This window comes from Clinocottus analis, unplaced genomic scaffold (genome assembly GCF_023055335.1).
Source record: "Clinocottus analis isolate CAN_PGR_092001 unplaced genomic scaffold, fCliAna1.0.p SCAF_23, whole genome shotgun sequence".
Lineage (NCBI taxonomy): Eukaryota > Metazoa > Chordata > Actinopteri > Perciformes > Cottidae > Clinocottus > Clinocottus analis.
Genome location: NW_027175965.1, coordinates 7,191,345 through 7,479,702, shown reverse-complemented (window position 1 = coordinate 7,479,702; position 288,358 = coordinate 7,191,345). Strand labels below are relative to the sequence as shown.

The 288,358-nt window shown below is 41.8% G+C and overlaps 11 protein-coding genes and 6 non-coding genes across 20 annotated transcripts; 11 read left to right on the top strand and 6 right to left on the bottom strand.

Moving 5' to 3' along the window:
* The first annotated feature begins 2,957 nt into the window (after window positions 1-2,957).
* Window positions 2,958-22,243, top strand: mllt1a (MLLT1 super elongation complex subunit a). Of its 2 annotated transcripts, none has more exons than XM_068589776.1 (12): window positions 2,958-3,090; window positions 7,772-7,952; window positions 8,635-8,717; window positions 9,773-9,916; window positions 10,726-10,851; window positions 11,957-12,625; window positions 13,160-13,250; window positions 13,358-13,469; window positions 13,992-14,091; window positions 14,534-14,602; window positions 15,344-15,415; window positions 15,880-22,243. In XM_068589776.1, exons 1-12 carry the CDS (start codon window positions 3,079-3,081, stop codon window positions 16,006-16,008), a joined length of 1,788 nt encoding a protein of 595 aa, XP_068445877.1. In that variant the 5' UTR covers window positions 2,958-3,078; the 3' UTR covers window positions 16,009-22,243. The 2 variants fall into 2 exon arrangements, with proteins under 2 accessions (XP_068445877.1, XP_068445876.1); XM_068589775.1 differs by having other exon boundaries at window positions 14,534-14,611.
* A 1,113-nt stretch (window positions 22,244-23,356) lies between these two features.
* On the bottom strand, window positions 23,357-39,276 carry acsbg2 (acyl-CoA synthetase bubblegum family member 2). The gene is made up of 15 exons (XM_068590001.1): window positions 39,070-39,276; window positions 35,342-35,441; window positions 34,726-34,847; window positions 33,256-33,527; window positions 32,227-32,315; window positions 30,970-31,090; window positions 30,337-30,417; window positions 30,096-30,245; window positions 29,225-29,401; window positions 28,367-28,548; window positions 27,578-27,820; window positions 27,255-27,472; window positions 26,961-27,100; window positions 25,683-25,929; window positions 23,357-24,795 (listed from the first exon to the last, which is right to left on the bottom strand). Exons 1-15 carry the CDS (start codon window positions 39,074-39,076, stop codon window positions 24,677-24,679), a joined length of 2,268 nt encoding a protein of 755 aa, XP_068446102.1. The 5' UTR covers window positions 39,077-39,276; the 3' UTR covers window positions 23,357-24,676.
* Window positions 39,277-44,819: 5,543 nt separating this feature from the next.
* Window positions 44,820-70,785, top strand: rfx2 (regulatory factor X, 2 (influences HLA class II expression)). 3 transcript variants are annotated; one of them, XM_068589553.1, is made up of 18 exons: window positions 44,820-44,948; window positions 55,038-55,146; window positions 55,672-55,761; window positions 57,145-57,227; window positions 57,861-58,131; window positions 59,359-59,433; window positions 60,419-60,600; window positions 60,798-60,917; window positions 61,821-61,942; window positions 62,703-62,821; window positions 65,544-65,656; window positions 65,851-66,002; window positions 66,654-66,751; window positions 67,093-67,242; window positions 67,390-67,598; window positions 67,723-67,876; window positions 68,190-68,232; window positions 68,725-70,785. In XM_068589553.1, exons 2-18 carry the CDS (start codon window positions 55,039-55,041, stop codon window positions 68,844-68,846), a joined length of 2,211 nt encoding a protein of 736 aa, XP_068445654.1. In that variant the 5' UTR covers window positions 44,820-44,948; window position 55,038; the 3' UTR covers window positions 68,847-70,785. The 3 variants fall into 3 exon arrangements, with proteins under 3 accessions (XP_068445654.1, XP_068445656.1, XP_068445655.1); XM_068589555.1 differs by lacking the exon at window positions 55,672-55,761; XM_068589554.1 differs by lacking the exon at window positions 59,359-59,433.
* A 387-nt stretch (window positions 70,786-71,172) lies between these two features.
* Window positions 71,173-114,972, bottom strand: fcho1 (FCH and mu domain containing endocytic adaptor 1). Its single transcript, XM_068589552.1, has 27 exons — window positions 114,867-114,972; window positions 103,459-103,509; window positions 95,624-95,715; window positions 93,451-93,525; window positions 92,290-92,431; window positions 91,850-92,002; window positions 90,910-91,014; window positions 88,459-88,557; window positions 88,144-88,240; window positions 87,903-88,020; window positions 87,760-87,784; window positions 86,367-86,427; window positions 84,116-84,309; window positions 83,435-83,459; window positions 83,229-83,285; window positions 81,959-82,010; window positions 80,630-80,754; window positions 78,525-79,619; window positions 77,076-77,173; window positions 76,360-76,555; window positions 75,905-76,019; window positions 75,187-75,342; window positions 74,959-75,091; window positions 73,803-73,999; window positions 73,647-73,711; window positions 71,987-72,154; window positions 71,173-71,314 (listed from the first exon to the last, which is right to left on the bottom strand). Exons 2-27 carry the CDS (start codon window positions 103,483-103,485, stop codon window positions 71,286-71,288), a joined length of 3,699 nt encoding a protein of 1,232 aa, XP_068445653.1. The 5' UTR covers window positions 103,486-103,509; window positions 114,867-114,972; the 3' UTR covers window positions 71,173-71,285.
* Window positions 114,973-119,951: 4,979 nt separating this feature from the next.
* Window positions 119,952-127,250, top strand: prg4b (proteoglycan 4b). The gene is made up of 13 exons (XM_068590142.1): window positions 119,952-120,018; window positions 120,356-120,472; window positions 120,987-121,109; window positions 121,584-121,664; window positions 121,756-121,812; window positions 122,517-122,798; window positions 123,246-124,007; window positions 124,457-124,543; window positions 124,774-124,910; window positions 125,115-125,271; window positions 125,399-125,506; window positions 125,848-125,976; window positions 126,695-127,250. The coding sequence occupies exons 1-13, from the start codon at window positions 119,952-119,954 to the stop codon at window positions 126,802-126,804; spliced, it is 2,217 nt and encodes a 738-aa protein (XP_068446243.1). The 3' UTR covers window positions 126,805-127,250.
* Window positions 126,832-145,884, bottom strand: tprb (translocated promoter region b, nuclear basket protein). Its single transcript, XM_068589650.1, has 51 exons — window positions 145,677-145,884; window positions 145,174-145,278; window positions 145,001-145,074; window positions 144,481-144,577; window positions 144,292-144,395; window positions 143,967-144,131; window positions 143,679-143,771; window positions 143,444-143,524; window positions 142,921-143,008; window positions 142,612-142,752; window positions 142,414-142,517; window positions 142,036-142,233; window positions 141,735-141,842; window positions 141,392-141,618; window positions 141,021-141,184; window positions 140,733-140,875; window positions 140,145-140,293; window positions 139,875-140,037; window positions 139,580-139,714; window positions 139,359-139,499; window positions 138,994-139,162; window positions 138,258-138,424; window positions 137,894-138,046; window positions 137,665-137,781; window positions 136,930-137,133; window positions 136,566-136,753; window positions 136,303-136,450; window positions 135,923-136,060; window positions 135,686-135,817; window positions 135,428-135,558; window positions 135,096-135,306; window positions 134,793-134,939; window positions 134,333-134,531; window positions 134,015-134,208; window positions 133,537-133,610; window positions 133,153-133,346; window positions 132,661-132,951; window positions 132,156-132,310; window positions 131,985-132,065; window positions 131,637-131,819; window positions 131,362-131,517; window positions 130,111-130,204; window positions 129,332-129,477; window positions 129,172-129,225; window positions 129,000-129,091; window positions 128,657-128,766; window positions 128,444-128,542; window positions 128,139-128,289; window positions 127,676-127,797; window positions 127,489-127,578; window positions 126,832-127,085 (listed from the first exon to the last, which is right to left on the bottom strand). Exons 1-51 carry the CDS (start codon window positions 145,825-145,827, stop codon window positions 127,036-127,038), a joined length of 7,071 nt encoding a protein of 2,356 aa, XP_068445751.1. The 5' UTR covers window positions 145,828-145,884; the 3' UTR covers window positions 126,832-127,035.
* Window positions 145,885-150,542: 4,658 nt separating this feature from the next.
* pdcb (phosducin b) lies at window positions 150,543-153,094 on the bottom strand. Its single transcript, XM_068589649.1, has 3 exons — window positions 153,049-153,094; window positions 152,028-152,176; window positions 150,543-151,058 (listed from the first exon to the last, which is right to left on the bottom strand). Exons 1-3 carry the CDS (start codon window positions 153,092-153,094, stop codon window positions 150,543-150,545), a joined length of 711 nt encoding a protein of 236 aa, XP_068445750.1.
* A 17,754-nt stretch (window positions 153,095-170,848) lies between these two features.
* Window positions 170,849-174,927, bottom strand: ptgs2b (prostaglandin-endoperoxide synthase 2b). Its single transcript, XM_068589648.1, has 10 exons — window positions 174,866-174,927; window positions 174,453-174,569; window positions 174,213-174,356; window positions 173,974-174,117; window positions 173,488-173,669; window positions 173,300-173,383; window positions 172,954-173,200; window positions 172,094-172,380; window positions 171,854-172,001; window positions 170,849-171,261 (listed from the first exon to the last, which is right to left on the bottom strand). Exons 1-10 carry the CDS (start codon window positions 174,924-174,926, stop codon window positions 170,849-170,851), a joined length of 1,827 nt encoding a protein of 608 aa, XP_068445749.1. The 5' UTR covers window position 174,927.
* A 3,122-nt stretch (window positions 174,928-178,049) lies between these two features.
* Window positions 178,050-191,951, top strand: pla2g4ab (phospholipase A2, group IVAb (cytosolic, calcium-dependent)). Its single transcript, XM_068589875.1, has 18 exons — window positions 178,050-178,166; window positions 179,934-180,015; window positions 180,573-180,721; window positions 180,816-180,929; window positions 181,282-181,319; window positions 181,804-181,948; window positions 183,374-183,510; window positions 183,715-183,937; window positions 184,148-184,262; window positions 185,792-185,929; window positions 186,003-186,092; window positions 187,209-187,274; window positions 187,769-187,899; window positions 188,052-188,163; window positions 188,286-188,470; window positions 188,564-188,753; window positions 190,175-190,332; window positions 191,503-191,951. The coding sequence occupies exons 1-18, from the start codon at window positions 178,149-178,151 to the stop codon at window positions 191,662-191,664; spliced, it is 2,253 nt and encodes a 750-aa protein (XP_068445976.1). The 5' UTR covers window positions 178,050-178,148; the 3' UTR covers window positions 191,665-191,951.
* Window positions 191,952-198,398: 6,447 nt separating this feature from the next.
* arpc5b (actin related protein 2/3 complex, subunit 5B) lies at window positions 198,399-202,355 on the top strand. Its single transcript, XM_068590024.1, has 4 exons — window positions 198,399-198,687; window positions 199,604-199,675; window positions 199,809-199,985; window positions 200,411-202,355. The coding sequence occupies exons 1-4, from the start codon at window positions 198,547-198,549 to the stop codon at window positions 200,471-200,473; spliced, it is 453 nt and encodes a 150-aa protein (XP_068446125.1). The 5' UTR covers window positions 198,399-198,546; the 3' UTR covers window positions 200,474-202,355.
* A 521-nt stretch (window positions 202,356-202,876) lies between these two features.
* Window positions 202,877-274,978, bottom strand: hmcn1 (hemicentin 1). Its single transcript, XM_068589770.1, has 107 exons — window positions 274,634-274,978; window positions 259,475-259,545; window positions 257,585-257,743; window positions 257,373-257,495; window positions 255,595-255,766; window positions 255,039-255,145; window positions 251,104-251,224; window positions 250,708-250,971; window positions 250,475-250,619; window positions 249,498-249,619; window positions 247,143-247,412; window positions 244,446-244,587; window positions 244,193-244,320; window positions 243,821-243,934; window positions 243,464-243,622; window positions 242,610-242,801; window positions 242,433-242,528; window positions 241,312-241,439; window positions 241,080-241,224; window positions 240,524-240,636; window positions 240,145-240,304; window positions 239,038-239,194; window positions 238,775-238,902; window positions 238,408-238,659; window positions 237,796-237,891; window positions 237,451-237,645; window positions 237,214-237,344; window positions 236,241-236,388; window positions 235,901-236,027; window positions 235,652-235,806; window positions 235,269-235,547; window positions 234,549-234,830; window positions 233,215-233,323; window positions 232,960-233,129; window positions 232,584-232,738; window positions 230,951-231,074; window positions 230,679-230,780; window positions 229,130-229,306; window positions 228,806-228,957; window positions 228,501-228,624; window positions 227,836-228,011; window positions 227,629-227,725; window positions 227,267-227,403; window positions 226,999-227,146; window positions 226,019-226,300; window positions 225,735-225,902; window positions 224,830-224,943; window positions 224,540-224,626; window positions 224,222-224,413; window positions 223,949-224,122; window positions 223,742-223,855; window positions 223,305-223,450; window positions 223,065-223,215; window positions 222,573-222,770; window positions 222,363-222,476; window positions 222,069-222,256; window positions 221,445-221,541; window positions 221,096-221,257; window positions 220,833-220,946; window positions 220,542-220,744; window positions 220,184-220,265; window positions 219,927-220,058; window positions 219,625-219,774; window positions 219,363-219,522; window positions 219,105-219,229; window positions 218,829-219,012; window positions 218,377-218,474; window positions 217,983-218,261; window positions 217,694-217,890; window positions 217,305-217,386; window positions 216,978-217,114; window positions 216,750-216,891; window positions 216,434-216,578; window positions 216,094-216,221; window positions 215,819-215,975; window positions 215,520-215,641; window positions 215,217-215,381; window positions 214,853-214,960; window positions 214,538-214,675; window positions 214,317-214,451; window positions 213,540-213,809; window positions 212,846-213,036; window positions 212,506-212,719; window positions 212,266-212,400; window positions 211,765-211,955; window positions 211,581-211,662; window positions 211,189-211,458; window positions 210,886-211,056; window positions 210,608-210,778; window positions 210,006-210,176; window positions 209,689-209,863; window positions 209,359-209,525; window positions 209,085-209,255; window positions 208,854-209,000; window positions 208,593-208,730; window positions 208,347-208,468; window positions 207,856-208,093; window positions 207,614-207,676; window positions 207,300-207,419; window positions 207,075-207,209; window positions 206,877-206,990; window positions 206,666-206,791; window positions 206,413-206,541; window positions 204,863-205,231; window positions 204,539-204,658; window positions 204,322-204,448; window positions 202,877-204,046 (listed from the first exon to the last, which is right to left on the bottom strand). The coding sequence occupies exons 1-107, from the start codon at window positions 274,887-274,889 to the stop codon at window positions 203,680-203,682; spliced, it is 16,872 nt and encodes a 5,623-aa protein (XP_068445871.1). The 5' UTR covers window positions 274,890-274,978; the 3' UTR covers window positions 202,877-203,679.
* On the top strand, window positions 229,635-229,716 carry trnas-aga (transfer RNA serine (anticodon AGA)). The gene has a single exon. It is a non-coding gene; the product is annotated as a tRNA-Ser (tRNA).
* trnas-aga (transfer RNA serine (anticodon AGA)) lies at window positions 231,291-231,372 on the top strand. The gene has a single exon. It is a non-coding gene; the product is annotated as a tRNA-Ser (tRNA).
* trnas-aga (transfer RNA serine (anticodon AGA)) lies at window positions 231,878-231,959 on the top strand. The gene has a single exon. It is a non-coding gene; the product is annotated as a tRNA-Ser (tRNA).
* On the top strand, window positions 232,348-232,429 carry trnas-aga (transfer RNA serine (anticodon AGA)). Its single transcript has one exon. It is a non-coding gene; the product is annotated as a tRNA-Ser (tRNA).
* trnas-aga (transfer RNA serine (anticodon AGA)) lies at window positions 233,614-233,695 on the top strand. Its single transcript has one exon. It is a non-coding gene; the product is annotated as a tRNA-Ser (tRNA).
* On the top strand, window positions 234,200-234,281 carry trnas-aga (transfer RNA serine (anticodon AGA)). Its single transcript has one exon. It is a non-coding gene; the product is annotated as a tRNA-Ser (tRNA).
* Window positions 274,979-288,358: the final 13,380 nt, after the last annotated feature.

Here is a 288,358-nt window from a genome sequence, read left to right as displayed (position 1 = left end):
TACTTCCCAGATTAGCACAAAAGAACAATTTGCTTGATCAAAATTACGTTTTTTTAAAAATGTAGTTTCTTTTTCCTATTAAATGTTTGTTTACACCATGGATGAATTACCAAAAGGACCAACTGGGCAAAGGCCTTTAGGCTCCTTCAGTAGGCCCTGAAATATATAAATACAGCGTTAGATTTAATACATAAGTTATTAAAATTTAATTAAATTATATAAAAACCTTTGTTTCTGTGCCTATTGTCTTATGATTCATCCATGTTTTAAAAAATAATACTGTTGCAAACAGAGCTGGTGCGGAGTTGAATGACGCTGTGTATAAAGAGGCATATTTTCATTGAGACATTTTAACACGATGTCTGTCAAACAATAAAGGTTTACAACATAAATGGTCTCTTAAAATGTCGACAGGCATCCTGGACGACTGAGAATATTTGAGACTTTGTGTGTATTTCTGAAGTTTATCTTTGACTGCTAATCATGTGGGGGTTTTTGTTTATATAAATCAATTGCTGTTATTTATTTTCAAGATATGAATGCACATTTATTCTGTACACAACCGAATATACTGATGTACTGTATGTTTACTTATGATGAAACTATTGTTTTTCTCAGGAACAATAACTACTGTAATTCGTGAGAACAGTTGCTTTGAGTGAAATGCTGTTTACATAGAGATACCTCAACATGTAATGGTTTCACAGACATATTCTCAATTTTGTACAAATATCATCTAATTAAAAGTGAATTAAAAGCTCTGTAGTTTCTGGAAACATTTTTTTCAAATATATGTCAATAACAAATAATCTGGTCTAGAAAACTAGTGTCGGCCCATTCAGGACCTCTGAATTATTCCTTGAAAGTACATTTATATATATTTCTATTTCTATTGCTTGAACGATTCATCTCTAAACTGTTAAAAGCCCCTTTTTCCCTCAAACAGCTCTTAATTTTGGGGATGTTTTGAGAATATTCAGGTACATTGCGCTTCCATTCACATGATCCTTCCTGAAGGAAACAATAGACACAACAATAGAAATTGCACACATGCGTTCACTGGACGTCACTGCTCACTAGGGACCTCCTGTGGTTGATAAGATATTCAAATGCAACGTGGGCTTCTTTTCATTTTTTTTTAAATAACAGTGATCGCCAGTTGATATAATATTGAGAAAAGTATGAAATAGTTCACATTTTGTGGAAAATACCTAAACAATGATTTTATGAATCACCATTCAAATTTGAATTTAATACAAACATTTATACTTTGAGAAATTCTCAGACGGCACCATCAGGTCAACATTTATATTGGTCTTATCCTTTTGTTATACCTGACAAAATGATGACAATCATGCCAGCCTAAACCCATTCTTAGTCTCAAATGCTAGCACGCCAACATGCTAACCTGCTAAGAAATAAGTTATACCTGCTTAACATCAGCATGTTAATATTTTCATATTTTCAAAGGCTTTTTGAGCTGCCAGCATGACGACTGACTCGTTTTTGTTGGACTTTTCTCTCGTTTTAGTTGTTTTTTTCATGAAATACTGGACTCTTTTGCTCTAAAAATCCTTCAAAGGTTGTAGGGAACCACTGCTCTAGATTTAGTCATTCATAGATATACAGATATGCTTTTATTTTATTTTTTAAAACAAAATCTTTAGGTTTTATTAATCTATTCTTTTATATTTTTAGTTGATGATTAGCATATACATTCTTATTTTTTTACACATTGGACATGAGCTATTAATTACGTTAGATCTCTGTTTTGTCTGTGAAATCAGTGGGGCATGGCCTCATTTTGTATTTCTCCCTCTCCCTGCATATTGAAAGGGAGGATTTAAAGGTTGATGTCTCAATATCAGTGGGATACCCTTGTGTCTGACAGCCAGGTGGGACTTCTTTCACTCAGACTTGACTGAGAGGCAGACTGGATCAATTTGAGCGGCAGGGGAAGAAGGGGAGGCACCAAGCCAGTGAGAGAGCGGTGACCTTCTGTCCCATAGCTGAGGCCCGATAATCTCACATCAAAGTCTGAGCGCCACAGAGACTTGACTGCAACTGGCCCTCACTCCCTGACTCTGTATAGTGAGAGAGATGTCTTCAATCAGAAGAGAAGTGCTATGCTTTCAGAGAAAACATTTTACATTTTAAACAGTAAGATCAACCTGTGGTGTTAGAGGCAAGAGTAAATTAATTCAGATATAACCTAGTTTCGAAAAACAACCTCAATGATGCAGAAAGTGCATAGTACAATAACTAAAACTTCTTTTTGATGTATTTTTTGTATTTGTATGTGCCGAATAACATTTATTACAGTAAAGAGGAGAGAGAAAACTGCACTTTACATGCTTTTACTAATAGCACTGTATTCAAATGTTTCTTTAGTTGCAATACCACACCATATAAATACTCTATTAGAAGTAAGTCCTGAACTCAAATTGTATAATTTATTTTGCATAACAACTATGATGATTGGCAAGATGTTGGATAGTATGTGTAACTAAAGCAGTTTCTAAATGTAGGAGAAAAAAAGCAATGTGTTTCCCTTTAAGTGAACTTCACAGAAAATTCAGCAAACTGAAAATGATATTATTATGTTTTGTAAACATAGGATAGTTGTTATTAAGTTAATTAGTTATTAGTTATTGATATTGCATTGGTCAGACTCACAGCAAAAGCTAACTCATAAAAGCCATGCAATCGAACCCAGATTAATCAATTAGCGTCATGTGCATTTTACAATTGAAACAGAGCTAAACCCATTGGGACAAGCTCGCTGTCACTCGAGAAAACCACCAGAAAATGCTTTAATTGTATTTGCGGGTCAGCAACGGTCCCGCCTCTCCGACGCCTTGATTGGTCACTTTCAAGACTGCTTAAATTCTCTGCGTCCTGATTGGCTGAGAGAGCTTTCTGTTTTGGTTGCCTGCCAGCAGCCGTCTGGAAGGGGAGGGGAGCCGTCTGCCTTCCGCTTCTGGGGCTGGATTGACACACAATGAGGAGCAGAGGCTGGGGAGACGCTCCGAAAACGCCGCTGTAAATAAATACAACAATCACTGAGGCCAGAGAAACATGGAGAACCAGGTACAGTGGCTTTCATGTCTCCTTGTGGAATATGAAATTTTCACGGAGAAAATGCCAGCAGGTCGCGCGCCGGCAGGGCAGGAATGAACCCTCTGTTCAGCTAGCCAGAAGAAGAAAAAATGCTCCTGCTGCTAATGAACTCGTAGTTGTTTGGCTCTGGAGCTATGCTAGCTGGGCACTCATACATCGGTATTTACCGCTAGCTAGCGTCACACTACCACACCACCCAGCACCGCTGTGTAGCTGTAGCCACAACTAGGCACACAAAGAGATCCACACCTTGAGTGTATTCTGCTCTTTGGTGTCTGAAAAGCACATGCACGTTGTTGAACGCCATGCAGACCGATTTGAGCCGAGGTTTTTTGCAGTAGCTAAGCTAAGCTAGTGCACCTATCAGGAGAGTGTCGGCCGTTTGCTAAAGGCTAAGGAGCCGCTACAAGGCGCCGGGGGAAAAGATTTGTCCTCTCCAGGTTGGGCTGGAGAGGCGGGGTGGTGTCTCCACTGCCAGCGGCCTGAAGCCTCACATGCGAGGCTAACGAAGCCAGCAACGACCATGCAACTCCTGTAATACCTTTAAGATTTCTGCCAACAGTTGGTGAATGTTTAAGGCTCACCACATTTTTGATCGTAGGCTGAAATGCATGCAGCATGTCGGAGAGGCTGACACATTCTGTGTGTGTGTGTGTGTGTGTGTGTGTGTGTGCACACCGACGTTTTTACTTGAATCCTGTAATGATGACCACCCATGCATTGGTTGATCATTACAAAGAGCCCAGAATATAAATCATAATCTTAAGAACTTGTTCCCTTTTTTGCTTCTTCAAATGCAATAGTACTGCATGTATCAATTTGGACTGTAAAGATGTATGTCATCCCCTAAAAACTGCAGCATTTATTTAGCAGAAAACCCATGTGGGTAAACCAAATTGCATATCTGCCTACTGTGAACGAGATATTGCTTCAAACTGGGTTACTCTCTAAATGCCTGAGGTCATTCAGGACTACATTTCAGATGGTTAGGCCACACACACCCATGGAAAGTGGCTCAGCCACTTTCTTGGAGCTAGTCCCCATTCAGCGTTGGCCCCTTTGAAGTTTTAACTAGATCTGTGAGTGTTCATCCAGAGGAAGTCTGCTCCTACAAGTTATACAAACAGGGCAGTTGTACTTCTGTGATGAATGTTAACTATTTGAAAGATTTGCATTCGGTTTTTCACTCTTATTACTCAAATAGTACACAGTTGGTACACATCGCTAAAGCCGTAAAGCCTTTAAATTCACCAGACTATTAAACCTACCTTCATGAAGGCTATAAAGTTTAGTTGTTTGATATGTTTTAGTTGTGTTGATTCAACTTTATGATCATTTTAGAGACTGTAGTTTAAGGTCTTATGGAATTGTAATGCTTTGTAATAGAAGGTGTTTTAATATTGTGAACCCATTATAACTTAAACGACAATTAAGACGTATTGCTATGTCATTTAACTACGCTGTATTTCTTTTAGAAAAGCCAAATTAGCCTGCAGTTGAGTGTCTGATCTACAGTCGAGGGAGAAAATCGAGCAGTAAATGTTGTATTTGAATGTATTTATTGCACATTACAGCATAATGACACAGCCCTGGTGCTTCATGCGTGGACAAAGAAGCAGCTTCGTGACTTTATTTGCAAATACTCAGAACGTTGATGTTTTCTAGTTATGAGATCTGCATCATGAGCTCTGCCGTCGGGACGACAGGATCAGCGATCGTGCAGCTTTTGATAATCCTCACACACTCATTCACTCACCCTATTTACAATTCTGACTTGTTTTCTTTGGGTGCTGCAGGCTATTTGTGACTCCCCCGTGGCTCTCTGGGATTGACCATTTTCCAAAACAAGTAACTGTTGTAAAGATTTGGTGTGATGATGAGGAAGATTTTCGCTGGAACATGCAGCTTCATCAAAACACAGCTGCTGTCACAATAGTCTGTGTGTCTCCTCCGGGGGGAAACTTTCTGACTTCAAAAAATGCTTTTAATTGTTTATTAGCTGGGAGAGATTAAGATGGTCTGGAGGGGCGCTTGTTTACATGTCAGTTCATTGTTTTCATGGGAGCCAGTGTGTCTGCCAAAATGTGTATTGGAGTACTGTGCTTTGAGGAAGAGACAGAACAAGAGCACGCACCATGTGAAGTATGGTGGCTTCGTGTTGACTGTTTGTGTTGCCATTTATAGAGGGAACCTTAATAAAAGTATTGCCTCAAGTGGTCTTATCCAACTGGATGATTTGATAATCGTGATCATCGTGTTTCATATTTTGAAGCGGCGTACTGCAGATCAGATTATGTCCATGTTCATCAAGGTGGTTTTCATCAAAGTTTTCATCTTCCTGGCCGAACGTTTCCTCCTGAGCTCCTCATGTTGTGATCATTAGTCAGCAGGGAGTTTTTTTCCCCACTCGTGTTTTTCACATTTTCAGACGGTTTGACGCAGCTCAGATGATTCACGTTTACATCCGTTAACATACTTTTCTGTTCTTGACTGTATTTCTGCCAATGAGGTTATGTTTTCAGTTCGATTTGTTGAGTTGTTTGTCAGCAGGAACACGGAAAAATCAGCCCCATTTTAATGATACTTCGTGGAAGGGTATCGCATGGCTGGAGGAAGAATCCATAACATTTTGAAGCTGATCTGATTCACAGGGCATGCATTTGTTTTTATGTATGGAAAAAGGCTTTGTCAGAGGTCCGCTTTCTCCCAATGCCCCTCTGGTTTTATATGTTAATCAGTTGAAAATACATAGTTTAATGAATCTTTAAGTCATGAAATAACTAACTTTTTTGCTCTTCAGGCAAAAGAAATGTTTTGAATACATCACCTTTTAGTTATTGAACATTGCAATGTTTCACTATATTCTGACCTTTATATAAAACATTCTGTTGTTGCAACTAATGACTTTTCTATTTATTGGGATTTAAAAAAAATTCTTTTGGGGTTTAACCAATAAATCTATTTTTTTTCTTCTTGTTTATGTTAATAACCTGGTAAAAATGCCTGGTATAATATCCACAAGCCCACGTTGATGTCTTTTAAATATCTGGTATGGTCCAGCAAACAGTCCAAAACACAAATATTATGTCAATAAGTTTACTGTCACATAAATCTGCAGAAACTCACATTTGAGAAGTTGAAACTAGTGAATGTTTGATATTTCTTTGGTTAATTAAAAAGCTCTTAAACAATTAATCAATTATGAAAATACATCTTGTTTAATTAGTCTGTCAACCAGCTAATCAATTAATCAACTCGGCTGTACTTTGCTCAGCCTCGTTTTGCCTCTGGGGCTCTTGATTTTCAAATGAATCGAAGAAAATTCCATTTTTTTTTTTCTGAATGTCACCATCTTCCTCTTTGGCTCGTCATCTTGGTTTTTAGGTTGCCCTAAATCTTGATTTGGTGGAGTTGTCTGAGGGTAGTTGTGGGGGTGTGTGTGTTGATGATTGGAGGGACTCCACGGCTGCTCTCTGTGGGTGTGGTGGAGTCTGGAGTTTAAGGGCATTACTGCCACAGAATGGCTGGGCAGAGTGCCAGGCAGGGGAGGTGTGAGTGTGTATGTGTGTATGTGTGTGAGATGAGAGTGTTGGCCAGGGAGTGCCAGACTAGCTCATCTCAATCCCGTCCCCTCTAATCCCCCCACTCAGGCCCAGCTCACGAGCTGCTCTGTGCTCGAGCCAAATCCACACATTCTTCAGTCCTCCCCTGGACATAAAGTAGCTTTCTGTCCCCTCGCGTCCTCCCCACCCACCTCCCCGTTTCCCCCTGTGCGCTCCCATCTCCATGGCCTCTTCTCTCGCTATGCCAATCCCCACCAGCACAGTGTCATTTACTTGTCCCGTCGCTGTCATTGTTCTCGGCGGAGAGGTAGCCCACGAATGTGCCCCCTCCTCTGGACGAACCTTTAGAGATCTGTCGGCTCGGGCAGCTAATCAGTCCCATTCCACAGGGGGCGTCCCGACACTTGTCCAGCTTTGTGTTGGTCCACACCAAGTGTTCAGCCTCTCCTCTTGAGGTAAAGTCCAACTACTCCAAAATAGAGATTCAGAGGTTTTTGTTCAAGGTGGAATCAGAAACCAGTGAATAATGTCCCCATGTTATTATCTCAATAGCATCTTTGCTTAGATTTAACATTTTGGCTATAGAATTGACTTATAATACTTGCTAGTTGTTTTATCATATACAATTGCATGTGGAGGAAAACATTTTTGCCTTTTATTTTTACATTTTATTTGCGAAAGAAATGCTTAAACTCATCATATACTTTCAGGTACATCACTTAAATAGTCTATATTTCTAACTGTTCTACCCATTGAACTAAAGCCAGCCGTAGAATACATCACGTGATATCTCATGCAAGTTTTATGAGCATAGTCGGAAAAGAAAAGCATCCCAGTTACATGTAAATCTTTATATAATGACACTGTGTGAGGAATCAACATGCAGTGTAAAGTCTAACCAGACAAAGAAGAAAACAACTCTTTATTTTTTTATTGCTCACTGCAATATGTATATTAGTTTCTCGATCTGAATAACTTTGCCCTTGTAGTTCACATTTTATCTATTTTTGGCTGGTGAATAATCTCCCTCGTCGACAGGCCGAGTATAGTGCGAGACAGCATTTGACTCTTTTGTCTTTTTTTTTCAGTGCACGGTGCAGGTGAAGCTGGAGTTGGGCCACAGAGCCCAGTTAAGGAAGAAAGTGACATCAGAAGGCTTCACCCACGACTGGATGGTGTTTGTCCGAGGGCCAGAGACCGGCGACATCCAGCACTTTGTAGAGAAGGTTGTCTTCCGCCTGCACGAGAGCTTCCCCAAACCCAAGAGAGGTGAGACAGACGGATAACAATATTTGAGTTTACTCCTACTCAAAAGGTAATCACGTGTAGATCACAAATACAGCATGAGATCTTCTAAAAACAGATCATAAGATCTGATTTCACTTAAATTGACACGATGAACACAGAAATAAATAGAAGAGCGGGCTGAATATAAACATGGAGGGAGGTTAATGGTTAAAGACGACACATGTTCCCCACTAATGTTTCAGGATTGTAGCAGGTGCAACGACATTCTCAGTTTTCAAATTAAATTCTGTTTATGTGATCACTCACAGAGGTCAAAGGGAGGGCATCCAATACGGACACGGCCTCCACAAATAGTGCTACTGGATTTAATGGTCCAGGGAAATAATCCTTTTGTAAATTGTCTCTTGACATTTCTGCCCCTCTTATGAATCGGTGCACTCACTGTTCACCTTGTAAATGCCTAAAAGTCGGCCAAGTCGGAACTCAGATGCTGTATTATTCATTACGTGACAATGTTTTGTGTTTAATCGCCCTCTTAAAAGAAATCTTGGACTTGACAAACAATAATGTCGTGACAAATGTTGCTTTTTTCAATCCTTAATCTGTTCATATAAAGTTTGCTCCGACTCTTCTACTGAGTTAGATGTAGATTAACACATGTCTCCGGATAAAACAGTGTGAGTAATGTACTTTTTGTCTGCAGTATGCAAGGAGCCTCCATACAAAGTGGAGGAGTCGGGCTACGCGGGCTTCCTCATGCCTATTGAGGTTTACTTCAAAAACAAGGTGAGATCCGCTGGACACTGAGAGTAAACTGCTTAGTCGTCGTATTTGTAGAAAAGATATTTAGGCTGTGGGAAAAAATACAATGTGTAGATTTTAGGAAATGGTTTAAATTGTGTAAACTCAAGGTGTGGAAGTCTTTACAACTAATGTTGACATAGTACTGGTGAACTTCACTTAAATATTTACAGACTGAAGGAGGCTGCACAGTTTTTTAGAAGAGGAAAAACAGGTTTTTCCAGTAGAAATGTAGCCGTGTTAATTCCATAACTTGATAAAAGAAACCGGTTGTTCCTATTTACATCTGATTGTGGTCCAAAACCAAGAATAATATGAATACTGTAAGGGCTTGTAGATTGTTTTAGTGCAGTGGAGCGATGGTTTAAAACTCTTCTTTGACAATTATTTAAGCTCTCCAGTCCTCAGTCGATCGGAAAGCACGATTGTGTTAGTACAACTTTTATGAGAGGCACATTTCTCTCTTTAAGTGAGATAAATTAAACAAGCATACACTATTATTCTGGCACCATCAGCCATTAGTATTAATGATGAAAGAAAGACCTGCTTTACTCTCATTATAAGATGAGGACGATGTTTAAGAGGTATGTGCACATTAGTGCACCGTCGTCTCCTGCAGCTCTTTGTAATATTAAACCTCTGGACTGCACCCACAAATGTTACATCATCCTCTTACGTGCCATTACTTATACATTATAAATCTTTGTGTCAAGAAGATCAAGAAAAAAAAAATAATAATCCATCTGCATTTTCCAGAAGACAGTTTTGTGTATAAAATCTCTCGAGTGTGTCTTAATACATTTTCCGTGACTATAATTATCCACTTCTCTACAGCTTCTCTCAGGAATGTTTGTTGATTCTTATCAGTCATCTCAGTTTGCTTTATTGACCTTCTGAGAGATGATTCATTGATTCAGCGTTTTTATTTTGTTGTGCAATGTGAGGGTGTATTACAACACAAATAGGTTTTATGTCCCACGTGCTGTGAGAGGAAATTTAAACAACATTTCTAATTTTTTTTTCATGTTGTCTTCCTTCAGGAGGAGCCAAAAAAAGTGTGTTTCAACTACGACTTATTCCTCAACTTGGAGGGCAACCCACCAGTCAACCACCTGCGCTGTGAGAAGCTCACCTTTAACAACCCCACCAAAGAATTCAGGAGAAAGCTGATCAAAGCTGGCGGGGTGAGGCTCGCTGGACCGATGGCTGAATGATCGACGAGAATCAATAGCAGATGCTACAGTTGTCAATAGTACTAAATGAGCAACTACCACGTGATGTATTTGACCATTTAGCTGTAAAGTATGAGCTGCTGATGCTTCTGGGAGAGTTTAATCCTCAATGCGAAGTATCTGCAGTGCTTTAAAAGTCTGAAAGCGTTTCAGTTTCTTGAAAAAAAGGACATTTGAAGGTATTAAAGTTTCATTGACATGACTGCCGCCACCTCCAGCGCTACCAGAGGCTGACCTGTACCCAGTTTGATTCAACTGCGGTAGGACGTGGGTGTTGACAGGCGGAGCATCTCAATGCCGACTGTCTTTCGCAACACGGCGCTACGCAAATTCTTTTGGGCCGTGACATTTGGCTGAAATTTGCCTCATTTGCATCCGTTCCGTCTGTGCATTGACTTTGCATGTAATCCACTGTGAACACATCATTACTGTGAGACCTTTACCTGGTTTCAGTCTTTTATACTGATGCCTCCTGTATTACCTACAAGTAAACGAGTCTATCATGGAGAAGATTGATCATTTCTATAGAGTTATTCCTAATGTTTGTCTTTGCTGGATTTGCTGGTTTAACTTTGTGGATATAGTAGAAATCCGGTCAATGTTACGTCACAGAAACTCCTGCGCAATGTAAGAATCGTATAGCTTTGTCATGGCATAAATTTGTTTTATTATTACAACTTTGCATTCAGAGAAACACTATTTAAGAGATTGTATGATGTCTACACAGACGTTTCATAACTGTCTCATCTCTTTAATTTCAGGTATTGGTGGTTCCTGAGGGCGCTGAAGCCGTGTCGAGGCCGAGTCCGGACTACCCAATGCTCCCCACCATCCCCCTCTCGGCCTTCTCAGACCCCAAGAAGACCAAGACCTCTCACGTGTCAAAGGTTGGTTGGATTGTCAACATAAAAAAAATCCCATCTTAATAGCTCATTCAATTGGAGTATTTAGCCAGAAAGTGCACTACAATGATCAATCCAGTCAATTTCTATTGTATTTACTGAAGCAAAGGGGGGCAAATTTGCATATGAATGTGAAAAGCCATTCAATCGTCTTGACATCACACGTACTCAGGCTTCTAATCATAGCCGGCTGTTTTTGAGTATCTGTATGCAGAGTGACTCGGCCAGCTTATCTGCCACGAGAGGGGTCGTCTAGCAGGAGAAGACAGGAAACTGATCCCGTTACATTTTCCATTGTTGTCCTCGTTTTGGTATCAAGCTTTCAGAGACCAGTGCAGTGGTTGTTTATTTGTCAGTCCAGCTTCAAGGCAGACGGCACCAGCGATGTATAAATACTCTCTATACTGTAGCGCAGGGTAGTATCTCTTGGACTCCAACTGGTCAAGTGGCATATGGTGATCTTTTTCCTTGTGTATGTAGTTGCCGCCTGCTCGTGGCTACGCCAGCAGGACGGCTCCAGGGATGTCGGTCCGCCACTTTGGAAATATCTCAACAGCTATCCGATTGAGTTCCTTTCAATTTGTGTCTGTCTCAATCCCCAAATGATTAGTCCTACAGACTTTGCCTTGAGCACAACCATACGGTTGACATTTTGATGGTTTATGAGCGAAAAACAAATGACATTTCCATCAGCCTCGGCCTACTTTGTGTTTTGTGCCAGTTAGCAAATGTTAGCATGCTAAACAAAGATGGTGAACATGATAAACATACTAATAATAAACTCATTTAGCTGCTAGCATAGCTGTAGACTCAACTGGAGTCTTGTTATTGTGTAGAGAAGAAGGCTTAATTAGTTTTTTTTAGGCTGATTACTGAGAGAACTGTTTTGTCTGAAGTCCACACTGACCAAAGTGCTTAGTTTGACAACTCTTTCACAGTAAATAATGTGATTACTGCGTGGACTAGACAGGCAAGACCTCGGCGAGGTGTTTGTCGTGCTGAGTCTGTTTCCTTTTAGGAGACCTTTCGGCTGAGTGCTTGAAGAGTAAATTGTCGATGACGATGCTTTTTTTTTGTTTTCTCTCACCAGGAACCCAGCAAAGAGGGGAGTGGTGGCAGCAGCAAAGGACCCAAACCGCACAAAGTGACCAAGGAGCACCGCGAACGGCCCCGAAAAGACTCTGAAAGCAAAGCCACGTCGAAAGGAGACAACGACAAAGACGGAAGCAGCAAGAGTGCCCGCGATCCTTCCTCTTCCTCGTCCTCGTCGTCCAAAAAGCCGTCGGAGATCAAAGTGAAAGATGAAGTTAAGGTCGTACCCAAGGCTGCCTTCAAGGAGCCTAAACTCACCCTGAAGGAGTCGTCGAAGATGGAGGGCATGTCTCCGAAAGGAGGGGGGGCTGGGAGTGGAGGGGGTGGGGGCGGAGGTGGAGGTGGAGGAGGCGGTGGAGGGCCCGCAGAATCTAAAGTCCCAGGGAAGCGACCCTCCACTGTTGAGTCTCCCAAACCAAGCGCTAAGAAGCAGAAGAAGGGCAGCTCGGAGGGGCCGAAGGGGCCGAGCGGTGGGGCCTTCACGGGAACTTCTCCTCGAGTCTCGTCCTCGTCTGCAACCAGCCAACCGTACGCAGAGAAGAAACCTCCCAAGGAAAAAGGTCGCTGGGCCAAAGGAAAAAACGACACGCAAGAGCCAAAGGAGACCAAGAAAGTTCCAGAGTCGGAAGAATCGAATTCAGAGGACGAAGCGTCGTCCAAGTCAGAGGTACGCCGAGTGCTTTTAGGAAAAGGATTGTGTAATTAAGCACATTGTGATCGTACATTATATTTTAAATTTCACGGCAGAAACCTCGAGATTATTATCGCTTAATCATTTCTTATATTCTTGTTTTAATCGGTTAATCCGTCGTAGGAAAATAGTGAAATGTCTGTTACATGTTATCTAACATCACTGCAAACCCTCACACATGAGACACTTAAATTTATTTTTTGCTGTGATATTAAAATATTTGATCGTACTGTCAGTTGATTAATTAATTAATAAACTAAGTATTGGCACGTACAGTATTTCTATCCATGCAAATTTGTATTTTTACACAACTTAATCCATAAAGAGATTAAAAAGAAAAGATTAGACCTAGTTTTTTTATACTCTTTGATCTTGAATGTTAAAAAAACAAACAAACACTATATAAAATCACAAAGGGAGTCGAGGCCCATCTCTATTTTTTGTCCCATTTCTTTCATCTCTTGTTTTCCTTCTTGTCAATATCTTCTTTCTTTTTTTAATCCCTTACAGCAGTCGGCCCCTTCCAGTCCTTCCAACTCCAGTTCGAGCTCTGACTCGAGTTCAGATTCGGACTTTGAGCCGGGTCAGAAACAAGGCCAAGGTAGAGCGTCCATTCCCCTTGTTAGATCGCAGAGATGAGATGTTAAAGAGCTGTCTTAAGTGAATGGCCTCACAATGTGTGTGTGTGATTCTGTCATCCTCTTGCAGGACCTCTTCGATCGATGGTGGAGGAGATCCAGTCGGAAGAGTCGGACGATGACGACAGTAGCTCGGAGGAGGAGACGCCCATCAAGACCAACCCCCCCAACCGCGACTCTCGGTCAGTCTCCCTGAAGGCTTCTTTGCATGTGTGGTCGTCAATCACAAACGGTGCATTGTCGCATTGCGAGCCAAGTTTAACCCCGATCTGCTTAAACACACGTCACCTCGAGCCCGCTTTGCATGTTGCACTCTTTCCTTCCCTGTTACGGAGTCAGCACCTTGTCTTTTTCCTTTTTTTTATGCATAGAAGTGGCAGATGTTTACGTTTTAAAAAAAACACAAGACCGCCGCATTAGTTTGAGACGTTTCTACGGCCAAAGCCTCCATTCAAACCCACACAGGGGCATTTCTAAGTTTCAATAAAGTTTGCTTAAGCAGTGAACCTGTGAGCTGTTCGTTCGGTCTCACTAATGTTTTATAAACGATGTGTTTGTTTGTTTATCTTAATCACCAAATGATAACCGGCTCTATACTAGCAGCAAATAATAATCACAATCTCAAGTGTAACGCGACGCTGCGTGACAATATGATGTGTCTCTCGGTCTGCGTTTGGTTGACCTCTGACCTCTGACCTCGCCAGACTCAGCCTGGACAGCGAGAGCGACAGCAGTGACGGCTCGCACAGTCTCAGTCGAGACCCCGCCCCGCCGCCGCTGAAACACAACTCCTCCAACAACAAAGTGAGTCACGGAGACCTCATTTGTAATGTAGGAATAGTTTGAGAACATGAACATGTACAGTTTGATTTATTCTTAACAATAGTACGGCGCTTTTCTTCAGCCAGTATTCTTAAGTGTTCAGCTGTCGACATAATACTCGGCCAACATGAACAGGACTTTCTGGAAGCATGAAGTTGTGCATGTTTGCGGTTTTGGGAGTAAAATGGACTCAAGAAATGTAATTTGTGTGTTTGTGTGAGTCAAAGTAAAACATGACAAGATATTTGTTTGGACGAAGAACAATCTTTATATTTGTTATGTCTCATAAAAAGCCTGAAGACATTTCTCACATCTTGTTTCAGTCATCGGTGTCCCAGATTGTCTCGTGGTCTCACGTCACTGTCTGCCTCTCTTCGTTGTCTTCTTCTGTCCTTTCCTTTGTCCTTGTCCTACTCTTCTGCAGGTCTCAGGCAGAAAGAGTCCAGATTCCTCGTTTCGCTCTGAGAAGGTATTGAAGAAGGGATACGACAAGGTAGGAAGGGTAAATCAAACTTTTTTTTATGCTTTACATCACATATACACACACACACACATGCAGCCTTTTGTCCACATTGAATGAGTGCATTAAATAATTGAAGATGGAGTCTTGGACAGGGAGTTGATCCAGATCTACAGACAGACCCTTATCAACCCTTAAAAATATTTATTTTCTTCAGTGTAACGAGATGATTCTAGGTTTACTTCATAACATCAAATAAATGCAACATAAACATCCCCTGTTTGTTCTGTATTTATTGCTAGATTCACTATTTTGCAGCGAAATGCAACAGTGATCTTCTTTTCAGTTATAAAATTAAGCTTTCTGTGCCTCCTAAGATTACAGGCAGGCATTATCAAACACTCTTACCTTTTATCCTCAATTTTTCTCTAATGATTTCAAATCCAAAATAATAATTTCCCCTCAGAGGGTTTGGTCTCCTGAGTATCTGGTCATCAAAGATATTAAGACTAGATCAGATAGCTATTTTTTAAATGTGTAGCTAATAATTAGTTAACAAAACAAAAATAAAGTAACAATGCAACTCTCCAGCAAATTCTAAATAAACTCAATATATATATAAATATACATAAAATGGTAATCTAATTGACATGCTATAGGTCAGGCGGATACATTTCCCCATGTTCATACAGAAGTTTACATTTCAGTTCAAATGTAACCGCTCTGACTCGTTCATCTCCATGACCTTCATGATGTCCTCTGTGAACTCTGCAGGCCTACACAGAAGAACTGGTGGACCTCCATCGCCGACTGATGGCGTTAAGGGAGCGTAACGTCCTGCAGCAGGTGTGTGTTCATGTAATGAAATGATTAATACACACACACACACACACACACTGTATGCATTATGTCGTCGGTGTGGAGGAACAACCTTAAAAACATTTGCTACAACTAACTGTTTCACTGTGAACATACAGTTGAATTTCAGTTTTTTATGAAAGGAAAGGTTTAATCATAAATTATTTCACTGATAAATTAGCAATCAGACTTTTATAAAATAGAATTTAGCCTTGAAAATTGCGACATGTATGTCTCTATTTGTTGTGGAAAATCTGTGCTTTGATGGTAATGATGAATAATTTGGGGCTTCTTCTTGCCTCCTGGTTTTCTTTCATACTTGATCAAAGTACATTCTTTGTGTAATTTAAACGGTGATATAACTTTGACTTGTGAAACCATGTAAGTGTTTTAATATATTGTGAGTGTGACCTGACAACCTCATTACGGTTAATTGATCGCTCTCCTCTCAGATTGTGAACCTGATCGAGGAGACGGGCCACTTCAACGTGACCAACACCACCTTTGACTTTGACCTCTTTTCACTGGACGAGTCCACCGTCCGCAAACTACAGAGTTACCTGGAGGCGACGGCCACGTGACAGGAAGTGGACACCGGCGTGGGGAAACCGGCCTGTGGATTGCGGCGGCGGAGGTAGATTCGCCAACGTGTCCCCCTCCTTTTTATTTTTTTATTTTTTAAAAAGTAGGGGGACGAGAAGCCGCATCCCGTCGCAGCTGTTCCGCAGGCCCGACTGAACCATTGAACAACTACTAGACAAACGGAATCACGCGAACAAAACACAAGCACACATGAAGACACGCCGCCTTCACGTGACACTGGGGGGAGGAAACTGAAGGAGGTGTGGAAGGGGAGGGTGGAGAAGGAGCAGCGTGGGCTGAACTCAGTCTACAGTCAGGATTTTCACTACACATGTCTTTTTTCTTTTTTTTTAGTCTGTGCAGAGCTGTGGTATGCACCCCACACCCCCTCCTTCACCCTCCTGCACTCCTTCCTTTGCAAACCCAATACTTCCCCTCCTCCTCCTCCTCTTCCTCCCCCTTCACACGAACACTCCTTACTCGGCAGAACACTTCAGTCCCCTTCCCCCTGTTGTCAGCTGGAGCTCATTTCTCTCCCGACATACTCTTTGATTCGCGTGTGTGTGTGTGTGTGCGTGTGTGTGTGTGTGTGCAGGCGAGCGAGTGCTGCTGAGGTTTAAGAGATGTTATCTTTGTGGGTACCGACTTCTCTTTGTGTGTGTGTGAAGCTCGAGCACAAGCGACAGCTGGTTTCCCTCCTTCACACACACACACACAACAAACTGATATTGATTCAGCTGATTATTTACTTTATCCCCCTCTTTATAAGCAGGTTATAAACATTGATCAAACGTGTGTGTGCAACACTATCATGTAGTGATAAGCAAATGTAAGTACACTACTAACCTCGTCCTATGTTCAGGTTCATAAACTGATAATAAAAGACAATTTAGTAACAAACAAACAACCTTAATAACACTTCAAATGGCCTTACATGTGCCTAACACCACATTACATTGTGCTATAAGCCTCTTTTAAATCTTTACAGTGCATATAAATGCTAAATAGAGGGAGGGATTAAAGTAAAAGCACCTATGTTCCTACATGTTTGTCTCCTCGGTCCTTGCACTTGAAGCCTCGATCATACTTACCGTTGACAGCTGTACATGAAGACGCTGTGTGTGTGTGAGTGTGTGAGTGTGTGTGTGTGTAAGAGACTGACTCTGTTTTGGATGAGGTTTCTCTGTTGTCTGAACATTTGAGTTTTCCTTCTACTTCCTCGCACTGAAAGCTGAGCCCTGACCTCCTACCAACAGCTCCCCCCCCACCACCCCACCCTTCCTCACCCCTCTCACTCCATCCCTCCTCCTCCCTTATTCTCATATTGGCGTGCATGAAAGGGCTCGACTGCTCGCGGCCAGAGCAGTGGAGGATCACTCCTAAATTGCCTTCTAAGTGGTGGGGAGGGAGGGTTTGTGGGGGTTAAGAAGAAAAAAAAAAGCCGTGAAAAAGTAGCCATACTTGTCTCCCAGAATCCAAAAAATAAGGAAGAAGAAAAGAAACAAAATAGGGGCCACGCTTTTTTTACATTTTATTTTTCTACAAGTGCATTTTGTGTATTTATTCCCAGACTGCGGTTCAGAAAACCTGTGAGCTACGAATGTAAATCGCTTTTACTTTTCTACGGCTAGCAACAGCCCCACTCTAGTGCCTTTTTCTGCGACTTGCAGTGTGAGGGGGGGTGTGCACTTTGTTAGCCATGGTCACACAGATTGAAATACCCCCCCGCCCCCCAAACTCCCCTTGGGGAAACAAGTGTTATAGGTGTTATAAAAGGATGCCTGAATATCCAGTATTGTCTTAATGGCGAACCATCCCTGCTTCTCTTTTTTTTTCCAGTGTCTCTGTAGGCTGTAGAAGTTTTAAGACTACTATTTTCCCTGGATGGTGGCCATTTTTTTTAATGTTCTTGCTTTCTGAGATTAGTTTCAGGGGTTTAAAGAGGACGCGTCTAGCAACAGTCGCTTCAGCCGTCGTGTCGTTCGTGGGTTTGTCGTTGAGTCGGGTCGACGGTCCCTCGTCAAGCGGTTTGAAGTATTTTAACTAATGTTGAAGCGTTTGATGACGAGTTACCAGACGCGTGAAGAGCAGACGACTAAGCTGAAGAAAACCCTCCTCGTGTTTTCTTCCCTCTGAATATCTGAACGGTATCTTTTGGGATGGAGGGCCGGCATCAAGAAGCAAGATCCGTGGGGTTCACTGATCGCTTTTCACCCAGACGGACCGATCCCATGAAGTTCAGACCACTGAAGCTGGCGCTTCACTGGAGTTTCACTTGAGAGGATTACATCAAAACCTGGAAACGATCAGAAGTAACGAGCACAGCACAGGTAGACCGACTTAGCGTCACATGCTAACTATATCAGTTCTTTTTGTAGCACAGCTTTTAGATTCCCCCAGTGCTTCTAGCATGAGAAGCAAAGCAAGTTGGCCATAGATATCAATGCAAATTGAAGTTCTTTTATTGGTCTTTATTGGTCTATTTTGCATAAATGATCTATTTATACAACACAGAAGAAGATGCAAGGTCAACAGTGTTTCTATTGAGGCAAATTGACGACCGTGAATAAAAAGAAATGACTGCTAATATCATCTTTTAATAGAAAAAATATCAACGCACTGATAATAAGTTACTGATAGATTAAATGTACATTTTGAGTCCATTATTATGAACATCTGAGTGCATTATCGCACTCATGTTGTCGCCACTTAACAAAGGAAATAAATAGACTACTTAAACCCAGGGTTAGGTTATATGATCTGAGCAGTCAGTGTTAAGTAGTGTTGCCTTTGTTTCATGTAGTTTAATAAACCTTAAGAGCAATTTAACTGCAGTTAAACTGACTCGATCTAAACGCTCAGCGTCCAGATTTTTGACCTTGTTTCTTTTTCATTAAATAATGAGCAAAAATGTGAGCTGTTTTCCTAAAACCACTTTCTGCACACATGTACTCTGCAGCAGAAACTGTGTAACTTCATAGTTGTTTATCAAGAGACTTTAATCTTTTCAACTCAACTGAATATTATTGTTATGATCAGATTGGCTTCTTTTTTAACGTAAACAAACTCCTCCCCGCTTTGTGAGCCAACAGAGCCACGAGCCGGCTGGTCGAGAAGCCAGAAAACCCCAAAGAAAGCCAGACGGAGGTGAACTTGCTTCTTGATTCAGGCCCCTGTTGTGTTAGTTCCTGTGGCCCCTTTAGGCTTCACACACACACACACACACACACACACACCAGCCCACTGTGGTATCAACCTTCAATGAGCGATTCCCTCCCTCCACTCGTCTTGTTTTTTGTCTTTTCTTCGTGCCGACAGTGTTTTTTTATTCTGACGCCTCGATAGCTTTAATACTTCTTTCTTTTTCTGTTGCGACATGTACACACACACACACACACACACACACACACACACACACACACACACACACTCCTTCGGCCCTCACTGTAAATGCCGTCTGATCACAGAAAATGTGTCTCAAAAAAGAAAAACAACAACCTGGATTCCTGCCGCCTTATGTGCCCTGCAGTAACCCCACCCACCCCCCACCCAACCCCACCCTCCTGCCCCCACCCCCCCTCTCCCCTTCCTACCCTCAGTCTCTCTAGGTGTGCCTCCGTCAACAGAACTTCAGGCCGTGATTACTGAGAATGAACTTTGAACTCTTTGTGTGAGTGACGTTTGTGCGTCTGCGAGTGTGTTTGTCGGCGATAGGAGAGATTTTAAAAAAAAAGAAAAAAAGAAAACAACCTTCCTGTTCCTCTTCTCTGTGCATCGATGTGGGAACTTTTCAGGCCGAGTTCACGAACTCTGACCTTTGACCCCGGCACTCGCTCAGTCCCTGGTGGCGGAGAAGGGGAGGTTGACGTGGGGACTCGAGAGAGAAGCCCGACTGTCCGCCCGCAGTCAATGTTTTATTTATGGACCTCTGCACTTTTGGCTGTGATGACTTCAGTACTTAAGTAGTTACCTGAACTGTATTTTTAAGGATTTTATACAATATTTACATGCAATACGATATGAATTGATTATTTTCTATTTTTTTTTGCCAACTTTTTTTTATTTTTTATTTAATTGTCTTCATTTTTGGCATGATTTTGTACCTATTATTCACAAAACAAACATGCCCGTTGGATCTATTTTAGGTGTGAAACGTTATGAGGGATGTTCCCTTCATGTTTTGTGTGTCATTATGCGGATGACAGCCGAACACCAAGCAGCAGGTGTAGGAAAATGTTTGCTGGATGAGCGAAACGTCACAACACTTTGGTTCAGGGAGCTGAACTCTTGAGCTAAAGCTGTTTTTATTTTCTGTGTCATGTCCAGTTATGATTTGAGTGTTTATGTTCTACTCATTCAAAGTCTTTTCCCCCCCAAACAAAACAACGACCACATCATTTCTTGTATGTTTTAACTTGAAGCTAAAGAAATACATCATAGGAAACAACAGAGTCGTGAAGTGGTTTGGAGTTTTCAGCGCTGCTGGTACAGGAAGTAAAAATGCCGTTAATGGTTTCCCCGTAGACGGCGTTGTGTTACTCACAGTTGGAGCACTTTTACTTAAAATTCTCCCGATTCAATCATTAAGTCCAAATTTTAAAAAAAACTTAGAAAATATTTAGTTTGTTCACTTTGACTTGCAAAAAGCAGAAACATCAAACCGGTGAGCTTTAAGCTTATTGCGTTTCTCAACAGCGTTAGCGTTAGCTTCTGCTAAACGCAGGCAGAAGCTAACGCTAACGCAGTTGACGATCGATTTGTGTAATCTTTTAAATCGGTTCACTTTTCATTATCGGGTCATTTTTGGATGAATTCCTCCAACATGAATCTGTCTTCTGTGAAAATGAAAAATTTCGCCCCGTTTTTTAAACGTGGATCTCCAATCAGTGTTGATGGTGAATGTAGTCCGTTAATGAAATAAATTCTCCATTTTTGTGCTATATTGACCCAGAATGACGCTCTCTCTCCCTCCTGCTGGTGGTCTGTTGTGCCGGCTGTGCCTACATGTACCACAATGCATTGCGCTTCAGCGGCACATTTGCTACGGCTGATAAAATAAACAAAAAACTAAATTCACGAAACGGCAGTAAGCCAAATATTTGGCTGAAAAATACGGCCGCGCAACTTCTGAATTGAAGTTTTCGCCACACACTCCATTTACACTGGACACAAACAAATAAACAACAGATCCATGAGTTAGTCCTTCCACTGTTCCATCAATCATCAACGCTGGTCTGGATGTAAAACATCCTCAATTCACGATTGAGGATGTTTTAGCCGCAGTAGCTTTTTCTCTGCCTCAAACGACGTCACTGTCACGTCACTGGATGCAGGAAGAAGATATTTTTAAAAGAACAGAGACAAAGGGAACATCGGCAAAAGAGCTGCAGGCGTTTATTTTCTTTTTTACTCCAATGTGCCTCTACGTGGCTCCTTCTCCATTGCAACCACTGCTGAGGCTCATGGGTAATCTCACTACCAAAATGAAGGCTAAAAGACAATTTCTCAGATAACTTAAGTTGAACTAATTGAAACTGGTGGCTCTAATGTAAACCACTGTTTACATTACACTGTAGCAGCTACATTTCCCATGAATACCCTTTTCTTTATATGTTGCGCAAGATTGAAGACGTAAATGAAAAGAGGGGGGAAAGAAAAAAGTGCAAATGGGGAATAATAATTGCAAAGAAACGCTTCCCTGTCAACCCTGTGCAGGTCTGTTGGAGTGAAACATTTCAGCTCAGACTATATTATATACATGTATAATACAGCAAAGGTAGAATATCTACTGTGTGGATCTTTAGAGGACGAGGAAGAAGCAAAACCTTTAGCGCAAATGGTTTGAAATATGTGCAGAAGGGATGTTTCCTGTCGGTGGTCGTCATAATGTGTCTGTGACAGAATACAGGATGCCTGTATTTATAAAGGTTTGATTTGTTTTAATGGAGGGGGGGGGATGTCTGAAATGTGTTCATTACATGTGGTCCAAGAAGAACAAACTGGATGTGCAGAACAATTTGGTATTTTTTCTTTTTTTCTTTTCTGAAAATCAAAACTTGGCATTACAACGCCACCATGTGGCCATATGATGCAAGTGGTTAACCAGGACAAAAACATTGTTATTTTAATGTTATTTTTTAAATCATATTATTAATAAAGTCATCAAGTACTGTTGTCCACCCCCGTGTGTGTGTGTGTGTCCCATCGTCATTGACCGGTGTGTGACCCCCCCCCTCCTCCCTCTCGGTCACGGGGTGCGTGTGCAGGGGTTCAAGAAAAGTTCACGTGATGGTCAAAGCGGTCTGCGGGGTGAAAAGGACACGCATAATGCTCATGAGGCGTTGACCATCCATCGAGGAAATGCCTCTATAGGAGGGACGTTTATCGGCAAAGGCTAATCAATAAATTAGGCTCTTTGACGCCGCTCCATATTGAGGAAAAGTTATGTGGGTTTGAAGCACAGCGTCATGTGTAAGACACCATTGTGTACACATTTAAGACTTCTGAATGGCAATGTTGGATATTTATTTATATCATCTTTAGTGTCTTTTCATTTGTCAGATATTTAAATAGCAGGATGAACCGAAAAATGGTGAGTTTCTTTTGCAGGAAATGAGAATTATTTGTATTTTGTTACCTGATTTAGCCAATCAGAGAATTAATTGACAATCGTTTTGATATATTACATAAAATATAATTAACTAATGGGGCAAACAAAGTGATTGCTTTATAAAGTCTTTAAATGATTTATTGATTATAAATATAGTCTTAAATTGCAATGCAACTTTACATACCGTCATATATGATCTGATTGACATGAACTATTCCAGGTTTACCCTTTATTGTTTTGCATTTTATGACAATGAACTAAGAAATGTGTCTAAATTCTCACTTTATTGGAACTGACGTGGCTCTAAATAACCTGGAAATCTAATTTTACTTTGACTCATGTATTTTACAAATTCAGTTTAATTCAAAATATAATCAACAGATATATTAATATAGATTAATACAAAACTTTAATGCTACCTGGGAATAAATTCACAAGCTACCGTTCAATATACAATTATTAAACACAAATCAGATCATTTTACCAGCTGCATCATTAGTGATGTGCACATTAATGCAGCAATAATTATAATTCAGTAATATACACAATGGCTACTTTTTGCTATATTAAGTATATTTTGATACTTTTATAAAATTACAAAATATGCATTGTTTTTAATGTAACTTTATTTCTATATCTCGGTATTGCAATGATCATATTGATCCAGATACTTAGTATTATATAATAAATGAATGTTTAAAAGCAAGCCGGGCAGAATAACAACAAAGTTCAGCTTATTCAACTTTTATTCCGTAACTGATCAAACAGTCAACATTCACAGCTGTGGACAGAAACACGCCGGCTTCCTGTTTCTCCTTCATGCAAATTTCAACCCTGAACATTTTATTTCCTGACGCTCTTTCAGGTCAGGTGAAAGCAGACGCACTGAATCACCGTCATTTCCTTACTTCATCACCATCGCTCCGGTTTGTTTCCCCTGAAGTTCCTTTGAGCAAACCGTGGCCACCAAACCCCCTCTTCACTTTGAACTGCTAAGAGTACTACGATATGCGTATTATATATATACATCATTACTTCATGTACAAGTTCAGCTCTTTGGAGGACAACAAGCTCTTCTTCTTTGTGTGAAGACGTGTCGCCTTCAGATTAAAAACATGTTTGTGTGTAACGGATGTCCACAGACCGGTTGATATTCTTGCCATGGAGCGACATATAATCTAACTTTTGTACATTTCCCATTCCAAATAAGTCTTTGAGTGCAAACAAAAAAAAACGCAAATATGACATTTCTGGGCTGCTAAAATAATTTGTAAAAAAAAAAAAACAACGAAAGATGATATATAGATATAGACAAAACATTTACAATATTCCACAAAAATCACACAAGGGCTGTTGCATAACATGTCAACAGGACCAGGCAGTTGTGTAGCGGTCTGCATTGAGTCAGCACAACAGAGTCTGACTGTACAAAAGGAAATAGATATGGCTTCAATGACACGTTTTACAGCATGAGAAACTAAATATGTTACGTTATGAGATGGATTCCACTACCTTTGTGACTGCGACTATCTCTGCAGAAAACGTTGGCTAACGTGTACAAAATAAACGTTTATTTTCTTTGAAACCCGACTCACAAAGACGAGGAAACACACAACACCAAGTACGTGTAAGATGCCAGGAAACATCTGCCTCCGATTGCAAATGGATTATTTTCTCGTGATGTTCTTCTTCTGAAGCTCATTCAGCCCGTGTAAACTTTGGCAAACCCAAAAAATAAATTAAGAAAAACATGTTCGATAAGACAAACTCTTTCAAAACGTCCCGGACACTATTTTTGGATTCTGTCTCGTAGCTCAAAGCAATGCAGTAAAAATAAAGCCGACAACGTTTCTCACTCACAGCTGCCGCTACTGCGCGTGTCGGATATTACCGTCCGCCCCTCGACTTATTGACAGCGAAATCATAAAGCTATTTTACAATGGCTTCTTATTTTCAGCACAACACCAACAAATGTAAACCGAGACAGAGACGACCATAATTTAAGGCAATCGAAACAAAAAAATGGCTGGATTAACGAGTCGGGCGGAGGAGCCGCTCTACTTGGGAGGCAGCGGGTTCTCGGGGGTCGTCGGCGACGCCAACTCCTTGTAAAAGTTCTCAATCTGCTCCTTGTACATCTTCACCACCACCGGCCGTTTCAGCTTCATGGTGGGGCCTGAGAGGGACAGGTGAGCAATTAATATTGTTAAAGACTTCAACTAATCACTTCTCGAAACTCTAGTTCAAACTGCTGTTGTGTTTTAGTCTAAATCTCGTCGCTTCGTCCTGATGATGTCATCTACGCTCCACCTGGACGTGGTTTCTGAGGTTTAACTCTCAATGGTTTAAATTCAGATTGTTATTATTATGATATGCCGTATGATTAGTAATGTAAGTCACTTCTAGCCTCTGCTATTGTGATTTAAAGTCATGCATAAGACTCTTAATGTGGTCGTTTTTCGGTTTGAGGCTGCAACTAACAGTTATTAATTCTAATGACCGAATAATCGGACGATTATATTAAGGTGTTTAAAAAAAAAGAATATTTGGCATTGTTTTTGTTTCTTCATTGATATGTGTGTTTGTTTGTTTTTCTTTTACTTCTCTTTCTCCTCATTTCTATACTTGAATAGTAAGAAAATAAGCATACTGTTTGCCACATACATACTATCTGAAATATGTGTACGTGAGATTTTGAAGACTAATAAAATATTAATTAAAAAAAGAGCGTATTTGTCCGACTGAATGACTGAAACTTTTAGAAAATGTGTTGTCAACTATGTTGATTATCAATCAACTAACTGTTTAACAGTTTTCTTTGAATTTTGCCACCGGAGGCCTCTATAAATCATTCAAAGGAAACGGTGTCAGGAGGAGAACAAATACTTGTACAACCCATAAAGTCACACATTACATAAGGCTTTGTATTAATCTAGAAGAAGCCCTTCACTCATAAATGGTTTATTTGAAGAATTGGACTCCTCAACATGAAAACTGCAGGTTTAAGAAACTGCAGATTGTCTTGTTCCTGCTAAATAAATCTGGTCGTCTCTTCTCACTCACCCAGCTCTCCTCCCGTCAGGGAGAAGTCCCGATCCAGAACGATCCACTTCTGAATGCGCTGGGCGTTGGAGGACGCCTCCTTGTTGACTCGGTTGATTCCCTCCTGAATGGCGGCGTGGATCGCTCGGTCGTGGCCGCCCGCGATCTCAGAGACGCGCTTGGCGTTGCTGCCCAGCTTCTTGCAGAGCTCAATGGCCTCCGGCGTCAGCTCGTCCTCTGGGTCCCCCGACTCTTCGTTGAGCTGACACTGGAGAGAAAACCAGTGGGAAAGTTGAATTATAGGAATTACTGTCCATGCCACACGAGGCGTTCACATATTTTGGAATTTGAGTCAGTTTTCCCTCAAGCCACTAGAGGGCAGCATCTGAAAAGAAACGTCTAAAAGCCAACGTTTCACTTGTTTTATGGCGCTTCTTTTTAATCAGTTAAGACAAGATACATATTGTCTCTTTCCGAGATGAGATAAAAGGTTTGATAGGATGTTTACAAGGTTGCGATACAGTCGTATCTTCAGTCTCCAGCTAGATAGACTTCGCCCTGTTGGACGTGTTACTTCTTGTGTTATCTGACTGAGCAGCGTTTTTCTTCTCGTTACGGAGCCTGACGTCCTCGTAAACTGTATTAAAGTGCACAAACAGAATATACATATGCACAAAAGCATGCATATGCCATTCCCCACACAAACTGGTATTTATAAAGAAAGTGCGCAGCCAAATTTCCCCCCAAAAAATAGCTGAGGTGTGAGACAAGGTGGACATGAAATATTGCTAACACAATCAATAAAAATTGCAAACTACAGTGTTCTGTAAAATGTCCAAGGTGCATTTATAAACTAAGTAATTCATTAGATCTTTATTATTATTTCACTGTAAATGACCTCAGATTTTTAAAGACTGATTCTGTTTCAATTTGAGCTTTATAAATTATGAATTGATCATCCTTTTCAATAAATGATTGAGATATCACCGCAAAATCAGCTTCCTGCAGTGGATCATCTTTATCTATCTATCTATCTATCTATCTATCTATCTATCTATCTATCTATCTATCTATCTATCTATCTATCTATCGATCTTTGCACCCTTCGACCATCAATAACATCGCTGTTAAATTGTACATTAAGAGACTTTATTTTGGACGGCATCCAATTTGTCTTTCTACTCTATTTTCTACGCGGTTATAAAGTTGCATAAAAAACAATAATGGTAGAGGAGCAGTTGGTGTAAAAGTCCGTGTAAAAGAAAAGACACAACGCATTATTGTTTGTCTCCGCCTCACCTTGATGGTGAGCAGCATAGAAAGAAACTTCCTCTTGTCTCCGATCAGCATGGCGTTGCTAATCAGCGGCACGGCGTCCTTCACGGCGTCCTCGATGGGGACCGGAGGGATGTTCTCTCCTCCTGCGGTGATGATCAGCTCTAAAAAAAATCACAGTGAAGTAACAAACTTTATTGATCACGGATAAAGAGGTTTAATCTCCTGCAAAAGGACACCGAGTCCGTATGCTTTTTGGAGTGCAGTACAAATGCACGTATTTGAGTGTTATCTCGCTCCGCGAGGAATATAAAGTACCTTTAATTCTTCCGGTGATGAAGAGGAATCCGTTCTGGTCATGTTTCCCCAGGTCACCGGAGTGCAGCCAGCCCTCGGCGTCCAGCGCCTCCTCCGTCTTCTCGGGCATGTTGAGGTAACCCATGAAGACGTGGCGGCCCCAGAAGCAGATCTCACCGTTTCCCTCCTCGTCCGGGTTGTGCAGCTTCGTCTTGCACCCTGGGATCTCTTTCCCGCAACTGCAGGGACAAAAAACATTGTATAATAACGCCACGTGCTTTTGTTGGGGGGGCGGGGGTTGGCTCCAATTTCTCAAATTGGAAGTCAAAAGAAGAAGAATGTACCTGGTGAGCTTGAAGGCATCGAAGACGGAGATGGTGTGAGGTCCAGTGCTCTCGCTCATGCCGTACAGCTCGTACAGAGGGACGTCGAGGCTGAGGAAGAACTCCAGGGTGTCTTTGGTGATGGGAGCGGCCCCGGTGTAGCACTTGCTGCAGCGGTCCAGGCCCAGAGCCTTGCGCACCTTTTTGAACACAAGCTTTTTGGCTAACTGATAGCTGAGCGGCGCGCGGCCAGCTGCGCCGCTTCTGAGGAAGGACACAAAAATGGCAAGAGAGGGCTGAGCATCTTGGGACGGCAATGTCTCTGTTAGTGGAAACATCTCAACATCTATTCGATGGATTAGCATGAAATAGTGTACAGACATGCAGGATATCCAGACGATGAATCCTTTGGTTGATGCTTTATGACTTTACGAGGGCAACATTTGTGATTGTAAGGGAAATATAACAACTATTAATGAATATTATCGATTATTTGGTGCAGATATGTTGCCCTCAGGATGAATTGTCATCACTTTGACATCACCGTTTAGCTTTTCTCGGGACTTAGCTCAAAGCACAACCTCACAGAGCTGCACTCGAAGATACGTAGACTCCTGTGTCTTATGTGATGATTTGAAGTCACCATAAATCCACATTTTGACAGATAATGAGACACCATGTCATCAAGACAGTTAGAAAAGCAGTTTGGTAAAAAAACAAAAAAAGAGAGAGAACCTAAGGATGCAAACAGGACCGAGGAGTGTTTTCAGTATTTCTAAATAAAGCTGTCATGTAAAAATGCGTACGTACTGATTCATTTTGGCCAGATTGGTCTGCAGGCCAACGTCTTTGGCCCAGGCGGCCAGTTTCCTGCGCACAGTTGAAGACTTGGCCCCGACAGACTTCATCTTCTCCTGCATTTTCTCCCAGACGCGTGGGACGCCCATGAAGGCCGTGGGACGCACTTCCTTCAGAGTGTTTACCAGAGAGCCCTGACGTAGAAAAGAAAGATGGCGTCTGAGTGGAAAGGATGCACAAAGGTTTCAATCTGCCAAACTATTGCCTGAAAAACACAGACAAGCTTTTCACATCTAGTGTGCATCACACTCATTTGTCCACCCTGAGGATATGCTGATGAACGTGTGGTGATCGTAAAACCAGAGAAACCATAAGACCTGAAGAGCCCCGAGAGGCAGAAGCTTAGCATACCAGACAGATACAATCTGGCCATGAAAGGTTGCGTTATGGAGAGATGCACATGATTAGTGCACAAAGATCAGAGATAATGAGCATCCACTAAGTCAATCCTTTCTGCTGTTATGCCCCGAAACTATGAAATACTCTCCTTCCTGTTCTTAGGGTGGAAAACTGACATTTTTTAATCATGTTCAATCTTTTTACTCTGGCTTTTTATTTAAGATAATCCTAATTCATCAGAACTATGTTATTTGTTCTTCTTCTAGTTATCCCTGTGGACTTGTTTGGTAATATTTCACGCAAATATGTAAATCAAAATCAACTGCATGAATGTTTTTTGTCCGCTGATGATTTCAAATTGCCTGAAAATGTTGTTCAACATTTGAATTTGTACATCTCCGCTGCCACCAGCGGAGCCATCCAATGTGTGTGTCTTCGTGTGTTTGTGTACTGAGCACCACTGTCGCTCACCTTCAGCGCATCCGGCTGGGCAAAGTAGGTCGCCCCCCCGACCCTCATGGTGACCCAGATGTCGACCATCTGAGCCGCGATGTGGCTGAGCGGCAGGTAGCTGACCACCACCTCCTGACTGCTGGTGGCGTCCGTCAGGCCCACGTGGCGGCTGGTGGCGAGCGCCGTCCACGTGATCTGAGGGCGCGAGGAGAGAGGGCGGTGCGTTTAAAGAGCTGTCTCTGAGTGTTTTACGTGTGGGACGTTGACATGATGATGAAGAGAATCACACAGAAATGGCAAAGTGTTTTATACCTCGTGCAAGTCAGCTTTGACAAGAATAAAACATGTATGAAAACAAGTTTTTAATAGTTTGAGCCAGCCAGATGCCATTTATATGAGTGTATTGTTTAACAGGACTGCAGCCAGGGGTGGAAGTAGTCGTCAGATCTTTAAGAGAAGCGACGCCACAGCGTAAAAATAATCTGTTACAACTAAAGGTTCTGCATCTTCAGTAAAAGTACATGTGTACATGCATCAAAATACAGTTAAAATACAAGTAATCTTTTATGCAAAGTGGCCAATTTCAGAATAATTCTCAATGCATTTTAATCCGAGCTGCATGGATGTGTGAGTACAACACGTTCCATCACAATAATCGTCTTCAACAAACAGTACGAATAAAGCTGAGTCATCGTATTTCCTCCTGTTGCGGCACCCAAATAGAAACTTTGCCTAACGAGCTGTGTACGTGTTGTACTTTAAATGTGAAGGTCTATCGACTCCATCTGCACTTTTCAACCCTGTGCAGCTGCTGCCGGCGTCAGGACACTAACGTGTGACACTTCTTAATCCTCGAGAAGCGAACACGCGCTCGGCCGGTGTAACTCACGTTATCGTGGCTGAGCATGACTCCTTTGGGCTGGCCCGTGGTGCCCGAGGTGTAGATGAGCGTGCAGCACTGGTTGGGCTTCTGGCCGGAGACGACGGCGTCGAGGGCGGCGTCGGGCTCGTCGCGCCCGAGCTCCATGAACTCCGCCCACTGCAGCAGACAAACAAAAACCACTCGGATGACGCTGATTTCACGGAAACTAATCGTCTTAACGTTTGCCGCGAACGGATTCGGTACTCACCGTGTACAGGTTTGGTCTTTTCTCTTTAAGTGCATCTTTGTACTGGATAATGGCTTTCAAGTGCGGCAGCTTGTCTTCAATCTGTAATCAAACAATATGCAATCCCATGAGCACATAAAGAGGACTACAGTTCATCAGGAGACTTCGATGCTGGCTGTAAGCATTTATAACGCTGTCGTGCTGCATTGATTGAGGACTTTTATCAGTCTAAAAAGCACAATGACTCCCAAATGCACACTGCATACTAAATCTGAATTGGTTTTTAGTATGTGTGTGTTCACGTTGACAAAGTTACAAGATAAAACAGTGTGTATGCAACTACATTTTTTATTTTTTTATTATGCTGTAGTTAATAATAATAATAGAAATAACCTCATGTTTGGAAAAACTTGTTTCTGTCTCTTTACCTGCATCTAATAGCAACGTCAATGCATCTCTATACTGCTCTAAAAGATCCTGCCGAGTCACACTTCTTTGTATCTTAATTGTTCATAACACTGACAATAAAAGATGGCGACAAAAATGTCCCTAGAAACCCATTTCCTTTGTTTCCTCCCTCTGTCCTCCCCTGAGCACCATAAAGCCTCCATTCATAGACGTCCAGTGTTCGTATGCGACTCCTTCTGATCTCACCTGAAGGATCTTCTGCAGCTGTTTGTGGTTCTCCACCACGATGATGTTGGCCTTGCTGTTGTCTGCTACGTACTGGCACGCCTCAGGAGAGTTGGTGGTGTAGATGCCGACTGCAAACCCCCTGCAGCGGACACAACACACAACAACAGACTTCAGACTCGGCAGTTTCACGTTGACAATTTAGAGAGTCGGATGAAACTCGGTCGCATTCCTGGTGATGAAACACCTGACCGAGCAGCATTGTTGGGGGTTTTTTTGGCTCTCCGGCAACAACCTGCAGTCTTCTCCTGAGCTTAAGAAACGAAACCTTTTGATTCGGCTCATCGGGACCAGTTTGACGAGTTAACAGTAGTTTCAATACAAACTTGTTGTCATGCGTCACTCAGCAATGCGCAGACTGCAGGCGTGGGAATCTGGGGCATCAAACAGTTTGTGTAGCGCAGACAGAGAAACGACATGGACTGATCTTTTGAGCAACCATTTTATTTCCCTCAATGCACTCTTTCTCTCAGCCGTCCAGGAAATTGTCGTCATAATGGTGGATGTCTTGTCACAGACGTTTGGTCGGGTGAAGCAATTCTGCGGTTGACGACTCAATGGGTTCTGTTGAATTGATTAAAAGACATTTTGGTTTCCTCAAAAGTAAATTTTCTTCTTTAAATGTGTTTTAGCTTGCTGAAGGAAGCGCGTGGTTTCTTTTCTGTTGCTTTCTGCCTCCAGCTCTGAATATTCATGCGAGCAAGAAGAGGCTTGTGATTACAGATAAGATCAGCAGTAGTGGAAGTACTCAAATCCTTTACTTGGGAAATGATCAATACAACAACTCCATCACATTTAAAGGAGTGTATTTAAAAGTAGCTGTGACTCAGGAATGTATAATTAGATAAATACTGAAGTGATTGTGTTCACAGCATTTTACTATTGTGACTGGAAGAGGTTTGAACTACTTCATAATGTACGTATCAATCTGAAGGGGCCTGATATGATTACTGGGATATCAATAAATAAAAGTAGCAGTACTATTATAATAAATGTGCTTAGTTGCTTTCAACGCTGCAGTTCATTAGCTTCTTGCTGGGCGTTGTGCTGCAGCCTATTAATCAGATACGACTCTACGTGCTGAACTGGATCTGCACTCTAGTGACCTCGAGTCTTGGCTCAGACCGCTCAGGTATGGACGACATGCACACACACACACACACCTAAACACACACACACACATGGTCACACTCACACATGAACACAGGCCGAACTCACCCGGCCAAAATGGCCGCAATGTCGGCGATGAACCATTCAGCCGAGTTGAAGCCCAGGATGCCGACGCCGTGGTAGCGCTGCAGACCGAGCTGAGGAGAAACAAACGTGCTTTTTTTTAAAGTATGAATAACATGTAATGAGTCCAGAAGTAACATTGAGTTATCCTTTTACATCCGTGTTCATGCATGTACTGAAATCAGTCTTAAACAAGAGTTTTGTGTGTGTGTTTCAATGCAGAGAGACACGTGTACGTTTGCATGTGTGTGTGTGTGTGTGTCCTGCTGAGTCTCCATGCTGACACACAATGAAGTGCTCTGTGCTGAACAAACAGCTGAGGCCTCACGCACATGTCACCCTGGCTTTTTTTGTGTGAAGCGTGATGTGTTTAGGCTTTAAAACAATCATCACAAAAGGTGTAAGATTTCCTTTTTGTTTTCAACAATCAGCTTTTGATACAGCAGAGGATTGTTGTTTAGGATGAATAGAAACTAAACGGAGCGCACACTTCACACACCCTTCTCTGCTCGTCAAGGATTGTGAAATGAGATAACCAATTTATTCTATAGGCTTCATATGGATTACTCTTTTTTATATATACAATGAAAAATGGTTCATGATTTCCCAGATACATATCCTAGTGTCTGGTTGTGTTCGTTCCAACAATTCAAAACCCCAGAAACCCCCAGAAAACCCCCGAAAACCCCCGAAAACCCCCGAAAACCCAAAGATATTCAAGTAACAAAGTTGCGTAACAGAAACAGAAAATCCCCACATTGGAGAAACTGCAGCACTTGGCTTTTTTTTTCTAAAAAAGTGACTTAAATAATTAGTTAATTGTTTGTATTTTGTAACTGAAAATATACTCAGCGCTTAAAAGCCGGATGTTTTGGTGTTTTTCGCTACTAAAACCATCCTAAATAATATTGTAATAACAACGGACGGAATCAAAAATATTTAACTATAGATAAAAGCTTCATCTTGTGAAATGAGTCGCTCGTCCTGGATGAATCACCGGATGAAAGAAGCTACCTTCATGAAGCTCTTGGCGGCGGTGCGGCACGTCTGGTAATACTCTCTGTAGTTCAGGCTCTTCTGCTGCTCGCCCTCCTTCCAGCTCAGAGCCGTGTAGTCGCCGAAGCGCTCCACGGCTAAGGCCAACATCTGGTCCACGGTCAGCGGCGTCTCGGCCGCCAGGCCGGAGTCCCCCATCCTCAGCGTGACCTCCGCGTCGCCCTGCGTCGTCCACAGGCCACGCCCTCCCGCCGCCGGCACCGCGAGGGAGCTCGGACGCCGGGTGTTCACTGGGAGGAAGAAAACAAAAAAGCTAGTTGAGGGATTTCAGTTCTTCCAAGAAACATGCGGAATAAAATCTCTTCTTGTTCTTCTAAGCTTCATGTGAGTTGCAAGAAACATCCTGCATTTAATGTAGGAGAGGAAATGTCCTCACACGCTCTTAATAAAACACAACACGGGGTTTCATTTTTATGTCGACACTATATGCAGCATAATTATAACAGATCAATTTGAGAGATCCTCATACAGGTTGTTCACAAACACCAACGTCAAGCAAACTTATTGGAAAGAGAAAATGAAAGCAACCAGAAAAATAAAAACTCTGTTTACAGAACGACTTCCTGGTTCAACTTGGAGCCACACTGCCCATAGTTTTGTGCGTGTGTGTATGTGTGTGTGTGTGTGCACCCAGTTTCCGGTGCAGTGAGGGAGCATGAGCAACATGTGTAGTGCTCAACCCTCCGATAAATATGTCGGCTTGTTATCGTGCTTCACAGATATTTAACAAACTGTAGATGTTCATTGCTTAGAAAAGGCATCTGGTGTTTTTTTACACTAAGAAAGAAAAGTGCGCCGGATGTTTTCAACATGCAGTGGTGTCAATGAACTAAATGATGGCGGATTTATGACCCGACAGAGAGCTGCTTATCAGAGCTGACGAGAGGGCAGGACAGTGACTTTCTGTGGAAACGGCCAGAGTTCAATTCAAGGACAATTCAGCCAGTAGGGAAACAAAAAAAAAAAGAACAAATGAAAATGTGCTCTCAGTTTATAATCGTATGAAAGTAATATACAATGATCTATTCATCATATGAACATTTCCACTTCTCATTGGTTCAAAGTGTATCATGGAGGCACTCGTTCCAGCATCCTCGGTGACTAAGACAGGAAGGAATGTCAAAGAGCGGACTGGAAAAAGACGGCAGGAAACGGGAAGTCCAGTTCTTCTAAAGAATGTGGAGTTCACTCAGTTTGGTTTTTGCCCACTTCCGCGAGGGAAAAGAGGTCAGAGAAGAAAACACGTTCACGAACGCTGACTTCAGCAACTAGCGCCAACACAGCGACTGTATTCAACTTATATATATATCTCCGTTGTCTCTCTCTGGCTTATTGAAACGTGAACACGGCTGCACCGCCCCCAGAGCTCAGAGAGTAAACGCAGTCAAGTCCCGCTTGACTTCACCGCGGCTTTCCGTCAGCCCTCACCTGTAGGTGTGTGTGAGGTCTGCTCAGCAGGGAGCTCTGCAGCCTCGGCGCTGCGAGCGACATCATCGCGTGCACCGACCTCCTCCTCCCTTTCCCCTGCGGACTCCTCCTCGGAAGACTCGCTGGAGAAGGTGAAAGGAAAATACATTTCACTTAAAACAGACAGGTGTATTGTCACATCCTTTGGGGAGGAGAAATCAGCTCTGGGTTTGGGGAAAACTGTGGCTCACACTCACAAACTCATCCCCAGAAAGTGCATACTTTCAGCTCGGTAACACTCACAATAGCAGTTTCAAAAGTAAAGTTAAAGCATTATTATTATTGCATTCAATTAAAGCTTAAAAAGTGATATAACCACTATGATTACACTGACAGGAATGCAATCATACTCACGATAAAACTGCACGATTACTAACATTATGGTAATTACCACTAAGCGCTGGAGCTCTAAGCTGGGTGGTATTTTTGTCTGTTTAAATATAAAACGCGACTTCTTCTCCAACATATTTTACAATGTGGCACCCTTCAGATTCATCCTCCGACTCTCATGTTGGGAACCGAAACTTCTCGGCGACCCCGGCGTCAAGGTGTCCTGCGTCTGTTTGCGTGAACGTACTTCGCTGTATCCGCGATGCAGGATGACTCCCGCAGGCCGCCGGCTCCGGGGGGCTCCATCACCACGGCTTCAGACATGGCGCTGGACTCACACACGGTCACTGAGCGGAGAGAGGAGTCACAGGGCGGGTTAGCGTCTCTATATACTCGCCAAAGCACATCTTCTCACAAGCATCCACAAGTAGAAAAGTTAAAGCTTTTACGGAGGCTGAATAAGATAACTATGTGCACACGCAACATAGTCAGACACTGTATCAGGTGCCTCTGCAAAATGACAAAAAGTGTTTCACATAAACTCTCCACATGGACGGAACAAGGTTTTTTTTTAATAATGTACAAATCTAGAAACAACTTTTATTGGTGATTCATTGGCCGCAACTATTTTCACTACCTATAAATCCATTGTTGCTTTCTCAATGTAGGAACATTTTGAATATGTTACATATTTAAATGCTTTCCTGCCTAAAACCTAAACATATCTATTTTACATATAAACAGTAAAAGGAAGCAAGTTGCTGCAACCAGAGAGCGTTTGCTTCATAGTAGACTCACATGATTATCAAAATAGTTGCTGAAAATAGCACAAATCTTCTGTTAATGAACTCTATTTCAATACAACACACACTTTATAATGTAAAGTTAATTTATAATGGAGTAGAATTGATCTAAATTATACAAGAAAAACTGATGTGTTGTGTTTATTAGATCACAGAAGATCATACAACTGGGAACTGTTTGATTAATTTGTAACTGAGATGTGTTGTTTTCTGTTGTAAACATTGTGTGATGTGTAGTTATTGACATATCTGATAGTGGGGCTTCAGCACGGATTTCATCCTGAGATCATTATTTCTGCTTAGGATGTTTTTTATTTGATAAGAAGTCTATACACACTCCTTTGAAAAGGTATTTTTAGTACGTATAATTGCTCTCTTGGTCTAATTGCGAGGCAGTAACTGCAGGCATTTGACAGCTTCTCGTACTCACAAGACTCACACCTGAGTGTTCGCAGCAGGTCGCAGTACTTTTCCTTTTTGCAGTTGTTATATTAACAGATCCATTCATGTTTTGGGACCCGATGTCACTCAAACAGACATCACTCTACATATTCACGACACATATTGTACTCTGAATCCTGTAATCTGCACAAACTAATATCATCCTTGCTCGTTCACCTTTCTAGCCGACTTCATGAGCTGCTAAGCAAACACCGTCTTTGTCTATACTATCGCCTTATCTGTTGACTAATTTGGGTTGCGTGGCAACAGTGTGAGGAACACATGGGAGCAGGCGGGCAAAGCCGACCGTCTCGCCGCAGATAACATTGTCGCGCTGCGAATAATGGATTACCTTTCATCCATGTGCTCGGTCAACACACCACCAACGTTTCCATCGGTCAACCCTCTGAACCCACATTTGGAGATACGAGCGCATAAAAGACAGATTATTTGCTCCTGTATGAATCCTCCTGGATTATTTACGTGGTTCCAGAGCGACTAAAACGATGATCTGTCTTCTTTTCAAAGAGCTCGAGAGATAATCAGACGTTACCTCTTCACAGGCGACGCGTTAAAACCTCCTCAACAACAAACTAAATCACCACTCGTCCAACGTCAGACACGCGCCTCCTCGACTCAAGCGCCTCTTGTTTGGTAAATCACAGTTCCACGTTGCTGCTGCCTGGTTTATTTAAGAGTGCTGAAAAGACATACCATCAGTTTCGTCTGCCTACTGTGGCAGCAGCCTGTCGCGACTCGCTTGTCAGGGACAATTGGGCTCCAGAGAGGTCAGAGAGCAGGAACACAAAAATGTTCTATCCCGCAACCAACCACACCTTTAAATAAATAAATAAAAAAACAGGTCAAATAGTATTTTTCACGTGTGAACTCTTTTCAAAATGGCAGTTATCGGCATTCCTGAAGTTCTGGACTGTGAGGAATCAGCAGCAATCGCTGCAAACTGCTGACACTGTGGTAAAAGAAAAGCAATCCCATTTAAGTCACGGGACTTAGAAGACACTTTGTTAATGAGCACAGAAGCCCGAAGGTCTTTCAGCCCAAAGTGACAGACAGACGCACCAGAGTGATCTCACTGCTGCCATTTTATCTGGCTTCATGCTTCCAATACAGCTGCAGATTCTTCTAGACACAGATGTTAGTGGACGTGGGTCTCCAGCAGTATTTAAAGGGATTTAAGTTGAGAGTGCAGGTCGATATGGAGTGAACTGGGGTGTGGTTTTGAGAAGGGATCCTCACCACTTCTTGAGAAGACTTCTCCTTCACTGCAACTTTCACCCCCTTTTTCCCAAGAGACCATGGTTTTGCTTCAACTGTTTTAAATGAATCTGTAAACGTCTGTCTGATAAACCCAAAGGATGTTTCATTTACAATGATATTAAACAGAGACACGCAGTCAACTTTTACATCAGAGAAGCTGGAAAAAGCAAATGTTTGGCCTCAAACAATGAATTGATAATCAAAACAGTGGCTTCTTTAACCCCCCCAAAAAAAATATGAACTCTGCTCCACCTGTCATATTCTGTTTTAAAGACAGACGGACATTTCTATCTTTGCTCGCGTGGTTTTAAATTTCCTCGTCATGCGCTAACCCAGTTAATGCTCAGGATGAATTAACTGTGCAAACTGACATCATTATTGCAACTGCACTCATTAAATCAGGAGAGGATTATGAACGTCGCAACAACAGCTGTTCCATTTAAACAGGGATAATGCAACAGGAGAAAACGTAAGCCTTTTTTTTTAAAAATTTTGAACACTGATTAATGTAAAAGTGTCAATAAAGGCTGCAGACAAATATCCCAACCCAAAAACATGAACGCTGAAAGCCAAACAAGGGGCTCGCCCCCCCAACACCCTCAATACCACCATGCCTGCAAACTTCAGTTAGGTTCATTCCTGTCAAACAGTTCAGACAAAGCCCCGCCCCTCCCTTCTGGAGTGTCTCTCTATTGTCATGCAGAGTCTGGTATCTCGGACAAGGGGGTCCAACACACCGAGCCACCTCCACTTGACCGTCTGAACCTAATGATGTCGCCCAGAACACAACAGAGATGAACTAGATTTCTTATCAACGCATCCTCTGAAAAGATCTGCATCCTCGGCCAGCGGTGGTTTACCACCGGGCGTAAAGATAAGCATCCTGAATGCAACGGCGACCACATCAGGCTTCACATTTGTGATCCAGTTTCAACTGTTTGGAAACCAACGCAGACATTTAGGAAGGAAAGATAAAGAAAAGGCTTCGAAGGGATCCCTTTAACGTTAGTTGTCACCCGGCAAATTTACACAGATCTGCAGGTTGGGTTACACCCTTTTATCGGCAGGCAGATGTCCACATGTTGTAAAGAGCCACACGCTTCCCCGCTACCGAAATGTACAGATCATACATGTATTATAACTGAGCTCAAATCAGGACAGAAAAGAAGTGATTATATGACGGATTAAAACAGTAGAGGGAGTGGTTGAGAATTATAACAAGGGAAATCAGACATATGGCGATCAGACATATGGCATAAAACCTGAGCATGGATATTCATTCATATCACATTCTTTGTATGAAACATGCGTGCGCATAAGCTGTTTTCTCTGTTTCTTCATTACAAACAGGTTTTCTTACCAAACCTGATCGGTCTGACTGGAAGCTGGCGTTCAAGTTGAGAGGACTACATCTCAGCTACATTAAATAAAACATTTAAATTGAGCTACTTACATTGCATTGTTGGAAATTATTATTTTCCCCCCCCGGTTTGTATTTCAGGTTTTCTCCAAAATCGTTCCACTTTCCCTTATCTGTAAGTGCTGTTTGCCGCTTCACACACACGCTCACACACACACACACACACACAATACCCGAGCAGCCCTCTGTTTCTACAACTTGAGCAGCATATCATTCATTTTCAAACAGCAGCCGGCTTGGTAGGTCCCACCCCTTAAAAACCCCACCCAGACCAGGCCGGCCTGCTTCCTCCTAGAAAACTCCCCTCCTCCATCATCCCAACCCGACCTGATTGGTTCAAACTGCTCACACCACACGATCCATTTTCCATATAAGGCCACGCAAGCCAAATGAATGAGGGGGGGGTTAGTGGCACACACACACACACACACACACATACACGCAGACGCAGACACAGACACACACACACACTTGACAGATGATGCTGTGAAACTCCAACCCATCCCCCTACAGAGTTGCTCCCCGGTGCACACACACACACACTCACACACTCAAAACACACGTTGCAGCTCTGCTGGGTTACTATCGGACAAACCGGATCCCAAGTGCAGCTGTGCTGGTTTGACTTTGTGACTTTTCCCCTGACTGAAATCATTCTGCAGCACAAATATAAAGATGCACCATTCTGTGAACTACCTTTTTTAAAAAAAAAAAAAAAACAATCTTCCTTGATTGTAAAGAAGAAGATTATTTTCATTATAAAATAATTATTGTCACAATTTGTTGTGTTTTTTTCTACAAAAGTGGGAAAAAATGTAAAATTCCAAATGATGCTCAGTTTCATAGTTGTTTAGTTGAATTTTAATCAATAATTGTTTCAGCTTCACAACTTCCTTAAACCGTCAAAACAGCTCAATACATTTCCTCAAATATTGTGCTAAACTCTAAATTTGATTATGCGAGTATTTCCATGTCACACCACTTTGAACTTGTATTTCCATTACAATAGAAATACTTTTCCTCCATTGTAACTATTTCACAGCTTTATAGTTAATATACTTTACAACCTTCACATATGGTGACCTGGTTTAATATGAGGCGCTGTAATAGATTCAATTGCCCAACTAGCTGCATTTAAAAATGGAGCTGAAACAATAAATCTGTTTGTCGATCGACAGAATATTAATCAGCTATCAACTATGTGAAAAATAATTTAAGTCGATTCTCAAGCAAAAATGTCAAACTCCATGTAAAATGTGAGGATTTGCTTCTTGTGCTTGTCCTAAATGAAACTAAAGTAAACAGTTCACCAATCAACTGCAACAGCATTTATGAATCAGCAATGATAATCACAGGGTCCATGTTAGTGTATTAAGTATTTTAAATACGTTTGTTTTGCTTACAACACCTCTATACTTTAAGTATATCAATAGTTTGTTCAACGCTGTATTTTTACAGTGTGTTATTGTTAGCTTTACTTCAAAACTGCAAAACTACTTCACACAAGACTTCCAAATAAAATACAAACCTTGCTTACTGCATCACAGCAGTAATGCAAATATACCTGAACTGCTAGGAAAAGAAACATTGTGTGACATTTGTACTCGTAACATTAGTTGCATACCTAAATTTAGCCTTGTGGCTGTAAATCAAAGCGTAGCCCAAGTGCACATCATGACAAGACAATCCGGTACTTCAAGTTCTTCTGAGCCAGAACCAGAAATACATGGTGCTAAAACACAAAGACGCCAGCTCTGGAGAGGAAGCAACAGCAGGAAGCAAAACTGAGAGAAATATCCACATTACACATGTTTGCTCATGGCAATCGCTGACCTTCTACAGATATGAAATTAAAGGTTGCATGACCCCTTGTAAAGGTGCCTGAGAGAAGTGTGAGTGGAATTCACAGCTGTGAAGACGTTTCTTTTTTTACACGAGTAAAGATAACCTGTTTTACTGCTCGATGAGACTAAAAGGACAACATTTCCCCTAAACCCCGCCTCCAGCGTTCATTAAGTCAAGTGGAGGAGGCAGAAAGCACATTTCCTCAAACTGAAAAAACATTTGATTAAATTAGCTCCGACCCTTTCAGATGTGAAAGCTGACTCTTAAGCACTGTGCCTGTATGCATTAAAATAATAGAAATATATACACACAAACACACACATTTTGTTCTATTCTAATTTAAACATTTACTATCTATATATGTGTGTTATGATTGTGACATGAAGGGGGCTACAACTGAATTGTCATTGTGCAAAACTATATTTTATAATGACAGTAAAGCTGAACGTATTGGACATGAATGTGACCGTCTATGTACATGACACACATTTAAGCAGCTGTTATTATTTGATGACCGATGTTCTTATTTATTTTTGATGTGGCTTACTTTTTTAAGATCACCCAGAAAAGATCCCACATGTAGACGCTCACGTCACTACTTCATAGAAAGATCAGCCTCAGCCAATTGCAATGAGAGACGAAAACGCAGCTGCACCACACCAGAGTGTCACATGACCTCCAGAGGCCGGCTGATTCCCTGCACCCATGCGCAAGCGCTGCAATGCTTCAGGATGGGTTTAGTGCTGATGCACCCTGCACCGAGGTTACAGTCGGTCAGGGACTTCCTGTGTCTGGTCCCACGCTCTGCTGTTCTGTCTAATCAAATATCAAACTCCAATGATGAAACATTAAGCATGTAGTCTAGTTATCACTAGATTACTACATTATTTTAAGATAAAAAAAACGTTCATTGAGCAACCGGAAAGATTTCTTATCAGTCTCGTCGACAAAGATAAAACTGTCCTGATTGTAATTTGTTCATGATTTTTATGAAAAGTAACAGTCTTATTAGCAATTATACGGCTTAAATACCTTAGCACCGACGTAAATTGACAATGAAAAGACAAGACAGTGGTAGAAGAAGTATTCAGATCATATATTTATGTACAACAGAATGTACTCGAGGGCCTAAAGTAACATGTTTAACTGGCCACATATACCAAGCAACGAAAGGGCAGCGTTTCACCTCTGGTGGCTCCATAAATGTGCAGTCACAGAAGATATCACTGCTATGTAATAATCTTTTGAGTGTGGTGTGTAGTTGGTCTATAGTTTACGTTCGCTATCTTTGTGTTGCACTAACCGTGGGGCTGTGCATGTGTTGATAGTTTGTATATTGGATTAAATCCGAAGTGGCAGAAATGAAAAAGCAACACATTTTTTTATGTCAGTCTCCCGCCATCAGGAGACCACGTCGCCGGGAGGAGAGCGGCCGTGTAGGTTTTAATAGTTAGTTTTCTGTCATTTTATGTGTTTTTGTTAGGGTTTTAAACAATAAAACAAACTATAAAACATACACAGACCTTATCGTGTGGGTCTAAAGCAGTGGGTCGAGTTTGTGCAGTTGTTCCTACAAGAGTTGTAAATAAAGTTTTGATAAATGCGTTTATAGATTTAAAAAAAAAATCTATATCCTAAATAATAAAAACGGTAGTCCTTGAAACAGTTGACAAACGTTCTATTGTTACCTGCAGTCAAATGTCCAGGGATAAAATAAAGGTATAGTTATCCCCCAAAAACTTCATCTCCCAGAAGGTATTGGCATTGCAATAATAGATAAAACTCATGTTGATGTTGAATACTAAAATAAGAACAGTCTTTTATCTTGGGTAACACCAGGTGTTTTGAAATCTTCAGTACAGTTTTATAAAGTAACACGTTACATGTAACTGGTAACTAGGTAATTTTGTAATTAGTTACTTTTTAACTAGTTACTTTTGTAATTAGTTACTTTTTTATTAGTTATTTTTGTAGTTAGTTACTTTTGTAATTAGTTACTTTTTATTAGTTACTTTTGTAATTAGTTACTTTTGTAGTTAGTTACTTTTGTAATTAGTTACTTTTTATTAGTTACTTTTGTAACTAGTTACTTTTGTAATTCGTATTAGTGTATTAGCATTACACAAGTAACTAGTTACTTTTGTAAATAGTTACTTTTTTAAACTTCCAAAACAGCAACGCAATCCATATTTTTTAAGGCAACATTTCGGCGAAACTGTGTTCATAAAATGTAACGAATAACGACACACATTGTAGAAATGTAGTAGAGTAAAAGTACAGATAATAGCTGCAAAATGTAACGGAGTAAAAGTAAAACGCATGCACTATTATTTTTACTTAAGTAAAGTAAAACATTTACGTATAACTACAGGAACGAAGTAAAAACACTTCCACCACTGGTAATGATGTCATTAACCGTGTAACGTAACTCGTTTACTTGCTGTCCTTCATCTCCCTCGAGGTGATTTTATGCGACATTTTCTATCAAGTTAAACGGCTTTGTGGTGTCGTGCAACTTACTGCCACAAACAAATAATCCCTCAACAGAAGAAGTCACTATTTGGCTGAACAATTTATGCTAAAATCAGCGCAATAAGTGATAAAATTACACGATAAATGGTCGGACTCACCACGAGCAGAGGCGTCTCGGTGCTGACTGTTCCTGTAAGGTGAGCGCGTGTCAGAGCGCGTGTGAGGGTTTATTGTCTGTGTCCGTGTCACCTGTTTGAGTCAGCTTTAGAGCATCAGTTCACCCTGCCTCGCATGGAGGAGGAAAAACAACAACATTACGAGCAAATATGGTATTATCTTCCTTAGATCCCTATAGCATATTAATGGCGAGTGTCTTTAGACTTTGGTTCATCTAATTTATGAAATATATTTTTGGACTGATATGGCATAATGTATTACTTTCTATAAAGAAGACGTGACTGTGGAATGGAAAGCTGTTTGAAGTAGGAAGGGATAGTCTGTGATATTTTGCACATTGTATAACTGCTTTTGATTTTGGAAAAATTCAAATCACAAACCAGTGAGCTCTCAAACCAAAAATCGAACTTCAGTGTATTACATGCCACGTGTCGTAAATGATTATTATTATTATTATTATTATTATTATTATTATTATTATTATTATTATTATTATTATTATTATTATTATATCTATTGTTTTTCGTTGCATGAGCTGCTCAGTAAAGCCTTTATCTCCCGTTAAACAAGAAGACCTGATAAAGCAATCTATTCATCTGACACACTGTGACTATCTTGTGTCATAATATATGCTGCCACCATCTGCTGAAGATTTAAAATGCAGTGGATGGTTGCACCTCTTTGCAAGAAGAACATTGAATCAAAAAATACTACAAAATTACAGAATAATGGAGGAAGCTGTTTATTTTATTTCATTTTAAATAAATTAATAAAAGAAAAAAAGTAAGTACACTACAATAAATGTCCAAAAATGTAATAGAACTAATCACAATGAAAATTATGTACAATGTATCAGTTTGAAAAATGAAAGAGCAGTTTTATTAAACATCTATATATATATATTTGAGACATTTATTGCAGCATAATTAAAATGTTAATATAGCTCAATATCGCCAATAAAGTGAGTGCATTATCAGTTTAATTAAGAATATAAGACATCAACTAAAGAAATATCATATTCACATAACACGGGTCAGTCTGTTAGTTGTGATGATACATGTGCTGCAGACCATGAAATCACAAACAAAAGGTATAAATAAACTAAATTAACCTGACACCAGTTCCTTAGCTGATACTGCCCCCTAGTGGTCTGATTCAAACGTACATCTTTATATGAACTGGGCGGGACTCTCGTCCCTTTAGTCCCGCCCTTGCTCTAGTGAGGCCATGACGTATGAAGTCGAGGGTAGCAACAGTTGCCTCGAGACCCCGTCGCGCCATAGTGACTGTAGCCGTGGAGACAGTTACTTACCAACGGGCGCAACACTCAGCAACAGCAGCAGCAGCATCTGGAAGTCACCGAGCGAGAGGAAGAGGGTAAAGAGAAAAGCCGGGGCACAACTTTACTCAAAACAAAGGTGACTATTCTCTTTATAGTTATAAAATGCTAAATTATTCTTTATTTTGAGAAAAATGCTGTGGGTTCGAGTGCTTTGCTCGCACTCCCGGTAACTTTCCCTTCTTCGAGGCATCCGCCCCAAGTTGAACGACTCGACGTAAACTGACGTTCACCTTTTACTCGCAACAGCTTTTTTTTGTACCTGGAAGAAGAAGAAAAAAAAACCTTTCACTTCTGCGTCCTAATTTGCGACACTTCACCCACACGTCATGCAAAGCGGCGACGTTACTCAAACTCAAAATAGATAAAATATCACTTTACGCTTGTTGTTCCGTTGTGTAAGTGTGTGTGTCAGCTCAATCCCAGCAGGATGGACGGTAAGGCTACCAGTCGAGCTACAGCTAATGCTAACAGCGATGAGTGCGAGTTCAGTTGTGAGTTCAGCCGTTCAGCTCCGTCTTGAATCGTCACCACACACACACACACACACACACACACACACACACACACACACACACACACACGCACGCACGCACGCACGCACGCACGGACACACTCTCTGAGTGTGCTTCTCGAGATACGCATTCAAGCAGGTGGGGATAGGACGAGCTAGCGTTAGCAACGCTCCTGGTGCTCACACTGCAACTAACATCGGTTCCGAGCAGACCTTAAGTCGGCAGGAGGATAACTTTCATTTGAGCAGGCAGCTTTTACAGCTCCTCTGGTGGGATTCCAACGTATACATTAGCTTCGAACGTCAAGATAATTCACATATTACGCAGTCGCGAACGGATATTAACTTATAATGATAGCGTTACGACGCTAACAGCGTCAACGTCTCCAATAGTCTCTGTCGCAGGAGAGATATAACGTTAAGGTTGACGCCGATAAACTTTATAAAACGATTGAACTCTGTTAATCTGATCATTCAACGTTTGCTGTTTGAACGGAAGACAGTACTTTACAAAATTGTATTTCAAACGTATCTCGAATAACTGGATTATTATACAGCTAGGTGGTGCTATGATGGTTCTTTAAAACGGGGTTGACTCGTTTTTACAATCTTGGGTGAAAGGTTTAGTGAAGTAACACACATTTCCAATTGTATATGCACTCTTAAAACTAAGGACCATTCAGTACACACTTGTGCACTTTATATTAAACTGGACGAAAAGTGAAATTAAAGCTGCTGTGATGACGCTATGCCAGTTGGACGGATCCAAAGGAAACTTCAGTTCAATAGCCAAGGTGTTCTGCTTCATTGTTTAAAAGTGGCAGGTCTCATGAGGGGTTGCTGTTTGACCTCTCCACAGAGCGGAAGGCTCCAATCAATCTGTGCTTGAGCAATATTGAAAAACCAAGGAAAAATGCCCCCTATGATTTCAAATCTCCCTTTTCATTGGCTTTACAGTGGAGCTGTGGCTGGATCCCAGTTCTTCTTGTCCCCTGTTTTTCTCCTTTTGGGATCCGGTCTCTTTTTGTCCCCTGAGACACATTATTCTTCTGGACTATCTTCTCCGAGACAGCTGTCAGGTGCTTGGTCATTTGTAATGTTGTTTGCTACTGAAGCATGAGGAAGAATCTTTGCAGCATGAACATTTATCTAATTAAAACCTTGTCTGCTTGTGTTCGCTACTAAATTGAGCTGTGAACTTTCAGACGTGTACAGTATTTACATTCACGAGACTTGGTCTGGTAAAAGAAGAGAGATAACAGATTAAGGAGATTATTGATTCAGCCCAATATGATGTGAAAAGGGGTTAAAACACAGAACTGAGTATGATAATTAATATTTAGGCCATCGAAAAGATTAGTGTTGTGTGTATGAAGCATCCGTCCACCTTGATTTTACTCTAATTTAGACAATGTTGGAGGAAAGGATTGAATGTACATTAACAGAAGACTCAACTTGTTTAAGTAAGTGCAGAGAAAGAATTGACCTTTGATTGGTCAGACAACTCGGCTGCGTAAAGAGATGACAGCAATGAAACTGTGTGTAACCCCCACTCCCCCAATTTGAGCATGACACTGTTATGTTTACATGGCAACTTGATATACAAATACACCCAAGTCATGGAAAGAAAGAGGATGGAGTGGGTTAGGGGGGCGAAATGTTATTCTTTTAAAAGTCTGTGTTTTTAATCAGGTTATTCTCATCTCTCTCTTTGTAGTAAGTGGATAGTGTTGGCTTGCCGAGGCAGGTCAGAAAGAAATGGTGTTCAGAAAGGAGACTTACAAAGTGGAAAGCTGGTGGTGGTTGGGCAGTTAATTATTTATTTCTAACTGGCTTGTTTGGGAAATTATTAGGGCTGTAAATTTGAAAGGGGTGGTAAAATTATTTCTTTAATTTTTCGGATTCTTGTAATCTGTCTGTATCTTGATCTTGCAAGCAGCCTGTGATAAAGTGTGTGCCTTGGTACAGTTTAACACTGATTGCCACACTGACCTGTGATTTAAATAAAAGTAGACATAGCATTCGCTCCTCTCTTTGAGTCATCTGTGGAGTTGCTCGAATGATTGTGTGCAGCAGCGGCCACCTTTACCCGTGTGCCATTTTGAGTGTTTACTGGACCCATGTGTGTAGTGCAGTTCAGCTATCAATAGGACAGCTGCAGTGGTCACTTGGGTAGTGGATGTCCTGACACAGCTTTTGGTCACATGTTCCGTTTGTGTGTGTGTGTGTGTGTGTGTGCGTGCGTGTGTGTGTGTGTGTGAAAGAGTGTGAGGCACATACATGAGTGTGCTGTGTGAATGTGCTTGTGTATGTGTGTTTGTTATTGCTGTATTTAGATTATCTTGCTAAGGCCTACTGCTGCCCCGGGGAGAAGTTCTCAATTCAATAGCTTGCTACAGATATAGACATGGACCCAGTCACTGCCATTGCTGTTTAAACTTGATCATATTTATATGGAGTTGCATTTACCTCCTGTTGTGCTCACTAAACTGCCTGGCTTCTGCACATTTCATTGTCTGATATTAACACGCATTTAATGGGTTATCCCATAACTCCAGTCAAAGGCATGTCAGGAAATCACAGAGCAAAGCAGAGGAAGTGAGAAGAGAATGCCTTGTGGGGCTTGTTAAGCGAAAATTAATAGTGTCATTTGTTCACAATGTTACGGTTTCATAATCTCTATAATTCATTTATTTGTGAAGGGCTTTCATTCAAGGGATGTGCCGCTACCATTTTCTAAGAATCTGTTGAAAGGAAAGTAGTTTAAGTGTCCTTGTGATTCTCAAATCACATCTTCCAGCTATAAAGATTTTAGAAATCATTGTAGGCTTGCGCTGCTAGGATACAAAGAAATAAATCTTGTCATATACCATTTTTTTTGCTACTGATTGGCCCTTGCATATGGCAACAAGTTGAAACTTGTTGTGAATGAAATGTTTTTCAGCTTATCTTTTCCGTCTTGTCTGTGTGTCATCAGGAGCATTCTTAACATTCCACCTGTTTGTATCGTAGCTGCACAACTGCTAATTAAATTTCCTGCCACAAACGGCAGACAAGGCAGTGACATTTGCATTACAATAGCTGATCCCCCCGCGCCCCCTCTCTCTTTCAGACAGGGATAGTAACAGCCCCCCATCCTCTCTTCACTATTCCTTTCTTTTAGTTTTATGCTAGCTTGTTAAGAGATGTTTATTTGGCTTAAAAAATAACTTCTGTCAGCGTAAACTTGCCACAAAGTAATTACCAGAATCAAGACTCGACTTCAAGTCCAGTGATATTTGACGAGCTTTGCAAAGGAGTAGATTCAGACAGTATTTTTTTAGATGGAATAAGCCTGGTCTTCAACATATATTTTAAGAAGCTTTTTAATTATTTGATGCAGAGGACGCTATTGTCACAGATGGATAAAACACAGATTTAGTTAAATGGTGCCCTTATATTGTGCGGCCCTCAGATCTTTCTGATCTTTGAGAATCCCCTTTTTCCCACACTTTAGCAAAATAAAGTTACACATTACAAATGAAGGAACATCTGGATACAATTTAAAAACAATATGAACTTCAAGAGCACCATATATAGACCAAAAGACAGGATGTCACAAGCATCCTGTCTCCACCTTTTACTGTATGAGCTATGATTGCCAGTTTGATGCAAATTGCTATGCGCGAACACGTGTTAGATCCTTAAGTAATTGAATGGTTAACGATCTGGAAATTACACTGAATAGGATTTGCTGAATTAGATGTGAATGCTGCTGATATTATGTAACTCACAATCGTTCATTTCTGAAGCATGTCTCTGATTCTGGCTGCTGGCTGCAGGAAAGATGATTCAAAATCCAGACCGTGTTCAGTTTTTGTGTTTTAAAGGTTGATGGATTTCGGTTGCATTTTAGTTTGACTAAAAGGATGTCAGAGTATGAGTTTTGATTAAAAGTCGCCGTTTCAATATTGCACCATGTTGTCACCAGTTGACAGCAACACTTTATTAAACTATTAGCAGTATCATTTACAAAAACACAGTTGCAGACTTGCGTAAATGGCTGCGACCCAACTAGTTGTGACTACTAATCTGGTATGTCATGTCAAACGCAGAGTAAACCCATGTTACTCTCTTAATATCATGTCTGTATGTGTGTTATTATATTATGTGTGTTATCAAATACTTAAATCTAATAGCAAGTATCAGCATGATGCAGTATTTACTGCAGGAAAAACCGACACTTGGATCCCTCTCAAATTTCAAGCATTAACTGATGACTCAATGTTTGTGTCAAGTAGTGCCTGTGAAAGCATACTCTATGTACAGTATGATGATTTTCTAAATCATATCTGTGTGCCAAACGCTTGCTAAAAAGGCAGACTCCAGTGCAACAAAATGCTTTATCTCAGGTTCATCGGTCACAATCGAGGCAGCACGCTGCCAGCCTCTTAAGGTCATCTTTGCTGAATGTGGATCCCTGGGAAATAAAACCACACAGGTTGGAAACACAATAAAAGAGCAAATGAAAGCGGATTTAAGGAGCATTGTGAGTGTTTTTTTTGCGTTTGGATTGAATATCGTTATACTCCTCAATATGGGATGCTAAAGCATTATGTTACTCAACCAAGTGGTGATTGGTTTTGATTTTATTGCAATTAAAGAGACCGCAAAATGAGTAAGTTATGTTTGAAGTTCTTGTTACTTGTCTGACATTTAGCAGGAAAATCTCATTAACTTGTTAAGATTTTATGAAGTTAGGTAAAAAGGGAGTGAGTGATGTGGAGTTTGATCCAGATATAAAATGACCTATATTACTATAAGGGTTGAGGCCTTATCGGCCAGCCCTCGCCGTGACTTTATTTAGTTCTCATCACGTTGTGCAGATATGAATTCAAGGCTCAAAAGTTATTCCAGGATCATAATATGCTTTGGGGTATACCAAATAGAAATAATGCAAAGAAGCCCAACTGTAACGGTCAGCGTTTCCCAGTAGTCTTCACCATCTCCTGAAGCAGCCAGGTGACTTGAGGGAAGTTCCCTCCTTTGTGTCTTCAGTATGGCATTGGATGAATAACCGTGAAAGACACAGATGCCACAAGTCAAAAACAGGAGTTTCATCCTTTTTGATTTTGTCAAAATGTTCAGTTTCAAATCCTCATTCTCTATCACTTGAGATGTTAAATGTTAAGGATGAGGGAGGGTGAGGGGGGGGGGGGGCTGTGTGTGTGGGAGGGAGGGGGGGGGGGGCAAGTGGAAATCTGGAAAGGGTTAGAAGAGGTAGGGCGTTGGGGGAGGAAGTTGCTAGTGTAGAGCATGGGCGAACACACAATCGCCATGGCAACGGTTTGATCTTCCTCTCTGTGGCTGTTGGGCCTGCAGCGCACATGGTGACAGGTTGTGCTGATGGCCAGTGTGGGAAGGTGAACTGGAGAGAGGAGGGGGAGTGGGGGGGGGGGGGGCTGGGATCAGAGACAGCAGGCTGTGCCTCCTATTTCTGCTCTCTCTCTCCCTCTCTCTCTCCATTAAACTCTGCCGTCTACAGACCCAGAGAGCCGCTTTGATTGGATTAGCCAGGAATTAATGCGACAGGCTTGAAGAACAGCCTCTGTTGTGGAAATCTCTCATCATATCTTAATTTGCTCTTTGTGTGAGCGTGTGCCTCTGTGATCTTATAGTTCTTTTTTTTTTTTTTTAATTGAATCAAAGAAAAACATTTAAAAATGGCAATTCCTTTTGCGTTAAAAAAAAGATCTCATTCTCAAATTATGGAAACAAATAACAAATGCTGAAGCTTCATCGACGACCTGTTGCTCCTCCATCTGGCATATATTAAATGTGTGACAACAGGATTCATATGTATGGCGCTGAAACGATGTCCCTCTAAAAGCATCCGTCTCTGCTTTATTTATTTTGTTATCTTCCCCCGAGTTGGAACAAAACGAGTTTGGAAAGTTTTGTTGCTTTTGGGTGGCACGATAAAGCAACCTAGAAGAATAGACTGTAGTCTCCCTGATGACTGAAACATTCCTTCTGCTTTTGAGCACCAAGTAGTTACAAAAACAGAGCACTTCATCCTATTCAGTCTAAGCCAGCGTAAAGTCTGTATATTTCTATTTAACGGAGACGCAGCAATACGTCTACCTCTGTGTCCCCCGGTGTCTGAAATTATTAGCTTACACAGTGTTTATTGTTGTAAGTTTCTACTTAGCGTGAGATAGAGGGATCAGGTGGGGGGATGGCATTGTTTGGTTTGGGAAGTATTCTGTTGGTCGCATAGCAACAGGCTCCTGGAAACGGGAGTGGACGGTGTTGCCACTAGCAACCGTTGTTGCTCTGCAAACAATGTGGGCCAGTGCAAACACGAGCCAAGACTGTGGGCTCCTGCTTTTAATTGAACATCTGTATGTGTTTTTCTCTGATTGAGGCCTGTTTAAGTCAGACCTGTCAGTGACATGCGCTTACATCTCGTCTGCAGCGTTGTCGTTGTCGGCTACAGCGTTCATGAGATTTTTGTGAGGCTCTGTACGGTTCTTCACAATGTGTGTTTTCTTGTTTTCCGCTTTTGCTTTCAAACCTCAGGTAACTCTTAAAAGGAGTGTCTGTTGTTGTAATGTCGTTAGCTGCTCATCTGGAATTTTCCTGAATGAAACCAGGCTCACGGACCAGACACGAAAACAGACTTGTGTGTGTGTGGGTGCGTGTGTGTGAAGTTGTCTTGTTGTGTTGAAGGCAGCCCATCCAGACCGGCAATTTTGCGGCAGTATCTCCTGCTGTGTTCTACCTTTGTGCCTTTTCAGAGCTGCTGGTGGGGTATTTGTGTGACTTTTGACCTTCCTTGAGTACTAAGCTGAAAGACTCCTCTCTGCCTGCACTCTTGTCTCTCCCCCTCTAAGTCATGATTTGGCACACTTCCGCATACCTATTAATGCTAACCCGGCTGCTTTAATTGAGCTTAAATGGATGAAAACCTGCAGGTCAGCGTGCTCTCTTCCCCGATCCCCCCCCACCATCTTGCCGTGCCACCTACTCCTTAATGGCAAAGAGAATCCCTCAGGCTTGTGTCGCTTTCTCTGGTGAAAATGGAAAGCTATGCAGACAAATGATGGGACTAAGTGTATTTATAACTCAAGTGACACTCCAGAGACAAATCCTCTTTCTTTATAAAGATATGTTGGCCTTGTAGTAACTTTTAAAATGTTGTACTTGCATCCTTCTAATAATAGTCCTTTCGGTCCTCTAATGACGAGGTGTGAAGAAAAACTAATGGAATATGAGAGCTTTAACATCTAAGTACTAATGGGCCCTGTGCTAACTAATACATTGAAGATGGACTCAGAGGGCTGCTTAAAGTACACTGTGGTGCATGGACCGTGTGCATGTCTGAAGATTGACACGTATCAGGAATTTGGACATAGGCCTCCTCCACTCAGCCTGTTAGTCATGAATGTAGAGCAATGTTTTCGCCTGTGGCAAAATCTCCACACATGGAAAATACAAGTGGTGGCACACCCAAATCTGTTGTTTTGCTGTCTTAAAGGTATACTCTCTGATTTGTATATTGGTGCATCCAACTCTAAATTATCTCTCAAAGTTTCTACTCATAAGGTAAAACTGAACACTGTTGTGAGTTGAGTTTAAAAAATGTTAGTTGTGCAGCTTGCAGGGATGTGTGTTGTGTAAATTTGTATGCTGTTGTTTGAAAAAAAAATCAAGTAGTAGTGTATTTATCAAGGTTGACCTTTCAGGTAATGTAAGTACAACGTTTCATTCACAGCCAGTTTGTATTCATTTTTCTTTTTGATCACCTACCATAGAGAGCTCTAATTGGCGATCTGATCATTTGAAACAGAAATAAAAAGTGCCAGACTCTCTCCTCCTGTGAGGCAACATGTAGTGTGATACAGCTTTGAACAATATATTTGAGCTATTACCAAAGTCATCCCGCTGGATTCTAGGTAAAATCAGAATGGCGATTACGATTGAGGGTCGAGGTCTGTCAGGAAACCATTTCTTTGTAAAACACATGCCGTTGCAATCTCCTTTTGGCATAGTTATTATTATTGGCATAGTTTTTAACTCTGAAATTGGTCCACAAAAGTGTACGGGGCTCCATATTATGGTGTGAGCAAAACTTTTTAGTTGGAACAATTTTTGGTTCCATGCATTTCCTCTTCCTGTCCATCACAAGTCGGGTTCTTTGATTCAGATTAATTTTGCCCTTTTAGTTATTATAATCTCATCACTTAGATTTGCTTCTGTTCGAGTTAATTGGTTCGATGACGTCAGGTAGCAGTGTTATTTATAGGTAAATACAAAGCACTTGATTTGATGCAAAGGTGCAGGAGAGGTCTTTTAAAATCATTTGTAAACTTTATTGGTACACACACACCCATCAGATACTTCAGGTTGGGTCTCATAAGAAAGCCAAAAAGACAGGTTTGGCTGCACCTGTTGTTTGTATCTATTAGCCTCCAGATTACTGCATCTTAAGTAATGTTCGTCATACCTCTTCCAGTGAATTCAGATAACATTACATTGCATGTCTTGTGTTTTTAATCTCAGAGCAGGTTGTGTCTTGCAGTATTTGGCTGTAATGCTCCAGGTGAACACTCTTCTCTCAATAACCTACTGATGTTTCCTGTTACTCCAGGTTTCTGCTCATCAATTTAAACCCCCCACACTCCCAACTGTGCCGTATCTCCCTCGCCCTTATTCTTATCCTCCTCCCCCTCTTCTCTTTGCGGTCACACTCAAAAGTTCCTGTGTAAGAGCTTTATGGTGTGTGTGTGTGTGTGTGTGTGAGAGGGGGGGGCGCGGGGGGGGGGGGGGGGTGTAGAGGAGTGAATGGGGAGGAGGAGGAGGGTTGAGTTGGGGGTGGTCGTCATGGATTCCTCACCATAGCAACCGACAAACGTTTACAAAGCATTGAGGAATTTCCTCATATCAGCTGGATTATTGGAGCCCTCCGAGAACAGCTCTCATACGAAACAATCGCTGGATATCATCAAGACCCTGTCAGGGGCTGGAGCCCCACTGCCATTTTCATCTTTTTCCCCCTTAGTTTTTCTCCCTTTGAGGGAGTGGGGAAGTTGTTTTTTTATCTACTTACTCCCCCTTGCAGTTCCATTCTTCTCTTGTCCCTGCCCCACTCCCGCTCTTTCCCTCTCTGTACTGTTTTTTTTTTTTAGAGAGCCTTTGTATCACTTCATTTTTAGTTCCCCCTTGCTATGCTGTGCACATTGTCACCCAGTGGAAAGCCGAGTGGCGACATTATGTTTGGTCCTTCAGGAAGCAGTGCAGTCCCGTTGATAACTTAAACTCCTGTACTGCAACTCTTCCACCTGGATCTTATCTGTCAGCAGGACCAAGAGTATTTGTATAAAAAATGTTGGGCTGCTTAATTTGCCAGTGATTAAAGCCAAAGGTGCGCAGCCTCAAGCGTTCTGAGAGCTTCACTGATTAAGCTTGACTTGGTAAAGCCAGAAATCCCCTGGGGCACGATGAATGTCTCCAAGCGAGAAAGGGTGGGGTGAAAGAGCATTTATTTGGCATGGCTGTCCATGTGTTTAGACTTGAAATGCTCTTATTCTTATATTTCAATCTTCAGTGTACCCGTAAGACTATTGCTTCAGTCCAGTATTAAATCTCTTTTTTTTTCCCCCTGCAACTCAGCATGCAGAGCTCAGAAGGCGGGTCAGACACTACGACCAGCGTGGCAACGCTGCGGACATCATCATCAGCTCAAGCCCCTGTGGTACAGCCTGTGCCAGCCTCCCAACAGGTAGGTACTACCTCTACTCCGCTGCTACTGTTATGACAGGATACAAGGGGAAAGCATGCCATGCCTTGAAGCTGGAGTTAGTAAACTTAAAAAAAATAGTTAAAATAACGAGGTCGCCAAGTCAGTAACACTGTCAGCCCGTCCCTTCAGACCTCTAAAGTCCCTGAGCTTTAAATACTGAATCAAATTTCTTTCCAGAGTAAGTCTAATATTAATACTAGTTATTTTGGAAACCAAACCAGCAACCTTCTATATTTGTGCTTGTGGATGGTGTGTGAAAAGAAACGGTACTAAACACACCACTGTCCTCTACTGACATTCAGGATGTGTGTCTGGCAGAGAGAGAGAGAGAGGTGGTCATTTATGTTCGTTATACGAGTATAAATCTATCAGCACGGACTGGAAATCTCGGCACGTGTGTGTGAAATGTTGCCCCATCTTGTGTTGACTGTCATATGTTTACAATTATGTGGGCGATTGTACGTGCATACCTATGTAATTGAGTTATGTCTTGTATCCACACAGAGGGTGCTGGTTCAAGCTACAGGCTCAGCTCAGAAGGGAGGACAAGTACAGCAGCTTTCAGTACCCAGGGTTCAACAGGTCTCTCAGCAGGTACACAGTGCTGTACATACTTATACAGTGCTGTGACAATACTTGTGCACCCCTTGACGTTTTACAGTTATTTTTAGATAAACCTATTGGGACTTTTGTGACTGAGTTGGAGACCTATGCTGTGTTTTCTTCTACATGGAAGTACAAAATACACACATATATATAACTAGCTTTATCAGGGTTGAAATTGTCTCACTACTGATATGTGATTGATGAGTTTTTCATTCAGGTTAAATAATAACACACAGGGCGTTGTAGGTTTGGCCTTAGTAAACAAGTCAAAGAGGAACCTCACCATGTTTATTGAATGAAGATCCTAAACGTGCAGCACATCCGTTGCCCTGAAAGCTGCTCATCCCGGGCCCGTGCAAAACCGATTCTCTGTTTCTCAAACTGTGTCCTGCGCCCCTCACGGTGTGCGAAAGTGTCTTTCTCTGGCTGAGCCTGGCCCACTGCCTGCATACATGATACTTCTTAACTTCTTAATAAAACTCTTGGTAGGTTTTAAATAAACATTAGCCCTAATGGCTGGTGATAATACTAATATTTTTGAAGTGTGTGGTGTTTTGCTTAGCTTTACAGCTGTTTACTTGTGATAATGTTTATGGAAAAGGGTCTTCTCTGGGTCTCAGGTTATTATAATATGGCAACGTCCGGTGATTCCTGAGAGCTTGAACCAAATCCCTTTATGAATTCTTTGTGGTGTGTAGCGTCTATTCTTGACATGATTGTCTACTATTAGCTTGTCTTAGGTACTTGTCTTGTGTTTCCGAGTGATGTGTCACGTTACAACATTATCCAACAGCAGATGGACTGCCCTTCTCCAATTGTATGCTTCGGTATATCATTCATTATATGTGATGTTTATGAAACCACATGTGTGTCTTTATCAGTTCAAGTTAAAATTAATTAAATTATGATTTTACCAACTTTGTTTCTAAATAACAGGAAAAGTGTTCATTGTAATCAACTCAATTTTTTACAACCTGTTTTGTTTTACATCCAATATTGTTCCATATCACCTTAAGTCCTGGTCCCCTTTTAAAATATATTACTTATTTTGCACTTCAAGGCTTATAAAACCTCCTCATAAAGAACCGTGGTAGGTTACAATTAATAAGGCAGTGTCTTGATGTTGTTTTGGACAAGTAAATATGCAAAACACAAGGGGTGTACAGACCTTTTCATTGCACTTCATGTGCACACTTCAATAGGTTTGCACATGCCTACACCCTCAAGCAAATATTTTCATTTCACGCCGTAATGTTATGATTCAAATAGTCAGTTAATCTTACAAATCTCGTTTGAGTTTGACTCGCATGTGTAAAACCATAAATACAGATGTTTCTTTCCATGCTTTGATTTCCTGTTGTCTCTTTGTAGGTGCAGCAGGTGCAGCATGTCTACCCATCCCAGGTCCAATATGTAGGAGAAAGCGGAGAGACGGTTTACACCAATGGAACTATGTAAGCGATGTTGCATTACTTCATGATTAAATCAAAGGAAACATCTTTTTCATTGTGTTTTTAACCCAGTGATGTAGTATTCAAATAGATTATAGTAATAACCTTTAAAAAAAAAAGGTTTGAACATGTCATTTTTAATCATCGTATATTAAAATAGCCACTGTGTTAATTTAAGTGCTGTGCATCTGTTTGCTTGTCAAATCAAACAGACGCACGGTGCATATTAATTGGCTCCACTCCAAATTAAGAATTTATGTTGAATTAATATTCTGGTAGAAAGCACAAGTACAAATGAGGCTCTTCTGAACACTTCTCATCATTTTTTTTTATAGCCAACTGCTTTTCACATCGTTTAAGCTAATTGAAGCCAAAGTGATATTTTTGTCAGTTTTTTGTATTTTTGTTCAAGCTTGGCCTAATATTTGAACAATAGCTGTGATATTATTATTGTCTTTGTAATGTTTGTACTTCATCAATGTTTGTACTGTGCCTTTGGAAAATAAATCAAATTCAGAAGGTTGTTCATGCTCTTCATCGGCATTTCAAAAATGAGTCATTTGTCATGAACTGAGCTTTGTTTAGCATCGTCACGGAAATACATCCCAACCCCTGATTGCAATGATCTCTCCACAGCCGAACCGCCTACTCCTACAACCCCGAGGCTCAGTTGTATGGGCAGGGCAGTGGGGGCACATACTTTGACTCACAGGCCGGTGGAGCTCATGTCACCACGGTGGTCTCCTCTGCCGGGGGCGGCGTGCCCCCTCATGGTATGGTGGGCATCACTATGGATGTGGGCAGTAGCCACATCATCTCCAGCGGAAGCACTTACCTGATTCATGGAGGAAGTATGGAGGGAAGCCGCAACCACATATCGCACTCTTCACGCTCCTCCTCAGCTATGGTGAGCAACACCCATACCAACGCTTGTGATACTCTGAAGCACTTTGTTTTCCAATCGAGAGAAATTTATATGATAGTAAAAACAACAAACAAACTAAAAATCTGAGGTTCACAACCAACAAACCCAGAGTCACCGACCAAATACACTTCTGGGATTACTTCTCTTTCTCGGCTGCTACGTCGCCAAATCGTAGTTTTTATTTTCTCAAATAGTTGTTACTTCTAACTCTCAGTACAACATGGCACACTGAGCAGACGACCATATGGCGTTGGGAGATGCTAACCCGTGCTAACTGTCACCGCCGCTACCTGAGCCCGTGTCTGAAAGACGGGCAGGGTTTACGGCAACCTGAGTTGGGGCCTCATGGCTCTGCAGTGCCGCATAGAGAGCAGAGCAGCGCAGGGCAGAGGGCCTGTAGAATCGGGACACTGGCTTAAATAATTCAGCAATGCCTTGTTTCAGAGGTTTTCACAGGCACTTGAGCGCCCTGCGAAACAAAGCAACCCCTGGGGCTCATTACCATTTGGCCATGAGCCCTCTGGAGCCTTCTTAAGGTTTGGAACGCTGCCTGCTTCTTTTCCTTTTCTTCTATGTCTCCAGTTTGGCTGCAATACCACATATCTTTTCTTTTTTGACTTGATTTTCTCCTGCAGCTCAACAGAATGTCCCTGGTTTTGTCATTCACTTTGCCCACCATTTTTTTTTTTTGTCCAATGACAGAATAATATGTCAGTGTTTTTATACCATGGCACTCCATGTTAGAGGTACAACTCAATCCCACTTTTAGTTTATCTCAATATCATCATCTCAAAGTGAAATAGTTTGATACGTTTTTGGGGGTGGGGTCAGGTTAGGCATTGTTGACCTGTTGACGTGACCTGTGCCCCTGTTTGTGGTTCCTATTTGCATACATTAGGGTGCCTGATCGCAAACCGTCACTGAGCAGCTTAACCCAATGAGTCCCTTGATTTGCATGCTTTTGTCAGCCGATAATGGGTTTGGCTACAACACCGACTGATTTTAATGGAAATGCAGAGATCTGGCTGCTCGCTAACAGTCTTATTTCCTTTTATCTGTTTTAATTTTTGTGTGTATTTTTTCTTTATATACCCCTGCTTATTTCTGTTCCCTTCTCTTTTTTTCTACCTCTCTCACTCTCCTGCCTTTTCCCTTTTCCCCTTTTCTATATATATTTTTTTCTTTTTCGCATGCTTCTTCTTTCTTTAGCTTGAAATGGCGATTGAAAACCTCCAAAAGTCTGAAGGAATTGCAAGTCACAAAAGCAGCCTGCTCAACAGCCATGTAAGTTAACCAGGAACTTTCTTCAAAAACAACATGAGGGGAAAATAAAACCAAAACACAAAAGCTGAACCCAAAGGCAGCGTGTTCAACTTCTGCCCTCCGATGTTGAACACACTGCCTACACATTGCACTGTCCCACTGACATGCAGAATTGTTCCAAATAATTTTTCCTTGGTTTGAACTTGCATAAGCTATCACTTCTTGCTTAACAATGCATCTTGTATGTATTTCTTAATACACTGCATGGACCTAAGAGTGCTGGATTTTTCACCAAGACATGTTTTACACTCTGGCATGCACTCTGTCGTTAAAGTTTACTGCAATGACACTTCCCTGTGACTCGATTATAATGAAATCTAAGACGATTCATGTTGTGTTTCCATCCAGACTTTTACTCACATGGGAAATTTGTGGTTTATATTCGTTCCCTACAAGCTCTTAACCTCAGCTGGGATCTCATAATCTCATATCAATTATATGAATAGTGTCTGAAGTATCTGCTTCACATCTGATTTGAAAATGTATAATTTGAGCTTTTTTTATGCGATTAATTAATTGTGCTGTTTCCAGACAGAGCTAAAACGGTGTCTGCCTCAATATTGACTTGTCTTGGAGATTTGTCCGATAGAATGAAAAGCGCTTCAGATGTTTGAGTGTTCGCTCAATCAGCATTTCCTTCTGCTTTAGTCACTCACTGGTTCAGTCAAAGAGTACAAAGGCCTAAGCGTAGCCGCAGCAGGAGTGCAGTAGTCTCTTTGGTATTTAACCTCCTAAAACAAGAGGTTATGTGATGTGTGGTTGTGTGTGTGAGACCTGTCTTTTGATGTGCTAATAAGATGCATTGCTCCTCTTCATTTCTGGCTCAGTATCACAGAGATTGGTTCGTCTGCTGGGTCTCACTAATTGTGCAACTGTGTCTTCTTCTTCTTCTTCTTCTTCTTCTTCTTCTTCTTCTTCTTCTTCTTCTTCTGTGTGTGTTTTTCAGCTGCAGTGGCTGCTGGACAACTACGAGACAGCGGAGGGAGTGAGCCTGCCCCGGTGCTCCCTGTACAATCATTACCTAAGGCACTGTCAGGAACAGAAACTGGATCCCGTCAACGCCGCCTCTTTCGGCAAGCTCATCCGCTCGGTCTTCATGGGCCTGCGGACCCGTCGCCTCGGTACCAGGTACAAACAGGCAGAGGTTGTTTCATATGTTCAAGCCGCTGATAACAGCAGCCATGTCATCATTATATATACGAAGAGTGTGATGATGCTTATAGGCATTGGAGACTTGATGGAAGTGGATAATGACAGTGATTACACTGATGGCAAGTCTTCTCCTCCTCACTGGTTTTCTGGCTATTCTCTCATGAATCTCTCAGAGGCAACTCTAAGTATCATTACTATGGCATCCGGGTGAAGCCAGACTCCCCGCTGAACAGGCTGCAGGAAGACACCCAGTACATGGCCATGAGACAACAGCCTGTCCACCAGAAACAGAGGTCAGCGTTTCTCCCCGTCTGCCGTTTCAAACGTTTCCTTGCTTTCCCTGTCTCCATCCGTTACATTCGTCCACAAGTTCAGCAATTTTCCATTTTGTGTTTTTTTTTTGTTGTGGCAATAATCATTTTTCAAATTTTAATCAAATTGAACTTTTTGTCATCACAATACTCTGCTGCTTGCTGTGCTTTCTCTTCAGTTCCTCCTCTCTCGTTCTTTGTCTTTTGCCCTGGCCCTTTTCATTGTTTTTTCATGGTTACATTTTGTTTTTCCCTCACCCATCTTCTTACCTGTATCTGCTTTCAGTGCTGCAAAAAATATACTCGTTGAAAAAGAGTTGATACTAGTTTCATTTATTGTGGAAAATAAGTGCTTTTCTGTTCATTGAACTCTGGCAGTGAAGGTTTGTAATGTATGTTTAAAGAGCAACTTGACACGCCTGAAAGTCGTTCATGCTAACCTTCTCGCCTCGCTGTAGTGAGGTAGAAGTGTACTCCTCCGTGTATTAGTACACCAAAACATCATTTTTTTGTGTGTGTCTACATGTACAAGCACACTTCTAACTCCACCTTGTCTCAGAGGTGAAACCGACTTGAAAGGCCGCTACTGCGTTGCCTTTACACGATGTATTCATTTTCAAACTATGCATAACTAACAAACTGAGGCAGAAACGTCTTAAAGGCAAAACATTTTTGCAACAGTAGGAAGAAGCATATTAATAAACCAGAAAAAAAAGTGTTTAACATTTGCCGAGTAGCTTTTGTTGAAGGTGTGCTAACCCGGGAGCGATGTGTGTTTTCTCATTGCATCGAAAACCTGCCTAGTCTCAGCCCTCAACGGTACATCCTTTACTATTCCTGCTTTTCCCAGCTCACATACATGTTGTGTCTTCTGCTGCATTGTAGATTCAAACCTCTGCAGAAGGTGGACGGCATGTCTGACAGCTTGTGTGGGAGCTCTCAGAACTGTAACAGCACACCAGAGCAGTCGGTGGCTGCTCAGAGCCAACACCACCAGCAGTACATAGGTAAGCACAGAAGCTAGGGGGGTTTTCACGACAACAGTATGTCAACAAACAAACAAACAAGTAAACATTAACTGTCAAGCTTCTTGTTTGTTTGGACAAATACTGGATATTTGTTTTTGTGTCGATCATACAGTTTTACATCCAGTGCTTTAAAAGAGGATTCACCTACCCCCTCTGCCTTTTTCCTATTTTGTACCATTAAAACCGAGAAATTAAAACAAGTTTTAATTTGTAACATAAGTCGCGTTATTAATGAAATTAAGTAAGTCCACCTGTGTGAAATCTAAAAGAGCTCCATTATTACAAAATTAAAAGAACAAAACACTACCATTAACCTGCCAAAAGGGGAGCAATACTCACGGCATAGGAAACAGAGGGCATCAATCAGAGAGGCAACAAAGAGACCAAAGATAACCCTGAAGGGGCTGAAAGCTTCACAGTCAAGATTACAGCATCTGTCCATAGGACCCTTTAAACTGTATTCTCCACAAAGCTGGGCTTTATGGACCGATGGCCAGAAAAAGTCATCGCTTAAACCGAAGAAAAGTCTCCTGCATGCCTTCTTTTTCCCATTTCACATCATCAATTCTGGCGTCTTATTTATTAAAGTCCAGATTATAATGCAACAAAATAGGGAAAACATCAAGGGGGTGAATATTTTTGCACAGCACTGTATTTTCTTTCTCTAGAATAAATACTCTTTGTGTGTGTCTGTGTGACTGAAATGAGTGACACCTGTCCGCATATTTGTTTCGTGCAGATACGTCCCACAACTTGCCTCCATTTCCCTCTCCTGACTTGGGCACCCAGCCTCTGCCTGAGCGCATCAACATGAATGATATCAAGAAGCTGCAGACGCTCTACAGAGACCACTGTGAGGTACAGCTCTATGAACTTGTTTGTGAAAATCCAATGATCTTACACATCAAAGACTGTTTACAGGTCACTGTGAGTGCTACTGCGCACGTGAAAAAGCTGTATGAAGCTTTTTGTCTCAGACGATGTAACATGTTCTTCATTACCAGGATTACTAGCAATGAAGTTTATGCGGAGACGAATCCCACAAACACTGTCCAGCTCTGACAATAGAGCAGTGTTTTCCCTTCTCTATTTTTCGCGACCCACTTTTAAAATGTGTGTTCAAATCAACTGACTGGGTAAACCAGGCATTTTGAAGAGGTTTACGTTTCATCAATTTGTTAACGTCACAGACTGTAATTTAAGAAGTGGACGTTGTCGTCGTATCACTGCCTCTTGGTTTGTGGACTGTGGTTGTGAAGCCTCAAGCTCGTCATTTTGGCCGTCGCCAACTTGTATAAATAACCACGGAGGAAAATTCTACAAATGTATTTGCCGACCCCAAAAAATCTCCTGCAACCCACCTGTTGGTCCCGACCCAGTCTATGTGAATGACTGCACTACAACAACACATACACCACACTATACTCCTGTATGAGTACCTTGTTTAAAACAACAGTGCCCAGCTGTTGTAAATATCTATTTAGCCTTTAAAGACAAACAATATAAAGTGTTTTTTTAGATTTGCTTTGATTATTTGGGGGCGTGGGGCCACAGACAACTTAAAGAAAAGTTAAGTGGCTCAAAAAGTATTGTAATCATTTTTTGGTTTTAAACTTTTTCTGGAATTTCTCAACAATAAGAAAATGTAGAATAATGCCGGGCATATCTCTAGTGTACTGGTCTAATAAGTGCATTCTCTGAAACAGGGTGCGCAATGAAAGCAACACTCCAGCAGCAGGAAGTGTCCTGTTAAACAGAAACATGCATGAAGAACTTTATGCAAGTATGAAGGAAGAGCTATGAAGAAACGGTGCATTGCATAACGACATTTCACAGGTTGCAGGGCATAATGCGTCTGTCTCCTGGTAGGGCAGTGAATGAGTAGGCAGAAGAGAACCCCGCACAGGCAATGAGACGAGTGGAAATAATATTGAACGAGGCTGTGATTAAAGCAGCGATGCTCTGGCTTTATCATATTATCCCTGCTCTTCCCTTGTCCAGCCTCACCACGCTCCCTTTGTTCCAGCCGTCTTTTCATCTCCGTGCAGCTTTCAAGACATGCCAATTAACCTTTCAGCGCGCTGGGTGGACATCTTGGTGTCTTTGTGGTGGCCTCCCCTTGGGCCTTTGTGTTGCCTTGTCTGTGGACAGGCACATGGGCTCCTGTCTTTGTTTGCCAGCACATTTCTGTCACTCTCGCAGCTCTCATTGCCTCTTTGTGCAATGTTTATGCATTTCACTTTTTTTCTTCTTCTGTGAGCCAACAGTGACCTATTAGCACATTAAACAAGGCTTTTATTTACATCATCTAAAGTTCCAACACAAATAAAGTTGGCGAAAGCATGAATTCATTCATCTTCATTTACTTTCAGGCAGATGAAGTTCGAGTTTTTGAGCAGGGCTGTAAATGGACTCGTATCCATTGTGGCAACAGTCGAATATTCAGGTGTCAGCCGCACCAATAAAGGAACGGTCAAGCAGGAATGATGAGGTGTTTAATACAAACTTCTCTGGTAGTAAATCACGCGGCAGTAAAGGCTGCGACTCCGCACATGAACGTGTTATTTCTCCTCCGTGCCTTTTTATTTCTCTAAGGCAAGTTTCTTTTTCTTTTCTTTTCTTCTGTGTGGCGCAAAAAAACCCAAAAAAACCCGTGGCGGCAAAAACACTGTTGTGTGGAGGGGATGGAGGGGGTGGGGGGAATTCTCCTTTTTTTGTTTTGGAGTTCTGTGTTTGACCTGTTGCTGGGGGCAACCGTAAACAAGGTTGTCATGGCAACAGCTGGAGAGGAAGCAAAAAAAACATATCATGTGATTGAAGCCAAACGCCGGCGTGTAACAAGATCCAGCGGCAAGTGCACGTCCTGCCAGAGAGAGAAAGAAGAGAATCTCTTTCGCGCGGCGTGAATCATGAGCTCAGCGTCGAGATAAAGTAGAGAAACAAAAGAGCTCGGCCCGAGTCAGCCGGACGGATGACTTCTACTGCTTTTTCCCTTTTACTTCAATGTGTGTGTGTGTGTGTGTGTGTGTTAAGGTTTAGAGTTTATTCGCTCACTCTCTTTTTAGAACAAGGTTGCTGCTCTTTTTCTCTGAGCGAGCCCCGGTAGTTTAGTAGTTTGATCATTTTAGATCTCCGGCTTCCCCTCGCACTCCGTCCGTGTTCACTTGAGTGCGCTCTACTCTGCTTTCTAAGAGCCTCATGCATATGAACGAGAAAGAGGAAATCAAGTGGGTTAGTTCAGGTCAGCGCCTCGCCGCTAAAAAGAGGGCTAAAGAAGGCACACATCCATGGTGCTAATCTGCGTTTAAAAAGGAAACCCGCGATTGAAAAAAAAAAATAACCCAGTGAAATCAACCCCAACAAAAAAGTCCAGAAGAAGCCTAAACGTGGCTTCTAGGATCCTCCTGATGATTAATGTGCAGGGAGCCGTGTTTGAGCTGGCTCATTGTCTAACCAGCAGGGCCTGGAGAGAGCGAGAGGCTGCTTGCCTGCCTGTAGAAACTTTGTTGTGTGTCTGGTTGCCATGGTTCAGCTCTGTATGTTTTGTCCCCCCCCCACCCCTCCTCGCCCTCTTCTGCAGGCTACTTTGGATGTGGTAATGAACCTCCAGTTCCACTACATTGAGAAACTCTGGCAGACCTTTTGGTATTCAACACCGCCATCTAGTGACGGGAATACCACCATCCCCAACAGGTCAGGTGACACACGGGGAGAGCGACATGAAACTGGCTCTGCACTTTGAAATGAAGACTGACGTCTGAGCTAAATGCATATAAAGTCACAAACTTTAACCTTTTTTTTTTTTACCTGACTGTCTGCTGAGTTTTATTCAATGGATATCAGTGTTTGTAATTGTTGTGCGTTTCCCCCCTCCTGTCTGTGTGTAGTGACGATGACCTGGAGGGTGTCATCCCCAGAGAGAAGCTGGTGGCTCTGTGCAAATACGAACCAGTCCGGCTATGGATGAGGAGCTGTGACCACATCCTCTACCAGGCTCTGGTGGAGATCCTCATCCCCGATGTGCTACGTCCTGTTCCCAGTCAGTACCGTTGATATTTGTATTGATTATGATTTTTAATTCGATGCTATGAAATAATACAATGCATTAGGACGTGTGTGTGTCAGCGGTCAAAATACCCAAACTCCTGAATCACCTAATGAAATAGGAAGAATAGGGATCCAGTATTACCTATCTGGACCCTCAACAATACGCCGACACTGCCCATTACATTAAGAGGATTATGCCATTTATTAATGTGTTATGCATACACGGTGAAGTGAAGTCTGTTTGTGTGACCAGGTAACACATCAGCCGAGACTTTCATCAACATCATGTTAAAGTTACAGCTCAAATAAAAGTAACACAGTGGCTTAACATATAACAATATCATTTTATTTATTTATTTTTTTACTTTCATGCTGATGAAGGAGACCCTGTTTTGGAGCAGGGTTGTAAACAGATACTGTTGTATTTATTACTGCCATGGTAACAGTGAACTATTCCGGTGTCAACGTTGATGTTAAAGCCCAAATGATTAGGTGTTTAATGAAACATTGACAGCAATAAGAGAGTTCGTCATTTTCCTTTTCCAGATCTGCTTGAATTTCACAAGTTGGCCGTGTTTTTGCAAAAGTCTTCTTCTGATTGTTGTAAAGTCTGTTGGTAATCCAGGCTGTTCTGCGTCTTCAGGCACTCTCACTCAGGCCATCCGTAACTTTGCCAAGAGTCTGGAGGGCTGGCTGACTAATGCCATGACCAACTTTCCTCAAGAGATTATTCGCACCAAGGTAACAAGAACATCTGCTGCTCAACAGCTGTTCAACAGCTTGATAATAGAATGTGTGTAGTGCCCAGATCTGTTCCTCACAACCTCGACCGACACCTATAACCATGACACGTGGCTGATTTGTGACCCGTGTGATATATTACTATGCACAGAACGTCTCACGCAGGGAGGTCTAAGCATGAAAGAGTGTTTGACTTTATGTAGATGCAAGATGCAACACCACATTTACGCCATGTTCATTTTGGTGAACCTTAGAAACTCATACTAGTTTCTAACCTCCAGCATCGAAGACATAATAATAAAACACAGTGACATTGTTGACTCTCCGTCTCTCTGGTCCAGGTGGCGGTGGTCAGTGCGTTCGCCCAGACGCTGAGACGCTACACCAGTCTGAACCACCTGGCCCAGGCCGCCCGCGCCGTCCTCCAGAACACCTCCCAGATCAACCAGATGCTCTCGGACCTCAACCGGGTCGACTTCGCCAACGTGCAGGTTGACATGTCCGACTTCCCCTCGTTTATAAAGCTGCTGCAGACCGGCCACTCCCTTTTTTCGACCCCTCCGTCTTTCGTTCCTTGCTGAGTGTGTCGGTTGTGTGTGTGTGTGTGTGTGTGCGTGTGTGTGTGTTGCGTCTAACAGGAGCAGGCCTCGTGGGTGTGTCAGTGTGACGAGAGCGTGGTTCAGCGTCTGGAGCAGGACTTTAAGGTCACCCTGCAGCAGCAGAGCTCTCTGGATCAGTGGGCCACCTGGCTGGACAACGTGGTCTCTCAGGTCCTGAAGCCTCACCAGGGCAGCCCCAGCTTCCCCAAAGCCGCACGCCAGTTCTTGCTCAAATGGTCCTTCTACAGGTACGAGGGGGTGGGGGGGGGGGGGGGGGGGCACGAGCGAGGCTTTTTTTTTTTCTCTTCTTGATTTCCTCACGACAAACTGGATTTTAATACATGATCTGTTTGTTTTGTGCTGGTCCTGCAGCTCCATGGTGATCAGAGACCTCACCCTGCGCAGTGCAGCCAGCTTCGGCTCCTTCCACCTGATTCGCCTGCTGTATGATGAGTACATGTTCTACCTGGTGGAACACAGAGTGGCTCAAGCCACCGGAGAAACTCCTATTGCTGTGATGGGAGAGGTAAGAAAGAAGATATTTACGTATGAAGGCTCTGAACACCTGGACACAAATCACTGTTATTTGTACTTTTAATATTCCCCTACTGTTCATTTTTTATTTTGTTTTATTACCGTTCTACTTCTTTATTTATATTACCCGATTTTTTATCTGTATTTACTTGTGAGCAGTGCTGCTGTAATCCTGTAATTTCCCCACTGAGGGACTAATAAAGGATTATCTTATCTCAACTGCTCTAGTTTAAACAAACTTAATGGATTCAGTTTTTTTAACTGTTATTTTGTTGACTAATGCTCTGTCATCTCTTGAATCACAGTTCAGTGACCTGACCTCTATGATGCCATCACTAATGGAAAAAGGTAAACCTTTATTAGACACTGTTAGTTTTGTATTAGTCTAGTTGTGCTAACCGAGAGCCAGAACTGCGATTTTCCACAAAAAAAATGTTAAAAGGATCAGTCTATTGATATTCTTAAAGAAAAGAACAATGTTCAGTTGCTAAATCAATTCTTAAAAAATCTTTCCAACGAGTATTTCCTGTGTTGGCTAATATCAAAACTAGTCCCAGATGTCAAAGCTTAAGAACAAACATGATGGTTACAAAATCTAATCTGTTTGTACCGCGTTTGAAGAAATTCAGTTTTATTTGATTTGTTGATAATAAGAAATCATGTTAGGTCTGAGTTAATTAAATGCTTAGTGTACAATGCTTTGTTTGATCTTTTATCACCGTGAGAATAGATTTGTATCGTCTCTTTAAACCCAGCTACATTTGTCCGGTGTGTTTTCGGCTCACAGCCGACACAAAAACAAACTATTTCAACATTCCCTCTCCGTTGTTGTGCCACTAGATGCGTCCTTCTCCGATGAGATGAGCGACCTCGGCAGTGATGCCGATGGGTCCAGGGAGCCCACTGAACCGGCTGTAAAAAGGGAGAGGATTGAAATGAGCCACCCTCTGCAGGAGATGTGAGTCAAGTCTGAGCGGGGCGGGGCTTAAAAGCTACACGGACCAGCATCTCTCCCTTAAAAAAAAAGGTGACCCCGAAAGTGTCTTTTGGGGCTGAGCTCACGGCGTCCTTCTTCAGTCAGTGTGTGCAATGTACATAGAGAAGAAAGTAGCAATGTCAGTCCTTCCCTCACTAGCAATTACACAGACGCGATCTTTCTCCATGGAAGCTCACTTATTATCATTTTTTTTACTCACAGGGGCGTAACACAGGTCTAAATCTTCTGTTTTTGTTGCAACTGTGAATGACTACGTGCAGTACCTTTTTATTGGATGTGTAACTTTTGAGTGGTGGTGTGTGGTGATTGTGATTTTTCCTCTTTTATTTTATTTTTGATAAATCTTAACTAGCTGTGCCATAGTGTCATTTGAGTGCCTTAGATCGCTAACTTTGAAAAAACCACCACTACCGATGTCTCTCTCTTGTCCCTCAGCTGTGCCTCTACCGCACTATGAATGTATCGTCTCCAAACCTCAGACATTCAAAGCACCTTTAACATTAATACGTGTGTAGGTGTGTGTGTGTGTACTCCTTGTTGCCTCCGCTGCAGCTGGTAGCAAACACACACACACGCAGAACAAAATGTTAATTACAACACAAAAAACAACATGCAACCCACTGATCCAAAGGACTTTTCTTTCCCTCAGTCGTTCCCACCAGCGTGGCTCTGCAGGGCCTCGTAGTCTCGCAGGAGTCAGGAAGGCAGTGGCTGTGTGAGATGTCGGTTCGTTTACCTCAATAGATTTATATTCTGTTCGGCTCAGATGACATTAGGGGAAGTATTTAAAAGAAATATGTAGCCACCAGTGCAGTTTTGTGTCTCCCACTGTAAATAGCGCTCTACCAATGGTCTCCATCATGCGGGTGGGAGGGGCTTTCAGTGAGTTTTAACACGGTGACTCGTGTGTGCAGACCTGTGCTGGTTCACACAGTTGGGAATAATCCCAAATTGTTTGATTTATAGGAGGTGGTACGGTTAAAATCTCAGCTGGAATCCGGTCTCTCTATTGAGCCTTATTTCTTGATTTAAAAAAAAAAGAAAAGTGGTTGTACATTTCATCTAAGGAAGATAAATCCACACGTTGGACCTGTAAAACCAAAACACAGACACAGAAAGAGGATCTCGTCGGCATCTGAGCCGGCACACGCACCCCGACTCCAGATACTTTGACCTCATGCTGTTACTCAGATTAAAGTCTTATGTTCCGTTTTCAAATAGAAAAATACAGTGTGTTATTTGGGGAGTTTGTCCATAATACATTTTAAATATATATATAAATAAATATATATCTTTGTATGATGTAGAAAGTGTGTGCTCAGTGGCCTTCGGTCTTCGCCTAATCTCCCTCCTCACACTGTACTTTGGTCACATTGTATCAGAAGAATATGCTTTGATGTGTAATTGATTAAACTGGTACGTGTTATACTTTTCAATTCAATTGCAAGTACGCTATTAAACTTTCACGAGACATTTTTTATTTATATGGATTATTCTGATTTGATCGTCAGCTTTGTGTTGAAATTGGTTTGGTTGATTTCTTCTCCCCCAGGTTTTGTTGTAGCGATGAGAATCCTTGAGCTTGAGTTATTTAAGGCTTTTTGTAACTCGTGCCTGTCTCAGTAATCTGCCTTCAAGTGCTTTGGAGCAAAAAGTAATTTCTGTATGTACTTTGTAATGTTTTGTAAGGCTGTTTTAGATTTTTGGCGGAGGATTATTTTTTATTGAACTAGATTTGGTTCTTCTTACAAGTATACTGAACCCTTATTTTTGTGCATTTACAAACCTGTTTTTGACTACACTTTAACTATCCCAAGGACAGATGATGGTCTGTAATAAACTGCATCGTTCAGCTGTATTTTGTACTTGGTCACAATGTGTAATAAATTGGTGTAAACCAAAAATGTTTTGAGCACATTTCTTTTTATTAAACATCAACATCACAAAACTTCTATTAGGAACAAACATCATATTTACAAAACATTTATTTTTCTCAGGTTTGGTAGAACATATTTTTTTCTAGTCTCTACAGTATTTACATAATTTAAAAATCCTAGTTTCAATGGCCACTCTGTTCCAGATAACTTTATTCACATGGTTTTCCTCTCCAGTCCCAGAAAGCTCCTGACATTAGCTCAGTCCGCAGTCTCAGAACACACCGAACACATTAAATAGAAAACACGTTTCCTGCTGCTAAATGCAGAACAATTTAGTGTACAACACACATTAAATTAAAAAGAAGAAGAAAAGGCTTGGTCCTAAAACAGCAGGACACTCAGAAGTAAGTGCACATTGTCCTTCCAGGCTGAGCTGTTAGTCTTCAGTTTGATTTCACTACGAATCCTCTCTCCTCCTCCGCGGAGGAAAGAAGTGCAAAGTTCTCTGAACCTGCAGTGACGATCCTTCACAAGGAGCAGCCGGCCATGTACTTGCCTAGAAAACAGAATATAATTACACAAAGAGAATAACTTAGTCTAAAGTAGACATTCATTCACTAAATAATAAAGTTTCTGAAAGGTTTTTTTTACCCATAAACTGAATAACCAACATGAAATATTCAATATGCAAAAACATCGCCTTGAACAAAGTCAGAATGAACATCTTTCAGTTCCCAAACTAATCCTATTACTTAATATTTGATTTTTCTCTTAATATTTTATCAGATTTGTTCTGATTCTGTCTTGAAACCTCAGTGTTTTATATAGTGATAGGTTATAACTGTAGGTCAACTATTTGATTACCGCAAGGTTATTCTAATCAACTCTTTAAGTCACTACTTATGTCTCAAACATGTTATCAAACTATAAAACCAGTGTGTTATTTCTAGGTCCGCAACTAATGATTACTTTTATTATTGTCCGTTATTTTCGTGGCCTTCGTGAGGCCAGACTGACATTTTATCGTCAAATAAAATGTCAGTTGAATACGGGGACGAACACACACGCAGTCTACGAATGAAATGAAATGATTTCCTTTGTCTAGAAGTGTGTGAGGTCAGAGTGAGGTCAGTGTGAGGTCAGAGTGAGGTCAGTGTGAGGTCAGTGTGAGGTCAGAGTGAGGTCAGAGTGAGGTCAGAGTGAGGTCAGTGTGAGGTCAGTGTCTCACCTGTGGCGAATCTCTTCTTGACCAGCGACATGCGGTAGCGGCTGCCCACCAGCTCCACGTCCATTCCCGACAGAGACGCCCCGGAGCCCACGAACTGAACGGCCAGGCTGGGCGGGGGCCCGCGGGGGGCCTCCAGGCACTGCCAGCTGGCACACAGGGTCCCCGAGCCTGGGACGAAAGCAGCAGGGACCGGGGGGCAGAGACAAGAGAAACATGAAGGGAAACGTTCACGATGTTCATGAAGTTCATCTCCATTCTCATCGTAAGCATCGCGTTGGTTTTAAGTATGCTTGTGGTGACCATGAAGAAGCTTCACAACAACGCAGGATTACTTTATGTTGTCGTTTAGTGTCATTTTTAATGGTAAAAATAGAAAACCTGTTAGCAGAAAGGCTGAAAGTAAAGTAAAGTAATGCATAAATAGTTAAATATGCAGCTTCTGCCACCTCTCAAAGTGGGAAAACGACTTCTGTGCAGCGAAATAATTCAGATTATCTTCAAAAAATATAATGCTAGCCCATCTGATGTATTATTCATATTACTGTTGTTGCTTTTATGTTATATTATCATTGGGTATATTATTCCATTTCATGTTTGTATTACTTTTTTATTGTATCCTGATTCTATTTGCTTGTTCATAAATGGTTCTGTACTGGTTTGTTATGAAAAAAGGTTTATAAATGAAGTTCCTCCTTCTGGCTGAGATGAAGAGGAAGTGAAGCACATCTGAAAGTACTTTGGGGAAGTTTTGAACCTTTCTTCTTTTAATTATTTCTTCACAAACATTCCCATGTTGTTGGATTCATGATGATGATAATGTGAAACCACTGAACAGCTTCTTCTCTAGTAAAACGACTCGCTGACTAACACTCCAACGTCGCCGATGTGATAAAGAAACATTACTTTTCCATGGACAGGAGGAGTTATGTGACCTTTCAGTGCTTTGTCATTGGCTCATAAACTGGAAAAGACTTTGAAGTATAAACATTTTAACATCCCCTTCGTCAGCGACGAGCACGGATAGTTTCTTTTTCTGTGTTCTCCGAGCCTGCAGCTTCACACCGAGGCAGTAATATAAACTATTGGATGGAAAATAAAGAAGAAAAAGAATACATGTGGGTGAAGGAAACCTCAAGCGATTGTATTTTAGACTTTTAGACTAAAAATGAGAGCTTTAAAAGCTTTTTACGTGGCTTTGCTATGCACCATTAGCGTCGTGACATATGAGCAACAACCCATTTGACACCAGATAAAAGAAAAAGCGTTTCACACTCGTCTTTGTGTCGGCGGATGCGAGCAGCTGGCACGTCCGCTCCGCTAACGCAGCTGTAAAAAAGGTAATGACACGCCTTCAGACGTTAGCTCTTTAAAAAGGAGAGAAGGATGCGGAATCCAGAGATCTTAATTACTCACTTCTTGTCTGCCACAATGTGGCGACGTGAACCCGACGCGGCGGAAATGGAGTAGGAAACGATCCTGGCGCTCGCTTTAATGAGGCCAACGTGAGAATCAGACGGCGGCTTATGGCCTCAGAACAGGTTGTCGCTCGATCGATGACGAGGTGCGAGTCTGTGCACCTGTGTGCGTCGGTTTCCTTGTTCAATGAGGGGGGGAAAAGAAAAAGAAGCAAAGAGGCACAAAAAAAAAAAAGAGCTCTGACCTTTGCTGTGGTTGGTCGGGGAGATGTTTGGAAGTTTCCACAGCAGCCGTCTCTCCTCCGCGTTCCTGCAGAGGAAAATGAAATTGATTATGATAATCAAGTCAATCACAGGCTAGTCCGTTTACACACGGGTGACATGATGACATCACCACTCACCAGGAGGCGGGAGGCTGGCACTGCAGGTCTGTGGCCGTGTGGTCGAGCGGCAGCAGCACCTGGACGGCGGCGAGCTGGGTGGAGGGCGCCGTGGCGGGGCAGCAGTGGTAGTCCAGAGAGACCCGCGTCACGGTGCCGCTGCGCTGACACTCTGCAGACAGGAGGAGGGGGGCCCGACCCGGGTCCTGAGACGACACCTGAGGGGACAACCAGGAACCTTTTGTTGGACTCATTTGACAACTGTGGAGCCCGAGAGCCAGATGATGCGATAAAAACTGTATGATGCACTTATTTTACTCGTAACCAGTAACATATAGACTGATATGTACACAACTATACACACAACTCACATTATACTCTTTTATTAAACACCAACATTATTCAAATAGCCCGAGTGGTTGCAGAGATACAACCTTTTTTAGTTTGGGTTTGACATTTTCAAGCAGAAGCTTAAAAACCACAAATCACTTTAATTGATCTCTTGGTCTAATATCCACTACGTTTAAGTATGTTCAAGAACTTTTATACACATTTTTTATTCCATCCGTATAGTTAATATTCTTTTTACTGCTAATTTTTAAGTTTGTTACCGTTCTACTGTTTATTATAAGTAATATATTTAAAGGATCATCTTATCTAAAAATGGGTTTTTCAAAAGGTTAAATGGGTTTAAGATAAAATATATTCTAGAGCCGGTTTGAAGTCAACTAAAGGAATCGCTTTCACAAAATCTGGTCACACTTTATTTTTTGGGCCCCTAATTTCTCAAAAATTACCAAAAGCTTTTTAAGAACACTCTTAAAATATTTTTTAGGATGTAAACTATGACGACTGGTAAGTTTACAGTAGTTAAATAGAGAAAGTGTTCAGGTAATACACTTCCAACCATCAGTAGCGCAAAGCCCTCGAGTCAGCACGGAAGAAATGTGATATTTGTCGACAAGGAAAACTAAAATTCAACATTAAAAATAAATAATAAGTTTCTAGTAAAGAAATAGTGAACAAAGATTTACTTAAAAGGGAGATTTTCTTTCAAGAAAATGTCAAACGACGCATCATTGAATTTATAGTAACACCTTTCATCATAAAGACATGCGACTAAAATGTGGAAGTTTGATTAAAATTGCCGAAATATGCAGAAAAAGAAGCTCCTGACTTGATACTTCAGCAGCGCGATGTTGTAGTACGAGGCCTGAGGGTTGAGTTCAGCCTCTCGCTGCAGGTAGAGCTGCAGCGCCTGCATGTTGAACCAGAAGTCTCGGGTGTCCGGGTCGCTCTGAGACGGATCACTGGAGAGACGGAGGATTGCATTGCAGTTAAAAACACACACACACACACACACACACACACACAGTTGTGACTGGACATGCTGAGGTCAGCTGACCTGTAGAGCAGCTTCTGATTTGGCAGGAAGTGATCGATCCTCGAGATGTTGACCAGCCGGAAACTGAGCACGGGAACGTTGAGGTTGGCCGTGAAGATCCGGGTGATGCCGGCGGGGAAGGACATGGTCAGGTCTCCTGTGATCTTCACCAGACAGCTGCAGGAAGAAAGGAAAGTCAAAAATCCGAACCGCAGCGGTTAATAACGCAGAAAGAGATATCATTTTTTTATCCCCACGAAATCTTATTTGACAGTTTCGTCACGCTAGTCATGGCTAATGTAGCCTTGAGCAGAAGAGATGAGGAGCCGGCATGAAGAGGTCTTTCTAACTCCACCAAATCACTTTCTTATTCCAGACTTAAAAAGCTGAAGCCGACTCAAGTGACATCACTTGAAGCAATTCATCAGACTCTACACAGACCTGAGGGAGATAAAAAAAAGGCTTTTTTTTTTACACACAAGCAGTAAAAACCGCAGTGGAGTCCGATTGCAGCCGGGACGAGCCGTTCCTGTAGAGCTCGACAGGAACATCACATCGTGACATCACCGAAGAAAGTCAGTAGCTACTGGGAGTTCTTCTTCTACCTGAACCAACGGTCTTCATGTCATATCATATCTAAAACTGCCCTGGAAACAGACTTTGATGTCCCTAAAGTCCCTCTTCAGGAGCAAAGGATGATTTTTCTCTCTGATCCTGTAGAAAAAGCTTTCACGCTGACCGGTTGTGTTGTCCTCCTTTGAAGTAGGCGTTGATATATTCGGTGATGGCGGCCGCCACCGGCCAGGCCTCCTGCGTGCCGAGCGAGATGGGACTGGGGCCTCGCGACAGGTGCACTGAGAACAAACGTGATCGTCTCGCCGTTATTATGAGTGAGTTCACACGTGAATTAAGTCACATTGAAAAGGAAAAGTTTGACAATTTGGGAAATACTCTTCTTCGAACATTGACACCCCTCTCATGTCGGTGTGGTACATATGAAGCCACAGCCAGCAGCTGGTTAACTTAGCTTAGCATAACCACTGGAAACCGCTAACCTGACTCTGTCTGAAGGGAACAAAATCTACCTTAAAGCTCATCATCTCATGGCGAGTGTATTTCCCAAACTCTCAAACAACCTTTTGTGCTGCTGAACGCTCACTTCCACAGAAACGTGGCGCATGTGTGGAGGCTTACGCTGTCTTTGTTGGTGGTCTTGGTGCTGGTAGGGCAGAGGTGAGGCCTGTCCCGCTCTGGCGGGACTCGGCGCTCGGGTCGGACCCCCCCAGTCGCCGTCCCGGGCCTGAGGACCCCACTCGCTGGGGCTGGAGGAGGAGGAGGAGGTGAGGGAGGGGCTGGGCTCCGGCAGCGGGGAGGAGCACAGAGAGCGGGACTGAAACACAGGAAATGGCAATATTTTGTATTTATTTGTTTATTTTACAGGGACAATACACACTGATCAACTGTACAACTCTAAGTGAGCCAAAGAGGCTAATTTTCATCTGCTGTCCCTGGCCTTTCCCTGAAAATACATGTAAAAATAACACAAAACATCACAAAACTAACTATAGATATGTATATAAAACACTAGAGGCACATAATATATGAACACCAAACAAGACAAATACACATTACACTGAATAGACAGGCAGGACAAACAGTATTGGCTAAATTTATATTTAATGGGGACTGTTGTCATTTATACAGTAACATCAATTTGGTCATATGTTAATCACAAATTTGCCATTTTAGAAATGGACCATCCAAAAGGTGACATGGATACAAAGGTGAGCGAGAGATTAGATTAGATTGAAGACATTTGTTCTCCTTTGTCATTCAGTTCTTCCTATTTTCTGCGATATAAAACGGTGACAGGTTACGTTTTTAATTTATTAAATTAGCTGTTATCTTACTCTCTCGCAGCCGCTGAGTCGGCTCGACGTCCTCTTGACTCGGGTCGTCCTCGCAGGAGCAGCTTCAGATGCGTCCTGTCTGAACTTGTGCTTGGACCCTGACACACACATAAAAAAAACAACAAAAAAAACAAACACAATATGAAATCACACAGTGAAACAGATTATGAAAGACATCCACTGAAAATCAGCCAGAAGTCCTTTTTCAGAACAGACGGAGACACGCTGAACAAGCCGCGCTGCCGAATATGAGCTGGCACCAAACGCGATCACACTTTATTTGGATTGGATTAAGTGAGGGATCGAGCATCCTGTTGCCATCTGAATACTATTCATAGATTTTCCTCTTTCGTGAGAAAGCCCCCCCCCTCCTCAAAGTGTGCCTAACTGGTGTGATGCGTTACATCCCGACAGCGATCAATAAATGAAACGCACTCGTTGTGTCTTCCACAAGCTGCTATCTTAAAGCTGAGAGCACCAACAATAGTCGTGTTTGTTGTTTATCCTCGTGGCTTTGCAGGGCGGCCTGAAGGGCGGCCGGCATCGCAACACTTTCTCTGGAGTTAGTGCTGCTCTCTTTTTTAAAATATAGCGTGTTCTTGCTGCTTTTACCAATGTTTCCACCCTGTTGAGTGAGCACACGACAGTGTTTGGGAGTCTGAGTTTTGGATTGGATATACGGGGTGTGTGTTCCATCTCTGACAAAATATTAAAGTATTTATGATTAAATAAGAATTATATTATGCTTCATAACTCTGATCCTTACTAAATCTGTTGCAATGATTATTTTTATGAATTAATTAATTAATTGCATATTTTTTCAAAAATAGTGGGGAAAAAATGAAATTATTTTTTTTAGGCGATGACCAGGAGTTCAACATGTTAGATATCTAGTTTACTATCATTTAGGACATAAAAAAGCTGCACATCCTTACGTTTAAAAATAGAGAACCAGGTCATGTTTAGCGTTTTTGCTTGATAACATTCGACGGTTAATCAATCAAAAGTGTTAATCAACTCGTTGTTTCAGCTCTGAAAGCAGTACTCAATCATCAACCTGTGATTAAATAAAACCTCAGTTGACTAATAACCATAAAACTACAGCTAAGAGTTTTGGTTCTCATCGAGGTAATAACCATTAAAAAAAAACCTTGCAGTTAACTTGACAAATAAAAGAGGGTTTAGCTGAATAAGCTCTAAATGAATGACGGAGCAGGCCGGCCTGGAAAGATTAGGCTTCATATCGACTAATTAGAAAGGCTTTATTAGAAATAGAGTTAAACTGATGAAGTGAGGAACAGAAAAAAAAAGTAAATTTAAATGTTTTCATTCATATAACCGTTCTGGGCGGATGGTTTGGTTTCCTAAAGCTGTAGATTTGAAATACTAAATATATCATGATGTGATATGTGAAGATAATAGTTAAAAAAAAAAAAAAAAGACGAGTACCCTTGTGCGAGCCGATACTGCACGAGATCTGAGTGTTCATATCCAGGCAGTCTTGATCCTTATCTGTGGAGAAACACAGATCCTCCTGAGGTCCTGAATGCCTCGTGAGCGGAGGGGCGTTCCTGCGCGGCTCACCGCCGTCCGACGACCGATGTTTCCTCCTCTCTCCGCCTCCCTCTCCTTTCCCTCCTCCCTCCTGCGTTTTGCAGCCGCTCTTCCCTCCAGAGACACTTTCGCTGAACGGGTTGTGGAAAGAGTTCCAGTGAATTAGCTCCTTCTTAGGCTGAGCTGTGGGCAAAGAGCTCGAGTTGGCGTCGAGCGGCGGCCTGTTGCTATTGGTCGAGCTGCCACTGCCGCCGAGAGGAGGGATCAACCCGGCCGCCGCCGCCGCCAGCGACGTCTGGTGCGTCGGGCTGCCGATCATCGTGATTGCGAACGGGTCATCGGAGGTGACGGGAGGAGGGAGGCTCGGGTCTCTTTTCCTGTCTCTGTCTTTACGGTGAGAGGAGGACGAAGAGGAGGACGAGGAGGAGGTCGGGAGCGTCTTGGTGTCGGTAAAAGCGGCGGAGAACGCGTCCCCGCGCCCGTCCGTCCGCCTGCCCTCCTGGGCGTTGCGAGGCGGCGGGCGCGCCCACGCGTCCGACAGGCTCAGCGTCTCCTGCGTGACGGACCGCTCGAAGGCGGCGAGGAAGGGGTCCTCGGGGGGGATGTGCTTGCAGTTCCACACCGACGACTCCACCTCGGCCGCGGGGAGGGACTGGGGGAAAGCGGGAAACCGCACGGACGAGGGGTCCACGTCCGGCGGGGGGACGCGGGAGGGACGCGACGAGGCGACGGACCAGACGCTGGCGGGCGCCGGCGCCGGCGCGTCCTGCAGGTGAGGGTTGCGACCGGGGGACGGGTCGCGGAAAGCGGAGAGGAACGGGTCCGCGGGCCGTCCCAGCGTTTGCATCTGCTCTTTACTCTGCGACACGGGGGGCCAGGCCGCCCAACCCACCGGCTCGGGCGAGGGACCGAGGGGCTGATGGGAAGGCGAGTCCAGGCCGGAGTCCTCCACGTTCTCCGGAGAGGAGGAATCGGACGAGAAGGCAGCATCTGACACACGCACAACAACACACAATACAAGGGGGATCAACACAACGCAGAACACAAAGAACTCAGTGGTGAAATGAAGTTTCAGTACACAAAAGTTGAATGAACAAAACTTAGTTGCCATTCGGCCCCCACAAATATCACAATATTAGTTTCGGGATATTGCATTTTTGAAAAATGGGGGTCATATTATATTCGAGGACTTCACATTTAAATATTCATGAAAGTTCCAGTACCAAAAAGCCTCAGAGACCTTTTCATCAAACCCTTTTTTAGGCAGCGACAGCCTCATTTGGTGCCTCTCCTAGTTGTCTCCAGCAGGTTAGAAGTGTTGTGAATCAGTCTCTGGTTCAGTGTCACACATCACCTACCTGGAAACATCTGTTTTAATCATCTAAGCGAGGCTTGGAAATTGGTTTTGAGTTATCTGATGAGCTTTGGGATGATGGGATGGAGGATTAAAGACGTCCATTAATAAGAGACTCCTAGCTAGTACACTTTGAAATGACCAGACTTGATAGGATCATAGGACATATGTATAAAAAAAAGACTAATCTTTTATGGACTCGGAAGGAAAATTTAATGCATTTCATAATTATTGGGAAAAGATTTGACCCAGAGATGTGTACTTCGGGTTTTTCTGAACGCTGAACAGGTTTGAATGTTCTGTAAGATGACAGCTAGAAGGGGAAATAAATCAACCTGTAGTCCTTTTTTCAAGAAGTGGCTCACTGATATGATATCCGGCCTTTATTTGGAGACGATTAAGTCCTCATCTGACTCATATTGTACACTTGGTACGATTCAGGGTCCATTTATAGCAAATTGACTAGGCTGCAACTGAGTAGTGTTTATTTAGTCATGTTCCCTTCTTGAACGTGGCTTAATTTCAACGTGTAAAGACATTTCTATCAGGGCATTGAAGATGCTGCACATCTCGGCGTGCTCGGACCGTTTCCTTCCTCTGGCGATCGCTATCAATGCAAACAGAACGAAAATACACAACTTCTTACATTTAGACGCACGAAAAGCGCTCGGCTCTCTGATTTGTTCCCGACCGTCAAAGCTCTTGGACTTGAAGGCCGACTCCAGCGGCGGGCCGAACAGACTGTCTGAACCGGACGCTGTTGAACTCAACCTGGTAACAAACACAAGGAGGGGATGAGAAACAAGATCAGGGAGAGGAAAGGAGTGATTAAGAGAGCTGTGCGGAGGAGAGGGGATGTAGCGGGAACAGATGTGTGGGCATGAATCCTTTGAAAGATGAATATCTGCAGATAAGAAATGCACAATGGAATTTACAGAGTTCCCAAAAACAAAGCTCTTGTGAAACTGCACACACACAACAAGCAAAAAAACAAAACAAAAAACAGCATTCAGATGTGTCGACCTATTACAAGGCGCTATGAAGCTCCCACAATCAAATCTTAACCTGCGAGGCAGATTTTAGGGTAGAAATCTCTCAGACGAGGATTGGAATAAGTGCCTGAAGCGTAGAAACTCCTGGTCTATTAATGAAAGGCACCAGCTAATCCAATATGGATTATGAAGGATGGAGGAAGAAGAAGAGAAACCAAACCCGACGGAGGAGTGACCCGTGAATGCCTTTCAGGGGAAACGCTCTGAGAGTGTGCATCTATATCTATCTATCTATCTATCTATCTATCTATCTATCTATCTATCTATCTATCTATCTATCTATCTATATTAATGATTACTGCATCATTGCGTCACCCTTCTTCATGAGGACCGGCTGTGTCCGTTCTGAGCATGAAAACAACATTTCTATGAAAACTGGCACAATAAAATTGAAACAATCAACCTCTGACAACACATTTCCCCTTGGAGATTGATCCATCCATCCTTCTTTCCTCATTAGGTATTTAGCATTAGGTTCCTGAGCTTGGCTCACTGGTTCCAATTAAAGGTAATATGTATGCATATAATTAGATTTCAGACAACAGAGTGCTACCAACTTTGTGGAAACAGCTTGATGAAGACTTTCCTCTGTTTAAATACGACAGTGGCTTCCAGCTTAAAACTGGAAGCACTTGACTGGCCTGCAGAGAGCCCTAAAATAAACCCCGTCCACCAGCTCCAGCATGAACAGGTACACGCCTACGGCAAGCCAGACCCCTGAAACACTATTGTGGGCCGGATGAAAGACGAAGGAAAGAACAAATTTGAGAAGTTAGGCGACGGAGATAAAAATATAACGAAGACGGTGACACAGAGGAAGGAAATGTGACACCTCTGAAAAGGCCACCGACGACACGAGTGAAGCTCTGAATGTGTCTCCCTCTCCGCACCACTGAAGAGACAGACCGCAAAAGCAATCTCACCTGCTGTGATCAGGACTGGAGGTGGACCTGCGTAGACCCTCCTGCTCTCCATCTGTAACACACACACACACACATAATTAGATACAGTGGCTCACTGCAGAGAAAGTTCCCTCATCGGGACTAATCAGCAGCGTGGTGTATTCATCACAGCGTTGATGGGAGGCCGAGATCGACTGAGATGGGACGACGTCAGGGAAAACCTATTAGCCATTACCGTCTCCGTGATAAATACCAGCAATTAGACCGGTCTCACTCGGCTCCAGCCGCCGCTGCAGAGCAACTGCTTTAAAAAAAATAAAAATCAGGCACTCGTCGTTAATCTCGCTGCCTCTGGTCTGAAGCGAGAGAGACTCCCCGCCGCTGTGAAGCAGCAGGTTGCAGCATTCGGCCTCAGCCGATGGCGGATAACAAACCTCTCTGTGATAAAGACACGCTGTGGAGCACGAGCAGAGGGCCAGGTGTGAGTAATGGAGGGTGGCTGTTTCATGCGAGTTCAGCCTGTAGATGTTATGTCCAGAGGGAACCATGGCTACACAGGCTGCAGGTAGAGAGACGCCGCCGCAACGAGACATTACTTTAATCCTCGATGTGAGGAACGGGCTTCATCATTTTCAAATTAACCACAAACAAATGTGAGGATAGAAACGTCAAACCTCCATTGCAGGTAACACTTAAACAAGAAGTGACTGATGATAATCTTTTTTTCATTACAGTTTAATCCTAACTAATAATTATTTTGTGCAGATAACTTTCTTGATAACGATTCCTCTTTTCATCTATAAAACATGAAAAAGGAAATTGCTAAAAAAACAAGCCGGTTACAAAGTCCCACAGCCCAATTTTCCATATATCAAAATAGTTTTTTTTTTCAGTTATTTTCTGATTATTAATTGAATAATATATATATATATATATATATATATATATATATATATATATATATATATATATATATATATATATATATATATAGATAGATCTATATAGATAGATCTATATCTATCTATCTATCCATCTATCTATATATATATCTATATATATATATATCTATATATATATCTATATATATATATATATATATATATATATATATATATATATATATATAGATATATATATATAGATATATATATATATATCTATATATATCTATATATATATATCTATATATATATCTATATATATATCTATATATAGATATATATATATATCTATATATAGATATATATATAGATATATATGGAACATGAGAGACTAAAACCAGACTCACCCCTGTGGGAGGCCACTTCGCCCTCTTCTGATCGACCTCCTGCCGTACTCGAGTTTCCTGCAGAAGACAACAGCTTTCAGAAGTCTGGACTAAAACTCGACACAGACTACACAACATGCGGCATATTTCTCACTGCGTTACGCTGCAGGAGAAAGACGTGTTACAGATTAACGAACACAAAAATGACTCCAAAAACATAAACTTACTGGAGAGCTGCCGCTTGACTGACACCTGGAAGAGAAGGGGAACAGATTGGGTCAATACAGAGGACTCGTGAGAAAGAAAAGGAAAGTATTGTTCCAATAAATATCCAATAAAAAAAAAAAGACAGAAAATACTGAGAGACGGAGTCATTCATTCATTTCTTTCTGACTCCCCTGCCTCGTCTGTGGCGCTCTGCTTTAAGACTAAGAGTTCCTAATTATTAGGACTAAGATGTTTGTTCCTACAACTGGACCATGTAGATTTTAGTCAGTCAAATGGTATTAAATTGTGCTTATTTAGGATTATTTTCAGCTATGAATTAACATGCATTTAGGTCTCTAGTGGGTATTTAAAGCAGCAGGGCTCAATATAATATATAGAGCTCATGTGTATTGCAATGAATGAACAGTGATGGGTTTGAAAGGTTATTAGACAAAAAGATGGTGAAACAAATACATCTGATGTTGACGACAGGCAAAAACTTGTTAATCGGATTTATCACTTGTTAGTTTGTTTTTTCCATGAGGATTGTCAGAAACAGGAATTATTATTAGGAAATCTAACTAATGAGGACGCAAAAGGAATATTTTCCACAGTTTTAGATGTCTGCATGTCTCGCGAATCGCTCGTGTCTCGTCAGAGATCCTGAGAAAACGCACAACGCGACAAAAACAAAACACAACCTGTGGCCGGACCGCTCTGTTGGGCGGCAGCGTGAGCGCCCCGACGGTGGCCTTCAGCTCTTTCTCGGTGGCGGCGGAGTTGCTGCGACTGCTGCTGGCGACCGGCCGGATCTGGATGTGAAACTTCTTGGGCTCCTCGTCGTCGAAGTCGGAGTCGCTGGAGTAGAAGTTGTTCTCCTTCTCCTCGGAGCAGCGTGAAGCAGAGAGGACGGTCAAGGAGAACAAGCGAGGAATGGAAACGTCATGTTGTTTGGCAAGCTAGGAGAGCGCTGTTAGCCATCAGAGAGACAAACATAACATTATATTGAATGGATAATATTTTACGAGAAAGACCTTTTGCAATATTACAAAAGTGAGAGGTATCGCAGCGTAATTGCTGAGCACGACTGTTGTTTCTCAAAGCAATAAGGGAAACAATATTGAGCGCCTGTTAACGAAAAACAGCTCTTTAAAGTGTCGTAAATATCACATTTAATCACTGCAGACTTATTCATACAACTGATTTGCATCAATAGTATGCAATTAAAAGTCAATAGAATGCTGCAATGATAAGAGTTAAGTATAAATCACTGATTTGATACTCTGACTAAAGTACTGCGTGACATATAACTTCATTTTATACAGATTATTTTTAATTTGCGTGAGCATTTTGAGGAGCAACATCAAGCAATGTTAAAAGAGTAGAATCCAAGAAAAACCAGATCTACGAAGAGCAAATAATGTAATGTATCACTAAGAAAGCAGAGTGCCACACACACACACACACACACACACACACACACACACACACACACACACACACACCGCAGTGTGTGCTGGAGGCAACTGCTGCAGAGCTTCAAATAGCCAAACCGCCACATCCTGCTGCACCATCGCCCCCAACAGAAGTGCCCTCCCTTTCCTCTTTGCTCGGCCGGCTCTCTGCTGCACGTGGACGAGCTGCGTCGCGTTGTGTGAGCTGCGTTTGTGTTCACTGGAAGATTCAGAGAAAACCGAGGGACACGCGCAGCCGTTTACTCGGTGCAGGCGGACGGCTCGATGACGACGTCAGAAAGACTTTCCTGAAATGGAGGAGAGCTGGAGCGCGAGGTGAAGAGGACAATTCATTCATATATCATAGGCGTTTACCTCGTCTCTCTGTAACGAGGGGGATGCATCCAGTCGTTTGCATCAACAAACAGATTAGAGACCTTTATTATCGTCTGGGGCCCCACAATTAATGAGCCCGTGAATGTGGCCGTTTGTGTTAATAAATTGGTTAAACCCGCCTCTCACCTCCAAACTCCAGATTACGCTTCATTTTAAAACGCCTCTGCTTTAGTTAGATGCCTTTTTAGAGTCTTTTCAGTGGTCTCATGAGGTTTAATTTGGTGAAAACTGCGTCTATAATGGGAAGGAGATAAGTTTGTGAAATCCTTCAGACATCTTAAATCTCAGCTTCCAACTGAAGTGAAATTTAAAGACTTTTTTAAAACATACAAAAAATTGTTTGCATTAAGATCCAGATTTAATTCATCAAAATGATCCAATATATTAAGTAAAATACTAATACTATCGGCTTAAAATAATGTTTTTGTGGTTAATATAACTGTAATACTTTGGCCACCAATAAATAACAATTAAAAAAATAAGACATAACTTATAATGGGCGTTAAGATGTGTTCATATTTCATATTTTACTGACCAAAGGATACAACAAGAATCACAGTTCCTATATAGAAAGTATTCATCCCGGCTGTAGGTTTTTATATTTGATTGTGTTACAACATTAAATCATAACTTACAAAATGTTCATGTTTATTTTCACACGGTGATACAATTATAAAGTCAAAAAAGATCCCTACAAATTATCTAAATAAGCAACAAATAAAACATAACTTCCAAGGGGATGAATAACTTGTATAGGGCACTTTACGTAAACAAAAGAAAGAAAAAGGCAGATTAATAAAGCAATAATACAACAAAAGCTTCTAGTTGTGATTTACAGACAGATGACAAACTAAAATAAAACCTGTTATGTCTTTTAAAATCACCCAGTTGAAGACTTATGGGAGATTTTAGACCTACGTGTGTGTTGGACAGCACTCTGCATCATATCATCAAAAGATCTTTAGTAAGACTCATGTTCATCTATGTCATTGTACTCACAACGTGGCACAAACATTAACCTAAAACAAAGAATGATTAGAAATAAATATTGAGTTGAATTGTCGCGGCGAAACAAGTGCAAGTTGAAAAAAAAAAAGGATATCATTGTGCGTGCTGTCAGCTCGGATGACAAATCCCTCATCGTCCACTTCCAGGGGGGAATTCTGTACGCACACACAAACACACACACACACACACACACACACGAAAGAGAGTAAGTCAGACACCAGCTGGGTCACCAGCAACACAGAGACAAATTGGTACTTCATCCTCATCTAGACACACAGAAGTGCACCGTCACACTGTTCAAGGACTCACTGCTACAGTCAGATACTACAGACGTGCACCGCTGAGAGCTTTCCAACAGCGTGTGTGAGAACAAACAGACGCTGACAATGTTGTCGGTGCGAGTCTGCAACGGACGGAAGATGCAGGTGGACTCTCGGTCCGAGTTAAATCATCGGGACGTGTGAACGCACGTCAGCTGCAGTCACACGATATTCAAAATAAGACGCGAGGGAGGCCGGCTTCACAGTCCAGACGACGTGGGAGCGGCTATTTCTAGACAGAGTGTGGCCGCGTACAGATGGTGTTTGATTACATCCCGTTTCAGTAAACAGACCTCAGTAGGTCAAGTGCACATGTAGCCATTGATGACACGATTTGTATCAGATCGCAGTGAATGAAAATTGAAAAAGTATAACTGCAGGAGAAGCTTGAGTACAGTTAGATTTACATCGATTTAAAGCAGCTCCATGTTGTATAAGATGAATACATTTAAATAGTAAACATACAGTATAACACATAATAAATGATAATTACATAAATATGAAAAATAAAAAGTGTGATAATGAGAAAGGTGTTGCTCGTAGTGATGAATTATGTCTTGAATCTGCAGCTCCTCTTTGCTTTATGTCGAGTTAAACCTCATTATTTAGCAGGAGCTCGATTCCGAAGAGACGATCACTTCGTCTGCTTCATGTCTAAGTAGACATTTCTTAATCGATACAGAAAACACATTGATCATAATAACAAATGTATAAGGCGAAGATGTGTGAGCTCGTTTTTTTGCGTTACCTTAAGCAACATTCAGTATTAATGCAACTTTTACAGATTTTTCTTTCGGTAATAACTATTATTATTGAACTTAGAAGGTGAATGGACTCGTTGGGTCACATCAGTCTGTTAGATGGCCAAAGCACGCACCACACACACACACACACACACACACACAGAGAGAGAAACATGTACGCGCACAGTTACACTGTCGCTGCCAACGCATCTTAAAAAAACTCTTCTCAGAAGTACCAGAATAAACCTGGGAAACCCCACAGTCAGTCAAGTCAATATCTCACTCACACACACACACACACACACACACACACACACTTTCCCGCGTAACTTCGTTCCACAAACACACACTTGTATGTGACCCCTCCTGCCGAATAAAACACACACACACCGCCGTGTTTTAGTGAGTCGTATCAGATACTCACCGGTGTCTCCATCACAGCAGAGTCTCTGCAAATACAAAATACAGAACACGTTTCATAATAATTAACCAAACTGAAGCCAGGAACAAAGAACGAGGACACGTGTGTGCGTGTGTGTGTGTGTGTGTGTTTCTGCACACACTCACGTAGAGTCCGGCTCCTTGTCCCGCTTGCCGAGGCCGGGGATCCTGAAGGCTTTCGCTCGGCTCTTCTTCCCACCTTCCGGTGGCAGAGCCGTCATGTACTCCTCAAAGCCGACCACCGCTGCGGATGAGAGGCAGTTGAACTCGCGGCTTTGTGTCACTATGGATTATTCTGTTGTCCGTGTGGGTGTGTTCATATATCTATCGTTACATGTTAATTTCCCCCCGGCGAGGTGCGCTCTACCTGGCCTGTCTTTGCCCGTTCCCTTCTGCTCCGCAAATTTCTGGATGAGGTTATCGATGCCGATGTTTTCCACGTTCTGCTTGAATTCCTCGTGGACCTGCGGGTTTAAAAAAACACTTGTAGTGTTAGAAAAGGTTGACATGAAGATGATTAGTTTTTGCTATCAAAGCTCTGTGTGATAATGCCGTATGTGTTTGCAATGATGGGACTTGATTCAATGGGCACAAGAGTTCCTTGGGTGGTGAAAAAAGTGAATATAGATACAACAAAATAGAGACGTCGAGTGAGTCGGGGTCGATGTCGGCTACAGCGTACCTGTCCAACTTGAACATGGGTGTCCTCTATGGAGTGGGAGTAACCTTTGATCAGCTGTTTTATCTGCCGTAGGTTGCTCTCCTCGATTTCCTGAAACTTCTGCTCACACACACACACACACACACACACACACACACACACACACACACACACACACACACACACACACACACACACACACACACACACACACACACACACACACACACACACACACACACACAGTGAGAAGAAGAAAAAAAAACTTTCAGAAATCCACTCTACGCTAATTTATCTTTCTGACCTATTGTGCTACTTTAACCAAACCAACCACATTACTTCAAAGCTTCAGTGAAATCCACTTTAAAGCACAGATGTTTCTTTAAGTTGCTGAAAAAAGCAAATGCGATGGATCACAAAACCAGACAACAACTAATGATCAGCCTCTTTTCATCAGCTTATTATCAACAAACATAACCTGAACATGTGTGTAGTATCTTTTTTTGTTATCATTTATTGCAGTTTGTTTCTGTTGTGTTAAAAAGTCTCTTAATACAAAATAAATTGCAACCACATTCAAATTAAACAGAAACTGTAAACGCTACATATATACAATAAAGTGAAACTAGGCTTTAAAAAGGAGGCGTGCGGCTCCAGGGGCAGCGACAGAGGAGCAGCCGGCCAGCAGGAGCTGCCAGGTCTGTAAACCAGCGATAATTTGAGAGGATTTAGTGTTTAAGTTGGATCCTGCTTCTAATTCAGCCGACTCATTTGTCGCCGTCTGGTTCAGGGGAAATGTCTTGATATCGTGCCAGCGGCTTCTATTTGAGAAGAGACTTCATGAGCTTTGCCAGTTTCTTTTCTCCATTTAAACTGTAAAGAGTCCAAACTGCTGTCAGCCTTCAGCGCTTCATTCTCATCCGACGTGCGCCTCGACTCCAGAGGCCAGTTTCTCAAAGATATTTCAGACTAATCTGTAGTTTTAGACATTTCTTTATTTTGCTCGAAGATTCGTCGAATGCAAGTTGGACAATTTAACAGCAATAAAGACCGATATATATATATATATATATATATATATATATATATATATATATATATATATATATATATATATATATATATATATATATATATATATATATTTATTTATTTATATATTTATTTTTATATATTTATATATATATATATATATATATATAAATAAATATATATAAATACATATATAAAAATAAATAAATAAATATAAAAATAAATAAATAAATATAAATATATATATATATATACACACACACACACATACATACATATACACACACACACACACATACACGCACACATATACATACATATGTACACACACACATAAAAAAAATCTTGATGCGGGCTCTAGAGCATATTTATTGTATTTTACCTCAAGTTGTCATCTATTTATATCAATATTGACTTTGATGACTTTGGAGCCAAACACTCTGTATGTGTTCACGTTCACTTCCTCCATAGGAGTCAAGAGACTGAGGTTAAACAACTCACTCAGGAAACAGACTTTTAGTGCGCTGTCTCTTTCTGAACTGTTTCTAACACGTCTAAAGACACATGGAGAGAATTTGTTTCAATTGGGCGAGTTGTCCTTGTTCTTTCAGGTCAGCTCGTCTCAGAAACGCTTCATGTCGTACCGAGACAAAGACAACCATCGCACATTACGCAACCATTCGGTAAGACGCCGACAGCAAAGACAGCAAACATTTAGCCCACATGATTGATGTTGACTGAGTCAAAATTGATTTGGCAAAGGTGTTTCCATCATCTTTTTAGCGCATCGACTCCTTTTCAACAACTGACCCACATTGTCTCTTTCATCTTCCCTTGATCCAGACCAAAAACACCAGGCTACAGGGATTAAAGGTGCCTTTTAAGAACTTATCTTGTGATCTCCTCGAGTTTTACGCGTGAGGATTATCGGTTATTCACTTCGTCTACCTCCATTTCATCTTTGTTCCTCTCTCAGGAACAACAACATAGCCCGTTATACTAATGACCGATTCTTCCCCCTCAAAACTTGTTGATTAGAAATAATTGGTCACAGGGATTTCAGTCATTTCAAATGTAAAAACACAGACACACACATTGGGGTTTGTTAAAGATCTCCATGGAAACAGCAGCGGTAACCATGGCAGTGTGGAGGCAGTGATTGAAGGTAATGAGCGAGGGTCAGGACGCGCGAGCAGGTGGGTGTAGAGGAGTCGGGGGTTGAGGTTTTTCCATTTTTTTGGGGGGGGGAGAAGACGCGATAGGAGGATAAATGAAAGGACACAACGGCGTTCTTGTGTAGTGGGAGGTTACAAAGAGGGTGAGTCATTGAGATTAAGAGAAAGATGAAGAAGAGAGAAGAATAAATGCATGAAACCACATCAGAGGGCGGATATGAGCGAGAAGAAAGTGGCCCTCGGCCCAGCCGGAGTCGGCACTGACCTGGGAGGACTCGCTCATCTTCTGCTCAAACTCCCCGCCCACGCGGTTGTACTTCTCGATGCACAACGCGAACGACTCGGCCGCTTTCTTAGACTTCAGCTCCGCCTAGTGAGAGAGAGAGAAAAGGAAAAAGGATAATGATGGCCTTCACGTCCGGATATTCTCATTCACAACCCTGAAATAAATATGAATAGCTCAGTGAGTCAATCAGGACGATTCATAACCCCGTGATTACGACCGCTCCATTCAGTATTCAGTCGGCGGTTTTCAAAACAAAAGCGAGCAATTTATTCCCAGAGTGGACGTCGGGAGAGAAAAGCCGTTTTGACAGAGTTGTTTTCCATAATTGTCAGGATTAATTAAATAATTCATTTAACCGCGATGAAAAGTAGAGTGCAAGTGTAAAACAGGATTTTTTTTGACAGGATTGCTTTTTATGAAATTGAGAGAGAAGAAGACTATTTACCAATTATCACATTGGTACTAATATTGTGTTGCATTGCAAAGGAATAACACTGATGTATTATTATGAATAAAGACTATAATGTAGACTGTGTAATAACAACATGACAATCACACTCCATCTGCTGTTAAACATGTATTTATATTATATCAAGCCCAACACTGACTATAAGTGACTCTCTTCTGCAATAGGACGTGTCGTTAAAGGACCGGTCCTCCCTTTCAAAAGCCTTTTAAGGGACTTTTGTTTGTTAATATCTGGCTGCGATTAAACTCATTCACACATGTTTGTACTTGTTTATCGTCTGCGCCACAAAGACTACAAATAGAGCAGCGTGAACAGAAGACTATGATACTATTGTATAGTTGTTTTCCCCCCAATTTGTGTGACTCGCCCTCTAATATCCTTTTAAAAGGACACTGATTAGCTTTTATTGTGTTGACAACAAATGTAAAAATAGAGGAAGTTGTTGCTAACTTTCTCCAGTTCTTTCTGGGGCGCCCCCTCCTTCCTGAGCCGGTCCAGCTCAAAACACTTAGCGTGGTAACCCTCCTTCGACTTCTGGAGGTGGCCGCTCTGAACCTGCAGCGCCTGCACCGCCTCGACGGTTCCCACCATCTCCTCCTTTGTCTGGGTGACACACACACACACACACACACACAGACACACAAAGTAAAAGACATCGCATGCACATCCTGTAAAGATCAGCCTCGTACTTTAGAGGGGAAAACGCACCAATTACCATAAAGTAATGGGATTTTCTACGAGATGAATTAGATCAGAATGACGGGGTCTCGATGAAGGGCGAGTAATGAGAAAATCTATTTTCACGGAAAAACACGCACAGGCACATAAAATCAGCCAGTTTGCGGTGAGGATGGTGGGAAAACACTGTGATCGTAGAGCTGCGTTCATACCTTGCGGTGGATTTTGACCTGCTCGTCTCCGTACTTGTTGATGTCCCGAATGAGATCGTTCATCTTCCTCATCAGCTCGAGATGGCAGAGGGCTAGTTTGTCTGAAGACACCCTGAACACATCCCACATGGGAGCAAAGGTCCTAGAAAATACACACACACACACACACACACACACACACACACACACACACACATGCTTAAAGCACACACAGAGAAGATGTTCTCTTCATTGAAGATGCATTATAATACAAATAGTCAAATTGTGGACATGTGGAAATGTTATTTGTTCAAGACTTTGCTCAACAAAGTTTGTAAAAACGAAGTTTTGTTTCAGCAAGTAAAGGGTTGTGACGTTTTTGTGTATGAAACTATGACAAATAAACAAGTTGTTTTCAAAGACATGGAGAGATTAAGAGTATGCACACCACAATGTAGTTTGTGTATATATAAAAATATGTATATATGTGGGCTTGTGGAGGTTTGGTGGCGGCAAAATGATGAGTCAGTAAAAACAAGACTTTCTGACGATGTGAAATGTATTTTTTAACAGTCAATACTAAATAAGGAACAATCTAATTTCAAAGTAGAAAAAAGCATCTTTTTGGTTTGATTTATTACGAGTTTAACATTAAAAAAAATCTACTTCATCAGGATGTGGAATGAATCCTGTCGACTTCAAAACAGTGAGAGGAGCCCAAAATAATAAATAAGACATTACCAAAGAGGAAGAACTAAAAAACCTTTTAACTCCTGCAAAAATATGTGCGTTAATGATCATTCCTAGTAAAAAAGAAGAATATAAATATGTTCTTAGTGCTTTTAAATGGCAAAATGTGCTCTACAATAGCCGCTCTGCAGTCACTTGCAGCAATTTATTTACATTATTTGTCTTTTTGTCATTTACTAGATGTATACATTTACTGTTTTGAGGGAAATTTGTTGCATAAAACACCACATATGTATTAAAACAGGCTAAATAGAGAAGAGGGCATTAATCATGTTAACATTTGGCGATGCAGATGGTACTCATTCATATCTCATATGCAGCCATATGACCACAACATGTTTAAATACAGGAGCCAACACCTTTTAGTAGAGTGAATTCAATCATAGTGGTCGAGGACGAGCTGCTCTGTCCCGTCTTCGCAGAGGTACTCACCCCTGTGGACTTCCATTGCTGGCCATCTTGGCCAGTTTGCTCATTGATTTGGAGTAAGTCTCTTCAATAGCAGCGCTGCAAAAACAAACGTCACATATATTAATTTATGTGCGTGTGTCTCGCAGAAGATAGTCTCGTTCCTTTAGTTCTTCCCGTAAAGTTGCCAGTAACCCGACAGGGAGAGTGAAGTTGTGTGCATTCTTTAAAATATAAATTCCTCTAAATAACGTTTGGACTGGTGAATGTAATGTTGTCGGATAGCACTTCCCCACAAAGCTATTGCCTCCGCTAATGGCCTCATATGTTATGTTATCTGGAGCTTACTTTGTCCCAAACTTTTAGATTAGAGTCAGACGGATAAAGATTCATTTTCATCAGTGTTGGAAAAGCATTACAATGAGCCACATTTAAATGAAGATGTACTTGTTTTGCAAGGCTGGCATGAAACTTTAATAACCATCATCTGTTGACCCTGAAGAGAAAGAAGGAAGGGGTATTGATCCAAATATCCTGAGGGGGAACAGAACGACTTGCTACAGGAAATCATGAACAATAAACAAGTGATGCAGACATTAATGGAAAAAATAATACTTTCATTTTCAAATATTTTCTTCTTATATGTCACAATTTTGTTAACAGCCCAGAACCCAAATGTATTAGATTTACGCTCATAATAGACAAAGAGAAGACAGTAAGTTAGTGGATGTTCGGCCTATTGGCTTGAAAAATGACTGAAACGAATAATTGATTCCCAAAATAGTTGCATATTTTCCATCAGCTGATGCGTTAACTCATTCTAAATGCATCAATTCTGCATTAGTCAAACCTGAGAGCTGTTGTGCACCCACTATCCACAATGTCCCGCTAACCAGGAGCAGCAATACATCTCCATTACGGCGCACGGTGACTCACTGCAGCGTCTCTGAGGAACCTTGAGAACGCGGTTGGAGTCGCTGCGGTACTTTAACTCGGTGTTTTATACGGCGTCTTCTATCAAAACAACCTTTTAAAAAAAAATCAAGTGGCGAGAGAGACGATTTATCAAAACAATCTTCTTTCCTCCGTCCTGCGATGCAATTTCATTTTCCTGACGGCTGATTTGTTTTCTGCCGCCGTCCGATCGGATAAGTGAATTTCCCCCGCGAGGAATGTGCACATGCGCTGAATCAATGTCAGGATTATATCTCTGGTGTGACAGAGGCTCCTGTGTGTGTTCACTTCCAGCTATGGAGGTGAACACAATCCTGCAGGACCCTGATGACTACCCTTCATTTACTCTCTGATGAGCTCCTAATTAGAGGAGCGGGTCTTTAATAAAGCCAACTACCCACTTTGAGAAGACCGTTTTAACTCGATAATGGACTTCCCCCGAAGATGCTGTTGTGCGCCTGTTAAGTGTTCAGTTGTCGCACAGCGTTAATGTACTTCACGATGATAACGGTCATTTTTAAAACAATGCGTCTTCGATTTCAGAGGGAAACAAAAACATGCTCTTTGTTTAGATGCTAACAGACTTTATCTGCTGTAGCCAGCTGGCGAATTGAGCTAATTTGCTTAATGAGTTGTTTGAACTCGTCTCGGGCACTTTTTAAGGTTTCCAGCTAAATCCTTTTAAAAAGATAAATCCTGTAGTGATGTTGCATGTTACAGGGATTGTGATGACGCAAACCCGACTGTTCGGATTGCATTAAATAATTAATTTTACTAACACTTCATGGAGATACATCACCTTGATTTCAATATCTCAACATATTGCGACCGTGCAGTTGCAAACCAGCAGTTGCAAACATGGAAAAAAAATGTTAACCTCTGATTTTGAGGAATAATTCACCTTCTCAGGCTTGTGTGTGTGTGTGAGAGAGATGGTTTTAGGGAAAGTGTGCTCCAGAAGTAGCACAGTGGTGAGGACGAGGGCCGGAGATCAGAGCAGAGAGGGAACGCTGAAGCAGTTTTAACAAAGAAAGACTTGTGAACGTCTCCTTTGACCGGACTATGAAGCCCCCTCGTTAGACACAGAGGGACATACAATCCCCAAAACTGGTAATTCATCATCTCTGTGTACTTCAACCTGGGCACGGTCTCTCATCTTTCCATCCAAGTCTACAGATTCAAGAATCTCCACCCGAATCCCATCTCGAGCGCCACCTCCCACACAGATATTCACAAATCTTACCTCTCGCGAACAAACTCGGCTAGCTCCTTGGTCGCCAGCTGGCCGTGCTTCATGTTGTGGTAGAGCACGTCAAAGCCGGCATTTTTCTCCCCCTGCCAAGACACACACAAGTTGGTGCTTCAGTAACGTAATATATCACTTTTGTTTTGCTTTTGTTTATATTGTTGACACTGAAGTTCCTCTAAAGACAGTCAGACTCATCCCAGGAAAACATTTCAGTGTTCGTCACATTCAACGAACATTTTGGGCTCTGAAAACATTCATGAACCAGCTCTGGAGTTGAAAACCACACACCAACATCAATAAACCTTAAAATATGTGTTGCAGAGACGCTTTCTGGAAAACTAAATACGTCATGAAAGTTGTTTTTGGTGATTATATACAATTAGAAAGCTTTCCGGTGTTGGGGTCAGCCGTCATATTTGTTTAGCGCTCGCATGGTAACCTTGGGTGTCTGATGCATTAACAGTAACTGGCCCTCTAAAGTGAAGTAAATGTGTAAAACGAGACTAAATGTTGGTGAATATCAATGAAACCAAAAGGACCAATCATATTCCTCTCTCATTAGAGTTTGGCACTTTGTCCCTTTTGGTTCAAACAACGTCTGTGATGAATTTCAGGGGGACAAAACAATGTTTTTTTGCTGAAGTTTCACCATAAAGTCAACTACTGTACACTGGAAATTACCTCGCTGTTTGCTTTAATAGTCAAGCAAAAGCAAACATGTAAAAATGAGAGAAAAACCACAGCGCCAGGTTGTTGTTCACAGAAAAGTTGCCGACCTTGCAGATTTGACACCGGACGACAGCAACAGCTCACACCCATCCGTCACTGTCGTAATCACACGGACCTACACCTGTGCAAGACTTCATCCTCTGAAGAAAAAGAGCAGGACCGAGGCGGCGCGACTACAAATAGGCCGCGTCGTTTCTTCTTGAGCCTCGCACACATTTGTCAGCGGAGAGACAGCCGCGACGTCTGTGCAGACAGAGACGCAGACAGCTGCTTCTCAGGACCTAAAAATACACCGGAGGAGGAGAACAGACCAGTTTCCCAGGTACCGAGGGAATGGCTGGAATGCAAAGGGTCACCCAAAACCACACACACACACACACACACACACACACACACACACACACACACACACACACACACACACACTGGACTGTAGACTCCCAGCGGTCAAGAAGAGAAACAGGAGGCGTCTCAGACTCACGATGCAAAACACAGAGCGAGCTCAGCCGCTACAGCATCACTGCTGACTTCACCTTTGTTGGGCTTTTTATCATTAATATAAAAAATCCCTGTTAAAGATCAGATGGGGGAGAAACATTGCCTTCATTCTCAGATTACGTGTGCAGATTACACCTGAAATCACTTGACATCATTGGTCGATAAACTGAAAATATTCTAATAAGCTATGAATTGTTAGAGTATCTGGAGATTCAGCTTCTCAACTGTGTGGATTTACTTTACTGTTTTTTTTTTCTCGTGATAATGAGCTGAATATATTTCAGATCTGAGTTGTTTGTCCGATGTGACATTTTCAGATTGTTTTGTTTGAGCACACCTGCCTTCCAGCTTGTTTCCAGGATAAAAAGCAAATAACAAAGTTCAGGTAATATTTGCATCTTCTGAGACAAATGTCACATCGTTTTCAAAAGGTCAGTTCTCCCAATAACATCCACAAAATTATTATACACATTAAATGAAGGATAAATTATCCTGTGGATTTTTTTTTTTTTACTGTTTAAATGTCATTTTTCAGTGTTTTGAGCACCACAAGTTAAGTTCTAATCATCACAAGTTTAACTCGATGTATATCACAAACTTTATAGGATCAAAACTATCTGCATCTCTGCAAGATAGTTTGTCGTTTTAGGATTTGGATGAACCGACACTTGCACCATCCAATGTACATCATGTAAGTTTACACACACACACACTATATGCCTTAACTTTATTGCAGCATAAGTTTAGCCGTTTAGCATTTTATAATCAACTTTTGCAAAAGTTCTAATATTTCTCTATTATCTCGTCAGGAAAACTTATCACAAAGACTTGATCATCATCATCATCACTTGGCATGAAGTAGTTTCTAATTGTCGGCATCCCGACACTCTTTTCAGGCCACTGTCAAGGTTCTAGTTTTAGTTTTGACCTTACTGAAGCCCCTCCCCCTCTCAACAACAGTTGGCTTTTCACCAGCAGTCGAGAGCGAACGTTTGGATTGAATTGTGTGTTTGTTGGAGGCTTTTTTCCATTTGGGCCAGTGTTGCTAATGTTTGCTGAAAACTTTAGTCCACGGCCGTTTCGTGAAAGTACAGAGAAAAGTACTGCGAGACAAACCGTTGGTTTTGGTGCTTTCCCTCTGGGATTCGCTGACAATGTCATTTGTCAATAACTCACATTAAAATATAGCTCAACCAGCTTTATAATAAGGCTCATTGTTTGGGAACACCCACCTCAGACTGGCAGGTGCAACGAAAATGAAATTACGAGCGAGAGACCACACTGACGAGTCCCTCTTCTCTCGCTCTCTTTTCCCTGATGCAGAACCACACTGCTGCATGATTAAGTGTGCGTGTTTCTAACTGTGCAAACAACATCCACAAGTAGCAACTTGCAGCTGAGTCATGCCAAACAATCTGATAGCGCATAATATGAGCTGCCAATCCAGGAAAGTCTTCTCCAAGTGTCTCCAAGTGTCTACAAGTGCTGTAATGTATTCAGCGAATGGGAACGCTTCGTGTCTGATATATGCAAACCCCCACTTCTCTCCCCTCTTTTTTATCAATTAAGTTGACCATTTTGGTCACGCACGATGGAGTCCATTAGCATGACAATGAGGGGAATGATGGGAGAAGAAGGAATGGAGGGGTGGAGGGTGAAATCTGTACAGAGGAAACTTTCTCATGAAGACTTCTGAAGACAACTGAGAGCTGGGGGGGGGGGGGGGATCTGTTGAAATGTGTTACGATTATAATTTCCCTGCTGCTTTACATCCATCTTATCTCAGTAAATCCAACGGCGACATTGCTCTGTGAAGAGTTGAGGATCCCCTCACTTCCTCAGTTTGTCATCATGGTGGTCGGGGTTTCAATTGGTTTAGCATAGGCATAAAAAAAGCCATGCAAAACAGAAAAAAAAACACACAAATGCAACTACAACTGACTGTGATGGAAACCATTTATCTGATGGATCAGGACATTATGTACTTACAGAGAACACACACACACAAAGAGAGGTGCACACCAGCATGAAGCACAAACATACATCTGAATCAAATTAGGAAACAGTTTGCACATCCTGAGGGAACACACGTTGGATATTCAGGAAAACCTGCCCAACCTGTGTAATACACACACGACAGTGAGCATCACTAGATCAGCTGACTGCAGCACAGAAGAAGAAGGTGACACTAGTTCATCAAACCGGTTTCATTTTTATCAGAAACTCAAATCATTCATCATCGGAAAATGCAACTGCACTGTTGTCTCAGCAAAAAAGTACTAAATATATTATCTATAGTATTTAGTTTATCCAAACTCTCAAACACTCATAATGGTGGAGATAAATTAAGTATATTGACTCAAGTACTGTATTTAAAAGGTTTGTAATTTTCAAGATACCTGGAAGTGTTTCCAATAAAAAAAAAAAGGAGCTCCACATCTACCAGCTGCAACATAATAAACGTAATTTACACATTAATGCATCAATAATTGTAATTCAATAATATACCTGCATTTTTCTGAAATGGGTCACTCTACATGATGAGTACTTTGACTTTTGATGCTCGCTGATACAGCACTGTTGTACTTCTACCTAATTAAAATGTTAAATGTAGGACTTCTACACTGTGTGCTACTTTTACAGAAGAAAAAGTACTTCTTCCACCGCTGCCCTTTACTAGTGAAGTGGCTCAGGCTTTATGTTACAGTGCTTCTTCCTCTGGCAGAGCGGTGCATTTACTTCTGGCTATTTGTCAAAAACAGTCAGTCTGAGGACATTCCTGCTGCGTAACGCGGCTCTTCAGTCAGAAGAAACGACGCGTCGAAGCAGAACAAGAAGAGAAAAGACAATTACGCTTCTCAGGGCTGCACAATGTTTCTGTGATTCTTGTATACTTGGATGTAACTTGTGTGACTTTGTTCAGGTGTGAAATATTAAATATAACTATAATTACTAACTTGTGGTTACCAAAAACATGTTTTGTGAGGTCACAGTGACCCTTTGACCTCCAAATGCTACAGACAGATAACCCAAAAACACAATGCATCCGGCTTTGGCTCAACATTGCATTTAGTCGACTTTGCTGGTTTAAAACATCTCCTGTTTTTTATTATTCTTACGTTGCTATAGGGCCAAAATTGTCACGGGAACTTAAAATCAAATTCCCTTTCCGCCAAAGCAAGTTTGACCAGCTGCAAATGAATCAACATGCAGATAACATGTGATCCAGCTCTGCACGCCACACAGTGTGGAGCTGCAATATATCAGGCGGCCGTCAAAAGCAAAGCTGGAAACATTCCCCCCCTGCATCAGACGGTATATCACCGAGACATCAGGCCAGCCGACTGCCGCGCGTTTCGCTGACTCGCAGAAACTTTTTTTTCTGCTGACGGTGCAGGTCGAGCCGCCCCACAGCAGAGAGGTGTCAATAACATCAGGAGCAGGTAGCAGCAACCCGCCATCGTTGATGGCTTTAGACTAATTTGCTGTGTTGGCCGGTCTGAGAATAATCACCTCTGCTGGTGTGTAAGACGGTTTTATTCTTGCCTGCTCGTGTTTCAGAGGAAGAAGTATATATTTATGGATAGTTCCCGATGAGATGATGATTGGCGATCATTTAAATTATATTAAAATATAACATGATAGGTTTTAATTTTCCAGAAAAATCGAATGAGAGATATTCAAATTAATATTGTTTTGAACAAATCACATGAAATTCGTCGATGCAGCACATGTTTTAAAAAGGTAATTCATCACATTTTTACCCACTCCGACCTCCCCACAATCATACTGACAGTATCCTATTTCACTTGTTTTACTCCCTTTTTCTCTTCCACGCACTGGAAGATGAACATCGTGACTCTTATCTCAATTCCTACCGTGGCTCTTCATTTGGCACGGAACAGATCTGCGAGGAAAAAAACTTAAAAAGACTGAAAAGGGTGGAGGATAAGAACAGAAGAATTGGTGGAGAGATACAAGAGAAGAGGCGAGAGAGGGCGGGACACATGGGGAAACTGTGCGTTTACTGTTCTTCACCTCGAGAGAAAAACCCCATGACTCAAAGTGACGAGGGAACGACGACGTTGGCGTCATTAAACTGAGAAGCAGCAATGATAAAAAAAATTTAAAAAACCACTGGCTGTTGTTTGTGTGCGTTTCTGGGACAACACACTGTTGTTTTTGCAGGCAGGGAAAGAAAAAAAGATGTGTGCAGGAAGCGAATAACCAGAAAACAATACTGGGTACTGTACCGCCGCAGAACAGCTCGCTGGTGTACAGTTATTCTTTAAAATAGTTATTTTATCCCAGGATCTCATGCAGACTCACAACAAGGACATGTGTGTGGTCTGTTCACCACTGCAGAGAGAAAACACACTGTGTGTGAGGAGGAGAGATGGGGATAATATTAAAGATATTATTAAAGATCCATTTACAAGTCCCCATAATAATGAATTATTGACATCCTAAAATGCCACCAGATTGAGGATCCTGCTTCAAAAACTGATTTATTCATAGTTCTAACTGAACACAATTAGTATAAAATTGGGACAAAGCATTTGGAAATCTAGATGGGACAACACTTTATTGGTTGTCCCTTCTTGAGGCAAACTATTTTAATATGACGGAGCATGCCGAAAGACATTTTCTACAATGAACAAACTGAACTGTTCCATCATCTCTCACATTGAAATTCAGATGTGTTGAAGGGAATCTTTCCTAAAAATTAATAATCTAACTTCCAAGAACAACTAAGCAGAATCAATCCTTTATGAAATTATATTCCTAAATCTTCAACGGTGCCTTAAAGCTGAGGATGCACTTCATTACAACCGGTGGTCCCCCTGTGGGCCGCGACCACGGCTCTTACAGTTAATGTGAAGGGACGGCGTGCGTTGCGAGCGGCTGTGAATGTTCTTGAGCCCAACGAGACGAGGCTTCGCGAGTAATTAACTGAAGGGTTGATTTGGATAACGCGGCTATTTGTGTCTGAAGGCATGCTGGGTGGGGAAGACAGAGAGACAGTTATGCATGTATGAACCCATGCAGGCACGCAAATCACATGTATTAGCTTAAATGACCAAGAAAACGTAGCTGCGTTTCAGGGGTAGGAACTGTGACAAAACCTTCAATTTAACCTTCTCTGCGATACAGAAACGGCAGTTGCTGAAATTCTGCTGCGTGACAATCGCTCTGCTGGATTCCCTACCTGCAAATTCAGTCCGATTTTCCTGCCTGTTTGCTACTTACAGCCCAGGGACTGCCATATCCATGCACCATAGATGGATGTTTAGAAGGCTAAAAAGCTTTGCTCACAGTATTATATTTTCATTAAAAACGCACGTGCATACATAAGGTGTTCAACCAGGAGACTGGAGTTCTAGACCAGCGTTGTGGAGCTATTGTGAAACCATCTTTGTGATGTGTTTACATCTTTTACTCATTTTAAAATCTCAGAGATGATGTTTTTTGATGCCTCGTTAATGCTATTGATTGATGTAAAATTGTTTTCTGTGCTGGCTGCACCTAATTTGAACAAAATATTTGCCACCAGGACGTTATACGCCGCGAAGAACAGCTGGTTATTTTTTGTATTTCTAAGAAATCACATAAGTATCTTATGAAAGATACTTAAATTCCCCTCATAATGTGTAATCCGAGTCTCACTTCTGCGTTTGAATATTAGTTCAGCTGCTAAAATATCACTGAGGACTTTTTTAAGTGTGATGAGGCAAAGCAGGAGAAGTAGGGCACACCTGAAATAGATGTACCAGCTGTGCAGAGAGGACAACATGAGGATGGAGACTAAAAGGAGAGAAAGACACCTTGTAACAGCGGATGAATGCACCGGGTATGAAGGTGGTGTTGGGGGGTGAATGAGAGATCCCTCCCACTTTATACATATGTGGAAAGTGCTGATAAGTCTGGTAATTATTGTCCAAGTTAAGCTAATAAGAACTTGTATTGCTATTGAACATTTTGGACAAAAATCACCAATTCTCATGAAATAAAAGTCCACTTATTGTCTTTTTCTGCAGCTTTCAACTGCATCCCACAGCCTTCACCACCAGAAGATTGTAGCTTATTATAACAAATTTATAATTCCAAACTAAGGTATTGTAAAAAAAAAGAAGTCATGTTTATGGTATTAGTACTGAAACTCAGGTATATTATTGACCTAAATGACACAACAATGTTGCACATATTAGGAACCATAGAGTTAAATCAAACAAGTGAAAAGACTTCCAGCGCTTTAGAAATGTAGAAATCAGTAATAGCAAGTTAAAGCCTCTGAAACTGCTTCAGAAAATAGCCTTTTGCATGAATAACACTGCAGATGAAGACGTCATCTCTGCCTTAAAAAAAAAATGATGAAAATGACACTGCTCCCCAAGGAGCTGAATACAAAATCAATGTCTATTATTTGCAGGTGACTGACAGCACTTCCTGTGCATATCTGATGAGCAGCAGGGCCGAAAAGCTCAGTCACACAGTGAAGAAGAAAAATGTGGCTCAAAGTTTAAAATACTGATCTTTCATCATAGGCAGGTGTCCAACTGCATAATCTTCATCATTATATGAACTCATTACCAGACACTTACCCAGAAGTTGTTCTTGAAGAAGGCCATGGTCACTCAGAGAGTCACAGAAATCTATAAAAGAGGTGGAGAAAAACAAGTATTAGGGCAGGAGGTGACATTCATACCTTTAATTATCTGGCCTCCATTTTCTCCACCTCACAGTGCGAGTGCGGGGGAGAATAACCTGGAGTTCAATCTGTAAAATGTTCAGCCTTTTCTCTTCTCTTTTCTCTCTGCAAATAACACAAACACGTTTACAGAGAGTCCTGATTTTTTAGAAAAATCCCCCATGACTCCTTCCATGCAGAAAGGGAGGTCTTGAGGGACAACAGAGGAGAGCTTGACAAATGACTTCAAAAAAGGGATAAACGCTGGGGATGGAGGGAGCTGAGGAAGGAAAGAAGCAGGGGAGGAGTGTGAAGGGAGATGGGGGAGTGGAGGGAGGGAATACAGGAGAGGAGAGATAAATCGATGGCGGGAACGAGGGAGGTAGCCACCAAGGAGACGATCAAAGCTTGTGAAACTGGAGGTTGCAGCGCTCGACTGTGATTGGCTGAGTCTTTCTGCCCCATGCCGCTCACATCGGAGACGACATTTATCACATTGGCTGACTGATGAACACTCGGACTTGTTTCCATCTTGTGACCACGTTGTATATTTACTGTTCCAAAACCACAATGTCTGGTGGAAAAGATGGCGTTACTTACTTTAAAGCATAGTCTCTCTGTGGGTATATATCCTTCACATATATCTGAGAACCACTCATCTGATCTACTTCTCACTCGACGGGTGCGTTACTGGAGACCTAAACATGCAGTGGCGGTGCTTCAGGGATCTGCAGTCTGAGTCCAGCAATGAATTCTGAATTTACTAACATTATAACCGAACTCTTCTTCGTTTCCCACGATGAGCGGTTCTGGACAACACTGCCAGCGGCACTTCAGGGGTTCAGGTGATTGGCCCGCTGTGATCGGACACTAGCCTTGTTTTTTATAAGACTTGCAAACAAATTCAGACAACTAAAATTAAAACATGTTTGTTGTATACTTCAGCCAGTTAGCTTAGCTGCTAGTTTTTTGTGTTTGAAGTCCTTATATTTCCTTTGACATTTGTAGTCTCCTTTAGTATATGTCATATTTATTTATATAGGTGTGTGTGTGTATGTGTGTTTGTACTGACAACAGCCCTCTCCCTGAATTGGCAGTGACCTTACAGCAACAATACACACCGAAACCAACGCGGCAAGACCTGCACACACACACACCACACAACACACACACACCTTTTTAATTAGCTCAGCGGTGGGATGGAGATCCCTGCAGACACCGCTCTGTTTGGCAGAGCAGGTGAGTTCAACAGAGGAGAAGAACAGAAATATTACAAAGCAGAATTCAGAGGCAATTTCTAGTCATTTATCACTGGTTATTGTTGTTACTGGATTATATGGATTCAGCCCATTCATTTAATGAAGTGAACGGGTAAAAGATGTCCGTTAATTAAATGTTGCCCATCTGTAAAAATCATGTATGTATGTATTTAAAATTGTGTAAAATTTCCAATAAAATACATTTAAAAAAAAAATTTAATTCAGAAAAATACATATTTCTTTCAACCAAAAATGCTTTGCGCTGGTTAGGAGAGACTTGGCTGAAAAAATGGAAAAAAGGTTGAGAACCACTGATGCATTGCCGAAACCTGGAGGAAACTGTCGGCCGTAAATAAAACAAACTAAAGAGCAACTTAAACAGCCACGTCGGTGAAATGAGATTTTAAAAAAAGTCATGAGTCCACTGCCAATGAATGCCGTCTGGGCAGATTTCAACGGCGAACAGATAAATGAATGGTGACGGGGATCCTGAGCGAACCACCAGATGGTTTTCAGGCAGCAGAAGGACGTCAGATAAGAGCAGACACACCGAGGTGGTTTGGTGACACAGAGGCCTCTTGTTTCCTCCTCGCGACAGCCCGGTGCGCCATATTGAAACATAGTGCTTACAACCGAGCTAATTATCTTTTCTATTTTTTTTAAAAGTCCTCATTGTTCTGACACAGCAAGCTCCAGAAACACAACGCGAGAGAGCGGCGTGCACTGGGACCTCATGTGGACAGCAGCCGCTGGTGGGATGTGCAGAAGTAGCTGACATCCAGCATTCTCCATCTGGTCGCAACTAAACATTCAGCTGAAATCAGCTCGGAGGCAAACGAAGCCCGGAGAAGAAGTAGGACGCACCGTGACCTTGATTTCTCAGGCTCAAGATCATTTTTTTTAAGTCTGAATTTTAATGCCTGCACAAATGTTGGTTCTTGTGCGCGTATGGCTCAATCCCAGCAGCAGATTGGAAGCGTCTGCAGACAAATACTGAACCGGGAGACAAAGATTATACGAAAATGTGTTAAAATATATGGGATCATTTTGCTCTCAGTGCCACGTTGCATGCTATAAAAGACAGGCAGCTCTTTGTCTTCATAAATCTGTGGCTGATAAAATGAGAAAATTAAATTACAATAAGGTAATTTCAGACGATGCCTTGGCCCCAACAACGTGGGGCTCTTTGCTTCCAGAAGCTGCACGTCCTCTGTGAGTGCAAATGAACATTGCAAGTGTAATCAGGGGACAGACAGACAGACATATACGTTCATATTATATACATTCATTTTAGCTTCAATGCGAGAAAAAGACTATTAGAAAAGAAATTGCATTCTCTTCTGTCAACTCATTTAGTTGTAAATAAATCAGAGTGGAAAAAGAAACGATTCAATCCAAAACTTAGTGCTTCATTTCCTTCAGAATGAATGCATTAACGCAAATATAATATAGCAGGAAAAACAAATGAACCACTATTATTTGAAAACTAGTCTGGTCTTGATGCACTGAACTGGGAACCGGCAAGAAACTCCTGCACATAGATATCCATCTGCAGCAGCTTACCCAAATGTATTTATCTTACTTTGTATTTCGGGAGCGTGGAGGTTTTATGATCACAGAAAGGCGAAGGGAGAAATAATAAACGAGACTAAAAACTCTACAGCCACGCTTGAGGCTCGATGAGGTATCGAGTTATGCATTTAAAAACATAACGGGATCACCAAATCTTTTTTAAAACGTATCCTCAGGAGGACAGGAATGTCTGTACCGTTCTCATTGTAGAGACTACAAATGTAAAGGTCATGGTGGTGCTGGAGGAAAAGCGACAGGATCACTGAAGTCAGTCAGATTCACGAGCAAAATGTCTCTGCAACCCATCCTGTACAGCTGTGGGACCAAATTGCTGGAATGACCAACGTTGCCGTTCCTTCTGCACGGCGAGATGTCGAGCTCGTGTGAGGTAAGAAAGTGAAAACACGGTTTGAGGTGAGGTTCATATCGACAGACAGACGGGCAGTCGGTCCGTCTCAAGACTACCGGCCTCATCGATGGAGACACACTGACCTCTCCTGCTCTCTGCCGCCCTCACACACAGATGGTGCCATGAGACAATTAGGACTTAAGATGAAGCAGATGGGGCCGAGTGAAAAAGTGTTTTACACAGAAACACTATCCATAAACCCATTTATTTCCTGTAGGAAATAAATGGCCCATACTAAGCATTTCTGTTTTTATTTCCCGTTCCTTTTTCTTTTGCCGGAGAGCAATCTGCTAACAGATGCCTCTCCAAATTAAAAGAGGGAGGGTGGGTCAACACAAACTCCCGCCTCTCACCACCTCCACCTGCCTCCCTCCATCCTCTGGGTGAGATGCGAGATGAGAGAGGTTGGACAGGAAGCTTTCTGTTGGAGAAAGAGCCGGAGAACGAGCTGCTCCTCTGGCTTGAAGAGCCACATGAAAATGAAAGTGGGTTAAATGTAATGGCCCGGCCGAGTGTGGAATAAAGATGCCTCACTAACCTCTGAACAGGCACATTTGTCACAAGCTCAGGCAGCAAAGCAGGAGGAAGATAGAAAATGACAGGAAGGAATAAACGGAGAAAAGGACAGTTAGAGGTGACCAATAGAGGAGCGAGGCGAGGTGGGTGGATGCTGAGACTCTGAGAGAAAACAAACACAGCGGTCTTGCAGATGAGACAGATAATTATAAGCAAGCCTCCAAACAGGTGAATGACGAAATGAAAAGATTAAACAAATAGTAAAGTGACATGAGTAAGATGGATAGAAAAATGTTCCCCAAATTTTGCAGCAAAAGACAAAGCCTGGTTAAAGAGAGGTAAGGAAGAGGGATCATTACAAGTTGGTGTGTTTTTATTTGACAAAATCTGTATCTGTAATCTATTTACAAAGCAAGTTTCCATTAGTGTTGAATAAATTAGTCAATTCCTCGTTTGTAAATGGAAGACAAAAATCCACAATCTCATCATTGTCATCGATTAAGTCATTTATTCAAGGTGCTTTATACAAGATCAGGATCATTTCTAGAGCAGGCGTCTCGCAGTTAATGGTGCAAACTATGCAAACAGTGCATATTATAAGGCAAAAATGTGCTGACATAGCGAACAGTGTTTACCTGTCTGCTGCTCCATCAATGCTCTGAATATTGCATGTGGCACCTCGAGGAAACGCGAGTTCACAGACACACAAGTGGCTCCGTGAAGATGTACTTAAACATTACAATGCTAGAGCGCGCTGATGTCATCATATTTACAATCTCCGCCATCTTAGTTTAGCCTGCTTGCATACTAACATTTGCTTCAAGTACAGCTACTAGTTTTTAAATCATAAAGTATTGGACACATTATAAATTTACACACACACACACACTTTGAGATAGCAGCAAAGCAGTCAGATTCCTGTTTCTAACATGCAGGAGTGAAGCACAGAGAGCGTCGAGACAAAAGGACAAACTCAACGCGTGGAGCAGCAGGAGGATTACAGAGGAGTCTGCTGCACTGCAGATCGACTCCTTCGTCCCTCAGTATTAGTTTAAAACCTGACTTGGCGAGGCGTGGACGAGAGATAATTTTGTGTCAGGCCTAATTTCCCTTTCACTGGCACCTGACAGCCATCTGCACTCCTCTGCCACCTCTACCAGCGTGGGATGACTCACTGCTGAGGCTGCTAATTTGGTTTAATTTAACTCGGCTGTGGACCTTTAGGAGGGGGGTTTTTTTCCACGAAGATAAAACTTATGTGGGTTGATACGAACAGTCAAGCTCCAGAAACCGATGACATTCAATAGTTTCTCCTCCCATTTGTCAGAAGAGCTTTTTGACACAAACGAAGCACAACAAAAAAAAACACATTTCTGCATTTTATCCTCTTTATCTCGTTTAACAACTACAATCACCTGTCTGCATGATCTACCCGTCAGGACAAGTACACGTGAACTCCAGGAGGTTCGGCAGTAGCACACCGCTTGACATTCGAGGACAACATATGGTGAAGCTCAAAAGGTCAACGTACAATTCAGAGCTTTCAATGAATCTCATGATCTTCATTCAGCGACGGCCGCTGGCTCGGGAGTCCTCGCGTGACCTAAATGTGAACCTTTTGTCCACACGATAACAGGTGGTCGTATACGAGGGCTACATTTTAGGACTTGAGTTAACAGTTACCTCTATTATCAAGGGATCAGCAGGTATTTGTGTTCAATCTATATATTTTTAAGTTCATGAAATGCACTTCAGACATCCCAGAGCACAAGTTGGCATCTTTAAATGTCTTGTTTGTTTGAACGTTCAGCCCAAAAAGAAGTTCAGTTTACTTAGCCTAATGTTATGTCCAACTGCATCAGCAAATATTCAAATTCAAGAGGTTAAGAACAGAGAATGTTTTGCATTTTTACCTAAAAAAAAAACATGTTTTCTGACTATCTACAAATTGTTCTCAACAGTTTTTATAATTGATTAACCATTCAAGTCAGTCATTAAGCCAAAAGGCCAAACATTCTCTGGTTCTCGCTTTTTAAATGTGAGGATGAGCCTTTCTCTGTTTTATATCAGTGAAGTGGATATCTTTGAGTTTTTGGACCGCAATTTCAAAATATCCCTTCAGGAAAAAATGACTATTGTTAAACAAAAACATAATTTGATTCATCAAAAGATATCGAACAAAAGAAACAACAGAGAAGTTAGTCGATACACGTATATAAAGCTGAAATACAGAACAAATGAACTGCCTGCATCAGACCCTGAACTTACTTGATTTTACCCTGCTGGTGATTCATTGTGAGTCTATTGTGAAGAGAAAGATGACCGTCATCAACAACAAATTCAGTGCCCCCTAATTGTCAGCAGCACAGCACACAAAAGCAAATTGCGTCAATAAAAACACTAGAGGGCCGACACCAGAAACCCGCCCTTTAACAACGACACACTGGAACCAACAACCACATCACCGGCAACTTGGTGACAGAATTACACGACTGAAGCAGCTTCAGCGGCACAGTCGTTTAAAGCGATAAACAGGCCGAGCGTGTGCTCGAGCCTTCAGTGACTGAGACCGAGGCGCAAAGAGAGACACACACAGACAGACACACACACAAACACACAGACAGACACAACCCAGGCTGGCAGCTCCCCATTGTCTTGGCCTGAATGTGCTCTTGTCACAGCAGCATACAGCCCCAGTCCAGTCCAGTCTATGTCAACGTGCCAGGCAGGCATCACTTCCAAACCCTGGCATGCGTGTGTGTGTGTGTGTGTGTGTGTGTGTGTGTGTGTGTGTGTGCGTGTACACAGCGTGACAGAAGACACTCTCACAATACACGTTGACGTCCTACGCGGTCGAGAGATGAGCATGTTTGCAGCAGTGCAGCTGCTGGGAAAAGACGCTGCCGTTTGTCGTATCTGAGGAGTTAGCTGTATTCTCTTCCAGTCTTAGTCAACTTAACTAATGTACTAACACATTTTTATACTTGACAAACTACACACAGTTCGTAAATAGTTCATCTTGTTAAATAATTGCATAAAAGACAAGGTCAGGAACACACAAACGCCAGTCGCCCCGTTCATTTTAACCGACCGCAGCGATCAGGTTGTAGGGGGAAAAAACACAAACAGTCAATGTTTGATACTTTTGCTCGATCAATTAATGAATTAATATACTAGTAAAATTGTTGCAGATTAATTTGCTGTCCATTGATTAGCGGACTAATTGTTTCAGCGTTGGTTTTCTGATATCTGTTCTATGAATAATGAACAGTAAAAAGATCAAACTGAATTTTGAAACAAGCGATAATGAACATCATTACTCAATCAAACTGTAATCAAATACACATTTTAAACTCGTCATTACGTACAAGGTTTTTCTCCTACGGGGCTGGCAGGTTTTTATTTTTAATTAAAATAATCTCAAATTAAAAAATCACCCTGTATTGTGCAAAATTATTTCCTTCTTCCTTTTCATTCTTGCTGTTTTGAGCAGAGCAATAACATGAACCAGTAACCCAGAAACAGATCCAGGACCTTTCTGCCCCGGGATCGTCCCCATCTGCCATGAGGAGACCTTGGCCGGGTGCTCAGGTCATCGTTTTACACAAAAAAGGTACACGGTTTCACAGCTGGGGCGACGCCCGTTCTCACCTGAACTTCAACATGTTTTCATAATTGCATTGAATTTATTGCAGTGTCAATGAAAAGCTTTGACTTGAAAGCAGTCAAAGTTGTGTTTGCGTTGTCAGGTTCGCGTCACTGTTTCCTGCCTCTGGGTTCTGCCCCGCTTGGCAAAGCAGAGGGAAGACCTTGCAGCACTGTAGCCTACATATGAGAGGCTACGCATGTATAATTCATATTTGTCACTGGCACCATATAGTGTGTTGTCAGAGAGCCAATGGAGGGGAGGTGGCAGGATCACAATAAGTACTAGTAAGAAGATCCCTGTGGGTCAAACGAGAGGGAAAGAGGAGTCATCGGGGAAGGTGAAGAGTCCGGCTGATTAACTATGCATCGCTGCAACTGTGTGCACACTAACACTGTTGCTGCATTCAAATAGAAATGCAAAACTTTTTTTAATTTGCCTGCTCCTTGTTTTCTCCCGACCTTATCACCGTCTTTCTGTCAGCCGCAATTTTAGACGTCTGCCGATGTCAAACTCCTCAAAAAGCATCAGGCGCTGCACACAGAAGTGCTTGTGATTTAATAATTGGTTGTGTGCTGCGCAGCCAGTCAACAAAAGCGGGTGTCATTAGAGGGTTGGAGACTTTTCTAACATGTTCTCATGTCTCCTCACTTTCTGCAACCGCCTAAAATGACTAACTGTAACTACATGTTCAACTGGAGTCTTCTCAATTGTCCTTTCTGTCTGGGTTTAGATAGCAATTATACCGTAAGACGACAAAAACACACAAGTGACTTATCCTGTACAAATTCAAACAACACTCATTCTGTCAATTGCAGGGATTAAAACTACATAATTGCCTCCCTGTTGCACAGTAAAAGAAGAAAAGAGTGAACGGTGGCATCTAAAAATATCGCTGTCCAACTCTCTACATTTGATTATTACCAATGTCTTGGCACTACTTGGCGTCCAGTAAAAATGTCCCACGGTGTTGGGTCACTGTTGAGCCATTAGCTATGATAACTATGCAATATGTTGCCTTGTGATATTCATCATAATGTCTGGCATGATGACAATGCTAGCATCGAGCCTGGAGCTCACTCAGCTAACATAGTGTGTGAGCTCCAACTGTGTGTCTCCAAGAAAATAATTGGTTGACGAGGACGAGGACGTAGACGAGGACGTAGACGAGGACGAGGACGAGGACGTGGACGTGGACGAAGACGAGGACAAGGACGTGGACGAGGACGAGGACGAGGACGAGGACGTGGACGAGGACGTGGACGAGGACGTAAAGGACGTAAATCTTTACATTTCATGTTTGGTGTTAGATTTGAGGTTTTTGGTGTTCTTTTCTTGCGAGACGGCCACCAACTTCAACTAAATCTATAAAATGCATGTATCAGCTACATGAAATAGCTCTGCAACACATTACAAATCTACGACGGCTATTTCAAACAGGACTGAGTTTAAAGTTATATTTGTCAAGCTGTGAAACCAGAGGATGGTTTCACTATGAGAAGTCACACATTTTACAAAAAAGACAGCAAATGTTGTGTACACTAAATTACCAGCGCATCCATTTAATAGCGGTTAAGATATTTCACTTCGAACCACACAAGCTCCCTCTTCTGAATACCATGAATATTTTTAGACGATGTCATGGCAATGGTGGGTAAAAACATTTCTGTATAATCCTTAGAGCAAAATAAAAGTCTGATGAGAATTCACAAAATCAGAGCAAAGTATCTCCTTTTCAAGCCAAAATACATGTCCTGTGAAGGCCGAGGTCTACGTCTAATCATACGTTTGGGATTCACGTCGCTGACAAGCCTCAACAGACGGGCAGAAGAAAAACAGCTTTTGGACAGTGAATGAGCATCGATCATAAAGACGCAGCGCCAAACATGACTCGCCAAGTCCTGTAAACCGAGGAGAGGTGAGAGAAAAACATCTCTTCCTCTCAACGGTGGTCGACTTCTTTTTATTTAATGATAGTGACCCCTCGCTCCATTCCCTTCACTCGTCTCCTTTCTCTCCATCCCACTCATCCTGACTCACTTTCTTAGTATTCAGCGAGGACTAGATCTCTCTCCTGTTGAAGTCAAGGCACCAGGGAGAGAGCCTTGTTTACTTCTTTGACATCAGTCGACCTATAGCAGCACTCAAGTCTCAACTCCTGCCATTTGCTTTCAGAAGCAGAGAGAGAGAGAGAAACAACACCAGCAGCAGCAGCAGCAGCCAGACCATTGAAGCACAAGAAGACAGATGTGCTGCAGTGTGAAGATGCAAATACTGTGGTGCATGTTATAGCGGTCATACCAGGCTGTTTAAGGGAAATTCCAGTCTGCTTGTTTCTTTGCAACCTCCTCAGAGTGATGCAATTAAGCGTTTGTCTACCTCAAAACCCTGAAATTAACATTTGTGCTTTAGTGTTTTCACTTTCTGTATTTGTAAAGAATATTTTTCAGCAGATTTGTATTGCATACACACACAATTGAGCCAGCATGACAGGAAATGTTGAGTAAGAGGAAATCAGTTGTTGTGGTCATAGACCAATAGGCCACAGTGAAACCCCCAATATGTATATATATATATATATAGTTTAAACATACAAGTCTGAGCATATTGGCATCTGTTGTCCATTCAAAAGCTGGTTTTATCCAAATATACAAACATTACTGATGTCTGAAAACATTAACAATTTAAATGGTTGTTTTGTGTCACATTAAAAGAGTCATCAGTCAATTTGAGAGTGTCAGGCTCTACTGTTGTATTGGATTTTCAGGCATTGGTCAAAACTTTTCGATTTAACAGACAAATTGTGTCTGTTAAGTTTTAAAAAAAAAGGGTCCATTTGGTAAAGTTAGGCATATAATACACTCTAAAAATGCACTACTTTAATGTCGTCGGTTAAAAAAAACAATATAAAACTGAATTATCAAACTACGATTTAAAAAGTTGAACCACTTCTTATCAAAAGCTCTGATTGACCTGATCATGTCTGAGCAGAAGTTTGTTCACAGGAGCTGGACAATGAGCGTCTCCAGGTTGAGTACTATTTATTCTCTAATGGAGGCAAATAAATACCTACCATACCTCGAGAATTCACATCTGATATCTAGGACAGACCCGTTCATATTTGCAGGGATGAACCGCTTGTGTAACCTAGAAACCCCATAATGTTTCTCTGATCTGTGATCCACAACAGTAAACCTAAAACTCCTTCCTTAAAGCATCATTATCACCGATAAGCAACAATACAAGTACAAAACATATATTTGAGCTTATTCATAACCAGTCCACAGGAGAGCACGGACACATTGATTTCAACTGTAAAATGACTAGTCCAGTATATCTTCATATAACAGGATGGTTTAACTCATATTGGTGTGGATATCAGCCACAGCCTTGATAGGGATCAAATCAAAAGATGCACATGATTGTACAAACGTCATAGTAAAAAACCCTCACTACAAAAGAGAAACTGTCTGAGCATGCAAGAGGACCATATGACCAACAAATTAAAAAATCATCATGACATTAGTATCCTGTGACATGAGAGTACATCAGTCCACTCTGTCCCACCTTGACAGATGAAGTCTGAACCCCACTAAGGAAGGAGATTTGGGTTTGTGACAGTGAGCACTGGCTCTTAACTTTACATTCTGGATTCACGTTATGTGTAATGTTCATTTCCAGAGCATACCTCGGCTCTCGTTAAGTTGCTCGTTCAACAAGCTGAATTTCTTTCCGTTCATGTGTCAAACAAACGTGTCTGCTCGCGCTGCCTCGGGTTCAATTCAACAATGTCACAGCCATGCACGACCAACTCGATATGTTTAATAGCCTAGCGTTAGCTCAGTCCTGCGAGCCAATTTGTGAATGATACTCATGTAACAGAAGGTGGTTTAAATAAAAGAAAAGGAATAATTCAATACCTGTATGGACTTTTCCCAACTGCGTTTACAGTACATTTCCCATCCCCAAGTCTTTTCGGCTGCCGCGGTCCGACACTCGTATGCGCCCTGAACGGTTTGATCATAGTAGTAGAAATCTAACCAGGCAGTTTTCAGTGTGCGCGCAAACTCCCGCCCAGCGCGACGCCGATTGGCTGCCACTCCCGTCCGTCAGAGAGCAACGTGTAGTAGGCATAGCAACCATGTGAAAAGGCGGGTGTAGGAGAGTATACTGGCAGACCATTGGGTGTTTCTTTACAGAGCAACGCCCACAAAATACAGAACGTAAAAAATGAAATAAAACGGACCTGAGGGACGTGGCTTCGGTATTCTGCAGTTTTGGAAAAGGATCAAACGAAGAGTGAGCGACGTTTAGGCGTTTTATTAACTTCTGTACCCATTTTAAACTTCACACTGTTTGACGGGATTTTGAATTTTGTGTATCAACTTTTTCCATCCCCTCAGTGAAGCTATTTATTGATGACTGAATGGCTTTTAAAATCACATGCATATCGCTACTGCCACATATTCATATGTCATGTATACTCAAACTCACTCACAGACTTATCTCAGTGCATGTCATGTATAACACTCAGACACATGCATATTCCCTTGCTGACCCCTTTATCTGTTTTCTTGTTTATATTTAGACACTGCTGCAATCTTCCCAAGTAACAATATTAATCTGTTTTATCTTGTAAGTGAAATAAACTAACGAACATATTTTTTGTTTATGCTTTTTTTGCACCATTCCATCCAATTGAAATAATAATAAATGTATGTCTTGTCCATCATTCTGTACTTTTCCTCAAAATGTGGTGTATGGTTGGATCTTTTACGATGTCCATAATCAAATAAAAGTGTGTATGTGCATCAAACTGAACAACATTATGCTGCACATAATGAGTTTATAATTACTAACGTGCTTGTGGTTCCTTAAGGTTTTATGGGTTAAAAGAGCAGCTTCGGGAGAATATCAGGAATATCATTGTTCTACTCCTAAATCAATGCTCATCTATCTTATTGGCTTCTGTAGATCAATGCAGTCAAGCTCTTGGGGCACTAAATAGACCCTGTTGTTATCACCAATACAGAAAGACATGCATGCACATTACTTTTTGCAAAAGGTCAAAATCGGTGTTATTTATAACCACAACACAATCTTTTTGTTAAATTATGTGTGCCTTTGGCATATACTTTTCCCGTATAGCTTCAGGGTATCCACTGTACCAATGTGTTAACTAACATATGTACCTCACTTACACGGCTCTTAAAAGTTGTTAAAATAAGCTGTAGTATTGAGTGCTCTTATAATATCACCGTCAGTCCTAATAATCATAGTACAGCTAAGAAATGTAATGTAATTTATACATAATTCAGTTAGCATTAATTTAGTAATTTGCTGTTCAAAAGACATATTAGGATCCACAAAATTAAATCTATTTAAATCCTGTTAAAATAATTTCACCAAATATATACATGTGATAGAATTGCAGCTTGAAGGATGATAAGACGACAAGTCCGTCATACCTGCACAGGATATACTTCAGGGAGTTAGTGACAGAAAAATACCTCCAGGTCAACCTCCTTATCGAAATCCGATAAGATGGCTGAGTTGCTGGGAGCCGTCCTGGAGGATGGCAGCTACACTGGTGAGGTGCATGCTGATTGATAGTGAGGAAGTACTGCGATGTTCTCTGTCCGTCCTTTAGAGTTTCCTGTGATACACACAGTGCAGTTATCTTTTTCTCTCAAATGTAAAGCTTACTGTTGATGATCGGCGGTAGAAATAAACCTACGATGCTCTAATCCTCTGCTCTAATAAGTGTATGTATGAGTGACAGTCTTGCAAACAAGAAAGGTGTCATTACCTTGGAAAAAAACCTCCCAGATTACAGTATGTATTTCAGAATGAAGTTGCAGTATAAATGTGGATATTTTCTATCTTTAGCACATGCAACTGTCTTCTTAGTTGACATTGAGAGCCCTGCCATGAGCACAGCTGTTATGACTCACATGTCCTTTCAGGTGTCTGCACATCAAAGATGTGATCAGTGACAGGCCTCTGCTGGTCTGGATGCTGGATGTGATGCTCAGTGAGGCAATATTAAAATCAAGATCATAATGTCAAAGACGGTGGGGGAGCACAGCACTCAAATGTATAGTTAGAATACGTTTCATATGGTTAAATTCATCTATTTTCCCTTCCACCTTCAGACTCACATTGAGCTGCAACATTTTGCCACAGAGTCACATGGCGAGTTATTTAAGATATCTCTGAGGGAAACAAGCTTTTAGATGACGAAGAGTATTACTTAAATACTCTAAGTCCATATGTTCAGTGTAAGATGACATATGGGAAGGTAAAATACAAGTTGTGTGGTTATGTACAAACTCTATCTTTCTGTAAACAGTCTGTCCCTCGTTTCCATCCACTTACGCAAATGAACAGAGGATAAGCCTTTAATTCAAAGAAAAACTTCCAAATAAAATGAAGCAAGCTGTTTGAATTTAATCATGTATCACTGGTGCCTGTCACCTGTTGGTGTTCATATTCTTTGCCTCATACAAAGCCGATACGTTCCAATCTACCTCCCTCTGAAGGTCCTCTGTGATCATGTTTCATTCATCACATCAATGCACTTTAAACAACTTAGTGTGACGAGCATTTTCAGCATTTCATGTAGATTTTACAGAACGCAGATGAAGGGCTTTTCCACGGCCGCTTCCATTGATGTGTGATCACGAGCCGTCTTCTTTTGACTGACTGAGAACGTGAAATCAAAAAAGACTAAGTGGTGTGCTTGTCCTCTGATGATAGAATGCTGCGATCGTTGTGTTATTTCCTGTTTTGTGTGTTCATTTTTGCGGAAGCATTTTGCACGCAGCTAGAGAGTTACTGTCTCTGCAACTATGGAGATGGCAGGAGCATGAGGCCCAAACAAACTTAAAAAAATAAGATGCATGACTACAGTTAAACTTTAAAGACACATTTTTACCTTTGACGTTTACCACTGAAGCATTCGGGACGTTGTTATTCGAGAGCACATTGTGATTCATTCATTCACATTCTCCATCGAGATGGTCACAAGTCGGTGTCTCTAGTCTTTAGCCTGTCATATATATATATATATATATATATATATATATATATATATATATATATATATATATATATATATATATATACTGTGGCAACAAACCAGGTAATGTTCTGTGGTTCAGGTGCTGCCCCAACCTCTTCATTAAACATTTTTTGTTTCATACCAACTGCCTCCGAGTCAGCAGTTTTATTGTAAATCTTGCTTCCACATCCCCCGGGTTGCCACAACGTCTAATACCATTACACACTTCAAAACTTTTAATTGTCAAACTTTAATTAGACTCCGAGCTTTGCAGGTAAAAGTTTTGTAACAAGACGATGTGCAGAAACTTTGTTCTCTTGAGCCATTGTCAAATTATTGCAGAGCAGGAAGGAAATTCAGACAACCTTTCAAACACAAGGGGGCGCACTGGCTCTACTCACACAACCTTCAGACTGACGCAGCCGACTGGTCAGTGCGGGACTGCCAGTGCTTTTTATAATGAACTTTCAAGGGCTTGATACTTCCTCCTTTCATGGTGTGATAGTGGAGGAATTGTTGACCGTCAGCGTCTGTGTTTACCTGACTGTTTGGTCCAGCCAGTCGCTTGAACCAGATCCTGTTATCATTATTGCTTTGACACAAGCGCACTAATGAGCGCTCCTCCTCTCATTGGACCATGACATGATGGGAAAATACCACAGACATGATACGGCTCATCAACACTTCCACCCACAAAATACCCAGAGAGCAGACCAGCCCTAGATTATAGAAATACATCAACATGGTATTATGTATTGTATTTTCAGAGATTCTGACTTGTTGTCCCTCTGAAATGACAATGTGATGACAATTATGAACAAAAACACAATCCAGAAGTGAAAAATCTAGAAGAAATATTGTAAAATATTAGACAAATGGCTGTGTAGATGGTAACAAATTACAGAAAAGCATGATATACATGTTTACTTTGCTTTTGATTGTTTTTTTAGAGGTGCAAGCTACTTGGAATCATTAATATGGCAGCGAACAACTATTTGCTATGTAAAGATAAAGTGAAGTAATGTCTACTCTAGTCATGTCTAGCCGGCGCTGCGTTGTGAGAAAATGCTCCCAAACTAAGACAAGAGAAGAAAAAAACATCCTTAACCTCAAGTACTGTACTCGAGGACAATCTTAAAGTACATGTACTTTATTTGAGTATTTCCATTTTATGCCAGTTTAAACTTTCCCTATTTCATTACTTCAATATAGATACTTTTCAGATTAAGATTTTGTATAAAAGAAATGTGATCAGTTTAATTAAACTGCTCAAAAGTATATAAGTAGTAAACATTTTTTTTAAAGTACTTGAGAAATAATAATAATGATCCAATAATATAAAAAAGTGTCCTTCTCCTTCATTATTATATTATACTTGTCAGACATTTAGATGATAATATGTAGTTTTACTTGTAATTCAACATCTTTATTGAAGTAATTCAAAGTTAAAGACGTGACCTGACTGTCCATATGGTCTGGATTTGAGTCTCGTCGACGTGAAAGTGTCCAGTTCACCCGTCGTGTGACTAAATAGTCACAACCACGTTTGTTTTTTCTTCTCTCCCTGTTGCTCAGAAGTGTGTCTGTGAAGCTGTCTGCCTGGCACAGATGTGTGTTGATGTGCTTCCAGTTGTTTTTTTGGGAATCATGATGTCTGGACCAATGGTCTGGTCCGGTCTGGAGGATCCTCCCTCCAGCCTGTGAGCTCATCACACTTTTAATTAGACTGGACCCACCAATTAACAGGAAGTCAGCCGGCCTCGCTCAGCCTTTTAAAGAGCGGCCGAGTGGAACATCCAGCAGTGTTCTGACAGAAGCTTCACGAAGGTGGGTTACCTTTTTATTTTTATCACTTTCAGGACTTTCAGAATGAATGAATGCTATTTCTGCTCCGATGTATTTACTCTTTGTGCCTCGTGCGTTGTTTCTTGTTTACAGAAAGATGTCTCCCACTGTACTTTGTGCTGTTATTTTGCTGGTGTGTGCGTTGCCATTTAGTGCTGCTCAGGGTGAGTATGACACGTGTGGACTTTGTAGAGAGAAACATTGAACTGAAATGTATTATTCAGTGTTTCAGTGTTTTATAATGACGGATTTTCTTTCCTGGGATGTATCCAGGATGTTTTTTGCTCTTGTACTGTTTATTCTGTTTATAATCATTTACCAGAGGAAGGGGGGGTGAACATATATTTGTCACTACTTTAGAAATCAATGTCTGGCACAGTCTTGTTATTTACACACTATGTCCGAGAGCACAAGTTATTAGACAGCAGATGATATGAATTTTAAAAAGGCACAGATGTTGTTATATCCCTCTCTGACATTTTCTTTTCATCTCATCAACAGCGAGCTGTAAAGGTCGATGTGGCGGCGGGTACAGCAGAGGCTCCGTGTGTCAGTGTGATTACAACTGCCTGTCTTATGGAGAGTGCTGCAAAGACTTTGAGGCCCAATGCACCACGAGTGAGAATTTTCCCTTCTGACATCCAATAACAGAAGATACTGAACAGTTTCGGTCAATGGTGTTCATTTTTTTAGTTACTCAACAAGTGTTGTGGGTCTGTTGGACCCGCTGTATTTGGGGTTTTTCAATTCAACACAATCAACAGATGTTTTCTTTATCCCAATTAGAAGCAATATAAATAGTAAATATGGTTAATAATTTAATTCAGGTACACAATTTCCACACTTTTATTAGCCCGAACACCGTGTGTGTAATATAAATGTGTAGGGGGGGTTACGGTGTAAAATTGTCTGATATATGTTATTCACAGGAAATGAGCCAAAGCCAATAAGTCTGAGCTCGAGAAAATAATGAATCATATTGTTTTTGCTTTGATGAAAAATTAAAAACGGGGCCCACAGACCCGACCACCATACAAAGGTTGATTTATAAAACATTTTCTAAGTTTTAGAGCAACAATGCACATCCTGCCTGGATGTTCCAGATGAATAAAAATGTGTTTGTGTGCAACAGAAAACTCCTGTAAAGGACGCTGTGGAGAAAGCTTCAAAAGAGGCCGGCTGTGCAGCTGCGACTCCGACTGCTCCAGTTACAAGCAGTGTTGTCCAGACCACAAACTCCACTGTAAAGCAGAGGGTAAGCCCCATCCAACAACGTCAGCATGGGTGTGTGTGTGTGTGTGTGTGTGTGTGTGTGTGAATACTCTGCATGTTCAACTCCACTTTTGTTCGCAGTATCATCGCTGTGATCCTGATTAAGTGAAATGTGTTTCCTTTTTACATCTTTGGTGTCTTCCTCTGACATTTGGCGATCATTTTGACACACATGATCGGCAAATACTGTGAAGGTCGCGTGACCTTCACAGGGTCGCGTGACCTTCACAGTGCAGGTCGTGTGCACGTTGAAGTCCGGCCTCTCTGTTGCACTGTCGTGCATCGATTATCATTTGAGATTCGTAAAGTGTGTATGATTGCATGGTGAAGTGCAAAGAAGCCAGGATTAATCCGACATGGCATGTCCACTAGCATGTGGCATGTAGCATGAAATGCACGCAGTAATCTGCATCGGGCTAAATTTGACAATATTTTCTGTCTTGGTTAATTACCACAGAAGAAATCAGTGGAGCAGCCAGTGCAACAGAACCAGTGAAGACTAATTCATGCAATAATGTAAATGATAACAAGCCCACAGGTATATTTGACTTGGCAAAAAAAGGTTGATTTCTTTTCAATATTATCAGTAATTTAGGATTCAAGACAAATTGTTGTTTTTTTTCCCACAGAGCCGACTGAGAATGAACCGACGGAGCCTTCTACATTCAGCGAGGGAAGCGATGCAGGTGACTCGAGGAGGAAAACATCGACTTTATTTCACATCTTAAATAGTTGCTGCTGGTTTCCAAAGACATAAACTAATGATCCTTTGACATTACCTCAGTGATAAGTGTTTTGTTTAATCAGGCGTATGTTAGTTAGACGGCAGAAAGATGTTTTCGGCCGACAGCCACACTGCGGCCCTGTTGCTGTGGTTTGCTTTTTTCGAGGCCAAGTCTCCTCCAGAACAAGCCAAGAGCACGAGCCCCACTAGCCAACAGAAACACAAGGAAGCAATGTTGTCCTGAGTGAGTAGGAGGGTTACTGGCACAGGCTCAGTCACAAGAGAGGAAAGCACAAAATACAGCCAAGAAAAGGGTGACAGAACATTTTTCTTGGAGGATTTCTTTATTTTTTTTCAACAGTTGGGCTCGGAAATAGTTTTGTGGGTTTGTGGGTGGTGACACTCTTGCGTCCGTGTCACTTCTCTCTCGGGAGGAAGATGTTGCGTTGTGACATTTCCACCTGGAATGTCAAGACATCCAGAGTCAGAGATGTGCAGGCTCAAGAAAACAAAAGCGGGATCCAGACATTGCCAATTTATCTTGTATTGTAATATTTAGATTTAGCCACAGATGACCATGTGATTCCACTGGTCAGTTCAAATCTAGCTGGTTTCATGAGTGTGACATCAGGCCTGCATCTTGTACCATTTGCCAATTTCCTCTAGATATGGACAGCCTGCTTTTCCCCAATGATGAGTTCATCAATAATGGAGTGGAGGACCTGGAGGGAAGTCCGATCCTAGAGAGCGCCGATAGTGGCAACGGACCGTCCACAGCTGACCCGCTGGATCTCATTCCTACCGAACCCATCCTGGATCAGGATCCTCTGGAGTTTACAGTCTTGCCGCCAACGAAAACGACCATCTCAGACACCAAACCAGCACAGGCTGATGACGACCCCTCCACACTTCACCTCTCCACTGAGGAGGCCTCCACAGAGAGCACAGGTACGTGATATCAAGGCACTACCTGGCAGGCACAAATACAAATAATAATAATAATAATAATAATAAACAACATGAAGAGAGCGGTGTTGATCCAAAACCCGACATAGATGTGTAATTATTGTGGCTATACCATATTCACCATAGATTGTCTTAGTTTTTACAATAAAATACATCAATTCTTCAAAATCTTTGTTTAGAAAACATTTTAAACGACTACAATGCAAACGTTTTAACATCTAGTGGATAAATATGTCTTATCATTGGTTTGCGCTATTTATGTTGACATGTTTCATGCTCCTTGTTTGTGTGGAGGATGATCAATTACATGCTTTACTTTTATGTATGTTTCTCTACTTATATATTCTTTTACTTTGCCACCGATACACACATGCTGTCCTTAATTTGATGATTTTGAAGTTGATAAAAATCATGTCGGTCCTCCTCCAGTTGCCATAGATCCGACCAGCTCATCCGACCCAGCAGCAACTCTCCCTCCGCCCACAGGAGCAGCTGTCTCTGTCTCCAGCCGGCTTCCTTCAACTTCAGTACCACAAACGGAGAATTCCCCCACGGCCGACCCGCCGGAGCTTGAGTCGACGGGGCCGGCAAAAGAACCGCTCGACGACGGCATTCTTTCCGTGGATCCGACCGCGGGCTCGTCTGACGAACCAGAGGTAACAACCGTATCCCAAACCGCCTCCGCAGGACCCGCACAGGGCTCCTCCACGGCCTTGGAAAACTCTGAGGTCGCTGTCATCCCGGCCTCAAAGCCGGACCCGACACCCATCCCCGCGGCGGCCGCTTCAAACGAGCCGGGCGATACCGACAGCGACGCAGGCGGCGTCCCAACCGGCCCTCCATCAGACCTTGAAGATCCTCCAACCAGCGTTTCTCCAGAGGGGATCGTGATCTCGCCAGAGGGCGACGCCCCGACGCCCCACATCCCCTCATCCACGGATGCGGTGCAGCGTGACACCACAGAGGACGACACACCGGGAATGACCACTGCTCGTCCACTCAATGTCACACCGGACCCGACCAAACGCCCCGCACCACCCAAGGCCACCTCAAAGCCCCAGAGCCAACCTGACCCACACGCGCCATTGCCGACTAAACCCAATCTGGTTAAACCCAGCTCCGAACCTGAGACTAAGCCTCTGGACCCCGCACTAACTCTCAACACCGACGACCTTACAGATTACCAAGCAGGTAGGAAAAGTTTCTTGGTCCAGATTCTCAACACAAAGATGAATGATGCGACTTTGAGAGGAGAAATGTACTGAAAATACTGAAATGTTCTCCCTGTGTTGTTGAAGATATAAAATGTCTAGTCTAACACTATTGCTAAAAATGGAGGCCTCTATTTTCTGGTACCTGTTTCTGACTGTTCTCAGGCTGCTTTATGAGCTCGTTGTTTTGTCCTGATCCCTCAGGGCTTCCTTCAAAGTGTAGCTCCACTTTATTAAGTGACAAAAGTGGCTGTTTTCCCACTCTGCACTTTTAAAATAAAGCTTAGACACAGAAAACATGTATTGCAGCTCCTGGAGCACAACTTTACAAAGAACACCCAGTAACCCGTCTTGTGATTGCATGTTTTATGATGTCTTTTGGCTTGTTTATCCAAACTTTACTCCCAAATTGTGCCCTTTTTTTCTTAGATGACAACAACGATACCAATCTGTGCAGCGGGCGGCCGCTCGGTGCCGTCACCACGCTGAGCAACGGCACGATGGTGGTTTTTAGAGGTTAGTGCCAGCGGGCAGCTGAGAAATGTAACATGCGCTCAGTTGATTGAGAAGTGGGGGATATTTTGTCAAGAACTCTACTTGTTTCAGAGGAAAATCTTGATGCAATACTTTCTGTATTAGTTGTAAGCAGAAAATTCAGTACCACAAATCATCTTTCTCCTTTCTGAGTACATATAAATCTTTATAGCCAAGTTAAGAGTTTTTTTTATTACTTGGACATTTTTTAGGCCACTATTTCTGGTTTCTGGACAAATTCATGGTGCCTGGTCCCGCTCGTGGCATCACCCAAGAGTGGGGCGTCCCTTCCCCAATCGACACCGCGTTCACCCGCTGCAACTGCCAAGGCAAAACCTACATTTTCAAGGTATATTGATTCATCTGATCCAAAACCACTGAGTGCTTTTGACAAATCTGAATGTGGAGCATTTCATTTGCATCGTACCAGGAGGCCTTTTTTCCTGAGAAACTCGTCATCTCGGCTGTTCATTAAACTGACATTTCCTCTCGAGCATCCTCTGTAACTTGGTGGAAAGGTTTATTTTTGTTGTTTGACGCTCAATCGTCACAGGGATCCCAGTACTGGAGATTTGAAAACGGTGCGTTGGATGCCAACTATCCGAAGTCCATTCAAACCGGTTTTGATGGGCTTCGAGGTCAAATCACAGCTGCTCTGTCTGTGCCTCAGTTCCAGAGGAGGAAAGAGTCAGTTTACTTCTTCAAGAGAGGTGATGCACTGCTGTTACAGCATCAAGCTTACTCTTGTTTCTCAATTTCTTTATTGATTGTATTAATGAAATACTGTGTAAATCATGCAAATACATGCTGAAATTGACTCTTGATTGCTTCTTCCAGGCGGATTGGTGCAGAAATATTCATACCAGTTTGGCACTCGTTCAACATGTGTGAAGAAACCCCAAAACGCTGTTTACAGCGTCCGCGTCCGAACGGTCCGACAAGCAGGTACTCCAAGAATGATAAATGTTTACAGGACAATAATTATTTGAGCATACATTCATTTTAACAATGAGAGACTATTGTGTACCTGTAACCTTGACGAGTGCACTGCGCGTTTGACCAAACGTTTTAACACATTTACTTCAATTCACATAAACTTTGAAAAAGTGAGTCATCCTTTTGTGTCGGTGAAGAAGGTCAGCGAGGTCACTCTTGTAAATATCTGAAGTGGAAATATGTTGCCTGTGTGTACCATTTGTGCGACTGAAACCGTTCTAGGAGTTATGATGTTTACCAGAAAAATACATTTATTGATCGAGTATATGAATTCACATTTTTGGTTGCAGTGTCCGTTCTAGGGACAGAAGTCAACATCCAGACATCTTGGAGAGGTTTCCCGTCCACCATCACCGCTGCCGTGTCCGTCCCGAGCGCCAGAGAGCCGGACAGATACAAATACTACGTCTTATCACGATGTAAGTCATTGATTTAGTTTTGCTTTTTTAGATATTTCCCCTAAAATCTGTCTAGTATTAAAGGAGATTTGTTGGAGAACCAAATATAGTTTCAAGCTCTGTGTTCTGCACATTTTTATTTCATCAATTATGAAAGAAACTCCTTGTCTTATTTTTGATTAGCTTGTAGCGCACACTGGGTACTGCAATACAACTTTAAAAAAAAAGGTTTTTAATTAGTATTTTCTCTTCCTTCACAAATGTAATTGCTCCTCTTCAGAAGAACAAAACGTCCTAAACTGGTCTGTCTGCACTCAGACTTTTGTTCGCCCCGTTCACATCACGTCTGAGCGTCTAACGAGGACCATGTGTGTCGGGGTGGGCCGGGATATTAGGCAGATGTAAAGGTCATTTAGGGTGGCGTCCTTCTAACCTACAGCGCAAATGGAGGAACCGCCGTAAAATATTCCAAAGAAGAATACTGTCATTCCTGTCTGAGAAAAGCATTTAACGGTTTAATCATCAGGAGGGAGTTAGTGTCTCGTCATTGGTCGTAAAAAAATAACTTAAATGAAAGATTTTATTGAAGATTCTTAGATGTTCTTAAAACTCTGGACGGTTTGAAGATGCACGAGATTCTGTTCATCCCAAATTCACGTTAACTAGAAATGAAACTGGCATGAACATCCTGAATACCGGAGATAAATCAATAATTGGTAATCAATAATTTCTTTTGCAGCCAAATCCTACCAGGTGAGGATGAGCAGTGGACGTCCCGTCATTTCTGCTCCTCCAGCCAACGCGTCACCTCAGAGCAACGACTTCTTGAAATGCCCAGCGAGAGTGTGATGAAGGAAAGTTGCATCACATGCAGCGTTTGTCTTACAGCATTAAAGTTTATTACATTCTTCATAAAAACACACAGCGTCAGCATGGACTCAAGGTACTTTAAGAATCAAAAGCAACACTTTTAATAAAAAATAAACAGGCTCCAGAACGAGTAAATATTATCATAGCTGAATATAGAATTTGAACAGCGATTGGAAAACCTCACAGATCCCAAGTTTTCTGACCGGCGCTTCATCTCGCAAATCGTCTCCCATCAACGCCACGAGAAGGAAATCCCTGACCTGTTGGGAGATCAAATATTGTCGTTTGTATTGACGTAAACATTGTGTACAGTGGCTGTGTAAAATGTGTATGAAATGCAAAAACTGAGTGTTTTTCCTGTTATTCTGAACATTGAAGTGAATTATAAAAACGCCAACATGTTTGAAATGCTATGACTGGTAATTAAAATGGAAACAAATGCTTTACCAGGATGTGTGTTCACTTTGTGACTGTTGCTCAGCATGAAGGCTTAGCTTAAGTCATTCTGCAGAAAACGTGAGTGGTGCACTGCGATTAACGTGCATGACGAAGTAGCGGATAAAGTTTTGGAAGCAAACTTATTGGCATTTTCGAACAAGACTGGTTTGATATAACAAGCTGATCAACTGTGTGTAAGAGTGTGTGTGTGTGTGTGTACACTACCTCCTCTCTTCATGCGGCGGTGTTCTGGCCAGCGCTGCAGCTGTCTGCTGGATGCAGGTCTAGAGGGTCTGTGTGGCGCACTGCTTGTATCTAGAAACAAAGAAAAACGCAGCACTCAGAACTGAACACCTTTTTAAAAAAAAACAAAAAAAACAGGAGATAGATTGTCATTCAGTCTGCACAGTACCTGCAGAGCTGGAGGAGGGCTCCTGACTGGTGGAGGGGAGGCAGACCTTGTCAGATTGCTGGCCTTGCTCCTCTAAATCTCCCTGCGAGACCACCGAGTCTACCGATACTTCTGCACTGGGCCTGGAATAAACAAGAGCGACAAAAGAGATGTGATTCATTTGATCACATGTATAAACCATGAATGCAAGAAAATAAAGCTAAAAATCACAAGATGCACTCATTATAAACCTGTTAACTACTTTGATTCAATACCAACAGAGGAGAGAACAGACTTTCAGTGAATAAGCAGATGGTCACATACATCAGGCTTAGAGCTTTTTATGGGAACAAATAACGAATGTTGCAGTTAAAAGACAGGAGGACATTTGCAGGCTGCTCGATAGCTGAATTCCAACAGCAGGGGGGAAAAAAAAAAAACTGTGAAAAGATTGACAGGAAGCAGAGAGAGGAGTGAGCCTCACCTATCAGTGTCTGGCTCCAGGAAGACGTCGTCCCGGTCCTCCCCGGCTGCTCCTGGTACAACCAGGCCCGGTGTGGATGTGCTCACCATGGGAACCGACTGGGAGGCTTCACTGGTGGTGTCGGACTGAGCCACCTCTGAGAAGATAGTTACTGGAAGAGAAGAACAAGATGCACCCGCTGATTTGGTTGTAGCGTACGGTACAGCTCTGAGATACACGTACGTCCATGAAGAGGGCGGGGTCGACGGATAAAAAGGAACAGACGGCTTCACATCAGACGATACGAGACAAAAACAAATGGCTACCTGGTGCTGCGACTTGTAACGGCGTGGTGGGAACGCTGCGCCCGCCAGACTCCTCTTCATGAGTCGCGAGGAACAATGGGCTCTCGTACATCCCAAGACCTGAAGACCAGTGAACAAAAACAAAACGTTAATGTTCTGTGTGGATTAAAAGTTATATTTCTGTTGCAGTTGGCTGGCGGGGTGTTTTTATAATGTTTTGTGGGGGTGCAGTACCTCCTTGCGAGGCGAGCTGTCCCAGGTCCGAGTGCGAGGAGGAGCTGGTCTGCGGCACGTCGTCCGAGAGACCAAACCTGAAGTGATGCACGCCGGCGACTTGAGGAGCGCTGACAAACAGAAAACACTCATTCGGTGTCGTACGACAGCAGTGATGGCAGTTTAAGGTATTTTAGGTGCTTCCCCCCTTCACTTTTTCCCCCTTTTATTTAATAAATAAAAATTGACTCAAGCTCCTGAGTGAATTAAATTAAAATACATGTCTGAGACCCTAACGTAGGACATTTTAATAGTCACTTGTACATCGTTCACAGGCATTCTGACTTCCTGGTCTGAGACTCACTGGATCGCCTGGTCGAAACCATCGGAGCGCTGCGGCAACACCAGAGTGGGAGTGCTGGGAACCATCCTGTCATCGTCATCAAAGGAGTGGTGCTGCGGAGGAAGACATGTCTTGAATACGAAACACAGGAGTAAAAAATGTCTGCCCGACATGCGAGAATGAACGGACTTACAGAAGTGACCGGCTGTGGGACTCTGCCGACTGACTGACGACGGACGGGGACGCGCTGTGAAGTTATGATGGACAGCATTGGTTAGCCGAGTTTATGATCCATACATAGAGATGACGTGGAAAGCGCACTTTCTCAGGGTCAAACTACTCTTCCGTCATACCTGAACCTGAGCGGGCGGTCCCAGTTCTGGGGCGATGCTGAGGCGAGCGGGCAGCTGATGAGGTCTTCGTGGCGACTGGGGCATCCGCGTACCGGAGCTCGTGATCGGTTGTTCTGTAGAGTACGCCTCCATCGTACTGCCGTCAACTGAAACGGTAGATTACTCAAATAAGCAGAGGTCTTATCTGAAATAACATTTGACGCACGAGTTGTTTCACTAAAAACTACTGATGAAAACTCAAACAATTGACTTGTTACTTAATCATTTCTGGAATATAAAAAAAAGCAGAAATAACATTTTAAAAGGTCAACAAATTATTTGTATTTCAGTCAGTAAAAATGTTTTTAAAAAATCAATGTACTTCTGTTCAAAAGAGGATTATGAAACCATTGTAGAGAGGAAATTAAACACATTTTGTATGTTTCAAACTGGGCTGGTTCCCTAATGAAACCATTATTTTATGTTTTTCCTAATCATGAGATCTTGGTCGGTCTAATATACTAAAGTTGAGTTTAAAATTGTTCGCCCCATCGATATGAGGCCACTAAATAACTATAATTACTCTATTAGTTTCCAAAGAAAAGCAACCCTTGTTTGAAAGGACCTTTATTTGGGCACACGCACCACTCATCCCTTCAAACAAACATCATATTACATATTTTTTAGTCACTGTCGAGTGTCTGATAATCTAATTAAGTGGCGGGACAGTTTATGAGCGCATGTGGAGAGTCTGAGGTGGATCTACGTATGTGAATTTGACAAGGTTTCCTGGATCTTACAGCTGGGTGTCTGGGAATCGGCTGGCCTCTGGGTGGAGTCAGACGCCCCCAAACTCTCTTCTGTCTCTGTGCCCGGGTCCGTTACATCAGCTCCCTGAGAAAAGAAAGGACAAAGGAAATATTAAAGAGAATAGGTGGTCGGAGAAAAGGGGAGAGAAAAAAAGCGGGAATGGGAATAGAAAAGAGTTTGGTTAAATTGGAGGAAGCGTGTTAGATGCCAGGATATACTGGCAGAGCAGCACATAGAGATTATGATTCAACCTTTCCCCTATATTGGACAAAGATGCCCTTTAGAAAAGGCCAGAAATTGTGAGTAAAAGAAAAGTTAGTGTACTTCGATATGCATTAGTTTCAAAGGTTGAGGAACTATTCTGAACCCACAGCAAGCAGGCAAAAACAACTTCAAATCAGACTGATCTAGTCTGACGTTCTGTTTTACCGTTTAATTCAGGGTCTGCTTGCCGAAATTACAAGAGGCAGTTGAGAAATTATATATGAAACAAATACTATTTGGAGATTTTACAATGCAAAAACGTGGGAAAATTTTTTATTTTACAATCAAAACAACCTTCTCTCCAGCTGTAAGCATCTTTAAGCCTTTTTAAGGATCAGCGGGAAGCCTAAAGTTACTTTTACATGCCCTTTTATTATACTCGGGACAGAGTGGGCATGTTTGTTAACCTTTTAATTCAACAATAAGAGTCGCCCAATAATTTGAGTATTATTTCAGAATAACTTAATGTGTTAGTTGCTTTAAAAAAAAATACATATTCTGTAATCATCTCTGATTTGTATTCTGTTTTTTACTTTCCATCCAGATTTACCGGATTCAGCTTACTAAAACAACTAGAAACTTTTAAGGAACATTGCTGCTTGGAAATGTCATAAAAACTGGTCGTCTGCTGAGGACGACCTTTCTGTTGCGTCTAAAATGTCTCATAATGACATCGACAGTTCACACAGACACTGACTCATCCTTCAGAACATGTGCAACCAGACGAGAGTGAAAAGGTAAAAAAAGTCAACACACGCAGCTTCTATGCAGACAGAAAGTTACGACACAGGGACAAAATGCAAATGAAGCGAGACTGTGTGGAAAAACTGAGTGTATGAGAGCTGGAAACTGCACATAAATGTCTTGAGGAAAGCGTGGGGTGGGTTAACGTGTTGTACAGGATGCAAAAGTTGTGCGTGTGGGTGCGGAGAAGGTCAACTGTGTAACTGAATATATTATGGGGGTCAGACTCTAACCTCTGCGTCGTCTTCTTCGTAAACCTCGTTCCCGTCTCCGCTCCCCTCGTTACTGTCTTCTCCTTCCTCCCCCATCTCTCCGTCGTCGTCGTCGTCCTCCTCCTCCTCATCTTCATCTTCCTCCTCATCGTCATCGTCGTCCACCTCCTCGTAGTCCTACGTCGTGCAGTGATCAAATCATTAGTGGAACCTTTTCATCTTTTTTAAAAGACTGGGCCGAGTGTCAAATTTCACTTTACACTATGCCTTTTAAAATGCTCGGCATGAGTCACTACCTGCTCCTCCTCTTCTTCATCCTCGTCCTCATCACTCTCTGTGTCCGTCACGATGACGATGACTTCCTGCTGGAGCTGGTGAGGAGCATCACTTTGGGTCAGGGTAACCTCTTGCTCCATCATGATGGTCTGGGAGGCAGCAGCACCCTCATCTCCCTCATCCAGTACTGGAAAGTCCTCCGTCTGGAGGGCAGAACAACGGACACTATGAACAACATGCATTCGACTCGTCTACACTCTTTGAACGGTAACGACTTCCATGAAAACGTGTGAGACATTTAGTCCAAAGAAGTACCGAGCCCTGGAGTTCTTTACTATTTGATATGAATGTATATGGGGACGGCTTGCCTGGCTTGCTTCTGCACCATCTTGACTGTCTGTCAGCACCACACCCTCAGCCTCAGCACTGTCTTCCACCAGCACCTCCTCCTGAGGAGACACATAACACCGACGTTACGGTCATGACTTAAGCTTTCGGATAAAACAAATGCACTCATTAAGATTTCTTCCTCTCCATACCTCTGGATCCACTCTCTGGATGATGCGCAGCTTTTTAGGGATAGGAGCCCTGGCGGTATCCTCCTGTGTGGACTCTGTGTCAGTGACCACGGTGGCGCTCTCCTCCTCCTCACGAGGCCTCTTTGACATGGAGGAGGTTCCTGGCGTTGCTGAAACTAGAGATACGGCATGATAAATATACTTTTTTTTTTATACCACACAACGTCTAAAATGTGGCCCAATCAAAACATAAATAAAAAAAGGGAAACCTATCATTGTTTAATCCGTAGCAGCAAGTATCCAAAATGGACACAACTATATTCCTCAGTTAAATGACACATTTCCGAAAATAAGCATGACCAATTGCAAAACACGAGCTTGGGTGTTAAATCTAGTTAATTACAATATGTACATGAATGCATTTAAAATGCATATCTATCCTAATATCTTCCCCAAATACAGCATTGGCATACACAGGCGTTGCTATTCCATATAAACATCTCAATTTCTCAAAAAGGTTTCGTACCAGTTCCAAACACGGAGGAAGAAGAGGACGTTGAAGGCCATTCCACCTGCGAGCTCGGTGTCGCCTCAATGACAATGGGTAGCGGCTCCTGATTGGCTGGCTCCGGGTGGGTCATGCTCTGTTGCTGAGTCGGTTGGACAAACGCCGTGGTCTGCGTCTGGGTCTGCTGCACGGTTAGCATGGGGCTAGCTAAGGTGGTCTGGACGTTGGGGCTGGCGGAGCGCACCGAGCCGCTGGCACTGCCGTACACGGTCACGTGCTCCACTGGTGGGCCTTCAGAAGACTGCATGGCTGTAGGGAAATTGAGTTAGTGGAAAACAGAGCCAGCTTTTTATTAAGACTGTAACTGGATTCATAACACTTAACACACAGGGAAAAGTCCTTTGTTGAAGCAATACCTTTACTAGAATAACGTGTTACATTCATCTTGAGCGACAATACTCCTTTGGCTGGTTTCCCACACTGAAAGTTCGAGTCTTTAGGTGAACTTACCTTCCTGGGTCTCCACCTGTGTGGTGGGCATGACGGTAGCCGTGGGAGTTGGTGTGGGTACAGTAGCTGGGGTAATCATGGGCCTGATGCTCGCTCTCGGAGTGGGTTTGTTCCCCGGATTGACAGGCTGCTTGCTTGATGTAGCCACAGGTGTTGGCTTAATGTTGGCAGTTGGAGGCTCAGATGTGCTGGCACTGATTAAAGACAAAGATCAGGACTTCACTAATGACCCAATTCATGAACATTTCATAAAGGAAAGGCTTGAACAAGTCACAGCAAGTGTACTAAGGAGGATTTCAGAAATGCAGGAAAAGTGTGTTCACTTATATGTGTGTTGCACTGCAGTGGAAACTAATATGCAGTTTTAGTGGTTGTGCATCATACCTCCCCCTGTCTGCCGCTGGTGTCGTCTTCAGACTGATCTGCCTCTGTTCTGTGCTCCTCTGCTGCTCCTGGGTCTGAAAATCAGGACAGAAAGACAAAAGTTATGATGGAAAACAAAGAAGATGCCGAGTCATGATACTGTAGTTGCATAAAACTTGCAACAATGTCACTTGACCTCCTTTTTTTTTTTAGACTTTCGGAAAGTTGCCATTGTCTGATCACATTTATTAACTTTGCAAATATCTTTGTCAAACGTTGTTCCATCCGAGTATGTAGAAGCAAGAAACTCTGCACAAATTATCTTTGGCTTTAGAAACAGTTTAGATAATTTCTAAAGTGATAAAAAGTGTCAGGTTGCCAGCAACACAAACATTTACAGACTTCATTTTGTTTCACCTCCTCTCGACAACCCGTTTAACATGTTCAGAGAAAAACAGATGTGTATAAGTTAACAGTTTGTTTTAGAAAGCAGACTAACCTTACTGGGACCCGCCTCGGGTGGCTCATCCCTCTGCTCCTGCCTCTCCTGTTGACCTCGCAGGTCTCTCAGTTCCCTCTCCTGTCGACTCAGACGGCCCTCGTATTGAGACTTGAGAGCGCTCACTCGCACCTCCAGCTCCTCGCGTTGTTGCTTCAGCTCCTCGTTTTCCTTCTGCAGCTGGTCTTTAGTGCCTGGACATAAATCATTTCAGTCTAAGATTAAAATAAAACCAATAAGCAACAGCACAATGAGGGCAAAGAGCATGGGAGCTTTATCATCGGTCTATTGGTTGCAATATGAGGGACGTCCTCTCACTCGTGAGCTGGTTGATCTTCTGCTTGGCATAGACGATGGCCTTCCTGGTCTTGTCCTCTTTGTCAGTCATCTGCTGCCTCAGCGTCTCCTCGTGAGAGGCTTTCTCCTGCAGCTCCTGCCTCAGCCTGGTCAGCTCCGTCTGCAGCCTGGACGACTGTTCCTGGGCATTACGCCCTTCGGTCTCACGCTCTGTGACCACCTGTCACAGGACAGGAAGACATGACACTTATGAATATTTATACAAAGGAAAGCATATTATGGAGAACACTGTACTGCCTCTTTTGAATAATATGTATGCAATAATTAATGATATAACAACTACGCAAGCTCTATGATCGTGTAAACTGATCAGTGTACATTGACTCCCTTCTTGGGAGGAATCTATGCCCATTTTAGACTTAGTCTAGTATTCAGTTTAGTCAAAAGTCTTGGCTGAAACTTTTGTGATTCAAAGTTTGACCTTGTTGATGTTCTCCAGCTGTCCTTCCAGCTCTTTGGTCTTGGTTTCTGCCTGATTCAGAGAATCTCGGAGGCTCTGCAGCTCCTGAACTGAGGCTTGACGAGCCTCCTCTTCTTGGGAAGGGCCTGCCGCGGCTTCGGCTACCAACTAGGGGAAATGCATTTTGACAAATAATTATGTCATAATCAACAGGTAGCTTTGGGCAACTGTTTAAAATGGACTTCAATTGAACAATACAGCAAATCCTTTTTATTAAATTAGGAATTAAGACTTAAGCAGTGAGATGAAATACTGAGCTCTCACCTTGTCATGTTCCAACTTGAGTTCATCATATTGAGTCTTGTAACGGCGTCCAATCTTCTTGACCTGAGTGATAGTTCGCACTTTCTCCTGGAGTTCCTGGTTCTTGGTTTCCACTTCCTTCTTCAGCTTATTCCTCTCGTCACTTATCTTACTCATATTATCACGCAAGTTCTGCATCTGGCTTTGCAGAGATGTTGTAAGATTATTGGTCCTACAGACAGAAATTAAGAGATTTAAAAAAACGAATGCTTAAGTGACAGAACAATAACTTGTAGGGTTCAATATGGGAGAAAACGTTAATATCCTGGTAAATAAACAGTATAATGCCTCACCTGGCCACCTCTGCTTTAAGTCTGGTGCTCTCCTCAGTGAGCAGCTGAATGCGTTTGAGGTGGCCCTCTTTCTCAGAGTGCAGACGCTTGTACTCTTCTGGGTCTGAATCTTTTTGCTGGCTCACCAAATACTAAAATAATGAGAGAAAAGGCTGCGCGTTAGTGGTGCAAAAAAGATAAATGAGGAATAAATAGTCACCTCGGCTTTTCTGATGGCAGATGCGTTTCTCTCCTTACGAGAAAGCATTATTCACTGACCTGGGTTCGAGCTTTCCAGCGCTTGATCTCCTCTTCAAGTATCTTCTTCTCCGCCTGCAGCATGCCGCTCTTCTCACTCAGCTCAGAGTTGGCCTGTTGCAGTGGCATGAGGTCCGACTCCAGCTTTTGTACCTGCAATACACAGAAGATGAGCTGAAAAACGTCTGGATTTGGACTCACTCAGAGATACTTTTTTGAAAATGTAGCAGCTTGTAAGACCAGGATAATGTTGTGTACCTTAGCTTGGGTTTGGTGCAGCTCTTGCTCCATCTTGTCCTTCTCCTCTCGCAGCATCTTGTTGGTCTCCATCAGGATGCTCATTGTTTCCGTCTTCTTCATCAGTTCGTCGTGTTGAGCCAGTGTCTTTGCCGTCACCTGAGTAGGATTAGCATTGGGCTTTTGGTCACATGTAGTGTCTCTAAGTTTGAATCCTAGGAGTCAGGTTAGACTCATGTATATCATGAAGTATACGGGACCGCACTTTGAGGAAAGTGAGCAAATCAATGCAATGTCCAGGATTTCTCAATCTTCCAACTCAATTGAATGATAATTAAAATTCACAGATAAGATTTCCCAGTGGACAAGATGAGACATTGTGTGTATGTACAAAAACACACCTGCATCCTCTCCTTTGCAGCACTCAAGCTGTCCTGCAGCTCCTTCAACTCTCGCTCCAGATGCTCCACCCTCACACGGTAACGCAAACTCTCCCCTTGGGCAACTTCAAAACGAGACTCTGAAATCTCCTTCTCTCGACGCACAAACCTTTGATGGAAAAAAAAAGGTATCAAAGACAAGGAACGAGATCATCGGGAGCAACATAATGGCAAGGCTTCTTGACGACACGAGGATTATGTGATTTGGCATAAACAAGCACTACCTGAGAATCTCGAGGAGCTGGTCTTGAGATTTTCCCTCCTCAGTCAGGGAGATGTTCAAAGGACTCTCATTGGCAGCACGCTGCAACTTCTCAGCCAGCTTGCTGCTCATGGTCTGGATCTGCTCATGCAGAAGGGTGTTCTGCCTCTGCAACTCCTCATAGCGGCTTTCCATCTTTGACATCTCCTCCTATAACGTGAGCAAAGATATTACGATTGAAAGAATTGCTAAATTCATTTTAAATATCAGGAGTCGTTAAACAAAACCAGAAAACCAATGAAAAATATTTATTTCAGGGCCGTCTCCAACGCCAATGTATTATATCTAACACTGTCTCGCCATCAACTGTACTTCTATCAAATCACCTTAAGGATCTTTTCCTGCTCCTCCCAGGAGACCCTGGCCTCCAGCAGCTCAGCGCCGACTCTCTGGGCTCTCTCGTCCAGCTGGAGTCTGACCTCAACGGCCTGCATGGCCTGAGCCTTGGCAGCTTGCAGGGCCTCCACATCTGTTGCGTGCAGCATCATCTCCTGCTCATACTTGTTTTGCGCTTCAGCTGCCAGCTTAGCCTAAGAAATGGGAAAAGAGATTTGACACAATCATTGCAAGTGCAATGTCAATGTTGTGGCAATACAACACTAATTACTGGAGCTGCACTAATAAATAGAAAAAAGATTGTTGGAAAACGTGACAAATACATACATTATGATCTAGTTGAAAGTTATTCTAGATGTCCAAGAGAGGTAATCAGAAAAGCAAGACCTATATTTGTTTGACGTAATATAACAAGACACAGCAGCTAATCAAATTTATGAAGTGTAGACTTAAGGGTAGAGTGGATACATGTGTCCACAACAATGCACACAACTCCAAGGCTGATAAATCTTCTGGACGGGTGAATGCAGGAGAGTTGCCTGTTTTGTACTTTGCACCGCAGCATCCCTTATTGTTGGAGCTGGGTGGCTTGTGGTGCTTTTTAACGACAGCGCACGAGGCACTGATCTAGTCAGCTAATGATACGTTAACATGGGTCAGCCATCAGTAAGAGACAAAAATGGACATCCCTAATTCCTCGACATTAAATTCTGATAGCTTCTTACCTGCTCATGGCTGTCTTGCAGAGCTTGCTGCTGTTGGGCTTCAGCAACTGCCACTCTCTGGAGCACGGCCTGGTGATCTGCCTGAGCGCTGCTGAGGCTTCTTCTCAGACTGCTCATCTAACAGACAAACAAAAATTAAAGTTTCCTTACTTGTATAAAACTGACCAGCATGTGTAGAGGGGGGGAAACAACATGTGAACTACTAATTCTTGAATTAAATGTAATATACCTGTTCCTCTAGTGAGGCCAGGACTCTCCTCTTCTGCTCCTCTGAATTAAGTTTATCCTTCTCTGCTTCCAGAAGCTTTTCTTCCAGCCGGCAGTGCTGCTTCTCAGCCTCCTTCATGCGCGCTTCAATGGATGAGCGTGCCAGCTCTGTTACCTGGTCATTAGAAAAGTAATTCATGTAATTTGTTTAATTGGCAAGAGGCACGCTGACAACTTTTGTCAAACTCAGCGTGGTTTAATAGTAAAGGAACATAGGAAAATGAAACCATGCAATAAAAATAGATGTCAATTACTTTTTGCACGTATCCAAAATGTAGTGCTTTTTACAAAAGTAGTCAGACAAGTGGTTTGGGTTTGTTTTGCACCTGTTTCTCTTTGTCCAGGCACTCCTCCAGGCTCTGGGCCATGGCTCTGTACTGCTCCATGCTGGAGGTGGCTCCCCTGAGGCTCTCGGCCAGCTCCTCGGCCCGGGATTCAGCCAGCCGCAGACGGCCCTGCAAGTCCTCTTTGTCGTGATCTGACCCCGGGAGGCCTGAAAGCAGGAAGAGTCAGTGGCAGAACATTTTCTTTAATTTTAAAACAGTTCAATTAGTATGTGCTTGTAGGACGGTTGGATGGTTAGAGACTAATTACATTGTTAGGAGTCTGAGTCAGTCTTTCAAATGTTTTGGGGTTTTAAGGACAGACATTTCATAAGGTCTAAAAATCTATCTCTTTTATTGCTTTCCGTCTCATATAAACTGTGAATGTGTATGTATGTATGTATATTTCTATATCATAGGGTGGTGAGACTAGAGCATCCTAGACCGAATGAGTCACATTTGTGAAATACATTATTCTTTTTACGTCTTTTATTAACTTGCCAAATAAATGCCAACTAGCATGTTAATTGAGACAATAATTGCACAGGCCGAGGCTTTATGAGAAGCCATAAACAATTTGACTTGCAATGACGTCAACCGAGGAATTGTTTGCTTGAATTTTTGTGGCCGTGGGATTTGATGACAACCAAATGCTATACATTTAAATATGTACATGTATGGATTCCTCTTTGTATGGTTTCGTTGATTTAGGTCTGTCTGCAAGTGTGTTCATGCCAACCTCTGATAATGGGTGTGGAGGGGGAGCTCAGGCTGTGACGTGGCTCGCCGCTGCCTAACTGCACCCTGAGGGTGTTGAGCTCCAGCTCGGTAGCAGTCAGCAGCTCTTTGGTCCTCTGGTGTACTGGTACCTGGAGCTCCAGCTGCCTCTTTGTCTCCATCAACTGCATCTGTGACATTGAGAAGCGAGCAAACCATTCAATCCTGCTATTTCTGGGTTTGAATGCATTTGCTTCATTTGTAGTGTGTTCAATATGAAGTGTTAAGTTTAAAACACCACAACACATTTGAACATAATAACTAAGTCAGACATGATTGAGGTGGAAAGATCTTGTACACTGGGCAACTATTCAATGTTATGCTTACGTCCTGGTTTCTGCTGAGCAGGTGGCGCTGTTCAACCTCGTGCTCCAGTCGCTTCTGCAGCTGGGAGATCTCTCGTTCCTGCTTCTCCAACTGGCTATTTAGACGTTGATTTGTCTCAGTCTCTGAACGCTCGAGAGTCGCCTAGAAGAAGACCGCAGTTTTAAGGTGAACTGTGTGTGTGTGAGATCTAATGAGTGACAAATGTCATACTTCTAGATTACCTGAATAGTCTGGAGGTTGGTCATCAACATGTTCTGGCTCTGTTGATGGCTCAGGATCGACTCCCTCTCCTGATTCAGCTGCGACTCTACAAGCTTCAGCTGGTCTCTATCCTTACGTAGACTCTCAGCACGGCCCTAAGCGGGAATAAGACAAAGTGTCTCCTCAAGTCCTCAAACAGTCACAAATCCAAATCATGCCCCACTGAACTTCCTCCATCACAATGATGATAAAATGCAAAGCAGCAAACGTGGCCACAAACATCACTGGGACAAATTAAAACATAAAATAACAAACCTCGGCCATGGTGAGTTTCTCTTTGGCATCTTTCAGATCCTCTTTCAAAGTGTGGATGGTCTGCTCATGCTTCTGTGTGGCTGTGGCCATCTTCTGCCCCTTCTCTCGAAGGGAAGCAATCTCTTTCCTGTAGCACTCAACATTTTCCTGAAGCATCTCGTACCTGATATTTTTGAGACATTCATTTTAGTGGCCTGTGTTCACGCCTAGATTTGATTTTAAACACATTTAGTGTCCAGTAAACCAGTAGGTTTCCTCAAACTAACTTACCTCTTCGAAGCAAACTCTAGCTGGGTCGATAGCTTGGCATTCTGGGAGTGGAGGTCAGAGAGCTGCTCCTGGAGCTTCTCGTTCTGCTCCGTCATGGCCTTGTTGCAATCCATACGCTCCTTCTTATAGGCAGAAAACACCTCTTGCAACTGCAATCAGACATTTAATTTAGTGTCAACAGAGTGTAGAAATTGTTGTCTATGAAATATCCTTTTTATGGCGGGGCAACAAACTCATTCTCTAGCATCATATGTAAAAAATGTTAGAGTGTTTATGGCACAATATTTAATTAAAGGCTGATCTGTCAATATAGCCACATTGACATCTAGTGGCAGACGTGGGGAAACAAGTGAACCAAGCTCATCAGTGAAGTGGGTGCTCGTAGTGGATAACAATTTCCATAAATATAGATCTACAGATAGCCTTGCTAAGCTCAGTAATAAACAGAAGACTGGACAGCTGACAACATTCTGTGATTTACAGTAAAATAACCATCAAGCACTGCTTGACATAAACCACAGTGTGCACAGACTGTTGCATGGCCGAGATTAATACATCTGCAAATGTCTTATTTCAATGTGTTCTCACCTGATGCAAAGCTGCTTTGGCCTCCAAGGCTTCGGAAGACTCCGCTGCAATGGAGACGAGTGCAGAGGGCGTTCCCGCGGTGGGAATGGCTGCAGGTGAGCGTCGGGGGGTGGAGGTTAAGGTGAACTCCTCGGATTGTGTACCTGAAGGAAAAACACTCAAAAGTTTAGCCTAATAATTTTTTTTTTTTTTTAAACCACAACACTATACCAATTTGTTACCTTTGAACTTTAAATTGCCTGATTTATAATTTATATATTATAACTTATTTTATCTGTGGTCTGTTACCCTGCTGAGGGAAGCTGACGCCGGTTGCCTGAGCCAGCATCACACGGTACATGTCCCTCTGCTTCGCGATGGACTCCGACGTCTTGACCAGCTGGCTGCGTTGCTCCTTCAGGGACTCCAGCTCAAGCTGGGCTTTGTTGAAACTCAGCTGCAGTTCACCACGCCTGTAACGGATCATCTTTCTTAACCGTAGCCCAGTTTGACATCTCTGGCTACTTGTGATAATAGATTTACTAATTTAAAACCTATATTGTTTTTGTTTTATGCTTTTAAAAGTTGCGTCTGGTGTGATCGGCACCTTATAGTTCAGTTTGTTTACTGCAAGAAACCAAAAAGGGAAACAATAAAAATCCCCACACATCTTTACGTACTCATTTCCAGTGGCCTCAAACTCCTCTTTCTCCTGGTCATCACTGAGCTCCCTGAGGGCCACCAGAAGACGCTGGTTCTGCTTCTGTAGTTCCTCTACACTGCGAAAGGTCACCAAGTGTTGGCTGATCACCTCCGATGTGCTGCTGACGTCGGCTGAGCCCACCTCCTCCTCGTGAAGCACATAGTTCCCACGAGCCTCTTCCAGCTCGATCAGCAGCACACGCACCTTTCAGGAAAGACCGAGGATGGCGTGGACAATAAGAATTTGGAGAAATTGGGTCTATATAAATTATATAAATAACCAGGACTCTCCTTTAGACTGGGTGTAGAGTGAGCACCCACCTGTTGAGCCATGTCTCTCAGCTGCAGGTCACACCTCTGGTTGTCCCTTTCCAGGACAGAGGAGTGCTTGTTGGTTTCATCAGCTTCCTTCTGCAGACGATGCACCTCCTGAATCAAAAGTACAAGAAAAACATCGACACGTGTCAACTGGAAGTGCGGAAGGCATCAGGAAATGCAGTTTTTACTAACCGCTTTCCAAATAAGCAAATTAAACGGCTAATTGTCTAAATTTCACCCTAATTTCACCCATTTTGTAATACTGAGAAGTGTATTTATTTCTTTACTTGTCTGTATTACCCACCTTAACAGCCTGCTCCAGCTTGGCAGAAAGACTGGCCACTGACTTCTGCATGCGCTCATGTTCGTCCCTCTGCCGCTTGAGGATTGGGGCTTTTGCCTCCACTTCCTGCACAATGTCATCCAGGTACTTGTTGACTCGCTTATTCTCCAATCGCTCCAACTGCAGCTGCTCCTGGCTCTCCACATATGCAGTGTACAACTGAGAATGCAAATCACATCTCATGTCAAAATAAGATAGTTAAAAAGGGGAAGTAAGTGAAGAAGACATCCAAGTTGGTTCAAAACTGTTAACCGCACAAGTGACACAACCAGTCAACAACCAGTAAGAAAAATATAAGTTATAATATTCATTGTGGTGTTCAAATTCAGTTGCACATACTGCTGTCAGCTTCATGCCAGGCTTTATCTTGGATACAGCTGATGCCGTTGGAGACATTGTCGTCATTTGTTCTTCTGTGATCGTCAATGTTGTACCAATGGGGCCTAGATATTTAAAAAGTAAAAGAAAGATCACAGGTCATGTTTTATAAGAAATCCCTATTAGGCTGGATATTGTACAAGAATCAAACAAACAAACCTCTAAGTTTAGAACTAGATAGCAGCTCATTGGCATTGTCCAGCTCCTTCTCAAGACTCTGGATCCTCTCTTTTAGCTCAGCCACAGTCTTGTCTGTGGCTCCATTCATCTCCTGCAACGTATCCTCAAGGGCCTTGTTGGCTGTGGCATGAAGATCAAACAGAGCAAATGTCAAGGAATACAAACAACCTGAGACTAAAACATAAACTAAGCTGAACAAACAAGCATATTCAGACTACTTTTTCTGAGAAAAATAAAGTACAAAATAATGAAAATGGTAGTTGCGGTCACTTTGTCATAGACTCGCACCTTCTCCAGCATCTTTGAGCAGCTTTTGCAGATCCTCCACTGCCCGACTCAGCTCTTCACTTTTTGCCTCAGAATCCGCTGACGCTCCCTGCCACCACAACAACAACAACAACAACAACAACAACAACAACGGAGTTAGAGTTGGCAAAATAATTGCGACTTATGCTTGGCATGACACCCACTGTACATCATAGCAGTGTTCTCCAGATCTAACACCCTTTTGTTATTAATTATTGAAAAGGCTTCTGTTATTTTAAAAAAGTGATCAACTTAATCACTGTAAATATAAAGTGCACATATATAAACAGATGAAAGAAACATGTGGCAATTTATTTTGTCTTCAAGACTAATTAAATGTCACTCAAATTTCAACTAGAGAAATAAGCCAAAACATTTGAGATGCGCTGGCATATTCTGAAAATGTGAAACAGTGACACTTCCTAAATGTAAAGTAGAAATAAATGCTTGTGTGGTATGCCGTAGAACACACCATGAGCTTGCAGTCTGTCATATATACACATACCTTGTATAGATTGGAAAGCTTAATGTTGGCATTCAGCTCGTTTCTGAACTTTTCCTCCATGGTAGTGTGTTGTTCCCTGGCCTGGGATAAGCAAAGATGAGGTCACACACTTTAATGACTAAAACATCGCACTGAGTGCTACAATACTGATCACTTTGCTGGAGAATATAAATATAGTATAATAAAAAAATACAAAAAGACTTGGGATAGGCTGTAAGAAATACCACAAACATACTTCTTTCAATTTGTCGATCATGTCCTCATTTCGTTTCTGAAGGTTTTCATTTGAAGTCTTCAAACTGGCCACTTGGTCTAGGAGTCTGTTCAACTTAAGTCACAAAAAAGTAGTAATTACTAAGATGATGGCAATCATTCATAACTGAAAGAAGTGCTTCAATTAACTCGATACAAAGAGAAACGGCTTTCAGCCAGAGCATCAGCAGTAAGTGACTGTTTACAAAGTATCCACAATGTACCATATATGTTTACCGTAGGTATATATGTAAATAAAAAGGAGGGATACCTCATCGTCCTTGTTCTGCATATTGCATTTTAGTTCTAGTATCTCGTTTCCCTTCTCCCGGGAAAGGGACAGCAGTTCCTCACTCTTAGCTTTCAACTCCTCGTTCAGCCAAGATGTTTGGTCATTCAGAAGGTCCTTCTCTTGTTTCATGCGCTTCTCCTTGTACTGTAACGACAAACAAACAACACTTTATTGAGGTACTTGTTTAAAGGAAAAACAAAAGATACACATTTGCAGTGTAGTATTAGGTAACAGCTGTGTACAAGTCACTCCCACAACGAACGAATCTGATGGAAATACTATTCGAAACAATAATATAACTCACTTTAATGTTGACTTCAGCTGATTCAAGTTCATCCAACTTCATCTGCAGGGCCATCTTAGAGGTGTTAACCTCCACCATTTTGTCATTGAGTTGCCTGAAATCATCTGGAGAAGAAACAGAAATAGCACATGTACTAGCAGAAATTAAAGGTTTTGGCAAATGTCTCCAGACTAATTTATCTGTCCATACCATTTAAATGCTCCACTTCCAAGGATCTCCTCTCCAGGGTTCGCACAAGTTCTCGCTTTTCAACCTCCAGTTCCTCTTTGGCCTTTGCCAGCAAACTCTGAAAAAAAAGCATTATTTAACGGTGTGTGCATGTTAGATAGTCCTGATGGGCAGGCAGCACCTTTCATGGTATTTCCTTCTAGCAGTGTATGCAGTGTGAATGACATGTAGTGTAAAAAGTGTTCCAAGTGGTCGAGAGACTCGAAGTCCATGGTTTCTCAACACTTCATACTTGAGTTCAACGATTGTGTTTGTCTCAAATCGATGTGTTCAGAGACAGTTGTTAAAATAAAAAAGCAAGTCTAACATCTGAAATAAACTGAAAAGCTGCACCAAACTTAGCAGACAAATTGATTGAGTCAAATTCAGACGTACACCACTTCTGACAAACATATGACATAGTTATTGTTAAGTGTTATAAAGTGCATGAAACGTAGACACTGAATATAACCAACCATGTACAACTGATTGCGTTTTGTACCTGCTCAGATGACAGCCTCTCTTGTGCGGATTCATATTCTCTGTTCTTCTCGCGCACACGTATAAGAGCCTCCTCTAAAAAGGGAGATTTAAAGCAAAGCAAATCATGAAGTAGTGCAATCTTGAGAAGTCAAGTTAAAACCGGATACTATACAGCAATAAGTTCACTCTTACCTTGATTTTGAAACTCCTCTTTGAGTTTACGATGTTCTTGAGTCTGGGACAAAAAATCATCTTGACACTGAGCAAGTTGGTTCACCTTTTCAAAGAATTGTTGTTCTATAGGAAGAGGGACGGAACATACACAACACGAGACGTTAACATGATGAATTGACTGGTGTTAATCAGTTAGCCAGTTAAGTGTGTGTCGTTGAATGTCATCTTGTTGACACTGCAGTTAGCTCAGAGGGTAGCTAGCTAAGCTAACCCTAGCGTCAAGTTGTGTCCACACATAACCGCTAACAGCTAACTTGAGCTTTCGCACAAACTCCAATAGCTGTTGGTAGACAGGTACAATAATGAGGCATGTAAGGTAAATCTCCCAGTAAGCTCTTAGCAACGTTATTCACTTTTAGCTACTTTGTCCCATTCACCAACGTGCGTGCTTGATGTCGAGCAAAGCAAAACATATAGCACGTTAGCAACGATAGCTGACAGAATACTAGGCAATATCTTACCGCTGTCAACACGAAATTGCTCATGTTGTGCTTTTAGATAATCAATTTCATACTGCTGATCCGAAAAAGCCCTCTCGAGTTTGTTTTGTATGGTTTTTGGTATCTTTGATAGGTCGAAACCTTCCAACTCCTGCATCAGCAGTGCCGCCATTTTTCCGACAACGGTACGAGCATGCGCAGTTTGACGTTTGTGTCCGCCATTGTTTATGATGCCTTGTGGGAGATGTATTTCTTCAAAATAATCGTGAACCGCAAATACCTGCAACCTGTGGGTTTGATATTTTTTTGTTAAAGTACTGTTTACAAGGCGATAAATACACTTTTAATCAATGCATTTATTTTACAAATCAGAATGAATCACTTGTAGTCACTTAATCATTTAAAAGTTTAAAAGCAATAGGGATTGTCCTCTATGTTGACCTATAGTGTTGACTGGTGTAATACAGTCAAAGATTGTCAGCAGATGGAGCCAACACACACTAAAAGACAGCTGAGTGTGTGCCAACACACAAAGTACTGTGTGTGTCACTTAGAAGCAGGATGTAATTTGGAAAAGTCCAAAGATGGCCAAGCAGATTGACACTGACATATTCCAGTCATATTAAAATAAGATAAGAAGAGAGGTTTAATTAATTATATAAAGAATAATTTAGGTTATACATTACAAACGTACTACACATAAAGGTTTTTTTCTAAAACTGCTCTAATATTTGTTTTGTTAAAAAAATATATATTCTGACAACCCCGGTGCTAATTTTGTCATTAAAGTAACTGATCTTGTATTCATCCCTATCAAATCTTTATACCCAAAGTTAACACAACAAATTACAGGACAGGCCTCCTAATAGAAATAAACTTCACTTTAAAAAAAAAAAGAAAGACAACAGATCATATAAAAATTAGATTATTTTGGGAAATTCCTCAGAGGTTATGTTTTCATGTGTATAGTAACTTCAAACATTTGAGTTAGATTGATAAACTTTCACTACATGTCAGCTATAATTGCTCTCACAGTTTTAGTTTCAGTCATTTATTAGCTGTGTCCCTCGTGACATATACTCAATAGGTATTTAGACCCTGTCTGGACTTGTTTTAACAAATACCTCTGTGGTTTATTGGTTCATAACCAAGGTGATACTTCAATAAGCAAAAAGACTGATGGCACGAACACTCAAAGTGTTAAAGCAGACATTTGCTCCAGGCGGCAGAACTATTTTATTACACTCAATTGTCACGCCTGGTTACCAAGATGTATGTAAACCTATAGCAACATTGCTGGGCAACACCTTCCGATCAGACTCAGCCATGTCGGTAATTGTCCGCACTTGTAAGAGAGGAAACCCAGAATGGACGCACACCGACACCCTTTAATCAATTGTATTTAATTAAAGGAGTTTAGGTGTGACTCAGGCTGACAAGTTTCTTACACCACTGGCAAACAAAGGCAGCAGTGAGCTGTCAGCTATAGGACAGCATGACAGAAATGAAAAAGATCTTTACATGCGTAATGATTTAGTCCATTTTATCCATCCACCATCCCCTCCATCCCTGCATTTGTCCACTATCTGTTCATTCATTAATACTATTAGTGAAGTCAACCTAGGGTGAGAAACACCATGTAAGACCAACCCAAAGATGGACTGGGATGCGGGGGTGGTATTTGTACTGTAATTTGTTTTTGGCAGCGGTTTCAGCTGTGTTTCTTATCCTCATAGCCCTGTTTCTTATCTCTTACATCCTCCCTCATGTTATCTTTAAATGATGGCTCACTCCACGTTTGTTTTAGTAATAGTATCTCGCCCGTTTAAGAAAGATAGCCTCTTGTTTTTTCACAATACGTACGAGTTTATCAAGAGTACATGAGTCAACGGATAACATTTGCATCACCGCTTCATACTTCATTGAAGATAATGAGTCACGAGGAACTTATATATATCTAAAGAAAGCAACTTAAAATAGGTTTACATTTCTGATGACAGCTAGTAAGCACAGTTCGTGGTTATGTCATATCCGCTGTCCATGTTTGGTCACGGGGAACATGCGCGCCTCAAACCAGGACTTCTCTGCCGTGACATCAGCTCAGTGAAATTGTTTTTATGTGGATGAAGTAGAGTGTTGCAGCTGGGAGTCCAAACACAAAAAATCACGAAAGTTATTTAATTAGCGAAGCAGTATAAACAAAGGGGGAATCAAAATGTCAGCTGTGGGGGTGGGATCAGGTGGTCATTGCTGGGGTAAACATTGAGGTAAACATTTGTTTGAGGGGAGGGATGAGTCAAATTGTGCATTACGGCCTGTTTCCAAGAAGCAAGTTCACTGAGGTAACTGGGTAAAACCAGCACGAATTTTACTGTAATTGTCTCGCAGATAACTCATTAAACCTACTGTAACTCTTAGAAAAAGGCCCATGGTTTGGTTATGTTGATGTTCTGCAGAATATCAAGGCAAAATACTCCATCTCACTTCCCAGTGGTTTATTGTGTATCCTAAGTTTATCCACAAGTCATCTTGTTTTGAAGTGGTTCTCCTCTCAACCCTTGGTTGGACTCTAGATGGCTTCTGCTGCGCTCCCTGAACCCTAAACCACACATGTACTGTACATTTCTGCCAGCTCGAAGGCATGATCCTCAGTAGAAGTCGTTTGCTGTGAACATTGTGGGCCGGTGGTGGCACACATGCACTGTCTGAATAGAAATGGGGTGTTTTAGCGAGTCCTGTAGTCTCGGTCAGCTGCTGTCTGGCTGACATGTTTGGGCATCTCGGGAAACCTTGCACTCTTCAGAAAGCTCCTGTGGGAGGTATCCAAAAGGTTTCTTGATAAATCTTAGACACGCTATTGTGAAGAAATGAGGTGTTACCAGCCAGAGGCTATGCATGCCGAGCCAGATGTGGTACTGTGGAAACACAGACACTTGTACAGTAAGTGTGTTAGCGTGTGTTGCAGTCCCTGAGTGTTGCATTTTAGTAATTAGAAATCAAGTGCTCCTTTGCAGGCAATATATCCAAGATTAATGGAGGTACACTTACATGAAACCACATGAAAGGAGACACCATGGAAAGCGCTGTGAGGGGCTTTGGAAAGGGATCAAGTTTGCCGCTGTGAATGGTCTCCTATCAATCAACTCAACAATGGGATTGAGATGACTGAACCCCTTTTTTTTGTCTTTAATCTAATCTAAAGGATTGGTCTGATGTCTGTGAAGGGAAGATATTACCATTGCCATCAAGTTTTAAAAGACAAAAATGATAATATAGAAAAGTAAACATACCTTTTTAGAATTGATCGTGATTCGTATGAATATAATTGTGTCATAAAGATCTACCTTATTACAAACCCCTCATGTGTTTGTGTGGTTATGTGTCGTACAGATATGAGGCAACTTCATTTATTTTACGACATATCAGAGTGTGGGTTAGTATTGCCCTTCTTTACTCACTCGGTTTGTACGTTGTGGTTTTGGCATGCCAGCATCTCTTTGGGGTCACCGGGGAGTCAAGTCTATGCTTCAAGACGAAGAGATGAGCTAATTTAACATGTGGGAGCTTGCTTCAACAGAAGAGATAGAGGCCTCGCGATTTAATCTTGCACATGTGTATTTTGCAGGTTTCCTCCCTTGGCGCCTCTGCTTTGAATATGCTGAGATAAGATAATATTATTTTTTATTTTTTTTGCAAATTGTCTTAAATAAAAAGGCAGCCGTTGGATAGTGGAGCCTCATTCTCGGCTTAATCTCTTCGGCCAGTCTTAAGATGATAGAATGATGGTGATTGAATAGGAAGTAAGTTTTGCAAAGATATCTGTAAGATTGAATCACAGTTAAAGCAATAGCTCAAACCTTCTAGTATCTCAATTAAATAAAATGCAAAACTTAACAATTTTGTATCATTTCATTCTCATTTTTATTCTTGACAACATGTATAGTATAGCGTTGTTTCAACATATTACAGTACAGAGTTTAAAATAGTAACCAAGCCCCATGGCAAAATTAAATATGACAATGGTGACATTGATCGTTGTTGAGTCGTATCACACTAAGAAAACCCAAGACTCATGGTTTCCTTTTTTTTTTAAATACTCTGATGACTTTTTTTCCCCCACTTTTACAACATAAAATAACACAGACACTGACAAACTGATGATGTTTCACGGATGATGGTAAAATACCAGAGACTCATGAATGTGTTTTCCAGATACACATTGGCTTGAGAAGCAGGTAGGTCATGTTGTACTGGACAGATGGAACACATGCACACTCATCTTTCCACATCCAGAGTGCTTTAGCATCTGTCCTATTTGTCCTTTAATTAATTATTTTTTCGATTAATCTTTGCAAAAAAAACTACCATGGGAACTGAAGTACACATGTGTTTAAATGTTGTATTATATTTGAGGATGTCGCTTTGTAAAACCCTGAATTTATAAATAACTTGTGTACAGATCGACACAAACAAATTCTACAAAAAAAGTCTTTGATAAAATACATTTTTTACAAGTACATACATCATGTAATTTTGTCTATTATTACAAAATAAGACATTGCAATTATTTTAAATTATAGTTTGGCTTTTGTTTGGGTGGTGGTAAAGGGGACGTGTGAGATATTTTCACAAATAAAAGCTGTATGTCTTCACCTTACTTACTGTAACCCACACTTACATTTGTGAGCACTCATACCTGGGACAACAAGGTTCCTTCACCACCTGGACGTAACATTTCTCCTTTCGAGAACAAGTCTCAAACAGTAGCGAGCTAGTGGAGATGTTATGTTTTTTCTATTCGTCTTACGTCCTATTGTCTTTCATTGCTCTCTATCCAGCCCTCCAAAACAGCTTCCTTTCTTCCTCAGCAGCCAAACTCATTTTTCTTTATTCTACATCGTTTTCCTCTACATCATCGACAGCAGCCAGCTCTTTTTCTGGCAGCAGGCCGTAGCTGTTGAGGAAGGCCTCCACATCAGTGGCGAAGAACTCCTCATTGAGGTGCTGTGTGCAGGCCAGGAAGTTCCCCAGTAGTTCTCCAGCTTTGTACACCAGCAGCGTTGGCAAAACCTCATCCGAGAACCGCTCGGAAGCGCCGGACGCGACGGCATCGATCCTGCAGAACTTTACGGTGGGGTACTCGGTGGCCAGGCAATCCAGGGAGTTGTTGAGCTCCTCGCAACCTTTGACCCCGATCTTGTAGATGTGGACAACCACCATTGTGCTGTAATGCTCCTTCTCGATGACTTCGAGGAAGGCCTCGCCACTGTCCAGGTCGTGCACACCTTCAAACCTGGGCCCGAAGCTGAGTTTATCATGCATATCCTGCATGCATTGTTTTCTGTATTTCTTCAAACATCCCTCATCCTCCTCCTTAAGCAGCTCATATTCTTGGACACTCATCTGGAAGAATTCAAACAAAAGTTAGATTTGATATTGGCCGTGGAAGTACATTATTTGCAATTTGCCTGCTGCTGTTCCACTCATTTTCTTCATGATAACGCTTGATTATATAGCAGTGAAGGCGGCGCGAATACCCGCCAAGCCTCGATGGGCTCTCTGGATGCGGAAGATCGGAGGTCGATCTGTATAATGTAACACTCGGGAGTCAAACTTTTGTTTCATCGTGCGCCACTGAGCAGCTATCATAGGAATTAATGGAGTGCCGGCCCCCAACGCTGTAAGTATCCTGTTGTCTTAAAACATCAATTGTATAGGCGGAACAAAATGACATCATCACGGCTTGCGCTTTGTGCGCTTGGCTGTTGTGTGCGAAGGCTCAGCAAGTTGTCGTGACGTCTAGTCGTGCGTCTCAATTCAACACAGTCTCACTGCAATTTGTGAAATAGTCAGAAAACGCAAGCTTTTGGTTTTGCGTACAGGGGCACACATCCTTGTGTCGGTCAGAGAGATTTGTTTTCTGGAAGACGTGTGTTACAAAACTAATGTTAGGTTTAGGCAAGAAAACCACGGAGGCATGCTCAAAATAACTACGACAGTCTACAAAACAAATGTTAGGTTTAGGAAAATCATTACGTCACGTTAGGTTTAGGCAACAAAACCACAACAACTCCGACCGCTTGGTTGAAGTCCTGTGTTGTCACTACGGTCAGTTAAATGATTTTAAAAAAAGCTTTAAAAACTGGAGATCGCCAAATTAAATAGTTTCTGAATATTCAACCTATATATGGGATATATGGGAATATGGGATTTGAGTTTATAGTTAATAACTATTCCTCCTTGGCTTTGAGGAGGTTGGTTTATCACATTTTGCAGATAACTCTTATTGTCTTTTTGACTCTTCACGCTGCAGTTTGTTTGTACGCCCTCAACAACCAAAGCAAAGTGTGTGTGTGTGTTGTTAGTTTGTACTTTGCGGTTAATGTTTGATCTGGCATCATCTTTTGGTCTGCCCGGGGATGACATTTGTCTCAGCAGTTCCTTTTTTGCAGCTGGCAAGTTTTCCTGGTCCATACTTTCCAACTTGAACCTCCTCCAGTCATTGATGACTCCCTTTGGACCTACAGAGAAGGTGAATAGCGTTCAGTCATTAAAGGGCAGTGACGAATGTTTCTGAGGCGAGCCAAGGCTGTAGCATCTTTTAAACCGTTTCTTAAATTGTTACTATGATTTCATTATTTTTGGTTTTTACTGTTGTGTGCTCCATATTTTTCAACAGTTTTACTGTGTTATAATTTCAGACTGAATAACTTTGACCTTTTGTAACTATTCAGAAAATGTAATATATATATATATATATATATATATATATATATATATATATATATATATATATATATATATATGTTATAAATATTAATTAGTATTAGTATAACTATTTAAAAAGACCACGTAAAGGCTGATGAAGGTAAGAAAAAAGAAAAACTTTTTGGGTTACAGACACAAATCAATCAAAGAGCCACTTGGTTTTATGAAGCAGCATTTTAAACTTTACTCTCAAGGTCCGAATAATCAATAATATTCTGCGAGCTAAAAAACCGGTTGTGTGTAAAATGACAATGTAAGTTGATGAGTCATTGGTGGGTATTCCTGTTTTAATTTGGGTCTGAAAGCTTCGTCTTAACCTTGCACTAATTGCTCCACTGTTACGTAACAAAAAGAAGATTAGGGCGCCAGTTAAACTGCCAAAGCTCTCCAAATCTGTACTCTTATTTGCTTTGGATTTTCTCACATGCATTTAGGTCCAATTGTTCTGTCGTCAATGCTTTGGCTTTTCTGTTTGTTATTTCTATGGGAACTCCTGAATAACTTACAACCAAAGGGTGTGTTTGCAGATTGAACAGACACACTGCCGAACACACAAGAACAAAGAATGCTCACCCAATCTGGCAAAATATTAGATTTCTGTGTTTTGTTTGCTGCCTCTACTCACCTGTCTGGGTTGCGGACTCCTCCAAATCAAGCATTTTGTCAGACATCTTTTCTGGTTAGCTACCTGTAGGACAACAACCTGAGGATCAGATGTAAATAGTTAAAGGAGCTAATTCATATGAAATGTTCGATGTTTGAATGAATAATTATTTCACTTTTTAAAAGTGTTACTTGCCCCTAACACTTGTTTGTTGTCATTGTTTTCAACAAGACAACTGTATCAACACAATTCAAATGTTCAATTGAATTGTCATTGGTCCAATCGCGTCGGAAAAGGAACAATCTGCCAAATATCACGAACAATTTTAAATCTTTGCACTGACATAAATACTGAATACCGAGTGAGTCCCACACTACCTAATTAAATTAGTAGTAGTCTAAGAGGATTACTGATCTTCATCTGATCCCTCCCTCTCGCTGGAACAGATGGAACTGGCACACTTTGGGTCTCGCAGTGTTTTGAAATGTCAGCGGTGACAGTATCTGGAGCAGTTGGTGACGTATGCAGAGCCACAAGTTCATTGGATTAAATGGCCTTCCCCAGTGGGTCAATCCAGCGTGCAGTCACAGTGCTGATCTGGGCTGTTGATCTCTGCGGCACCTTTCTAACCCCCAAATCCAAAGTCATCAATTGGAGATTTGCTGTGAATATTTCCAGCATGAGCAAATGAAGTCACGTATTTTAACGTGTTTTAACTCCGTGTTTGTGTGTGTGTGTGTGCGTGTGTGTGAGCAAAAGATGCACAATATCCTCTTGTGAACAGCTGACTTTCAATTAGACACAGACCCGTGACTGAATTCAGTAGCAAAAGAAATAATCTTTTGTGCTCATTCAATGCAGAAGTCTTTACTTTACACGAAATACATTTAAAAAGAACTTTATTTGATACCAAATGTTGTAAGAAAGTGTAAACGGCAAATTATATACATGACAACTCAAGATGGCCCTCAAAATCTGTCTCAAATGTTTGTCAAAACAAACAGAATAATTGATCTCCCATTTCATCCAAACTCCCCTATTTCTACATATTTCGAACCCGCGTCCGCTCCGTTGTCTTTTAGGAAAATAAAAGATATCAATAGAGTTTTTCTTACCAGTCACGGTGAAGTCCTCCCTTTGTGTCAGTCGTTAACTTTGCACTGGTCGACACTCGAGCGCTTCACTGAGCAATCTGTTGCTGGATGCTGTGTGGTTTGATGTGCATGCGTGCGCCTTTTCCAGCCAATGAGCTTGGTCTAATGAAGATTTTAAAAAGACCCTATAGACCAGAAATAGAGCATAGATCCTAAGAGGATTTCACTTCAGGAATTAGAAGCCTCTACTAGATAAAGGCCTGACTATACACAATGAAGAGAGCGAGGGGGAGAGAGAGAGAGAGAGAGAGAGAGAGAGAGAGAGAGAGAGAGAGAGAGAGAGAGAGAGAGAGAGAGAGAGAGAGAGAGATGCTTTTTTTTTTTTTTACAAAAATTTGAAAGGTTCTTTTATATGAGGATAATCTCATAAACCACTTGATTAGGGAACTGATAATCTTGTGTACAACACTAATCAAGAGCAGCACACAATATATTTTGTAATACATTTCACCATTCTCATCAGCACATTAAGAGTTCATTAAAACATATATATATATATATATATATATATATATATATATATATATATATATATATATATATATATATATATATATATATATATATATATATATATATCCCTGAGATAAACTCTCAAAGAAAGCTATCTTGTCTGGAATAAAAAGTTCTTCCAGGAATCGAGTTTTGCATGGAAATGAACACATGATCATAACCACTGAAAGGACAAACACTGCTACTATGGCTGCAGGATATCTTGTGATGCTTCATCATGTGCCTCTTGATTATACTCGACACAGAAATAACTCTTCTCCTTCATTACACTATGTGTTTTTCTTTCATACTTTCTCAAGTGAAGCTCTGAAGTTAGAGTGTTTTAATGCACAAATAGGTTTTTGTGATTTTAAAATAAAGTCTTTCCACAAAGACTGACAGGAAGTAAAACATAGAATCATAAGTGCATCTTGTTAAACTAAAAATATTAAGAGCAAACAGCCAATTCAATGCTTTCTGGTTAGGCAGTTACAGTAAATACAATAATTAAGGGAAAACATTATTTGATTGATTTGATTTTGAAGTTTTGATGAAGTAATGTACTCATAAGACAATGCAAAAATATTGCAATACATGTAACAGTTATGCATTCAAAAATCCTACTTATGTCAAAGTACAGTATCTTCACACAGTATCAACAATAAAAGTACTAATAAAACAAAATCAAGTGTTACATTAATACATTCATGAATATATTGCAGGATACAAATCTCATGTTATCAATGAATCATCTGTTTTATGCGTTAAATCTTAATCAGCGAAGAAACTATCAAATAAATGTTGTAAAGTATGATATTTGCCTCTGATAAGTAGTACAGTAGACTTCATGGAATAGAAACCTTAAGTTAACGACATGTCCAAGTAGTTAAGTGACGGTATATTCAAACACTGCTGCTTTTAGAGTGGAAATAAAGTACCCATTATTCTCATCGCTGATCCACAAAGGTTGTAATTGGATCTCTGTGACATCTCCCTGCAAGTTAGTGTTGTATAGTGGTCAGTGATGACGGGTGCAAGGTAACCAGCTTCATATTGTCCTGTGTGGAGTTATAAATAGTGCATCATCTTAGGTATCACCTTAGAACAACATACATTCATTCAATGCTTTTCAGGCCCTACAATATGTTTCGACAAGCCGCAGCGTGAAAAGAAATACCTCGGTCACTCCTATAACGCTTTGTCTCTTCCGCTCCATGAGGCATTGTTGGCTTTCCTTTACCTGAGTTCTGAATCACGGCAGTGCAAATAGGAACAGTGCACGCTTCCCACACCCTCAAGGTATGTTCTTGGACAACTCATGCAACCGTGTTTGACTTCTGCCCTTCATCTCTCTGGCTGTATCCTGTATTTATTGGCTTAAAGGATTACTAGACTTTTTTTTTATTCTGGCACACAAGCCATCCCTGTTAGGTGGGGTTTCACTATTAACAGTTCAGTGCTTTCTGTTCTAAAAATGTCTCTCAGCAACGGTTTAGAGTCCAATATTAGACTTGCTACGTATCGAACTGAACTTACAGGATATAGTGGTGAAACAGCAAATAACGGACGTTTTTGTTAGCCACAAGTCAAACACCACAGTAAGTGCATATCCACAACAACAACAACAGAGTAGTGCCTAGAAGAAGATCTATAAGAAGAAACATTTCAGAATAAAAGTCTTGCATGGGAGATGCATTTCTGTGTCTCTCTGGAGGATTGATGCTAAATGCAGAGTCGCTCTGTTACATGATCATGGATCATTGGATCACTGCTCTCGGCTGGACACAGGGTGACTAGATCAGCTCTCTAAGACCCTTTCTTTTAAAAGCTAGAGGTCAGCCTTGTGCCTTTGTGAATAACCCACAGTAATTATAAAATATATTTACTCCAATGGATTTAATCCTGCAAAATTCACAGCATATTGTACCTTTTCCCATTTGAATACATCAAAGCTTGCAAAGCAAAGTGTTGGTTCTTTTGTTGCATATCCCATCACTTCATCAGTACATAAATATACCAACTCATTTTACTACGCATGCAGTGACCCTATTGTTTGACCCTTAGCTTAGTTTTTTCTGCAATAATTACAATACAACATATTCCAACTTGTTTTTCTTTGTTACCTTTAAAACACTTGACTTTGTTTACCAGCTGAAAGCTTAAAACAAATGACATGACATCCTCAGCTGTACACCATGTTGCAGAATATTTAAACTGAACAAAGTACGTCAAATTAAAGGAACGGTGAACTTAGAGACCTCGGATGTCTCTGACTCACCAACACCAGTATGTCTCTGTTTATAAATGTGCATACGTCTCCCATGTCCCCTCCACACAGAGGCAGAGACAACCCACTCACACTTTGTGAGGTTCCCTTATATGTATTTAGAGGGGCAGATTTTATATAAACCATATGCTCCATCTGTAAACAGTGATCACAGTTACTCTGGAGCCGGAAAGGTTGGATTTGATCTGGAACAGCGTGTTCTTGACTACTCCAGAAACAAGCGTGTGCTTGAATTGCATAGGTCCTTAAATGATGGTATTAACCATATTTGGCCTGGAAAACACAAATTCATCTCTATGATGGTAATATAGTCAGAGGCAATAACAAAAGTGTATGCTTATTCTGCATGACATATAATAAATACATAGACAATAGAAATTATTCAGTTGGACTAAGTTAATGATGTTATACTTTCTTTGGTATCTTTGGTTATCTGGGTTGCTGATTGCTGCATGATAAATATGTTGATATTGTCTAATCAAATCTCTATTGATCATGATGAGAGGAGGTGATATAGTGGTGTGTGTGTGTGTGTGTGTGTGTTTGAGTGTGTGCATGACTCATCAGGCCCCTCATAATAGTGAGCACTGGGGCTCAACGTATCTACTCTACGCCATCGGCTCCACGAGGTCTTTGTATGTGGAAATAAAGGCTATAGAGTTACTCCTTTTCACGAGGTCTGTAATTACACGCGTTGTCGGGATTCCCATACATACAAACGGCGATTTGGGAATTTTATGGCTTTCTTTAGTAAGCTTTGAGTCACACACTGTAAATCCTCCAGAAGTGCGGTGCTGCAGACATGAGACAGATTGTGTTTTAAATAGATCTCGCTCTCACGCGGAGGGAGTAGGTGAGTCCTTTTTGTCTCATATTCTTCAGGTGACTCAGTCATGTGTGCATACCATAGAATAGCTGGTGGTGCTGGGAACAGATGAATTAGGCAACGGCTTCCCCCAGAGGCTATCCATCATGAACTTGGTTGGAAATCATCGTTATCAGAGATTTATGTCTCACAGGTTCTTTCTTATTACACCTGTCATGGATTGATTGCAACTGGAAGAGGAACGAAAAGAGGAAACCACCTTCACTCTACAAATATCAAACCTCTGGAGGTTTTTTTTTATTTTTTTCATTTTGGCATTTACTTTTGACAAATAAGATATAACAGTTGCCCTTGTGTTGACCGCTCCCTCTCTCTCTCACACACACACACACACACACACACACACACACACACACACACACACACACACACACACACGCACACACACTCTCTACACCTTTCCACAATCAGTGACAGACATGCCTGATGAGTTTGTGGCTGTTCTTTTGGTCTGTAAAAAAGGAAAACTTGTACATTTCTGTATTTTTCCTCTGGCCAGACTCAGAAGTGGTTTCTCCTCTGGCATTTTATTCACATGAATTGAAAGGCTTCCAGTATTATGACAGCAGGAGGCTATTACAGGCGCTCTGAAAGTCCGGCATTGCTTTATTTGAGGGCCCACAGCCAACACAACTCTGCTGCTCTGACGAAGGACTCTTTTCACTTCCTGTTCAATAAAGCCAACATTGCAGCAGCGAGGGAGACTCACGCGGTCTCTCACTGCTGCCCCTGGGGGAGACAACCGTCAGGTGATTCGTCATTCGTTCGGATGTAAGTGAATGTATTTGGAAAAGTAACATTTTTGTTTTGTTGTACATGTTTTTATTTCAATTTGACTTTATACTAGTTTGGCGTAGGTCTGGCTAAAAAAAGATGCTGCATGCATTCTTATCAGGAATGTAAACTTTATAATTAGACACAGCTCATCACAATGGAGGCCGGATATCTGTTTTAGGTATTTTACAATAGAGAAATAGATCAATAAACTTTATTAACAACACAAATACAGACCCAAGGCCAGAAGGTACCACCTGCATGTGACCACATGGCTTTTAGACAAAAGAATGGCTCAAAAAACAACAACGAATAAAATAGATAGAAATAAAGGATGAAACGGAGAACATTCACAACTAATACATTTCAAAAATAATAATCTAACTAAATATAAACATAATTCCATCCATCTCCATTGCACTAAGACGGTGGGAGAAATCACAGACACGGGAGGGAAGTTAATCTAAAACAACCTGCACGGCTTGTTACTAGTACAGACAAGTGAAAACGCAGCGAACTAAACTTTTAAATCTGTGAAGCGGATGAACTCAACACTTACTCTCTCCTCCCTTCCCATACAGACAGAAGAAGTTCAGTGAATGCCAAAAGCATTGGGTGCATGTTAACGCTGGAGCCAACAGATGGAAATCATGATGAAGTGTGTATGGATTGAGGACAGGTTTAAAATGGATAAACAATGGAGACGAGGATGAATCCATGGCACGACAGACCCATATGGTTTCACACAGAAAATAACGTTTTTGGTATGAATGTTACGTCTCCATGCGTGTGTGTGTCTGCCTGAGTGTCTGACGGGAGCACTGGAAATGCACGGACATCGTCGTCTGATCTTACGGAGAAAATTAGTAAATAAGCTTTGTTCCTTCAGTGAGTCATTGTGGGTACAAGTTCTTCTTTCCTAAAATCTCTCCCTGCGTGTGAAATGGCACGAATGTCCTGCAAAGAAAGTCGAGGCAAAATGGACAAAAACAACAGACGTGTCCTTTCATAAGAAATCTATCCATACTGCGTTTCTCCTGCGAAGCCCTTCAACCTTCAATCGTGCTGTAATATACAACTATTTCTATGGAAATGAAAAGCAACAAGTCAATTTAACAAGTTGATTAAAGCTATTTTCAAACAATAAGAGTGTACAAGTCATATGCACTGATTTATTAACACTCTACTCTTACTGTGGTCTTGAATACACGTCAAGTAGGCTTTCATAACAAGGTTTGATGCAATTTTTCTGACTTGATAGAATATAAATAACAATAGATGTACACCTTTGTCTTTAAAATGTCTTTCCCTATTGTTTTAGAAACACAATCAAAACTGCTTCAGCATGAGGTAAAGACATATATATATATATATATATATATATATATATATATATATATATATATATATATATATATATATATATATATATTCAAATCGTCTTACTGCCCTTGTTTAATAGTTTAATATATTCTAAACATTCATACTCAGATTATTTAATGCACAACTGAAATTAATTGATTCAAAGGTCACTCTGAAATTCAAGCCATAATCTATAACTCCATTTTATTCTCTTGTACTGTTTTAAACTCTCTTTTTGTTTGGCACTTTCTAGAATCATATGGACTATATATGCTTCAGATTTTAAGTACATGGACTATATATGCTACAGATTTTAAGTACATGGACTATATATGCTACAGACTTTAAGTACATGGACTATATGGGCTACAGATTTTAAGTACATGGACTATATATGCTACAGATTTTAAGTACATGGACTATATGGGCTACAGATTTTAAGTACATGGACTATATGGGCTACAGATTTTAAGTACATGGACTATATGGGCTACAGATTTTAAGTACATGGACTATATGGGCTACAGATTTTAAGTACATAGACTATATGGGCTACAGACTTTAAGTACATGGACTATATATGCTACAGATTTTAAGTACATGGACTATATATGCTACAGACTTTAAGTACATGGACTATATATGCTACAGATTTTAAGTACATGGACTATATGGGCTACAGATTTTTGGGTCAGTAATTTTCCTTCATCATCATCAGCATCATGATTATTCATGGCACTGAGAAACAAGAGAAAGTCATCGTGCGCATTGTGCAAAGTGTGCGTGTGTGTTATTGCATATTGTGCAACACTAAAGCTGCTTCAGTGAGTAGTGCGTGTGGGGGGGGGCACCCACCTGCTGTGTCCAGCCACTGTTGCTTCTATTATAATCCATTCATACATATTTATACCACAGTAATGTCGTTTTTTTTCTCTGTTTTCAACCCGAGAGGCCCCTCTGGACTTTTTCAAGTCCACAGGGAAAAAGTGACGCAGACATTAAAAACACCGGATTGTGATATAGTTTGTCAAAGATGCCACTGGGAGGAGCTGCAGGAACACAGAGGGAGAGAGAGAGAGAGAGAGAGAGAGAGAGAGAGAGAGAGAGAGAGAGAGAGAGAGAGAGAGAGAGAGAGAGAGAGAGAGAGAGAGAGAGAGAGAGAGCTAGCTGCTGTGAGGACAATAGTAATTTATTAAATCTATTTTCCTTAATCATTAATCAAATGATTGGGCACTTCACATGGAGGTGATGTTTAAAATCAGGAAGTAAAAAGAACACATCAAGGTTACACAAATAAAGATTGTACAAACATTTAGAGATAAAAAGGAGATGCGAACTATAACGGATCAGTTCACATGCAGCTCAAGGTAAAACAATGGATCCAATGAAATTGAGACAAACTTCCCAAATAAAATAAAAAGTGGGAAAAAAAATGCGCACGCTATTTACTTATTTTGCTTTTGCCATCCGATAATGCTTCATCAGAAAACTAAGACATGAAAAGGAGCCGGCAGTGCTAAAATAAAGTTTTCTGCAGTTATTCTAAGGTGTAGGACACATTTATTACCACACACCTTGATCTAGTGTTGCATAAAAATAAAATATTCATGCATTCACCTAATAGAAAATATGAAAACAATCAGTCAAAAAGTAAAACAGTAACAGAAATTAATACAAAATCTGAGTCATTGGGTCATCAGACACGAGTTCTTCTGTGCTTCTGAATTAGAGTAAGCGCCTCACTGTGGCTTACAGACCAGATCAAACCAGCCACCTGTTAACCAGCAGGTTCTCTTTTAGCTGTGACGTCACAGACGAAGATTTTGAAATGTCTGGGTGGCCCGATACCAAAATGAAGCATCAATACTGGTCATGCTTTCAGTGCTGATTGAAACTGTGCTTTATTCTGGAAAGAAGCCAGTTTTCCTTGCTCAGGTGTTCTTACCTGCACGATTTCATCCGACCGCTCCCCTTCTGCTCGTCTCACTCCCACTTCAGACTAAATGTGTTTACATGCCGTCTCCAGCCTGCCGTGACTCACTGGATGCATTATGTCATTGACCTAATCATAAGGAACTCCTTTCAAAATCACTGTAATGGTTGTCTAAATGTTCACACCTGACTTAAATAAAACTATCAGAGAGAAAGTAAAGAGTTTCTGTCGGTTGTATACGATGCTACGTTAGTTGTTATTTGTGTTAATTCAGAGCATGGAAATAAAGATTAAACCTTGGCTGTCAATATTCTGTATTTTTACTGTTGTCAATAACATGAAAAGAGACTAAAACCAACTTTTTTTTACAAAACCAACCAGCCTTATTAGCCTTATAATGCCATTGTGGTGTCCATATCAAATTAAATGAATTAAGCCAAACGCATCCTCGTTCTAAACTACGAGGAAGTGTGCTTTGGCATTGATGGCGTGCTTTTGAGTCACCAGATGTGTTGTGACCAGGCAGAACAAAGATTATCTGGGGCATGGAAACTTTAGCAGGTTCTGTTCGTCACTGAGACGGCCAATGTTCAGATTTTCAGGGAAATCTTTATTCAGAATATGTTTTTGTCACTGTTTCAACTTCCTTGTTTGCATTGTTGTCTAGGGAAATACATTTATCATTCGACTTTTGGACCGGTAAAAAGACAATAAGATGCGGATGTTGTTGTAATGACAGACGATGTGGAGGGGAATTCTGTGTCAAGAGCTTCTACTTTCTTTTTTTACTCTTTAACCAGAGTAAACGTATGTTGTGGCCGATTATGACAAAAATACAAATGAAGACACCTGTTTGACGTTAAAGGCAAAATTATTTAAATGTTAATATCAAAGCAAGGACCACAAAATATATAACTGATCTATGTAGTGGTGGAAAGTAACCAATAAATATCTTTAAAGCTCCAATGAACCTCCATTTTGTGTTGATGTTGGCGGCCCCTTTAGACAAAAGCGGTTGTGTTCCCAGTTAAAAATCTCTCCTTTATTTAAGTGTAATATTCATACTTTTACTCAAGGATCTGAAAATGTCTTCCAGCACTGCACATCACCCTATTATCTGACATAATTTACACTTAACCTCTGTTCTTCTTCTGTTCTGTACTTCCACTTAAGACCTTGTCAAGAGATCTTTAAGAGCGAGTCTGATTATGAAGAAAAGAGCCGCTAGAAGTCCTAAACTCCCAACAAACACATACACGCACGTTTACCGTCGAGTTACGTGCTGATTCTGGACGCCAATTGAGCGTGGCTTTGCTGAATGTGCTTCCAGTCAGTCTCTTGGTGTCCGGAGGCTTTCCTGCCAAGTCCTGGATCCCTGTGGAGATCGAGTCGCCCAGCTTTCCAACAGACATAAACGCATCGTTTCATTTTGACCTTCGTGGGAAAGATGCAACGAGAATCATGTTTTATTCTTTGAAAAGGAAAAGTACTGAAAGAGTTTCAAGCCAGGAGTCCGACTGAATTGTTACAAATGTTATTAATCTGTGTAATTTCTTGTGTTTTGATATAATTTACAATAGTTTTGCATGTATTCATAGCTACTACACTTGCACCTGTTAAAGTAAATGAAGCACCTCACTCATTCCTTTAACGTTTTGTTTACAAAGTGTGTGGAACGCAGAGAATAATTGTTGATAGAAGCTTTTGCAACCAGATGTAACAGATAGGTAAGGCGTGTCAAGGTATGAGAGTTAGAGACACCCTATTACTAACATGGGAACGCGTTCAACACACCAGTTAAAATAACTGATATTTTACAAGTCAATTGTAATGTGCTGTTAGTCACTAGGGTGATGTGTGTGAACGGGACGAAGCAACACCGATACCGAAGTCTGTGTGTGACAAGAGGTAATTAAGAGTTCAGACCAAATGTGTTGTTTCATCAATCTCTGATGAAAAAAGTACAGATTCCTTTGAAACGTGTTGCTATATCATGATGAAAACACTGTCTCTTTTTCTGTATATGTTTGAGTTTTAAAGCAGAGGAATTTTCTACATTAAAAAAAAACACTTAAGTGTTCACACACTGCAGCAATTAGTTAGCAAGCAAGCGAGATAATCCTCCCACCACTTTTAGGATTTTTGAAACGTGAATGCAGAGTAAAAAGCTAACGGCTATTAACAAGCTACACCACAATTGCATGTTCGCGAGTACACACAACAAAGCTGTAAAGACGGACCAGTCAGCATGATGGTGTTTTGTAGAAGACCAAATATATATTGTGGAACAAAACATTAAAATCTCTTTGTTACTTTCCCTCCGCCATACTTGATTGCCCTGATCACAGCAACCAATAACCATTTTAATGTACATAGTAGCATGCGAGTATTGTACTCGCATGTACTTACAACTCCACCGTTTTAGATTTCAGACGTTCAGTTGTTCTTATCAGGTTTAAGTGAAGGTCTGAGAGTGGAGTTAGATAAACAAAGAAAGATCATCTCTAACATCTTTGGTATGTGATGTCATCCGCTGACTCAGCCGCTTTAAATGGTCTCGTATGATGTATAACAGCCCTGTAAGTCTAAAAGGTGAGTAAGTGTGTGCTATGTGTGTGTCCATGATATGACATCACGACATGTTTTGTGTGATCCCTGACAGATGTCATTATTATTTTGTCATCCTGTGACACAGTGTTGCAGATGAAGAAGGCCTTTTAAGACCCTACAAGGGTTTATTGTAGAGGTGCTTGAGGTGGCTTCTGTCTAAGCGACACTCCTGTGAACCTTTCTGTGAGGTTCACATCAGACGAAACATGCGGGCTGAGCGGAAATGGAAACAGTTAAGTTCCAGGCATTCCTCCTCGCTGGAAGTCACAGAGACACCTAGAAACTGAGGGTTGGACCTCGAAAAGAATAAAGACAATAAAGCCAGATTTATCTAACTTCATCTGTCTGTCCTAACGTCTTTCTTTGGACTAAAATACGTATAATCTGTCTTTCTCTTTCGTTGTTCTTTGTTTCCTATACATTTTTGTCTTGGTTTCTTTACATTTTTCCTTAATTTCTTCTGTTTTTGTGTCTGAGCACAGACACCTTGTGTTTTAACCTTTTGGAAACCGTTTGAAAATCCTTCCGCGTCAATTTTAAGTCCCAGCATGCCCCATTTAGACAATCTTTTGGCATAAAATACATATTTTTTCCTTTTTTGACCCGAATGACAGTTTTTTTTGACTGAAACTCGTTCGTAACAGACCAAGACTTTGTTTTATTGTGTTTTTGTTACCGATTGCGATGCTTTAGGTCCTAATCTTTCCAAAAAGGTGTCTTATTGACCGCTCAAGGAGGCATTTTTGGGGGATTCTGGCTCATATCATGCTGGATGTCCATAGTTACGATCAAAATATCTTTTAAAAGTGATAATTTTGCAGATATACATTTGTTTCCTCACTTTGGTGAACAAATACATACAATAAATGCAAGTATTGGAATTAATTTGCGGTTCCTACACTCAAACACAGGAGAAAATAGGTCCAAAGACAAAATTGGTTCCACAGTTTTCAACGGGTTAATTTGTTGATAATTAACTAATTGTTGATAAATTAGCAGTTTACGGCTTCACAGTAATATTCAAGAATTAGTGGTACATTTCCATTATTTATCATTGATTGTCAGTATCGTGCAATTTTTGTTTGGTTTCTAGGAATGTCATTATGAGTGAGCCAAAGTCAACAAAGAGACAAACGGATGTAAACACGCAGGTAGATAACGATGAGTCATCAGATCTTCTCTTCCTCTTACTTAGACAATGTCTCATTGTGTGTGTGGATTTCTTTTTTTTTAAAATCTCTTCCCCTTCCCTTTCTTTCCCGCAGTGGCTCCTTTTATATCCCATATATTCTCATCAATTGTACATTTACTGTTTACTGTTTTCTGACTTATCTTGCTGCCCATAACAGGAATTTTCTAATGACCAGGTTAACAGTTAAAGTGCTGATTGGCTGTAGAACAAACCCACTCACAGAAATACACCCAGACACACTGTCTCCTGCAACAAGGCTTTTCCATATAACACTCACTAACGGCTTAACCTATCGCGTGCTCATGGAAGTATGACAAAAATGTTATTAGCAGGAGTGTGTCAAGAGTCAAGTGAAACGATCATCATATTGAAAGTGACATCATTGCCAATGACAAGTGGAGAGCGTTGAGGTGCCAGTTGAGTTGCCCTAACAACATCAAAACACCTCACATCATCATGGGAGAGACCGTGCACGGGAGGATATCAGCTTAAAACAATTACCAAACCAAACATTGTCTGGTTTGAGTTTTTTCCAATGTAAGGATTGGCTGCATTTCAATCCATCAGGCCCCTCCTCCCTCACCGCCCTGCTCCACCACCAAACTCCATCCTGTCGGCTCCAACCTCTTGTCCATCCCACCTAGGACGAAGCACCGGACATGGGGTGACAGAGCCTTCTCCATAGCTGCACCCTCTCCCTGCTGCACCCTGCCTCTGCTGCACCCTCTCTCTGCTGCACCCTCTCTCTGCTGCACCCTGCCTCTGCTGCACCCTCTCTCTGCTGCACCCTCTCTCTGCTGCACCCTGCCTCTGCTGCACCCTGCCTCTGCTGCACCCTCTCCCTGCTGCACCCTGCCTCTGCTGCACCCTGCCTCTGCTGCACCCTCTCCCTGCTGCACCCTGCCTCTGCTGCACCCTGCCTCTGCTGCACCCTCCCTCGCTGACCTTTCAATATTCAGGTCTCAAATCAAAACCCACCTCTTCAAAACTGTTTTTATTGTGTGATTGTGTGCTTTATATTTTTTTTATTGCATAGCTCTTTTATGATGATTTTTAAACGTTTGTAAAGTGTCTTTGAGTATTATGAAAAGCGCTATAAAAATCAAACGTATTATTATAATTGTGAATCAGCAGTAGAATAAAACTAACACTGTAGGTCATCGTCTTCATAATATGATGGATGACATTTAAAGGAAAGTTCAGCGTCCAGCCTTTGTCTTGACGCTGAACTTTATTTGGACTTTATCAACTCTTCCCAGTGGCGTGACCAAGACAGGCAATAACACATGAACGAGCTTTAGATTTGGATTTAATGCTTTGGCGAGTACGAGGTAAACGTAGATCATAGTGTGCGAGATTTAGTTTTATCAGGAAGTCATTTATTTGCTGTGAGCCGGTGTTGTCGGGTACTAAAAATCAGAACGCGAGGGCGATTTAATCTGTCTTCGATTAGCTTTAGATGTGTATTGTTATTGCAATGTGGTGCCATGTTGTCGGAGGACTCTTTGGGTCAACTGAAGTTGTGCGAAAAGGAACTTTAGAAAAATTGTGTCCTCTCATATTTTGTGATCATGTCTTCTTAATCAATTGCAGTGACAATTGGCTACTGGCGGGTCAGTGCCAGTGCGTCCCATTCGTAGTTGGCCGGCACTAGCTGCCAGTTTGACCCCTGGTCTTGCCACATGCGAGGCGTCACGTAACTCCGGTCTCGAACCACGGCCTCCGCACTGTGGTCCGGTTGCCGAGAGATCCAGAAGCGGTCAGGGGGAAAACGCACAATGAAGTCTCCTGATCTCCTCCCACACCAGGGCCCACGGCCTGCTCACGCTTATTACATCCACACAAAGCGAGATGTGCACCCCCCCTTGCTCAGTCTCATAGACCGGGACCTGAGCGTGCCATTGATGCGCAAGGGAATAATAAAACTCACCCTCGGGCAACAGCGGGGAAAACAAATAATTTGCACACACAATTAGGTCATTTTCATGCCATGATGGGCCAAGTTCCCCCCCGATGTGGAATCCTACGCCCCGGTCCTTTGAAGTACAGGACAAAGATTATGACGAGCAGGAGGAACTCCCCGTCAGCTTCAGTTGACAACTGACGCTCATGACTTAATTAATGTCGTTCTACTCGCTTCTGTGTGTGTGTGTGTGTGTGTGGTTTTGTGTTTCGAAGCTTGATTTGTCCGGTGTGAGGGGGAGAGAGTAAACGTGCTCTTGTATCGGTGAGGAGAAATGTGTGAATGGATGGGAACATTGAGCTTGGTATTGTCTGTGTTTAGATGGGATGATGCCTGGCAGCCTGACTCACCCGTCTGTGCTGCCAGTCACGTCAACATTCCTTCCATCATGTTTGATTTGGAGTGGGTACCCTCGAACAATAACTTTTTCCTCACTTGCACTGCCAGTCTATACAGCCGAGGCGAGCTTTCCTGTATGCGTTTGGACCGGGTGCTGATCTTCACACCTCATATACAGTAAAAAAAGGTATTTTTATCCCTCTGCATCTTTTCCCGGCAACACGCGCATCACGTAAGGAAAGTTTTAGGGGTAAGAATAACACGGCAGCCTCATCACTTTCTCTTTGATACACGCTACATTTGCTTGTGTTGTGTTAGTAATCGACGTCAACACAGCAGCACACAGAAACTTGATCACGCCATTTTGCCTCAGAGCATGCAGACTTCCTCGAACCTGACAAGTGTGTACATGTTAGAACCGGTGTGCCGAAAAGTGAAAGCGAAGGGAATCTCGGTTGAGATTCAAACAACGGCCGAATGAAAATATTATTTTATATACAGTAAGTTAAAACATTAAAGTTCTTGACCTAAGACACTCTTTCTGTCTATCTATCCAAAAGTTATTATATCTATCTATCTCTATGAAAAATAGTGTCTTCATTCCATTCATTAATGCCAATAACACAACAGAGGAAACCCAGAATGAAGTTCTAAACATATTTATAAGAAAACTCAACTCCTGATACATCGACTTTAACAAATGTTTACCGAAGCAAAACGCTTGGTAAAAACTTGGCGACTCAGCAGGGAAGCCCACAAGTTCATCCGATGAGATAAAAAAATCGTCAGAAATGTTTATGCCAATCTAGTTTCACTTTTTTTGGAGGAACACTGTTTGCATTTGTTTGATATTCAACTGTTTCTTTCAAGGAGAGTCCCGTTGTGCTGCCTTTTGTGTTTTATCTCGTCAGCAATGAAAACATATACGAGGACATACAGCGCTAATCTCAGAGTGAATGAGGTCACACATGGAGACATAATAACCAACGTTGTGGTTTTTTTAGTTTAAGACAGGATTCCTGGGTTTGAACATGTGTTTGTGTGAGAAACCAAGTTCAGCCAGGAGATCACTGGTCTTCACAACTGGGTCCAGTTCTGCAGGAAAAACACGACCATGTTGATTATAAAGGCCACAACGCAAGAGACAACAAAGATAGAAAATACAGAGACATCATGTGGATTATCAAGCAACTGAACTTTTTTTGTCATTGTTTGACAGCCTGATGAAGACGACGATGTCCTGAACCTGCAGTTCATCTTTAACGGCTTGGTGAAGCCGGTTGGCGGCTGCTTCATCAGTGTGAGTCTGAAGTTTGAGGTTGCTCTTTTCACCGTCATCTTCCTCTAGTCGACTCAGAAGATGACGTCCGTGGTGGTAAAAGTAGACGAGTGCGTGCTGGTGCTGCTCAATACGCCGACACGTCTTACCCCAAACTGCTCAGCAGCAACCACGAGGGTTTGTAATATCCACCCGAGCCTGCTGACAGACAACTTTCAACAAATTGAGTGACACTTTGATTTGATTTCATTATAGTATAAACTTATAAAACAAATCTGGATCAGGTTCTCTTTTCACTAAAAGTCAGGCTTGAACTGTTGTCAGCATAAACCTCCTGATCTGCACTGATATCATGGAAGGAGTGGAGAAAAAAGAAACCCAACCACCGACTAACCCAATAAATGCGAAACACATCTTCAGTAATAACACCCTGGTTTCATTCCCCCACTTGGTCCAGAAGCACGAGATCAGGAACAAACCATTTTTGGAAAATACTGAACTTAAATCATCTAATCAATCAAAACTGAACATTAAGATCATTCATTTAGAACACGTCTCGTCCCATTATCCCCTTCACTGTGCTTATATAGGAACAATTAACAGCCGATTGCTCCTCGTAGACCAAACGATCGGCAAGAAAAAGTATCTTCATGAACTGGAAATCAAGGATCACCAAACACATCACACACTGGAAGAACTTCACGAAAGATTACGGGTTTCTGTGTATTGGCCAAACCTGTTGTCAATTAGTTTGTGTATATGTTTGTGTGGTGTGATGTTTGCGTTGTTGAGTGAAGCATGCGTGTCTACATGCAGATGTACCGGAGATGCGTGTGTGTTTAGGTGCGTGCATGTGTAAGTAGGAATGTGTTTGCGCTTGGAATCAGATTATCAGATTACAAATCAAAGAGATTTGTATTGTGAGTGACAAAATGAAAATTACAACATCGGCTGATTTCTGAGCTCCAGTTCCTCGGAGTATTTATTAGCATCAACATTGCAAGTCAATAGGCATTGAGAAGAAAACTTACAAATTGGTACACAGTACATAAGTATTTTAAGTCCTTAAAAATGAATCAACTGATCTACACTACGACAATGCAATTCTGAACAACTGAGTTCTTAATGCCAACCAGTAAAACAATACTGAAGTAGGAACATTGGGTCGAGAGAGTTACGATCAGTAAATTCACTTTTAACATTACTACTACACCGTTGTAAAACATTGGGACAATGGTACAATGTAATGAACATGAATGGATTAGTAGCAGTTGATTAGGAATGTAAAGTACGCTACTAAGTCGTTATGAACTGTAAACTAACCTTCAAGTATCAAGTTTCTGAGTGTCTGAGGTCATTACTGGAACAATAATTTATAATACAATGCATCTTTCAATAAATAAACACAACCACAGACTTTTTGTTCTCGAAAATTAAACAAAAAATACAACACATGACGTATAAAAATATTTAGTGTCTTAAATAGAATGCAATAAATACAAAAATAAATAGATAAATATCAAAAATATTCTTAGAAAATAAAAAATAAATTACAGCTCAGTAGTTCTTTCTTTCAAAATGACCGTGGGGTTGACGTCACTGTTGCCCGAGTGGGACGCGCTCGAGTTGATGGTCATGGACCCCGTGTCCTTGACGTCGGGTACAGAAAAGGACGCCACGGGACAGGGGCCCCGGACGTTATTGCACACGAGCCTCTGCAGGGACGCCGTGTTGACGATGTCGAAGCCCTCGCTGCCTCCGAACGTGCTCGGCTTCCAGTACTCCGGGGAGCAGATGGGGTTTCCCATCAAGCCCTTGAGGGAGAAAGGGGCCCCCATCTCCACCATGGTCTCGCCGAAGATTGCGTTGGACCTGGGCTTCTCCACCAACAGGCCCGGGTAGAGCTCCACAGCGTCCACGTGTCCGTAGAACTCCTCCAGTATCGCCGCCATTTCTGTCTCTCCTGAGCAACACAGAGGAGGACATAGTTTGAGTTATCTGGCTCCTGTCGCTCGCTCGGCAGCTGCGGCGCTTGCCGCTAGTCTAAATATGAGCTCAGTGTTGTGACGGATTCAAATCCAGCCCAAATAGTGGATCCGTGTGTGTGCTGGTTTTTCTTACAAGCACACAAACACAAGCCGGATCCTTTTCTCTCCTCATACATCACGCTTACTTTTTAATTAGCGTCAAATCCTCGTTGCTTATAAACTTCTCCTCTGGAGGAGGAGACCTCTGTTTATGTGTTGCTCTCTGTGATGACAATCTGCTTACGTTATCGCAAGACTAAAATGGACATCTGGTTCTCAGAGTCACAGAAATAAATTCCAAACCTCCACAGCTGCTGGACACTAAAACTAAGTCCATATCATTTCCCTTAATATATAGGTGAACTCTGACTTTGAGCTTAAGATCTGTGTCGTTCCTGACGATGCTATCAATGAAGCAGCAATATTTGGCCCGAGGCAACTCTTCCTTTCACTTCCAAATGAATCCTAATCCTCTCACATCATTGTTTCCACCTGCATGTACATGTTAGTTTTATGACTTTGTCTCACCTGTCATGTCTTGAAAAGAGCTGTAGGGCTTCATGGAGAAGCGTTTCCTGTACGCGTTCAGAGACTGGTAGCGCATTTTTCTGCTGTTTTCAATGGATTTTATGGCCACATACATGATAGGTCCTGGCACATTTCGGCCGCCGGCAACCTAAAAAAGAATGAACGGAGAGTTAGTAAATCAGCGTTAAAGCAACAGCGGCGTCACAAGCTGAATCTAGATGTCGCTCTGATAGTTCTTACCCGTCCAGCAATCTGATTGGTGAAGGATTCCACGAGGTTGCCGATGCCGTGCTCGGTGACTACGGAGGTGTTGAAGACGAACTCTTTGTAGCTGTAGTCTTTCTCCTCGATGTGGAAGCTGTCGGGCATCAGCGGGTGCCAATGGTACAAGGTGTTGAACTCGGACGCGATGCGGTTCTGGTACTGGAAGCGTTGGTTGAACAGCAGCTCGGGATCAAACTTGAGCTTGAAGTTATAGCCGCTCAAGTGCTGCACGTAGTCCTCGATCACAATCTTGATGGTCTCTCCTGCAGGACAAAAGAGGAAATGTTTATGTTTAGCAGATATTTTAAATGTTGGAAGTCCAGCTCCACCTTAAATGTGTTTGGCTTTTTGTAAGTTTAAGGAGAAACTTTAACTTTAGTGCACACACAATGAGAATTCATAAGACATCTTATCCAGCAGTTGATCTATGAATGCACAAATGTGTATTATTCAAAGGTTTCTGAATGTTTCGATGAGGAGGAAGATATAGATGTAAGACTTTTTAACCAGATGATTTGTTCTTCTGGAAAATCTATGACAAATAATTATTCAAGCAGTGTCTTTTTTATGTCTTAAAAAATGTTTGGTGGGCATCTTTAAATCATTCTGGTGACGAGTAATATTTCAAGTCATAAAATGAAAATCCAAACATATCCTCTTTCTAGTAAATCATGTTTCTTATGGTAGAGCTCGATTGCTCAACAGTGGTTGGTTGATCTTTAACCAAAGAAAAAGTACAACTTCCTCATTTCACAACTACCACTGTAACAACATCAAAAGTGTGTCACAAGCCTTTCTTGCCAGCGTTTTGGCTGAAATCTGAAACACAAACTCACCGATCAGAATGAGCCGTGTGGTCTGGAAGAGCCGCTCGTCGTCCCAGTCCGGGTGGACCTCCTTCAACACGTCGCACACTCGGTTGTGCTCTCGTAGCCAGATGGTGGCGTACATCATCAGACCGGGGACGAGGCCGAACGCCTCGTGGCCCACGGCGAAGCGGTGAGATTCGGGAACGTGGGGAGGGTAGTGCATGTCAACGCCCACCTCTTTGACTGTTGGGGGGTACACCTCTCCATCCAGGACCTGCAGAGTTGCGCAAGAGATGGAAGCAACTGTTAAGACACTCGTGGTCTGAAGCATTCAGCTGTTTAAACTACTGGCCATCAGTCCGCCTTCACGTACCTGATATTTAAGCTTGCCACCCTGTCTGAGTCGGAGCTTGTGTTGCCTCTCCATGCTGCCTCCATAGACGTGGTTGAGGTCCACCTGAAATCAAACACAACGCCATGAATACAAGTGACCCATTCGCAAATGTGCCGTCTCTTTTTCCTGACTAAAATCAGCCAGGGCTTGATATCTGCCGTGCTTACCCCGTGGCCTGTAGCCAGAGTGAAAGCAGGTCCTTTCTTCATATCAGATTTGAAGAATTGGTGAGTGAAATGCTGCGCGAAGAATGCAAACATCAAGCTGGTTCCTTGTGGATCCGGAATGAACTGCCGTCTCATGAAAAGCTTCTCAGCCAATAGCTTAGGATCAGGCAGCTCCTTTTTACCTGGGGGAAACAACAATACAGTAAGCATACAGCACTCACACACAGAACCAAGCCGGTGAAACTGAGATAAAACGGATCAACGGTGTTGATTTACTTTGACTTGTATGAAAAGCTACAACTGAGGTTAACTGTCATCGTAAACACGACCAATGTGGTTTAACGTTCTTTCGTTTTTTTCCTCGCTGGTGCAGGTTTTTCCAACATAAGAGACAATTTAAATGCGAGCGCTGCCGTTGACGTAATGAGGCCGAGCTCCTCTTGCTCAGCATCAAAAAATCTGAGAAAACTGGTTCTCCAAACTCACCTACTACTCCCATCGGGGTTGGGCATTCCTCTGGCACAGGGGGGAGGGTGCGCGTATAATAGGAAAGGTTGGAATATGCTTCCCAGCTTTTGTAACCATAATCTGCATTGAAGGTCGGAGGACTGTCAATCAAATGGGATCGAGCTAGAGTGAGGAAAAAACAAATATTCGTTACAAGTACTTTTCTACAAGCTGCAATACAGATGCCTCAAGGTGAAAATCCATCTAGAGACACTTACACGTCAGCACATATCTCATGATGGCGTCTCTGAAGAAGGAGATGGAGTTGATGATGTTCCAGAAGCCCTTGAAGTGGGTGAGGATGTAGTGGACAGTGTTTGGCGTTGGCTTCAGGGATATTTTGAGCCAGGTGAGGAATTCGGCTGCACAAACCAACAGGGAAAAAAGTTACGAATGTGCCCAAATGACCACAACAAATACACCCACGTTTGACATTCACCTGTGCCATTCATACTTACGCGTTGTGCAGTTGTGTCCTTGGTATCCTGTGCGTGTGCAATCACACTCGTAATTATCGGCTCCAAGTGCTGTGCACACGCCTCTGTTCTGACATGGCTCTGAACAACAAGGGTTACCTGTGACAGACAATGTTACTGAGTTACTGACAGTTCACTTCACAGGGAACAAATTCTAAAAGCTCTACAATATTAGTTCTGCTATAATGTAAGAAACATCTCAGCTATGACATCCTTGCATGGTGTTATAATATCCATTTCAGAGCCAAATGAAGACATTGCGTGTTTTTTAACTATCTTTTGATATACAGATATGCAACATTACAAAAAGTTAAAAACCAAATGCAAAACTTTTAGAGACCGAGTCCAACTTTTAAGTTGTAGCTTCTGTTTAATTCTCTGTTTCATCTACTCACCCCCTTCACAGACAAGGACACCCAGCGCCAAGAGGAAAACCGCAAATGTAAATCTGTACATAGTCCAAAGACTTTGTCGGCTCTCGTTTTTCTTTCCTTCTCTCTCTCTCTCTCTCTCTCTCCTTTGCGCCGCACTGGTGTCGCTGGCTAACAGTTTGAATGCCAACCTGCTCATTGGACCACCTTTATATGCAAGGAGAAGGGTGACGTCATACCGGCCGAAGTCGTCATAAGTGAGACAGACGCGGATATGAATGCGCCGACCACAGTAATACCTGAGCAATATTCCGTCTTTCTCAATATCCATTACTCTACATTTCTGATGATGGTGTTTTGTGTGTTTTTTTTTTGCACAAAGCTGACTGGCAACACGTTATTCTATTTCAAGAGAAAGTGATTTTAATGATTGTATCCGAAGTGCTACAGAATGCAGCTTTTTAAATATTAAAGATACAGTATCTTAATTAAAGAGACCACATTTCCACCAAAGAACTACTGAAATTCAAGATCGTGATATGATTTCTTGCAACGAAGGAAATATTGATAATATAAATCTTAAGTTTCTGTAGATGCTTTTCATATTCATGACTAGTGAAGTTCAGTTCTAGACCCATGGCAATACAGCTATCCAATGGCTGTGTATGTATTCATTAGAAAGTATACATATATGTCCTCTTAGAGATGAGGTAATGTAATTAAAATGATTAAATGTACTCTATGAAACCTAAAGAGCCACGGGAACATGTTGGCATCAATACCAGAGAATAGCTCTTATTCATTGTCTAAATTCAATATCACTTAAAATAACCCTTCTTCTTGAGAACACTGCAGGAATGGACACTTGTTAAATTATACTTGTGTTAAATCCAAAGGATCTTTTAATCAATGTTTAAAAAAGGACCAGCACACTAATAGAAATGGGAATATGTTACTAATATGTTTAATTTAAGCGTCATCACTCTGTCATAATCTAAGCAATTACCCCAAAAAAGTGTATTTCTCAATGCACCCAGTCTTTACGCGCCCTCACGTGGACACCATTGCGCACTAGTGCGTATGTCGGTTGAGTCAAAATCAGACACTAAAAGTTTTCCAGAACTGTTTCCTGTTCGTCATGTTTTTTTAAAACATACATTTCATATTGAGAGTTATTTTTAGTCTGCTGCGTCGTATTTTGTTTGATTTTCGCTCAATTTGTTACTGGAATTCAGCTGATTTCAGTGCGTGCTTCCCGAACCAATAGGCACCTCCTCCTTCTTCTGTTCTGCAGTGAAAGAACGATATTCTCAAGCATGACACAATTTCCAGGATTTGCTTGGTTAGGTAAGATACGGTTCCACTTGTGTTTCTTCATTTACAGTGTATGTTTCTGTGCAGATGGGTCAGACAGTTTGGAGAGGACGCGCCATGTCAGTAACAGTTTGTTTGTGAGCATTTCACTTCAGGCAACTCGGAGGACAAGGAAGCGCGCTATTGGCAACACTTACGGAGCAATAATACTTTTTTAATCCGACTGGCAACAGCTTATATTTAGTGCTTAATGTGGCAGACCGGAGTGAACAAATGCAGTTAGTTACCTCAAAAAAAAAAAAAAAAAAGCGAAGTCTCCGTCTTATTACAAATTTCTTTTATTTCCCTAGTTTTGTGTTTACAACATTGCAGATTGATAACTTTACGCTATGATATTGCTTTACATGGTGTGAGGCAATGCTGAATCATTCATTGCATGTTGCAAGTTCATGCCATCCAGCATCTTTAGATCTGACCTTATTCTGCCTTCAGGAAAAACTTGTTAACGAGGCCCAATAGGTTTGGGCGAGAGATAACCTGTCTTGATTTTGTTGTATTTCCTTTGAAAAATAGCAATCTGATTCATAGCAGTGATGCCTCTTTCCCTTTACTCTGACGCTTACTTTCTACATCTCATTGTACAGTTGGAATTTTACTGTATTTATTTAACCTTAATCCGACCAGAGATATACTTTTGCTCTATTCGGTCATTGCATCTGTTCACAACTTTGTCAATCAATATGTTCTTTAATGAATCCATTGTTTCTCTTTTAATTTGTGTGTTTTTTTATTCCAATGTGGGGTCCTGGGAGACCCTATAGTCAAAACTATACCCTATTCTGCCGATGCAGTTTGCCATTGTGTACTATTTAAAGTATTACACACTATGCAGCACACACAGATATCCTCATGTGTGCTGTCTATTTTCATTTGACACAATATGCAAATCAGCTGTAACATTCCTAAAAAAAAAAGTATCTGTGTTTTTTCTTCAGATGACATTCATTGTATAAAGTATAATGTTGTGAGAAGAAACACGTTCATAGTTTTGCTACGACGGTCGTTTCTACAGTAGTATATTCTCGGCTTCCTGAGTTGAGAGTCCTTTGACATAAAGTTAAATATGTTGGTGGTTGTTTTGCATTATTCACACATCTGAAAATCTACCGCAGTAGTGTGGAAGCCTGTGGGTTATGTTGGCACAGCGCTCCGCAGACTGCATGCACTCATTGTACGCTGCAGAACGAGGGCAGAGGGAACTGGCACTTCCAAAAGTTGGACCACTGGTGCAAACTACGTGACCGCCGCGAACACACACACTCCCTACGTGCTCTCAGTCCCCTCAGTAATGACACGTTTTGGTGAACAGCTGAGAAAAGGCTAGCTGACCTTGATACGCTATCACCAGCACTGACACAAATTCCTCATCAACAAATGTCCACTCATGTGTAAAGTGAACGCCTTGATGTTGCTAAAACTAATAATCTCACCACCTCTTCTGTATATGTGCCTATACCTGTACATACACAGACTTTACTGTAGTTTATACACACAGCATCTTTGGTGGGACGTATCGGTGACTGCATTTGAATGATGCAGTTCTTATTCACTTCCATCTTTTTCTTTCTTGCTCTCTACACATGCAAGTGGTGCACTTACATTCACACATACTTAAATGGTCGCTACTGGCCTAGTCTTCTTATCATGGGTTTGCGGTGCAGCACACTTCCTCTTGCTCCTGTCAAGATAGTTGTGAAGCAGCTTCGGCTGTTTTTAGATGGTTGCTCCTTCAAGAAGTTGATGGTGAAAAAAAGAAAAATGATAATCGTGTCTGTCCGCTAAAGCTGTTCTCCTTTCATTTACACTGATGGAAAACATTTATGTTTCAATTTCCAGGTTTCCAAATGCACCCGTTCTTGACTGAGACGTTCTGAGTTGAAAGTTCACATCTTGACGAAGGTTTTCCTGCGATTTACTCGCCTGACAACGCACAATGGCTTCCAATATAATCGTGAGTATTGACATGTTCAGCAAAACCCAGCCAAGAGATTCCAGTGGTTTCAATCACGGTCCAAATCCCTCAGGGCTTACCTTATTGTTTTTTTTAGACTAGTACAGTAGAATGAATTTCACTTTTATTGAGAAAAACCTCAACAGCAAAGTCTTTTCATGATCACAGCAGCAGGCGACGATGGTTAACGTGGGTTGTTTGAAGCAGCAAAGAATAGCAGAAGATGATCTGTGTGAGATCTGCATTCTCAGCCCTGAATGACAATTTCACATCTGTTAAAAGACCCACAACACTTTCTGCTTTAAAGACTTGTAAATGGAGGGTTGCAACCAAAGGATAAAGGTTATGCAACAGTCAATCACACACAATCATCCACTTGTGTCCCTTATGAATAGACACTCCTTCACTTCTCAGTGAACACCAGATGTTAAGATTTCTTTAGAAAGCCAGAGTTCTGACGACTGCCTATGAGAAAAAATACACAGCACAAAAATCCAAAACAATGTTTTTAATCATGTGAGTTGACTGATGATATCTGCGAAGGAAGGATAAAGCAGCATTGTTTAGAGATTAATGACGTCCAACAGTCTGTACTTGCTTATCTCGTCTTTTTCAATATTTAAAATTTCAAGGTGACCTTTGTACTTTGTTTAAATACAGCACACAAGTTACAGGGTAATTTCATTTTAGGAATCACGGACCGACAACATACTTATTATGGTACACACCGGTACTTAAATGGAGAAAAACAAGACTATGGAAGATACTCGTTTCCTTCCAGTTTCAGTGATCAGAAACCTGCAGTTTGGCAAAAATATTATTGTCTTAGTTGTTGAAAAATGTATGAAGTAAATTGATTATGTTCACAAAACCAATGTTGGAGTACAGAAATGTAGTTTTGGATTAGGAAACTCTGAAAGAACGAGTACAAATCTAGTGAACTAATAAATGACATGCTAATAATTTATGAAGTACGGCAATATACTTGATGTACTATTTATGTTCTGGGATTGACTACATTGCAAGTTTCTCATAGAATAAAAACATACGTTTGCCGTTTCTTGAAGGCCAATTAAACATTTTTTTTTCTTTATCAGGCAAAAATTAAAAAAATAGCCCTTCAGCATATCGTCACAAAAAAGAGACTTCTGCAGCTCCTCTTAGCTCTGTTATTGGGCTTTAAAAAAATCTAGCTCATGCCTGAAGACTGTAGCCAATCACAGTTCATCTCAGTGAGGGGGCGTTCCTATTGGCTGCTCTACAAATGCAGATGTGTGTGCACGTCCCTACAGATGATGTAAACTTGATTCATTGGCAGAAAGTCTTTCAGAAAAATTGCCTACTCTGCAAAGCAATCCACAAAAGGGAAGATTGCGGTTTTGTCGGCCTCCAGTTGGATCCTGATCTTGTTGTTCCATGTGGTCGGAGGGGCGTAGGACAAAGAAGAGAGGGGAGCTGAAGGAAGAGAGCTGTAGTTTCAAGTCTTGGAGCTTTTTAGTTTCCTGAAAACTGCCGACCCCAGGTTTAAAGTTTCACCAACAGGAAATGTTGCCGGAACTGCCAGTTAATGCCATTAGTGTCCTTCTTCCCGCACCTGTTCTCAGTGACACAGGAATCTGTAGGGAACCTGCCGGCATCCCATTTCTTACCATACCATACAGCATTTCTGTATGATATACGGTTTATGCGCCGACTGACTTGTGTGGAGGGATCCTCCCACATGACTCATGAGACAATTACCTGAACTAAATGAATGTTGCATTGCAGGTGGACCAGCAGTTTTCTCACAAATTCACGGTGACGGTGGCTCGAGCCGAGAATGTCACCAAGGGAGCGCTGGGCGACCTGTGTGAGTTTTTTGGAATTGTTTCTCTCTACGCGGACTTGACTTTTTCATTAAAAAAAACAATACAAATGTACATATGATTAGGATTTTGCTATTAACCCGTAGAAAACTGTGGAACCAATTTTCTACTGTGTTTGTGTCGTCGTAGGAACCCTAAATTGATTACAATACTTGTGTTTATTGTATGTATTTGTTCAGCAAAAAAAAATGTATGTCTGTAAAAACAATCATCTCAAAATCCAGCATGATATGAGCCAGATTCCCCAAAAATGCCTCCTGGAGCGGTCAACAAGACACCTTTTTGGAAAGAGTAAGACCTAAAGAATCAGAATCTGCAACAAAAATCACAGTAAAACAAAGTCTTGGCCTGTTACGAAGGAGTTTTAGTCAAAAAACTGTGTCGTTCAGTTCAAAAATGGAAAAATATTACGTATTTTATGCTTAAAGATGGTCTGAATGGGGCATGCTGGCACTTAAAATTGGTGCAGGAGGATTTTCGCACACGGTTTCCAAAAGGTTAAGTAACATTGTTGAATTTGTGTGTGTGTGTGTGTGTGCAGTGGACACTCCAGATCCATACGTGGAGCTGTTCATCCCAACAGCCCCAGAGAGCAGAAAGAGGACCAAGCACATAGACAACGACATCAACCCGAAATGGAACGAAACCTTTACCTTCATATTAGATCCCAACCAGCAGAATGTCCTGAAGGTTAAGATCTGCATTTATTGAATGAACCAGATTTAAACATATCTGCTGTAAATAACTACTCATTTAACTGACTTATGATGTTTATTCCAATCAGTTAACGTTAATGGACGCCAACTATGTGATGGATGAGACGCTTGGGACCGCGACCTATGACATCACGAAGCTCAGCATGGGCCAGACAAAGATAGAGCCTTTCCTCATTGGCAAAGTAAGAAAAATACTCTTTAAAATACTTTTTATTACTGTTTATTTATATAATTAATTTTACTAAGTGTCTCTCGTGGGAATTTCCCCACTGCGGGACTAAAAAATGGTTATCTTATCTTATTTCATCTTATCTTAAACTCTATGTGAACAAAGACTAGAATGTGCCAGCAGAATAACTCTTGACTTTTTTTGGTGTTGATTGATTTGAATAGATTAAGGATGAAGCGATTCATGACATTTATATTTAAATAATGCAGTAATTTAATAAATGATGATACAAATATTTACACAAATTAACCAATCTAGCTAGTTCTTTACTGGACAATAACCACTCATTAAATTGTTTTCGACAGGTAACCAAAGTTTACTTAGAGATGTTACTGGAGTTCTGGTATGTATTCCCTTTGAAATCTAAAAAAATGTCTTTAGTGTATACAAATCTGTACGGGTGCAACAATACAGAGGAATTTAGGAATATGCAGGAATAGAAACTTGCAAAGGAATTAACACAGAAAAGTGTCGAAACTAAATTTAGCACTTATAGCAACAGGATACTTGTGCAAGCTGACACCAGGTTAAAATGCATCCTAATTCCTGTGGCATCACTACACACGCTTGAGTGGGAGGATTTTGGAAATGCCAAACGTGTTTGAAGAGTTTCTTGTAATGAGAAGGAATTATGACAAGCAGCAAAAGGGTGTTGTTTATCAGTCGATGTGTGTTTCACACCAGACCAACCCAGATTTCAACATCATCAGTAGTATCACACAGACGGAGAGATCGTATCATTTCTCTGCCTCTCAGGAGGAAATGTTAAACACAAGCTATTGTTTAAATTCCCACAATCATGTTTTATTGTTTGTTTGTTGCTACAGTACCAAACTGGACCTGCGGTTCAGCCTGGCCCTGTGTGACAAAGAGAAGCAGTTCAGACAGACCCGCAGAGAGAGAGTGATGCTGGGCATCAAGAAGCTGCTCGACATGGAGAAGCCTTGTTTCCTCCCGAGCTCTCCAGAGGAGGTGGGAACACAGCAAACTCAAGTTTCAACACAGCGTTAACATTGCAACTGTTTGCATTTCAAACTTAAATTACATGTGTGTCCATCTGGGAGGTGAAAGTTTCATTTATTCAAGCACTCACTTCACCATCAGTTTGAACTTCACTACATATAACGCTTGATTAGCAACATTCATGTTTAAATTCATGAAATAAGAGGCCACTGAGTGTCCTACTGTGTTTTATTCAATTACATTATTGTGAAGTTTCAGCAAACATGCTTATTTAATTTAGCCAATCTTATTTGCTTCTCTGTATTATTATTGCTAATTGTTTCCTAAAGCTGTAGCTTTATATTTACAAAGTTTTAAACCGTCCCACTAACAAAGTCGTGATAATGAAGTGAGGTCTGAGAGCTCCAGCCCACAGCTGCACTCACAGTGTCTACCTTTTCTGTGCAATGTTGTATCTAAAATACGTTTTTATGTCGTCTCTGTTCACCTGAACGCTATGCTGTGAGTTGCTGCTACTTCTGCTATTTTAAGAGCATTTTAAAAGCCGCACCTCCACCACTTGTATGCTCTGAATCTACTTTCCCCAAAGGGAATGTTAACGTCATCCCTCCCTGTTTTGCCACACTGTTTTGTGAGTCAGGACCTATAGATGCTCAATACCTATGCTGTCCATATTTTACACTTGCGTCATAATTCATTCCACATGAGTTAGTGAGCTTAAACCGATGTAGCGTCTTAACATGACACATTTTTATATAAAGAAATGATTGGTTTGATATGCTCTCATTGAACAGATTCATTGGCATGATGCGTAGCACATCAATAATCTGACAAATCTTTAAGATGTATTGTAATAAGACTTGTCAAAAACTGTGATGTTTTCTCAGCTTAAAATAACACAAAGACATTCCTCCCACTGCGAAGCAAACCATACAGTAAGCCTCATAAAACTGCAAGTTCTGCTCCCCTGCTAAGAGCCAAGCTCAGTTTCATTTTTTTTGTTGGTGACGCCCTTGAGCCTGGCTGTAATCTGCTCATGTATTCAAAATGTGCCGAAAGCTCCATTGGAATGAGATAACCAGCTACTGCGCCGCTACGCTACAACACTTCCCTATCCAGGATGACCCCTGTGTAAATATTCAGAGCGGAGACAAACACAGACTGCAGAAAGGAAGCAATGTTGCACAATGAGAATTCTGAAATAGTTGAAAATCTGAAAGCACAAATGAAAAAATGTTGCAAAAGTGTGATGCAACGGGCAACCTCGCTGTGTGGAGGCACAGGAGGGAAGTTGCTCAATGTGAAAGAATGAGAATGAATGTAAGACGGTGTAGTCTGTAATTATGTGATTAAGCATGCTTTTGTCTTCTTCCTCCTCACATAATGACTGTCTCCTCATATGTATGCGTGTGTGTGTGTGTGTGTGTGTTTTAGGTGCCGGTGATAGCCATAGCGGGCTCAGGAGGCGGTTTCCGTGCCATGGTTGCCTTCTCGGGTGTGATGAAAGCCCTGTATGAGTCTGGGGTCCTAGATTGTGCAACATATGTTGCTGGACTCTCTGGATCTACATGGTCAGTTTGTATTTCTCCTCATTTATTTACACCTTCTCGTTCCTTTACCTCTTTTCTTTCTAAAAGACTCTTTTGTAAAAAGCTGTGATATTTTGTCAGTATCTATTCATTGATTGTCTTTTAACATTTTACATTACATTGATATTTCTACAATGTTTCTTTTTTTAATTAATTTAAATGTGTTTTTTTTTTTTATCCCTAAAGGTACATGTCCACTCTATACTCCCATCCAGAGTTTCCAAATAAGGGCCCTAAGGAGATCAATGCAGAGCTGATGAAGAGAGTTAGCAGTAATCCCCTTAAGCTGTTGCTGCCTCAACACATCACCAACTACATCCAGGCCCTCTGGACCAAAAAGGCTTCAGGGCAGCCTGTTACCTTTACTGATATCTTTGGTATGCTCATAGGAGAGACCCTTATACCTGCGGTAAGAACCGCCTTGCAGCTGTTGTTATTAGAACAATCTTCATGTTTAATTTCCTCTCTATTATTTGAAGTGACATCCCGAACATGCCTTATTGAAGCTTTTTATTGCTCTGTTTCTTCCCCTTCATTTTTTTTAACTTAACCATGACAAACACAACACCAACTACTGTTTGCATGTTTATCATTCAAAGACTGTGTTCTCTCCCACCAGAGGATGGACATCAAACTGAGCGACATCCAGGAGAAGATAAACCAGGCCCAGTGTCCTCTTCCTCTCTTCACGTGTCTGCATGTCAAGCCAGATGTTTCAGAGCTCATGTTTGCAGGTAAATGTCTGCCCTTTTTTGTAAATATGCATGTGCCTTTTTGTTATATGGTGTGTTGCATGCACACCATGTCCCTCAGAGAACTATTGTATACCCACAATTAATATTTTTAGATGCTCAGATGTGTTTAACCACATGCCAAACCCCAAGCATTTCTTATTTCCTTATAATGCTGCTCTGCCGCGCCACAAGTCACAATGTGTCATGACGAGCTAATGACAGCTCTGTAGTGCTATATAGCAACTGTGCTATATCATGGAACTGAGGCCGTATAGACTCTGAGTTAGTCCCCTGTTGTACTTCCTCGTTGCAGGCTGCATAGCAACTGTACACTACGCTCCAATTGAGCAAACCTCTGAACAGGAAGTACAATAAAGGAGCAGCAAAAAGTGTCTCCAGTGATCTGAGACAGATCATTAATATAGCAGCAAACAACTATTCGCTGTGTAAATATACAGTAATGTCTACCTGAGCAGAGAATGAAGTCACTCTCCCTCTGTTGTAATCTGAGTTTCTGTGCTACGTTCACGTTGTCCGTCCGGTCATGCGTGCATGTTAGTGCAGGTGAGACCCATAATGGCGTACAGACCCACGGCGTCATTGTATAACATAGCATAACGTCCACCTTTCCTTTCCACCTCAGGTAAACACTGTTTGCTCTGTCAGCACGGTTGCCATTGTTTGCACTGTTCGCTAGCTAGGTTTACTGCGAGCTAGCTAGGTTTACTGTGACCTGTTGTTGTTTAAATGCTGCTCTTACAGTATCATTGTTTCTTAATTTCATGTTCAAAGAATGACAAAGACATTTGTTTAAAACTGTGTCTGTTTCAAACACAAAGAAAAGAATCCTGATTAAAAATAAACTGTGAGAGTAAAGACGTATGAAACATGTCTGCCACAAAATTGTGAGTTGATGAAGCAGATGAATCTGCAAAGACTGGGAGGAGATGGGGAAGTCGAGGGTGCGTAACAGCAGCGTGAACGTACTGAAGGTGGAGAGACAATCATATTTAAAAATAGACAACAGCGAGATGATACGCTAATTATGCAATTGTTTTGCTGTGCTATTGGATAGAAGAGACCAGCTGATTGGAAACAGCTAATATGTTGATTGACAGCCCCGAACAATGACAGCGAGGAAAGTATGAGTGAGCTTGCGTGAGAGAAGTGAATAGAAGTAGATGAATGTGAAATTAACTACAAGTCTAGGTATGCAAAAGTATAGTCTTTCTGACTGAGGCTTTTATTGACAGAATAACCACTTTGACCTTATTGACTATGACTCCTATTCTCTGTGTTCATATTGTGCACGAATCCTGTGTCTGAAAGTGCCTGTCTCCTCCCAGGCTGCCAAAAGAGGTTTTTTTTTTTAGATTAAATGATTCAGTGTGAGCATAAGATTTTTTAAATTTGTATTTTTATCAACTTTACATGCATTGGAATACTAGCGTACAAACTCACATGGAGCGATGTATTAGTGAGTGACAGGTACGTTTCTGTTACATTAACGCTGAGGCTTCAACCTGCAGACTGGGTGGAGTTCAGTCCGTATGAAATCGGGATGGCAAAGTACGGCACCTTCATGACCCCGGACTTGTTTGGAAGCAAGTTCTTCTTGGGAACCGTTGTCAAGAAATACGAGGAGAACCCGCTCCATTTTCTGATGGGTGAGAAAAAAGTTAACGTCTAAAACAGTACGGCCAGTTTCCAATCGTGAACCTAATAACGGTGTGTTTTCAGGCGTGTGGGGCAGCGCCTTCTCCATTCTGTTCAACAGGGTCCTGGGAGTCAAAGACACGGTTGGGGGCAGCACGATGGAGGAGGAGTTAGGTAATCTTTATGTTTCTCTTTCCTCGATGCTTTGTTCTGCGCTGCACTATTCAGGTTCAGTGCAAATCACTTCATTTATTCTGTGATTGAGCAATTTCACCACCAGGTCAATTCAGTAGTTGTTCGGGGAGCTTTTGTGTCACATGATCTTCATCGGCAGATCGACCTTGCTCAGTTTTTATGAAACTGCAGATGTTCAAATTTCCATTTTTCAAAGTACATCTGTGTGGTTTATTTGATGGAGCGTGTGAAACAGACAATAGTTTAAGAACAACCTCTAAATGAGCCGATCATTGAGACCAAGCAAGACAATTAACAATCAATAAATAAAAACATTACCCACACATTTAAGATAATACAACTATTGAAAAGTATTCTATCTATATTTATGTTAATTAAAAGCATATTTACAGACAGATGTACTGTAATTAATTACTACATTGAAGAAAATGTATTTCCAGTGTCCTAAATATAATTAAAATGTCTATCCTCATTGTTCTCTACGTGACAATACATTTAAAAATCGTGGATCTTAAAACATGCCCTGAACAAATTCTGAAATATGTGTTTAGTCATGGCTACTTTGTTATGTGTAAGTGAGTGAGGTGTTTTTCCCCAGAAGATTATAAAATAACTTCTATAGTGCAACCGTCCCCTGAAACTGACACTCAGTCGAGCCTGAGAGCCTCTATTGTTGTCTGTATCTTCTTTCTTTTCAAGGAATGGTTTTCACACACCTGTAGGTATCCTCACACGTTTAAAAATAGCCAACCTAAAAAGATCTCACGAGATAACAAAAATGTGTGGCATGTGTGTGTTTTTGTGATGTTACCACAACAGCGGGAAGGAAGCTTTTCTGTGACAATTCAGACAGCCGATCGAATGGTTTGTTGAGCTTGATTTCATTTGTTTGGGGTGACCTTTAAATATTACGTCAGCAGTACAACCACACAGTTTAAGAATGCTGTGTCGGGTGTGTTGTATTATTCTGAGGACTTGTTTGACAGAGATAAACAATCAGCGTAACTAATCCACAGCATTCGGTCAGGTTCAGTGTTGATATATGAATGAATAAAAGAAACATGTGTTAAACCTGACGTGTCTTGTGTCTTACAGAGCAGATCAAACCACAGCACATTGTCGGAGAAGACAGCCTGGACAATGAAGACGAGCCGCGTAAAGGTGACGTGCATGATTCATTGTGCATTGTGATCACATTTGTTTCACCGCAATTGATATGTGTGTGACAGGCTTTTGTCCCAAATGTATTTTCTTTGGAGAGAGAATCTTTTTTTTTTTCTTTGAAGAGGGCATAAAAAAACACTTGAATACTCTCTTAAAACCTTTAAAATACTGTCACCTTTTAATTTAAAATGGTTCTATTTTACTTTTGACACATCCAGCATCTACAGAATAACTATACAATTCATTTAAAGCCATGCTTCTGTCTATGTATTGAATGCAAGTCCAATATTCATTATCTTTTTAGTTAGTGGAATGGAAATATCTGATTCTTCATCAGCTAAATGATTTGAGTGAAATAGATAAAAATCCATTTTCCTACATTTGGTTATTTGATTCTTCTTAACTATACATCACGTACATGTATTGCAGGTAATTCGGAGCCACATAATTTGATCTGACAGTGTTTTCTCTGTCATTATTCTGGTGCTCAGGTGGGACAGAGAACCAGAAGGCAGAAGAGGAGTACTTTCGCTCTGCTCAGGCGAGCTGGGTTCAACGAATGTTCACATCGCTCTTCAGTGACTCATCCTTATTCAACACGAGGGAGGGCCGAGCCGGGAAGGTAACTCTATATGTTCATCCCTGAAACCATGAAGTTATGTCACACTTCTTACAAAATACCGCACATGCTCTTGCTGTATTCTCAGTTCAGTTTTTTCCCCTGTATTAGAATCCCCAATAATCTTTCGCTCTCTAATCTCACCATGTTGCCAGGTGCATAATTTCATGCTGGGCTTGAACCTGAACACCAGCTTCCCGTTCGCTCCGGGCAGTGAGATCGCGTGCAATGTCACCACACCTGAAGACGAGGTGGACGCCGTCACAGGTAAGAAAAAGGGTCACAATTAACTTCCATTAATTCCACAGTTCAATCAATTGGCTGACTCATTGTTTGATTTCCAAATCATTTCCCCGCATCATTTATTTGATTTAGTGTGATTTTCTCAGACCCAGATGAGTTCAATCGTATCTACGAGCCTCTAGACGTGAAGAGCAAGAAGATCCACGTGGTGGACAGCGGCCTGACCTACAACCTTCCCTACCCTCTCCTTCTGCGGCTGCAGCGCGGCGTCAACCTCATCATCTCCTTTGACTTTTCTGCGCGACCCAGCGACTCCAGCCCCCCGTTTAAGGTCCAAGTCTTCATCCTTTTCGTTGTGAATTGCGGGGAAAAAAAAATCATACAGCAGACAGGAAATCGTGAACATGTTTTTTTCTGACCACAGGAGCTCCTGCTAGCAGAAAAGTGGGCTCGAATGAACAAGCTTCCATTCCCCAAAATCGACCCCAAAGTCTTTGACCGCGAGGGCCTGAAGGAATGCTACGTCTTTAAACCGGAAAAAGGCAAAAAGAACTGCCCAACCATCATCCACTTTGTCCTGGTCAACATCAACTTCAGGACGTTCAAGGCACCTGGTAAGTGTGCGCAGAAGGTGGCGCTTTCCACAGCATGTGTGGAGAGTAAAACATGCCTTTGTATTGTTCTATTGCTGCTGTTTCAGGGTCACGGCACATGAGGCATCTCTTCCCCGAAATTGCACACTGTAATTTAGCTATAGTCAGTCTGCAGCAGATGGTTTTTTTTTATGTTCGGCCAAAAGTTGGCCCCCTCATTTGAATGACCCCATTAAAGGTCTCTGCTCCTTGTCTGCCTTTAAGCACACCAGCAGTTTACTGTGTCTGCGTGTGCGTGTGTGTGCATGCACAGACGTGGACGTGGAAGTGTGTTCAGGGTTTTACTGGCCGCTCCTTTGATTGATGGTTCCCGCTGGAGCCAGGTGCTGGTAGGAAATCTCTCGTTCTCGTGGGAGAACGCTGTGTAAACAGACTCTATAACATGAGCCATTGAAAGACACACACTCTCCACTGCTCCATCTTTACATACACTAAGACATCAGCCCACATACTTCTGCTGTCTGTTTATGGACGTAACATAAGCTTTTTGCACTCAAACCCAACAGTCCACATGCCATACATGGACTTTCCTTTTGAAGAAGTTATTCAGGCCATCATGAAGTTGGTTCACTACTGTATGCATGGATTTTTTCAAACCATTACTTTTTCCTGCATTTACAATAAAAGCCAAATCGATTTTACGTTTTCTTTCAAAAAAAAGTCATGAATGGAAGAAGCTACTTTGAATATTGAGCGGCAGAGTTTATTTACGACTTCAGAAATAGTTAATAAGATACTACTGAGAACACTTCAGTAGTAAATCTACATTTTTCAAACTATTTTATATGGATAATGGGATGAACAAAGAACTTCCTTTCATTGTTAATGTTCATTGGCTGGTGGTTTTGGCTAGAAAGAGAATATGCAAATTAATGTAAATATTTTATTCATCAGAATATATTGGTAAATGTGAGGCACCAGTATCTATTTAGAGGAATATTATGTTATATAGTTGACAAAACAAACTCATCTTGTAGTATTTCTTTTTTTTTTTTAGGTTTAATTATTTCTCTGTCTTGTGAGATTCATCAGCAGACGGGGTTTGCACATATTTCCATTTGTCTTACCACTTAAAAGACTTTTTAATTCTTGGTGGTTTAAACATTTCTATGTATATTGTTGGGCTCGTCAATCAAGGAGAGGTCCACAAAGTACGAAGACAAATTATACTTCCACAACTCTGTGACAAACAGAAAAACTTCATCTGCTGAAGAATTTCATGTGAAATTGGCTTCAGAAAGGCTTTTTAACAGACGTTGAAAAGACATATCCATGTTGAATTGTCAACATTTATCTGATCTTTTGTCCCTAATCAAGTCTCTTCATGCCAGTGGACCAGATTTGGTGGATTGATTTCCTTCATTTGTTTCTCGTACTTCCAGGTGTTCCCAGAGTGACAGAGTCGGAGAAGGAATTTGCTGATTTTGACATCTTCGACGATCCCGAGTCACCATTCTCCACTTTTAACTTCCAGTACTCCAACGAGGCCTTCACCCGACTCCATGACCTCATGGAGTTCAACACTCTTAACAACCTGGAGGTTGGTTTTTGTCCTCGTAGTTTACAAAAGGTGTTTTCACATGAGACACTAAATACTGCAGTTTGGAAAACTTAAGCTCATGAGGGGGTTCAAAGGAGATTCAGGGGTTTATTACATTGAATGGCATGCCATTCAGAGTAGTCATTAGGGAGGTTTTTCATTTTTGTTTGTCACTATACAAATGTTAGTTTGTTGTGCAACATCAAAACTTCAAAATCCCCTAGGCCTTAAAGACCGGATACGACAAGTTAGGTCTTGTTCACAGAAGGTGTGTCACTGCGTCTGGTCAGACTGACTTTCACTCACTGTACCTGAGTCACTTCCGTGTGACGCAATGTAGTTTTTTTTATTTCACTGTAAGGTCAGCTCATTCATACTAATAATTACTGTCAACAGTTTTACATCGTAGTCTTTGATCTTTGTAACATTGTTGGCTGTAGTCTTTTATCTTTGCAACATTGTAGTCTTCATTGCATTGTAGTCTTTGCAACATTGTTATCTGTAGCCGTTATAACTTCTAACATTGTAGTCTTTGTATCGTTTGACTTGGGATGCATGGCACTGTGCTCTTTGTAACATTGTCATCTGTAGCTTATATAACATTGTAGTCTTTGTGACATTGTTATCTGTCGTCTTTGCAACATTGTTATCTGACATTCAATATATTTTTGAACTAATTTTGCGCGACAGCAGGCTGACTTTTGGTATGCAGCCATTTTTGGTTCCTCATTACTGATGAGAACCACTTATAGTTTTAACAGCTCTAGTGTGACACTTACAAAGACTTACAAAGATGTCATTCAGGCATGTGAGACTTCCAGCTCTAACAATGCAGGTTGGGTTGGTTATCTTCAGAAACAAGCAATGTTTGGTTTGAAATATTATCCGCTTGAAAAACCCAGCCACTTATTTTTTCCAATGAGAGCACTCTTTCCAAAAGTCACTGTATCTCGCAAGATACTTTATCAAAGCATTTAATTAATGGATTGCTGTCAGGACGGGATTTGAATTTCAACTTCTTTTAACATTTTAAAAATAAATGTATGTTTTTGAAGAAGATTACCAATCCTAATTCAATGGATTCGAGATAACACATGTTTTCTTCATGGTGAATATTTCGTAATGCAGTACGGCCTTGTGGATTTAATCCCTGTATTTGTCCTCCTGCAGGTGATTAAAGAAGCCATCAAGGATTGCATTGTGTCCCGAAAGGAGAATCCCTCATGCCTCTCGCGTCCCTTCTCCCTCAGTGCGATCCCGAACAAGAGGTTTCTCAACAAAAGAGATTCTCGGGCAAAACCCTGGAACCTTTTGGGAAAGGACAACCAGTAGCCTGATCTAAGACTTTGGATATAGCGAACTTTTAGTCTTGAAGAAAAGTGTTTTCTTTTTGGAAAATGCTCCGATGGTGATCTATTTCCTGTACACTTTGAATCAAACTTAAACTGTTGTAAAGAACTATAGTGTTTACTGATTAAAGCCTTATGATTGCATTAATATACAACAATGCAGTGAGCATTTTCATCTGGCTTTATTTTGGGGGAAACTGTTGGCGTTTGTTGACCACTAACAGCTGGATGTTCCTGCTGGCAGCGTGAAAGACAGATGTTGAGAATCAACACTTACTAAACACTGCAGAGTGACTGAATTGTTGCAGCTAACGCCTAGCACCGTCACACACAACCGGAGAGTGGGTCCTTAGTTCTTCATAAGTGAAAGAAATGTCCACTTCAGATGTATATGTGTTCATTCACTTCGCTGAAATGCATCATGTGAATTTTTCCGGTTGCAACATTCCCAGTTCATATGGACGCCTCTTGGTTTTTTTTATGCTGCCGAGAGCAGAGCCGCATTTGCATCTGTACTCTGACTCAGCCGTGTCTAAATATAGCTTGGAGCTGTGTGAATGCACATCTGAACCGGTAACTGTTTGTCAGTTGAACTATTTACATCTTGACTACAGAAAATGCAAATCCCCATGTTTTTATTTAATTGTTTTGCTCACTGGATGGCTGGTCTGAACATGTCATACTTTTTTACAAACATGGATCAGGAGTTTGTAACCATTGGTTTTGTTTGATGGCAACTCCTAAGCACGCCATGTGCACCCCCTGTGGGTACCTCAAACATCTCAATGATGCGTACCCACCTACAAGGAAGGAGCACTCCCTGCTTCCTACTAGGGAGTGTCTTCATATGAAAGCCACCATTTTGTAAAAACAAAACTCGGTGCCATAGAAACATCCCCACTTATTTTCATCTCTAGGTGTGTTTATTTTCCTGATCATGTGTGGTTTCAGGCTGCGTTTTAGACACAGGCGCCGTTTTTAAAAAAAAATTTCCTGGCCATTTCCTCCTCCAACAGCCCCGCGGGGTTTGAGTGGCGCTCAGGTCGGGTTTGGGTGGAGGTGCAGCTAAAAAAAAATGGCGGCTTTCGCCGGGACAGAAGTACAATCTGACACATTACACCTACACCTGAAGGGGTCCGAAGGCTGCGCACACAGCAATGGAATTTTACACTGAAGCACCTCCAACACATATATGCTCATGTTTCAGCCCCGCTGGTTTGGAAGAAGCCGCTCCGCAGTCTTGCTGTAGGAGTTCATGACGCAGAATGTGCAAAGTGCCTTTTTGCTCATAGTTTTCTGCAGGAAGGCCGCATTTAAGGCTTAAGTCTCTCATCACGGTGAAGAGATTACACCTGAGTCGGGCGGTTCCTTTCCTTTGCTGTCTTCTCAGGTGTGATCATGTAATCTGATGGTATATGTAGTTCCTTTATTTTCTTTAAGCTAAATCTACCACCTGCTGGCTGTTGTAGTACTGATCTTTACATTACTTAAGTGCATTCCCACAATAATACTTTAAACTAAACTATAGTTCAAAGCAAAAAAATAAGCATTCATGTTTTTGTTTTGACATTTTGTCTGTAAGCCATCACTTTTATTTTCGGTGTGGTCAAGATATTTTTGGTCATATTACATTTTTAGGATTTTTTATAATGTTTACAAGTGTTTAGATGATGAACGGTCAGTCCAGTAATCATTCACTGCCACAGCACGACATGTAATGTTCATGTGCATCGTAAAAAAAGTCAATAATAAAAGAGAATTTAGCTTGTGAGTAATGTTGTCTGTCAAAATATATCTTTCTTTTATCCACGAGATCCTCCTGAAATAACACGGTGGATGACAAAGAAGTGCAGAGTTGCGGTTCCAGCATGTTTTCTTTCCTTTTGTTTGGATTATATTTTTAAAAACAGCAGGATTAATCCGATTAGATTCATCTTGGACAGAACTTGTAACCATGTGAAATGTAAGTTGTAGTGTCTTTTAGAGCTTAAAGTACAGATGTGCAATCCCAGCATTTGTCTTCGTGGCTCTCGGGCTAACACATTTAAACTCTCAGTGATGGTATCTCAGAAAACGTTCAAATGAATACCTCAAACCAAAGTATAGTGTTGTTTTATTGGAGGGAAAAACATATTCTCTCACCTGTTTCTGTGTTAGATCATCCTGACTTAACTCCATCCGTCCATCCATTATCAGCCTGTCTTACCTGCAACACTTTCCAGCTCATTCTGATGGACGCAAGCCGGGAGATATAATCCCTCCAGCGTGTCCTGGGTCTTCCCCTGGGTCTCTTCCCAGTTGTACGAGCCTGGAAAACCTCTAAGGAGAGGCGGCGTCCAGGAGGCTCCTGATGAGATGCTGAACCACCTCAGCTGACTCCTTTCGACCAATTCTCATTTACATTCATGACCTGGAGGCAGCAGCACAGATACAATACAGGATGACAAATAAAAAATACCAATAAAAATGAAAAGAGGCTAAAAACATAGATAAATTACTAAAAAAAATGTAAAATTAAAAAGTAAAAAAAAATTGTTCTGGGTATAAAGACTACAATTTATTTATTTTTTTGTAAAAAAGGGGTTGTATGAAGTTTGAAAGATGTTTTTTTTACCAGACAGGTACGGTCTGACGATGCAATTGGTTGCATCATGGGACGTTTGTAATTTGTGTGCGCTAAAATGTAAATTGTGTGTTTCATACTCTACAAATACTATTTCATGACGTATATTCTATTGTCAGTGATTGTGTTAAAAAACTGTTCTTGCTGCCTCAAAGTCAGTCAGGACTCTTATGACAACTCCTAATAATATTAGACAACAGAGTGTTGGTACACACACCCATACAAACACAACTTCTACTGATGCTGAATCAAAAAGCAAACTGCTGAAGGCAAAAAAATCTGCCACAAAAGAAGATCCGCACACTCAGTTATAATTTTAATTAATAGAGTGTAATAGACTTTCTTTAGGCGCGGTCAAATCACCATTACAAAGCAGAGCAGGTTGTAATCTGTTTGATCGAGAGTCAACTCTCTAATGTGTTGCATGAATCACAAGAAACAATTATCACAGAAACTAGTCTGTTGTCTAGAAAATACCATAAAAACGTATTTATTAAGATGTCCGGAAAAGTCCAGTAGATAGAGTAAAAAAGCAGCAGCGTGGTATGTGTCCACATTAAAATATTTTGGGTTTTATAGTTTTTAAGAATCCTTTTTAAAATATGTTCCATTTACCTCGACTGTAACAAGAAAAGTGGCAGAAATCTCAGACACAGAATCCAAACCTAGACAAATAAAACCAAAACTATTTAAAGAGTTATGAGCGTTATCTCAAAACCAAAACTATCTGCATGAATATATTGTATTACTGTGGTGTATTTCAGACTAGATATATTCATTATATTATATTATAACATTTTATTTGTATTTTTTATTTGTGTTTGTGTCCAAAGTCCTGAAATCTCAAAGCATAAGCGTCACCATTATGATGCTTTAAAACTTAAATAGCTCCATGTGATGTTACAAAACAACACACCATTTCTCATCCAGAAGGCCGGGCGCCACCCACAGTCTCTCCAGACTGAAGACCTGCTCCAACGCAGCACCGCTAATTCATTACATTCCCCAATTAAATCATCACCCAAGAGTAATATCCCCTCATATGAACATACTCATTAAGTGCTTAGGATCCTTTGCAAAGCTCTTAGTCCTCTTCTCTGGCACGGAAGCACCTGGCTCGGTGCCCTGCAGATTTGACATTGAAATCTGGGGAACAAAGACAGTTTCTCTGAGGCTTTTTTTCCTTCAAAGTTCATCCCCTCTGCAGGAAACAGCCTCAATATTGAAATTTTCCAGGGCTTGTTAATTTGCACATTCACGTGAAGGTCATGTATGTGCCTGCATCCTCGCCTTTTGATGTGCTGAGTCATTCACATAGCACAGACGGGTTGGGGCACCCCACAAAGCCCGCAATGAAGACACTCATGACCAATGCACGCAAGGCTCTGTGTGTGTGTGTGTGTGTGTGTGTGTGTGCGAGAGAGAGGGAGTGGAAGGAAGACAGAGAGAGTAAAGGAAAAGAAATGAGTATGTGTAAATGCACGAGTGTTTATTGTCTACAGGAGAGCAGAGGTGGGGGGTTAAATGAAATTCCTCTGTTTCCCAATCATAATATCCTGCCTTGCTTTTCTGGTTGTGGTATTGAGCTTCACGACCATCCAGTGCAGTGAGCAACGATGTCTTTCTCTCTTAGAACGGACCAGTTGCTGAGTCAGATAAGTCAGACATGGTGTGTGTGTGTGTTGGAGGGAATGGTAAGTCCACAATGGACATTACATTATCGTGCTCATTGGTGCCTCGTTATGTTCTAAACGAAAGCTTTAATAATAAAAAAAAGTCATTTCAAACCAATATCCTCAATTTCTACATCACCTAATCTTTTGGATTAACTCTCCATTATACCCCAAATAATAATATCAACAGGGCTAATGCAAAGTGTTAATAGACAACTAAAACGTTAGCTAACGTTGACATGCAGGTGTGAATTTGTTTGACTTGATTTTGCGATTTGTTGAAAATATAATGCACATTGATATAAGCGCCTTGAATATAATGAGCTAATGCACGGGTTGTTTAATGTAAGTTTTCCTTTTTTTCCTGTTTGAATGATGGGAATGCATTTGCTATATTGCTCCATTGCTCAGGCGCCGGTGTTATCCTTTGGCCTGCAGTCTAGACAGGTCAGATAAGGAAATTAAAAATTCCACTTCCAATAAAAAGTAGGCCTCCCACTTTCCATACTTCCCAGAAAAGTTCTGTGTGTCATGACGTATTTCTCTTGGTCAGGATCCACACACATATTGTGTGCCTGTTACTCTTGGCAAAATCACTGGACCGCAAGCCAGAATTTAACACAAACTTGTGTGAGTTTGAGAATGAAAAAATTGGGAATGCTGCAAAATGTTCACCCATTTTTTTCTGGCAGGTTGACAAGCGGATATTTTTGTTTGTGTTTATTCCGAATTGTCTATCTGATTCATTTAAAGATGAGCGTGTGCGTTAGTGACATGGAAAGTGTGTCTTACTTCCTGCAATAAAAAAAACGCGTTTTTTGTGACGCAGGAAATCCCTGACATCACAAAGCTTACCCGGTGGGCTACCCATTAGTGGCTGAGTCAAATAAATACTTACAGATATGGTCAGTGGACGCGGTGACTCAGCACGCACGCACGCACACACACACACACACACACACACACACACACACACACACGTTCAGAAGATCATCTGTGTGGATTCCATCACATAAAGTAGACTAAATCCTCATCATCATAAGGAGCAATCACATACAGCACCCCTGTGTGTATGTGTGTGTGTCTGTGTGTGTGTGTGTGTGTGTGTGTGCAATATTTTATGATTCTCTTCTTGCACACATGTGTTTCATTATAGAGTGATATTAATCTCAGTGATGCTCATTGTTAAATAAGTTGGCTGTAACATTTTGCTGATGATATTATGTTAATAGACAAAAAGTGTTACAGACAAGCTCAAACACACTGCTGTTCAAAATTGCTTTGAAACTTGAAAGAGACATTCATGTAGACTCTCTTGATGATTATAATGGTTCATGTTCAAACCTTTTACTATACTTTTGTTGAGGGCAAAACAATTTGCTGCTCAAAGTTTTATGTGAGTTTTTTTATAATCCACATCCTAATGATTCTGCATCTTAAAATATGTGTACACTCAACTTTTACACCTATTTATCGAATAGTATTAAACAAATATATTGACTATTGTTTATTAGTAAAATGACAATATTAGAATTTGAATATAATATAAATTATATATTGCCGTATTTGTTTGTCTCTATAATATGTTTAATTTTTTTTTCAAGGAAAAAACCGTTGTAAAACATGTTACAATAATCACAATGAGGGTTTCTTAGACAGATATAAACATCACAATAGACCACAATAATAAAGAATGTGAAATAAAGTAATTACCTATCAAGTATAGTAGCAGTAGAAGCACTAGACTTATTTTTTTATGTGTTTATGTGTTTTTGCGAGCAGTTACATCATATTGATAACATATTAAGTTAAAAATATATTCAGAAAATAGTCACAACTGTCAGATGCACAAACTTGTCATTTATAAAATCATCCTGTTTAGTCCGCGTCAGTAAGGGATGTGGTGCCTTTTTAATGACATGAGAAAAACTGTGTGCCTTCTACAATCACACACATACATTTCTTCTACTGATACTTTTGACGGAAAAGATTAAAATTAGACTATTATTTATTATTTAAAAGAGACACATTTACCATGAAGGGATTTAATATTCTATTTTTCATACCCGCTAGCGTAAAGAAGACTTCATAATGTCATAATGTATGAAGATACAATTCACAATATATATATATATATATATATATATATATATATATATATATATATATATATATATATATATATATATATATATATATATACATATATATATATATATATATAGTGATTTTTTTTTTTCGTATTTTGTGTTTTGTAGTAAATAGATATGTTGCCAGTGAGCTGCTTTCACCGACAGTGATGTCATATCTCCTGTGTGTTGTCGCCCTCTGTCGACCAAAAATTAAAACTACAACTATACGACCTGCAGTTTCATAATTTGACCACTAGGGGCGATGTCACGTACGCGGAAGCAAAAAAACACCGAGCACAAAAAGGGAGGAAGTCAGGAAGCCGCCCGCTTGTGACAGCCGTATCACAGAAAAACACAGTAAAAAAAAAAGGCCGGGGCTGCAGTTTGAATTCTTGTCCTTTTCGGTGAGAAAACGCGGTTGAGAAAACGCTCGCGACATGTCGCAGAACACCGTGGCCGCCCGCTTCAGGCGAGTAGACGTGGACGAGTACGACGAGAACAAATTTGTGGACGAGGAGGACGCAGGAGAAAACCAGCTGGGTCCCGACGAGGCAGAGGTGGACTCCCTCATCAGACAATATCCTTTAGTTGCATGATTAGCTAGTAGCCTGCAGTCTGTGCGAGTGCACGGCCTGCTAAGGGAAACACACACAAACAACACGGTTTGTGTGTGTGTTCCGATTTATCTCCATGTTTCGTCTTTGTTTGTCGCTTCTTGTTTGAATGGGCGTTTTGGTAAGTAGGCCAGTCGTCTGTGTCCAGACTTGCCCCGACTGTCACATTCCTGGGATTTCTTCCCCCAAGACGAAACAGGCTTGTTTTGCATGTTATATCAACGGGAAAATTGTGTGCATTTGTTCACCCAACGTTCACAAGTTCACCATTTTCATCTTGTACATCTTTAATTGACCGCCGTGTCTTTGATTACTCGTGCAAACGTCGTTATGCGTTTCTGCATGTTAGCTTAGTAGGATACGTGTTGGAAGAAACAGAAGTTGTCTCATGTGCTAAAAAATCTCTTTTCTCTTTGGTTCAACAAACTCTATTTGCTTATGCTTGTCTATAGAAAGGCTTGGAGGTGTTTCTGTAAAGTCTGAAGCCAGCAGTTTCAGTCCTAGAGGCCTTATAAGGCATGAAAGTGTAGCACTTCCTCATTTAATGGGACCTCCCATCACATGTTACAATACAGGAAAATTAAAGACTCACAAACATAAAATACAACCTGCCAGGTTTTTTTTAAAAGACCCCAAGGAACCCACAGCTATCTTGAAGACATAAGTCACACAGTCACTGATCATAAACCTGCATGTTTCTGTTGTGTCAGGTCTCAGATCATCATGCAGGATCAGGATCTTATTCCAAGTACAGTTAGAAAAACATTAGTAATGGCTCAACACTTGGCTTATGTATCATATTTGGGCTTTTATATTTCACATTGTGATCAGGAAGTCTCCCTCTGCTGTGGTGTGTTGCATCCTTAACTCTCCCCGCACAGGAAATCTCATGCAGGCTTTACAAGCGGTCTTGAAGAACCCGCCAATCAACACAAAGAACCAGAATGTCAAGGTGGGTTTGGTCAATAATGGCTAGCTGCTACAAGTGGGCCGTGATTCAGAGGTCTGGAACCAGGCTTGTAATCAACTCCATAGCAACTCTCATCTTCACACGACTCTCCTTCTTTTCTTTTTTTTTGTTGCAGGATCGTGCTGAGGGTTTGGTGCTGAAGGTGCTCAGCGCCTTTAAGAGCAGTGACATTGAGAAAGGGGTGCAATCCCTCGACAAGAACGGCGTGGACCTGCTGATGAAATACATCTACAAAGGCTTCGAGAGGCCGTCCGAAAACAGCAGCGCCGTCCTGCTGCAGTGGCATGAAAAGGTAAATACTGCCTTTACGAAAAGGCCAACTTTTGATTTATCAATTAAACTGGCGTCACCAAAAGGGAGAAGATGACGCTGATGAGCACGATTTGAAATTGAAACTTCTCCATTACCCCGAGGTTGGTTCCTCTTAGATGTAGCATAGCAGTAATTTGGCTCCAATATGTCAAAGAAACTTGATTACTGTGTAGAAATGATGACAGAAGAGTGATGATCATCACTGATGTAGTGTGTTAATGCTCCTTTAACAGCGTCATGTATGGGCTCTGTAGTTTGAGGCCATGGTGGGACTGTAAAGGCCAGTTTGAGATTAAATGCGACGACAAGATGCCACAACCATGCACACAGGATGCACTTAACAGAAACTCAGTTTTAGTACCCCAAAAATGTAACCTCACCATGTGTTTTGTCCTGTGCCTTCAGGCTCTGGCAGCTGGAGGAGTAGGCAGCATCGTCAGGGTACTAACGGCGAGGAAGACGGTCTAGAAGAGGAGCGGAGGATCACTGACGGATACAGGAGACGCTTCATGTAATCATAACCGATGGCGTAGGGACGAAAAAGGAAAAAACTGATATTTAACCCAATATGATCCTGCTGCGTTCAAAATCAAATCTGGGTCACGTTGGGTTTAAAAAAAATATATAATTGATCGTCTTTCAATTGAATTGTGATGAAATCATGAATCAGAATATTGTAATAGTCAAATATTTGTTGAAAATTCATTATAATCACACACTAACTAAAGTTAGTTCATCATTTTATGAGAAAATACCTTTTATTTGTTGATTAGTTTCAAGTGTTTCACGGCCACAGTGGCTTCACGTAGGAGTAATGAGACAACTTGTGTCATCATAGAGGATTCTGGCCATTGCTCCATTGACTTCCACACAAACAAACAAACAAACAAACAGAGGATTCCAGGTTTGCTTCTCTCAGGAAAAACAACTCACCTTATTTGTTTCCCACCTTGCATTTTCTCCTCAGACTTCCCGATTTAGAATAAAAACCTGATTCAGTCAGTAAATCCTCTCATTGCCTCGTCTTGAAAAGCACAGTCACAGATGGAGGGGGGTGGATTTGCTCAAGGGTGGGGTTGCCATTCACCCTGTAGAGCAGGATGAGTGTGGGGGTTGGTGTCATCCATCCTCTCTAACGCTGCCCCAGTTAAGGATTATTACCCGCGATGCATCTCCACCACAACTCTTATTAATCCCACTTCACTATTCCTCACATCCCTCCTATGTGGGAGTCTCTCTTGCACCTCTGCCACGGTGCAGGGCATCATGGGGCTTTTGCTTCTGTGCTTTCAGGAACGACGCGTCACCCCGAGAATCCTTTTTCAGATTAATTTAGATATTTAACAGAAAAATAATCTGGATTAAATATTTTCCTCTTAGTTTTTTTTTTATTGTTTTATAGGCCAACTCCCGACCTGATGAACATTACAACCATTGCTTGAAAGGTTTGACAATATCAGTGAGCTTGATTTGCAGGAGAGATAATTAATATTTTGTCTCTTATGCAATTTAAAAATAGTGTTTGCATGATCCCATTTGAGAGTTCTGAGTATTCTGTCAAGCATTTCATACTTGTCTTTTGTACATGTATCTCTTCTGGAAACATTCAGTGTTTTTTGTATTGCATCTGAGTTTATATTAATGCTTGTTCACCCGAACCGATCCTCCACGCATGGTGTTGTTTAGCAGTTGGAAGTCCTATTCTATTTCCATACGTTTTATAATAAGAGGAAAACTGGAAATGTAAAATGTAATCTGCCTCATCAGGTCGATTACGTCTGTTGCCAAATGATTTATTCTGCTTCAATGCTCACGTTGATTTTGTTTCCCCTGTGTAGTAGAGGACGATGTTGAAGGCAAAGTGGTGGAATTAGTTATAAACGGTTTAAATCAACATACACACACAAAGTGTGTTAAAGTTCAAAAAGTTGCTCTTTTAAAAAAATATCGTGGAAACCGTGATCAGAGGAATATTCAGTTCCAGCGTAACGTTTTGTTCCCGCTCATTTCCAATCAGGAATGTCTCAAATGGATGAAGCTTTTTTTCTAAACCGCATCGCAGCTGTTTCTCACAAGTTGATATTTAAACATGTTTTCATGTTTGAATACTGTCGTCAGTGATTCATCCAGACATTAGATTCCTTTTCTAATGCAGTGAAGTCTAGTTGTGCATGAAATCAGAGGGAGAACGGCCTGATCTCTTCTTCTGCTTCGTGCACGTCTAGTCGGAGAAGCTCTTCTCGCCGAGGGAGCGTCTCACACTGATGTACAAACTGCCTTACTCAATATTCCTTTTTTATGTTTGTGCTTTTTCTTTTTTTGACAAAACTAATAAAGGTGTGACTGCTGATCCTAACTGTCGAGACTTATTTTAATCACACAGTTTGGTGAATACAAAGACAATCATAGTCTAGAGTTCACTGACCAAAGTGTCATTTCAACCTCTTTTCACTTTGTGTTAAAGCATGTCCCTTTTTTATTTAGCAGGAGTTAAAACATGAGTCTTTTTTTTAGTTTATCTTTTTTTCACAATCGCTTTCAATACATATATTGAATTGTTGTACTAAATTCTTTACATTTCTTTTAATTTACATTGTCTACTTGCTTTTTGTTTCCAATCCTGCAAATTTGAGCATTATTTTAACCGTATTTATGCCTTATAAACGTATAAGATTGTTGTAGAGGTATTAGAAATAGAGATATTGGAGAAAAAGAACAATATGGCAGACATGGTAAATTGTCTGCAATTCTCTATTTCAGAGTATCCATGTAATAAATGATATGGTTGTTGGAGAGTAGCTTGATAAAGTCTATTTATACTCCCGGGTATGAAAGGCCCAACATGGATCTGTTTTATTAAGTAGTGCAGCAAACATACATCATGTTGTATTTCAGTGAATATTCATTTTTATTACAAAATTGATACAATACGTACAGTATGGCAATACATTACGAGAAAAAAACATATGTACAAGTCATAAAAATAAAATACATCTCGGTATCAACTATTGGATGGAGCAGTGTTTGGCACAATGATGATGTAATCAGTGTAATAATTAGATGGGCTTTCTTTTTTCGATGAACGTGTGTGTATACGAGGCCGCTACCTGAGGATGTACAATATGTGACAGTCTGCTCTTCTACAGCCAAAATAAGCACCGTATCGTACCAGTCACAGCTCCACTTTGGTGACTGATGACACAAGGGGCTAAACAAACGTTCAAGCACTTCCCAATAACTTAATAGGTAGATGTAAATAAGAGGCCGGCTAAGATTTTCTTATGTCTACTTTGGTGGACGCTTTGGCTTTCAGGAGCAAAATCTTGTTGATGTTATAAATAAATCTGAAGGGGCGGCAGAAAATAAACTAAATAGTCAAACATTTCACTGAAGAAGTCCTGATATATTGACGCGAGGAATCCGGAGATTAGAGCCAATAAATAGACAGTTTCAACCGAGCCTCCTGTTGACCTCACGTGTATCGTATCCACTTTAAATCTACTTCCTGGTGCCTTCAGGGCTGCACGCTCACTGGCCTCTCTCCCGCTGAACACAAAGTCTTTTCAGTCTGTTTACCGACGTGGCTGCTTTTAAAAAAACAAAACACTCGCACTCCATCACTTGGGACGCAATGAATCACCGCAACCGTTGTCCTGGTGTCATTTAAAGTGCTCTCAGTAGGGGTAGGCGGAGACGGCGATGTAGACGATGAAGGTCGTCTGGTACTCGATGCCTCCGTCTTTGCTGTACGAGAGGGCGCGGACCTTCATGCGGTACGTGTGCGGCTCTCGTAGCGCCCGCGTGGTGAACAGCACTCCCTTCAGGTTCTCGTCTCGCAGGGCGAACGGCAACGTGACGTCCTCGTCCACCACCAGGAACGTGGTCCTCGGGTGCATCACGCCGTCCTGCGTGTAGGCCACCAGCCGGATGAGGTCCTGGTTGGCCGCAATGCCGAAGGGAAGGGACAGCAGCTTGTACTCCAGGGCGTAAGGGCTCAGCGCACACTCCAGGTCATTGGGTGGGCAATTCTTTAGGCAAAACCTGAGACACAGCAGAGACAGGAGTCTGCAATGAGTATGATGTGCTCTCGGATAGATAGATGGACTCTTTGCTGACCCCAAAGTATGAGCACTAAACCAAAACTAGATGCCCCTAAATCCTACACACTGGTCCTTTTCTAAAGGTTGAAAATGATCCGAATATGCAAACTGCTCCATATTTGCAAATCCCCTAAATTGAACAAACAATGTGTGGCCATGTTTCATCTCTTTAATGGATGGCATAACCTAATTGAGTGTATCTCTGTGAGGGTTTACCCTGTGGCTGGATCCCTCTGGTAGTTCGGTGGACAGGGCGTATCAATACATTGGTAACTTCCTCTCATGTTAAAGCACATCTGGTTCACTCCACACTGGATGTTCTGCTCCAGGCACTCGTCTACATCTGTAAATACAGCAAACAGCTTATTGTCGATAGAGGACACGCTATGACAACATGAAATGAGGGTGATGTAGGGAAACTGGTGGCTCTCACCTTGACAGGTCTTGCTGTTGGTCATGAGGCGGTAACCAGCAGGACAGAGACACTTGTGGCTTCCTGGTGTGTTGATACACTCATGCTGACAGGCATCCCTCACCTCACACTCGTTGATGTCTGTTGGAGTTACACACACACACACACGTAAACAGCCACAAAATGACGAGAGAGAACATAAATGACATATTAAGACACGTTTCTGTAGCTTTTCAGTTTCTATATTCAAAGCAAAACCCACAAGCAGCAAAGCAGAGAGACAGTTCCTCTGTGAACAACTTGCATCCTCTCCCTCATCTCAACCCTGCCTGTCTCCATTGTTACCTAAGCAGGAGCCACCCCTGGACTCAAACCCCTGCTGACAAGCGAGGACGCCCCGCCGTGAGAAACGCATGGGAGTCTCTCTGCGGCTCCGGCTCCTGTCGCGCCCCCCCGCGGTGACCGCGTGGGAGTGGTAGCTCTGAGAGGCCAGGTTGTGGTACAGTCGCTGGAAGGAGTTGCGCTCAGGAGAGGATTGTGACGTTCGGTAGCCAAATGAGTGACTTTCATAGCTGGGCAGACGCTCCAGACCGGCACAGGATTTGCCATCCCCGAGCAGCTGGCGTCCCGGCGGGCAGGTGCACTTGAAGCTGCCGGGTGCGTTGATGCACTGGTGGGCACAGGGCTGTGGGAGCCGCTCACACTCATTTATGTCTGCCCTCGGCATAAAAGAAAGACCAGCAGCAGGAAAAGACAGAGTGGCAGAAAAGAAGGAGAACAAAGGTGCAAAAAGAGTACAGAAGTAACAGGAAATGTGGATATTTAGATGGATGAAAAGAACAAACGAGGTGGTGTGGGCCATGAAGAAAGAGGAGGGAGATGGAAATGAGGGGGAAAAAGGGGATATGTCAATTACCCCACTGTACAACAATACATTTCCATGTCCCGAAGACAGAAATGTATTGAGACTATAAATACATTTGTCTCATTTGAATGAGAGATTTATCTCTTCTCATGTCAAATAAAAGTGACGCTTTGAAGATAGTAACTTCAAATTCCATTTTAAATCTAGTTAACCTTTTATCATATCAAATATAATTCACATTTGATATCAGGTAATATTGATATTACCGTAGTAAAGTTGCATAAGGATGAATATTTCACAAAGACAGACATCAGCTTACAATGTTAACGATGTCACAAGGGGAACAGTGAATGTATGCCATTGCAAAGCAAACTCCAGAAAATAGCCAGATCCGAACGAAAAGATGACAGCTCAGAAGTCAGAATTGGAGGAAAGTGAAGCGAACAGAGTGACCGACAGCTGTGAAGTCATGGCGCTGGTCTTTTTTTTTGTTGATGTGTTGCAAAAGGACACATTTATTGTCAGTGACCTTCCTCTGCAGTCCTTTCTTCCCCTTTCTCTTAGTCCTATTTGACCATGTATAAGTCGACGTAGCATCACTGTGTCGAGCTTTTAGAGGACCTGATACCATGCATTAAAGCTCTGCAGGGCCTTTAACGTTATCAGTTAGTCAGCGGTTACAGCTACAGCGTTTTAACAATGTAAGCAAGCCCTGGCAGGATATATTGAGCTATGTTGTAGATGTCAGCAGAGTTATTTTACATTTTCAACAAGAGTGAGTCGCTGACCCAAAGAGAGAAGTATGCCGGTTGAAGCGAACAAGCTGATAGGAAGTGCAGTGCAAAAATGCTTTTTTTTTTTACACGTTCATTGCTTAACATGCTGTATGCTTTGGCAAATATCCGCAGATAAGCAGAATTACACACACAAGAAAGTAGACGCACCACCTGCCGGAATACTTCAAATGAGGACTGGAATATTGGATTTATGGTTTCGAATTTTTACAAGCGATATAGAAGGATGCACGTACCGATACAGGGCCGTCCCACTCCCTGAGACCTGAAGCCCCGTGGACAGGTGCAGTGGTAGCTGCCTCTGGTATTCTCACAGATCTGATTGTATCGGCACTGATGAGTGCCATCTCTGCACTCGTTGATGTCTACAGCACGAGGGAGACAGAAGTAAACCTTGTCCCAGAGCTAAAACATTGTCCAGTCGATACTTTATGATATATATATCGCTCTCTGGCTTCGCGATGAATTGTGAATTATGCAAATACTCACCTACGCATGTCCCGTTTGCACCTTTCGTCATCCCATTGGGGCACAGGTCAATGCAGGTGTAACCTCCCCGTGTGTTTTTACACTGCTGATCTGATCGGCAAACCCTCTGTCTGCACTCGTTTATGTCTGAGGTGATCGCAGAGAGAAGTGTTACCTTTTATTTTAAATAACTTAGGTAAAGCTCTGTATGGAGAGGTGAGGTCTTTCTCACCGATACAGCGTCGGTTCCTGATTTGAAAGCCTGGCTCGCAGGCGCATCGGTAGCTGCCAATCGTGTTCAGACAGTGTTGGTTGCACGGATTGGACTCCTGGCACTCGTTCACATCTGAGCAACAAAGAGAACGGTTGTAAAAAAAACCAACACGCACAAGAAATCCTCTCCGTCGATCCATAAAGCTAGTTTATGTACCCGTGCAGCTGAGACCATCGGCCGTTCTCCTGAAGCCACGCCCACAGCGCATGACACATCGGTAAGAGCCGATGGTGTTCTCGCAGTCCTGTCCATCGTGGCACACGTCCCCACCCAGCGAACACTCGTCGATATCTAAGAGAATGAAGAGCAGGCATTGTCACAAACAATGGCCTGTGTGTGATAATAATGCTGAGAGCAGTGATGGAGAAATGAGTCGTTTACCTTGACAGGTCCTGCCGTCAGCTGAGATAGTCAGGCCTCGGGGACAAGAGCAGTAGTAGGTTCCCATGGCGTTGTGGCAGACGTGGGAACAGGGGCTCCTTACCTCACACTCGTTCTCATCTGTGGCACATTAAAGATACTTTAACAACATATGGCAACGATCAGATTTAAGCATACAGTGGGAAAGATCTGCTGAGTGTGGTTTGGATAAGCTGTTGAAAGATTGAACTACCCTGTGTCTTTAAAAGCACATTTTTATTAGACTTTTAACTTAACATATCACGAACAGCATAACATGCATTGATGAACATCACCTGCACAGTAAGGCCCAGCAGACACCAGACTGAACCCCTGAGGACACTGGTTACTGCGATCTCCTGGAATAATAAACATTTCATATCATTCGCTTTAGTTTGCAGCTCAAAACATGCAGCGAAAAAAAGTTTACAAAGGAAAAATATACAACATAATATTAATTTAACAACCTTGTTGACTCCATCTCTCACCCACAGGTGATGTCTAATTCATAAATTGACAAATTTCGCATTATGCTCACCCTTGGCGATACTAGCTTGGATGCTATACTCCAACATCTCCTCCGTGGGGTGGTACTGAGCGCTGATGGCTGTGGCGTGCAGCGTCTCTACAAGGAAGGGCATCTTGCCCTTGGACGGGTCGTAGGAGATGGTGTGGTTCCAGGAGTAGGGCACGCTCTCCCTGTCGATGCTGAACATGCGGGTGGACAGAGCGTACAGCTGGCCGGGGCCCGTCTGGATGTAGTCCTCGGTGTAGTCCTGAGTCCAACAAAGTCATGTGAGGCAGCTTTAAAAGTGTGACATGTTATAGCTAAGCTCCACACAATATGGCATCTACAGTGATGTGATGAGATATTTGTAAGAAAATGACACAAAATAGAGTTGAAAATACAGCATTTGTTTGGCTCATAATGTTTGTTTTTTACTACTTTAGCCCAGATCTTAAACAAGTTGCAATTCATTACTAAGTCATAAATATAAGTAGAATCCCCTGCGTAGTTTATGTATTTACCTTGATGCTGATGTCAGCATGTGAGGGCAGCTGCAGGATGTGTCCGTTCACGACGATGTCCAGTAGCAACGCTCCATCTGAGTCCAGGCCTCTTGCGATGTGAGTCATCCTCAGGATCTCACCTAGCAAGTTTACCCCACAGACGTACGTCAGCTTCTGTTTCAGCCTACGGGCGTTATTCACATCCAAAACCTATCCGTCAGAATTTTCACAATTTCAGACACACCGAGGCCCGTCAATCCTCACCTGTGGCAAACTCCACTTGTGTCTCTCGTCTGAAGATGCTTCCTGTTAGCGTGTTGCCATTCACAGCCTCTCCTACTTCCTGTGCAGTGGTCCAGTAGACGGGGTTCAGGATTGAAATGAGCTTTCTCATTGCGGGACCTTGACATTAAAGGCACAACAAGAGCATATATTATTTATTATGAGATTTATTGAGACCGTTGAGGTGCTCTTGCTGCATGGAGCCAAGCGTTATTTGGTTTATTTAACTATTGGAAAACTGACCTAACGTCCTTGGTACATTCGTAATAGTGGCCTTGATGATTCTGCCACCAGACTTGTTGTCTGTGATGGTCGCATTGAGGATGGCGATACCAAACTCAATATCGTTGATGTTTCCGATGATGCTTCCTCGTGCCTTCTGGGGTCCACCTGACAAAAAAAAAAAAAGAGTACATTTTTAGTGCAACGCTCAATTACAAACATGTACAATTTGTATTTACAAAAATGCCTCACCTGGGCAGGCGTGACTGTTACACCTGGACAGCTGAGAGGAGTCTCCTGGACACGGCCGACCCCCGTTGCTCTGAGACGGACTATTACAGAGGCGGAGGCGTGTCCTCTCTCCGCCGCCACAGGAGGCGGAGCAATCTCCCCACTGCTGCCATGAGCCCCAGTTTCCGTCAACTGAAATAACATACCCAATATACAATAAATACACACATTAGCGCATAAATCACCAAAAAAAAGATTGCCTTACAGTTCACTTTTTAACAACATGCTGACTCACCAGGACAGTTGGCTGTGCTGCATCTCTGTATCTGTGTATCTGCTCCTGCACATGCTCTTCCACCGTTGGCAGGTCTGGGGTTGTCACATGTCCTGTAGCGCCTCATCTGGCCCCCGTTACATGACTTGCTGCAGCCGCCCCAGCTGCTCCATGGACCCCAGTTACCGCTGACTGAAGGTATTCAAACGTGAAAGATAAAAAAAAGGAACCGAGACAAGCCAAGAGAGGAGGTACGATACTGGAAAGAAACCCAGACTCAAGGTTGTTACATTTAGATTTGTTTTAGTGTAAAGTAAACGAGGAAGAAGAGCGAAGACAAGTGAATATGACTCACTGGGGCAGGGGTCACTATTACAGAAGTCAATGTGCACATCGTTGCCTTCACACTGTCGGCCGCCATGCTGGGGGCCGGGGCTGGCGCAGAGGCGTGTCCTCTGTTTGGTCCCGCCCCCGCAAGAAACACTGCAGGCTCCCCAGCTGACCCAGGAGGACCACTTCCCATCCACTGGATAGCACAAGGAAAGAAAGAGGAGGAGGAAGACGCTTATATACGGATGTGACACCATCCAGCAGAGAGAATGAATGCATATGGACTAAAATCTCTTTCAGTTTGATTTTGTCATTCAGTACGATCCCTGAGCGCTCACCAGGACAAGGTCTCTCCTTGCACACTTGTGTTTGCGTGTCTGTGCCGTCACACTGGGGCCCATCAAACGCTGGAGGAGGGCTGTTGCACAGTCGGATTCTGGACTGCATTCCCTTACCACAGGTCTCACTGCACGGGCTCCAAGGTAACCAAGAGCCCCAGTTACCCGCCACTAGAAGAGTATAAACAGAAAGTCAATATGTATATATATAAGGATCAATATATATATTGATCATAACTAAAAACATTCAGCAAGATATGAGCCAGATTTTCCAAAAATGCCTCCACGAGCGATCAATAATAATGCCTTTTTGGAAAGATTAGGACATAAAGAATCTGAATCTGCAACAAAAATCACAATAAAACAAAGCCTTGGCCTAATACGACGGAAACATTACGTATTTTATGCAAAAAGATTTGTCTGATTGGGGCCTGCTGGGACTTAAAATGGGAGCAGGAGGATTTTCACGGTTTCCAAAAGGTTTATAATCACACATGTGAAGATTAAATAAGCTTTTCTGCCAGCTGTGCCTTCTCACACCAACTACTCATCCAGCTGACGGCCTCCTGCTGAAGTTACAGGAAACACATGTGCTCACTCACCAGGACACGGTCTGACGCTGCACATGATGGCCTCCACTGCCTTGCCCTCACACGGCTTGCCTCCATGCTGAGCCGGAGGGTTACTGCAGGTGCGAACCCTCGTTCTGTTGCCCTGACCGCAGGTGCGAGAACACTCCTCCCAGAGCGACCACTCAGACCAGTTCGCGTCCACTGTGGAGGGGACAAAAGGTCACGGGGTTGTGACCACATGCGGCATTTGAACGGCCTCCTACACAAGTCCCGAGGTTGAATCCTCTGGTCTGTCAAAGCCCTCTCACCTGGACAGGGCTTCCCCTGACATCGATGTGTTTCTGTGTCCAATCCCGCACAGTGGCGCCCCCCGTTGGCAGGGAGAGGATTGTTACACCGTCTCAGCCTTTTTTGGGAGCCGACGCCACAGGACACGCTGCAGGGGCCCCACTCTGACCACTCTGAGTAGCCGCCATGAACTGGAAAACCAATGACCCGCACGTTAGCGCAACATGTCTTTAGCCGTGTGGGCAATTTGAATGATTGTACTTTTAAAAAGTCGGATGCACAAATGTAGCGTACACATACAATCCCCACTATTTCCCGCTCACCTCGCACAGTAAGAGTGACCCTGACCAGCACTGAGCCCAGCAGGTTTCTGGCCACACATTCATATTCAGCCGTGTCCTCCTTCTGGGCACTGCTGACTCTGAGGGAACCGTTGGACAAAGGGGAGAAGCGGTCGTTGCCCATCAGGGGGCGTCCCTGCTGGGACCACTCTATCATGGGACTGGGCTCGCCCTCCGCCTGACAGTTGAGCACAACTGTGGCGCCGGCATCCACCACCGTCTCCACTGGCTCCACTATGATGGCCGGCGCACCTGGAAGAGAGCAGATCTCCACGTGATGTAACCTTAAAAAAGTGAATTCCATCGAGCTCACACATTGACACCTGACGATGTCACTGTTTAAGGTGCAATACACAGAGAAGATAGAAACTTACTCTGCAAGGTCAGTGTAACACTCCTTTCCACCACGCCGGCATCATTTGTTGCCACACACATATAGTTTCCTGCATCTTCACTCTGTATTAAACGTAATGATAAAGACAATGGAGAAAGTGTGTTTATATGTAATGTTAAGACCTCGTCACACATACGAGATCTCAGTCTCATGGGTTTTCCTACCACAGTGCCATAAATGGCCAGAGAGCCGTTGTCCAGCTGACGAATGCGGTTGCTGATCTGGATGTTTATGCCATTTTTGCTCCACCGGATGGTGGGCGGAGGGTCTCCCCGAACCTCACAGTTCAGGATGGCGTTACCACCCAGAGATTCAATGCGGTTGGAGTGAAGGTCCCCATCAATGACAGGAGGCTCTGGAGACAGACACAGGAAGTTGACATGATTGGATTAAGTTGTAAATTACATGGTAGAACCGTCTGTTTAGCATTTATAAGCAGCATACTTCTAATAAATGCAGCTATAGAGACATTTTTAAGTGGTAATGTACAATATTTGTCAACAATGTCTCCTATACAAATCTATTTTACATCATTACATCTGTGTTTTACTACATTTTCATGCATTACCTGCTCATAAACCAGCCGTATTGGTGACTTAAAGGTGTCTACAAGAAAGGCTATAGTTGTTAAACACATTCATTAACATTTATATTGCTGGTTTTACCTTTGACATAGACAAAACTCAGTGACTTGATGGTTCCTACACTGTTTTCTGCCACACAGCTGTAGGTGCCAGAGTCCTCTTTGTTCACTCGCTCTATCACCAGCTCACTGTGGCCGTTCATGTGGTCGTAGGGAACTAAAGCATTAACAAAAGGCAGAAAAAGACAATAGTACACTTATACTTATTTATTCTAATGTATCTTATACAGTGCAGCATAGATTATCGGTTGATGCTATACACCTGGGACGATGTTGTTGTTGAAGGCCCAGGTGATTTTGGGCAGAGGGATGCCACTGACTCCACAAGCCAGCAGGAGGTGCTCTCCCTTGTTGAGGCCCACGTCTGCCAGCAGCTCAGTGAAGACGGGGTGAGTATGTACAGACAGGGTCGTTGTCCAACTGTCCTGTCCGACTGCATTCGTGGCGACGCAGGTGTACCTGCCTGCATCGTCAGGCTGGTACAGAGGGAGGGGAGATGAGGAGAGTGGGAGCGGGCAGACAATAATCCTTAAAATGCATCTTTTTGATGCAAGACAAGCGACTTCTACATGAAACACGTATAGATAATTTGTTGCTCTTACCTGAGCGATGTCTATTACCAGCTCTCCAGAGGGTAGGATTGTGTGCTCCCCTGTGCTTTCACTAAGAGGATTGCCGTCCTTCTCCCAGGACAGGCTGGGCTGAGGGACCCCGTCTGCCACACACACCAGCTGAGCCTGATGGTTTTCCACCACCGCGACCTGATGCTCTCCAGCTTGAATGGAAGGCGGGACTGCAAAGAAGTCAATATCACATTTATTTGTTATGTCTAGTTCAGGTTTTATGAAATATGCAAGACCAGAAGGGGAACCACTAACGCACTTTCTATTGCGTTTTATATTTTGCGAAGATGGATTGCTTTATGGCCTGAGGGAAAATGCAGAATACCACAAATGGAAAAAGGCTTTGTTCCTCCAGCTTCCTCATACTCACAGGTGGTGTATCTAGTGTTTATTCAGTAAAGTGAAACTGAAAACAAATGCACTTAAAGCGCAAGTACACGGGGAGTTACAACTACATCTTTGCAAACAGGAGTGGGACTTCAGATGTTATGTTGAATGTGGTTTTAAAATATTTGAAGATACCAATGTATCACATTCAGTTAGATCAGCTTCACAATGAATGGATTTTGAAGGTCATACTTAGCTCATGTGCAACATAGTTTGTTTGTGTTTCACCACAAAAGCAAATGTGTTCAGTAATGTAGTTTAAAATACTGTATGAACTGAAACGTACTCTGCACAGTGAAGCTCATCTCGTGGCTGACTGTGCCGGCTGCATTGGCGGCAGTGCAAGTGTATCGCCCGGTGTCACTTGGCTGGATGAAGGCTATCTGCAGGGATCCTGAGTTGAGCACCCGTAGGCGCACAGACTCCCTCAGCGGCTGCCCGTCTCTGTGCCACGTGACGGACGGGGGAGGGGAGCCGTCGGCGTGGCACTGTAGCGTCACCGAGGAGTCCACAGGTGCCAGGTACCTCTGAGTCCCTGAGCCGATCACTGGAGGGACTGCAGGAGACGGCGACAAGAAAAACCACATGAAGTCAAACATAGTTCAAGTGTTTATTATTTATTTAATTAAATGACGCTTAAAAGGAGTGCAGGTTGGAATTGGAAGTCTGCGAGACATTTGTGTAATAAAGTTTGACGTTGCAGCTCAAAAATACACTTCTTTTTTTAATATTAGGATAAGATAAAATAATCCTTTATTAGTCCCTCAGTGGGGAAATTACAGGATTACAGTAGCACTGCTCACAAGTAATAAATAATAAGATAAAATAAACAAGTAATATGAATAAACAGTAGAATGGTAATAAACGGATTAAAGATTTAAGAAAAAATGAGCAGTAAAAAAGAAGAATATTACATTTACAGATGGAATACAAATATACAGATGGAATAAAATATATTAATATATACAGATGGAATAAAAAATTGTACAAGGTCCTGAAATATACTAAAAGTTACTTCATAAGTCTGTTAATGAAGTTACTTTCACTTGAGCGAGTGCCCTACCTTGTACTCTGAGTTTGGTCTTGCCCAGCGCCGTCCCTGCAGGGTTTTGAGCCACACATATATATGTCCCAGAGTCCGACACAGAGGCTTTATGGATCTGTAGACCTCCACTAGGCAGCACTGTGAAACTTCCACCTGACACGAAGCGAGAGAAATTATGTTATGACTGATTACTTGGGATGACTGACGCACAAACACGCACACGCACACATATGAATGACCTGTTGTGGGTATATTGATGCCCTCCTTCTGCCAGGTGATGGTGGGTCTGGGCGAGCCTGTGGCCCTGCAGGGCAGAGTGATGGGGTTATTCAGGATCACATCCAGGGTGGAGGGATGAGACTGGATCACTGGGAGCTCTGGAGACAGGGGATGGGGTGAAGAGTGATGCTCAGAAAAGACAAAATAATAAAGTGCTAAAGAGTCACATAGCTTATATTAAATCACTGAACGTGGATCATCATCAATCGAAAATTGAGTTCGGAACCAGGATTATGGGTGTCTCTCCATGGATTTGGTCCTCAGAAAGTTCTCACCCTGCACTGTGAGCTGCACGTGGCGGTGGGTGAAGCCTGCAGCGTTCTTGGCCGTGCAGGAGTAGCGTCCGGCATGACTGAGCTGAGCCGAGGGGATCTCTACTGGACCTGAGCACAGATATCACAAAATTGATGAAGCAAACAAAGTAACTTGAAATACGTATCACTTGATATAATCTCTATTGATGTATTAGATGACTTACAGTGTTAGCCTTTATTTGAATGTAGCAATATAGCATTAGTAATTCCCATAAAAGAGTCTGGGATGAACATATTTTGCTGGCCATTTAAGTATTTTGGTGTAACTGTGTCAAGTTATACAAAATTAAAGTTGCGTACTATTCATGTTAATCCTGATTCTGACCTGTGGGCAGGATGCTGTAGCCTTGTCCCTCTTTGGTCAGCTTCATGCCGTCTTTAGTCCAGTGGATTGTGGGTACTGGGACGCCAGATGCAGAGCAGGCGATGACCACCGGGGAGAGTCTGGTGACGATGAGCTCTGTGGGTTCATCTGCTATTGACGGAGGAACTAGAGGGGCATAAATTAAATGTCACGAAAATATCTGATCTTGAAGTTAAATGTTTTTTTACAACAGAAATATGAATTCAATCAAATCTATATATATAATCAGTGAACATGCTGTAATAATAAGGATACATGTCTCACCGTGGACAGTGAGGTTGATGGATCTGGAGTCTTCCCCGGCCTCATTAGAGACCACACACTCATACACTGCTGTGTCCTCCACTGTTGGTGCTATAACGACCAGGGAGCCCGATGATAGTAGTCTGGAAATAAAAATAAAAAGTTAGGATCTCATGGTAGTTTCACTATGATGAAGGTGCTATAACAAAATTTAAAAAATGTCTATTAATGTCATCAAAGTCGAGGAATTATAAAATGTTCCAGTTTTGTTTTCTTATCTATTGAATCAGAAACTGGAGAGGGAGAAAACCTGGATCAACCTGTACAAATTCTGGTTCTGGTCAGTATTGATGGCGCGTCCGTTTTTCATCCAGCTGACGGCGGGTTTGGGGATGCCGGTGGCCTCGCAGGACAGGGTGGTCTGAACGTTGACCGTGACCGTCACATTGGTGCGGCTGTCAGCGATGGAAGGAGAGACTGAGAGATAAGAACCGAAGATCACGGGATTACTGGGTGACTGACTTTGCGGCCGACTGAGACAGTTTGACGGCGATCGTGTGTTTGGTTTTTGGATGCACACATATGTACCACCCACCATACACCTGCAGATCCACTCTCTTGCGTTGTGTCCCAGCCTGGTTTGTTGCCATACACAGGTAGCGCCCAGTGTCGGTCACCTGAGCAGAGTGGATGTGTAATGACCCGTCCTCTGCAAATGTGTACCTGCGCACATGTGTACAAACTGGATAAGGTACAGCACAGAGGAAATGCCAAAAACAGAGATGTGCTTGAATATCATAATAATAAACTCTGCTTCTTTTTTTAGATTTTGAAACTTGTGCATCATTCACACAAAATATCCATCAAATACAACATATGCAATTGTTCTATTTTGATGCCAAAAGGCCTCATTGTTCCGTGACTTGTGGCTTTACCTGAGGTTGTTAGCCGCCAGTATGGCACCATGTTTTCTCCACGTAACACGAGGTGGTGGCACTCCGCTTACGATGCACTCGAGCACCGCTGGCTTGTCTATGTGCACTGACACTGTCTGGGGGCCTTCCTTGATAGTTGGGGCCACTAAAGGCACAGGTGAGAGAAACATACGCATTTACTCATTTAGTGAGCATTGAGTTTTGTTCTGTAATTACAGAAGGAACTGTAAAGAGACAATATTCTCCTTTTTACATCTATAAGAAAGTATATCTATACACATAGATATATAGATATAGATAAATGATGTTACTGTACCATTTACAGCCAGGTTAAACTGTCGCGTGGTGTTTCCAGCAACGTTGCTGGCCACGCAGGTATACTGAGCTTTGTCGCTGAGCTCAGCCATGTTGATCTGTAAATAGCGGCCGCCAGACAGAATACGCACACGGGCAGAGGCCTACACAAAGATAGACATTTGTGAACACGTTTCACGAGAATGGATTCGTTGTCTGTGGATAGTTGTTTGTTTGTTTCATTTCTGACCTGCAATGGTCGGCCATCTTTGAGCCAGGTCAGAGTTGGAGGTGGAACGGCGTCTGACTTGCACTCCAGAGTTAACTGTCTGTTCTGCAGCACTGACACGTCCTGAGGTGAGCTCTCCCCAGCAATGTTAGGGGGAACTGTTACAGAAAGAACAGAAAGAGACTGACATGGAAGTCGTTGCACAATCTCATGTCACTGTAATATATATTTATTACAGGCATGAAAAAATATTTCATTATCTAGGTACAGATTGTTTTACAGATTGAGATTGTTTCCACAATGTTATGTACAGTGCTGCAATGTGTATCACACATCTGTATTACCCACCATGCACTCGAACGAGAAACTCCTTGTCATCGTCTCCTGCTGGACTGTTGGCTAAACAGCTGTATCTGCCTGTGTCCTCCAACTGAGGAAGAAAAAAACTTGTAAAACATGAATTTTAAAAACTTAAAAAACATAAATTTTAAAAACTTAAAAAACATACATTTTAAAAACTTTACAAAAATATTTTTTAAAAACTTAGAAAAATTCCATTTTAAAAACTTAAAGATTTTTTTTGAAAAACTTAAAAATCTTACATTTTTAAAATCTTAAAAAACTTAAATTTTAAAAAACATAAATTTTAAAAACTGAAAAAACTTAAACTTAATTTTGTATAGACAAGAGAAAGAGATTACATTTGAATTGAACTCGTACAGTTCCATGACACACACCTGAGCCGAGGCCACGCGGAGCGCTTCTCCTCCCCGGAGAAGCCGTAGACTGTCTGTCTGTGGGAGAGGGCGTCCATCTTTCAGCCACGTCAAAGAGGGGGTTGGGATACCTGAGGCCTCACACTGAAGCTCCAGCACATTATTAACCACAACAGATACTTCTGCTGGTACACCCGAGCCCTTGATGTGGGGAGGGTCTGGATATGAAAACATAAACCAAACCATATTTCTCATCCATGAATCACAGCTGAGGCTACAGAATAAGAGCTTTACTGTGCTTTTCACTCACCGAGAACTTTCAAGTTGAAGTGGCGACTAGCTTGGCCAGCGGTATTGTTAGCCACACACGTGTAGCGTCCCGTATCACTGACCTGGGCCTGAATAATTTGCACGGTGGTATTCAGATTGAGAAAATCGAGGTGGGGGTCAGGAATTAGAGTTCCCCCGTCTTTGAGCCAGAACAGAGAAGGGGTCGGGGTCCCGTCAGCAACACACAGCAGAGAAGCAAAGTTTCCTCTGACGACAGTCACATCCTCTGTGCTCCCTGCTCCGTCCAGGCCAGGAGGGACTGAGGGAAACAGGAAAAAGATACAGTTCATTACCATTTATTACTGAATGTTTTTGTGTTTGTTTTTGTGACGTGTTCCTCAGATTTTACAAGCAAGGAATGTTTTCAGACTCACCATGCACCTGTAGGTTATAATATCGGTTGTCCACTCCTGCTCTGTTTGACGCGACACAAATATAGGTGCCACTGTCGGACACCTGACTTCTTGTAATCCTGATGGATACAAAAAGGTATGGAGGTATCTTGTTACATAGGTGTAAAATAACCAACAAATGATTTGACACTGCAACCTTTTATAATGACATTGTTTTACAGAATTAACAATAGGAAAACCTGCAGGATACAGCAGACTTTTTAAAAGATAATTCCTTCATGTGAAAGATAATTCCTTCATGTGTTCACTTAAAAACATAATTGCACAAGTGAAGAATTCTTTGCAAATGAAACGGAGACGTTTAGCACCAATACCTAAGTCTTGTGCAACATACAATACACACACAATACGTTATTCTTAATGCAGCACTATGTTCACGACACACTCTTCTTGAGCCCTGTCCACTGACCTACCGGAGCACCTGTCCAGCAGAAAGAAGCCGTATGTGGGAGGACACCGGCAGAGGCAGGCCGTTTCTCAGCCAGTTGAGCTGCGGCGGAGGGGAGCCTGCAGCAACACACTCGATGTTTACCGAACTGTCCAAAACGGTGGTCAACTGCTCAACTGTCTTACTGTTGCCGTCTATCACAGGAGGCACTGTAAAAGTACATTTGAAGCAAAGTCAGTGGCATTAAAAGTGACTCAGACTGTCTGTCCTGGATAACACAAGTCAAATCCATTCAACCCACCATACACGTTCAGATTGAATATCCTGTCTTCCTGTCCTGCCGTGTTTGTGGCCACGCAGGTGTACTTGCCACTATCAGTGGTGCGAGCTCCAGTCACACTGAGTGTGCTTCCATCTGGGCTGATTCTGGACACAAGGGAAGCCTTGCATCAGCTTTAACATGACTATCATCACTATAACAGCATTGCCAGTGGGTTGGCCTGCTGGGAAAGCCCATAAATTTCCTTCTATTTTGCTATTTTCTTGCGGAAAGCATTACCTGTGTCCCTCGTCCCTCGTATTGTTGATGACTTCCCCATCTTTCAACCACTGGATGGTTGGAGTCGGAGTTCCCTGGGCTCGACAGACCAGCTGGATGCTTTCATTGAGCAGGACTCCCATTTCACTGGGCAGCTCCGATCTGGAGATGCTGGGAGGGACTGAGAGAGAATTACTGGCCTCAGCATAATCCGATGAATACCATAAGAAAAATGAAATGGTAAGTACATGAATCTGTATGATAATATATGCCGTGCATGTACCTTGTATGGTGAGGTGGTAGCTCTTGTGGGCCTTGCCCTCCACGTTGGAGGCCAAACACGTGTAAGTGCCGCTGTCAGAAAGCTGAGACCGCGCAATCTGCAGCTTGCTTCCTCCTGAGAAGATGTGCATCTCCAGAGACTCTGAGTACTCTGAAGAAGTTACAATGAGAATCTAGTCATGTAATGTTACCTCTACCTCACCCACCGGTGTAAACTTGTCATTTATTTTAACAGGTCATTTATTTTAAATATAAGATACAGCATAATAATGGATATCCATAACAAACTAAATAAAGGTGTACCTGTGGGTTGTCCATTTTTCAGCCAAGTGAGGCTCGGAGGAGGGATTCCTGTGGCATCACAGGCAAAGGTGACCGGGTTACTGATGGTTTCCACAACACTCTCTTCTGCTGGCCCGTCGATACTGGGAGGAACTGCAGTGGTGAGGGAGACGTTTTTAATGTTTTATTGTAAGTGTTCAGCATCGATTTAAAATTAAACGTGTTTTTAAATCACGTTTTTGCAGATTTTAGAATGAATAAATATATCATAAAACTACCATAAATATTCAAGTGGAAGTTCTTGTCGACCTGTCCAGCAACATTGGTGGCCTTGCACACATACTGACCAGTATCAGACACCTGAAGAACAGAGGAGACATACAAGGAAGATGTAAAAACCAAACAAAACAAATGAAAATGATCAGTTATCAATTTCAAGAAAATTGTGCCAGAAGCTCTGTGAGAACGCATTTACTGTGACTGACGGGTCAAAGTGTGGCTGCTACAAAAACTCAAGCTTTCGTCGAGATAAAAACAAAAGAAAAAAGACATTGCAGTCGTGGCCACACTGTTTGACTCGCTGAAAGACGTGAAAAACAAGAACAGGCCCGTTCATTGCATCCATTCATCTCTCACCTCTGAGCCTTTGATCTCAAGCGTCTGTCGTTCCGCCAGGATGCGCAGGTTTGCCGATTCCGTCACCATCCTACCGTTCTTGTACCAGGTGATGGTGGGAGGAGGTACGGCGTTGGACTCGCACTGCAGAGTCACTGATTTTCCGACCAGCACATTCACCACCACAGGAGAGTCCCCGGCACCGCCCCGGATACTTGGAGGAACTGAAAGGCAGAGGAGCGAGGGAAGCATTAGCCGTCAGCCAAGTCAGGCGCTCAGTGTACAGTAAACACACTGTGGACGCGGACTGACCAAAAACAGTCAGGTAGATGTTCTTGTACGCCTCTCCCGCCGCGTTGATGGCCACACAGCTGTACTTTCCTCCGTCAGATACTTTTGCTTTCAGAATCTGTAGCGTACGACCACCTGAAGGCACAAAATGGACAGAAATACACGTTTAAAACCAACTGTTGTTGGTTTTAATCCATTTCATTGCATGCTTATATTCAAATATTATAATGTTTCTTCCAATAGGCTTCAGTTGTTGATTCTTTTACATGGGATATTGTCAGCACCTGGCATGATGAGTGCATTGGTGTTGGCCTGAATGGGGCCTCTATCGTTTAGCCATCTCAAGGTGGGAGGAGGGAAACCAGTCGCTTCACAAGAGAGAGATACAAAGTTGTTCACCACTACAGTCACAGTCTCAGGACTCTGGCCGATGATGGTGGGAGGCACTGAAAGAAAAAATATAAGAAACATTCAGTACACCAAACAGTAGTTATTCATCTTTAACAGGGTTTAAGTGAAATCAGTTTGTTGTACATGAGAGTAAATGTAGAAGTCATCGTTTCACAATTTGACGCAGTTGAGCATTTAGCCCATAAAAGTGCTTTACCATGTCACATGCTCACCATGACTCACCATGAACATTAAGGTTGAAGGATTTTTCTGCACTTCCAGCCACATTGTCAGCCACACACACGTAGCGCCCTGTGTCAGACACCTGAGCAGTCAACACCTGATGGTTGGGAAAGATGGAGATCAAGTAAGAACACAGATCTACTGTTTTAAGATCCAACATGGGACAGATATTCTGATTAAAAAAGTGTGGCTGATCTATCTGGACCTTAGAAATGTATGCATGAAGTATTTATTGCATGAACCTTCTGTTGGACTGAATATCATTGAACATTATATTTACTATGGATTGTGTATGAAGGTAGATGTGTCTTTATTACGCACAAAAATTTCTTGTTTGTAAGTAAATTATCTGACTGCAAATCACAAATGTTTGCTCTTAAAAACATTTTTTGTGTCTATTTTTTTTTAGAGCAAAGATTTTTGATTGAAGAGCAAAGATTTGGGATTTGCAGTCAGATAATTTACTTACAAAACAAGAAATTTGCTAGTGTAATAAAGACACAAATCTACCTTTATAATCAAGTATATATATGTATATAGAGAGAGAGATTAAAATATATATATATATATATTCATAAACATGAGCTATGGCATGTAACAGAACGTGTGCTTTCCGGTTGTCACCTGAAGTGTTCGCCCATTGGACAGGATCCTATGTGGCCCATCAGAGCTGACTGGTTGGCTGTCCAGAAACCAGGTGATCTTGGGGGCGGGGTTTCCATCCACGTGGCACTCCAATTGGGTGGTTTTGTTCACCAGGACAGTGACCTCATCAGGCAAATCCCTGTCTGTTCCCCGTATGGTCGGGGGCACTGATGAAGGACAGAAATACACAATGAGAGACTAATCTATGGAGAAAAAAGTACCCAACTCTGTTAAACTGATACTTGTACTGCGAAGAAAAGTATTTTTACTCACACAATACTCTCACGTCATACTGAATGGAGTCTTCTCCCGCTTCATTGACAGCCACGCATGTGTATCTGCCTGAGTCTTCAGCCTGGGATCTGGGAATCTGCAAGACTCGCCCACCTGAGAATGAAACAAAGGTCAAAGGTTAGTACGTATGAACTCTCTATCTTTCTCACAATGTTTTTGCCTCTGTTTTTTTTCTTCTCTCTATCACACCTGGCAATATCAGAACTTTGTCATTGGAGGTCAGCAGTTGTCCGTCTTTATACCAGGTGAGTGTTGGAGGCGGGACAGCGTTGGTCTCACAATACAAAGACATGGGATTGTTGAGTATCACATCCCGAACTTCTCCCCCAGAGCCCGGGGAAGACGTGGTATCACCAACTCCACCAGGCCTGTTGAAATTAGGTGGAACTGAATAGGGGGAAAAGGAAAGAGTATAAATGTTCAAGCCCTTCTTTGAGCAATTTTGAAACTTCATTTTGGGATGTGGTCGGAAAAACATAATAAAGGCCATGGCTCAAGATTTATCAAAAAGGATGTTGACTTTAAAATAGATGTTTTTATTCTATACCAAGTTCTTTTCCCTTTTCAATATACTATTTGATTATTAACTTAAAAACACAAACAGCAGCATGAGAATACTCTGAGTCCATGAAATGCACAAATAGTCTCAATAATACATCGTCATCAGTCAACCCAGTTCACCTTGTATATTTACATCAAAGTCCTTCTCATCCTCTCCAGCTATGTTAGTGGCAACGCAGGTGTAGCGGCCAGTGTCTGACACCTGAGCGTGCTTGATCTGAACAGTACGGCCGTTGGCTGTTATGGACACGTGGTCATCTGCACGCAGGACCTGTGGTAGAAAACGTAACAGTGGCTTTTACAGGTTATTTTCTTTATTTCCCATCCGTAATATTCCATGGAATCACATTAGATTCCTACCTGTCCGTCTTTGTGCCACTGCAGGGCGGCGGTCGGAAAAGCCTGAGCTGCACACTCCAGGGTCAGTGTGCTGTTGACCTTGATCTTGACCTCTTTGGGGGAAAGTCCTTCCCCTGGGATGTCGTTCTTATTGATCTGAGGGGGAACTGGAGTCAAGAAACATGTTTAAGATTACACTGATATGTATATAGGTATCTTTTGTATAATGATATTCATCCATTTTCAAGAATTTACACATTAAAATGTCACATTAAAAATCATTGTTAAAGATTTGAACACTGATAATGATCAGTTTATTTGTTACTTGTTCTCGTAAGCATGTTAAATAGGCTGTGCAAGAACTGCTATTTTCCATATGAAACAGCACTGTACTCTTCTTTTCTCTTCTGGAAAATGATGAATAATAATGCATGTAAAACAAGATGCAGCAATCTCACCATACACCTTGACCTCATAGTGCTTCAGTGTCTCTCCAGCCTCGTTAGTGGCCACACAGGTATATCTCCCTGCGTCCTCTTCTTTAGCGTTGAGAATCTGCAGGGTTCGCCCACCTGTGACAGGATGGGTGACGCATTAATTAAAGATGAACCGTACGGCTCTTCTATTTCGTTCGCCTCTGGCGTAATGTACATGGGATCTCCAACCTGGAAGGACTCGGACGTGGCGACTGGACTCAAAGGGAGTGCCGTCCTTGAGCCAGGTGATGAGAGCGGGAGGGTAGGACTGGACTTCACACACCACCGAGGTGGGGTTGCTCAGAGTTACTGTCACCTCCTCTGCAGAACCGTCAGGACCTGACCCAGCAATGGTGGGAGAAACTGGCAAAGAAAAGGCAGATCAATCAAATCTAGGCCATGATTTCATCTCAAATAGTTTGATTCATGCTGTAAATGATTTCAAAGAGTTGTGTTTCGTACCCAGGACGTTGAGGTTGAAGTGGCGGTTGCGTTGCCCTGCACTGTTCGATGCCAGGCAGCTGTACCTGCCGGTGTCTGCAACTTGGGCCCCAAAGACTTGAAGGAAACGGCCGTGAGAGAAGACTTGGTGGCGTCCGTCAGGCACCAATAGCTGTCCATCCTTCAGCCATTTAATCTCTGGTGAAGGGTTACCTGGGAGATTATCAGGTGATGTTAAGGATTAATATAGACTACATTAAGGATCAATCAAGAGAATTTTCATCAGAAAAACATGATTTTTGGAAGTCAATGCAGAGATTTATGAACGATGTCAAGTACCTGACGCCTCACAGGTGAGAGTTATGTTGTGTTTCTCCTTGACTTTAGTATCCACCACAGTTCCCTCGTCCACAATGCTCGGTGGAACTGTCGAATTACACTGGAAATCAATGACATGCTTCTCACTGTCTTCTAATCCATTAAAAAGCTTTCACAGTCATCAGGTAGGTGATACATGTAGTATTTAATTCTTTACATGTTGACAGTTGAAATTTGTATTCAATATGATGCCGTCAAACAAAATATTTGTATTTTTGTATAATCATTTTATATTTTTATAATATCATTACCGAGAATGTCGAGGTCAAAGTTCTTCCTTTCCTCTCCAGCGCTGTTAGACACAATACAGGTGTACCTCCCAGCATCCTCTGCTGCGGCGTGCATTAGACGCAGACTGCGGCCCCCTAGAGGTTTAACAGGCCAATTATGAACATTCATCTATTGTCATCTTGGAATGTCATAAACCTGCTCCTTTACCACAAAAGATGAACATACTGCGGATGAAACGACATTCAAAGACTGTTGAATGTAAATCACTCCTCTTAGAAAACTGGGCTCAATTACCAAAAATAGTTTAGTCGGTGAGGCTCACAGCTGTTAAAACATTTATAAACCACTTTAATGAGATTCAAGACAAATTGCATCTGTCTTTAAACAGAATAAGGTTCATGAGAATCTCCTGAGAAAACAAGTGACAAGCATTTCCACAAAAAAAACTTTCTACACCCTAACAGTCTAAGCAATGGCATGTGTTAGTTGTTTAATAATAATTATTATAATTAGGATTATTCTGAGCGTGTGCAAAATGTAGAATAAAAAAATTAAATAGGTTGACAGATGCTTGCTACTTCTAGTTCTGCACATTGCTTAAATTTAGGGGCCACAGTTTAATTTGGAAAACCCAATACATCTGGTTAAATGTATAAACACACAATTGTCTGTTGAGTTTGGCTCCAGTTGCAGGAAACTCATTACATCTGATTACTGGTGATGTATTGCAAACTGCTGGCCTTTGAAACCCACCAGGTAGCAAAATAGTTCTCCTAAATTTACACCATCCTTCATATTCCGGGTGGCTTGCTTTCATGAAACTCAGAAGGAATTTTCTAAACGTTTGAAGATATTTGACATGATACAACACAGCACGGTAACCTGTTTCAGTTTGATTGAACCAGAAAATCTGACTGCAACTCACCCGAGAGGACCCGCACGGTGCTGGTGGCTTTGATCGGCCACCCGTCCTTCAGCCAGGTGATCGCAGGGAGAGGGATGCCAGAAGCCTCGCAGCTCAGAGCGACGGGGTTCTTCACTACAACGCTCACATTTTCTGGCGACTGCACCTGACCAATTATGCTAGGTGGGACTGAACAAGAGGAGAGGGGATGAGAGAAAAGAATAAAAGAACATGTAAGACATTGAAATGAATTGTAATTCTCCAAAAAGATGAAAGCGAAGAAGAAAAAAAAAACATCTTCATACCATGAACACTGACGTCATACTTGCTGTCAGCCTGTCCTGCCACATTGACAGCGATGCAGGTGTAGCGTCCCGTGTCCGACACCTTCGCATCTTTAATCTGCAGCAGCCTCCCCTCGTTCTGGATCGTGGCGCCGTGCTGGCCCGTGATGGGCCGCCCGTCTTTCAGCCATGTGACGGCTGGTCGCGGCACGCCCTCTGCGGCGCATTGTAAGGTCACGTCCCCTCCTTTCGTCACGGCGACATCATCGGTGTTGCTATCGCTGCGTCTAATGGAAGGGCGGACTGAAGTGAGAGAAGCAGGTGAGTTGGTGCCGGTGCTTCACATCTATTTGCTGCATGATGTAAACATGCATTTGTATAGTTTCAACTTTTTTTTGTTTAGTTTAAGCTCTGGTCCACAAACATGTTTGTGAACTTTCTCTTTTAAAACCTCCAGCACACCGCTGTTACCTGTCAGCATTTCAAATACATAATGTTCCCTCTCAAAGAAGATTCATTTTTACTTATTGTGCAATACTTTTATACCCACTTTTACTTATTGTGCAATACTTTTAGACACATTTTTACTTATTGTGCAATACTTTTATACCCACTTTTTACTTATTGTGCAATACTTTTAGACACATTTTTACTTATTGTGCAATACTTTTATACACACTTATTTTATTTTTTATTCCATCTGGACATTCAATATTCTTCTTACTGTTTCATGTTTTAAAATTTTGTTTTATTACTGTTCTACTGTTTATTTATATTACTTGATCTTTATCTTTATTTACTGTGAGTAAAGCTGCTTTAAACCTGTAATTTCCCCACTGAGTGACTCATAAGTATTTTCTTATCTTATCTTATTCTTATTTATTTTACCACCCTGTAACTGATTATATTTTTCTGACTGAGTGCAATCCCCATAAAAGATAAAACAATAACTTAAATTACTTTGATCACTAGATGTCACAGATCTGGTGGCACACACGTACCATAAACCTGCAGGTTGTACTCTTTGGACGTGGTACCGGCCGTGCTGGAGGCCGAGCAGGTGTAAGAGGCTGAATCTGTCCTCTCAACACTGGAGATCTGCAGCTGCCGACCGCCTGACAAAACCCTGAGCCGCTGGTCTGACTTGAGCTCAGCACCTGGGACGAACACAAACTACAGGTTGGACTACATGTAACCCACATAACATCATAATACGTCCATATTATAGTTCTTTTTTTTCTCTTGTTGTCACTTTGTGCGTTTACGAACTGAGACACACTCACCATCCTTCGTCCAGATGAGGCTGGGAGGTGGTATGCCACTGGACTCACACAGCAGAGTGATGAGACTTCCTTCAATCACAGTCAGAGGAGACACCGCCTCTGATCCGCGGATGCTGGGAGAAACTGCAATAATAACAAGACACCTAAAGGAGGCGCTCCAACCTTATGCAAGCTACATGCTGGGGCATTTAACTGAAGTTAAAAGGGTACAATTTAAGAAAGGTAGCCAAAGAGAATAGTAATAATGATTTTTATATCAATCTTTATATAAAAATGTATCACACAACCATTAAAACTCAACGTAAAACAGTGCATGTATAACTAAAACCCAAATTATCCCAAACTCACCCCAGACATTGAGGTTGTAGTTCTTCTCGGTTTTGCCGGCCACATTAGTGGCTTCACAGGAATACCTGCCTGAATCCTGCACCTGGGCACTATCGACCTGACAAGTAGCAGGAGTACAAATCATGAGATATCATAACAACAAACGGAAAAACTCACAATTCTTCACTTTCAAATAATTGTTTTTATAATCTCTAACTCTGGCTGTACCTTGAGCACACTGCCATCCGCTGAGACAGTCAGACCAGGCTTCCTGAAGAGCGGGCGGCCATCTTTGCGCCAAGAGAGGGTAGGTGGAGGGATTGCGTCGCTCTGGCATTGCAGCTCCACTGGACGGCCGAGCATCACCGTGGCGTTCACCTCCTCCCCTTTAATGTTTGGGGGCACTGCGGCGGACATGACAGCAAGCTACTGAAAACCTTTCTTTGACGGATTACAAAGTATCATGTACACAAAATGAGTGACTATGGCAGCACCACAAGATGGGACCCACATCTGAGCAACTAGGCAATCGATGGAAAAAGAGGTCAATTGATAACTTCATACAAAAGTCCCTCTTTTTGGGTGAATCTGGACTGATCTAGAAAAAGGCTGCTGGCCAATTTCCCTTGCATGTTGGTCAGGCCCTCAGCTCAGCTCAGGCCAGACACAGGAAGTTGCAGAAGAATGGTAGCAATTATCACAACAAATCTGCCTTCATTTCTCTGGACAAGCTCTTCTTGATCTTTTTGAGAAAACACACGTCATGGGGATGTTTGTATTCCACATACACATGTTGAAAACAGACATATCGGGACAGATACATACAAGCAAAGACTTTATAAGTAAGTAAGTAAGTAAGTGTATACACACACATGCAGTGTTCATTTACTCACCATAAACTCTCAGGTCGTACTCTCGATGCTGTTCTCCTCCGGCGTTGACAGCCACGCAGGTGTACCTGCCTGTATCACTAACCAGTGCACTGGTTAGAGACAGCACTCTGCCACCAGACAACACCTGGGAGGAAGACATGAGCAGGTCAGACACAACAGACACACAAATACATAAAAACACAGCCATCAAAAACCTACATAAAAATACTCATGACTCGTTTCATGAATATTTAGGGCTATGTTGTAGATGTTTGATTTAATTGAAGATAACAATTGCAGGAGACGTTATGCAACATTTTAAACACCTGTATGCCATGTGACACACTTGCCACAGGGCTGCCATCTTGGAGCCATGTGAGGCTGGGCAGAGGAACGCCGGTGGCCTCACACTCCAGCCTGACGGCTTCATTCACCACAACTGTGACTGTACCACCTCGGCTGGAGATGACCGGAGGCACTGCAGGGAAGGAAAGGCACATGATCGCATAAAGGCATGACAAATAGTCAGATAGAGAAGTCGCTGGAGTTTTAAGTAGTTTTAGGAAGTCGGATAAGGTGGTTGACTGGAGAAGAAACCTTATCTGATTTTACGAAGAATCAGCAAATCTCAGTTTAATCTCTGTCCTCACCGTACACCTGAAGGCTGTGGGATATCTCAGCAGCTCCAGCCAGGTTGACCGCTCGACATCTGTACGTCCCAGCGTCAGACAGTTGAGCTCGTTCAATCTCCAGCAACCGGCCCCGATTCAGTATCGTCACGCCAGCTGCACTTGTCAGAGGTCGGCCATCTTTGTACCAGGTGATAGCTGAAGCATAGCAGGTCATTCAGAGGGATTAATGTAAAGCAAAAGATAAGAAACAATGAAACAAAATGTATTTTTGGCCTATTTTACCATTAAGTGCTTTGTCAACAAGAAATATAATGTATTATTTGACTATTTGAGGTATCTCCATATTTTTAATTTGGACACCGGAACTTAAAACATATTTATAATTACATATTTTCACATGTAAAGTAATATGGTATGTATTTTATGAAGAGTTCTCATCAGTCAGACATGCAAAGTCAGACTAAAACAGCAGCTGCCTGTTTCCCAGGTGGAAATTCAAATGCAGATTTCTCAAACAGTGTGAGTTGTCGTGGCCGAGTGGTTAAGGCGATGGACTAGAAATCCATTGGGGTTTCCCCGCGCAGGTTCGAATCCTGCCGACAACGACCTAACAGTTTTTCACTTGGCCTGACTAATCAATCAGGACAGACTGTTGTCATTGAAGGGCTTTTGTTTGTTCTTACTGTTGATAATGCACACTATGCAAGCAGTCAAAAATGTTTTAATTTATTAACAATTTCAATCAACAACTAACTCAAATTTAAAACAAAATTACATTATCACAGATATCAGACTGTAGGAATGAAACACTTCGGTAGCACTTTATAATAAGTGCACACTATTTAGCATTAGAAAAGCATAAATAAACGATGAATTCATAAGCATGTTCTGTGACCTAGTCTAAAGTGACTTCTATCTATGCTTCACTAATTAATGTCATGATTAATTAGTTAATAATAATAATAGTTTGTTGGCATATAGCTACACATTATTGACTCTGCTAGCTAGTAAATACCTGAATTAATCATGAATTGCAGCATTTTTTGTATCATATTGCAACACTTTACAAATGATCTTATTAATAATATATAAGTACTGAGTCCATAATTTATAAAGTATGAAACCCAAGCTTATTAATCAAGAATAAAACATTTATAACTGTGTTTATGAATGAGTTACTAATGAGTATTCATGGTGGAATAAGGCTTTATAAATGATGAATTCATTGTTTATTGATGCCTTAATAATGCTAAATAGTGTGCGCTTATTATTCTAAAATGTTGCCAACATTTCTGCAGAAACAGCCAAAGAAAACAGTGTTGATTCACACTGGAATGTGACGGCGTATCTGTACTGAACCTTTACACTGGAGAGAAAGTCAGTGGGAAGAGAGTGAGGCTGCCTGTGGGGAGTCATCTGAGATCAATCTTCTGCTGTTCTTTTAAAGGTCAAAGATAAGAAAAGCAGCGGAACAGCTCATTCCAACTCAGCAGCCAGAAGAAACTACGGCCTGGAGGCCGCGAGCGAGCACAGCGGGACGGAGGACAAAGTTTGTGGACCGTCTCACCAGGTAATGGGCTGCCTGTGGCTTTGCACTTGAGCTCAGTGGGAAAGCCTGACAGGATGGTCTGGTTCATGATCTCTCCAGAGTCGGGGATACTGGGCGGCTCTGAGGGACACACACACACGAGAACATTCATTTATCAGATGATACCCTTCTGGCTCTGCCTTGTCCGTCGGCGACAAGGCAGAGCGCAGAGAGAAAGTATACGTGACAGAAACTATGAGATGAGTGAGACAAGGGACGGAAACACGCAGAGATAGCGCTGTGTGTGTTACCATGGATGCTGAGCCGTATGTGCTGTTGGGCTTCACCAGCTGCGTTGGTGGCCAGGCAGGTGTATTTCCCAGAATCCTCTAATCTTGCCTCGGTGACCTTTAGCAATCGGCCCGCTGACTCCAACTGTGGCAGATACAAACACATACAGGACACCGGCAATTCAGACTGGGAAGCGACCTTTCACGTCAACATGTCAGCATAATGGTGCTTTGCCTGAAATAATGATAAACTTCATTTCTGTGCCTGAAGCATAAGTCAGACACTCAAAGTCACCGTAAAAGAGCAGCTGCCTGTTTCCCATGTGGAAAAATCCAATGCACATTTGTGAGCATAGCGTGAGTTGTCGTGGCCGAGTGGTTAAGGCGATGGACTAGAAATCCATTGGGGTTTCCCCGCGCAGGTTCAAATCCTGCCGACAACGAGTTAACAGTTTTCATTGGAATGTTAAAAAACAAGTCAGTCAGGACAGACTGTTGTCACTGAAGGAATTGGGTTTGTTTCAAATGAATAAATACTGAGGTGGAGACACTTGTATCTCAAATTCCTGTCTGTGAAGTTAATGAAATACTGTCAATACTGTATACTATGCAGTGATAAATGTTTGTGACGCCGTAAAGTAATATTTCAATACATGTGACACTGGATCACTACAATGTAAACCGGTGGAAAATGTATATAATCTTATATTTGACACTCAAAAACAACGTTGAAATGAATTAAAAGCTTTATTTTATTTTATGATAATACCTTTGGAGCTAGAATGTATTGCAGTCTTTTTTTATGTTTTGCTGCTGTTAGTGAGAATATCAGAAAAGAACATGGTATGTTTTTTGTGAAGGCGTCTCATTGGTCATTCAGTCACAATAAAATGGCTGCTGCCTGTTTCCCGTGTGCAGATTTCTTAACACATTTGTACTCAAACAAGAGTTGTCGTGGCCGAGTGGTTAAGGCGATGGACTAGAAATCCATTGGGGTTTCCCCGCGCAGGTTCGAATCCTGCCGACAACGAGCCATCAGTTTTTCACTGGACCTTATTGAAGGGATTAGGTCGGTTATTAGAGAGTAAATACTGTGTAGTGCTGTCCATTGTACACCAGTATCTTCATATGCTGTCTCTGAAGTTAACAACATACTGTATACTATGCAGTAATAAATGTCTGCGACACCGTAAAGTAAGACTTTAATGCATCTGACACTGGATCACTACAATAAAATGTATTTAATCTTATATTCGACAATGTATTCCAGTCTTTTTCTGTTTGTGCTGCTTTTAGTGATAATATCAGAAAAGAACATGGTATGTTTTTTGTGAAGGGGTCTCATTGGTCATACAGTAAAATGGCAGCTGCCTGTTTCCCGTGTGCAAAATTCTCAGCACATTTGTGCACTAACAGCAGTTGTCGTGGCCGAGTGGTTAAGGCGATGGACTAGAAATCCATTGGGGTTTCCCCGCGCAGGTTCGAATCCTGCCGACAACGAGCCAACAGTTTTTCACTGGACCTGATTGTTGTCATTGAAGGGATTAGATTTGTTCTTTTAATGATTATAGTGTACGGTGCATTTCAACAGCGTAGGTCTGCATGTACTGATTGAGACCGGACTCCAGTGGGCTTCATTATTCAGCCAACCGACCTTGTGGTGTCCCTGTGTTGTGTCGACTGGTCGGCCATCTTTAAGCCAGGTGATGCTGGGAGGAGGGATGCCGCTGGAGATGCACTCCAGACTGATGGACTTGTGGAGAACCACTGAACGCTCAGCGGGCCCAGTGGTACGAATGGATGGAGGAACTAGGGAAATGAAGAGGATACAGTTACTCTCTTGATACGACTTGACAGCAAATTTATTAAAAAAACGGACATCACTAAAAACCAAAGTAGTATTTAACCAAAGCAGGATTGTCTCTGTGGCTGTAGCACATATTACATGTATTACAATCACAGTGCATGTATAACTTTCCCCTATATGCATTTTACTGCACATCACGGGACAAAGCATTTCAAAATGTTACCGTGTACAACCACATTGAAGTCCCTCTCGTGGTCTCCTGCTTCATTCGTGGCCACACATTGAAAACGAGCCATGTCAGAAACCTGAGCGCGGGAAACAACCAGCCGACGACCGCTGGCGGCTACCCGCAGCCCCACACCCTGTCTGACCGGTTTCCCATCTTTATACCACCTGGAAAAGAGCAGTTTTACATTGAACATGTGTGTGTGTATGCATTTAAATCTGCATATCTTCATGCATGAGATGGAGATCTTACGTGATGACAGGAGCAGGGGTTCCCGTGGCGTGACACTCCAGCTCCAAAGGGCTGTTGACTATCACTGTGCTGTCGGTCACGTCGTCAGCTCCGTCAATGAAAGGAGGAACTAAGAATGAAAAAAATAAATGTCTGTGACACTTTAAAGGGAGATCTCAATGCATTTAACCCTGGATCACCACGATACATACCTGTGTCATTTCAAAATGCAGATAATCTTATATTTCAAACTCTAAAAAGCTATTATAATACCTTCGGGACAAGAATTTATATCAGAAAATAACACTGTATGCTTTTTTTTGTAGTTCTCATAAGTCAGACACTCAAAGTCACAGTAAAATAGCAGCTGCATGTTTCCCATGTGGAAAAATCCAATGCACATTTATGTGTACAGCATGAGTTGTCGTGGCCGAGTGGTTAAGGCGATGGACTAGAAATCCATTGGGGTTTCCCCGCGCAGGTTCGAATCCTGCCGACAACGAGTTAACAGTTTTCATTTGAATGTTAAAAAACAAGTCAGTCAGGACAGACTGTTGTCACTGAAGGAATTGGGTTTGTTTCAAATGAATAAATACTGAGGTGGAGACACTTGTATCTTAAATTCCTGTCTGTGAAGTTAATGAAATACTGTTAATACTGTATACTATGCAGTAATAAATGTTTGTGACGCCGTAAAGTAATATTTCAATGCATGTGACACTGGATCACTACAATGTAAACCGGTGTAAAATGTATATAATCTTATATTTGACACTCAAAAACAATGTTGAAATGAATTAAAAGCTTTATTTTATTGTATTATAATACCTTTGGAGCTAGAATGTATTCCAGTCTTTTTATGTTTGTGCTGCTGTTAGTGAGAATATCAGAAAAGAACGTGGTATGTTTTTTGTGAAGGCGTCTCATTGGTCATTCAGTCACAGTAAAATGGCAGCTGCCTGTTTCACGTGTGCAGATTTCTTAACACATTTGTACTCAAACAAGAGTTGTCGTGGCCGAGTGGTTAAGGCGATGGACTAGAAATCCATTGGGGTTTCCCCGCGCAGGTTCGAATCCTGCCGACAACGAGCCAACAGTTTTTCACTGGACCTGATTGTTGTCATTGAAGGGATTAGGTCGGTTATTAGACCTAATACTGCACATTTGTGGGTATACTATGAGTTGTCGTGGCTGAGTGGTTAAGGCGATGGACTAGAAATCCCTTGGGATTAACAAAATTGGAGTTAACAAAATGAGGTCCCATCAGGTCTTGTTAGTTCAGGTCAATCTCACAGTGACTATGATAAAAACATTGTGTGAGTATGTGTTCTCAGTTGGCTGTAGTGTTTCCATACCTAAAACTTTAACGTCGTATTTGACCTCCTTCTCTCCAGCGATGCTTGTAGCTACGCAGACGTAGCGTCCCGAGTCCGACACCATGGCCGAGAGGATTTCTATTTTACGCCCCTGCTCCAGGAGACGGACACTTTCACCGTCGCGCACAGGAACCCCGTCCTTCAGCCATGTGAGGGAGGGGGGAGGATGTCCCCCGGCCTCGCACTCCAGAAGAAGAGGCTTACTGAGGACCACTTTCCTCTCTGTCGGCCCGTCACCACCCCCTGCAATGGTGGGAGGCACTGGAGAGAGGGGCATGGAAGAGAAACAGAAAAAAACGAGTGTTAAGATCTTCACTGATATCCTATTTACATCTCACACTCAAAGCCTCCATCAGCAATTTATTCATGCATGAATTCCTCCACTTTTTATTGAAAACATTCAATTGTTTGCACACTATCCACAGCTTATTGAAATGATTCTCCACTGCTGCAAATGTATTTATTCCCTGTGAGTGACACCAAATGCTTTAAAGCTTTCATTCATACAATAATAAGTCTCAGAGCTTAGAGCGCATGAGAACGATTGCAAATGCAGACACACAATGGGAACTTGTGTTCAGAGAGTTCCTGATTTTAATGTCCAAATGCGCTGTCAATATTTAAGATGTTTTTTTTTTAAGGCTTTGAGCTGAAATACAGCAGCACAGGAAAAAAAAAGGACGACGATCAGGTTCTTACAGTAGACGTCCAGTTCGTAGCTCTTCTCGGCACTGCCGGCCACGCTGACCACCTTGCAGGTGTACCGGCCGGCATCTGGCGCCTGCACCCGAGGGATCTTCAGGTAGTGGCCTCGCTCGACGTACTGAAGTTGCCGCTGGGACAGGATGGCGTCGCCGTTTCGGTACCAGGTGATGGTGGGGAGCGGCACGCCGCGAGCCTCACACTCCAGTGTTACCAAAGTGTCCAGCAGGGCTGTGACCTGGGAGGTTGTGTTACCACCTTTGATGGAGGGGGGCACTGGGGAACAATGGCACAAAAATGAGGAATTAGACCATTGTAATTCACATGTTATCGCATAAAAAGTAGGCTTTGCAAGGAGAGCTGTCAACATCCACACTCACCAAAGACACTGAGGTTGAAATCCTTGGACTGTTTGCCGGCTACATTCACGGCGCTACACTGGTAGCGGGCCTTGTCCCCGAGTCGAGCGCTCGCTATCTTCAAAACCTGACCCCTGTTTGAGACCTCCAGGTTGGGATCACCAAGAAACACCAGCCTAGAAACATTAGTTTAACCCAGTTTATTCAATTTGTTTGATCATTCTTACGATAATAGAGACGACAAGTACACTCATATTAGGAAACACTTACTTCCTATCCTTGTACCACTGGATTGAGGGGAAAGGCAATCCTTGCACTTTGCATTCCAGACTGATCTCCTGTTTGACAATGGCTATAACATCTTGAGGAGAGCCTGACCCTGCAATGGTTGGTGGGACTGGGGCAGAGAGTGAGAGTATTATTGTACATTAGCTGACGCATCAAGAAACAGATGTAAAAATAGAAGAAACGTATAAGAATAATAGACTGCTTGTATGTATTAAAAGGGTTTTCCATTAATGTGGGATAGCAATTTCAAGTTCTGCATGTCCATATGTCTGCACCCAACTCTTGTTAGTTTCCGTAGCCGCTGCTCGCTGCCCTCACTCACCCAGTACGTCCAGGAAGAAGTCCTTTTCTGTGCTGCCGGCGATGTTGATCGCTTTACAGCTGTAACTTCCTGCGTCGGTTGTGGCAGCCTTCAGCAGTCTCAGGGTTTTTCCCATGTCAGAAATCTGGATGCTGTTGCTAGCAACTACCTATCGATCAAAGCAAAAACAAGAGCCTAATTTAGAATTCAAGAAGTATATATATATATATATATATATATATATATATATATATATATATATATATATATATATATATATATATTGTTTTTAAAGCTGCAGCGTAGAATTCAGGCAGAATAAAAGAGAGCGCCAACAATCAATTCACCTTGATTATAAAACATGAAACCATGAGCCGAAAACATTTAGCGCATCCTCTGTTAGAGTGCTCATAACAAAAGAGATTGAAGTAAGAGAACAGATTTTTCCATCTGTTCCTTGCAGGAATAATTTGTAAGGCAGCCATGGGAACGAAAAGCCGCCAGCTCACTGGGATGTTACAGCAAAGTCTGCGCTGACTCTCTGTTCTCACATCAATTCATCATAATTACTCTGCCATTGCAGCTGTGAGCGCGCTGCCTCCATGGCTGCTCTTTGTTACAAACACACAGGATCCGCTGTGGTTACAGTGTACCCTGTGATCAGAGCTCATTAAGTCTTCATGGGCACTTAATAAATGAAAGGAGAGGTCATTATGATTTATGAGTAATTCATGCTTGTAAAGGTTGTAATCCAATCCATCCAAAATTTAAGTATAGGTTATGGAAATTACAAGGCAGCGTGTGACCTAATCTCTCAGACTCATTAACTCTCTAATGTTAATCATGATGGGAAAGATAGTGATAGTGTGTGTATTCGTCTTTAAAAGGAGTAACATTCAGACAAAACATTTTCTGTTATAAACGTGAGTGAAGACTGTCAACATTTGTTGTATGAAATGTATGTTAACACCATATTTTATGGGACTTCACCTACCGGAGTCCCGTCCTTGTACCAGGTGACGACAGGGGTCGGACTTCCTATGACATCACACACCAAGCTGGTGGAGTGGCTCAGGACCAGTGACACATTGCCAGATGTTTCCTCGTCACGGAAAACTGGGGGCACTGTGAAGGTGTCAAATAGTTTGTGTTACAGTCGAATGCATGAGAAATACAAGATAAAAGATCCTGTTTCAGTGAGGTGTCACAGGTCAGAGAGCAGATGAATCACCATTGACTTTGAGCTGGTACTTCCTCTCAGTGGATCCAGCATCATTGACCGCAGCACAGACGTACTCTCCGTTGTCCAGTGGGGACACAGAGGCCAGAATCAGCAGAGTGCCGTCCTCCAGGATGGACACGCCGGGCTCAGTGCCCCTCAGTTCTTGGCCATTACGCGACCACCGAATCACTGGCTTGGGTAGACCTGAAATGGTGACGAAGTTAGTGAAAGGATGTCGGACATCGCCCTGATTATAGTGCCTACTTTTATGAGAATGTGTATCGTACAAAAAAATGAGTAATGGTCATCTTATTGCTCATAATATCAGAGGGGTGGTTGCACTTTCTCCTTTACCTTTGGCAGGGCAGGGGAATGCGATACGCTGGTTTGCAACTCTCTCCTGCAGCGGACTGTTGAAGGGCGGCTCCAACGCATCAACCACAGGGGGCACTGAAGACACACATGATTACTGATGAATACGCTCTACAAAATACATGAACAATAGGTTTATTATTATTATTATTATTATAGCAGTTTTTTTTTTTTTTACTGTTTAATTTTTTTCTCAAATTTTTAATCTGTTTATTATGGAAGCCCATTTCCATCACACACACACAATTTTTTTTTTTTTTGGTCCTTTTTTTTCTTCTTTTTTTTGGGTCCTATTTTTTTTTTTTTTTTTTTGTGTGTGGCGGAAATGGGTTTCAATGGAGTTTTATACTATTCTACTGTTTATTTATATTACTTGTTTCTCTCATCTTATTACTTATTACTTGTGAGCAGTGCTACTGTGATCCTGTAATTTCCCCACTGAGGATAAAGGATTATCTTATCTTATCTCTTATGTGTGCAATGTTTTGTGTTGAACATTTTTGTCATTTTGGTTTAATCCAACCGTAACAGACTCGTACAACTCTAAACACATTTCAACACTCATATAAATTTGAGACCAAGACATGAACTGACCTTGCACAAGAAGCCGCACTTGAGCCTCGGCCCTCCCTGCAGTGCTGCTGGCGGTACAGGTGTAGGTTCCTTCATCCGCGAGCCCCACTTGTATTAGTGCCAGGCTGCCATCAGATGATACCGGGTAGCTCTTTGCACCCTTTGTCCAGGTGAGGGTGGGCTCTGGGACCCCTCTCACCACACAGGGTAGCGCCACAGGGTTACCCACCTGAACCTTCATGACCTTGGGTCCCGCCTGGATGCTGGGGGGCACTACAGGAGAGGTGACAGGGGAAATAAGCACAGCAAAAGTGATATTGCTGCTCAGGAACACTTGATAATATCATGGTTCAATATGTTTTTGTGTGTTTATGATCTTTGAACTTACCCAAAACACTTAGCTCAATGGATTGTGTTAAGTTGCCAGCAATATTCAAGGCGAGACACACATAAAGTCCACTGTCTGACGTTCTGGTCCCCAAGATTTTCATAGAGCCAGAGGGAAGCTGTGTGTGCCTGGAAGGAACACATTCAGACAAGCAGCAATATAATACACTGTGGAGTGAAAGTCTGAGTGGAAAGTACAAAACAAGCGAAACATGGCAAAAACCTAAAGCTCAGCAGGAGCAAAGGGTTTTCTAGGGGTTTTACCTCGGAGAGAAAGGGGAGATGAGCTGCCTCTCCTTGGCCCAGCTTATAGTGGGAGGTGGGACACTGTGCACCTCACATGGCAAAATGGCGTCCACGCCCTCGATCACGGACATTTTCATCGGCTCGGCTGAGCCGCTAACATTTGGCCGAGGACGGACTGGACGAACATGGACAGGAAGAGTGACGAATAAAGATACAAACAAAGAATAAATATGAGAAAAAATGATTTTGATAAGAAATTGCCTGTTGTTGTAATGAGTGTTTAGAGCCGCAATCTGTAAAGGTACTCGTCATTTAATGATGAGAGAGTTAGGGGTTTTCAAGCAAAAGTAATTGTTGGTAAAAGTGGTTGATAAATTGGCTATAGATAAATACCATCCTGCATCTATAGCTGCTGCCACATATCTGTCTCCCTGTTTTCTATAAAACTACCTACAACTCCTCTACACAACACAACATGAGAGCAAGTTGAGCGTTTAGAAGAATGTGGAGACAATTACCTGCCAAGCACTTGGAGGTCTGCCTATTTTCACGCTACATTTGCTATTGTGAGTCTGTGAGTAACAGCATATTGTAGGATTTAGAAATATTTAACTGCAGAAATCTGGCCTTAAGATGGGCTTTTTGAATCAATAACAGTCATTAAGGACACTGGATCTGCACATGAACAGGCTAAACTACAATTAAGTTAAAACCAGGAAGCTCAAATAATGGATAATAGATCCTGTTTTATAGTAATACAACATCCAACACAGTGACGTGACTTGTAAAGTGCATTGCCACCTGGTAGAGGGTGCTAGACTTCTTGGTAATGATCACAGTAATTATACTAATCAATAAGATAAGATAAGATAATCCTTTATTAGTCCTACAGTGGAGAAATTGCAGGATTACAGCAGCGGTGAGTGCACATAAGAGACACATCGATGAAAATCAAGCAATATATATAATGTGTATGACAGTAATAAACACATTAAAGAAGAAAAATAATCTGCCATATTATAAATACAGATGGAATAAAAAGTAGACATTAGTTATACAGTTTAGTTATGCATAGCTTCTTTCTCTTTGTGCTTTATCCGGCCTTTAGGTGGTGATGAGCTTTACCGTAGACAGTGAGCTGCACCTTCCTGGAGGCGTAGCCGGCAGCGTTGGTCGCTGTGCAGATGAACTCTCCAGTCTCGTTTCCAGAAGGGGTGTTGATGAGGAGCTTGCCGTCAGAATCCAGGGAGAAGGCTGGACCACCCAAGTACATCAGCTCCCCACCCTACAAACCAAATCACAACAGGAAAGGGCGTCGGTTTCATGAATGAACTCCGCTTTATTAACATTTGTCATGTCCAACAACTGTGAATAGATTTCTATATGTATATTATGAGAAAGTTAAGCTCTTCAGTTGCAGAAAAATGGCACACAACTGGGAGAACTGGCCCTGACTTGACATGTTTCATACTAAGGCACGAAGACAGGTGAGGCCAGTTCATACCTTGGTCCAGGTAATGTATGGGGCGGGTACTCCAGTGGCACGGCAGGGTAGACTGATGGGTATGCCCTCAATTGTGCTGAACACCTGAGGGCCATACTGGATGGTAGGAATCACTAGAAACATGAAAAAAAGTACACATTTTTTTGTGCATACTGTTATTCTATTCTACTATATTCATTAAGTATTTGTAAAATCTGCTTGAAAAGCTGAATTCCCTGCTATGCATCTGTGTGTTTATGCTTATAAGTAATGAGACACACAAACTAAAATAATTAACTAAATATATGGTAATTAAACAACTGATTAGATGTTTCCAGACATATTTTTAAATGTTATAAAATAAAAAAATAAAAAGTAAAATATGACATACGGAAATATCATAACGCCTCAATTCTTATTGCACATGCATTTGTGTCCATGTGATTGTTGAACACATACAGTGCGTCCTGCTAATGCTTAAAAAACTCCACAATGTACCTTTAACTCCTGTGTTTTCCCAAATGTTTAAGTATACGCACGTCAAACTGTAGTTTGTATTTAACTTTTTGGAACCCACCATAGACGTTGACCGTGGTGGTGTGGTTGGTGGCCCCGATGGCGTTTTCAGCCAAACAGGTGTAGTCCCCTGCATCGTCCAGCCGGACCCGCTCAATATGCAGACTGCCGTCCCTCCTCACTGTCACATACTGGTCTGAGGCCACCTGAGGGATTTGTAGGTTGAAGATGTTCAAATGCAATCATGGCAATTCAAAATAAAGACTGTAAAAAAAAAAACACTTTATCCTCACCAAGCCGTAGTTGTGCAGCCACTGCCTCTCGGGCAGCGGATTCCCAGCCAATAGCACACAGGGCAAAGTCACCTGCTGGTCCTCAACCACACTGAGCACAGCCGGACTCATCCCGATGACAGGCGAGACTGCCGATACCATGCAAACACAAAATGATATGCTAACGATCACAGGCCTTTAACTAGTGAAACTCAAAGGAAGCACATGTGTAAGTGTTTGTGTGTGTAATATATAATGAATAGGGAGTGCTTGGTTGCTATGAACACAATAACAATACGGCATATACAGTATACATTTTCCACAGCTGGTAAAAGTATCAACACGTGTGTTCACACAGACAAGGCTGATGTCATCTGTGTAGGCTGTGAAAGACAACAGGGTGTTGTCATAGGGGAGTTTGACGACCGCCCTGAATGAGCTGTGAACACAACCTCACACACACACACACTCACATGCATGCCATCTTTATTGCTCCCTACTTCCACCATTGTCCAAAGAAGGTACTTTACATGTGCTCCTGCATTGGTGATGTGTTGCGTGTGTGTGTGTACGTCACGAGGCAACGTTGTCAGTAGGGAAATGGGGCAGTGGGGCAGAAATATACGTCATCTGTACGTGACGCTGTGGCTTCTAACCTTTGGCCCACATATAAGAGCTCAGTGTGTTTCCACTGTAAAGAAAATGGTGAAATAGAAACAGTGGTTAACAAGGCCCATGTGTTCAAACACACCCACTGAAATGTGCTAATGAACTCACACTCACGTGTTAGGACTGAAACAGAGACACACACACAAACACATACACACATTCACGAGGACATACAGCACATTGGTACTCAATGGTTGTTTGAGGTTTTCGAAAATGGATCTTTGAATAAAATGCATGATCAGCTAAAAGTAATGTGAGCACGTGTGAGTCTAAGCATTTCAAGACAGACAGGCCGATCTAAACTTTCAGCAAACCCATATTAAATTGCACTGGGTGATTTGTAGATAATTAATTAATTAATAACAAATCAATGAGAGCCAGATTGGAAATAAAAAAAAGCCTGCTGTATTTCTGTGAATACTCGCTTTGATTTGAACTAAACAGACAGTCCGAGAGGCAAGACTTGCACGTACCCAGTCCAGTCACAGTGACTCTTGCCTGGGCCTGGATCCTGCCAAAGTGATTGTGAGCCTCACAGACATACACCGCTTCATCTTCCACCCACAGGTCTGAGAGAAAAAGGGATATTAATGTCGGCGTAATGGGAGAAAATTTCACGTGTAATGTGTTTGCCCCACTAAAATACTCACGAGTGATATGCAGCGCTCCCCTGCTCTGTGTAACAGCGCCATATGCGCGGGGCCTGTTGAATATGGGACGTTCATCCTTTCTCTTCCAGGTGACCTGTGGTTCGGGGTGACCTTGGACGAGGCACAGCAAGGTCACATTGGAGCCGATGTCAGCCGCCACATCGGACGGCTGTCGGGTGAACTTGGGGGCGGCTGGAAGGATTGAGGTTGAAAAGGTTAAAGAGTTTTGGGGATACCCGTCCATCTGTATTGCATTGTAAAGACTTTGAATATGAACACTAAATTAGTAATTATAAAACAAATAATCGCATAAATAGAACATGTAAAATATATATATATTGTATTTCATAGTATTGTTTCTTATGACTTAATCGTTATTTCATTTTGGAGATGTACTTTTTAAAAATGCTCGGAATAAAATATCTATTAAGAAAATGATTGACACAATTTAAACTATGTCTTCAATGATATTACAAATTCTTGGTTCCTTTATATATTTCACACATTTATTTGTGTATTTTTGTGCACGCACAAAAGTGTAGCTGGCACATGGTTATTGACACACTCCTGTGTTACCTTGTTTATCTCTAAACCAGACACGCTGTGTCCGTGGCTGAGCAAAGGCATCGTTCATTACCTGCACCAAAGCCGCCTTTGTATCATCATAAACAAACATCGCACACGAATGTTCAACACCCAACTCATTGACTGTTCAAGGTTTAAGGGTCTAGGAAACAACCAACTGAACAAGAAATGACCCCATCACTTCCAAACTCTGCAGTCTGTATCTTCTTATTCTGGGTTAATTAAACCGATTCATGCTTTTTAAAAACTAAACCTGGTGCCGCTCCCACCTCCTACATCCAGAGAGATCTTTCCTGACGAGGTGCCAGCAGCATTCACAGCGACGCAAGTGTATTCTCCAGCATCAACGTCCTCGGTCTCCTTGATTGTCAGTAAACCTCCTAACGCGTCCACGTCCAACAGGGATGATGAATGCAGCCGGATATCACCTGGTAATCAGAGCAAACAGCGGCGTGGGGTCAGCTTGACTCTGATTTGGATCGTGTGATCAACTAGAGGGGAAAAATGTAATTATTGAAAAGTCTTAGCTCCACGCTGAGCTTTTAATCTATTTTTGTTTTGTTTTGGAATACACAAATGTCCAAATACTGTTTTTGTTTTGATGTTTTCCTTCTTCTTCGTGTTACCTTTGTACCACCAGACCTCAGGCTGTGGGATCCCAGACGCACTGCAGGCCATCACTGTGGTTTCTCCAATGCCGATGAGGATATCACCCAGAGCCACGGTCACCACAGGAGACTCTAGGGAAGGAGAGTTGTAGAGCGGACGGAGCATCAGTATGATGGAGGGAGAGCAAATCGAAAATTCAGATGTGCATTTTGAAGTTAATGTCTGTTGTATTCAATTCCATGTGACTGCATGAGCTTTGTGTCATGCCGTGCATGTGTGTATGTAACCTGTCTCTCACTAAATATCAGCTTGGCTCCAGCTCCCCGTGACCATATAAAGGATAAACGGGTGTAGCTAATGGGTGGATGCGTGTGCTCCGTGGCACTCACCAATGTACGTGAGGATGGAGGTCACCGTGTCTGTTCCAGCCCTGTTGCTGGCCAGACAGCCATACACTCCTCCATCCTTTCTCTCCATGTTTCTTATAACTAGTGTGCCATCAGAAGTCATCCTGTGTCTGAAAAAAAAGCAAAAATACACAATTTGGTACACATTTTTTTTGACATGATGTTATGAAACACACATGCAATTCAAACGCATTAAAGTCCTCAAATCTATTCACGAGAAGGGAGATGAAGTCACCTGCTGGACGCCGTGATGAACATGTCATTGTGGGTCCAGACCAGACGGGGTGGAGGGTAGCCGCTGGCCGAGCAGCTGATCCTCATTTCCTCTCCCGCTGTAAAGGTTTGATTCCGGGGCATTACTGAAACTCTGGGCATCTCTAAAGGAAAAGATAACAAAAAAGAAAATAAGAGAGGTACAAAGATGAAAATGTACCGGATCAAACTGGCTTTGTATACTGTCATGATTGCACTGGCTAAATGTAATCAATTAGTCAATAATGTATCGATACTTAATCTTTGAAACAGTCACAATAAAGTAAAAACCAAAGATATTGCTTCAATTTCTTTACAGTTGATTTGGAGGAACCCTGAATGAAATCATAACACGTAAAAGAGCGTAAACTGTTATTGTCCCTGCAGCAGGAGGAGTGATGGCTGTTAGTACAACTAATGATGTTTTACAGCATATCTTCCCCCCTGACTTCTTATCTATTGCTGGAACGAGGCGGAATATTAAAGCTAGACCCAGAGAAGCTGGGGAATCGTAAAATATTCCTCAATGGATTGATGATGTGTGCTGTAATGTTTCCTCTGTTCTCTTCCCACTGCCGAAGACGTCTCCGGTCTCTGACCTTTCCAATCGGTAGAAAAAACACTGGAGAAACAGAGCGCTTCCAGAACTAGAAATCTAACATTATAACATAATGTATTGTGTTATATTGTTATCACAAAATGAAATGCAGCAACCTGCTGCCACCGTATTCTTCATCTCGGCGCCTCAGGCTGCACGGCGCTGATTGTACGACTCGGACTCGGACGAGGTCAAAAGTAACGGCGTCACAACAACTGTATTTGCAGCCAAACGGCCTCTCTTCTCAACAGCTTCCAGCTAGTGAGGTCACCCTTCCCCGAGGGAGGGCGGGGATACCTCGAAATTCAGGAACAAGGAGGTTCCTGAGAAGGAAGACGCATTGTTTTCCCTTGACTCAGCAGCGGCCTGTCTTTAGCACTCTGTTCATTCCCTGCTGCATTTTTCTCTTCTTTCCGGACTCTCATCTACATTCACTCCCTCTTCAATGCATCCAAACTTCACCTGATATTTCCAGACTATCAGCAGTGTGCATCCACAAGAATGTTTTCAGGTTGTTTTCCTCAAGATTTCCATCCACACGAAAGCAGAAAGAAATCCCTCATCCTCGTCCTGTTGGCATGTGTCCCTACAGAAGAAGTTCCACTGTGTTCGGTCCAAGTGTTGTAAGATGTCAGCAGACTTTACGCACTTCAAAGTGAGACTAATAACTAGGATGGGTCTGACCAGGGGGTAATTAGGAAACCCTAAGGGCTTGCTGACAGATGTTTGAGAGAGAAAAAGAGATGGGGACAAGAAAATAATCTTGACGAGGAAGAAAGAAATTAGTTTTGTGAAAAGAATAACAAAAAACTTAGTGACACGATGATGAAAAAATATAGAAAAATATCCAGTTCAGTAGATATAGATAAGGCTGGCAGAATCAATAACTTCTTTTAAATCACTTTTTAAAAAACATTTTTATGGAATTGCTTTTAAGTGATGTCGTCCTTTTATGTTTTTATTTGTATGATCAATGATGCAGTTCTTTTATTCCCGTGCTTTTGTTTGTATATTTTATATATTTATTTGTTTCCTACTGTTCTTTTTGGCTATTTGTTTGGTTGTGTTTCATTTTATGGGATGGTCTTTTTTTGTTTGCCGCCATTTGGGTCGTGTTTATGCTTTGTACATAAATAAAGTTATTATTATCACTTCTCACAGTGATAGAAGCCAAATGACAGCGCTCTGCTTCAACACTGCGTGCAGCACTGGTCTTAAAACTGCAATTTTTCAATCTCCTAGTCTCCTACAATCACAGGGAACTTCTCAATTACCCAAGAAACACGGGTAGAAAAAAAAAATCTGCATATTGTGAAGTGAAATAATTTCTTTATTGCTCTATAAGAGAAATAATAATAACACCTGCGAGCACAGATAGAAGGAGGGATTCAGGCGACAGTAAGCAGCAGATTCTCCGTACTAACTTCTTCGATGGATGTACAACAAAGTAAATACAGGATGCCCATCTGGACTGGATGATGTAAAGCAAAGCTTCTTCGCTGCTCTCACTTACTTTCCTTCGACCCTCTGTACCTTCTGGATTATTGTCAATGGGTTCTGGCTGAAATCCTCTGCTCACGGCAGGTTTTAGTTGCTTTATTACGTCGACATTTCCTGGCCAAGCTCGGGGCCGATGCTCTGTGGTTCTGGCCCGAACAGTCAGAGATCCTCTGCACAACAAAGTGCTCCTGATTCAGTGTTAGGGAAGTGTTAGAAACAGGACTGTGAGAGCTGTCTGGAGATGGAAAACCCGAACTTAACCACTGCTTGAGAGTCAGGCATAAATAATATTCACGCATCCCATAAAGCATTCGGGTGAATTATAGGAAGAAGAAGGCCGGAGGCACTCGGGACACAATGGTACATTTGGGGAGGGGGATGTGTCTGCCAAGAGTTCGGTTCCCCCCAGGGTGTAAATCACGAATAAGAAAAGTCTCACAAGACCATGTAAGCACACACACACACACACACACACACACACCAGCAACAGCACTACAGTTCAGCTGGTCTATTAAACCCAGCTGTTGGAGGATGTATTTGTCACCTCTCACAGGATCACAGACGTAAACACACACTCCTCACCTTGCACAGTGAGGTAGATTCTCTCGGCCCGCGCGCCTCCTTCGTTGACAGCGACGCATTCATACCAGCCGGCGTGATCGGGGGTCACGGCGGACAGCTGCAGCGAGAGGTCGGTGGAGACGAGCGCCCGCGGGTCCAGACGGGCGTCCTGGCCTCCCCTCAGCCAGGTGAGGTTGAAGCCCACCGTGCTGACCACGTGGCAGGTGAGGACGGCACGCGAGCCGGGAGACGCGGTGACGTTGCCCTCGGTCGTGATGGCTGGAGGCGGCTCTGGAGACGGAGGCAACAACGATGATGACGGCAACTTTACGTGATGAAAAAACACTGTCACTTACATTTGAGATTTGTAGTAGAGTAATTTGTAGAGTAATTTTGCAGACAAAAAAAAACATTTTTGGTCAACTAACATTTAGTAAAAACTTGAGAAGGAACACAGATTTTTGGATCTAATGAAAGAAGCTTTTCAGTTGCATTATGGGAAATGCAGGATTGAGTATTTTTGGGGCCGATACTGCATCTCCTGCTTTGATCTTGACTCTTCTGTATTCAATCTGTCGACCAACTGTATGGCGTTTCCATATTAAATTGCTAAAGTACCTCTTTAGTAGACTTTTTACACAGTTGCACGAAAGCAGCCTTTTTCCAGGAGGAACCTTCATCATCTTCATAATCAATTTAAATAATCCTTATGTCATCACCAAATGCAGAAAATGTATGTTATTCTAATTCTCATACGATGCATTGTCTAAAGTTCATCGTGTGCTTGGTTGAAGCATTTCCAGGGGAAGGATTTCATGTAGATTATGTGAGATGTGTGCAACAGAAATGCAATTTTTGAAACATCTATTAGAATGATGTTCATAATCAGTCCTTTCCATGAAAGGAGAGAGAAAGAGAAGACGAGGCGTGTAGAGGTAGAGGCACGTTGGCACTGATACAGGGAGGATGCTGGAGATTTTATAGCACAGGTCTTTGGGATTAGGATGACATAACTTTGGCAACTGAGTGGCGACTCATGTGTGTTTTTCTGTGTGTTCAAGTGTTACGTGTGGAGGTTTGTAATACTGTTCAGAATATCACTGACAGAGGCTGCAGTTGTGGCTGAGAAGGATTAACTTCACCCACTTTTAGAAAAGTCATAAGATGGACAAACTAAGCTCCCTCTCCACCTTTGGACGGCGAACATAGTGGTCGTTGAAATAATGACTTACATTTGGACATTACACAGATCCCTGTCTGGCTCCCTCTCTCCTTCTTCAGTTTCCCAAAGCGTCTTTCGACTTCCACTCACCCTCTTTTTCTCTGCACTTCACCTTCTTCCTCTCTGCTTGGCGTCCATCATGTTGATGGCGCTCCAGTGAATTTGAGAAAGCAGGACGTTTTTTTTGGAAAGCAACATTTTGGACAAAGAGACCGACAGCACCGGGACTCATGTGGTGTCAGCCGGGTCTCTAAATGGAAAGAGCTCAGTTGGAGGAGAGAAGGAAAAAAAACGCGCTACCGAGGATTTTTGGAAAAGGCCAAAAATCTTTTTTGTTTTCCCCGGCGGTGAAATTAAAAGTATAAATCATTACATGATCCCACTGTGCTTAAAACTTTGACATCATGATGATCACAAACTTAACCCTGCATGTAATTTATTACATGGATTATGAATTTCTCTGTGAGATTGTAAATTGTTATGCATTTATCATTGTGCTGCTGTTGCATTGAGTTAAGTGTATAAGAGTGTAGACAGTTACCTGAAGCCCTTGAAATCCACCTCACTGCCGCTTTGATATCAAAATGTAAGCGTGTGTGTGTGTGTGTGTGTGTGTGAGGATGTGTGGAAACCTATCGAGCATGACATAAACTTCTTGCTGCATCATTTATCTCAAAGTATTTCGTGACTTTAGGCAGCAAGTTGATTTCTTAACATGAATCCGTACATTAAAGTCATGTAAAACATTATATCCACAACTATTATTTCATTTTTTTTTTGTATTACTGAAAAAAAAAGAAAAAAAATCTTTGGGGAAAAATGATAAATGCTTGTTTTTTGGTCTCAGGCGGCTGGAGGGGTGTGTCTGTGTGTGATGCTGTAGTGAATATGTCATGAGCAGACAGCGTGTTGTTAATGGTATTGAAGAGGAAGGAACAATATTGATATCGGTGTTCCATTGAAGTCATGCAAAATTTAATTCAATTGATTTCAAATTTGCTCAATACCCTTTTGCTTCAGTTAATGTGTTTTAATAATATGGTTACCAGTTGTCATAGTTGTGCTGACACAGCGTTTCCATTCTCTGAGGACTGCACTGTGTCTGCTTGTCATCAAATATGTTGAACAAGTTGAGTCTGGGTGTGTGTGCTCACCTGATACATCCAGGAAGGTGCGAGCTCTTCCCGTCCCGGCACTACTGATAGCAATGCACTCGTAGTAGTCCTCGTCCTTCAGAGTTACCTGGGCTATCACCCACGACGCATTGTCGGACTCACTAGAATCAAAAGGAAGAACGTTCAATATCTCCATCTTCACTATTCCTTGAGAATGACGGTGAAATCATTTATTGTGCGACCGACTCATCCCTCCATCGGGTGGAAATCCAATCAGATTTAGTCACACAGGTGACGAAGTAAAGCTGGAAGCACAGTATGGAAGTTTGAACCTTCAACCAAGTGGGAAGGTGGGAAGGAAGCGCAGTTTGGATCCATTCTGTTTGTCATTCGGCATTCTGGGAAGTAATCTCTCAACCTCTCTCTCAATAGATTTGCATGACGTGTGGAACTATCGGCCGTTGGCCAACGTGTTATGGTTTCTCGGCATGTAACGACAGAACAGACTCATATCATCATCCACTAACTCTGAGCTGAGAGAAGAGGGGCCGAATCCTTCGTCATTGTCCCAATCCAACACCACAGTGCATCTGTGGAGCTAATTTACAGCTTCAACGTTACTGCATAGCTTTCCAAAACCTGCTCAGGTAGTGAGGTAGCCTCCTGAACAAATACAGCTCTGACATAAACACATGTTGCAAAAATTATCTTCTGAAATGCTTCAAAGGTGGCTAAGACTTTAACAGATGTAGTCCACGTCACAGCCGTATACATGCGTTATTCTTCTGACTTTAAACAGGTTGGAAATGGGACAATAAACAACCTCACGATGAAAGTGCATCACTTGCAACTGTCATATATTAACAGTTAATCCGTTTCGGCAGAGGGATTCACTTTACAGCATGTTTTTTTTTCAGAATAGAGGGTCTAAGGGGAGAGAGAGTGTTGTAAGTTTCACATTCTGCAAACCGCCTTGTAGCACATTTTGAACACATTCATAACATAAACGCGCTCGCCTGAAGAGCTGGTCCACCCCGAGTCGTCTTCCATCCCGACTGAAGCGCAGCGTGAAGGGGATCAGGCTCTCTACCTGGCAGTGGACTGCCCCTCTCTGCAGGTAATAACCATGACTCGTGGCCGGCATCAGCACCTTCGGGGCATCTAAAAGACGGACGGAGGCCAAACAAATGATGAATCTCTCATTTCTATAAGCAATTCCACACGTCTAAACATGCGTGACGTCGCTCACCAGGTATAACACGCGAGAAGGAGACACTGGAGACTCTCTGGAACGGGAAGCCGTCCCGGTCGTACCCCGTCACTCGCAGGAAGAAGGCCTCGTCGGGTGGAACGAACTCGGTGATGTTCCAGAGGCCGAAGGGCTCGCGGTTCGGGTAGTAACGGATGGGCAAGGTTTTGATCACTTCGCCCTTGATGGACAGGAGCTCTATCCTGTCGGCCCGAGCAGGAGGGGACAGTCCAGTGGTGTTCAGAAGGATGTGCGTGGGAATACCTGGAAAGACGATATGACATGCTGTACACTGTCCACCAGCTAAAAGGTATAAGTGAACACAACAGGTGAACGCAAGCAGGTGGTTTTGTTGCTTTTTCTTCTCCACAATCTGCTCAGGTTGACCTCACTCACCTTGAACTGGTCTACTGGAGGTCTTTTTGAAGTCCAGGGTGGGCTTTCTGGAAAACCCAACTCGGAAGTCGATGTTGCTGAGACCTGAGATACGGACTGAGTGTCTTCCTTCACTCGAGGTCTGTGTTAAAGAAAGAGGACATGTATATTTACAGATATATAAATCCAGAACTACTGGTTAGTACATGTGTGTTTCTGGCGTCTGATATAAGATTTGCCTTAAAACCCAATATCTATAATAAAAAAGTACTTTAAAAACTCTTTATTATTTAAAAACGACGTAGTATAAGATGGTTGGTGCGAATTGATTTGGTCAAAAACACCCGCTGATACATTTTATATAACTAAATAGTTTCATCAAAGGCAGAACGGAGTGGTCTAAATGACAGACGCAGCTCTGGGACTGTTACGTAAAAGCCTTTTGTACTTCAAGCATCCTTGCGAGTAGAGACAAGCCGCTCTCAGTAAGTCACGGCTGACTGTCGAACGCCAAACACCCGAGCCTATAAAACATCATCAATTCACAGATGACCAATTCAGTCTGACGTTCATACTTTAATCAAACAAACACAACCACTATAATCAAAGACCATGTGGTGTGGAGGTCTTTTGAAGCTCTGGAGAAATAGAGACAGAGTAATTACAATGAAATATAGGTTGTGAGTGGTGGAAACTCCTCATCTTAGGTAAAACACCTTGGCGTCGTCACAGACACTGACTCACGATGCGGAGTGAGACATGCATACCTACACTGTCATTTGCAATTGCCTAAAATGAAAGAGAATGCGTGGATTTACTGTATTTTACAATTACTGCGTTCCACTTGACATCAACTGAAATTCCCTGTGAAAGGAAAACCCCCAAACGGGGTAAAGCGCTGCACGTAGGCAGACACATACCAAGCTGGGGTTAGAACTGCTCAAACAATGAGGCAACAATAGCAGGACAAAAGGGATCCAGCACGGCCTTAAAGGCTAATGCCTGCCATCATGAAAAAACAATGCATGTTGTGGTCATCAAACCTGCTTTAATGGCTGCCATGGAATGACCACCGGGTCATTAGCTGGTTGTAAATGAGCTCCATCATCAGTGGAGCGATCCCTTAAAGGTCACACTCTTACCAAAGACAAGAAGAGTCCCTTTCATTAGAGCTTCCCATTGTCACACCCAACCGGACCATCGTCTCAAACACACACAGTTCAGTCACACGCGTAAAGCCGGGATCAGATGACTGAGTTTCACACTGAGCACCTTCTGATGTGATAGAACACAAGCAAAGATGAAACTGGGTAAGTGTGTGGTTTGATTTGCTGGTATGAATGTAACTCTCAAAGACAGGGCTTAAGGGATTTACAGTAGCTCTATTGTGTTACATTTTCACAATATGTGCGAACAATCAGAGCAATCTACAATCTAATAACGCGTGTAGACATGATTTGTAAAACAAATCTCATCAAGCAGCAGGATAGAGTTAACTTACAAATGTTGTGTGAAGTTCAAAAACATTGTTACGTCTTTGTTTTCTAGGCATTTGGTCCTTTCCCCCGGTATTCAAATGATTTCATGTTGTGTGTTCCCGCAGGACACCTGGCTGCTGTATACACACTAAAATAAGTAACATAAGAAGAGACCGCAGCAGAACAACAAAGAACAAGAGGAGGGAAGGTCACCGGCTCGCGTGCTTTAAAAATTACAGCCTTTCCAAACAACTATCATGGCAATAAAATTAAATTCAACTTAAATGTACTCATCAATGCTGAGGTCACTGCAGCACAAAGACGTCGCACCTGGGTGACTCACATATTTAAACACACACACACACACACGCACGCACACTGCCACAAAGCAGAAATAGAAGAGCTGTTCACTCCCGATGGAGATCTTTCTTTTTTTCTTTAAATGTGGCAGTGATTTCACATTAGAAACTGAGTGGCTGTCACAGCTCATATCGTTTCCTCTTCGTGATAAGCAGAAAATTACATAATTCATTGCACAGTGATTACACATATTTGCACACTGATCGCACTCAGTAACAGTTGCGGCACATAAATAAATGTAAAGTAGGCCGGTAAGGTGTGAAACTGTGGGCAAATCTGAGCCCACACTCCATCACAACATCCAATTAAAGGCAGATTAAAATGAATCAAATTCCTTTTCACGCACAATCTGCGGCCTGATTCTTACATTGGGGTGTCATGCTCTATCAGCCTTACTGAACAATGAAATCCCCTAAAAGTATTTATCCACATTTCTTTTCGATGTCCTGGGAAACATTGGCTGCAGATGACAGAGAGCCAGAAAGAGTGGTGTCGGGGGCTGAGGTTAAAAAAGGCAGGGTCCAAGTTGAGAAATGGGGAGGGAAAAAGATTTATTGGGAGTAAAGAAAGAGAGAACAGGAGACCCGCCTATTCTCCGAGGGAGATAATTAGAGGAGTAAATGCGTTGGGAGGAAGAGGAAAAGAAGATAAGCGACAGAGAGAGACGCATGATGTAAGAGGAGACGGGGAGGGAATTGAGAGGCAAACAGACGATGGTGCAGCTCGCCATGCTGTGTGTGAATACAAAGACTTCTGATATGGCGTTTAAGATGATATTAAAGGCAGCACACAGTGATGCGGGACTGTTCATCTTCGAGCATCGTTCAACCACAACGATTTGACAAGTTAACCCAATAGAAAAACAGGATGTTCAAATCCAAAACAGTCCAAAAAATCAACCAGAACCTGAAAAGAATCTGCCAGCGGTAAAGCAACACGCTGAATTTAAAGAAGAATCAAAAAGTTTCAAGATTTTGGTGACAAAAACTCATATATACATAGTATTTTACTAGACCAGTGTTCTTTTCCTTCTCCTCCACCTCTGTATAATAGATAGAATACATGGAAAAAAACTCAAAAAGCATGAACTTGAGTGTTTTTTTAGACATCTTCAGTAAGAAACGTTGAGCTCCTGCCATTTTTTCTTACATCGATGTTTATACACAGGCAGCATGAGATTAACCTGTGATTAAGTGCAGATGAAAATGCATTACTGATTGCATGTGCGTTCCCCATTAATGTTACTTTTTACAGTTTAAATGCGTGCAATTGAAACGTTGAACGTTCGCCTCCCACTTTAATGACTGCCTACTGAGAGGGGCTCCAAAAGCATGAATAGGCCTGGCAGGAATAAGAGGCACAATAAGAAAGACGTTGTGCCACAAGAATATAAAAAGAGCCGAGAAGTGCCAGAACAATTCATGGAAAATCCAATCTGTAAGGCATCCTGTTATCCTCAAAACCTGCATTTTTCTTTAAAAGGAAACTCAGGGATGACACGGTTTTCCATTGAATGTCTCGCTCTGTAAATCAAACACATAACACAGTTATGCAGAGATGAGGAAAAGTGTCCTAGAAGGAGTCCATAGAGAATACAGGGGCCCTTCAACAAATCACTCAGGTAAAAATGCTTGTCATTTTCCCCAACATCTGGCATTGACAGTGCACGCGGTCAAATGTGTGATCTTTTTTTGTTGCATTATCCATCAGCCGGATGCCAACACCTTCAACTCTGCAAAACAGGGCAAACAACAGCAAAAGTGCCCCAAAGAAACTGTGTCGACAGCAGCGTCCTTGGACATACTTAAACGTCGTCTCGGTGCTCAAATGTGTCTTTCTGATTATGTTTCTGTTCGCTCGGAGATGCTTTCACCAGACATGTGAAATTGAAAACGTATCACTGTATCTCAACATGCTGATACATCGCCGCAGTAATTCAACTTAAGAACTTTCCTCAAGGGCACAACTCCCTCCCAGGGTGTGAGCTGCGACCTGATTTCAAGGTTACATTACTGAACTATTTGCAGTAAGTCTTCTTAAAAGACAGCGCAGCTCTGGGAATTGTTAATAGAAGCCTGTCATTTTACTCACATTTCCCTGAAAGAATGAATTGTTTACCTTGATGGACCACATCCCGGGCTGTGGGTCCTTGATGTTGACAACTTTCGCAGAGTTGGGAATGTGCAGGAGCTCGGTCAGGCCGTCACTGTTCCCCACGAGCTTCCCTGGAGGCCGAACATGAACACTTTGAGTTCATTCACCTGATCTGCAGCTTTTGCCTGATACAAACACTCCTTAATGCATGGCTTCAAGTTTTAAAATATGCAACGTTAGTTGTCGACATGGTTTTCACAGCATACTGCAGGGGAATGAAACAACCAGGGCTAAATTAGTGGACCCCAAATGATTTTTGGGGTCAAAAAAGGATTTTTTTTAGATTTTGCTGGATTTTAGTGTTTTACAGTTGATATTTCTATATTACAGTATTTTTTCACTGCAGTGTGTTAAGTCTAACTAATATGTATTTCCTCATCTGGTGTTTTTTCTCAGTATAATGTGGTGGAGAGAGAAGTATTTCAAATGTCCCATAGGTGTTCAGATGGTTTGAGATTTGGCAACTGTGATGACCATAACAAATGATTTAAATATTATTTAAACGTAACACTTATCATACCATGGGGGTTTTTAATCTCGATATTCGGCGCTGGGCCGCTGAGGGCCACGGTGACTTCCTTGAGGCTGGGGTCAAAGGGCATCTGCCAAGTGTTGCTGGCCCCACCGACGTGATCAGTGGACAGCAGGTGGACCTTGGAGGACTGCACCGCCTCCTCCACCCATTTCAGAACCTAAGAAGTGTGAAGAATACAGAAATCAAACTCTACTTTCAAACCACAATGTTAAAAAAATGAAATGAACATTATTATCCCTCCGGCGTCTGAGGTCATTTTCTCAATTTCACATAATTGCTTAAATTCCCTTTTTTAAAGTCACTTGCATATGATACATACCCGTGTGTTTTACATCTACAATTGCAGAACAGCTCAGCTCTGTGTGTAATGAGGCACTATTGTCCTGAGACACACGTGTTAAGTGAAAATATGGCCCTAAAGCTGGAAAAATTGACACTCTATTTTGGAAATTCTTCATATCTCTTATAAAAACATACCTTTACTCATGTGGTCGAACTGTTTTGGTGCTAGAAATTGTTTTACCAAAAGGTCTTAGGTTCACAAAAGCACTGGGATATATGAATAAAATGGTAGACACATGGTTGAAAAATAAAAAAATAACATAAAGTCCCTTTACTCATTCTTAAATATGAATAATACCAACTAGGTCACGCATGCATTTACTTTCGCTGCACACAAGGTCATCCCCTTAACATGTGCAAAGCTTTTATCAGGAAGTTTCCCCCCTGCATCCCTCCGTGTCTCTAAGGAGAACTCAACAGCTACTGTGTAAGAACCAGACCTCGACGCCATTTAACCCATAATATGTAAACCAGGCCGTTGTGGCGTGAGAGTCAGCACAGTGAAAGTCTCAGGGTGGAGCTGCTTGCACACAAAACAAATGATTGTTTTGACTTAAATAGACTGAATTTCTTGATTTGTCATGAAGTAGTATTCATTTTTACACAAGTATTTTAAGAATAAACACAGCAAACAAACCGAAAAAAAAAGAAAATTAGGACCAAACAAAAAAATAATAATTAGAACAAAAAAAAAGAAGAAAATTAGGACCAAAATAATAAATAAATTAGATCCCCCGCATCCCAAAAAAAATGAGGACAAAAAAAAGAAGAAGTTTATTATGGATCCTATTTTATTTATTTTTTTTGGCCTAATTAAAAAAAAAGAATTGGTCCTAATTATATATATATATTTTTTTTATCCTAATTTTATTTTTATTTTTTTTGGTCCTAATTCTTTTTTTTTTTTGTTCTAATTTTTTTATTTTTTTGTTGTGCCGGAAATGGGCTTCCATAGATTTCTTAAAAAGAAAAAGAAAAAAAAAAGAGAAAGTTTTTAAGAATCTGCATCTCCCTCTGCGCCCCACCTGTAATACCTCCACGCCCCACTAGAGGGTCGCGCCCCACAGTTTGAGAACCACTGTCTTACAGTAATGAAACAACAAAGGTATTCAAAGGCAGTGAGTCAAAGGTATGCTTTGACTCACTGCCCAGTCCGTGAAGGCTGATTTACACTTCTTGGAAAGGTTGAAGCGCTCCGGCAGGCATCAATCAATGCAACGTTTCCAGCACATTTGATCTGGAGTCCAGACTTGAACACGGACACAGCAGAATACATAGAAAGGGCTGTAAAACCTTCTACCGCTATTTAATTTACACCGCTTAAGGGCAGAACACACGCCAAGCTGCAACGATGTGAACACTTTGACCGAAACACTTTCTTCTTGAGCAAAAGTGCAGTTTCCATCCCGTGTCTCTCTTACCTCATTGACCTGTTTCTTGTCTAGATGAAAGACCTGTCCGGAGCTGGTGGAGGCGATCTCCTCGTAAACCTTGTAGCCGACGTGAGTCCGATCATCGCAGTCTCCGGTCAGCACGAACACCACCTACACACACAACATTTATAAAAAAATGTGAGCTTTTTATCGCTTGAACCTGTATGTGATATACTATAAACTGCAGTAAAAGTAAAAACCTGTGACTGTTTCTGCTGAATGAGCTGCAGAACTTCATGGGTGAGCTTATAATCTTTGGAACGGGCGTCTGTGAAAACGTAAATAAAGGATCCTGGCAAGGAGATCTCCAAGGCAATTTTAATGGCGCCGATGCTCATCTCCGGACAATCCCCGCCTCCCTGAGAAAGAGAAGCATATCGTCATGAAATAGTGCGCATGTGCAGACATACGCGTGAGTTTGTGAGCCACCAACAGAGTTCTCTGATGTATTCTGTACATATAAAGTCATATACCATGTTATTAGGTATACATGTACAATGGCAATGGCAACACTACTGAACATTACAGGCATAATACAAGTAGAGTTTAAGGCAGTAAGAGGATTGTACAGATTTTGGTGCGCACAGTGTTTATTTTCATGACTTTTCATGACTTTTCCATGACTTCAAACCAAATTTCCATGACCAAATATTTGTGAAATCTTGGTGTAAACATGAAAAAAGTGATAAAATCTAGTATTTAAACTAACAATGAGAATACAGTAAACCTTAAATGACACAAATGAATGACAGACAATAGTTTGATTAACTGAATAAACATTTATATAGATGCCTGTATGTATGCCTGCTTATATTTTGAGTGTCTTTCTTTTAAAAGCATATTCATTATTTCAAAGTTAGCGTAAATGAACGACATGAACACATGAATAAAGAGAATGGGTGACGGACGGTATGTGTGACTGTGAGTGTTCAATCCTTCTGTCTCTCTGTCTCGTTGGTGGAGCCAAAAGACAAACGTCCTCTGCAGCATTCCAACAAAGTCAGTCTGAGGGGTTCACTTGTTAGCGAACATGCATCACCCCAAGAGAAACATCTGGAATGGAGTGACCCATGATTGTTGGCCGAGGGGTGTGTGTGTGTGTGTGTGTGTGTGTGTGTGTGTGTGTGTGTGTGCGTGTGTGTGTGTGTGTAAAGACAGGAACGCTCTGTCTCTCCCGAACCAGAACCGCCCCCTCCTTTCCCCAATTGTCCCCAACACTAAGCCTGATAACATAGCTGTGCACTTCTGCTCAAATATGTAGCTAACATTGAACATAACCTTTAAACCTTTCAATTTCAAGAACAAATGTTAATTCCAAAGAGTATCTTTTCCATGCACTCTGGCCAAAACCTCTTCAGGGGTTGTGCAGGTGAAAAGGTGAGGGGGGGGGGCAAAAAAAACAGACGCAGAAATAAAGCAGTAAGTGAGAGGAAACTGGATCTCTTCCATTCTACACACAACACGCTCAAGCACCAGATTAACTGAGGCAGATGCCAAGGATGCAAAGACGCTCGCCAAAAATCTTTTTCTTCAAAGCACAGACCTCCGAATGCTACTTATCTCTGTCCGCGTCCGTCCAGCTCTCTGTCATACGGAGACATGAAGAGTACCAGCTTTGCAGTCTTTCTGATTAGTTCAAGTAGTACGCAGCAGGCTTTCTGCTCATCTTCCTTCTGTACAACGTCTTTTATTTCTCCAAGCGATTGCACAAAAAATGTAAACTTGGCAGGACTCTGTTTAGCTTATTAACCATTCTTTGTTTTTGTGTGTACATTTGTTCGTAATGGTGCGGGAAGGCAAATAAACAGAGGATACGGATTCATTTGCAACAGCGAGGCCAACATATGGCCAAACAAAGCCATGAGTGTTATAACCTTTAGCTAACATTCATATGAAGGATGAAAACACAGTAATTGCAAGTCTCTTGCAATACATCATCGTTTTGAACTTCTTTCATCATTCAATGCAGACTGACCAATCAGCACACACATATTTCTACCCAGCCGTCTGGTGGGACGGCGGCCTCCTGCGTTTATCTGGACCAGATGACCTGATGCAGCTGGTTTGAGGAATGAGATCTCTGAACCCACCTGAACGTACAGCTCTCTCAGCTCATACTGGAACTTCTTGGGGTCTGTTGTGATTGTTACAGGTCCAATCTCTGCAAAGGAGACAGAAAGAAAAGAGGCTCTGTGATTAATAGGCCCACGGGCTGAAGTCTGCATCAGATGAATAACTGAAGCATTTGCGTTTTCCCAAATTCTTGTCCTTAACCAAATATTGCTTTTGGCAGAGGTGTACGGATGTCCAGATTAAAATGTCACAATATGAACTGCAGCAAGGAAAGGAGATATATTTCACTAACAGAGAAAGAAAGAGGGGAATGTGAGGAAGACACTTCTAGACTGACAGATGAGATGATAAAGGTCAAGAGCAATGAAAAGGAAAGTTGGAGTTGGAGTCTGAAAAAACGTTTCTCGAGACAAATGTGAATTATAAAAAGACTTTCAAGTCATTCTGTCATTGAGGCACCAAAGTGGATATCATCTACATGTCCTGGACCAGGATTTAAACTAGATAGTCTCCAAGACAGAGCAGACATAGATGCTAATCGATGAATCGAATAACTTTAACAATCCGCCCCGCCGTTGCTTTCTTGTCGTTATTACACTTCTTTAATTGCAGACGAAAACATGTTCATTCAGTTATTATTGCAATGTTCCTGAGTCAATGTCTGCTTATGGTTTGGTCGAAGTAGGGGCCTCTTCCACTGTACCATGAAAGTAGAGCGCTACCTCTGGACAGGGACAACATGGCCTGTGCTCTGTAGCTCTGCCAGTGTTTGGTAGTCACCGGCGTTTCTTAGCTTACTTTGTTCTATCCGTTAATGAGCTGCTAAGCCTCTTCTTGAGTCAAACTGTGTGACTTCAGCCACTGCAGCTGTGCTGTGGAATGAGCCTGATGAGGGGCTGCAAAAAGCACACACACACACACACACACGCACAGGCGCACACACACAGGCGCACACACCGCAGTTTTGTACATGCAAGCACATTGGAAAACAAGGTTTCCCTTGTTGAAGAGAGGGCAATTTCAGAGGATCCCTGACTTTTGAAAAAGGATACAGTTTGAACTGTTTTACAACAGTCTTAAATTTTGTCTTGAGGCCAGGGCTCAAATTCAGTGGAGTGCTGAGACTCCTCAAACATAATTATCATTGAGAACCTTCTATTCTCCTTCTGTTGAAAGTGATTTTTTTTAAAAAGTAAAACATTTAAGGTTGTTTGAGTTTGCAATGAGGAATCAGGAGCAGTTAATTTTCTTTGCAACCAGCATCGCCGTACATTTCTTCTTGAAAGCGCTCCACATGCCCTTTTAATTTCCATAATAACATACACAAAGAAACGAGAAAAAAAAAGAGGCTTTTTCCAAATGACCCACATTTTGGCATCCTTGTAAATCCTCATTGGGGGAGAGTGAAGGAACATTTGCAGCGATCAGAGACACTTTTTTTAAAAACTAACATGGAAATGTGTCTGGCTGCTCTGAGCGGAACGTCGACCTTCAGCCAAACTTTTTCAGAGATGGAAAAGCTGACATCTCTCTCCCTGTGGGAGAAGTTCCCATGACTGTTAGAAGTATTCTTTAGATTGATTCTAACCACGGCCACCGTCTTTGCACCTGAAGTGTGGGAAACCGCAGCTAACGCTCCTAAAAACAGTGTGAGACAAGATGAACCACACTCTTTAAACTCTACTGGTGTACCAATCGTTGACTTTGACATATCAAGATAACTAATATAAGATAATTACATTCAGAAATAAGAGCATGCTCCTTTATTGCCATTGCTAAAGATGAACTGTGATACTCGGGTGGTAAATAGGGAATAACGCTTTTATTTGCCTAAAAAGGTCCTGATATGTTGTGCAAGGGAACCATTGGTTCGACTCTCCAAATCTGCAGGGAACCTTCATTTGTGGAAATGACCCTTTCAAGATTTCCCTACTCACAATTCATGAGGTGCTCCTGAACAAGGCACTTAACCCCCACCAGTTCCACTGGGTTGATCTAACAGGGAAGCTCCCGGGCATGCATGTTTTTAACATAAAAAAAGTGTTTGAGGACGTGGGATAAGAGACACGACTCCACATATAAGGAAACGCTTAATGCTTTGTTCTTGCTTCCACACAGGAAATAGTTGTAATGCTTTCTCTGTGATGACAACAAGGCTCACATAAGGCTTGAACATGGCCAAGAGAATGAAGTCAGAGTTCAAAAATGTTCGAAAGTCTGAGAAGAAGTAACACCACAAGAGAGAACATGACCTGCTTCTCATCCTGCTTTCCTTCATCTGCTGTGTGAACGATCGACACAAATGTAATTCTACAAATAGTCCTGAAAGGATCAAAGCAAATAAATCCAGCATTGATCCGTTAATGACGAATGTAAACGCATGCATCTGCAAATCACGTGCAAGCACATGCACTTAAACACGCACAGAAAGTCTAATGGGATGGAACAAACTGGGCAACTTCCCAATGGCAAACTTAGTTTCACCTCCACTGACATTCGGTCTGAAAGTAATTAGCTGGGAGAGAGTTTCTCTTTTCTAACAACATCAGCCGTGAGGAATTCCAAGGGTGATGCATTGAAAGGTCGCAGCCTTTAATGTCTTTCAACCCAATAACTTCTGAATTCTGGCAGCACTGAGATTAATCTAACATTTCTTCGAAGTTGTGACCGTAACGTGATGCGACAGTTCGGGAAAGTTCTGCTCTTTAAATGCTCTGTGCCTCCAACTTGATATAGTTCATATAGTTTATACAGCAGCGATCAAATCTACCGTTGTTCTTTATTTTATTCCTGAAGACCAGAATGTTTCCAACTCACAAGTTCTCTGGTTTAGAAACACCAAATCACAAAGTCCACACAACCTACAGACCAACAGGAACCCTGAAACTAAACCTTCTGCTCATCAGCACCAAGAAAGTCACAAGCCTGTGCTATTTGTCTTACTTACAGACACACTTTCAAATGATTAGGAACAAAATCTGACCAATAAGCCAAGTTTTTCAAACTGATTTCATGAGCTATGTTCACATGTACCTACCAAATGAATGATCAGGCCATGATTTGCCTCCCCATCCTACAAAATCAGACCACAACATGTCGCTGTCACAGCACTTATCAGCAACTGAGGTCGTAAACACACATTGCTTTCTGCTATTCTGCTGACTCAGGTTAAAATCGTCCAGAAAGAGAGCGGCTGTCATCCAGCTATTTAGGCATAATTCACTTAATCAGTCCCGCTGAAAAATCACATGTGAAAGAACACACAGTGCTAATAGTGAGGACAATGTGCAGTCCCATATATACTGCACACAAAGGAGCAAACATGTTTGCAGACACTATGTGAGATAAGGCACGCAGGTCCACTTACACTCTTGACCTATGCATTAAACACACAAACAAATATGCTGTGGATAAGAAGTCAACGGCATCGCGCTCTATAATTACCTCCGCGTAAGCAGCTACATATGTTCTGTCTCTCTTGGGAAGGGGCAACACAACTAAATACTGAACACACTGCACGCAAACAACACTACGTAGAGGCCAATTGTTAGCATTCTTTATTTTGTAATTGTTAACCACCTTTTTATTCCATTTCTTTTAGTTACTAGAGTACGTATGTATTCTTAATGTCTGTCATCGGCGCTATTTGGCCACAAAATTTGATGAAAAAAATCACAGCACGTGACAAAGTTCACTCAAAACCTCCTTCAGCTCAGTTGCCGGGCGGAAAGTACGGGAGAACCAGAAGCAGGGCTGCACGGCCCTGACCGTCAGACTGCTGAAGTAAACGAAGGTTTTCTAAACAACAATCAGAAACATTCATGTTTTTTTTGTCCACAGGGACCGCCAAAATCAACACGAAACAAATTCCTCGTCGGTTTTTACTATTCTCTATTAAAATCTTCTTCCCTTTTGCTTTCATTTTTGACGAGGATATAAATCCCTAATTATTGCATTTGGTTGAATTGACCAGCTTTTCTCAGACACAATGGTGAAATCAGCCTGAAAGAATTTCCTAAACAGGAAATTGCAGCCTTGCAAAAAATGAGATCATGCTTTTTAACCAAGTTCATATGTATTGCCTATTTAAAAAGGAATAGCACAATGGAGAGGAAGTGGTTATTGTCCCTCTCACGGGATGATTTTATTTCTTTCGGGGGTTATTTCTGACACAACCATGCCCTCACTCCAGAACAATACCCACACTTGTAATGGTGCGCCATCAAAAATGGCTTCTTTCATCACACTGAGCCTCACTCGTACACATTTTGCTATTTTTTCCTCTCTCGCAGTCCAAGGTTTGAGAGGAATTCATCAAATAAAGTATTCGAATGTAGCTTTGCATGAAATCCATTCAAGCACCGCTTCCAACATCCGACCAGCTGTCAGTCATATTCTCCGTAATGCATCAAAAGCCAATGTTCTCATCACCGTCAACATGAAATGGTCACTCCTTTATTACTCTGCCTCCCTTTGTGTCTCCCTTATTCTCTTCCTCACCCTCGGTCTGTTAAACTGCACCTCTTACCCTGCCCCGCTCCTCCGGCTGCCATCTAATTATTGAGGTTCAGCCCGGAGCGACGGAGCTGACGACAGGCTCGATTTCCAAAACCGCCACAAACTGAACTTGTGATGGAAACTTCTTTTCCCACAACCAAGCGAGAACGCAGGACCACCGGGCAGCGAAAAGTCGAGCTGCGCGGCCTCGCCTGTCTCACTTCATTCGACCCGATTGGATCTGTCTCGGGGATTGGTGTGCCACGAAACCGCAGATCTCTAATAATGGCACTCATGAGTTAAAATGATCACACACAGCCTTTCGCACATAAACACACAGTGGGAAACCCGTGCACAAACCACACAGCATGTAATCCCTCCCAGATGCATCGCCTGATGAGGAGCGTGTTGCAGAGACAGATGACAGCTCTGAAAACCTTCAGCAGTCCTTCATCTGACTTCACAACCGGAGCCAGAGACCCAACACAGAAGGGGCTGCAGCCCGAGGGTGAGTCTTAATTGAGTGCGTGCCACGTGTGTGTGTGTGTGTGTGGATTTAGGATTGTCATTTTTGAGGATGTGGGCGATCACGGCGACCCTGCAATGAATGGACATCTTCTACCTGGATGTGTGTGTGTTTACGTGTGTGTATACTTGCATATCAATCTGTAAGTGTGTTAAATTTAAGAAGACAATGGAATTGTGAAAAAAAAACAATGTTGCTGGATTAACAATAATTAATGTGAACTAATTTTCGGCCTCCGATCTTTCCTGTCACTGTCCACTTTCCAGGAAAGAAGAAGTAGCATGAAAGTAATTGTATAAAACATCTAAGTGTAAAGATAACATGATATTGTTCATTGAACACTTTAATTTACACACTGGTACAATATTCACTTTAAGTATATTTAAGTACTTTCATACAATTCTTTATTCCATCTGTACATTTTTTATTCCATCTGTAAATGTAATATTCTTTTTATCTTATTACTTGTGAGCAGTGCTGCTGTAATCCTGTAATCTCCCCACTGAGGGACTAATAAAGGATTATCTTATCTTATTTGACATGCCAAATAGTATATAATGACCTGATAAAACTGTTCAGATATGCTGTTGGTGAGGTTGTTCAAACTAAAGTTATCTTACTTTGTGAAACTACAGTTTTCCTGCACACGCCTCCAACTGTGTCTCACTAACATGATGTGAGGAAATAATAGTTGTGGGTTCAAAATATCTGTCATCATGGGCCGTCTGGACGCTCAGTGATATTCATAAAAAATAGATCCCGACGTTATAAATGAATCATGGGTAGTAAAGTTAAGGAATTTAATATTGATTTCATACTGAACATTTATGTTTCTCCATCTGGTCTGAGAAAGGATGGGGTCAAGGGCAACGATCATATTAGACCAAATAAAGATGTCTTCACTTGAGGATCCATATAAACATTATCACATGTTGGCAGTCAAAGCCGTTAGTCTGATTCTCGCCACGAGCTGACCGAATGTGAAGTGTTTCTACAAAGAAAAACATGAAAGAAAGAGTTGAATGTGGTCTTGTCTTTGCGGTCGGGTGACTTTGAGTCTGATACCAGCCGCACGAGGAGAGCACAGAGCGATGTCGAAGCAAGAAGATGGAAAAACCAGGTGAATAATGTACCGTTTAAAACAGGATGGAGTATCATTAGAAAAGGAGTGTGAGTGTCACTGTCTGCTGTAATTGTCTTCATTAAGACAATGTCTCCATGCAACAAGAGAAAAATGTCAAACTTGTGATTCGGGGTTGTGTAACTGACTTCGTTGCATGCGTGGAGATGAGACCCACGTTATTCAAAGAAATCTGTAATGTTTCGTAAGTTCATTTTACTTTTCTGTACTATTGACCATTTTGGATTTCATTTTTTTCATTCGAGAGCTATTGAAGGTTAGTTTTAGTTCACTTTACAAAATAAATCCACAGAGGGTTTTGTGTTTGCAGCAAAGCACTTTTCAAAAGCAGATGTTTCACATAAAAGACATCCCCAATTCAACAACCTCAACTGGCTTTTCTGACAATAGAAGCTTTATTGAAGCCATACACACTCCAGTCGCGTCATAATGTTTTAAAACATGCCAGGTCCGCTATTGTTCTCTTTGACATCTTTAAATCCAAGTTTATGAATTACAAACATGGTATATTTTGAGACTACTTGGGTTTGACACAATCCTCAATCCTTGTCTAACCTGATCTCTTACCTGATTTCTGGGCGGAGGGACACCTTTGCATCACTTAAATAAGATCTTCGGGTCCCCACCTCACTGGTTGTGTTGTGCAATCTTCCTTACCCACAATGCATCACAGCAAATAGGTCAGACAGATGCTCATTTTATTGCCCGGACAACATGTCAAAGGCGAGCGGGAGGGCTGGAGAAGAGGATGAGAAAGACAATGCTGGGGCTTAGAGAGGCTTCAGCTTGTGTTGAGCCTCTCAATGCCTCTCACTGGAAAGGCAAAGACGGGCTGCAGCGCAACCAGAACCCACAGGCGTAGCTACATATGGTCTCCATCCTAGAAATCCACGCCAAAACTCAGCGACTTGACTGATGCTGACTCTATGACTCACTCTCAGAAAAAAAAAAATGCTTCAACAATTAAGTGTGACCTTTTAATTGTATTAATTTGCCATAAAAATCAAGTGCAAGGCTTTAAAATGAATCTCAAACGCAATAGAACAACCGCAAAACTGTAAAGCTCATGACTAAGTATTTTACGAGCGGTCCTGTAATTCCTGCATGCTCAAAAGTGACTGGGTGGTGTTTTCTGTTTTGTGTGCCTCTTTTGTTTTACTGAGGAAATTCTAATTGTGCGTGCTGAGCCGATGAGCACTGCCGACCACACACACACACACACACACACACACACAGGCAGTGACTTCCAAGTAGTGTGCTACAAGACTGCACTCACACCTGCCTAGTCATGTTGCTAAAATAACATTTATTTAAATTAATTATGAATTGTCATATGGAAAAGGTAATTATTGTTGTGTTTTGTTTGGCAGTTTTCAGTGAGCTCATCACGTGCTGTGGTTTATTAAAAAAAAAACTCAGGTTTCAGGCAGAATTATCCTATATTTGAAGATAATTAACAAAGATTTACCTATTTTGTGTTGTTTTAAGGGCTGTATGTTGAGGTCAGGGACTTTTGGAACAGAGAAAGCTCGCATAGAAAACACTGGTGGTCTTCATGATACATTACTTCCCACAATGCATATCCCTCAGAGGCAGGGGCAGAGGGCACTGACAGCGTGACCTTCAGCCTTGCAGGCTGTAATTCAGATTCCCAAAACACTTGTCGGGGACAGACACATTTGCCTCAATTAAAACCGCACAGGCCTGCATGTCAGTCAACCTTCTATTGCCTGGTTGTGTCATCTCTTCTGCTTTCCCTTGCGTCTATCTTTAAGTCCTTTCCCGCGGTGCCGACACATGCAGCCCTTCAGTAAACGCTTCAAGTTCGTCTGCAAGAGACAAGAAGGAAAGAAAAAGAAAACACCTGCAAAAACTGTAGGAAGGCTAAATGCATCAAGCATTTCATGCACAAAACACAATGTTTTCGATCACAGAGACCGACTGAGAACACCTTGAGCAAGTCTTCTTTCACAGCGAACCATGAGCTCATCTAGTACACACTGTCACTGAGAATATCCTGCGCATATATGGCTGTAAACCTAAAGTCCTGGGATTAATAGGATCATTAAATCTTTACAAGGTTGTCAAGGCCTGCTTGGTCTTTTTCAGCGTAATAGAGCTGGCCCAGTAGACAGAACTTAATTAACCTAAGAATAATTGGTGAACGTGCTAGCAACCACTTAACTATTTACATTTACAGTAGATGCAGTATTCATTAGGAGTCGTGTCTCTCACAGTGACATACACGTCCAATATTCACACTCCTTTAACCGCTTTTATGGTCTTGACTAAATACGGGTGGAGGGATATCATGTTCTTTAGAGATAAATGCTTCATTATGTTCAGCAGCCGTAGTTTGCCTGCCCTGTCCAGCTGAGAAGGTAGCGTATGGGGAGTTTAGCTGTTTAATAAAACAGTAAAAAGAAAAAGCTCCATGTTAAAAGCTCCATAGAGTCAGTAGACAATGCTGTGTAGTACATTTTCATTTCATGCCCTGTTAATATGCACGTGGCTTTATTCAATCTATTTAATGTATTCAAATGAGTTTAACCAAAACCTTTCAATGAATGTAGCCACAAAAACAAGTGCGGGGCTCGACTCCTGCTTCTGTCTTGAAGATTGTGTTGGATCATCATCCAGCTCACATGAACGTCTGCATGTGTTAAAGACAGAATAACTCAAAAGTGTCCTCCATCTGTTTCTATGGGAAGAACCACATCACTTGTGCATTAATGGTTAGAGAGTAAATGTCACTCTGAGCACACCAGCCAAGCTGCTGAAACCTTACATATGTTTCAACTAAAATGTACATAAACAGCTTAGACAGTAAAGACAATGAGGGCATGCCATACCAAACCATGGGGAGTGTTAAACTCTGGCAGCAGGTCTACGGACGTAAATCTTACGCGGTTCCAAATGAGTCCACCAGACCTTGAAAGTATGACGTAAAACAATAAAAATTAAATGAATCTGCCTTAAAAAGTTCCTTCGAAAAATACTTCCTTAATAATAATGTCTAGACTTCGATCTGTAGTCTAAATTGACTATAAAACTGGTGATTCGAGGAAAGCCGTCGTTAAAGGACCAACAGTAAGTGCTAAGGTTGTTGCTTGTTATTATTAGTAATAAAGCACAGAAAAATGCTGAGTGGCAAATACTAATATGTAACATAGTGTACGCATGTCTGCAGCCGGTATAGCTGGCATTCAGCAGCTGGAAACTATCCACATGGATTCCAGGGTTAGTGATTTTGAAAGGCTGGTTTGAGACACACATTGTCTTTGTAGGAGCATAAAGATGGATCAGTGTGTTGTTCATAATTATATTTGACGTGTTATGTGACTCAAGCCTTGAGCCACTTGAGCCGTGGACAGAAAAACACTGTCAGAGCAGCATTAGAAGGTGTTCCCCACCAACAAAGGCAAGCAGCTGTTATCAAAATCACCTGACTGGCCTCGGGTTGTTCAGGAGTGACAGGCTGCTTTATGCTGCGGACACACATGGTGAGAGTTAAGGATAGGTCAGGTAAACATGTCTGCCCCAGAACATGGGAAACACATCTTAGACATGCAGAAAAACGTGTGTTTGTGACACAATAAACTGCCTTCGTGAGACAATCTGGAAGTAATCATTATACCTTCATATATTTACCTGGCTGACACAGCAACTATCCTGATAGTGACATATTGCAGATATGAGATGTTAAAGTGCCTTTAAGTTGAACTATTTTCAAAATGGCCACTACGGGGCGAATCCCCTTGTCCTAATTAGAAATCTGATTGTATAAAAGTCTATGAGAAAACGTCCTTACTTTTGACTTGATTTATTGTGTAATGGTCTCAGTGGGTTTATAGGTTTGAATCTTCTTCAATAGAGCATGATATGTATTAAATGGGGGTGAGGAAAAAATCGCTACAGCATAGTATCGCGATATTTTGCATGGCAATATTGTATCAATCTTTTATTGAATAAATTATAAACCTTTTGGTCCTCGAATAATAAAATTCATTGCTTTTTCGGCTCTTTCATTTTGCTGCAATATGTTGACAAAGTTTTCCTTCGGAGACAATTTGCGGTGGAAAAAAAAAGATAAATCGCAATATTTAATATATCGCAGTATCGCGATAGTATCGAATCGGGACTCACGTATCGTGATAAAATCGAATCGTGGGACCTCTAGTGATTCCCACCCAGAGTATTTAGTTAATTAGGGTCCCAATTAGAGTAAAATAGATGCTAAAAGCAGAGTCTGTTTGGGGGCGTGGCTACCATGTGATTGAAAGGTCGCTACCAGAGTCGTATATGTAAGTGTTTCTACTAGTGTCACACATCCGCAGTCTACATATAGTCACTCACATTTACTAGTTGCAAAAATACAAAATACAAGATGCAACGGCCAAATTGCCGAACTCAAGGCTTTAAAACCGTAATCCACAATCCAACGGGGGAATGCAACAATGCATCCGCTTCTTGGCACAAAACCAACTTCCTCAGTCTGAACAAATGTTTAGTTTTATTGCATAAACTCTTCCTATTCTTCATTTCTTTTTCCTTTAAGTCTCAATTCCCTTCCAGCGATGAATCATAATGTCTTCACCCCAACGGCTTTGTCTCATCTAAAGTTTTCAATCTGTTTCTCCACTTTTGCACTGCAGCCCGTCCAACATTCACGCCTCCGCACTCAGACAGTTACCCGAGAGATGCTGGAACTCAAACAAAAAACAAGTAATAAAAGGTCACGAAGATATTGATGAGAGCCCAGACAGTGATGTCAAAGAGCCCTGAAGGTCCCAACCAGAGCTCAGCAACCTCAGGATGAGGCTCAGAACTCAACCGAGTATGAAAAACAAATCCAAAGCCGGCAGGGAAACCAAACCAACACAGTAAAGAGTACAAAGTAACAGAGACGTTTAACACATAGGTGATTCATGTAAATGACTGCCTCAAAAGAGCAACTACCTCAAATCTTTTCTTAACACCTTGGAATCTCTAAAGCTGTCACAGGGAACAAAATGGACAAAGTCTAAAGTGTCCGATGCAGCCCTGAGGTATGTGCTGACTGCCAAGATCAAAGAGAGATAACCTAAGAGCACCGATTACAAAGTTAAATAGAGTCAAAACATGAAACGCACATTGTTGTATGCCACACACTCCTCTCTCTTCATCTAACTCTTCAAAAAACCTCCACCTCTTTCTTTCGGCATTCCTGCCTAATAGCATCGTTATTGACTTGGTCCAGCTAAACGCAAGCTCCTTGTAATCTCACACAGGCGGGGCGGTCCAGACAACAACAAAAAACTGCTGCTCAGGAAAGAGGGAAACAAAGAGAAAAAGGAGATGGTGGAAAAGGACAATGACCATTAAGAAAGGAAGCTCGGAGATGCCTTTGATCATGCAGAGGAGGTTGAAGCAATCCCGTCATCTCCTCTCATCATTCCACGCCCAGTTTGGTCCATCTCCTTCTAACTAAAGTTCACCGGCTGAAAGAGGATGGCAAGACAGGCCATCGACTCTCTGCAGAGCGGCAGAACTCACAGCTCAAACACAAACACTAGACACCAATTTAACTTAAGCCAGAGACGGGGATGTTAAAGTCTAAAGTTCAAGCAAACTGATGTTAGTCAGATATCACTCAGTTTTAGCTTTGTTCTCCAACACACTGGATTTTAAATGAAACAATTACTTCAACAATTACTAGTGCTAACTTTTAACTGGTCCATATGCTTCAAACAAAGCCTGCTAGTCCGACCATCTCAAACCTTTTTAATGAGGTTATTGGGGAGCTTCATCTGACAATTATTGCAACTTTCCCAAATTGTCAATCACTTACACTTCATACAGTGATTGGCAAGGTGTGTGAAGATTAATAATTAATCAGATTTTTGATCGTCTCTCTCAAGCTTTCTTAATAATTCTTCACAGTCCACACAGATACTTGTATCACTTGTGTTATGTGCAAACGGTTGTTACACTACGAATGCCTTCCAGAAACGACAGGTCCAAAAGTGATCTATGTGAGTGGTTTATTGCCTTTGACACGTCAGACAACTGGTTCTACGAACCAACAGAGCTCTATCATTAGCTTTCAGGTTGTTTCATAATATATAAAATAGTTCAACAATCTGTGATTGAGGGAGATCGCATCCTGGCGAGGTCCAAAGCTTTACGCTTTACTGAACTAATTTAAGTTTATGTTAACATATCCTTTGCTTTCTGACATTTGCTCACCACTATGGAAAAAGGTTCAAATGCGCCACTTCTGATCTCGATACACACAACCTCCAATTAAAGCACAAAGTCAGAGCGTTAACCTTACAGTCATTGTTCCGTTTTAAATCCGTAACGCTGGAGTGCACAGCTAACGCTCCAAAAAAAAAAGTGTCCCCGACCCAAGGCCCTGGGTTCTGACCCATCTCAAACTCAGCTAATTAAAAACACACACTGACACACACAAACACACCCTCTCACAGCAAGATGAGTGTTTACAAGGACAAGCATACGTAGGTAAGGACGTCATGAAGAACGTAGAATCTGAGAGGACTGTGGAAACAAATCTGTGGACACGTGCACACACTCTTTTTACTCCCGACAGCACACCACTGACCTCGTAGAGTCTTTTTATTTGGTTAATCGGATAATTGCATAAACTAACAGTAATTATTGGATAAACGCCACACTTCCTGGCTTGGTAGTGGTAGTGGAAATAAAGTGAAATATTTGGCTGTAAACTTTTCAAATGTTCCAGGAGTCCAGAGAGTCTGCTCGCGACACACCTTTGACTCCTCGGCCTTAAGACTGGATTCCTCAATGACAGATCATCGTTCTCTGGACTGCAGCTACAGAGGAGAGATGCTCATGTGTACAGCTGTTAACCGTCTAGGAAGGCATTTCCCTGTGGATCCTCTCATGAAGTAAATGATATTTTCCCAACGTGCTAGTGTTTTCAAACTGGAGTGCAGAATACACAACCCCTGCGCTGTTGCAAAATGACTTGTGAAGTATCTTCTTTCTTTCTTTCTTTCTTTCTTTCTTTCTCCCCCTGCAGGATGAAAGAAAGGGGGAGGCTTCCTGACTGATCTTCCCACACAAGCCTGAACCCAATATCCAGGCATCCTCCTGACACTCTCGCTTCACACACACACACACACACAGAGGCCGAGGGAAACACAGACACACAAACACACTCTCCGATGTTTACCGTGTCAGATTGCAGTGTAAATAAGAGGGGAAGCTCCGAAGCCTCCGATTTAAAAGGAGCCAAATCAAACAGGAGGGGCTGCGTTATCGTACTCGGTCGGATGGAAAGCGGAGAAAGTGGATCTGTGTCAGACGGAAACGAACCCCAAATAAAAAGTTCTGAAAACAAAACTGATTCTCTCTCAGCGGGTCTGGGATACTGTCAGAGAAGAAGAAGAAGAAGAAGAAGAAGAAGAAGAAGAAGAAGAAGAAGAAGAAGAAGAAGAAGAAGAGAGGGCAGAACAACATTTGGGGGAATGTTTAGCCACCCCTCCTGATCATTCCTCTTCTCCCCGGGGTTTTGGAGAAAACGTTCTGATGTCCTTGTAAACATTTTAGAGAACAACCAACGTCACTTGATGGTGAGGGACCAACACAAAGACAAAGAGTTGCCAACACGGACTTTCTGGATCCCGCTGTTGCAGCTTCAGTTCACTGTAAGGGAGTCGTATAATGACTTCTTTAAAAACCGTTGCTTTGTCAAAATACAATGTATTACAGCTCTCTTATCATCTGCTAATGATATAACATGTGCCCCCCCCCCCCCCCTCCTCTCAAAGACACAATAATTAATTCATCATTTGTTACACTTTGTGTATACTGAGCGTGTTTCTTCCTGGAATATAATTATTATTCTAGGCACTGAATCTTTGACGAATTGAGTTTCATGAGAATTTGTGACATGCTGAAATGTAGCAGAGGAGAGCAAACATCTGGAAAAGGAATCTGTCTCTTCACCACACAGATCACCTCTGTCGATTCATCTCGTACTTTCTCTCAGTTGAACTGAGTATATTTTAAACACAATGAGGAGGATCATATGTTAAATTGTAGCTGCTGGCAGGATATTATACAAATAGTAATACATTGAGAGTCTGTGGTAAGAATTGAAGCTAAAATGCTTAAAAAAGGATCTATTGAGTGTTACACACACTTTGATTTCTGACCTTCATGAGGCCCATCTTGCACACTCGAACCCTTTGTTCTTGTCGATGGAGCCTGTTTTGGAGGAGGATGTTGAACACGTCTCACCTCCAAATCAGCACACACACCCTCATGCCATGGCATCACAGCAGCCTTTGACGGTGCTTTTGACCTCTCCTCACTCTTGATGTGAGTAATTATATGCGAACACAAAGTCTCTCCATCACCAAAACTTTCAAACTTAAAAATGAACCTCAAGTAAGATAGTCATGATAGAACATATACATTTTACTTGGAAAGAGATGTAACTAATGTAAGTCACTACATTGCCATACTCCCATAACACTTCCCAGGAGATTATTTAACACTGTTAATAATGATTATTTAACAACTCATTTGTAACTTCTCTTTTTTTTCATGGCAGTGCGCCTCTGACCTACAAGCCAGGGTTACTGCTAAGTAACCCAATGATATACTGTCTGGGCAATATTAGCTGTTTGAGAATGAGAGAGCACCCTCGGGTGATAATAATCATTGAGCTGCATTGCAAACATAAAGCCACACACTAACCCCGGCGGAATGCTAATGATAGTGACCGCCAGGCTGAACATCTGTGTGCGGAGACAAAATCCCCCAGAGTCCCTCCTCTGGAGGTGTGAGGAGCATTGGGGCGGATTGTGAGCAAACTATCACATTTCTCACTTTTTTCCCCCCCCGTGTGCTTTTGTTGTCACAGCAGAGAGTAAACACAAAATAATCCCCAAAAAGTGTGCAAAAAAAAATGTCATGCGCAATTCTTTTTACCACGACAGATGAGACTTTCACTCCAGACACGCTCCACCATTACATTACCTGGATCGTGGAAGGGGACCAGGGCAAAGTTGTACAACGTTTGCTTCGGTCTATTGAGGGAAGTTTCCAAAATCTTGGACGCGCCCTCGATGACTTGGACCAGGTCGTCGTACATGGAACCGGTTACATCAAAGACGAATGCCAGGGTGGATGCCCCCTCCGGGATGTCCTCCTTTGTGGCCCCGGGCCCCGGGTCTTGGCCGGCGGAAAACGACACCGACACCACCAGGGACAGCCACAGCAATCTGCTGCCCATTTCAGATCCAAGATGCTTCTCCTGCAAAGTTCTTGGAGGTTTCCTTCTCGCCAGTTGGGGACCTCAGGGTGAGTCTCGAAGTAAAGGTAGTGACATCGGGTTCTCAAACATGGACTGAAACGTATGCAGAACAACTTACAAAGGGTACAACAGCCAACAACACAAAAAAAAAATCGGGGAGGGGGGGGAAACGGAATCGGACTTTTCGTGGGCTTCTTCCTCTGCGGTGTCCGCGCGCACGAGTCAACCTCTCACTTCTCTGTGAGCAGGCGCGTCAGCGGGCTCAGCAGCTGCAGCAGTGCCTGTCGTCCTGTTGTCTACAGAGTCCAGGGCCCTTGTTCAGCTCTGTCATACAAAGACCCCCCTCTCAGCTGGGCAGAAGGGCTCCACGGCACAGGGCTAACCCGTGCAGAGTAGCTGCGCTCTGATTGGACGAGATGTTTCGGTGACTTCGAGGGACCGTGAGCGCACCAAGAGCTGCGGCGCTGTCATGTTTCCCATCGTACAAAGTAATAGGATACAGTCAAAACGCGTATTGCTGTTGGATTTGTATGCAAGTAAGACACATGTTGCACGTCTCGTTGTTTTTTTTTTCATAGAATCAAAAAGGAATTTGATTGCAATTAGATACAAATTATTAGACGGGGAATTCATGCTGAACTATTGTGAATAATACAGAAAGAAAGGATGCAATGGTTTGAAATGCTGAACTTGCAGGAGACAAGCTGGTTTGGGAGGACAATCAAAAAGCATCACTTTGGTGATTTTGAGCTCTGTATTGCCACCTGGTGGTTGTTCATTGACCTCACAAGTAAGTGCCCCCAACTACATATATCTATGAATTTATATTTGGTATGCAAATGACAATAAACTTGTACTTAAAAAGTCTTACTATGGGATACTTTGAAGGTTTATAAAGAAAAGGGCAAAACATGGACCAAAAAGTAAAACATTATTAATCAAGGCATTTAAATGAGACATATAGTAACCAGTGTTCTTCATTTAACCCCAATCTAATGGGATTACTTATGGATGTCAGGCTTCTGTGTACTTTTTGCCCATATTTTGTATTTCAAAAGTAATTGAGTAGATTTACTCTCTCTCTCTCTCTCTCTCTCTCTCTCTCTCTCTCTCTCTCTCTCTCTCTCTCAATATATATATATATATATATATATATATATATATATATATATATATATATATATATATATATATATATATATATATGGATTCCCTGTCTTAGCTTCTACACAAAGCATTTGGCAAAGCAGATGAGACAATAGTTTATGCATCGCACATCAATCATGTTTTTCTTTAATAAATCTTTAAAATGCATCTGTTGATGGTGTGGTTGTTATAGCTATATTATGCATAATAAATGCCAGATGGAACGGAGCCATAGATCAAGTCAATATGTCCGCTGGGACAATATGTCTACCTGAGACCAAAGCAGCCTCATGGAAATGATCCATGACCAATGTTTTCATTTACACCTTTTCATGTTGTGAAAAAGAAGTAGTGCTTGTCACGTAGCATCTTACTTCAATCAATATCTGTTTAAATGTTAAACACCAAAGAGATGCTGATAAATATCATATGATGGTTGTGTTACAGTTATGATGAATGAATTCAACTTGCAAGGCTCTTTTATTAGTGCAATACATCTTTTTCACAATCTTTTATTTCATGTTATTTGCTTCAACTAGTTCTGAAACAAGAATAAAGGAGAGTTAGGGAGATTTAAAGAGTGAGATTCATTTTGTTTGGATCTGATGGCATGACCTCGTTATAAATTATGTGTGAGGCATTACTTTAGTTTCAATTAGTCCAATTTAATAATTGTTTGTAACGCAAATAAGACCGTATCTCATGAATCATAAATCACTAAAATGTCCACAATAGCTGGTTTTCTCTGCGAATGCTTTCTTCACTGCTCAGTTATAGTAAAGTGCAAACAGTTAGCAAGTTTGGGCACTAGGGAGCGCTAGTACGCCACTGATATATCATATTACTGCTAATTCAGGGATTTAAGAAGGTATATCTGTATATAACTAAATGATCAGGGGGAAAATACAAAAAAAGGAAAGGTGAAGAGAGTCATCAGTCTTTTTCAAAACACACAGCTGTGTAAAGGTATTTGTAAGTGAAGCGTCTTCCATTTTCCCCAGGTCTTTGCTGGAGGTTGTTGATCGGATGTTACACGGAAACATTCAAATAAGAATCCAAACCTCCCAAACCGAGGCACATTCAAACGAAGTGGAACTATAATTTTGCATAACAAACAAATAAGGGAGGCTAAAGCTTTAAGAAAATGGAGCATGAAATCCGGCATGAATGCAGCCGGTGATTACACAACGCATTTCTCAACATAAACTCATCACATCTGAGGTGCAGTTCCGGTTCCTATAACAAGTTCATACAGGAAGAAAAACGTGAACAATAACAAAAATTGGTAAAACAATCAGTTCCAACTGATTGTATCCATGGTGTCATATCTTTCTACTATATGTGCAAGCCAGCAATATGATTCCCTCCTCTGAAGAAATTCTGCAGAAGTAGATGTGTTGAAATACTGTGAATATGCATCTCTACCCTGGAAATAGAAGAGAGAGATAGTGATGATGGCATCTCAGAAAAAGAGAAGGAAGCGTTTAAGGAACTGTATCACGTGTAGACTGTGTAACACACACAAGCTGGATATTTCTCTCCAACACACACACACACACTCTCACACCCGCACACACAGTGCTATTGCTTGTGTTCAAGGTAAAACACCAGATTACATTCTGCAATGTCAAAGTGAAGAGATTTATTATCAGCTGTGGGAGGTGAGCGTTGTTGCCGTTCAGTAGAAGGTCGTGCAGCTGCTGCCGCGCAACAAACCGGTTCAGTCGGCTCACATCGACATGGGCCTTCATGACCTTTTGACGACAAAGATGTAACTCCTTAATTCAACATCAATCATCCATTACAGTAAGATATTCAGTTTAAGTAGTTGGATCATACCCATTTCAAATAGAACATTCAGTTTTCACTTTGCATTTGTTGTCCCTTAACAGTTTGAATAATATATATATATATATATATATATATATATATATATATATATATATATATATATATATATATATATATATATATATATATATATATATAATCTGAGAAATTGCTCTAAATAATATATTTACTTTCTAATTAACACGGTTGAGCTTTAACAGTTTGTACGAATAGGAAATTCCTTCACTGGCACAAACATTGTCCCAAAGCAACAGCTGTATCCAAAAAAAAAAAAAGGGTTGTCTCAGGTGTGGAATTCATATTATCATTCCACCAGCTCCATAGATTGTCACAATTATTGTCATATTACAGACTTCTTTGACTGGTGGAACACACTATGTGTCTGCACTTTCCATAGATACAGCAAAAATGCTACAGAACTCGACTACTTTATGTTCTGTTTGACGGGTTTACAGGAATGCACCGGCCTGAGGCCGTTCCTCCAAACGACTTACCAAACTTCACAAAAACAACGAATCTAATGGACTCAATATTATAGTTGCATAACTTCCTTTTCCATTGCGCAACAAAACCCAACCCAGCTTTTACAAACACATATGAGACTTTCTTTCTCAGCAGTTTTGGGATAATACAGGAAGGAGACGAGGAAAAAATACAGTCACATCAATAACTTTCTCCAGTCTGCACTGCTCTCTGCCTCTAGTAGCTATAGTCACATCACCTTTTATTCACTTCTCTCTCTCTCTCTCTTTCTCCTGATTGTTCTAAGAAAGACCCAGGCTGGGAAACAGACTAGAAAGTTCCAGAAAAGGTGAGTTTGTTCCTGTAGTGTGCGCTCCTTTTCACATGCTTGTGGGATAGGTGAACAACACTCAGCTGTTTCTTTTCCACCATGAGAGTGTGTGTTTCTGCTTATGTTGGTGGTTATCTATAGCTGCCTATTGGCTCATTGAACAGGTATGACTGTAGCACACACGCACACACACACACACACATCAATCTCTCTGTCTTCCAAACATGAGCCACATGACACATGGGCTCCAGCCCCCCAGTAAACCAACCAGAAACCCGCCCTGGGGCCCGATGCTCTGTTGCCCAACAGACCTAATCCCTGGGTTTACTGCCTGTCATCTCACTAAAGTCACTCTTTTGTAGGGAACACAACTCATCTGGCCAATGAGGCTCACTGGTTGTGCACATACGCACCAACATATCCTTTGTAATCCCTCTCCATTCTTTCATTTAGCTCGGTCTCCCACTCTGGGTCTCTCGCTCTCATAAAAACACACTGGACAGTATAGACATGGGTGACCCACACAAACGCCAGCATTTGTGTGCACAAACAATTGTCCTCATTCTTTTACTGTCTCATCTTCTCTCTCTCTCTCTCTCTCTCTCTCTCTCTCTCGCCCACTCAGACGTCAGTCACATAGCAGTGATGAAACTATTTCAGATCCGTAAACAGTGCACATCAGTGAAAATGGTTCTTCACTGTGTTGTCGGGTGAGAATGGAAACGACAGACGAGGAAAAAAGAAGCTTCTCTCTGTCACCTCTCTCTGTCACTCTATTTAATCTGGTAGCATTTGGCCTGCGCATTCCTCCCTTGAAAGCTGCTGTTAACGCTGATCACATAATGAAGCGTTCAGTCAGGCTTTGTTTTTCACAGACCATAAAAACAGACTATGCGAGAACACAGAGTGTATGAGCGTATCAGACATTGAAAGAGAGAAAGAGAGACATTACTTGTGACCGACAGTTAACTCTAAATGCTCTTTTACGTTTGAAAAAGTACCAATTTGTCCCAATTCATTATGGGACAATGTTGTTTATGTGCAAATCTGTCCGCAATGCACAATGGACGATCCCTTATTGCTAATGTTAAAGTAAAAAATTACTTTTTTCATCTCCTTTGCATGTCTTTTTCTGTTTTCTAGCCTGGCGTGCATGTGTGTGTGAAATAAAGCCTCTGTGGAAATCAATGGACAAAAGAACAGTGGGATATCAGGTAGAAACTGCAAACAGCAATAGTGGGCTGTGACATGAATAATAAAAGTGTAAAAGGACGATGGGATGGTTGGATGAAGTGAGAGGGGATTTCAGTTAAAAAAATAAAAGTAATAGCTTAGAGAAACAGGAGATGGAGTTGGGAGGAATAAATAGTTGATGAGCATTTTGTTTCTTTCTCCCTTTTTTACGAAAGCCAAGCACCTGCATGTGGGCAGACCCCTCATGCACAAACACACGATGCAGAACAAGTGTACTAGAATATTATGAGAAAGCAGACTTTATCTTTTCCCATCCAACTGTTTTCTCAAAACATCTCCCTGACCTCATGCCACCGAAGGAACTTTTCCCATAATCACAGTCGAAATTTCGAGCAATCAAGTTTTTCCCACTAAGTCTTCCAATGGCAGACGGCATGTGTGTGTTCATCAGGCAGACTGTGTATTTATATACATGTATGTGTTTGTTTGTAAAGGAACATAATGTCTCCAACTGCAACCCAACAAGGAAGCATCAGTCAGAAACGAGACAAGTTTCATTAAGTCCCACTTCCCCTCGCCTTGAGGAAGCTGAGTCATGGATGTTTATCTCACATAAGAGAATGGACTAAAATGCTGCTGTATGTTTAAAAGTACTGGCTTTGTACAGTTGAACTGACACATCATAAACAAGCCTCAGCTTGGGACGTCTGCTCCGTCAAGTGAACTACTATAGTTTGCATTACTTGTAGAAAGCTTTGACATCAATTCATTCAATATTATAAAAAAACATGTACTATTTGTCTGGGCCCAAGATCAGGAAGTGTTTTATAATGTGTGCTAACTTCCTCTTGTTAGCACGTGAGTCCCAAAAATGTTCACATGTCCCGTACCTTTACATGTATAGGTTAGCGTTTTTGTACTGTTGACGAAATGATTTAAAAGTATTTCTGACAAAACATTTCATTACCACATAATCCCATAGATAGATAGATAGATAGATAGATAGATAGATAGATAGATAGATAGATAGATAGATAGATAGATAGATAGATAGATAGATAGATAGATGGATAGATAGATAGATAGATGATAGATAGATAGATAGATAGATAGATAGATAGATAGATAGATAGATAGATAGATAGATAGATAGATGATAGATAGATAGATAGATAGATAGATAGATAGATAGATAGATAGATAGATAGATAGATAGATAGATTGTAGTGGCAATATTTTACCGCCAATACAAACAATTGTGTTTCAGATCAAATTGGACATGCCTTTTAAATGACCTTACCTGCCTGTAACTTTCCTTGAGGAAACAATGAACTTGTTCTAGTTAAAGATTGCTGCTGGTGTGTTTTGGCAACCGTGTCAGAGAAATCCATAAAGTTAACAGTAAACTGATTCACTGGGCTGTATTGGGTTTAATATTGTTTCTACCCACGGTCATACATGTTACAGTCAAGTCTATAATCACTGGGTTATGACAAAATATCTGTATTAAAGTTCCTGGTGAGGAGGCAGAAAGTTTCATTTAATTTATTTGATCTACTCTCCATTAATCTTTCACTACTTTGTTTTTTCTAAGCACTGTGGTTTTAGCACCAACGTGTGACGTCTGAGTGTTGTGGAAAAACAAGCATTTGCATTAACAATGAAATTACAGCAAACTTGAAAAACCTGATAGTTCCAGCTGACCTCAAACAGCCCGGCGAGGACTGTTTGTGTGTCCTGATTCTGTCATGGAGACAGCTTGCCAACGAAAGGGTTGTGAAAATATGAGCTATTGTTTTTTAAAACACAGGATCCAGGCCAAAATATCAACATTCAGCTGGAATGTGACATTGAGAAAAATAGAAGATATAAATGTGGAAAGGAGCCACAATACGTGACTATTTTTAAAGAAACCTTTACATCTGAGGCGGTTGCATTATTAATGCCGCTAGAAAAAGGCTGAAAGAATACATCTTAAGAAGCACCTCACGTTGCTGTCTGGCTGCTGCACTTCATAACCTTTTTCTTGACTTTGCTCTCTTCAGATCTTATTATGTTTGCTCATTCCAAATACAATTATTTTTTTCTTATTTTAATGGTCACAAGTATATGATCAGAAAATCCCAGGAATAGTTTACACGGTGCACGTATGACTAAAGCAACAAAGTGGATAAAACTTTTTTATTTATCCAGCTTCTGTGTCACTGCCCTCTTACTTACCTTTCCCACAAGCTAAGTTTTTACAATAATTACAACCAAAAATACTAAATAATATAATGTGTGTAAGATATATTGTATAATTGTGCAAATTGTTATGTAATTGTGTACTACTCATTGCTGCGCCTTGTTAAACTATGTATATTCAAAACAGCCATGGATTTGTTATGATACAATTTTTAAAAAAAAATAATATTATGGCCTGCCACGGTGAAATATGTCTGCTGACATTTACAGTTGCTGCCATAACAAAACACATCCCAGACAACAATGATAGAAGAGAAAGCTGCTGGAAAAACACCACAGAGGATGATCTGCAAATGTTCCACAAGAGAAGCACATGTTCTCGTCATTATATACCAGAATGAGCAGAGCGGGCGGCCATATAATCAAGACTACTGGCTTTTTCTGGGCTGTTGAATTTAAACAGGAAACATTAATGCCAGTTTGGACCTCAGGTCACAAACAGAGTGCTGCCTCTGTTTACTGGCTCGACTGACGCTGTCGGGGGCTGTGCATGTGTTTCTCTGTGCATACAGTATGCAAAAGGTATAGAAGATACGGGACTACCACATATTTATCAACATGTTTTAGCACTTCAGTATCTCCACAACCCCACAATGAAGTCACTCTCTTTAGACTGTAAATGTCCTGGACTATCCGGTTACAGCAACCTCTCCATCGGGGACTTTAACATCATCTGCTTTAGCTCGTCCTCAATTTGAACAAACACAAAAGACTGAAGTTGAGAAGTATTAGATTAGAAGCCCTGACTGGAAACAGTCTTTACATTTCTAAGAAGCAACCTGTCTGGAAGGTGAATGATCAAATATTATTACAGCCAGGAATGTTTTGAAAAATGTGTCCCCGAAATTCACAGTAAGAATAAAATCTGCAAGTTAAATTAACTTTAAAGAAACCAGTGGATATAGAATCCAAATCAACGGCACAAGAACGAGCATAGATGCAAATGTAGGAAGTCTCAAATGTTCCAGTTGATTTCGGTGCCCTTGATTCATTCTGTGCAGCTACGGGTGAATCTCAGGTAAAACTAATGTTCCGCTTCAGCAGTTTGATGCAACTCCTGCCGGTGCGATGAGATAGTGAAATGCACTTCGTACTACAATCGATCGAATTATTGCTTCTGTATGGATTAATTGCCTTCCTGGGATTAAAAGTACTCCCCCTCCCGTCACGCTGTTGGTGTGAGTTGCCAATGTTTCCAGCTAAAACTGGATAATTGTGACTCGGGGTTAAAGTGATCCAAGGTGTCCTCGCTGGAGGCACACTGGTTAAAAGTTAAACAGAATATCTGATAGCCAACAGCCACTATGTGTGTGCAAATGTGTGCACAACTGGAGTTTGAGTTGTGTGCGTGTGTTCCTTTTTTCCACATATTGAACTTCGACCTATATGATGTTATCCAGGTCACATTTCATGTGCACCTGTTTGAGAGTTCACCCATCTCAGCAAGACAAACAGAAAAGTGCCATTGCAACATCCGCTCGAGCAGATCGAGGCCCCAGTTGTTGACAGTGGAGTCAAAAGTCTCACAACAATACTGAGTGTTAACAGAATATTGCATACTGTGTATGCAGGGACAATCCAAACGTTCATGTTTCATTATCTGTCGGCCATATTTGCGTCTTAATTAGGTCATTGATTTTTACAATTTCTTTTTTATGGAAATTGAAACAAGAGCAGGGAGACGGGCTGGCGTTCACATCGCTGTCCATCCACCATGACCTCAAAAACAGGTTTCTGGCGATCACAACACTAATGTGTATCCTTGTACTATATCTCAAAGGGGATCTGCTGCTAACGAGCTCATTATGGAAAGCCCAGTGTGTGTGATGGGCTGGCTGCTGCTACACAACTAATTAGGTATCGCTGGCCACCCGCTGATCCTGATTATTTACAGCAACGCTATATTTTGTTATGGTGAAGATGTTAGAGAATAGGAATAACTGGGCATATCTTTAATAAAGCACTGAGTTTACCATTTACACAGCAGATTATGTCTTTAAAAGCAGTTTAAACAAAGAGGGGAAACATGAAGAGATGACGAGAGCTTCAAGGCTGAAAGGAGAACTGTCTTGTTTTCCTCTTTTATATTTTAAATGTCCTCTCACCATTTAACTACTTGTCCTAGAGAAGAAGGAAAAAAAGCCCCAAAAAAGGAATCTGCTGTACATTATGGTAATAAAGAAATTGCAGTCCTGTGATGTGGGTTTTTTATATGAATAATTTACATCAACAGATTAATTTCTGGTTGTCAGCATGTGCTTGTTTGATGATTTGCAATGGGTTCCTTGTTGCTTGAGGCTTCCATGTGAGATGTTGAGCATTTTAGATTTAATGTTATTTCTTGTGAAACTCCTTGGATCACAGAAGCGTTTGCTCCTGGCGCCGTGTAACATGGATGAGCTTTTATGAGTTGAGTCGAGATAATCCTATCTTGACATTCGCGAGGAAGAGAAAAGACGAGACTGCATCTTATTTTTAAAAAAATGAAAAAAACTCCTCGTTATATAAACAGTTAAAAGGATGACTGATGTTATTTTTGTTTTTCAAAAGATTGAGCGTTTCACGAATCATCAACCCAAAAAGGGAGAAATGAAGAATCGTAGGCTAAAACAGAAGGATGAAGAGAGAGAGAGAGAGAGAGAGAGAGAGAGAGAGAGAGAGAGAGAGAGAGAGAGAGAGAGAGAGAGAGAGACAGAGAGAGAGAGAGAGAGAGAGGAGCGGACAGGAGCAGCCAGAGACTGAATTATTTCAGACCAAACACACTGTCACACGCAAGTCTACAGATTTGCATGTTTTTACACTGCTGCCATCTCAGGTCACCAGCACGAGCAGCACGAGAGATCATGTGTTGTCTTTATCTTTTCCACAACAACAATCAGTACATAGTTTTTTAGACAACGATAACATCAATCCATCAATACATATGCTTTTTAAAAAAAATAAAAAAACATTGATCATTTAAAGGGATTTTGGTCTATGCTTGTTCTTATGTTTGACATTCTGTGGTAATGTGATGCATGTCTTCCTCACATGTTTTCACCGCAGACGTGTTTTGTGTTGTTTTTTGTAAAAGTGGAAGTAGTTTCATGTTCGCAAGGAAACAAATTAGAAAGTGAATCTGACAGTAGGTTAAAGAACACATGAGAATGAGGTGAATTCAGTGTTTTACTGTCACTAGTACATTTACATGTGTGTCATCGAGGGAGATCAGTGCAACGTGAAGTCAAGGTAGCAGCTCAGTGCGTCGCTTTGTGAGCGGCACGCCCACAAAAACTAACTTTGTGTGTACGTGTGAGCACACACGTGTTCAGTGATTACTCACTGAAATGACCCACTTCCTGCAGACCGGGACAGATCGCAGGGGGGTTTGAAGAAAGAGAGTCTGGCAGAGGTGCGCTGACACGGGACACAAAGCTAGACTCTTGTTACATACAGTCTTGTGACTTTCCGAGAGGAGAGCCAGTCACAGATCTGTGGGAAACACTCGAGAGGGTGTTTGACTACACTGAGGCTTTGTGGATCTCACTGTGGGTCACACTTATCAGTTACAACAGATAACTAATAATATAAGTGTAACTGACAGCTCACAGTGTCACCTGTTTATGCCGATGCAGTTTGAAGGGTTGCAAGTGGTGCCGGTTGAAATGATCAGCTATATTTTGCCACATTTAGTTCAAAGCACCTCTGAAAACGCAGTCTGGAAAATGTTTTAAAGAGGTGTTTTGAATGTGTTCTTGTGATCTGAGTGGTGAAATTGAGCTTCTTGTGCATTCGCCACGTCACACCAGTCTTACTCACATGGCCATCCCATCAAAGTTATGCTCATCACATGACACTTTTGTCCAAAGCAACTTCCAATAAGTGCATTTAACCATGAGTACAAACTCAGAACAACAATAATCAAGAAAGAACATTTTTTTCAATAAAGTTCAAGTACAAAGTCTTATCAGTAAGTGCCATGTAAGTAGCCACTGTTGTAACTCAAAGTAACTTTGAGTTATAAGCATTGACTGAACTTTCATGAGTCACATGAATAACATATTTGATATCTACATTGGGTGCCTTTTTCCTTTCCAATACGGGACGAAACAGAGGAGCACAGATTAGATCTGTGTTAGCAGAACATTACAGATTGGATTATCTGAGGTTGCATAAATACTCTCTGCTATCAGACCTCACAGATAATAAAGTAGGCCACAAAATGAAAATGTGAAGTCTATATGAGCTCGCCCCACTGAAAAACAACGGCCTCTGTTTCGTCAATGTCATTGGTCTGTCGTGAGAAGATTAACCTAATGAATTTCACAGTTTATCAGTACCTTATCAGAGGACTGTGTAACTCCACACTCACGTGGCGCTGTTGCAGTGTTCAGTGCTCCAGGGTGAGGGGTGAGCAGGTGGAGATTTGAACAAAACTACAACTACAGTTTTGCAGGCCGCTGATACGTGAAAACCACGCGCCGCCATCTTGGTCATCACCACGCCGGATGAAATATTCTATATTCTAATATGTGAATGCAAAATCAAGCTATATGCTAGCTAAATTATGATAATAAGGATCACAATATGAGAATAATATTAGTGTAAAAATAAGTCCCGCTGATGAGATGCTACAAATGAAAATGCCAAATACTCAAGCAGCATTGTGTGGAAAAAGCTATTTATTTATTTGTGTATGCAATTGTGATGGAAAAAAAATCATTTTAAAAGAGTTTAAAACATATTTTTCCATGAAGTGTTTTCTGGAAGAGATGTGTTATATTTTGTATTTTGTGCATGTGTTTGTTTTGTGTGGAGAGTTTTAACAAAGAGGGTCCTTGTTTCAGAAATTGTGTTGGTATATTTCCTTCAATATTGTATCGAAGCAGGTTTTGTCTCACTCTAAATTCTTTACAAGACTTCCTCCTGCTTACATCAACACCGTCCACAGGGCAGAGCCACGTGTTACTGTTGGGCACGGAGACCTAAAATATTCATAGTGTCCTTGTCAGAACACATTTGTGTAGCCTCACTGTACAAATCTGTGTGGAGTGGAAGAATGAGGGGAAGCGCCAGAGTTTACAAGACAACTCAGCAGATGCTCAGCAGGCTCTATCTTTTGTGTTGGAATTTGACACAGTTGTTGTTGGTGATTCAATACTTAAGTTATGACTCAGAGATGGAAAAAAAAAACATCAGCAAAGCGAAGATGATTCACTTTCCTTGTGATATCTCCTGATTTTACATATTTCTGATAAAACAGAGCCATCGTGATTATTGAAGAATCAATGTTTTAAGCATAAGGCATTAAACAGCTGTGCTATAAATAATACATTTACAGTGAAACACATTGATAGTGACAGGCAGAGGAGGAAAATAGAACGTATAACCTGGAGGCTAGATTTATGGGATATATTTGAGAATGGAAAGGTAAGCTTTTATTCCCACTTTTTGGTCCAAATCCAAATCCTAAAAACACCTACTTAAAAAAACGAAGTCAGGCTGCTGTTGGTTGGCTGCACTCCATCAGCTGTAATGACCACTTCCCTGTCTGAGACTTCAGCCTCTGTGCTGAGGAGATGAACTGACTGCTTGCCAGACGTCTTCATTTGCCTTTGCAGACAGTCAGAATGCAGAAAGTCAGACAAAGGAGACACAACTTGAAATGATGAGAGAATAAAAGATACTTTCAGATGAAGGAAAATGTCTTTATTTGAAGGTTTGCACTTGAATATTATTCCAGCTTCAGTTTTAAGTTTTTTTATTATTTTAATTTTCATGTTTGGAGGTTGCATAGTGATGCATCAATGATGGCATGCACTGTATAATACCTTCATTTGTTTTGTTGAAAACATCCTTGGTGATATGACCTGAAAGCAGGTTGGTTTCCATGGCTCTCCCTCTGAAATTCAGGCACACAGAGTCCAAAAAAGAAATAGGAGGTAAATATGATGCAGGTGTCCATCCTTGGAAACCAGCCATTCGTTTGTCTTGCCCATGAGCAAGCAATAACTTATTTCACCTTGTCAGGAATGTCACCCCCACATGGATGGAAGCACAGCGTGTTGTGGTAATAATTCCAGCACAAGAGCTGTTATGAGGAGATTATGTTGTGTTGATGAAACTAATCTGCGTTGACTGGACCTCTGGCTTTGGTTGTTAACACTGTGGTTTTTAACACAATGGTCAGCGTGCTTTAAGGCTACGGCTAAATGCTCTCGTGCTTCTGTCCCCTAGCAAC

Excerpts from the sequence above, each read along its gene's own strand:
- fcho1 (XM_068589552.1), bottom strand. The coding sequence starts at position 103,485 with ATGGCCTTCTTCAAGAACAACTTCTGG. Across the intron at positions 88,558-90,909 it reads AGATGAGCGAGTCCTCCCAG|AAGTTTCAGGAAATCGAGGA; the intron begins GTCAGTGCCGAC and ends GTGTGTGAGCAG. Across the intron at positions 83,286-83,434 it reads AGTCAAGCGGCAGCTCTCCA|GAAACTCGAGTACGGCAGGA; the intron begins GTAAGTTTATGT and ends TGTCTTCTGCAG.
- rfx2 (XM_068589553.1), top strand. The coding sequence starts at position 55,039 with ATGCAGAGCTCAGAAGGCGGGTCAGACACTACGACCAGCGTGGCAACG. Across the intron at positions 60,918-61,820 it reads CCTGTCCACCAGAAACAGAG|ATTCAAACCTCTGCAGAAGG; the intron begins GTCAGCGTTTCT and ends GCTGCATTGTAG. Across the intron at positions 62,822-65,543 it reads TCTACAGAGACCACTGTGAG|GCTACTTTGGATGTGGTAAT; the intron begins GTACAGCTCTAT and ends CCTCTTCTGCAG.
- pla2g4ab (XM_068589875.1), top strand. Across the intron at positions 183,511-183,714 it reads GGACTCTCTGGATCTACATG|GTACATGTCCACTCTATACT; the intron begins GTCAGTTTGTAT and ends TTATCCCTAAAG. Across the intron at positions 188,164-188,285 it reads CGAGGTGGACGCCGTCACAG|ACCCAGATGAGTTCAATCGT; the intron begins GTAAGAAAAAGG and ends TGATTTTCTCAG.
- tprb (XM_068589650.1), bottom strand. The coding sequence starts at position 145,827 with ATGGCGGCACTGCTGATGCAGGAGTTGGAAGGTTTCGACCTATCAAAG. Across the intron at positions 134,940-135,095 it reads TCAAGTTGGAACATGACAAG|TTGGTAGCCGAAGCCGCGGC; the intron begins GTGAGAGCTCAG and ends CATTTCCCCTAG. Across the intron at positions 128,767-128,999 it reads GGTTTCGACCAGGCGATCCA|CGCTCCTCAAGTCGCCGGCG; the intron begins GTGAGTCTCAGA and ends TCTGTTTGTCAG.
- pdcb (XM_068589649.1), bottom strand. The coding sequence starts at position 153,094 with ATGTCTGACAAAATGCTTGATTTGGAGGAGTCCGCAACCCAGACAG. Across the intron at positions 152,177-153,048 it reads GGAGTCCGCAACCCAGACAG|GTCCAAAGGGAGTCATCAAT; the intron begins GTGAGTAGAGGC and ends CCTTCTCTGTAG. Across the intron at positions 151,059-152,027 it reads GATCAAACATTAACCGCAAA|ATGAGTGTCCAAGAATATGA; the intron begins GTACAAACTAAC and ends GAATTCTTCCAG.
- mllt1a (XM_068589775.1), top strand. Across the intron at positions 10,852-11,956 it reads AGACCTCTCACGTGTCAAAG|GAACCCAGCAAAGAGGGGAG; the intron begins GTTGGTTGGATT and ends TTCTCTCACCAG. Across the intron at positions 13,251-13,357 it reads GGGTCAGAAACAAGGCCAAG|GACCTCTTCGATCGATGGTG; the intron begins GTAGAGCGTCCA and ends ATCCTCTTGCAG.
- prg4b (XM_068590142.1), top strand. The coding sequence starts at position 119,952 with ATGTCTCCCACTGTACTTTGTGCTGTTATTTTGCTGGTGTGTGCGTTG. Across the intron at positions 121,665-121,755 it reads AAATGATAACAAGCCCACAG|AGCCGACTGAGAATGAACCG; the intron begins GTATATTTGACT and ends TTTTTCCCACAG. Across the intron at positions 125,507-125,847 it reads CCGAACGGTCCGACAAGCAG|TGTCCGTTCTAGGGACAGAA; the intron begins GTACTCCAAGAA and ends TTTTGGTTGCAG.
- acsbg2 (XM_068590001.1), bottom strand. Across the intron at positions 28,549-29,224 it reads CCCAGCCGGATGCGCTGAAG|GGCTCTCTGGTAAACACTCT; the intron begins GTGAGCGACAGT and ends TTTCTACGTCAG. Across the intron at positions 27,821-28,366 it reads AATCTGGCCAAAATGAATCA|AAGCGGCGCAGCTGGCCGCG; the intron begins GTACGTACGCAT and ends GTCCTTCCTCAG.
- hmcn1 (XM_068589770.1), bottom strand. The coding sequence starts at position 274,889 with ATGGGCAGCAGATTGCTGTGGCTGTCCCTGGTGGTGTCGGTGTCGTTT. Across the intron at positions 219,230-219,362 it reads ACGAGGGACGAGGGACACAG|AATCAGCCCAGATGGAAGCA; the intron begins GTAATGCTTTCC and ends CCTTGTGTCCAG. Across the intron at positions 209,256-209,358 it reads CAGCACAGCCAACTGTCCTG|TTGACGGAAACTGGGGCTCA; the intron begins GTGAGTCAGCAT and ends ATGTTATTTCAG.
- arpc5b (XM_068590024.1), top strand. The coding sequence starts at position 198,547 with ATGTCGCAGAACACCGTGGCCGCCCGCTTCAGGCGAGTAGACGTGGAC. Across the intron at positions 199,676-199,808 it reads CAAAGAACCAGAATGTCAAG|GATCGTGCTGAGGGTTTGGT; the intron begins GTGGGTTTGGTC and ends TTTTTGTTGCAG. Across the intron at positions 199,986-200,410 it reads TGCTGCAGTGGCATGAAAAG|GCTCTGGCAGCTGGAGGAGT; the intron begins GTAAATACTGCC and ends CTGTGCCTTCAG.
- ptgs2b (XM_068589648.1), bottom strand. The coding sequence starts at position 174,926 with ATGTACAGATTTACATTTGCGGTTTTCCTCTTGGCGCTGGGTGTCCTT. Across the intron at positions 172,381-172,953 it reads CACACGGCTCATTCTGATCG|GAGAGACCATCAAGATTGTG; the intron begins GTGAGTTTGTGT and ends TTTGTCCTGCAG. Across the intron at positions 172,002-172,093 it reads CCAATCAGATTGCTGGACGG|GTTGCCGGCGGCCGAAATGT; the intron begins GTAAGAACTATC and ends ATTCTTTTTTAG.